This window comes from Heloderma suspectum, chromosome 1 (assembly GCF_057233095.1).
Source record: "Heloderma suspectum isolate Gila_16-S chromosome 1, 16-S_ref, whole genome shotgun sequence".
NCBI lineage: Eukaryota > Metazoa > Chordata > Lepidosauria > Squamata > Helodermatidae > Heloderma > Heloderma suspectum.
The window spans coordinates 77,097,954-77,386,311 of record NC_139458.1 but is presented as its reverse complement, the minus strand read 5'-3'; the positions used below and the strand labels follow the sequence as shown (position 1 = coordinate 77,386,311).

Genomic DNA, 288,358 nt, shown 5'->3' with positions numbered 1-288,358 from the left:
AAGTCAATGGGACTTATTCCCTAGTAAGTGTGCCTAGGATAACAGCCTTACTTGGAAGTAATTTCTGGTGAAATCGGTGGGTCTTGCTTCCAAGTAAATGCACTGAAGATTGAGGTGGCAGTATTGTTTAACTTTATTACATGTGAATTTGTCTGTACAAGAGGAATCACTTATTTCAGGCAATGACCATTATAGTTTCTTGTGTGATAATGGTTGCGGTATTATCTATTTGTTTTCACAGGAAATCTCCCTTGTATGACAATTGCTTCTTACATGCGCCAGATGGGCAGCCTCTGTGCACTTGTGATCGCAAGAAGGCCCAGTGGTATCTTGACAAGGGGATTGGAGGTTTGCCAGCCTGTTCTTTTACTAGTCAACAAGAAATGCCTAGGGGATGGGGTGCAAAGGTTGGAAAGTAGCTCTGTTGTTGCCAAGATTATGGTGAGTTAGAAACATTGCGATGGAAAAAGGGCCCTACTGCTTAATGTAGATCACCCTCCTCAAACCTGGTGCCCTCCAGAGGTGCTGGACTACAAGTCCCATAATTCCCAATCAGCATGGTCATTGGTGCTGGCTGGGGATGATGTGAGTTGTAGTTCAACACATCTGGAGGGCGCCAGCTTGGGGGAGGCTGATGTCACATCACAATTGTTACGTTAATGAACATTTGGGCCACAACAGTAGACCATTCTGGTGAGGTCTAGATTAGGGGTAGGTAATGTGGCACGCGCAGACACCAGTGTGCTCCAGACACTTTCTTGGTGCCCACCAACGTGCCTGACCTTTCTCACTTAAAAACAAAAAACAAAAACACATTTTCTTACTGGCAGCTGGGATCACTTCAAAGCAAAGTGAAAGCCTCCAGCAGCTGCCATCTTTTCCTATGAATGCCTCTGGGCTACCCCTCCCATGGCAGTCATTTTATGCTGGCTCCCAGGACAGTGTCTCAAATTTCCCAGTGTGCCCATGGGACCACAACGGTTGTTTACGCTTGGGCCAAATGCTCTTCCTGTCCATTCTGCTCCAACTCCATTGCTGTTTATGCAAGGCTCACCTCAGTCTGTCCTGTTCCGTTTCATAGCCCCATCTTGGACATGTGATGCCAGTGCTCTTCTGTCTGTTCCCTCCTCTGAGATGGGATTCAGCTATCTCGGTCTGGATGAAAGAAGTGAGGACAAGAGAGCAGAAAGATAGCTGGGCCCACAGTAGACCAAACTGACACAGATATGAATACTGAAGATGCTGGCATGGAAAATAAGAAAGACTCAACCAAGATCCTACTCACTACGTGACATTATGCATTCATTATTTTGTGCAGCCCATTATTTAGGGTATGGCTGGGCAATTTGTGGCCCTCTAGATGTTTTGGCCTACAGTTCCCATCATGTCTCACCATTGGCTATGATGGCTAGGGCTGATAGGAGTTGTAGGCTAAAACATCTGGAGAGCCAAAAGTTGCCCACCCCTGATATACAGGATGCATATGCGTAGAAATTAAGCATTAAAGTCTCCCTTTTTTTTGTGTGGCAATTCCAGAGTTGGTGAGTACAGACCCTTTTATTGTAAAGCTGCAGTTTGAACCGTCTGGGCGCCCTGAATCTAAAGTGGATTATTACTTGACAGTCAAAGAGAACCTATGTGTCGTGTGTGGCAAAAGAGAGTCTTATATTCGGTGAGTTGTCCAGTAAGTCAGTGGGGGTACTTTTATCTAGCAGAACAAAATCGTAGAGACTGAACTAATCCAGGGCTTTTGTTGAGTTGCACTTATTAAAGAAGTAAAAATAGCACTGGATCCTATGAATATGTATATATGATTGTGGCTCTTAATTACCTGCTTGGTAAAAAGGTCCAATCTTACATGCATACATACATACATGTATGTAGCATTGGATGTTGTAGAGTATTGTTATTTTTAATGAGTCACCAAGGTTAAGACTTCAAATAGTTTGATAAATAACCATCATACAATATGATATAATGAACTGTGCAATCAGAGTGTGAAACAATCATCACAGATCAATAGGTGGACTGCATGCTTAATGAACTTGTCAATACTGCACGCATCTGTGCTCTCTTACACATGGTACTGTAGATAGCAAACCGCTTTCCCTTATATATCCAGCCGAGCTTTAAGATAGTCAAGAGGAGGCCTGGCTGGTCATTCTAAAATTAACGAAATGTCGCCACGCAATACTTTGGCGGCGGACCTTCTCGGTAGCAGCACCCACCCTGAGGAAAACCCTCCCCCATGCAGTTTGGGAAGCAGAAAATGTGGCATCTTTGAAATGCCTCCTGAAAACACACTTGTTCAACCAGACTTTCCCTGGGTTGTAATTAAATTAATCACGCTGCTCCCATCTTACTGCTCCTTCTATTGCTTTTATTGTAATTGTAATTGTTTTTAATGATGTGTTTTTAATATCATATTTTAAATCTGATTTTAATATTTGTATGTGAACCACTTAAGGATTTTATTATATCTAGCAGTATATAAATATCAGAAATAAATAAATGTATGTATTGGCGCTTCAGTGTTATGTATCCATTTACAAAACTAAACCCACAATCCAGTTCTTACCCATCTGTTTAACCCCATTTGTTAAAAGCAACCTGACTGTGGCAAGTCTCCAGAGCAAGGAGTATAGAGTAGTCCAACAAGAGTGCTTCTATAGACTACTCTCAACTGTTGAGGGCCTGACAGAGGCAAATCCAGGACACATCTTGGCATCTTTCAATTTGCTAGTGTTGTGCCTCCCAAGTTGTGGTAAGCCAGTCATGTGACATAAGCACCACACACCAAACAGGACCTCTTTGCACATCATCCCAAACCCACACTTACTGTGATCTGGGCTTCTAGCAAATGCAAAGCAGTCGCCGTCCATCTCAGATTCATTTGCATCAGCCCATGTGACAAGTGTGGAGCTGACTCTGAAAGAACAGTGGCTTGCCTAAGGCTACTGAGTGGGTTTGCGGCTGAGGTGAGAGACGAACTCGGGGCTTCCAGGCTCACATCTTGCACTCTTTATCTGCTATTTTATTGATTTAAAACACTTACACCCCATTTTTCTTTCACTAGGGTACCTAAGATAGCTAACGAGGCTAAAAGCCAACAATAAAACATACATACTGGCAGAAACACAATAAAATGAGTGAAGTCCTAACTTGTTGACAGAACAGCGATACGCTTGATGAGGCTGAGCTGTGTGGAAGCCTAGGTGAAGGAGCACGCTTTACCCTGGATAAATCACACTGGAGACTCTGGGTCAAAGGAATAAGAAAGCTTGCATTTATTGCAGGGAATACATGTTGCATAGGAGGGTCCACAACTCAAGATGGAGGGAGACCCAAAGGGATGTCTCCTCTCTGAGAGGTAAGAGCATGAAGAAGGAGGAAGTAGGAAGTGAGGTCAGCAACCCTAAGATTATCAGTCTACCATAGGAAGGAAGGCCACAACAGATCATAGGGTAGTCTAGGAAGCTTGGAGGTCCTCCATCTATTTCCTTTCCATGCAGATGCATCTGCCTTTCTCTTTTCTCTTTGAAGCTAGCTGAGTGGTGCTCACACTCCCAACATAACTAACATAAAAACACAAAAACAGCAGCAAAAACAACTCAGCAATGAGCAGCAGGTAAACTGTAAGTGCAATCCTATACATGTTTACTCAGAAGTAAGTCCCACTGAGTTGACATGGGAATTCTTCCCAGGTAACTGGGTATAAGGTTGCAGCCTAAGCGCTTGCATTGTATCAGCTGTCCGCGAGAGTCGATGGCTGGAGGCTTAGTGGGGCTCTTGGCTGACCATTCCCAACCACTGCTGTTTCCTCAACAGAAAGAACATAGTTCCTCATGAGTATCGGAAACACTTCCCCATCCAGATGAAGGACCACAACTCCCACGACGTGCTCCTCCTCTGCACCGCTTGTCACGCGATCTCCAATTACTATGACAACAATCTCAAGCTGCAGCTAGCCGAGGAATTTGGCGCCCCCCTTGGCTGTGAGGAGGGCATGCGCCTGCTTGAGGATCCCATCCGCAGGCAAGTCCGTTCGGGGGCCAGGGCTCTCTTGAATGCAGATAGCCTGCCTGATGCCAGGAAAGAGGAGTTGTTACAGGTGATCAAGGACTACTTTGACTCTGCAGCCATTTCCCCAGAGATGCTGCAGGAAGCAGCTGGACTGGAGACCAGGTACAGTTGTGGGGTGGGGGTGGGAGGTGACTTAAACACTGGGTAAATTGTCTAGATTAAGTTGGCCATGGGGAACTTCAGACAGACCCGATCCCCATCTTTAGCAGCTTCTCATTACTACCTATTTCTTCGCGATTCCCTCAGGGGTTCTGTTTCCATGGCCCCAACCTTCTATGGTCAAGCCCCAACTCTGTTTTCATGCACCATTCATTCATTCATTTATTTATTTCATTTATGCCCCGCCTTTTTTCCTCTTGCAAGGAACCCAAGGCAGCTTACATTATTCTCCTCCTCTCCGTTTTATCCACACAACAACAACCCTGTGAGGTGGGTTGGGCTGAGAGTCTGTGACTGGCCCAAAGTCACCCAGTGAGCTTCCATGGCCAAGTGGGGACTAGAACCTGGATCTCCCAGCTCCTAGTCCAACACTTTCACCACTACACCACACTGGCACATGTCAGCTGGGACAGTGCCTGGGGTCTGGCTCGGGAGGGCTTCTCCAGCAGAGGATCCTACTCTCAAGACTTGTTTTACTGTAATGAATGGAGGGGGTGGGGGGACGAACTTGAAATAAAGAATATGTTTAAACCACAAAGCAGGAGGGAAAGGGAACATCTGATTTAAAGAGGTATTCATGTTGTATTAGATACAGGACTGCCTCCTCCCTCCCTCTCTCCCTCCCTCCCTCCTCTCTCTTTCTCCTTCTCTGGGTCTTCAAATAGTAATGGAATACCAGCTTCATCTCAGTCCTTGGCCTGAGATCTGCAACAAGTATTGCAGGGTGGAGTGCTTCTGTTCAGCCAGCCATGCTCTTTCCCAGGATACTCCATTCCATTTCCCTTCCCCTCTGATTTTCCATTCCCCTCCCCAACAGTCAGCAGCATTCTGTGCCCACTGAGTCTGCTCAGTTCTCATTGAGCTGTTTTGGGGGTTCTGCACTCAGGGTCATCCCCCCCCAAGAATATTTCATACTTCTGCAAACTTTTGTGTTCCCCAAAACCTCCTGCTAGCTCCCTCTTGTGTGTGGATGATGCCATTTTGGCTGCATAGGGACTGAGTTTGCTATTAGCGTAGGAATTATTTCATCTGGCTTCAAGTTGCCCTATCTGTCCTGGCTTTCCGCATGGAATACTGGCCTTTCAAAGATGCTCAGACTTCTGTTGGTGAAGCTTTGCTTCCCACCGCCTTACAGAACTTCGCATCCAATGGCTCCTGGTGAGTAGGCGTTAGAATGGTTAGTGGCACCAATGTCAGTTTGTAGTGCAGTCAAGACTTTTTAGAATTAGGCTATGGGTAATTTTGAAGTGTTTGCAGCTAGGAGACCAAAACTCAAAGGCCCTGTATGTGGTTTGGCATTCCATGAAGTCCTGTGTTTGTCTGAATTCCAGTTTTGTTTACGCCTTTTCAGGATTTTTAATGAGAGCTACATGCCGCATGGCCTGAAAGTGGTGCAGAGTTTTGCCCAAGGGGGCCTGCGCTCCCTCATGCAGCTGGAGAGACGTTGGCGCCAGCACTTCTTGGATGTTATGCAGCCAAAGCATCTCCCAAAGCAGTGGTCTGTTGATCACAATCATGACAAGCTGATCCGAAAATATGGGGAGGATCTCCAGGTTGAACTCTCGTGAAGCTTAGCGCTTCCAGAAGACTAATGGGGGTGAACAGAACGGGTCATGAAATTGGAAAATATAACTGAGGCCTCTTGCTTTCATTTAGGCTCCTATGTTGTGTGCGTAAGATCCTGCTCCAAATTCCTGTTGCTTAGAAATTGTCCTCACTGTCAGTTGGCAAAACTGTTGTAAGGTTAAAACATTTTATTTTAATTTTTAAATGAATTTTTAACTAAAATCTGAATGGGTGTCTTCTTGAGTCTTGTTCTCCGAGGCTACGGTAGCCAGATTCTGGTTAGGAAAGACATCTGCCATGAAGGCCTTCATGGTGAGGAAGCATATTGTTGCCCAGCAAGGTGCGTCCCCTCTGATTCTAGTCACCATGGTGGGCTGCAAGAGGTCTTGCTTTACTTCTCAGAAGGAGATACTACATTGGTGCTGGGGACATGATGGCTTTGGGGCTACACCCTCAGCATCCTACTCAACCTTTGCAGACCCCAACCAGCTAGGATCAAGCACTCTCTGGATGGCGGCAACCTGGGTCCGGGGAAGGGGCTGTTTAGGGATTTTCCGAAGCCACTCCTGTGCCAAGTCATAAAGGCAGCTTCAGGTCCAGGAAGACCACTACTTTGTTGAAAGGGCTACTGGGCGTGTGAATGTTTTCTATGTATTTTCTGTCAGTTGTTTTCATCAAGGAAACATTATTACACCTGGTATTTGCTAAACTTTCTTAACTGTATCCCATAACCATCTAGCCCTTATTTGATGAGGGAAGAGTGGGGACATGCTCACTCTGTTGCACACCTGTCACCCAGCCATACTGTCCTCCACAGGCATAGAGGAGATTCCCTGCTGCATGCCTTCACCTCCCATCACATGGAGGGTGCAGCCAGGTAGTGGATCTCCAGTCTCCCTTCATGCGATTCTAACCATATGAGGATTTGAATGCCTGAACAGGGCTTCTCTCTCCACTCTCTTTTTAAGAACTGATCCTTCTCAGAGGTCATATTGCTGCCTTCATCACACTGTTCCCAAGGTGGGAAAGCAGCATTATAGAGACCTCTTTGACGTACATTGACCTATTACAAAAAAAAACATTGTAAAATAAACGTGCTGCTGGTGGATGGCAACTTTTGATAGGTGCTCTTTCACATCTTGGAGGGAAAGGGGGTTAATGAAGGCCTCACTAAAGTGATAAAACTTGTGTCTAGGCCTGCACTAGTTTAGATGGTAGGTAGGAGCCAATTTGACAGAACGTTGCCTACAAAACTCTCTCACACGCACGTATGCCACACGTGCATGTCAAAGAAGGTCAGGCTAGGCTCCTTTTACTGGCTATGTAATTTTCTATGTGCTAGTTGCTAGTTTCTTAAATGGGAGAGCTTTCAGTCATACAAGTTCCAAGCTGCAATCTGAAGTGATACAGCCTAGACACCATTTTAACACCTAGGCCTATATTACTGGTATTGACACTGCAAGATGTTCAGGTAGAAAAGTTACTTCAGACGCATGGAAGAGGCAGAGGCAACTTCTGCTCAAAATGTCTTAACAAATTCTTGAAAAAATAAACATATATAGGGCCAGTTCACATGTTCAAACAAGCCACCATGGCTTAAATTAAAAAAAAAAACACATTGTAAAATAAATGTGCTGCTGCTGGATGGTAACTTTTGACAAGTGCTCTGTCACATCTTGGAGGGAAATGGGATTAATTAAGGACTCATTAAAGTGATATAATCTATGTCTAGGGCTGTACCAATTCAGACTATAGGTGGGAGCCAACTTGACAGAATGTTGCTTACCAGACTGGCTTAAATAAGCCACAGTGGTTTGTTTTAATCCCCAGCATGTGCCAGTGCAAGCTGGATGCCATTTCTCTAATTCCCCTGTGCCCCCCCCTCCCCCCGGGCATGACTTGTCGTGTCATCCGAATCTAGGCAACACGGCTTGTTAAGAGGGGGAAGCAATCCTCAAATAACCCTACAACAGACCATAGGTTATTTGAGGTGGGGATTAAAACAAGCCATGGTGACTTGTTTTGATCACGTCATTATCTTGTCGACAACAATCCTGAAACTTAATAGGAAAGGAAAGGTTCCTCCTGTGCAAGCACCGGGTCATTACTGACACCTAGAGGGACGCCTGCTTACGCTGGTGTTTTCATGGCAGACTATAGCGGGGTGGTTTGCCATTGCTTTCCCCAGTCGTGACTACCTTTCCCCCAGCAAGCTGGGTACTCATTTTACTGACCTCGGAAGGATGGAGGGCTGAGTCGACCTGAGCTGGCCACCTGAGACCCAGCTTCTACTGGGATTGAACTCAGGTCATGGGGAGAGTTTCAGTTGCAATACTGTTGCCTACAGTTTCTCTGTCTCCCCCACCCTCCACACAATCACCTTGCACAGGAGAATCATAAAGATCATGTCTTGTGAATGGTCCAGCATATTGGCTAAAAGATTGCCTATCACAGGTGGGCAGAAAGGAGATCTCCAAAGGTTTTGGACTCCAGCTCCCAGCATTCTTGATCATTGGCCATGGTGGCAGGGGCTTCTGGGAGTTGAAGTCCAAAATATCTGGAGATCTGTCTTCTGTCCCCCCTGATCTACATCATGAGTTTAGAACATGTGATATTTCATTTATTATATTTCTATACCGCCCAATAGCTGAAGCTCTCTGGGCAGTTTACAAAGATTAAAAACCATTAAGAAATACATTATACAAAATGTCAAAACTATTTACATACAGACATATAAACAGCACAGACACACATCTGTCTAAAAGAATTTTAAACAGCAACAAGAAAAGTCCAGGCCCTGATTATAATCTCATCATATGCTGCCAAATGCCTGAGAGAAGAGAAAGGTCTTCACCTAGCACTAAAAAGATAACGTTGGTGCCAGGCCATGCGGGAGATCATTCCATAATTGTGGGGCCACCACCGAGAAAGCCCTTTCCCTTGTTGCCTTCTGAACCTCCCTCAGAGGAGGTACCTGGAGGACAGCCTTCGATTATAAATGTGGTGTACGGGTAGGCTCATGCTGGGAGAGGTGCTCTGTCAGGTATTGCAGTCCTGAGCCATCTAAAGCTTTATAGGTTAAAACCAGCACCTTGAATTGGCTCAGAAACATACAGGCAGCCAGTGCAAGTAGACCAGAATTAGTGTTATATATTTGGACCAACTTGTCCCTGTTAGCAATGTGGCTGCTTCATTTTGCATGAGCTGCAGCTTCCGAACTGTGTTCAAGGCAGCCCCACGTAGAGCGCATTGCAGTAATCTAACTTGGAGGTGTCAAGGCTCCCCTGTTGCCTACTGAATACTCCAATAGGCAAAATCAACACTCAGACAAAAGGGCTGCTTTCCAAGGCTTTAATTCCATTTATCCTAATGTGGCATACAGATGCTAATTGCTTGAGACCCAGAGAAACTACAAAGGAACAGCTATCTAGGGGTTTCTAAGGGTTAGGATGTTAGTTGATCTCTGTTTGGGAAAAACGCAGCAATTCTCTGAACTTAAGGGATGGGAGGAGAAGATCTCCCCCTCTCCTGCGATGCTTCTGGATGCAGCTGTTGACATCGAGCCAATCGGGCTGAGGGCCAAAGCTTGGCCCCTGCAATCTCTTGCTTGTGCCTGCATTTGCGTCTAAAAGTTCAGGTTGTCTCTCCCTTTCCACTCCTGGTTCACTGTCGCTCCCAGGGATGTGAGGGGGGGGGGCCTCCCCCTCCAGCTGCACCTCTGAAATCTGAGATAATTCTTCCCTCACGAGTTGTCTCTCCTCCTCAGAATCAGAGCTGCTTTGGGACTCTATGGGCTCAGATACAACCCTGACAGGAGGTTACCAGAGCATAGACAACTGAAGCCAGGTTATTCCTGTCCAGACAGGGGCATAGCTGGGCCACCAACTGAAATTGGTAGAAGGCACTCCGTGTCACTGAGGCCACCTGAATCTCGAGTGACAAAGAGGCTCCAGGAGAACCCCCAAGCAATTAACCTGCTCCTTTAGGGTGAGTGCAACCAGTAACAGCTTCTCGGTCTTGTCTGGATTGAGCTTCAGTTTATTAGCCCTCATCTAGTCCATTGTCACAGCCAGGCACCTATCTAGCACATCTAGCCTCACCTGATGAAGATGAAAGGGACAAATAGAGCTGCATGTCATCAGCATACTGATGACAACGCACTCCAAAACTCCGGATGACTGCATTTAGTGGTTTCATGTAGATGTTGAACAGCATGGGGGATAAATCTGACCCCTGCAGAAACCCATACTGGAGGATGAACAGGGCCAAGCAGTATTCCCCAAGCACCACATTCTGGAGCTGACCCTCCAAGTAGGAGTGAAACCACTGCAATGCAGTACCTCCCTCTCCCAACTCAGACAATCATCCCAGATGGATACCATGGTTGATGGTATTGAAAGCCACGAAGAGATCAAGGAGAATCAGCAGGGTCACACTCCCTGTGTCTCTCTCCTGACATAGGTCATCATACAGGGCGACCAAGTCGGTTTCTGTGCCAAAACCTGGCCTGAACCCCAACTGAAATGGGTCCAGATAATCAGTGTCATCTGAGGGTGTCTGGAGCTGGTTGGCAACCAACTGCTCAAGGACCTTGCCCAGGAATGGAACATTTGCCACCAGCCTAAAATTATTAAGATTTTCCAGGTCTAGGGAGGATTTCTTCAGGAGTGGTCTCACCACTGCCTCTTTTAAGTGGCTGGGACCACTCCCTCTTGCAAGGAGGCATTAAACATCTCCTTGCCCCAGCTGGCTGTTCCCTCTCTCCCTGCCAGTTTTTATACATCAAGAGGGGCAAGGATCCAAAATGGAAGTGGTTGCACAAACCTGTCCTAGCACCTTGTGAACATCCTCGAGCTGTACCAACTGAAACTCATCCAAGAAAAATGGACAAGGCTGTGCTCTGGATACATCACCTGATTCACTTGCTGTAGCACTGGAGTCTAAATCCTGGCAGACACAATACATTGTATCCTGGAAGTGCCTAGCAAATGTATTGCAGTGTGCCTCAGATAGATTGACAGTGTCTTTAGGGCTGACATGTTATAGCCCCTGGGAGACCCTGAAAAGCTCTGCTGAGTGGCAGATAGAAGATTCAGTAGAGGCAGCAAGATGTTGCTTCTTTGCTGTCCTTAATGTCCCTGAATATATGTGATCATAGGCACATACTAATGTTCGATTGCATCCACTGTTTTAAATCTGCATTTTAAATCTCTGCATTGCTGCTAGGTTTTATTCTGGTTGTACTTTTATATTGTAGTTTTAAGCTTTCATATTTTATATTTTATGCTGTTCCTTGTGGTTTTAATTTTTGTGAATCGCCCAGAGAGCTCTGGCTATTGGGCAGTAAATAAATAAATGGGTCATTTCCACATTCCACAGATCAACCCGGGTTTCAATGGGAGAGCCAGCCATATCAGCCGGAAACCTCCCAGAGCCCTCTGGAAACTATCCCGCTCCATTTGAGGCTTGCTGGGCTTGTATTGGCTCTCAGTCCAATCAAATGCTGTGTTAATCACTTGATTGAGTCTGATGGGGTCTCCCAAAGGAGATAACTGCAGTAAGCTACCTTGCTCTGGGGAGGCATGGGGTGGATGGAAGGAATGGGTCTCTGAATCTTCACTTAACCACTCTCACAGGGGTGTTGTGAAGTCTAATTGATATTTATACATTCTAGGGAATTTAAATTTTTAAGTGCTCCTACCTATTTGTGTTCCCTGTAGGGATGTACGAAAGTCACTTACCTTTCGTGGATTATGTTGATGGGGGGGAGAGGCATTCTGTCCCTCCCCCCCGGAATCCTGGATGGGGGGAGAGGCGATCCGTTCCTCCCCCCCCGGAATCCTCCGTGGCCGGCTGTGCTCCGCGGCAGCTCCACGGAGCAGCCAGCCAGGCCCGGCCAGGCCAGAGCCGTCCGCAGCCAGATTTCCGGCCGCGGAGGGCTCTGGGGGGGGGGGAACTGCGTAGGCAAATGGCGGCTACGGCCGCTGCCATTTGCATTCCTTATTTTTGCCATCTTAATCTACGTAAATATTTACGTAGACTAAGACGGCGAAAATAAGGAGAATGCCAATAGCGTAGTGGATGCTGTTTGCGTTCCCCTTATTTTTGCCGTCTTAGTCTACGTAATTATTTACGTAGACTAAGATGGCCCAAAATAAGGAACGCAAATGGCGGTGGCCGTAGCCGCCGCCATTTGCGTACGCCTTTTTTTTTTTTTACCCAGACATTTTAGGCTACGTAAAAACTTACGTAGTCTATCACGTCTCTGTAAAAAAAACAAAAAAAACAACTGCAAATGGCGGCAGTGGTGGCAGCCGGTTGGAATCCCAGCTGCCGCAGCCGCCGCTGCCAGAGCCGCCACCGCCCAGAAGATCCGCCCCAGGTAAGTCTTGTCCCGGGGGGGATCCGCGGGGGGGCAGGCCGTTCCGCCACAGATTTTGGGGGGCCGAATGCACAGGCACACACGAATACCTCAAGCATCCCTAGTCACAAACAGCTGCAGCTGGTGGGGGGCAGGGAGAAATGGAGGGGGGAGGAGAAATCAGCAACCCTTGCCATGCATGAGCGGAAGTGTTTCTGCTCACTTAAACAGGGTTGAACCCAAGCATATGCTTTCAGATTGATCTCTGTCTTTGCTTTGTTCAGTCGTTAAGTCATGTGCAACTCTTCGTGACCCCATGGACCATAGCACACCAGGCCTTCCTGTCCTCCACTCTCTCCTGGAGTGTGCTTAAGTTCATATTCATTGCATTGGTGATGCTATCTAGCCATCTCATCCTCTGCTGTCCCCTTCTCCTTTTGCCTTCAATCTTTCCCAGCATCAGGGTCTTTTCCAGGGAGTTTTCTCTTCGCATTAGGTGGCCAAAATATTTGAGCTTCAGCTTCAGTATCTGTCCTTCCAATGAGCAGTCAGGGTTGATTTCCTTTAGGATGGACTGATTTGACCTCCTTGCAGTCCAGGGGACTTGTAAGAGTCTTCTCCAGCACCACAGTTCAAAAGCATCAATTCTTCGGCGCTCAGCCTTCCTTATAGTCCAGCTCTCTCAGCCATACATTACTACTGGGAAAACCATAGCTTTGATTATATGAACCTTTGTCGGAAAGGTGATGACTCTGCTTCTTACTATGCTGTCATAGCTTTCCTCCCAAGGAAGCGTCTTTTAATTTCATGGCTACAGTCACCATTTGCGGTGATCTTGGAGCCCAAGGAAGTAAAATCTGTCACTGCTTCCATTTCTTCCCCTTCTATATGCCAGGAAGTGATGGGGCTAGATGCCATGATCTTAGTTTTTTTAATGTTGAGTTTCAAACCAGCTTTTGCACTCTCCACTTTCACCCTCAACAAGAGGCTCTTTAGATCCTCTTCGCTTCCTGCCATTAGGGTGGTATTGTCGGCGTATCTGAAGTTGTTGATAATTCTCCTGGCAATCTTAATTCCGACCTCTGATTCATCCAACCCAGCATTTCTCATGCTGTACTCTGCATATAAATTAAATAAGCAGGGTGACAATATATAGCCTTGTCGTACTCCTTTCCCAATTTGGAACCAATCGGTTATTCCATGTCCGGTTCTTACTGTTGCTTCTTGACCCTCATACAGGTTTCTCAGGAGACAGGTAAGGTGGTCTGGTACTCCCATCACTTTAAGAATTTGCCACAGTTTGTTGTGATCCACACAATCAAAGGCTTTAGCGTAGTCAATGAAGCAGAAATAGACGCTTTTCTGGAATGCTCTTGCTTTCTCCATGATCCAGCGAATGTTGGCGATTTGATCTCTAGTTCCTCTGCCTCTTCAAAACCCCGCTTGTACTTCTGGTAGTTCTCGGTTCACATGCTGCTGAAGCCTAGCTTGTAGGATTTTGAGCATCACCTTGCTGGCATGTGAAATGAGCACAATTATGTGGTACTTTGAACACTCTTTGGCATTGCTCTTCTTTGGAATTGGAATGTAAACTGACCTTTTCCAGTCTTGTGGCCACTGTAACACAGCACTTTAACAGCATCATCTTTTAGGATTTTAAATAGCTCAGCTGGAATACTGTCATCTCCACTAGCTTTGTTGTTAGTAATGCTTCCTAAGGCCCACTTGACTTCACTCTCGAGGATGTCCGGCTCAAGTTCAGTGAGCAAACTATCATGGCTATCAGGGACATTCAGATCTTTCCTGTATAGTTCTTCTGTGTATTCTTGCCTCCTCTTCTTAATCTCATCTGCTTCTGTTAGGTCCCTGCCTTCTTTGTCCTTTATCATGCCCGTCTTTGCACAAAACATTCCCTTGATATTCTCCAGTTTTCTTGAAAAGATCTCTAGTCTTTCCCATTCTATTGTTTTCCTTGATTTCTTGACATTGTTCATTTCAGAAGGCCTTCTTGTCTCTCCTTGCTATTCTCTGGAAATCTGCATTCAGTTGGATATATCTTCCCCTTTCTCCCTTGCTTTTCGCTTCCCTTCTTTCCTCAGCTACTTGTAAAGCCTCATCAGACATCCACTTGGCTTTCTTGCATGTCTTTTTCTTTGGGATGGATTTCGTTGCTGCCTCCTGAACAATGTTACGGACCTCCATCCATAGTTCCTCAGGCACTCTGTCTATCAGGTCTAATCCCTGAAATCTATTCCTCACCTCCACTGTATATTCATCAGGGATATGATTTAGGTCATACCTGAATGGTTTAGTGGTTTTCCCTACGTTCTTCAATTTAAGCCGAAATTTTGCAACAAGAAGGTCATGATGTGAGCCACAGTCAGCTCCAGGTCTTGTTTTAACTGACTGTATAGAGCTTCTCCATCTTTGGCTGCAAAGGACATAATCAATCTGATTTCGATATTGACCATCTGGTGATGTCCATGTGTAGAGTCGCCTCTTGTGCTGTAGGAAAAGAGTGTTTGCTATGAACAGTGTGTTCTCTTGGCAAAACTCTATTAGCCTTTGTCCTGTTTCATTTTGTACACCAAGGCCATGCTTGCCTGTTATCCCACTTTAGCATTCCAATCCCCTATGATGAAGAGGACATCTTTCTTTTTTTGGTGTTAGTTCTAGAAGGTGTTGTAGGTCTTCATAGAACTGATCAACCTCAGCTTCTTCGGCCTCAGTGGTTGGGGCACAGACTTTAATTACTGTGATGTTGAATGGTTTGCCTTGGATTCGTACTGAGATCATTCTATTGTTTTTGAGATTGTACCCCAGTACTGCTTTTCCCACCCTTTTGTTGACTATGAGTGCTACTCCATTTCTTCTAAGGGATTCTTGCCCACTGTAGTAGATATAATGGTCACCTGAATTAAATTCGCCCATGCTTGTCCATTTTAGTTCGCTGATTCCCAAGATGTCAATGTTCAATCTTGCCATCTCATGTTTGACCACCTCCAGCTTACCTTGATTCATTGATCTGACATTCCAGGTTCCTAAACAATATTGTTCTTTACAGCATCGGACATTCTTTTCACCACCAGACACATCCACAGCAGAGTGTCCTTTTGGCTTTGGCCCAGCGACTTCACTCTTTCAGCGAATTCCCTCTGCTCTTCCCCAGTAGTCTATTGGACACCTTCCGACCTGAGGGGCTCATCTTCCGGTGTCTTATCTTTTAGCCTTGTGATACGTTCCATGGGGTGTTCTTGGCAAGAATACTGGAGTGGGTTGCCATTTCCTTCTCCAGTGGACCACATTTTGTCAGAACTCTCCACCATGACCTGTCCGTCTTGGGTGGCCCTGCATGGCATAGCTTATGGCTTCACTGAGTTACGCAAGCCCCTTTGCCACAACAAGGCATATCCCTAGTGAAAAGTCCAGATTGCTGCCTTTATAAATGCTGAAGCTCCTTATCATCCTTCCCACTGTTCAGATTCGGCAGATGAATGAGCCTTGTATTTTGAGTGAAAGTGAATATTCTCATCAAGATAATATGGGAAACACAATGTCTAGCATAACCCCTGAAATAACAGAGGAGATATATTCTGTAATTCCCTTCTCACAGTACTCTTCCTCCACCCCTTCCTTGACTTTGCTTCACCTCCAAAGTAGATATTTCTCCTACTTGATGCTGATGCTGAGAATAACGCAATGCCAGTGAGTCACTAGATGGCAGGATGTTGCAATGAATGCAAAGGAAGGACCTGCTATGAAAAGGGAAGGGATAGAGGGAAGCCATCCCTTCACTTTGTATGGGTGCTGGATGCTGCTTCTCCTGCATGGATTGGGAAGGTATTTCTTCTGCTTCTAGGGTTGTAGCCGTCTTTGTGGCCATGCTAGTAGGATTTGCAGTCAACACATCTGGAGCGCACCAGGTTGGGGAAGGCTGCTCTGGAGCCTTTCTTTCAGGACTTACTTCCTTCGACTTCCAATAGAATACAGTGGGCGATGCTTATTTGTCCTACAGCTAACACCCTAGCCTGATCGTCTCTTGATCTAGCAAAAGTAGCTCCTTCTCTGCTTCTTCAGCTTCCAAATACTTGGGAGACCAGGGGCATATCCACATGGAGACGCTTTATGATGTGTTTCTGTTTAAATCCTGATCATCAATTCAGGTTTGGTTCTCTGGTGGCAGACAGTAGTCTTTAAAAAATCCCGCTTGCACGGGCCAAACAGCACCTGAAGCCTCATTAGTTCAGGGTTGGGTGGGCGGAGTCCTGCAAGTAGAACAAACATCATGAACTGCGTAAATGTGGAGCAGCGAATGGGTGGCGATTTGCTCCCCGCTGCTCTCCTCGCTCCTGGGCTCAGTGAACTACAATGGACAAGAATGAGTTATTTCCAAGTAGGCATGTTTAGCAAACACCTCCGTTCACATCCACCCTCTCTCGGCGGGAGTAAGGATTAATTGGGGATATCAGCTTTAAAAAATCTTCCGTATGCAAGCACAATCATAACAGCAGCCTTGTTACCTGCCCCTGCCTTCCTTTCCGTGCTCAGTGAAGTGCAATGAACAGCAGTGAGATGTGGAGATAATGCATTCCCAAACCCCCAATGGTCAGCGTAGGGAGAAGCCGAAGCACATTGCACAGAAAGTGATTTACTTCTGGGCAGACACAGTTATTGGCCCAGTTTCAGCAGCACTTCCTTGAGGCAAAGAAAGGAGAGAATCAGGAACGAGGTGGGAAGGAGGGGAAGGCATTGCAGGAATGAGTGAAAAAATTACTTTGCGCGGGTGGGAGACATCAACGTTTCCTTCATTTTTTTTTTGCCATTTAGTAAGCCTTTGGAGGTGCAATAGAACAATGCTGCTGCCGTGTGGAGATGTTTTTGTTTACAAACGGAACCCCAAAGCAACCTCCTGACTTTTTCAGGAGTTAAAAGCAAAACGTGATTTACTTCTGAGTAGACATGATTATCCATTTCAGTTCATTGTGCCTTGAGGCAAAGAAATTAAAAAGGAGAACGAGAACTGAACCCATTCATATTTGAAGGTATGGATATACTCATTTCCAAACCCACCCCCCACCCCACTAACGGTCCATGTAGGCAGAAACCAAAGGTTATCTCTTTCCATTCCTTTGCTCTCCTGTAAGAGCTGAGATTTAAAACAACACCTCGCGCGTTTCCCTGCTCCTGCACCCACCCCTTGTCTCTGCTGCCCTCTGCTCTTTACATCTGAGAAGACACATTTACAAAGCCCCGATCATTTGCTCCTGCATATGTCTGGAAAAGCGCTTATGAGTGCAGGTTTCCTTCCTCTCCTCTGATCTCTTCATCTGTAAGCCGGGGAGAATGGCTTCCCACCCCTTCTTTCTGTTCCTTACATCTAAGTAGACATGTTTTGCCAACACCTCTTTCTCGGTGATTAGCCGATTAGCAGCTTGCTACCTGCCTCAATCTTCCTTTCCACGAAAGGATGCGGCGGGAAAAGAAACAAAAGAAAAGGGGCAGCCTGCCTAGGGTGATGTAACATCAACACCCCCCCCCCAAAACACATGCAGGAAGCTGCATTTAATTCAGGGATGTGGGGCACACTCCACTGGAACCACACAGAAGCCAGGTTAAAGGAAAAATGCGGCACAAAATGCCTTTGCAAAAAATGCAGGTTTTCAGTGGGAAAGGTTGGGTGTGCTGTGGAGTGGTAACAACATCATATGACATGGATGACTGTATACTGTAGTAGCACCATGGTAAATCTTCTGAGTAGATGGGCCCCAGGTACTCTAATATCCCAATACCTCACAATGCTGAATTAACCCCCAGACAAAAGCAGGGAAATTCTATAAGAAATGTATCATGCAAGCTTAGGATGGCTGAATAAGGCTTTTCTCACCACTGTCTATGTATACCATAGAAATGTTTCAGCTCCTTCGAGCTGAGGGCAACAAAATGATTTGGTCGACAATTAGAGCACAGATGGTGGAAAACCTGCGGTGAACGTGGCCAAGTATAGGTAAGAGGCCATCTTCAGTCTTACTCTGTGGTGGTAATAGTGGCAAAGAAATCCCACTTCACCACCACCATTGCATCTGCACAATGCCAGCCTGTGGAGCTATTCTCAGTGGTGAAAGACCTTCTCATAAATTCAGTGGTTCTGGTGGTGGAGTCCTTGCAAATTGTGCCCAGCAGGAAGTGGATAAAATCACTCTTATTTGCACTGAATTAGATACCATAGTCAATACAGGGTTATGTTGGAGGCAGCCAATGTCAAAAGCCATTTGACGTTGGCTTGTCAAATTGTGACGGATGCTTTTCATTGTTCAACCAGAGGATGTGGTCAAATTATTTGGAAGTCTGAGATCTACCACCTGTTCTCTGGATCCTTACCTGTCATGACTAGTCAAGGCATCTAGGTTGGGTTTGAAGACTGGGACTTTGGAGGTAGTAAATGCCTCCTTGAAAGAGGCTGCGGTCCCTGCTGTCTGTTAGAGAAACAGTGGCACATCCCTTACTAAACCCAACTTTAGACCCACAGAACTTGGACAACTGCCACCCAGTCTCTAACCTGCCTTTTCTGGTACGGTGCTAGAGAGAGAGGTGGTATCTCAGCTCTAGGTGGCTTTGGAAGAAACTGATTACATAGTTCCATTCCAGCCCAGGTTGGAAACTGCCTTGGCCACCCTGGTGGATGACATACGCTGAGGAATGGACAGCAGGAATGGAATGCTCTTGGACCTGCTTAACCGCTCAGTTGCTTTTGAAACCATCAACCATAGTATCCTCCTGTCCCAACTGTCTGGCCTGGGCTTAGGAGGCATAGTACTACAGTGGTTCCAGTCCTTCCTAGATGGTAAGTTTCAGAAGGTAGTATTGAATGTTTCTGTTCTGCCCCATGGCCTTCGGCTTATGGAGTGCCACAGGGATCCATCTTATTCTCAGTGCTTTTCAACATCTATATGAAGCCACTGGGAGAAATTGTCCAGAGGTTCAGTATTAGATTTCATCAATATGCTGATGACAAGCAGCTCTACCTCTCTTTTCTACCCAAGGATCCCAGGGAGGCTGTGGGGATCTCTTGAACAAGTGCTCAGGTTCAGTTCTGGGAGGGATGAAAGGGAACAAGATGAAACTTAATCCAGAAAAGACAGAGGTTAAGGTGGCTGATCTGCAGGTTAAGTGGCTGATCTGGTGTGTAACCAGTCTTGGATGGGGCTGCACACACCCCTGAAAAACCCAGGACCTGGTGTGCAGCTTAGGGGTGCTCCCATCACTGTCTGGGAAGGCACAGGTGACAGCACTGGCCAGGAGAGATTTGTGCAAGCTCTGCCTTGTATGCCATCTGCAGTGCTGTCTGGAGCTGTCAGACCTGGCCACAGTTACCCATGCTCTGGTTACCTCCACATTAGATTACTGCAGTATGCTTTACATGGGAGTCCCTCTGAAGATGGTCCAGTAGCTTCAGGTGGTGCGCCAGGATGTCAGTGTGGGGCAGGAAATCTGAACACTTAACTCCTATCTCATCTCTGTTGCCCTAGCTACTTTTATGTTTCCAGGCCCAATTCAAAGTGCTGGTCTTAACCTTTTAAAAGCCATTAGCAGCTTGAGACCAGGTTATTTGAAGGACTGCTTTTACCCATACAATGCTGCCTGTATGCAGAGTCTACCTTGGGGTCCGTCTCTAGTACCACCACTAAGATCAGTAAAGTTGGTGAATACCTAAGGATTGGGCCTTGAAAACCTTTTCTTCAGTGCAGCCTTTGATTGATACCACAGCTTATGTCCACAGAGCTGCATCATGTGATCATCTTTAATGTGTACCTTGTCTCTCACTTCTTCTGTGCATTGTTCTGGGATGATGTAGCCCTAAAAAGCAGCTTTAAAAAACATGATACAAATATTTGTATGCTGCAGCCTACAAAGCAGCTCTCAGCTATAAAATTCATAAAGACATCAATCACAAAATAACCCTAGAAATGATTAACAGAATAATAAACACAGAAAAGCAGCAGCAGAGAAAAATAAGAAAAATTAACATATGAAATTAGTAACAGATGTCATAAAAACAACAACAAAAGACAGTAGTAGATCATAAGCTAGTATTTAAAGGCTTTAATTTAAATGGGTGCCTAAATGGTGCTCCTACTGTAGGCACCTTCTGCATCATTGTTTATTAATTGAAGTGCCTTGTTGGCACTTCATTTCCTTCCTCTCATTAAAGACCCTCTACTGCCTCCCTGCATCAGATTCATGCCTTGGTGTTGACAGGTAAGTTAGACTCAGGTTGACAATTCCACTCATGGCAGCAGAACCTAGCCCCTGGAGCCCATCTGCAACAGAGCCTGATAGCAGAAGACGGGAACTGCAGGATGCCCTTAACCGGAGGACCATCTCTGGTCAGTCTGCTGATGGAGCCGCTCGTCCTCTGAAATTCTCAGTAGAGTGGCCATTTACACATCATCAAAAAGAGGAAATGCATCACCAAAAAAGAGGACAAAGGAGGACACAGATTTGCATAAAATTTGCATACGTTAATGTATATGTGCGGGTGCACAATATTTGTGGTAATTTAAACTAGAAATGCAATAGTGGGAAAGACTGTAAGCAGGTGATCTACGCAGTCTGATGTCCAGGTGTTAGCTTGGGCAACTTCAAGGCTCTTGCTCTCCCTTTTTATGGTTTTTAAACTTTAAGCCAGACTTTGCCAGACAGCCTGTCACATAGAGGAGGGCTTCAAATAGAGGAATGTCCTCTGACAACCCTTCAAATAGAGGACTGTCCTCTTTAAAGTAGGATACATGGCTACCCTGCCTGTTGAATCACACTGGGGTCCTGTGGAGGCTGGAGTTTAAACACCTGAATTATGTGTTGGGGGGAGAGGTAGGTGGGACCCTTGAATCCTCCTAATTTTAGCCAAACGGTGCGGCTACTGTAGATTTTTTTTTTAAAAAAAACCAATGCATCAAGGAGCAGCTCATGTGTCAGGGTTGTCCGTGAGCATAGGGAGTGGCTCAGTGGCTCAGATTCTGAGGAGGAATTTCAGGAGGTAGAGGAGGAAATTTCTCAGGCTTGTCCAGAGATAGAGACACAGACTCCTCAGTCTTCAAAGTTCCAGCTGGATGGAGAGGGCCTCTCTTCACACACCCCTGTGAGAGATAGCGAACAGGGAGAGGTGGGGCTTGGGGAGCCTGAATTCGTAGACACCAGGTGCAGACAGAGCCAGGAGAGAGATGGCAGGGGTGGAGTTAGACAGTCTGCCCAATTGGCCTAGCATGAACAGCGGCGCTTAGAGGCCTCATGAGAGAGAGGGAGATCCCCCACCCCCACCCCTTAGGTTAGGACAGTAGCCCGCCTTTTCTTCAAAGGGTGGACAACTTTCATAGCTTTCCTTTGAACTCCCTAAAGGCATTTCCTTTATAGACTGTGAGTCACAGACAATTTGCATCTGTATGACCCAATGAAGTAAGTGGATTAAAGAGCTGTGGATTGAAGCCTTTTTGTCTGTGTTTTGATTTGGCTTTTTAAGTTTTCAGCAGGGGCAAAGGGAATCCTGACACCATGCCAGGAGAGTAGAGGTGGACCAGGAGGAGCCTGGGCCCTTGGGGGAGATGGCCACAGGTCCATCCCTGTAAGAGGAGATATGCTCTGCCTCTGAGATAGGCTGGGTGACTATCTAGCCCCTGAGAGCAGTGACATATCAATAGGCTGGCCAAATCACTGTAAGAAGAAGTGCCCTATTACAGAGGAAGGCTCCTTGTGAGTAAAGGGATCCTTGTGAACCAGGCTCTCCTCACAAGGAGGACTTCTTCCAGAAGCCTCTGATGTTCTGCAGCTGAGCCTTGGGTGGAGCTCTGAAAGCTTCAGTTTATAAGCCTCAGTTCTCAGCAGGGAAGGCTGCTGCAACAATGTCTTTGCATTAGTTCTGGTCCCTTATCGTCTTGCTTCTGATTACTTAGTCCTTAGAACCTGGATTGCCAACTGACTTTGCATTTGAGCTCTTCCTTGCCTTGTGCTCTTTGCTTTAACATTGCTAGCCTAGACCTCTGATTGCTCTGTGAGTTCACATTTGTACTCACCCTTGTTTGATGCTGTGTTCTTGGTATAAAATCTGTTGGCTTGACCCCGGACTGCTGCTGAGTCTGTATAAGGACCTCTTCCAGCCTTGCTTCTCCCCCTATGTGCAGGACAAACATGTACAAACTCCAGCGCTGTGTGCTGGTCCAAATTAAGACTAGACTCCCCTGATATCACCAACAACTTATCCCCTCTCTGATTCTCTGGCTTCTAGCTTTGCCCTTTCTACCTCCTCCCTCTTATTTGCCATCTCCTTTCTAATTATCTAAGTGGCTTAGATAATGCCAATGAATGGCTCTCCCCTACTGTTCTTCAGGCCATTTTCATGGGGCATAAACTATAGGCGTCAATTGCTTCTTGTGTCCCTTCGTGTTGAAAAGCTGATCTGGCAGATTCTGTCTGTGGCTGAAGTATACCGAAAGCCTGCTTTCAGTAGTATGTGCCTTGTATGGATTTTACTGTCCTCCTGACAGTTGCCAGGAGTGGCTTTTTACTCCACAACAGCAGGTCCCCTTAGCATCAGGACTGTGCAGTTGTCCATTTCCATGAGTCACATTGACTGGCAGATGTTCCTTCACTGTTTCTCAAGTAATGCTCAGCTTCATTCCAAAGGTCTAAATGCTCCACTAAGAACATATGGCTTGAGTTTGGGAAGGGAGGTGGTGAGGTTCAGAAAGTAATTTATCACCTTATATAACCACTCAAAAAGTTTCCAAAAATTTCAGAAAATAAAGCCAAAACCTGAGGAAACTCTTCCTTGCCATACAAGGCCATGTTTTTAACTGCATCATGTGGAATTATAAGAACTCAAGCTGCTAAATTGGAGTTAAAGCTAGAATTGTATATTGGGGTGCGGGGATTAAAAGCCATTGTAAGAACTGTTAACAAAAAAGGAGAGAAAAGGCCATGAGAACTCAGCACATTCAGAAATTTTCTTAAGAGTTTTTTTTTTTTAACCCTCAAAATAAATGTCCACCCATCCTGATAATGTGCAATCTGAGAGTCGCACCACACCATGCTCTCTGCAACATGGCAATGGATCTTGGGATGCACCTCCCGGATTGAATGTTGCTTCATTGATGCCCAGCCACTGGCCCAAATGGCTGCCTAAGGGACCATTACGTGCTTGTGCAGGTGAGTCTAAACTTGCATTAGTTTCAGCAGTCAAGAATTTTACTCTTGTATTTTTCGCACCACTCAGTGTGGATTCAATTGCTGTTGTTCCTTTCTGCTTTGCCCTTATGCTGAGAAGAAAGTAGTGGCTGTGTTAGATCCTCCCTTGGGCATCTTTACACCAGCCTAAATCCTGCATTTAAAATGGGGCTTTCTGCTTCCATTTTAAATGCAGGATCACGACGACGCCCTTTTTCAGGTGCTTCCTTTCCCCCCTCCCCTTCCCCCTCCTTCTCCCCATATCTGAGTCTTTCATTATCTTTCATTGATCTCGCTCCTCTTCTTGCCGCTTTAACTCTTTTCATGGAGGAAACTGAAGCGGAATACAACCAGGTAATTTGATAGCTCATTATCTGCGATCTTTTACGGAACAAAGGGCATTTAGTACAGGAGACACCCTGGAGGGTCACGGCATCATGTAAAGAGCCTGCAAACTTCCGTGAAGGAGCCATCTCAATCGCAGGATAAAAGCCCGGTGTGAAGGAGCCCCTTGTGCTGAGTAAGGCAAGGTGGAGGATGCAGCCCTTGAAAAGGGAATGCTATCCAATTATTTCTACCTGGGACAGAAGCAACTCCTCTGAAGGCCAGAAGGAATGGTGGGGGAGAGCCCCTCTGTGGGAACTCACCCTTTATACCAAGCCATAAGCAAATGTTATGATCTCTAGGGGAACCACAGAGGCACAGAGCCTAGCATGAAGAGATGTATAGCAATCAACACAATTTAAATTCTGAAGGCCTTTGGAGAAGTAGAATGAACAGCATTGTGCATCAAAGTTGGACTGTACCCCACAGATTGAAGCAGACTCTGTTTCCAAACGAACTTCCAAGTTTAAACAAAGTATCTGATACAAAGGTCTCTCTGGTTGTGGCCTCTCTCTCCTCAGGCCAAAAGCAGTGGGTGTTGCCCTTGACTACTGCCTGGTTTCTCACAGGAAAAGGGACCCATTCTGGCTGAATCCAGCAGTTGTTTCATACTGTTACAATGTGCAGAAGAAAATGTAATGGGGTTGTGTCTTTTTATAAGAGGTGGGGAGGGGAATACCTGGATGACCCTCAGGTGCAAAGAAGAGGCAAAGATTTCTAAAAACAAGATTGCCAGCCAGCATTGTATGCATTTGACCAGCAAAACTATATTCTTTCAGGTAGCCAGCGCTGGGGCAGAACAGCCGGTATGCTTTGGATTCTGCATAGTGTTATCCACAGCCTACCAGGTTCTGCTTTAGCTGCTTCCCAGACGTGCCAGATTCTGCCCTGGATCCAGCTGAGACTCACTAGATACCAACATGGCTGTGCCCCTGACACCTCCATAAAATGATGGGGAGAACTTGCCTGGTCAGGCTCAGAATTGGTCTTGGAACACTAAATGATGTTCTTCCAGACTTGGAAAACAGTTCCATTATTCCACACCCAGTTCCAAGCCAAACAAGACATGTCACACCTTCAGTGATGTCATCAGGAGAGAAATGGCAACTAATCCCTCTCCCTCAGTGAACCTTCAGGCCCCTCCCTCCCAGTTGTCTCCTCTCTCCTTCCCTGACACCAGGGTGCTGACTAGGGGGTCAGATCTGCCCGCCCTGGGGTCCCAATGCAGCCCTTCAGGGTTCACCAGATTGTCTCACCCCCTTCCCCTGGCCCTACCCCATTTGTCCCCCAACCACCAATTTTTTGGTGGTTTTCTGGCCTTTGTGCAGTTTGTCCCCCATACTGAAAGGCTGACATGCCTGTTCTAAGCTGAGTGACTGGCCGCAAGAGCTTTAAACTACAATAGGCTGGTGTTTTGGCCCTGTGCCTTTTACCGTCAGCCCCACCCACCCATGGAATATGGCCCCAGAGAGCTTCTCTGAAATGGAATTTGGCCCTCAGACTAAAAGAGGTTCAACACCTCTGCCTTACACCTCCCCCCCCCACCTATTTACTTATCTTGCATCTCTGATGGCAAAAGTAGTGGGATGGAATAAGGGAGGCGGTCCCTCTGCTGCTGCTTCATCATCATCTCCACCACCACCAAATGGTATTCAACACAGCTAACAGTAATAATACCAATAGAATAAAATATAATGAAATACAATAAAACAGCAATAAAATGACAAATTAAAAAACATAAAAAGCAACCAGTTAAAACCAATTACAGTATATTTATACAACAGTGTATGGACCAAAGGCTTGCCTAAATAAAATGTCTTTTCCTACCAGTGGAAGATAAATAGAGACAGGGTTAAAGACCTCCCTTGGCAAGGTATTTCCAGGGCCTGGGAGCAGCCACCGAGAAGGACTTCTCTCAAGTTCCCACCAAATCTGATTCAGATGTTGATGGGACAGAAAGAAATACTTTTCCTGAGGATCTTAAAAGCTGGACAGGCCTATATGGGAGAATGCAGTCTTTCAGATAACCTGGCCCTGAATCACATAGGGCAGGGGTATGCAACCTTTTGGGGCCGTGAGCACGTCTGGCAATTTGAGAAACTGTCCAGGGCACCATGACAAAATGGCTCCCATGGGAGGCGTGGCAAAGGATAGGTAAATAAAAATAAATAAATTAACCTACCTATCTACCTGCCCAAAAGACTGAGTACAAAGTAGAAGTGGGGCCTGAGCTCCAACACTCGAAACAATTCATTTGAATCTGCAGTTTAAGCACTAAAAGAAATCTATTTCACAGTTATCCTAGCTGCTGGTAAGACTATGTGTTAATTTGTTTTTAATGTGGGAAGGGTAGATCACCTTGGCAGGCGCCAAGAAAGGTGTCTGGGGACACCCTGGGCCATCTCCCCCCCCCCCCGCTGCCTACCCCTGATGTAGGGCTTTGTAGGTCACAACCAGCATCCTGAACTGTGCCCAGAGACTAGTAGCCAGTCTGTTTGTACCAAGGGAGTTGCATGCTCCTTCCATTGGGGCCCTGTTCAACAGTCTGGCTGCAGCATTCTGAGCCAGCTGAAGATTTTCAACACTCTCCAAAGGCAGCCCCATGCAGAGCATGCATGCTGCTATGACTGTGATCCAGGCGCAAAGGCTGCTGAGAAATGTAGTTTCCCCAGCGCTACTAACAGTACTACATTTCCCAGTGCTCCTACCGACAGGCTTGCAGCCATAGTGGTGTGCTAGGCACTGGAAGGGTGGGGGAAGGAGAGAGGGAGAGCTCCTTCCCTTACTCCATCCCACCATTGCCACCACTGCTGGGGCAGCAAGTAAAGTAAATGGGGGAGGTGAAGGGGAATGGAGGTGGGTGGCCAAGTGTGTGGGAAGGAACATCTTGATGTCACCTTTTGTGTAGGTTGGAGAGTTATTTTTGGGACCTTCATGCTTGCCTCAGCAACATCAGCTCCTTCTCTCCTGTTAATTTCCTCATGTGCCATGCCACTCTAAGCACAGACTTTCCCCATGCAAGTATGTGTGCTTCAGTTCTTCTGAAGCCCTGGCTTCTTTGCCTAGCTAAGGAACACTTGATTGACTCAAAGCCAGCGTATATAGTGTAACAGACACGTGGAAGTCCCTTGAAATTGCCCCATGTAGGCGCTGTCACTATGCAGGGAGTCTTTCATGTGCTGCAACTCACCACACAGATCCGGTGATTCTCCTCCATACCACCACAGATACTGGTGGGGGACAGAACTCTGTGTGGTGGCCTGGAGAGAAAAACAGCCTAATCTCCATGGTGAGCATCTTTGCGCCCAGATGGTTATGGAGAACTCTTGAAAGCAGCCTCCATGTGCCGGCTGCAGCATGCACATCTTAGCCCAGTTTTTTGTGCTGGGCAGAAGAAGAGGTTATGCTCCCTTCTTTTTCTGATCCATATGCTTCTCTAAAGCACCAGCAGGGACACTCTGCAGTGCTTAACAGCAGCACTTTCTGCCTGAGGCAGTTATGAGATCTAGAAAGTCAGAGTGGTGTAGACGAAGAGGGTTCAGGGAACTTTGAGAACTAAAGTGGTGAGAAGCCCTAAGGAGCAGAAGTAATAAAAAGATTGGACAGATGGCTTCATTCTCCACACTGGATGCAAACAGCCTGTGCTGCTGTCCTATGGGAGCAGATGTCAGAGCAGAGCTTGTTTGGCAGGAACATTTAGGGTGCAATCCTATGCATGTTTAGACAGAAAAAAGTCCTACAATTGTTGGGAATTGTAGGCGTTTTTTTCTGTCTAAACATGATTGCGCCCTTAATTACTTTGCTGCTGAAAGGACTGTGCTGAAGGAAGGTTTCATCTGACCTTCTTCCCTCCCCCCCACTCCCCAATCATAAGCCTGGCACAGTGCTGTATTCCCCCTTTAAAATTCAAGGGTTGACATTTCAAAATCCATTGTGACTAAGGGACTTTATTTTTTTTTAATTCTATCAGCACGAGGGATTGTCGGACTTGGACTGGCACTCCAGGGTTTGGGGCAGGATTTTTTCCTGGCACTACCAGGGAGATGCCAGGGATCAAACATGGGACCTTCCGCATCCAAAGCGAATGCTCTACCTCTGAGCTACAGCCCCTTCCAATATATGAGATAAGCCATCTTATGGAAGTTCATGGAAGGAAAGCTGGCTGTCCCCGCCTTTCCCCTGCACCCCCCTGCACCCTTGAAAAGCCTCTCCAGGGGGGATGGGGGGGCTTCTCCATAACGATGTGGGATGGAGCAGGGGGCTGCTTGAGGTAGGAGGAATTGCCCAAAATTGGGCAGAGGAGGATTCTCCCGTCTTCCAACCCCCCCCATGCTCCATCCCACATTATTCGGGGGGGGCACCCTCTGAGGTGGGGGCCTTTCTGCGGTGGCACAGGTGACTCCAGGGGAAGGGTGAGGGGGTGACAGCCTTTCCCTCTGTGAAATTTCTGTGAAATTATAGTCCATGAAAGCTTGTGCTGGAATAAATGTGTTAGGATGCAATCCTATGTGTGTTTTGACAGAAAAAAGTCCTACAACTCCCAGCATGGGAGTTGTAGAACTTTCTGTCTAACATGCACAGGACTGTGTCCTTAGTCTTTAAGATGCCACAAGACTTTGTTGTTTTTGCTGCAATAGACTAACACGGCTACCCACTGGAAATTCCTTATGATACTTTAGGATCTAAACCTACGGATTCAGAAAAGGTGTCTGTGAGGCGGTGTGGAGTTACAATGAAAGATTCATTGACCTCTGACAAATCTGTAAAAACTTTGTGTAGTTTGCTTGATCAAACCTTGTCAATAAATGCACAAAAGTGACTAGCTCAAAAAATAAATAAAATAAAAATCCACTAGCCTAAACTGCTCATATATTAGTCATTATTTCTGACCTTGCAAAAAACAAAAACAACAAAAAAACCACCCTGACTTTGTACGCTTTCCTGCAAGGACACGTGGACCATGGGAATGTCTGTCTCTAGGCCTGAGGCCAGAACTAGCTCTTGCTTGTGACTGGTTTTCCCTCACAGCACTGAGGAGGAACGTGCTGAGCAAAACAGCTTCTCCACCAAAGGCCACATCCAGAAATGCATCATGAGGGGGGAAGAAGCACAGGTGACTGGAATGCATTAGCTACATGTAAGCAACCTAATTTAGATGTTGTTTTGATAAGCCTGACAGATGCTCAAGCTGGCATCTGCTGCACATTATTCTTGCTTCTGAAACTGGCCCTGTCAAATGTGAGGAAAACACCACCCCCATGGGCCAGTTCTTTACAAGTCTTGATATGTGGACTTGGAAACTGTGTCAACTGAAAAGACACAGAACTTCAGTTTATTTCCTATGACTAGATTTTTTTTTTAATGGACATTCACTGTAGCACACATTTGTATATCATGCCCACATAATGGGACCAGAGAAGGCTGATGGGTGCAGCTTGGATAGCTCCTTTAGAGTTCTGACTGAAACCCAGAGTGGATCCACCACCCCACTGACATCAGAGCCACCTGCCTCATATACCAAAGTGAATGATGAAAAAGCAGCTGGTGCTTCACCCACCCCCCTCTTTTAATATCACAAAGCTTAGGATTGATCTTCAGAACAATTGTAGTCTTTCAGTCAAACACATCTTCACTAAGCCAGAGGTACTTGTAGTAACTCATCATCTACCTTGCTATGAATTGTTCATCATGGATCTTGAGATGTCTGTAGTACTGTCTCTGCTGGCAGGACACATCAAAGTCCTTCATTCTACTCTGTTTCTGTTGGAGGTTCTGGTTCTGGAACATGTCCCTCCTTCCTACACTGGAAGTAGAAATGTTAGTTGGTTTGTTTTTGTTCTCACAGGCGACTGAGAGCAAAACTAAAAAAAAGCTTTTTGCATGTTTATTGCTTTTATTATTTGTACACAGCCTTGGGTGCCTATGAAGGCAGCACAATGGTATCATACTTTTTGAATAAATAAATAAGCAAAAGATCTGTGGCCTAGTAAAAATCCTCATGTAGGTAGTCTCGTAGTCAATTACAGCTGTACTCCTATAAACACTTACCTGGGTGTAAGCCCAATTAAACATAGTGTGTGACTTACATCCAAATACAAGCGCAAAGGATTGGGTGGCCTGTATAGATCTTCTTTACAAGGCTTGTTAACGTGTTTAAATAAAACCAAGGCTTCTGTTTCCTGTTTCTGAGGCCTATTTCACAACCCACTTAAATTACTTGAATTTAAGACTATTTTGTCCCATTAACTGTTTTAGGTTTAATCGGATTGTAAATCAGGCTGCTTGTTCATTTAAAAACAAAAAACAAAAAGGTTGGTAAATGTGTGTGTGTGTGAGAGAGAGAGAGAGAGAGAGAGAATTAAAATCCACCTATTCGACACTTCTTAGCATTTCTTGTTTTCCATTTATTAAAAGTAGGTAAGGGTGCAATCCTATGCATATTTAGACAGAAAAAAGTCCTACAACTTCCAGCATGCCCCTGCCACCCATACTGGCTGGGGCATGCTGGGATTTGTAAGGTGTTTTTTTCTGTCTAAACATACATCAGGTTGCTCTCTAATTGTATAAGACATTTTACATGAGTAATGTTTGGCCATCTATTTTGAGAAGTATGTTTTGGGGATAAGTTGGGAATTATGTCAACCGAAGGGCGAACCTTTCTGGATGGTGTTTCAACCAGGTTGACTTTGAGCTGTATCACACAATCCAGAGAGTCACATGGTACAATATTTCCTGGACTGTACCACTGAGGCCGCTAATGGGGGAAATAGTTCTGTCCTAACCTCTTTCTCAATATGCTAGATTTGTATGTCCAGGAGGATTCTGGAAGATATGCTAACTGGATTTGTTTCCCTCTGAAATGACCATACAAATTGTCTCCCTGAGTTTTATTCATCAAAATGAGTGAGACAACTTTGATCCTTTGGTTAGTATTGCAGACTGTTTGCAGACTCCCTTGGGTTGCCAATTCTTCATTGCTTACATTTTTTTTTACATTTCGCAATATGGTTTCCTTTTGTTCTTTGCGACTGCAAGGGTTACCTAATATTAGAAAGTAAAACTGCATCAAGGCATGGAGATGCCAACAAGTCCTGCAGACACTGAATCCTTTATTTATGTGACCCAGGCCATAAAATTTCATGTCAAGACCTGCAGCTTGTGCTCAACAGATGTTAAGGTATAGTCACGTGTTCTCAGTTCAAGTAGCTACGGGCATTTGAAAGGGGGAAATGTGAAGACAATGTAAAACAGGCAGCAAAAGGACATTACAGGCACTGCTGCCACATTCTGCAATGCTCTGGAAACTGCAGGTAGATATTGCCCGCAAAATTTAAATCCAGTTTGCTTCAACCTGATGGAATTGTAACACTAATTAAGCTATGTAGTATAAAGTCTCTCTTTTTCCACTTTTCTTGGTATCGAGATTTGATACTCTTGGGAGGGTTGCTCAAGACTGGGCCTGTGGTGTAATTCTTTCCCTGCTTCACCATTTTCTAGGTGAAAATTGCCATCCTGAAGTTGCTGCTATCTGACCCAGTAGGAAAAACAAATATGAATGTGTATTTTTCATCACAGGACAAGTAGCCACTGTGGGCGGGGGCAGGTATTCATCAGAAAAATGCTGTTGGGGGTGGAGGTTAACCCCATGCCACAGTACCTGTCTGGATACACTCTCTCTCCTCCATCTGACCCCCGCGATGGAGGCTGCTATTTCCAAAAGGTTTAAAGAAACAGATGCATTCACACATTTCTGTTATGTCTAATTTGGCCCAGAGCCTCAAGTCATGTCAATAAATTTAATTTTAAGGCAATAAAGTGTTCCTGATCATGAATACTTTGAGGAGAAAAGTGGCAAATACACGTGTGCTGTTCATATTTGAAGCGACCCACATTTATTTTGGTTAGATTTGCTTTGATAGCATTCTCATAGATATACTAGCTTTTTAGAAGCAAGGAGATTGTGTGTGTGTGTGTGTGTGTATATATATATATATATATATATATATACACATACATATACACACACATACGTATATACACACATACACACACTCCCTGTTTTCAGACTTGTGATCCTCCTCTCTCTGCAGTGGACTGGAGTGGTACAGGCAGTCTAGCAAAGTTGTGCCACATAATTCTGCTGAACATGTAGCTTAGTACCAAGAGCAGGTTAGGGCACAATCCTATGGGTTGGATCCAGATTTAGACATACTTAGAGTAGACCCATTGACATCTATGGGACTTCAGTTAGTCACAACTAAGTTAAGTTCTATTTATTTCAATTGGTCTACTCTAAGCATGACAAAGTCTGGATCCCATCCTATGTGTTGCAGCCTTGTTGGATGGAACCCTCCAATCTCGGAGGTTTTTGAGTATACAGTGCTCTGCCAGGCTGCTGCTGGCAGGGCAGGGGGAGTGATGGAGGTGATCTTTGCCTCTCCATCCTCCTTTGCTGTATTTTTCTTTTAGGTGGGCCTCTCAGCCTGTCTATCAGTGGTGCACTGGCAGGGGGAAGAGCTGGGCCTGGAGAGGCCAAAGGGTTCTTCGTGATCTGGCCTCTCCTCCCATCCTCACCCGCTACAACACCCCGTTCAGACCTCTCTGAGGTCCTCTGAGGCTGCTTTTGCAACCTCATAATGCAGCCAGTGTGATTCTTTCCATGGTGGCTGCAAGGTGGCAGAGGAAGAGATCGGATTTTAGAGTCCCCCTTCCAAGGTCATAGCAGTGTCTATGGCCTCCAAGGGAAGACTCCGAAGAATCCTATGGTTCCCTAGGATGCTTTTCAAGGACCATAGGGCTGCTCTCCCTGCCAACATTGGGCTTGATTTGTTTATGTGGATCTGATTCTTGAAATAAGAGAACTCATTGAAAGACATCTTGAAGTCATTCTCAGCCATATATCCAAGGGTATACCAATCATGGAAGCAAAGAATTTGCAGTTCTTTGACAAGGATAATTTATTTGGAGAGGATTTTTGCTTCTGGCAGGTGTCGAGCTTGATTCCACCTGAGGTCCCTTACAGCTTCAGTTCTACCATTTTATACTAAGTCAGTTCTCACCAGCTGATGGCAATAACTCACTGGCTGATATCAGGGTTGTAAACCTGTCCAAGGCTGGAAGAGGGAAAGGAGGCTGAAGTGGGGAACTTTACCAGTTCATTCAAATCCAAGGCAATGTGGCAAAGAGAAGTCAGTTTTCCAGTCCAAACACAAGGGAACATGAGCAAACTGAGGGTCAGGGTGAGGCTAACAAAATGTAGCATGTGAAAACAATGTTGTTCTCCAACAGCCTTGCCCCTGCCTGCTTCCTGCTTTTAACTGTAGTGTCCTAAAGCAGCTGCATGTAATCAGTCTTCTTGCCTCTGAGAGCCTCTCTGCCTTAAAGGGAGAGAGGCCCACCTATGTTCTTTTACACGCAGCCACCTTTGCTCTACTGGGGTCAGTGGCATTTTACCCTCTGAATCCTCTGGGGAAACCAGCTGGGCAAGGAACATCCACAGGAAGTAAGGGGGCTCAGGCTCCTTCTGCGCTGGTCCCTCCCCCTGGGTCTGTAGCCTGCCATTTCCCTTCATCCTTGGAGGAGTCCGAGGGAGGCATGACACTAATTTACACCATGGAGTTACTCAGTTTTTTTGGTTTTTGGTTTCACTCTCTTCATAGGTCAGATTATGGAGGAAAAGGGTGAAGACTTTAAGGTTAAAGGAAAGAGCCTTCATTTTAATTTTTAGGATTTTCAAAAGTTGGGAAATATGTAAACTGAGAGAAAATAATGACAAGTTTGCTTATACTAGGATTTGAATTGCCAGATGTTCAGGGGTGACTCCAGACTAGGGATGTCAGAGAATTCCGCCACGGATCTCAGTGAGGCCAAATGCCAGTGCATTTGGCCCCCCGAAATCCATGGCGGAATGAAGCCCCCGCCCCCCTGCCCCACGAAAGGCGCGTGAAACGGAGCACTTACCTGCTGCCGTCCGCGCTGACTTGCTGGCTATTTGCGTTCCTTCCCCCCCCCCTCCGTAATAGCTTACGTAAATATTTACGTAGGCTAAAATGGCGGCGGGGGGGAAAGGAACGCAAATAGCGCCCACTACGCTATTTGCGTTCCCCTTTTTTTTGCCGTAATAGCTTACGTAAATATTTATGTAGGCTAAAACAGCAAAAAAAAGGGAACGCAAATGGCGGCCGCCATGGCCGCTGCCATTTGTGTACACTGGTGGTTTTTTTTTCCTGCAGGCTGCCCAGCGGCCGGATGTCCGGCTGCGGGCGGCCCTGGCCGGCGGCTCTGCGGAATTTCCACAGAGCGGAGCTGGCCGGATTAGGATTTCGGGGAGAGGTGCAGAGCACCTCCCCCCCCACTGCGAATAACCCCATCGAAAAGGTAAGTGACTTTTGTACATCGCTACTCCAGATGAGGTTTTTATGGTGCAATTGCCCTGCCTCAAACACAGAACTTCAAGGAGGTCTAGATGTCAGCGTCTCCTATTTGAAACCATCCCATTTTCCCCGCACTATTTCTTCCATCTTTTGTCTTACCACTCAAAAAATATCCATTAAGGAGGGCAAGATGGAACAGCTGCACAAGGCTTTTTGATCCATAGTGCTAAGAGCTGTCAGTCTATAGACACCCCAGGTGTCAAAGTTTATTGTGATATAAACACCCTCCATTTACATGGCAGTCTGCAGAGGAATATAAGCAATAAAGCCCTAAGGTGCTTACAGTCTAAATCCTTTTGGTTCACACTCAGATGCTTCATTGTATTAATCTCTCACATAAGCTTCTCATGTAAAATATTTCAAGTTTGAATGACCTGTGCTTTACAGAACCAATATTTATCGTGTGCAAGTTTTCAAAACCCTCCAGAGCTTTTCTTCAGGAAAACCAGTGCTTTCTTGGGAGAGATAATAGCTTTTTATAGGAAGAATACTTTCTGCGGGAATGCTATTCTGGCTAAATGGCAAGCTTTCTTAGTCTGAATAAATAGATTTCCCCTAGGGTGACATTCCCATTAGAAACATCTGCTGTTGGATATGAAATTCTGTGCAAGCCTTTTGCTGGGCGCTGTTTTAGCCAACTGTGTATTTAGACAGTGAACACTTTGAACCAGGATTAAAAGAGAAAACAAACCTTCCTTCTGGTCAAGGGAGTGAATGAGCAGTTCTCAGGGCTGTGTCAAATGCGGCAGAAAGATGCCCAGAGACTTAATCAATCCAGCAGTGGTACCAACAAGTTGTTGGCGTCACCTGGGTCCTAGCGCTATGCTACCAATGAGCTGCTTGTTGGAAGCAGATCATGACGTCTATACAAAGGCCAGCTCCAGGTAATTAGTTTGTTTGTCCTCTTATGCAGACAAATGTCAGGAGAGAGACATGTAACTCGTTGACACGACCTCTGCATATGTGGGCTTCCTTGAGGAAAAGGGCCTGGCACCTATCCCTGCCTCCAAGGCCAATGGCTCTAATGACACAAGAGGGCAGGCAGAGCTCTCTTTCTCATCAGTTCACAGACAACCCAGGACTCCCAAGGAAGCCTTTTCCTGAAGCATCAGAGGTGGCATTCGGTGCTGTGCAGCATGTCCTGAGTTAAAAGCTTCAGGCCAGGAAGTTTCATGGGCCTCTAGGTCCAATCATGAGTAAGACACCAAACATGAAGGCCAAGAATGTCAGGCCAACACAGACACGTACTCCACACGCGTGCACACACACACACACACACACACGGTGGATGAGGAAACATAAACATGGAATTTAGTGTGTTGCGTAGTTTTATGAAGGCTTCAGTGCACATCCAAATTGCAGCTTAGCATATCTTCAAACACTTTCCAGGGCATGGTGAGCTGCAGTTTGGACTACTGATGAAGCATTCATAAAATGATCCAACACTAAATCCCACGTTTTATTTATGCAGTGGAGGCTGGTGGCACCAATGTCAGTAGGGCTGTAAATCCGCTCTGGATTTCAGTCAGGACTAGTCAGAATTCTAAAGGAGCTATCCAAGATGTTGAACCTAGTTTGGGGATAGGGTTCAGCATCTTGGGTAGCTCCTTTAGAGTTCTGGCTGGTTCTGACTGAAACCCGGAGCGGATTACAGCCCCACTGACATTGGAGCCACCAGCCTTCGCTGAGCAGCAGAAATTTCCAGGATACATTTCCAGAGTGGTGAGGATTCTTTCTAGGATGTAACAGCTTAGGAGTTTATTAGGGTTAAGGGATCAGAAATGGACTGTGGGATTGCATACAAAAGCAGGGGGTCTGGAGAGAAGGAGCACAAGATCCCACAGCCGGTGCCTGACCCCCGTAGCCTAGTTAACTGCTAGGCTAGTGTTGTGTATATACATTAACCGCCAGAGATGTACTAAAGTGCAGGTGGCCAGAAGGTAGATCAGGATCTATTGGTAGATCTCTAGATTATTTACAGTGGATTGGCAAGGGTTCCTGACTAGAAGTTGTTTAACAATAGCAACAACAAAAAGTCTTTAAAAATCAAAGTGTTGGAACTATTTCAGTGTAAATGGCAAGGGGTGCACAACCTTTTTGGCCCTAAGGGCTGTATTGGGTGTCTGCGGGGTGGTGGGGACCACACACACACACACACACACACACACTCATGCATGCCACTCACGTTAACCCCAGCAGCAATAGATCTTGGTGTTGGAGCAACAGCATCAAGTTACTGAAGCCCCCTTCACTCCCCAACCACCCAGTATGGAGATATGCAGTAGGTAATTGGCTCCACTCTCAAGCTGCCTTTTTGTAAATGGCCCCACCACACAGAGCCACTGTTTTGCACCTGGCACTATTTGGTGGGGTTCTAGTAGTAAAAATGATGATGATTATGTAGATCTTACAAGCCTAAAGTCTGCTCAGACCTGTCCTATAGAGCGTAAATCTGAACCACTTAATTTATAAATGTGAGACACCTGAAAGCCAAGATGGGTAAGTTTGAGTGCCTGAAATATACAGAAACTCTAGATATAATGTGCACATCGGGATCCCAGTGGAATGGGTTAAAATCAGTGGGATACTTCTCTCCCTGTATTATATAAAATCCATAGAAAGGACAGAGAATGTCATACTGATGGGGTTGTTCTATATGTCAAAGAAGCACAGAATTCAATAAGTTACCTTAAGAGGAAGGAATACACCCACTAAGGGCACAATCCTATGCATGTTTAGACAGAAAAAAGTCCTACAATTCCCAGCATTCCCCAGCCAGCTGTGCTTTGTTGCTTTGTTGAATGCACGAGGTCTTGGGCCCTGTTCTTAGCATCTCCCCTTCAAAGAAAGCAGGGGTGGGAAAGACCTCTGCCTGAGACTTTGGAGAGATTGTTCCTTGTTGGGGTAGAGGGCACGGTGGTAGCTGGTCCAGTGGCTTGACTGACTCAGTTTGAGGCAGATTCACATCTGAGTATGTGTATAAATGTTACTCTGCATGGTATACACAAAAGCCTATACCAAGACATAATGGACGGTGTACATTGGTGCTGGTGGTTTTCTATTTATTCTATTCTCAAAAATTGATAATTGGGCAGCACAACCCCCTGCGTCTTTACTCAGATGTAAGTCCCACTGTGTTCCGTGAGGCTTACTCCTAGGTAAGTGTGCACAGGATTGCAGCTTTAATGGAGAAAAACTGTGTCATGTATGAGTGTCCGTGTGAGAAGGAAGGTGCCAATATTTTCTCAGACGTCAGTGCAAAGTCACATTTTTGGCAACATTCCTGGAGGCAGCCATGGAAACATTACATTCTGCTGCCCCAAACTTTTTTTTTATCAGGTTAACGTTAATCTAGCTTGGCGTATCAGAGGCATTTTTGTTTTCTCCAACAAAGAGTGGGAGGATGACTGCCAAATTGAACTTCATATCAGAGACACCATGCGAAGTGTTGAGGACCAGTGATGTTCTGAAATAAGGCACGCTATTCATTATGTGTGCTTTGGTTCTGTAATGGGCCCAAATTTTATTGTAAAAGAACCAAGTTCCCTCCCCCTCCTCCTAACCCAGTATATTGTGTTGCAACCTTCCTCCAAGGAGCTCAGGGCAGTGTACATGGTTCCTGCCCCTGGAGCCGGCCCTACCATTAGGCAGAGTGAGGCAGCCACCACAGGCTGTAGATCCTGGGGGGCATGGAGCAGTGGCAAAACGTTGCAGGATAGAGCTCTGTGTGCTGTGTGGCTGCTCTGTGCTTCCTAAGCCAGCTGGCTGCTCACAGGTGTGGCGGAATAATAAACTGTCCCTTCAGCCGCGTCGAAGTAAGATTCAGCTGCCAGTCTGGTCAGCTTCTAAACATGAAAGGCAAGGAATATCTTGTCCTTTACCTCAGGTAGCAACATGTCTTGGGCCTGCTCTGCCTGTCCCCTCTTATCCTCACAACAACTCTGTGTGGTAGGTTAGGCTGATAGAGCGGTCACCCAGGGCCGATCTACATTGCGCCCACCATCACAATGAATTCGGTGTCCCGTCGGGTTAAACACTCTCGCATTAAAACGTGAATATTCACACTCACCCATTTTCCCCGTTGCAGTGCTTCATCGAATGTGCAAGCTCGGTTCACACTCAAGTGCTGTGCTGTTTTCCTGCTGTTTTCCTGTGTGCACTTGTCTGACCTTGGATGCTAAGCTAAGCAAGGTCGGCCCCAGTCAGTAGTTGGATGGGTGACCGCCTGGGAATCAGGTTTCCTGCACTGAGCAGTTGTGAAGCTTCACAACTTCGAATCTTCGAAGATCATGCCTGAATTAGAAAAAAAAACATTGCGGAGAAGACCCGATTCTGCGAGGAAGCCTGATTCCCAGGCGGTCACCCATCCAACTACTGACCGGGGCCAACCCCACTTAGCATCCGAGATCAGACAAGCACACACACATCCAGCCCTTTGCTTGTTGCTGAGGAAACGGGGGCTGCAGAGGAAGCTATGCGATCAGTAGCCGGAAGAAGACGTGGGGCCGTCGAGAGCTGTGATTGGACAGGAGGGAAATGCAAACACCACCATATATGGACAGGCGGGGGAGGGGACTATGACGGATATGGTAGCGAAGGTGGAAAATCAGAGCACATTAAGGGGAAATACCGGGATATCAGGGTATTGAAAGCAGGAGCACGGAAGTGGGAAATTCCAGTTCCAATTCGAGGCGGGTACTGTGTAGTGTGACAGGCAGGTGGTGAAACCTCATGGGAAGTGAAAAAGGGCAGTAAGTGTAGATCCAGCCTCAGTGAGCTTCAGTGAGTTTCATGCTGAATTTGTCCAACACTCTCCCCATTGCACCACACTGGCTCTCTCCGGCAGGTATTGCTTCTGCATAGCCCTTTTTTCACTTAAATGGGGACTGCCTGGGGCTCCCACACTGTCCCCATGGAAATGAGCAGAGGTTGCACAGCTGCAGTAGTCAACAGACTGTGTTTTGCTGGCAAGGCTGTTGGTTTATTTGCATCCTATATTTGGCCTCTTGTCAGCATAAAGTTTCTCATGCTTAGTGCCAGTCCAGAGGAGAAATGGCTTTGGAATGTTATATTTAACAGAAAACTGTTTTGAGTTGCCATGACTTTTAGGAAAATTCTCCATCATCGTTGTTGTTTTTTAAATCCTCTCATAACTCAAAACCAGTTTGCTGTACAGAGGTCAAGTTAGTCTCACAGCAACTGATCAGAAACAGGATGCGACTTTTTATTCTAAAAATTTCTTTGGGTTATTCGGATAGCAGACTGGCTAAGGGCATGTACATTCTAGCCATCATATGGGTGACAGACCTCCTGCAAAGTGAATCCTGCAATTATTTTCAGCTCCGCAGGCAGTCAGTAGAATTTACGACATCTATGAAGGACAAAATGTGCTTCTGCTGATTGTTGCAACTCTGTAGTGCTGTCAGCTAGTAGGATGCCAAATAGCAATTTGTTGATAAACATTATCTGCTTCTCTGGCAGTGTCCAATACATTTTAAATGTGGCATCCCTTTTGAACCATCTCTCCCCATATGGGAAGTGACATTGTCCCTTGAGGACCATCTCTCCCATGTGATCCCACCCACTCAGCAAGGTCAAGACAATGGGCGCTGTGTGTGCTGTCTATTCAGTGGCTGCTAGAGGTCAAGCATTTTCAGCAATAGCCCCAAACTGCTGAGACCCTCTCCTCCATTCACACGTTAGAGGTAACACCTATGTTCTATGTCCCAAAAAGTGATGCAGATTTCAGAAAAAGGGTTTAGTGTGATTATGAGGAAGGAGACCCCTCCCACACAATTCTGTGGTATCTAAATGTATCATAAGCATGGGCCAGACATATCTTCAGATCCCATGGAAGCAGCTCACTAGCTTTGCATACATATTACTGCACCAAAAAGAAGTAAGGAAAGCTCCTTCTCTGTTGTCTCTTTGCAAGCGTTATACATAGGGATGATCTATCACGCTCGATCTTGTTGAGGTTTTCATTTTTCCACCACCAAGGTCATTCTGACTCAGGTCCACATTGGAATACGAACTCCCCACCCCCGAACATTTTTATGTATTATTTATGTATTATTTTTCAGTATTCGTATTAACATTCAAAGCCCTAAATGCCTTGGGGCCAGGTTACCTGAAGGATCATCTCCTCCCATATATATCTGCCCAGATCCTAAGATCATCTTCAGCAGTCTTTCTCCAGGAGCCCATGCCAAAGGAAGTGAGGTGGATGGCTACTAAGAAGAGAGCCTTTTCTGTTGTGGCACCCCAGTTGTGGAATGAGCTTCCCAGAAAGACTTGCCTGGCACCTACGTAGGGGTCCGGTGCCAAGTGAAGACCTTTTTATTTTCCCAGGTATTTTAGTCTTTCGGTTTCTGTTTTAAATCTGTCACTGTATTTTAAATCTTTGCATTGCTCCTAGGTTTTATTTTGGTTTTTACTTTTATTTTAAACTGTAGTTTTAAACTTTTGAACTTTGATATTGTATCTTATGTTGTATTTTATTGTTTCAATTGTTGTGAACTGCTCAGAGAGCTTCGGCTATTGGGTGGTATGGAAATGTAATAAATACAATAGAAGAAATAAACATGAAAATTCTTATTTCAATGTGCCTTTCCCCAAATGAACACATTATTAGCACACATTTCTTAAATGTATACATTTTCATACATTTTTCCATTGAGAAGTGCATTTTTGGATGCATTTTTATTGTGTACAGTTTGTGCGTACAGTTCAAATGCACATTTTTGCGGGATATAGATTCTCCCCTGCAAAAATTCTTCACAAGCCTTGGAAATGTATGGATTTTGTCTGCAAGGTGTGTACCACATTTAGTTATGAGAGGTGTAAATTGGGCATTCTCACATTAGAATGTGAATGAATTTCTCACCCATCCCTATTTATACAGGTTTTTCATCTCATCAAGCAAGGTTTTGAGTGATACTATATTTTTCTGAAGTGTTTTGCATCATGCTTAATAATGTAGTAGTTTTCAGTATTGTTTTGTTTTGACGGTATACCACTTTGAGAACCTCCCTGATTTTTTTTGCTTGTCTTCTAAAAACTCTTTGGCTTCTGTGACCGGAAGCAGGGCTCCCACCTGCATGTGACCTGGCTCCATCCCAAAGAGAGACCTGGTTGATACAGCTGTAGCCAACAGCATTTGGAAGTGGCATCATCAACAGGAGCTGGTCTTTAAAATACATAAAGCAAATGTTAAAAAACCATCAGTACAGAAGATGTGAAGTGGAGCCATGTGGTGGCAGCATCCTTAGGAGAAATCAGCCCATTTCCCATCCAACCTTTGCAATGCCCACATGGACCATTCTTGTAGAACTGCACAGAGTTCTACAAGAACTGTCTAGTTCCTTAGAGAATATGCAGGTCCTTAGAGACTATGTGATGTATAGATCTTCTTCTGAGAGTTTGACTTGGCTATAAAGAGTGGTCAGTAATTTAATAAACCAGTTAATTAAACTAGCGTAAACTCCATGTGCAGCACTCAGTTGGACGCTAGTGCTAATGCAAATTACTTTGTGCTGGCGTGGGGGACCTCTGGTGCAACACCAATAGCATTAGCTGCCATGACAGGATTCCATGGAAAACCCATCGTGCCAGCTAACGCTATTGCGATTGTGTCAGAGGTCCCTCACGCCAGTACAAAGTAATTTTCCTTGGCACTCACATCCAATTGCATACTGCCCATAATCATCAACACAGGGGTTCTTGCGAAATCAAGAAAAGAAACATTTCAACTGAATTTCCAGAGAGGTATCCACGTTAGTCTGCTGCAGCCAAAAACATCCCACTAGAGTCTTGAGCCACTGTAAAGACTAACAGACGGATGATGGCACAATCTCTCACAGTCTAGAGTCCACTTCATCAGACGCATGAAGTGTTATCCTTACCTGGGGGTGGGGTAAACAGTGAGGTCAGAGGGAAATGAAAATGCAGAAAGTCCAGACTGTGACAATTATATTATTAACAATGGCCATTCACAAAACAGTTGTTGCTGATAACATAAACATCCTGGCAACTTTCATGCCTCTTTAGGAAAGCTAGCCAGATATTCTGAGAACTCTGTTTCTAAGGTATGTGCAATGTAACACATTTGCACAGTATCACCAGCTAAAAAGTTGTTAATCCAATTACAATTATTGTAACAATGACAAGTTAAAAAACCTTTTTGGTTGGGTGGAATAAAGAAGGACTACTTCTGTCTTGGTTCCACATGTTAAGATTTTATGAAAACAGAGAGTGCAGTACAGCTTCTCACTGGGAACCCAAGCAAGGATAAATACACAGTTTCAATGGATGGTTGTATATTCTTTTTGGAGGGGAAAAACACCTAACAAAACTCAAGTTGACAAAGGGAGGAAGGTCCATGAAGCCAATGAAAGCCAATACTGCTCCAGTTTCTTGACTGAAATTGAAGGATAATGTGGCATTAAATATTTTCAATTTAACTCTGCATGACTTAATTTAAATTGTGGAAGATCTGTCTGGAGCTCTGGAAACAACTGTTGTGAATCGCACGTCCTCCCCCAGGCTGTGAATACAGCCAACCCTGATTTTCTCAGATCAGAGGGGTGTTAAGGAAGAGCTCCTAGACCACTCCAGATGTTGCACCATCAAAGACTTTATCTTATTCCAGGGTATGTCAGAAGCATTTCAGTGTTGTCCCTAAAAGGGCGGAGAGAACAGTCTTTCATTGTGGGATGTGAAAAAGTGACAATCACTTTTCAGAGCTATTAAACTACTGAGGCAGTTCTTCAAACCTAAAATGACCAATATTATTTTTTTCTAAATTGCCCACAGAATCTGGATGATGTATTGGTGTTAGTTATCTCCGACTCACGTTCAAGGATCTCTCTGCAGCCTTGGATTCTGAAGCATTCTATCTTGATATAAATGCAAACTAAGCTTCTGGAAAAGAATTTTGCAGTAAGGGTGTGAATTAATCTGATCAGCATTCTGTGACTACATATTCAGAACATGCACCAGGCTTTGGATTTTAATAACTACCATGGAAATCTGATAGTGGGTTTTTTTGTGCTATTTTGCTCTAGAGAAAATAGGCAACTAAGGATTAACTGCTCCGACAAATACAGCAAATGCCTGTTGTAGATTAGATACACCTTGAAATGCCTGCTGTAGATTAGATACACCATTTTGTGACTTCCACTGAGTATCAGCTCAGTCCCAAACACATTTCACCTGGGACTAAGTCAGCGGATTTCAGCTGAATCTATTTACAAGTGAATGTCTTTATTATTTATTTAGCATATTTGTTATTTCACCTTTCAATTCATATATTGAATTCACAAGGTGGCTTGTGAATTATAAATATAAATAGATTCATAGAATAGTAGGGTTGGAAGGGGCCTACAAGACCATCAAGTCCAACCCCCTGTTCAATGCAGGAATCCAAGTCAGAGCATCCCTGACAGATGGCTGTCCAGCCTCGTCTTGAATGCCTCCAGTGTGGGAGAGCCCACCACCTCCCTAGGTAATTGGTTCCATTGTCATATTGCTCTAACAGTCAGGACATTTTTCCTGATGTTCAGCCGGAATCTGGCTTCCTGTAACTTGAGCCCATTATTCCGTGTCCTGCACCCTGGGATGATCAAGAAGAGATCCTGGCCTTCCTGTCTGTGACAACCTTTCAAGTACTTGAACAGCGCTATCATATCTCCCCTCAGTCTTCTCTTCTCAAGGCTAAACATGCCCAGTTCTTTCAGTCTCTCTTCATAGGGCTTTGTTTCCAGTCCCCTGATCATCTTTGTTGCCCTCCTCTGAACCCTCTCCAGCTTGTCTGCATCCTTCTTAAAGTGCGGTGCCCAGAACTGGACACAGTACTCCAGATGAGGCCTAACCAGTGCTGAGTAGAGGAGAAGTAATACTTCCCGGGATTTGGAAGCTATGCTTCTATTCATGCAGCCCAAAATAGCATTTGCCTTTTTTGCAGCCACATCCCATTGTTGGCTCATATTCAGCTTGTGATCTACAACAACTCCAAGATCCTTCTCACTTGTAGTGTTGTTGAGCCACGTATCCCCCATCTTGCAACTGTGCATTTGGTTTCTTTTTCCTAGGTGCAGAACTTGGCATTTATCCCTATTAAATTTCATTCTGTTGTTTTCTGCCCAGCGCTCCAGTCTATCAAGATCACATATTTTGTTTCTGTCTTCCAAAGTATTAGCTATCCCACCCAGTTTTGTGTCATCTGCAAATCTGATCGGCATTCCCTGCACCTCCTCCTCCAAGTCATTAATAAAAATGTTGAAGAGCACTGGGCCCAGGATTGGGCCCTGCGGTACCCCGCTCGTTACCTCTCCCCAGTTTGAGAAGATCCCATTGATAAGCACTCTTTGAGTCCGATTCTGTAGCTACCTGTGGATCCACCACATTGTGGATCCATTGTTTCATCTAGCCCACTTTGAGCTAGTTTGCTCATCAGGATAAAACAGCAAAGAAGTATACAAGAAGATAAAGCAGCAATAAAAGGAACCCAGTAAGATGAACACTTCCAAAACAGCCCCATGAAACAACATCTTCACTATTTCATTATAAGCACTGGAGAAAATAATAGTTTAACCTAAAACTAAATAAAGTAGGTTCCAGAGTCATCTGTCTGCGTGGGCGGGTATTCCAGATATGTGGTTCCACCAGAGAAAAGACCCTCTCCTTGTTCGCCGCCCCCCTCCCTTCTGAAGGAGGAGGCCCATGAAGAAGGTGTTCCATGGGTAATCTCAACATTTTTGCTTATGCCATGTGAAGGCTCCTGATTGCAACTGGAGATTCTCCTCATCAGCAAAAGAAAAAAGAAGAAAAAAGCTCATTAGTAACTAATAGTATGTGCTGCTATCTATTTGTAGCAAGGCTTCTGGATCTTATAAAAGGTGCCGAAATGTTCACTTCCAAGGATAAATGCCATATGTTAGTCAGCTATCAGTGTTGCTGGACAGATTCCAGATGCATTTTAGGAAATAAAGGGCCTATAGTAAAGACAATTTACAAAGCTATTAAGTACGTGCCAATTTCTCCATTGACTTGTACCTTTCAAGTAGGCATTCATGTCTTGTGCAAAACACACGCATAAGGATTAGGACTGGAAATCATCCTGAAATTATAAGATCATAATTAAATCATTAATGGAGTTGGAACATGACACATGCAAGCCTCATTCAACTTTGTTGGAAATGCTCGCATTTAAGCCCACTTGCATTTAATAAGGCTTATGTTGGCAAATGTTACGCGGGCGGGGGGGGGGGCTTTGAATAAGATAAGAATAGGCCCATATTGCACTGATCTGGGCCTTGGATTTGGGTTCCAAACCTTTTGCAATCCTGAACTGTCCCCATAGTTCTTTTCAGTGCCCCCAGGTTCTTCTCTGGTGCCCCTGGCCCCTACTGTGTCATAATTTCATCACCATCACCATCAATGTATTATTGTTGCTGTGCTTTGCTACCAGTGGAATTGCTTGCATTCAGTCTAGGGGGCAATCCAGTAGCCTGAGGCATAGTGCAGGGCTGGGCTTCCTTAGAATATAAGACGAGCCCTGCTGGGTCAAACCAAAGGCCTCTCTAGACCAGCATTGTGTTCCCACAGTGGCCAGCCAGTTGCCTGTGGGAAGCCCTAAAGCAATGGACTTCCCACTATGCATGTATTGGTACAATGCCTAGAGAAATGTATGAGTCAGTTAATAAATAAAATAAACAAATAATGTTAATCAGAAGTAAGTCTCCCTTCCCTTGATGAGTCTTGCTCCCAGGGAAGTGGGTTTAAGATTGCAGCCCCAGTGACCTCTCCGATCTCAGGTGATAATGTAACTATCAGCACCACATTTGCTGTCTATGCATGAAGCGCAGTGTTGGGTATTATAAAGACATCACCAGGCAGTGTGGCTGCAGGCGGAGCTCCAGGCAGGGCAGCATGCAAAGGTGCCAGCACATCAGAGCAGTCAGGGCTGCTCATAGGCACTCAGTGGTGCAGCTGGGCAGTTTTAGAGCCCGGACGGCACAGTCTTATGGGGGCCCCTTTAGATGGCCATGTGTATTACGTCCATTGTGAAGCACACCACTGACTTTCCCCCACCCCACATTGCCATTCCAAGCTTTAAAACTGCTCCTCCATTCTTGATATGTTAGAACAACAAGAAGAAAACCCTTTGCCAACCCTGATTTAAAAATAATAATAATCGGAGCATGTGCACTTTTGCATTTGAAACCCACTGGAATCATAGCAGCAGCATGACTACAGGGATAAAATGAAGTTTGCCTCTGCACCTGCTGCTCTCTGGGTAGTCAGTTGGTCCGCCCTGGACTTTGAACCTAAGATCCAGCCCTATCTGCTCTGTGGTGGGCAGTGCCCACTTAAGTGAAGCCCCTGCACAAAGCCAGGCAGACAGCCAGCCTTGCCCATGCCAGGTGCCTCGCTGTGGTTCTGCAGCTGATCACCAGGAAAACACCCCTTGAATTATAGCACTCTGTGTGTATGGAAAACTTACTGGATGATAGCTTAACTTGATTTTCTTTCTGGTTGATCTAAATTAAGAACATATGCAATGATTTGATTGAACTGCAAGTGGAAACTTTGGGCACTGAACAAAATATCAGGGACTGTAACATCTGAAAGATCGCCATGAATCAGGGCAAGGTATTCCTCAAGCTATGTAGGCTATAAAGAAACTCTGGGTTGTTTCTCCTGCAAAAGCCCAGCATGTCGGGTTCGTATATCATGGCAACAACCCAGGAAGGAGGCGTTCCTGGGTTGTTTGGTGATCTAGAGAGAAATGGAAGTGGTGGGCACATAGGATGTGGTGCACTCGCTCACTCCGGTGCTCCACAGCTAACTATGGGTTGTTTAATGCATAGTTAGCTGTTACATGTGAACTGGGTCAAGTATTTATATGCAGGTTACATGCCCTTTTCTACATGGAACCGCTTCCAGTGCAAAAATTCCACAATATGTGAAATGGCCCTCAGCCTAAAACTGACAAATGGGCTGAAGGTGGCCATTTTTCTTCTTTTACAGAGGACAGTCCTCTCTCTGAAGGGCTGCTTGAGGACCATCCTCTGTTTGAAGGTGTCCTCTATTTAAAGGGCTGTGTTATCCATTTCTGGTTTAAAGATAAAGAACCATAGGAAGTTTGCCCATTAACACTTAGCACCTGAGCAACAGACTAAACAGGCAGGCACACAGGTCACCTGATCACAGTCTTGTACACTATGGTGAGACATACTATATTTCTATTTAAATTATAATAATCATTTCTAGTGGAGGTGTGAAGCACCTTGGATAGCTCCTGTAGAGTTCTGACTGGTTCTAGCTGAAACATACATACATACATACATATATATATATTTAGCACATGCACATTTTATGCAAACTGCTCTCCTCTTTTGTCCTCATTTTTGGTGATTCCTAAGTGGCCACGCTAAATGGGATTCATTACAGGGCCCCTGTACAGATTCTGGTGCTAGGCTGCGGACAAAAGCCCATGTCCCATTCTTTTCAAACCCTCCTGCCCATGGAGAGGCTGGGATAACAAACCCTTTTCTTGATAGTTACAGTCGTAGCCAAGTTCAGGACCACGATTAACTCCCCACTCCCCGCCCCACAATCAAAACCAAAAACTAAATGTGGAGGAAACAGAAGAATGGGTGTTGTTGTTTTTTAAAGCAGAGCCAGCTGATACCAGTGGAAATCAACATTTGGAATAGATTACTTGTGAAAATGATGGAAGAGCCTAAATGAATTCGAAAGACAGCTCTCCTTGTTCCTGAGGAAAAGATAAGTGCAGTGCTGGGAAGAAGTGGGAAAGTTTGATAATAATAAATTAAACCAGGTCACGTTTCTCATGTTCCGAATATCTGTGCCAGCTGGAATGAATCACTCTGACTTCTTTCTAAGGAAGCTTTCATAAGAGATGCTTAAATGGCCCTTTTAATTTCTTATGTCTCCACAATGACGTCACATAGACCCATATTAGGCATGATCAAATGTCAATATTTCAGAGTTTTAATTATGTCACAGCCCTCCTTTTCTAGTGCAGGAGAAGCACCCCCCACCCCCGAGGACAGCCTACATATACATTCATCATCACCTATGACTGTATATGCCAGGGGTAGGCAGTGTGGTCCTGTGGGCACTAATGGGCCCCCAGGCAGCTTTCTTGGTGCTGCCCAAGGTGTCCTAGCCCTCCCACTTGTTTTTTTTTAATTCACATATTTTAACCAGCAGTTGGGATTGTTGTGAAACAGGTGTCTGTTGGTGCTGGAAACTGTGTGTTCAAAGGAGTTGTTTAGTGTGTTGGGGCTCAGACTTCATCTCTGCCTTGTACTCAGTCTTTTGGGCAGGTTACTTGTCCTTTGTCACCCCTCCCGTGGAAGCCATTTTGTGGTGATGCCCAGGACAGTTTCTCAAATTGCCAAATGTACCCATTGCCCCCAAAGATTCCCTGTCCTTGGTGTATGCCACTACCTCTCCTCCATTATTAGCAAACCCAGCTCCACGATTGGGAAACCTTTCCTGTTTATGTAGCCCTGCTGAAAGGCTGAAAGGATAAACAGTTATGCCCATTACTTTACAGCTGAGGACATTTTACAAGTAACACCTCAAGTCAGTTTTTGCATTTTTCTTATCTATATTTCAAATGTAAAATCTACATTTACTAAAATGGACATTTGGTTTAAAATTGACCCTCTTCTGCTGTATCTAGTCTGCATTAACATTCACCACAAATTAGGTATTCTAGGCTACAAGGTACCCTTTGCATTATGAATCCATAGCTACACCTAACAGCCTGCTAAGGTTTAATTACTTGGACATTACCCTATTTGGAGTTTGTGCCTGCCCCGCTCCTTGTGCAGACTTATCAAAATCCTCCACAGCTCATGACACAATAGCTGCTTACTCATTACTGGTCAGATACTGTGCTTTGACAGGTCTTACACATTGGCCATCATAGATATCGTGCATCACAAATGGACAATCTGGTGGATGAGTTGGCAGAAATAAGTTCTGGGTGGCAATGGAGCCAAGGAGGGCCTTCTGGATCTACCCATATGATCGACACAGATGAGCCTTGAACGAAATATCATCAACAATTAAACACATAAAAGAGCCCTGCTGGACCAGACCAAAGGCCTTGTCTACTGCAGCATTCTGTTCCCATAGTGGCCAATTGGCTGCCTATGGGGAGGTCACAAGCTGGACATGTGCACAACATCATCCAGGGAAGAACAGGAAAGAGTTAAATGGGAGCGGTGTTGTGGTGATTTATTTTAACACAGAAGGTAAGCTATTTCACAAATCACATGCCAGCAACCCAGATTTGCCACTGAGTACTGAGAGAGCCACAGCCAAACCCAGCTCCCACATGCATGCCCTGTATGATGCATGTATTTACAAACATTTGACCTGCCACACTCACACTGTACATTTTCTTAAGTACACTTGAAACAACATAAGTGATAATGTGCGAAGCATTCCTAAGCACAAAGGCGATGGCTGTCTAGCTGTATTGATTTATAGTGGTAGCTATGATGACTATGAATCACTTTATTATCCTCCTGCAACAGAAGTAGTCAGTGTTGATGTCAGGGATGTTTCTGAGTGCAGGGAGTGGGATAGTAGTTCAGATTCTGATGGAGAACCGCCAGACATGGGGGAGGTATTTTCCCAGGCTAGTTCAGACATGACTAGACAGGCTCCTCAGGTTTCACAGGTCCAGCTGGCTGAAGAGGATGGTCCCTCTTCACCCCCCTCCCCGTGTGTGATAGTAAACGGGGAGGCGGGGTTTGGGGAGTCTGATTTAATAGATGCCAGGCTCAGACACAGAGCAAAGAGAGAGAAGGCCGGGGTGGAACTTAGATGGTCTACCTGATTGGCTTTGCATGAGAAGCTGCACTTAGAAGCCCCATGAGAGAGAGAAAAAGACCTTCCCCCACCCCTCAAGTTAGGCTAGTTAGACCACCTTTCTTTCAAACGGCAGGCAACTTTCGTAACTACCTTTTGAACCCCCTGAAGGCATTTCCTTGCAGACTGAGAGTCACTGAGAATTTGCATCTGACCCTGTGAAGTAATGGATTAGAAGCTGTAGACTGAAGCCTCTTGTCTGTGTTTGTTTTGGCGTTTGAAGTTAGGTGGGGGCAAAAGGAATCCTGACAGTTGATTGTTCAGAGCTAATGCTGAAAGATAATGAAACAGGCCGTTAATTGCAGATCTAATACGAAGATGGTAACATTTTTAATCTTCTGATTTGTGAGCCTTTGGGATGAAGCAGTTACCATGTTCTTAAGGTGTTGTCCACCATGAGGAATAGAAGCCTTGTGTTTATGAGCCACTAGTATAGCAAGACCCCAGTAGAAATTGGACCATTTCATTTTAAAATGAGGGTGGTCTGCTTTCTTCTAGTGTTTTGGTTTGAAAATAAATATTAAGCTGCAGCCACAAGCAAATTTTGAAGTGCTGGTGCTCATCATGACATCCCCATAGCCACGACCCCAAGGAGAGTCCAAAACTTCAGGCAGCTATATTGATCCAAATCAACAAACCAGTTCTAGTAGTTTTATCCACCAGGAACAGATTTTTAATGTTAAGGAGTCTTAGGGCTAGGCTGACCATACGTACTGTTTTAAACGGGACAGTACTGTTTTTTCCATATTTCCCGACCATCCCATCGTTTTAATATAAATGTCAATTTTGTCCCGTTTTTAATTTTTTGTAAAAAACTGAGCGCGTTTATCATAAGGCTCTATGCTAATTAATGCGTGCAGTAAAACTACTAGTGTGTCGAAAGAGGAAGTTCCCTTTACTGTATCCAGTCAGGGCCAGGCTTCTTGAGCTAGCGACGATCAGACGCCGCCCCCTTGCTTGTCTGCAGTGGTGGGGAATTCAAGAGGCGGTCGCTAAGCCCCATTCAGCGTGTGGGAGCCAGGGGGGTGAGTCTTACTGTTATTTCTACCATCATTCCGCCCACCCATAGAGATTCTTTCTGCCCTACATTCAGTTTGATTCGGACTTTTCAGACTCATATTTCGGTTCAACAGGCTGTTAGCTATTTTTTTTATTACAGCGGAACTCTCCGGTGGGACATTAGCATGTACCGGCTTGTGATAGCAGTCGGGGTGTTCATTCCTTTTTTCTTTTCTTTTTGGTGTATGTTTATGATTTTTGCAGTCTGGCCACTGCAGTCCTGCATTAGAGTGTTCAGTGTGGTATGCCATACAGATTTGTTTACTGCTCATGTGATATTTTATAAGTACTTTATATATGTATATTTATGAGTGGTTTTTTTGTGTGTATATGCAATAAATTAGTGTTATTCATTTTGCCCCTTTCCATGTTCTTTTGCAGTGAGTTTAGGTTGTTTTTTTAGGTCTCTTATAGCCTGAGAGACCACAAAGGGAGCTGCAGGTGTTTTGTTATATTGTGGTTTTATTATCATTTTTTTGACCTTACTGTATTCATGACCTTTTTCATGAATACGGAACATTACATAACCCCATCCTGTTTTTGTCAACCCAATATCCCATTTTTGTCTCAAGGAAATATGGTCAGCCAACTTAGGACGCAATCCTATGGGGATAGGCGGCCGCCTCTGAACTTGGAGGCAACTGCCTATCCAATGCAGGGTAGGAGAAGCACGGAGGAGATTGTTCCCTCTGTGCTTCTCCTGCCCTGCATTTGCGGCTAGACAGTGTCAAGGGCTCCTTGGAGGCCTCTCTCAGTCTAATCCAGTAGCCAACTCCAGACACAGACAAAGGGATTCTTTTTAAAGCTTTATTCCTCTTTTACAACTTAACAACTCTACTGTTAGCAACTAGATATGAGCAGCAGAGTACCTATTCCCTAAGTTGGAACAGTTGGTCCCCGTTTGAAAGAGAATCACTGGCAGACCCTGAACTTATGGGCTAGGGAGAGTCCCTCCCCTTTTCCTTTGGATCCTCTGGGCGCAACCATTGTTTGTGCACCAACCGGGCACTACGCCTCCTTTCTGCACCCTCCATTTGGCGCCTCACCCTGCGTCGGCGTCACGCGTCCAGCAAGTCTGCTTCCTGCGCTCTGTCACTCCCGGGACTGCTATCTATGTGAGGAATGCCAGTGGGAGGAATTTCTGTCAGCTGTTGGCCCTGGGAAGGATGAGCGCGCTCCTCTCCCAGGAGCGGCTCCTCTTCCTCTTCCTCAGAATCAGAACTACTCTGGGATTCTATGGGCTCAGTGTCCACCCTGACAGACAGCCGATTTCGACATCCTATGTGTTGTACCAGCATTTCCGCTTTCCTTGCCCCAGATTGCCCCCTGGAATGCCCTGTTTTGGCCCCTCTGTGCTCCTCTTCCAAGGCAACGCAGAAGGGGGGGAAGGTCGGTTCCTGGAAAACCACATATCCTATGGCAGTCTAGCCGCTGACTAGTGGCCATAGGATTGCTCCCTTAATTGCCCATTCAAGACCAAGCCACCCCCCCCCAATTATTTGCATAATAGGGAACAATGTAGTATTGTGGGGAAAATTACTCTCCCCCCACCCCCACCAGCTACTGTGAGGACTGCAGCTAAGCTCAGAGGGAACTGGGAAACCTGAAGGGGTGGTGGTGGCAGATGATGTCAGTATTCCCGCTAATGCAGAAATGCCAGCACTGTGTCCCTGTGAGCCCTGGCTCCACTACTGGCCACAAGGTCTGGAAATAATAATAATAATGAACACAGGCTGCTGGGAAGGTTTTCTATGCAAGACCCGTTGAAATGAAGCGACCATGTTTGTTGCTCTTCTCCGATTCATTTCCATGGAGCTCGCTCAGAAGAATGTACCAGTGAACTGTGCCCTCCACAGATAGTCCTTCTTCAGCCACAGAATCCAGTTCTCTTTATTTAGAATACTTATATTCCACTTTGTAGCCCCATGAGGCTGTCAAAGTGGCTTATAAAAAGATTCTCAGAATGAAATTACACCCAAATCTAGTGCAGGGAGACACACACACCCCACCCCCGAGTGCAAAAGGCTCCCCACGGTAGAAGTTACAGCTGAACTTGTGAGGAGCTGGCATGAAGAGCACAACGAGAGAGGCAGGATTAAAACCGTGGTCCCGCTGCAGCCCCTTTGTCAGGGCCGGCATCAAAGGTAGGCATGGTGGGGGCCCTGCCAAGGGCCCACAACCCAGTAGGGGCTTACTGACAAAAGCCCCCAAGAGTTCCTCCTCCTCTTTGCCATTGAAATCTGCTTATTCACCTGCCTCTCACCCTGGCCCAGATATCAGTGGCAGTAAGAAGGAGGTTCTTAAAACTATGGCCACACTGCAGGCTCTTTCTCAAGGCCAGGGGTTCCTGCTGGACCTAAGGAGGCTGCCGTGTCACCACTCCTGAAGAAATGCACTCTGGACCGAATGGTATTTGACAATTACCACCCAGTCACAAATACCGCTTTCTTAGGAAAGGTACTTGAGAGGGTTGTGGTGGAGCAACTACAGGCACTCTTGGAGGATACTGATTATCTAGACCCAGTCCAGTCCGGGCTTCAACTATGTTATAGGACTGAATTAGCCTTGGTCACCCTGATGGATGACCTTTATCAGGAGGAGAACAGGGGGACAGCTCGATGAAAATGTCAACCCAGTGTGCGGCCGCTGTAAAAAAGGCAAACTCCATGTTAGGCATAACTAGAAAAGGAATTGAGAATAAAACTGCCAAGATCATACTGCCCCTATACAAATCTACGGTGCAACCTCACTTGGAATGCTGTGTACAGTTCTGGTCACCACACCTAAAAAAAAGATATTGTAGAGCTGGAAAAGGAGCAGAAAAGAGCAACTAAAATGATCAAGGGGCTGGAGCATCTCCCCTATGAGAGAAGGTTACAACAGTTAGGATTGTTTACCTTGGAAAAAAGGAGAGTAAAAGGAGACATGACAGATGTCTACAAAATCATGCATGGTGTGGAGAATGTGGATAGGGAGACCTTTTTCTCCCTCTCTCAAAGTACTAGACCTCGGGGCCATCCTATGAAGCTGATTGGTGGGAGATTCAGGATGGATAAAAGGAAGTACTTCTTCACACAGCACATAGTTAAACTATGGAATTCGATACCACAGGATGTAATGATGGCCACCAATTTGGATGGCTTTAAAAGAGGGTTAGACAAATTCCTGGAGGAACAGGCTATCAATGGCTACTAGTCTTGATGGCTATGTGCTACCTCTGGTACCAGAGGCAGTGAGCCTATGTACACCAGTTGCTGGGGAACATGGGTGGGAGGGTACTGTGGCACTCGTGTTCTGCTTTTGGTTCCTGGTTGACAGCTGGGTGGCCACTGTGTGAACAGAATGCTGGACTAGATAGACCCTTGGTCTGATCCAGTATGACTCTTCTGATGTTCTTATGGGAGTAGGATCCTGTTAGTTCTGCTCGATCTCTTATTGACTTTTGATACCATCAACCATGGTATCCTCTTGTATTGACTCTGTGGGATGGACATTGGAAGCACTGTGTTACAATGGTTTTGGTCTTACCTACACGGTCAGTTTCAGAGAGTAACATTGGGTGACCATTCCTTGGCCCTTGGCAACTGAGCTATGGGGTTCCACAGGGTACCATCCTGTCCCCAGTGTTGTTTAGCATCTATATAAAGCCGCTGGGAATGGTCATTATGGGATTTGGAGCCAAGCGCCATCAGTATGCTGATGACACACAGCTCTATCTCCCTGTGACATCTGAATCAGGTGAGGCTGTACAAGTCTTTAATAGGCTGGATGAGGGCCAATAAACTGAAGCTGAATCCTGGCAGGATGGAAGCCGTGTAGGGAATGGTTCCTGAGCCTGGGAGATAGGCTCATTGCCTGTTCTGGATGGGGTTGTACTCCCTTTGAACAATCAGGTTCTTAGTCTGGGTCTACTTCTAGATCCATCACTGTTGGCCTAAGTCACCATGACAGCTTAGAGTGCCTTTTATCAGCTTTAGCTGGTTTGCCAGCTATGGCCTCTCCTGGACAGGGATAGCTTGGCCACAGTGGTACAGGTGCTACTAACCTCAAGACTGGATTACTGCAATGAGCTCTGTGTGGGGCTGCCCTTAAGGCTGCTCCAGAAGCTGGAGCTAGTGTAGAACACACCAACTCAGCTGTTGTCAAGAGCTGCCCCTTTTCAGCATGCAACTCCTTTGCTGAGGGAACTGCACTGGCTGGCTATTCACTACTGGGCCAGATTTAACATTTTGGTACTAGTGTACAAAGCCCTAAACAACTTGGGACCAGGACACCTGAGAGAGCGCCTTTTCCCTTATCCACCTGCATGATCACTGAGGTCACCAGGTGGGATGCTCCTGGTGGTTTCGCGTGGACCTATGGCCTGATTGGAGTCCACCCAGAGTAGAGCCTTCAGTGTGGTGGCTCCCTCTCTGTGGAACTCCGTGCCTCTGGAAGTCAGACAGGTGCCAACATTGTGTCATTTTTGGCACCTGCTGAAGACATGTTTATTTCAAGAAGACTTCCTTGATCAACCAGCCAGTTTTTATTGTACTCCGTTTAAAAAAAGTTTAATATGTTGTTTTATTCTTATATGTTTTAATATGGTGTTTTTATTCTTTTTATCTTTTATTGTTCACCAGTCTGGAATGTGTTTAGATGTGGAGTGGTATATAAATGTTGTAAATAAATAAATAAATGAATGATAGACAGACAGACAGACTGACTCTTGGGGATCCTGCATGAACAGCACAATGATGGGGGCAAGGCTAAAAGTTTTGTGCTTGTTTTCCCTCTTCATGTGAGTAACAACTGTAGAGGCTCTGGTGTCTGTATGGATCAAGGATTATTCAGATATCATTTCCTGCTTGTGGTCTTCAGATCCTACCACACTCCTCTGAGACAAGAGAGCTATTGGGCTGAGCAACTGGAACTGATGGAAGCAGTCTTCCTGTGCTGTTTTAATAGTGCCCGTCAACATTTCACAACAATTTGGGACAAGTACCACCAGATAATATATTCTCCCCCTACCCCGCATGGAATTAGGAATTTAGGTAGGATAGATGTATTCAGGCTCAACAGAATTTGGCCAGGAGGTGTTAAGACAGATGCCCCATTTTTCAGGAGGTATAATAGAATTTTTATGAACCCAAAGATCCATCAGGACCACCAACAGTACCACTCTTTACATCTAATACCACCCTACTGGGGTGTTTGTTTGCTTAGTCGATACTGGCTGAGACAGGACGCTGAATCATTCCTTCTGAATCATCAATACCACAATTGCTCACAAAAGTTAGCAGGGGGGCCATTCTGTCTGCAACACAGTCAGATTCAGTTCCCTTTAGAAGCATGTTTTAAACCTGGCTGTCTCCATTTTCATTTTAGCAGGAAAAGTAGACTGTGTGTGTTCATCACACACACCATAATTTCAAGGAACATCATTTCACTTTGATTCTGTTTGGTGAAATCAAGCCTGGAATTCTAAATTCACTTATCAATGACCATGAAGTTCCATTCATGAATTTAAACCAGGCTGCAAGTAACTCCCCAAAGAATATTCTGACATTTTAAAGAATTCTAGACACTGGGGTTAGAAGGGTGCATCAAAACTGCAAAGTCCAAAACACCTGGGGGACACCAGGGTGGGAAATGTTGGCATAGGTCATAAGCCAGAAGAAGGCAAACTCCCCCCCCACACACACACACTCCTCTTGTTTTCAAACTGCCTGTTCTGATTTTGAACACTTTGTGGATTTGCAGTGATGAGGTTCTAGGTCATGTTGTTTGGCCATAGGACTCACCGGCCAAGACTTGGCTTGCCACGTTTCCCAATGTGCCAGGAACTGCAACATGTCCAGCAGCGACATCTGGGCTGCCAGCACATTTTAAAGCAATTGCATGCAAATGGTGTCAAGGTTGTGTTTATGAATGAGCAGCAAACTAGCAGGGGCACTCAGGCTTGCAGGACGCTTTCCCACAGCAGCCTTTGGCAACGAATAAACAGCTTTCTGCCGCTTTATGAGAATGTTAAGCAAAACGTATTGCTTAACGAGTTACCTCGGCCCCTGTAACTATCACCGAGCTTCCAAGAGATGCCCAAGCAAGTGAAAAACAGAGGGGGATGCAAATGCTCGATCCTGCCCCTCTGAGCAGCACTGAAAGGAAACACGAGACTGTCCCCATAGGATGGACTGTCCTTCCGCTATAGGGATGATCAGATATGTGGTGGCTCATAAAAAAGGGCATTAGGACCCTGAAGAGCTCTCGCTCGCTCGCTTCGCTCTGCAGGACTGAGCAGTGAGACAAGAGCTAAAACAAACAGCTGTGATTGCACGAGCCAGCCAAAGAGAGAGGGGGGGAGAGATTCCGATCACCACTCCGCCAGCAGTCTCTTCCTTTCTTCCACGCAGCCGATCCCCCCTCCCCAGAAAGCTGCTGCTGCTGCTGCTGCTCTTCTTCTTCTTCAGTTGACTCGGGGCTGCCAGGCGCCCCCGGGGCTCTCAGGATGAGGAGGATCCGGGCTAATGCCATCGCCATCCTGACCGTCGCCTGGATCCTGGGCACTTTCTATTACTTGTGGCAGGACAACAAGCCTCATTCCGCGGCGTCCAGCAGATCCCCCAGCGGCGGCAGCAGCGGCGGCGGCAGGAATCCAGGGCAGCGATCCACGGGCAAACTCGAGAGCCACAAGGAGGAGAGGACCATCCCGCTCGCGGTGAGTGTGGCGCGGGAGGCGGGTGCGCGCGCGCGCCGGGGCGAAGAACCTCCTCGCGCCTCCGCGCCGGCGATGCTGATGGCACCGCCGGGGAAGCGATCCGGCGCGCGCCGCCCTCGCCGCGGCCGGTGCAGGCAGCGCGAGGTGCTCGCGGGAGCCTCCCGCCTTCCGCCGGGTTGCGAAGAAAGGCTGGCCGGGGCTGCTGAGTGGCTGGGGCGGGCGGGGGAAGAGCCGCGTTCGCGTGCCGCGCTCCGGAGTTCCCGTAGCAGTCTTGCCCGTCGCCATGGCAGCATTTACGGGCGTGGGGGGGAGAAAGAGCGGCGTGGGGCGGGGCCGGATCCAGCTCCCGCGACGAAGTCTGGGGCGCGTGGTCCGCCGAGCGGCTCAGGGTCAGTTCCTCCGACAGGGACCTGGCAGGGGCCCTTTTCTGGCTAAGGGGAAGCAGGCCCCTTAAAAGCTTGAAAGTTCGGGGGGGGGGGTGTCGCCGAAAAGTAGGGGAGGGGCAGTTCATCAGGTTTGCAGACCTTTTAAAGACAAAATTGTAAACTCTTTCTTCACTATTTGTTTGTAAAAAAAAAAAAAAAAAATTAGGGAGGGCAGAGACAATTTAGAGGGGCGCCCCCCTCCCCCCCGCTACAGGCCTGAGGAGAAGGAAAGCCAGGAGGAAGCAAGCAAGCTCGGAAAAGATTTGGGTTTGCGTTCAAGATGCGTGTTGTTGCCGAGGAGGCCGAAATGTGTGGCTGGCGGGGTGGAGGTGGTGGTGGGGAGAGAAGTGGGATTAGAGCAGATTAGACTCCCGGATCTTTGTGGGAATGATGGTCCAGTGATCCATAGGACAAGAAGCTTGGTGGTCTGAATTCAGATGAGGGAGGCATCCTCATGTCTGCACGCACAAGTTGGACTGTCACATAGGAACTGGTCCTCTGGTCTAGATCTCTGACGGGTCACCAAAGCTGTGAAATGTGGAATGCTAAGGATCAGTTTCGCTGGGATGTTCCACTGCACGGTGGGAGTCCGGATGCCAGGGTGACTCAGGGCTCTGGGTCTCCATGAGCAATGGGGCAGCCCAAGCACGGATCCTGCGCACGGTCAGATTGGTGTGCCTCGAGGTTCATCTGCTTGTAGGTGAGATCCTCATGTCGGTGCTCCACATTGCTCACAGGGTTTCAAAAAAACAAGTGACCTACGTTGGGTATATATACCTGCTAATAATGTAACATCAACATGGGCTCAGGCCCATAGCCAGCCTAAAAGTTGGGAGGGGACCAAAAAATCAGGGGGGCAGTTCCTCTGGTCTGCGGGACTTTCAAAGACAAAATTTAAGCCTGCATGGGCTTAGGACTGGTTCATATTTTACCAGGAAAATAAAGGCACCAAAAAAAGAAAAAAAAAAGAAAAGGGCAGGGCAAGTGATGTGCGTCTCTTCTTTCCCCATTTCTGCTGAAATGTGCAGAATGGGGCTTACAGATTTCACCAGTGGTGAACAGCAGAGAGGGCCCTGTGGCTCAGTGGTAGAGCACACCACATGCTTTGTAAGCAGAAGGTCTCAGGTTCAATTCCTGGCATCTCTAGTTTAAAAAAAACAACAACAACAGGTAGCAGGGCTATGCAAGATATCTGCCTGAGACCCTGGAAAACTACTGTTAGCCAGGATTGTTAGCATTTGGGTAGATTGGCCAATAGGCTGAATTACAAGCATATTGCTTCATACGGAATGTATGAGGAGGCCCTCAGGGTTACACAAAACATGTTAACAGTTCCTACGTGTTCAGCTGAGTAACACAGAGTGCCACAATGGGAAAAAAGAAAAACAGTATGATTATGCAAAGCAACACTCAGTGTCATTATATTCAAAGCATGGAACTCCTGCTTATTTGACAGTTAAAGCTGCGATGAGGCACAAGGGCCATGGTCTTTTGCATACTGTGTGTAAAAATCTGCATACATTCAAACTCACTGGCTGCTTTCCACCTCCAGATTCTGTCTGTTGCACCGGGTACGCTGTATCAACAATATCTTTTTGCAAAGAGCTGCGCTTTGCTCTTAGTGACCCATCTACAGTGCTGTTGCAATGAGAGGGCGCTTCTCTCTTGTGTGAGGGAAATCACAGAAGCCTTTCATCTCTGCTAGATGAAGGCTTCCTTCTGCCAGGGAAAGCTGCCTCTTGTTCAGACTGCAAGATATTCTAAGATAAAAGTAATATGTTTTTAATAAAACAAAGAATGTCATTGGGGTGACTTGGCTAAAAGCACTTTGGAAATTATAGTGTGTGTCATTTTATCTGTGTATCAATTTATTTGCTGGATGCAGAGATGAAACTGTTGGTGACATGCATGATGCCGTTGGTGCCTTCCTCAGTTTTCCTCATCTGTACAATGGGTCTGATAAACTATATGTGGCATTTTTTTTAGTTTTCCAGACACCTAAACTCTACAGTTCACTGCGTGCTACAGAAATTCCCTTCAGCAGGTATGATCACACATCCAGGAAGATGTACTATTGTGGTCTAAGGATCTGCAAAACAGGCGTTGATTTAGCGTGCATATTTCCATGGCACAAAAATGTGGTGAACTGTGGCATTTTCTCGGATTTGATTTCTTGAGGCACTTGTGGGCAAGCACGTCTACCTGTCTGCACCTGTAATTGTTTTTATGTTTAAAATGAGGAAGGAAAATATACTGTATTGCACAGGAACAGTTACATCTCATTCTGATGGCTATAATATTGCTTTCAAATTTCCAGATGAAAGGGAGTGCAAATTATTTTATTATTACTACAGAGAGTGCATAGAAGCATGCAAAAGGTTTGGTTTCAAGCTGACATTTTAACTTTTTATGGTAGAATGGTGTTGGCAGAGTGATATTGCAAATTTAGTAGATTTATTATTATTATTATTAGCTAATTCTAAGCTGGATTTATACTCCAAACCAAGCCCTCTCTGCCTTTCTCCTCCATCCCATTCCCTTCAGTAATTGGGGTGATAGTTTTTGCCGTATCAGAGCCACCAGATCTGAGGGCTACGTGCTCCACATTCTTGCCATGCAGGAAAACATAATAATAAGAGGAATGAGTAGGAAGAATGCAGCAATATGCCATCTTCTTCCCTAGCCTGATGAGATATTCTTTCTGGACTTTGAGCAGCGATCACGTTATTTAATGAAGCAGGGTATTTTCCCCCCGGAAAGCTGGGTTTTTTCTCCATTGCATACATGGCATTGTTTCCACAACATTGTGCTGTGAGCATCAAGCCAGTAAAAAGCCATATTCCTACTGCCGTGACCTCAAGCGATTGTGCCTCTATTGATTTGGAAGTAGGGTGATGGCACTGTACGGGGATGTAATGTGAATAACAAGCAGTTCTGTTGGTAGTAGCGCCACCAGATTGCTTGATGTAGGGCAGGGGTAAATGGATATGCTGTATCTTAAAGAAAGCAAATGGGCAGAGCAGCTGCCTGCTGAACGGGTGGAAGTAGCAGAGGAAGAAACGCTACCTTTGTCTTCTACCTTGCTGAGGTGGGCAGGTGGGTCATCGTCATCCTTCTTTGAGAACCCTACAGGCCTGTAGCACTAGTACATATGTACAACAGGTACTTGGCTTGTTCTGTTCACACTTACATATCAGGGTGAATCCCCCAGTCTCTCTTATTTCAGTTTCAGAGTGGCCAGTTTCTAATTTAAAGAAGACTTACGTGCCCTACCCCAGGAAAGGCGGTGGGAATCATATCTCAGACAAGCAAAGCCAGGGGAGAAACAGTCAAGTCAAGGACAGATCAGGCGGGTATCTGGTGGGTTGCGGGGGAAAGAGACAGGATGGAATCTGGTGAGTCCTAGGTGGAGCCTGAGAAGAATTTGGTGGGCCTGGGTGCAGCCAAAGCAGAACACGGTGGGCTGTGGGTGGAGCTTGGCAGAATGTGGACTGCACTGGCTTTTCTTTCCCCAGTGCTGGTTACCTGACACGTTACAGTCTTTTCTGGTTAGATTAGTAAAATGCCTCCTGGTTGGCAACCTCAATTTCACATTGGAAAGGGTACTTGGGAAGAAGGCAACCTACCCCCAGGGCTAGGCAATGTGTGTATCTTGATTGGCCTTCCACTGCCATCCCATACTGACCACACTAGCACCTACATGTTTGTTCTTACATCAGTATAGCCAGTATGCTTGCACAAGAGTTCTCTCCCACCCACAAGGACTTTGACACACACTAGATTCCTGCATTGAGCAGGGGGTTGGACTCAATGGCCTTGTAGGCCCCTTCCAACCCTACTATTCTATGATTCTGTTCTTAGACCATTTGCACAAGTGATGCTTTCATTGTTTCCTGCACTTCTCATCTCTGTAGTTTGTAAAGCCTTCAGCAGACCAGGCTTGTAAATAGCCACTTGCCTGGTTGTCTATGGTGAGTAAGAACCCCTTCCAGGTGACCAGGCAGGGAGGTTTTTGAAGACTGAATGAGCATTGGGGTTTGCCTTAAAGAAAAATCAATATGCCATACATTACTAACACAGGAAGCTGCTTTATACCAACTCAGACTGTTGGTCTGTCTAGCTCAGTATTCTCTGACTGGCAGTGGCTCTCCAGGGTTTCAGTCAGGAGTGCTTCCTGCACTCTCTCAAGATGCCAGGGATTGAATCTGTGACCTTCTGCCTGAAAAACATGAGCTCCAGCACTGAACTAGGCCCTTCTGTGCAAGAGGGAAATGGACTAGTGTAGGTTTTATTTTTAATGATAGCAGATCTCAACTTGTGTGGATTTAATTTTCAAAGTTGCATTACAGTTAAAACGGACTGTTTTGCTTTTTGTGTCTCATTACAAACAAGAGACACATTCCAGGCTAAAAGGCATTCCTAGTATCCGTTATGAAAATATCCCTTATAGCAAGAGGGAATATGCAGCTGGATGAAAAATAGCAGTGAAGGCTAGGAAATAATCATATAGCAGGCAGGCATGAATTCATCCATTTTTTAAAAGAAACACTCCACTGAGATTCTTCTGAAGTTGGGATAATTAAGTCAGACCCTGGACATTCTGGTCTTCTGTCTGTGTGTCAGTGTAAAAGAGCTGATAAGATGTATCTACACATGCAGATAAATCACTTAGTACACAGTTTCTAGGACTCTACCATTCAGGTGGGAGACTGCACATTTGAATGTCTCCCAGCTATAAAAGGTTCCTGCACAAGAAAACATGCGGATCAGGGAGAAGGCTAAGCTAGAACCCTCTTAGTATTGAGCTAGTATATCAGCCTTCCCCAACCTGGTACCCTCCAGATGTCTTGGACTAGAACTCCCATAAGCCCCAGTCAGCACGTCCAGTGGACAGGGATGATGAGAGTGGTACTCCAAAACATCTGGAGATTACCAATTTTGGGAAGGTTGTAGTATATATGATGGTAGTATATGTTTTTATTTTAATGTAAAAATATTTATAGACTGCTTTTCCAGCATGTGTTCACAGTGACTTGCAACAACAGATGGCTGAATAACCCCACAGTCATATAAAATAAATAAAAACAAGGTTTTTAAAAATCCAAATAAAAACTGTATCGGCCAGTCAGAAAAATAAAGCATGGAAGCACAGAGGCTGTGGAACCCCCTCAGATGCAGAGAGAAGTGGTTCCACAGCCTTGAGGCCACGACCGTAAAGGCCTTGCTTCTAGAGGCAGATGTTCATATTGCATAAATAAACGGGAAGTGGGGCAGGGTCTGATTTGCTGCACAGGGCCCAAACAATTTCCTTAGAAAAAGGTCTACAGAGAGAACACACAGGCCACCATGGGACATGGGTTCAAAGTCTACTCTGGGGGGCCAAGGAGTCTTTGGGGGCAGAGCTCAGTAGTAGAACACACACTTTGCATGCAGAAAGTTTCAGGTTCAATCCCTGGCATCTCCAGTTCAAAGGATCAGATAGCATTTTATATGACAGACCTCTGCCAAGAGGCTGGCGGGCTGCTGTCAACCAGAGAAGACAATACTGGGCTAGATGGACAAATAGTTTGAGCTGGTATAAGGCATCTTCCAACATTATTTTGCTCCAATGCATGAAGATTGTGGGATGATGGATAGAGGGAGAGATGCTCTCCACGGGAAAGTATGAGGGGGCATTCAGATGTGTGATCTGAGACCTGTAGTCCTAAATAGAACAATTCTAGAAAAGGTTTGGTATGGGATATAGCTGCATGTGTAGCTGAATCTAGTTTGGTGAATCTCGGATGAAAACCCATAATGTTCTTTTCTTTTTTAATGAATTAGACCAGACTTTGAGAATCTCATACTCGCTTTAATTTTGCCCTAACAAAAGCTGAGCGTTGCCTCATCTCCTGTTGCAGGGATCATGCCAGCTTAGGTGTGGTGAGTACTATGGCACATCTCTACACAGAGAAGCAAAAAGCCCTTGGCCTGCATTCCTGCTGGTTCTTCTTGGGCTATGGTTTTCAAACATTTTCAATGTATATTTTTTCTTTTAGTAGCTAGATTGGCTTAATAGTGTCAAAAAGTTATTTTTGTGTTATATCTTCAGATTTGGACTACACTTTTAAAAGGAACTCGGCAAATCTCTCCCCCTGGATCCCATGAAATTGGCTTAAAATAAGAATTTATGAAATAATAAACTCTAAACTGTTCAGATTTGCCATCTTGTCCCTTGTGTCTTGAGGATGCTCTGCAATTATGCTTTCAGTTTTCTTTCTGAGATCATTAAGATGCAACATTTGCCCCCCAAAGGGGTGGGGGTGGGGAAATAGAGTGAAAAGTGGCTATGGAAATTACATGCTCCACTGTAGAGTTTACCACACTTCTTAAAGCATGGGAGGAGTGGAGAGGGAGGGAAACTGCAGAGCCTATGAAAAAGTGCAACTGAAAAACAGCAACAACAATGCTGGTTTGGGTCAATTATTCACAATTTATTTTTGTTTTTCTGAAGAAAACAGGAGAAGAACCAGATCTCACTAACGTCATTAAGGATTTTGAAAGGAAGGCTGCAGTTCTAATAAGCACACTTGTTTGCAAACAAGTGCCGTGGTTAGGATCGGGCTGCAAGAGCTGTATAAGAGATGAGTTCCTTGAGTCCATGGATTAAGGTCTGGATGCCAATGAGACAAAGAAAGAAAGAATAAAAATGGATTTTCAAATCTCTGTATGCCAAGGCCAAACAGAACAGACAAGCAGTCTGCCTCAAAACTCCTTCAAAGCTACTGTGGCGTTGGTCATTATTTCCCCCCACCCCACGCCCCTTGTAAACTGCAGGATAAAATCAAATTAGTGATGAGATTTTAACGCTGGGGAACCAAGGCAACCAATATGTTCTGTCTTCTCTTTCCAGGAAAGCAGTACTACATGAGCTAACCTAAGCATCAGGGGCAGCAGCTGTTCAAAAGTGAGGTTATCTGTGTATGTATCATCAGAAAGAGTTGATAAATATGTATGCACATTTCTGCTGGAAGCCAAAGAAGATCTTTTAATGCTGGCCAGGCACATTTTAAGGCTGTTAATAGGCCCAGGGATTGAATGTTCATTTGAAGCCCCCCCCCCCACCCCCACACACTGTCATTTCACCCTGTGGAAATACCACTTTTTTCTCAGTTGGGGTGTTCTGTTTGTCAGGGTTGCTGAGGCCCCTTCCAAGTGTGAGTCAGGGCGCAACTGTGCCCTCCCCAAAGGGCATGACACTAGCGTAATATGCAGTTTTGCAGATCCTGGTTCACAACTTTGCAGTTAATTCTGCATCAATGGTTGTTTCTGAACCATCTTCAAAGGCAATCGTACTTCTGATGCATTGCAGCAATCTTGAGGTGCCCAACGTGGTGCCCAAGGGCACCAGTGTGTCAACAGACACCTCTCTCGGTGCTCACCAGGCTCTTTGCCCCTTCTGGTTTTTATTTTCAGAATCTGTTTAACTATTTTTTTTTTAACTGGGAGGCTGGCTTGCTGCGAAGCAAAGTGCTGTCCACCAGCATCATCTTTATTTGGGTTCAATAGAATGCTTTTGCGTTTTGGAACTCAGCCCCCACCTCTGCCTTGTGCTTAGGTTCTTGGATAAGTTACTTTTCTTTTAGTCTCAACACTTTGTGTTCTGGAAATGAGTGTTTTGTGACTGGCCAATGCCATGCCTACCATTGCAGCCATTTTATTAATGGGAAAGCCCCATGGAGCCATTTTGTGAGAGTGCCCACAACACTCTATCAAAATTCCAAATGTGTCCACTGACCCAAACAGCTTGGGGACTCCTGCATTAATCCAACCTGGGTGTTACCACAGGCTGGATAAACTGTGGCAGGGATGGCTTTGTTCAGGAGGGCCACAGTGGCATACCAACCTAAATCAGTAAAAGCTGCTTTATGCCACAGGTGTCAGCGAGCATCCAAAGTAAGGAATGGATCTAAAAGCACCCTCAAATTGTGTACTGGTCTGATCCTTAAGGGTGAGTGCAACCCCATCCAGTACCCCATCGACCATCACCTCCCTGGTCACTTAAACTTTCCATCAACAGCACCTCCCATCTAGTCTGCCATAAGCTTTGATTTATTAGCCCTCATCTAGCCTATTACCAACTCCAAACACCTGTTGAACACATCGACTTCCACTCCTGATTAGATGATAAGAAGAAATAATAGCTAGGTGCAGTGGAGTCAGGGTTTGCAGGGATGCAGCGCCAGCACTGTTTGCTTGCTTGCTTGTTTGTTTGTTTGTTTTACTAGCAGGGATTCTGACATCATCTCCCTCCCTCCCAGTTCCATGCTCTCTCTAAGCTTAGGTGCAATCCTCACAGTAGCTGAGGTGGTGGGGAAATGAATTTTCCCAGCAACAATATGTTGCTAATGGTTGTAATGTAAAGTATTTCGGGGTGACTTGAATGGGCAATTATGACCCATTAGCTTTACAAACTGACCTGCTCCTGCTGGAGACAAAAACAGCTAGAACGGGTTTGTTGACATGCAGCCCTGACCCAAGGTCTCTCACAGCCTAAAGCATGTGTTGCTGCCCCCAGCACCCAACCCTTCTCCCCCACTGCTGCTACTGCCGTGTGCCCCTTCCTACCACCACCTCCATCTTGTGCCCTTTCTTGGCTGCATGGCTCTTGCGAGAGCTTGGCTGGCTGGGTCTTGGAAGAGTTTGGCCAGCTGGAGCCCTGCAGGCAGTTTCTTTTGGCTGTGGCAGCAGCAGCAAACCTAAGGGGAAAGGGTGGTGGTGACGCAAGGGAAACAGAGGGCAGGTGTCTGCTCCAGAGAGCCCTGCCAGCCACTGTCTCACTGTGGCAAATGACACGGTGAAAGAGCGGCTGGCAGGGCTCTCAAGAACACCCGTTGGAGGCAGCAAGGTAGTGGTGGCATGGGACCCTCCTGGCAGGGGTGGGATGGTGGGAGCAGCACAATTCACTGCTCCTCCCACTCTGTCGCCCAACGCAGATACCTCCACCTGCATCATTTATGTATGTATGTATTTTTGTTTCATTTCTATACTGCCAAATAGCCGAAGCTGTCTGGTCTGGGTGGTTCACAAAAATTAAAACCACCAAGCACAGCATAAAACAATATAAAATATGAAAGCTTAAAACCACAATATAACAGTATACTGATAGGGTGGCCCTCTTGATATGGATCAACACAGATGCCTGCATTTGTGGACTCTTCTTGGGGACTGTCATGATGAGCAACTGCACTTCAGAACTTACACCACAGGGTGCAGGGGTCGTATGTGTAGTGATGGCATCTCACTCCAAACCTCCAGGTGACCTCCCACATCATGGAGATGTTAAACAGCATTTTGCCCACGTCCCTAGTGCAAGGTGGTAACCTGGCCAGAACCTCTAATAGCTGTGTGGCTGTGAGAGATCTGGCAGATATACCTCCCTCCATCATTCTCCACTTTTTGATGGCAACAGCGGCATCTGAGGGATCTCTCCCTGTCAGAACTTGTAAAAGCAGTCCAAGATGGGATCTGGCACCTGTAAATGAAGGGGTTTTATTGCAGTTTGTCAGCTGGAGTTATGTTCATGCTACTAGCACGAAGCATTTAGTGTAGCACAGATTTGCCATACTCTCCAGCTGCGCCCATTGAATAGGCAGAATGTTTGTGTTCTCACTATGTGTGCTGGTTGCCGACGTGCACCATAGCTTCCTTGCCAGCAGTGTACTGACTTGGCTAGCTTATTACTGTCTGGCTTACTTGAGAGCTGAATCTCACAACATTGTGAGCATGTACTAGAATTTGCAATTTTTAAGCATTGTAATATTTTGGGAATGAGAAGAGGTATGTTAATATGATTGACATGTGAATGTCCTCTAAATGAGAAAATGTGCTTTCTGAGTTGTAGGAGAATACATATTTTGAACAGTGCTTTAAAAAAATGCCTTGGCAAAGTTCATCTTCAGATGTGTGAAAATGTCTCATTTAGCCTGTCATAATCCCTTCATTTAATCACACTTCACACGAGTTGGACGAGCCCTTAGTTTGATATGACAAAGCCTCTGAGCAAACGTACAGAGCCGTCAGAGTTGGACCCATTGTGCCAGCCCTGTTTGAGTGAAGCTGTGCCCGCTGACATCCTTAGCCATGGTCTCTGCCATGGTACTCCCCTGTAGCCCCCTGGGGTAGAGGTCTGTTCACTTTATTCCCCTAAGGGGGAGCTGCCCAACAACACGGGCAGGAGGAAAGTGTATACCTGTCCCTCAGTCTACTAATCTCCCCCGGCTTCAAACTGTATGGACTGCAAAGCAATGTGCTGGTTAGGGAAGTCTGACCCTAGCAGCTAAAGATATTACTGAAGGTTTCAACCACATGGACACATTTTAATTCATTACAGTTAATGCATTTTAAAAACAAAATAACCCCAAGGTGCACAACACTAGAATCCCCTTAGTAAGATATATTTTCATATCTGCATGATGGCATCATGCCCACTCTAACATGGGTGCATTTGTTATGTTCATGAGGGACTGCTGGCCCATCCAATATTCTGCAATGCCCATCACATATATTGCAGGAGATGCCAATGGTCTCCGCTTGTTTAATATACGTACATGGATTTGTATATATCCATAGCAATGAATACATCTGAAATGCCTGCAACTTTCTAGTCATTACACATAGGCTTCAACAAAAGTGGACCTAATATCCAAATAAGTACCATTTGAAGGTGGTGTCCATATGCCACCTGTTCAAATACTGAAAGTGTTGTAAGGTCCTCAATCCATTGCATTATAGGGGGTGAGTGTTTCTCCTTCCAATGTTGTAATATCAGGTTTTTAGCTGTCAAAAGGGCGCAAGGAATCCATGTACATTGACCATTTCTTAATTTCCATGAAGCAGGTAAATAATGTAAAAGAGCATGTACATCAGTGAGTATTAAAGACTGTTCCAATACAAAATTTACCTCCCCCCGAAAGAAGCCGCTTCTGGACATTTCCAAAACATGTGTTTAGAAGAAGCATTAGCTGTATTGCACCACCAGCAATAAGCCGAATTAGGCAATCCCTTATTAAAGAGATGTTGCGGTGTCCAATAGACACAAAACAAAAGTTTTTGCTGAATAAGATGCAACCTAAGATCCATAGACATGACAGGTAGATACCAAAGCGGCGATTCACTGATTAGGCATTTTGTGGTGGTGCTCACACTATGGTCTCAAATTCCCAAATGTGCCCACAGTCCAAAAAGGTTGGGGGGCCCTGATCTAATGCGAGCCCAATCCTGCATAATGCCATTGGCTGCAAGTTGGAAGTGTGCCTGTCCAAATTAACCTTGCCTGGATAAGGACCGCTGATGTCCACCCTGACCTAAGCCCAGCCTAGATCATCATCATACAGTGGATCTGCATATCAAACTCCACAGTTTTTCCTAAGCCAGGAGTAGGGAACTTTGTGCCCTCCAGATGTTTGGGGCTATAACTCCTATCAGCCCCAGCCAGCATGGCCAATATTCAGGGATTGTGGTAGTTGCAGTCCAAAACATCTGGAGGCCACTGGTTTGCCTACCACTGTCCCAAGCCAATTATTCCAGCCACACTTGTAGGTGTAGAGATGATGGGAATCCTTCTCAGAAATACATATAGCAATACCACATGTTGTAAAGTAGCCCTGCAGCTGCTCTTTCTTTGGGTGGTATCTCTGTGTATAATTCTGGAAATAATCTCCATGCAGGTGTGGTAGCGCGTACAGGGGGAGATAAAATGGGTAGGAAGAAATGCAGGCTTTGGCATACTACTGGCAAATGTGGATTTACCCAGAAGAGTTGGGGTGGAGCAGGGGACTCCTATAGGTGTTCTCATTCGGTCCTGTACTCCGTTTTAAAACTAATGTTGTTAAAATGGCTATTTTTGTCCCTCAGTCACTGCTCAAATGGGGAATGTAGTGCTAACCCTTGCCTCCAGTGAAAGTTTCTGGAGCCACTGCAAGCGTAGCTTAGTCATGGCATTGATTAAATAAGCAAAACATAAACAAAACCAGTGAATAAATCTTTTCTGCCCTCTAAGAGCAGTGCATGAGTGTGCCATATTGTATTTTCTGCTACTCTGTCTTGTTCAATTTTAAATCTGCCAAGGCATGTGATGCCCCTCCCTTTCCCTGGCAGATAATTCAATAGCTAGTACATCTCCTTGCCTAATAACTACCATTACAGTTCCCTTCCACAAATCCCATCATTGCTTCTATGTATCCATTTAAGGCTGCAATCCTATGCATGTTTAGAGAGAGAAGACTCCGACAACTCCCAACATTCCCCAGCCAGCTGGCTGGGGAATCCCTGAAGTTGTCGGAGTCTTCTCTGTCTAAACATGCATAGTATTGCACCCTAAATCACTCTGCATATCTTTTTTGTTTTCCCCTTTTTGTTCACTGACAATGGCTTTGCCTTAGATCTGAAAAATTCAAATGCTGTATAAACATTTAAGCTTCACTTCTCCATTTAAATGGGAGATCTCCTTACTACAGTGCCATAGGAGTTACTTTTCCTTGGGGTCATCACATGGTGCTACAGTCAGATTTAAAGGTTTTAACCACAGATGATTAGGTGACTGGAGCAAGCGCCCTATGAGGAAAGGTTACAACATTTGGAGTAATTTAGCTTAGAAAATAAGGCAAGTAAGGGGAGACATGATAGAGGTGTATAAAATTATTCATGGTGTGGAGGAAATGGATAGGCCCTGTTCACATGTAACATGAAGTCATGATGGTTAGGGAATTTCCATGAACCACGGTGGCTTCCCATGTCATCCATGGGGGGGAAGAAAACCACATTTCCCATGATTAGTAAGCCACCTCAACTAACCACCCCCTGCAAAAGGGTTAAGGGGCCCCGGGGTGGTTTACAGTGCCATCTGGTGTGCTCCTTGATGGTTAAAACGGGCTCCGGAGGACTTCCAGGCCACGACCATAGAGTCCGCCAGCTAGGGCATCTGCCACTGCTGGCAACGCTCTAGCTGCCATGGACTTTATCTATGGTTGCACTGCCATTTTGGCTGCTGGAACAGCTGCTGGGAGCCAGTTCGTGCCTCGGAGGATGACAGGATGCTCGGTAACCACACCGGGAAAATTGCCAGGTAACTATGGAGGGGGATGGTTAGCAGAACCATGCAGCACCACATGGTTCCATGATCATCTGGCAGGCCTGTGCGTTGTGGTTTTGCTACCCGGCTGTCAGGGTGGAAACTGAGCCCATAGAGCCGCAGAGCAGTTCTGATTCTGAGGAGGAACAGCAATCCGTGGGAGAGGAGCTCATTCATCTCTCACAAGGACAGCAGCTGGCAGAGATTCCTCCTGCCAGCGTTCCTGGGATAGATAATGACCCTGGCAGTGAGAGAGCGCTGGAGGGGGGCTTGCTGGACGCTCGGCACAGAGGCAGGGAGCGACGACAGATGGAGGGCGCCGAAAGGAGGTGTTCCGCTGGTTTGGCGCTCAAACAACGGTCGTGTCCTGAGGACCCAAGGGAAAGAAGGAGGATCTCTCCCTAGCCCATAAGTTCAGAGTCTTCCCGTGATTCTCCTTCAAACGGGGACCAACTGCCTTACCTGGAGCTTAGGCTACTCACCTATCTTTCCCCAGGGCTGTTCCTTGCTTTGGTGCTAGTGACTAGTATTCTGAAACAGTCATAAAGGAATAAAGTCTTGGAAAGGATTCCTCGTCGTCTGTGTCCTGAGTTGGCTATTGGTGGGGACTGCAAGAGGCAGCTAGGGCGCTCCTGACACCTGCTCCATAGTTACCCTAACTACTCTCCCCCTGTGTGCATCTGAGCAGGCCCTGTCTCCTGTAATACTACAACCCTGGGGTCATCCAATTAAATTGAATGGTGAGGGATTCAGGACAGACAAAATGAAGTGCTTGGCCACCAATTTGAATAGCTTTAAAGGCTTTTCTATATGAGGCTTTTAACCTGTCACTTTACTGAGGCTTCTGGATTCTTTGTGGGATTAAGATCAGCTCCTTTACACATTTTTTTCTGTTTTTTTTTTTCTTTCTCTGTCTTTCTAGATGTTCCATTACAACCACTAAGTGGTGCTGTGGTATAGTGGAATTGTGCAAATAAACCAGGGTCTTATGCTGCCATTCACAGAAATGCCAGACTTCCCTTGTTAGAAAAGCACACACACTATAACAGTTGCAAAGGACAGGAGAGGCCTTGGAAGATGACCGAGTCCTTTAAAGCGCCCGGAAACCACTGTGAGTGAGGAATGACAAACACACAGTAAATGCCTCATGGCTCTAAAAGAGAATTAGATAAATTCATGAAGGATAAGGCTATCAGTGGCGACTAGTCATGATGGCTATATATTACCTCCAGTATCAGAGGTAGTGTAGTGTGCCTTCAATACCTGTTATTGAGGAACGTAAGCAGGAGGGTGCTATTGCAGACATGTGCTGCTTGTGGGTTTCCCATAGGCATCTGGTTGGCCACCATGGGAACAGAATGCTGACCTTGGGTTTGATCCAGCATGGATCTTCTTATATTTTTATGTAGGCCCTGGAGTAAGTCCCACTAAATTCACTGACTCGCAAGTAAGGGTACATATGCTGGCAATTTTAAGGTGACTCCACACTAGGCGTTTCCATTGTGGGGGAAATTATTTATGCTCCAGGTTGGCATTTATTCCAGTTCCAGGAATCCAATGCTTGGGCCTCCCCAATGAATGGAGGGGCCTTGGCACTGCCTCCGAACAGCCCTGTTTGGGGGCCTTATGATGGTTATTCCCGGTTACAGAATCTACCGTAGACCTGTCCACAGGTGTAGTGGAGACCTTCACAGTGGACAAGTCCCTCCACTGGCAGAGATGAGCTCCGCAGGGGGCGGGGGACGACATCTCCACACCATTCTAACCCCCTCCAGCCAGCAGATCTGGGGTTTAGGACTGCACTGTAAATTGTGTAAATTGCATTCTTTCTTACTTTCTTATTTGCATAGAGCACTAGGTAGACTGTGGCATCAATTTCAAGCTCTTGCTTTAAGAACTTGTGCCCAGAAATTAGAAGATGGCTCTCTTGTCTTTTGTTTCGTTGCCTCTTGATGTCCCAGCCATGATGGCACAATCCACTTTTCCCTGACCATTTTAGTTTAAAGAGTGTTGAAAGGGCTGTTTGTTCATGTTGCCAGACCAACACACAGTGCAACACAGGTTACATCAAACAACACTGCAAAAAGGGCATTCATGTTTGCAGTTGTTGACCCAAAGGAAAATGAGGAATTCATCTTGAGCCACTCTGACACCCCTGTTGCATAATTAAGTGCAGCTTTCCCTACATTATTTATCACCTGCTTCCGTTTGGCTGCCTATAAATCTTGTTTAGTACCTTCTGATGAACATTTTGACGTTCCCGTCGTTCTGTGGGAATTAATGTGTATCTGACTAGGCACAAGATTGCACTCAGTGTCAATAACACCTTTGTACAGTGGTGATATTTTCCCTCTGGTTGGCTACTGTAAACCAGAGATGGTGTTTTGCTCACAACTGGGATAAACAGCATCATTCATGGATCAATAAGTGATCTCTTTTATTTAGCAGAAACTTCTGTTCCACTAGGCCTCACAGGCTCATGTGCCTGCCTTGAGGCATTTTTTGTTGGTTCTAATGCTGGAAGGATAGGAATAGTTAAAAAAGAAAAAAGAAAAAAAAGAAGAGAGCACGGTGCTCTCTGGCACCATGCCAGGCTTATGAAATACAGTTTTTATTTCATGTCTTGCATGCTGCTGGGGAGGCAGACTCCAATAATTAAAACTGCTTTGCTGCTCAGATGAGGAGCTTAGTGGGTAGGATTCTTAAAGAAGTCTTTGATTCCATTAGGATCTGCCTCTTCTCAGCTAATTTGCTTTTGACCCTCACATGGTAGGCATAATTTACTCTGTCATTTTGCTTTTATAAGTTAACCAAGCATTTCTTCTGACCTTTTTGGGTTGATACAGATTAATTAAACCCATTTATGGACCTAACGTGACAGTTCTCAACAACCCAGTTGGTTTGGGTTCTTTAAAAACACACACACCTTATTCTGTGAATTTTACCTTAATAGCAAGAGGTAGCCACCTCCCCCACATAAGATGACTGTGAGAAAGAAGCCAAGAGCTGCATGGAAAGTGTTGAACATTTTCAAACTGTGAATTTATTTAAATATCTAATCTGCCCCATCCCACAAGCCTACATTGGGTGACAGTATGATAAAAATAGTGGCTTGGATCCAGAATCTTGCACAAGCAGAAAAGAACTACCACTTATTCAACACAGCCTGCAAAATTCTCCTGATTTCCCTGTCTTGCTGGAACAGCCCCCTCATCCTCCCTGTGTCCCATCACATGCCATTCCAAAGGTCTCTTGATCCTCAGGAGTGGCTTTTTGGGGGGGGGTGCAGAGGGCTGCAATGGGGAGAGGACCCACAAAAAACCCATTACACAAGCAGAGATCCATTCATGCCTTCCAAGTTACGCTTCCTGTGCTCCACAAAGCACACTGAAAAAATTCTCACCTACTTTCTGCTGTCCCTTTAAAATCAATCTGAGCTTTTCTGTTGGAAACGTCTGAGTCAATAACCATGGTGACACTATCTAATTATGTTAACGTGTTTGAAATGTAATTTTGGTTTTCTGGAACATCCTCATTAGAGAGGATTTTTAAAAGCCTGGAGATAGTTTTCTTTCCATGATAGAGGGAGATATCAATCTGTGTTCAAATGGAGGTGTTTTTTTTAATTGATAAAGATAAGTCCTGTTGATTAAGGACAGTGATCTTGACTTACCAGCTTCACTGGAGGTGTCCTGTTAATCTATATAAAATCTATACCAAATTGGGCATAAGCTCTTGTAGTTCTCTATGGTGATCTCAATAATTATGATTCTGTAGCCTTTGAGAGAAGGTGTTTTTTTTGGGGGGGGGGTAGCAGTGGGGGATTAGGGTAAAACTCAGATTGCCAGGGGAGAAACTTTAAGAGAACCCTTAGAGAGCCAGTGTGGTGTAGTGGTTAGAGTATTGGACTGGGACTTGGGAGACCTGGGTTCGAATCCCCACTTGACCATGAAGCTCACTGGGTGACTTTCAGCCAGTCATGGACTCTCAGGCTAACCTATCTCACAGGGTTGTTGTGAGGATAAAATGGAGAGCAGGAAGACCATGTAAGCCACCTTGGGCTCCTTGCAAGAGGGGAAAAGGTGGGATATACATGTAGCAATAAATAAAATAAAAATAGCATTTGATGTATCTTCCCCTGACTACCCACATGACCTATCTATGCACCCCTGCTATTTGGCCTGATAGGCCAGACCTGCTGGGTAGCATCTCTGCAGGCCTCAGTACCCTGACCCATCTCATTCTGTTCCCTGCTGCTAAGTGACTGCCTCGCACACCATGGCAGCAGCACCCATCTCACTTTTGCACCCTGACAGACCTGTCTAAGGCACCCGAGTGAGCAGAAAGGGGCCATTGTCCCTGAGGCCCAGTCCCCTCCTGAGGCCAGCTGAAGCCAGATCCTACTAGGATGAAGGAAAGGGATCCCTATCTAGTATCTACCACGCCTTAGCAAGCAAGAAATAACATATGCGGCATACTCAAAACCTTTATCGGACAGTATCTGGGATGAAGGGCATTCTGAAAGGGAAAGACATATGTGTGTGCCTGCCTGCCAGTCAGTCACTCCCTCCAGCAGGGCTGCTCTGCCAGTGGCTAGACACAAAGAGAGCAAGAAGCAATAGTCAGCAGCTGAAGCGCACAGCCCCTGAGCCTGGATGTTCAGCAGGGTGTTTGTGAGGAGCAGAGAGAGAGAAGCATGCGAGTGAGAGAGGCGACTGACTGGTGCCCCCAGAGTGCTTGGACACTGCTCATGTTTCATGCTGCTTGCTGAATTGAGGGCATTGTTTTTAGTGAACCAAAAGGCATTTAACCCTATTCATTATATATTGTTAGCACCATATCTATAGATTTCCAGAGGGATACAAAACAGTTAAATACGTGGGAAACACCTTTTAATTTCCTGAGGGGGGCGGTCCAATTGTTCTGTGAGGTGGCTCTGGGGCGGACGAGCTTTCACTTTTCCTTTCGTTTGGGACTAGCCCATTGTCAGGAACCAGCCCTGGAACCTGTGGTCTCCTTGAAGGAGGGGCAGGACCCCCCCCCCAAACTGCCTGACCAGACTCTTGTGCCGGCAGTGACCTTGAGGAGCCTTCGGACACAGATGTTCCCACACAGGTTGCCTGGGTCCCTGGCCATCCCTTGGATCCCTGCTTGTTGTCACCCTTGGGGCCAGAGGAGCAAAGGAAATGGCAAGTCAGGCAGGAGCTTCAGGCAAAGCACCCGGCTAACCACACACGGGTCTGCTTGGGAGGATGGGGGGTCTTGTGCAAGCACCTGCCTGGATCAGGATCTGGCTGACAGCCAGGAAGGGATGGAGTCTCTAGCTCCTGCAGAAGCTCTCAGTCTGAGCTGAATCATTGCTCAGACAACAGCTCCAAGCTCCAGTACACAGCCTGAACTGGGGAAATAGACACCCATTTCACAGACTATTTTAGAGGTGGTGTGGATAGTGTCATTATACAGTTTAGTCACTAGGTGGCCCTGGATAGTTGTCTATGGGTGGGATCTGTTGTTTCCTGTGTCTATGGGTGGGATCAATTGTTTCGTATGTCTATTCTGTTCTTGTCTGTGAGAGAAAATAATGTTGTCTAGCATTCCTGACTGGTGTGTCCTTTAAGGCTTCCATGACAGAAGTGATTCAGAGTCCAAGCCCTTGATAGTCCTAGTCTTTAAGGGTGCAATCCTATGCATGTTTAGACAGAAAAAAGTCCTACAACTCCCAGCATTCCCCAGGCAGCCAAGCTGCCTTGGGATGCTGGGAGTTGTAGGACTTTTTTCTGTCTATACATCCATAGGATTGCACCCTAAACATCTTAACTGTGCTTCCCTCCACCCCTGCTCCCCAACAGCAAAGGTGGTAGGGATTTATCAAGAGCATTAAATCTGTCTGCATAATTAAATTTAACCTCTTTAAATTCTGCTTGCCATTTGAGCTGGAATAAATTATATCTGTGCTTTCTTATCTGGAATTTGTGGTGTAATTCTAAATTGCAGCTCTGTTCAGTCCCTGGCCAGCTTCTGTCAGGTTTTCTTTCAAGATGTGTGCTGTGGGGAAAGCCCTTGTGACTCTTTGCGGTCTGTTTCAGACAATTTAGGGAAGCCAAGCCGCTCGCATTAGCGGCTTGCTGTCACAGTTATTTCTGATTGGGCTAAAGAGACTCATCGTGAATCTGGCTTTTTATTGATTGATTGATTTGCGCTTTTAAACCACCCAGTAACCCAAGTTTTCTGGGCGATGTACAAGATATTAAAAACACAGAATACAAACAATAAAACAATGAATAAAAACATCACACAATAAAAGCAAGACAAAGCCAGCACAAAGAGTCAAAACATAACTGCATATAAAACCAGAAGGAAAGCAGCAGCAAAATAAAACTGCAGTGATTATTCTAGAAGCATCAAAAACAGTTTTTAAAATGCCTGGGAGAATTATGGCACTGAAAAAACCATAATGTATGTGCCAGGTGAGCCTTTCTGGGGAGGGCATCCACAGACGGGGTACCACTGTTGAAAAGGCCCTCTCTCTCTTGCAGCCACCCACCTTCACTCATTTGGTGGGGACACCTGGAGCAGAGTCTCAGATGATGACTTTAGTGCCCGGGTAGGTATTTATGGGAGGAGGTGTTCCTTCAGGTAACCTGGCCCCAAACCATTTAAGGGCTTTAAAGGCTAGCACCAGCACTTTCATTTGGGCTGTTTCACACAATCCAAAGATGAGAGTTGTGGGGTTTTTTTTTGCCAGCTCTACAGTACAGAGGAAGCATAGAGTTTGTTCGCTGCTTCTCTGGGAGAACTGCCACAAGACTGAGATTCAACTAACATTTCAACAGCTTTATTTATTTATTGTGTTTACACGTTGGATCTAAGGGAGTGCTATTTGCCTAAACGGCAGAAAATAATTTTTTATTCAGTTTGTCCGTGCGCTGCTCGTGGGGGTTTAAAAATGTAAAATAAACAAGAACAAAACCAACCATCACAGTAATTTTAAAGCACTTCTTATAGAATCCACTGGGCCTGAATAGATCTCATGCTATCTCCATTCTGGTGGATGAATGCTTCTAAGCACATGGTATGGGTAAAAAGCTGCAAGAGGTAGTGTTGTGTTGACACGATAATAGATCCTTCCCCCACCAGCCAAATGTTTTGGACTACAACTCCCATAATTCATTTCCATTGACCATGCTGACTGGGGCTTATGGGTGTTGTAGTCCAAAGCATCTAGAAGAGACCACATTGGGGGACGCTGCTATATTATTATTATTATTATTATTATTATTATTTATTAGATATCTATACCACCCTATAGCCAAAGCTCTTTGGGCAGTTTACAATGATTAAAAACATTAAAAAATACAGTATACAGAGACTGAAAACTATTTACATAAAAACACACACAAACAGACAAACAGACACAAGAGAACATACATCTAAAACTACTTCAAACAAGCAATCTCAAGCAAGCAACCATAACCATAGGACAATCTAGGATCAATTAAAACTTATCATATGCTGCCAAATGCCTGGGAGAAGAGAAAAATCTTAACCTGGTGCCGAAAAGATAACAATGTTGGCACCAGGCGGGCCTCATGAGGGAGATCATTCCACAATTAGGGGGCCACCACTGAGAAGGCCCTCTTTCTTGTTGCTGTCCTCCAAGCTTCCCTTGGAGTGGGGAGCCGGAGGAAGACTTTAGATGCTGAGTGTAGTCAGGTATTGTGGTCCCAAGCCATGTAAGGCTGTATACGTTAAAAGTAGCACCTTGAATTGGGCTTGGAAACATAGAGGCAGAGTTGATCTTATATGTTCAGACCTTCTGGTCCCCGTTATCAATCTGGCTGTTGCATTTTGCATGAGTTGCAGCTTCTGAACTGTCTTCAAAGGCAGCCCCACATAGAGTGCTTTGCAGTAAGCTTACTTGGAGATTACCAGAGCATAGACCACTGAAGCCAGGTTAACACTGTCCAAGTTACACATTACACAAATTGTGTAGTATGTAGGCCAGGGTTATCTTTTTATTTACTCTAGTGCAGCCTTCCCCAGTCTGGTGCCCTCAGATGTGTTGGAGTTACAACTCCCAGCATTCCTCAGCCAACTGGCTGGGGGATGCTGAGAGTTGTAGTTCAACATACCTAGAGGATACCAGGTTGGAGAAGGCTGCTCTTGTGCTCTTCCAGAGCACAATGGTCCCAGTCTGAATTGGGGACACACATGCTTACACTAGAGTAAATAAAAAGATAAACCTGAGCTACACACTACGTGATTAGTGTAACATGTAGCTTGGCTCTTACATGCACGGTTGTAATATCTAAGGAGAAAGTACTCTGAAGCACATTCAATGGCTGCAATCAAAGATCTAGCTAACTTCCAGGCTGATCCAAAGCACATTTATTCAGAAATAAGTCCCATTCAGTTCAAAGGGTTTTGCTTCCTAGCAGACACGTTTAGGAGCGTTCACACATATATGCGTTAGTATGGTAAATGCTGCTCTTAAATTACAGCCTATTCATGTTCCTCAGCTGTTTTCTGCACAGCAAGCCATACCAAAATGAGAAAGAAGATTAAGTGAATGACCAGATCGTTTATCATTCTCAGTTCAGTTGCCTCTGCTTAGTTTGTCCCCGCCCTCACTCCATTTTTGCAGAGCTGTGTGTTTTTCTAACCAGAATAATTAAGCTATATGTCAGACCAAAAGATTCCACAATCACTGACAGGCACAATTCAAGCTCAGAGTGGAAACAATATCCCCCGCCCCCCGTCTTCTCCATCTGTGGTTTCTCAAAACAAAACACCTACATGACAAGCTTTGCTGTCGAGTTGCTGTGTTTGGTGTTATCAATTATGTATAATCACACCACTGCACAAAGTTTCCCTTTTGAAATACACTCCTTGTTCCCCAGGCATGGAATCTTCCCAAGGTAACTTCTTGGTTTCCTGAACACGAACGCATAGATACAAGCTACCATATAATCCCTTTTTGTGCTGGGATTGTGCTGTTGTCTTTGTTAGGGGAACCTTTTATCAGGAAAAGTTTTAAGGCGGTCTTCCCCAACCTGCTGCCCTCCAGAGCCGGCCTGGTCATTGATCTTGCTGGCCAGGGATGATGAGAGTTGTAGTCCCAACAGATCTGCACGGCACTAAGATGAGGAGGCATCTTTTCAAGGTCTTTCCCAAAGGTTGGGCATCTTCCCCACTGAGAGAAAGACCCTCACGGCGGTATTATTGCATTACTAACTTTCATGATCCAAGATCCAGTAGTTTGCTTTTATATGGAGCTGGGGGCCACATATGTGTATGCATGCACATGCATACCCCCCGACACACACACATACAAACACACTCCTCAGACAAACACACACACGCGTGCACGCGCACACACACATTCACGCTTGCCTCTCCCCACACTTCTTTCCTCCCACAGACATGCACACACTTCCTGCCCATCTGCATTGGCCCCAGGAACATAACCAAGTCACCTGTACTGTTAGAGGGGCCTAGAAATCCATAATGCCTTGCTTAAGTTCATTATTAGTACAATTCCCTTGCTAGTAAGCCTCTGAGCATGTGAAGATGAGTCAAAGGGCTGATAGCATGGCCTAGCACATTCCATACTAATGAGTAGAGTATTTAATCAAGATGTGCCTGGGAAGTGAAGTTTGTTTACCTTAAATCTACAGGTGGCTGTGCTGAGAACCAAGTGCTGTTGGTCTATGCTGGGAATGAATGCTAGGGGGCACTTGCTGCTGTTATGCTGCCTCATTGCTAACATGGATGGTAGAAAACCCATTATACCCCATGGGTCTGGGTTCAGAGAAGCTGTCTGATCCAACCATTGGGTACGCCTGTGTGCTGTAAGTTACTCAATAAAGTACTCCTTGTAAGTAAACCTGGGTCTGATTTATCACTATCTTGGCACCTCTAAATTAAGAGGTCGAAGCCCACACCTGGGGCAACACACCATCCCGCACACTCTTCCCACACAAAACACTCCCTTCACCCCCCCACGCTATCTCTCTCTCCCCCTGCCCCACATCACAGTATGCAGTGGTGGGGAGGTTTAAATTTCCCATTCCTGCCCATTGAGATCTAGGGATCACTGGGGGTGGGAGAGGCAAATGTCTTTCCCAGCTCCCAGTGATCTGCAGCAGTCTTACTGTTTCTCTGCCCAGTGTTCTGTCAGGCATGGTGACCAAGAGGAGGAGGCTTTATCTTCCTTCTCCTCCAGGCAATCCCAAGAGCTTCTGGGCCACCAAAACAAGGATTTCCCTGTGCGCTGCCCAATTGGGAGTGCAAGCAGCATACTAAGGGCATTTCTACACCAGCCTAAAATACGACATTTAAAATGGGGCTTTCTGCTTCTGTTTTAAATGCAGGATCACAACTGACTCCCTTTACATGGGCTTCCTTTATCCCCCCCCTCCCCCGTATCTGAGTCTTCCATTATCTGTCATTGATCTCATGCCTTTTCTTGCCACTTTAACTCTTTTGACGGAGGAAACTGAAGAGGAACACAAAGGGGTAATTAGATAGCTCATTATCTGCGATCTATTTAAAAACGGAACAAAGGGCATTTAATGCAGGAGGGTCACAGCAGGGTAACTGCTTCATGTAAAGAGCCCACAAACTTCCATGAAAGAGCAATCTCGATCACAGGATAAAAGCCCAGTGTGAAGGAGCCTAGAGTAAGGGGAATCCCTGCTGTGTGACTGGATATAAAGTGGGGACTCCCAACTGGGAGGGGAAGTGGTGCACAGGGGTATCCCCATGTTATCTCTGATCGCAGATTGGAGATGACAGCAGGGATTCCTCTCCCTGCCTCTCCCCAAGCCTCCAAGGGGGCAGGGCCCACAGAAGGAGCCCAAGCCTCTGTGGGCTGGATGGGGAACTTCTGCAGTCCAGATCAGGCCCATGGGTTGAAGGTCCCTACCTCTGCATTAGAGCTTATAGTACTCTGGAGGAGGGCATGGCGGGCAGGCTGGCTTGCAGGAACCCTGAACAGGAGCACTCCTGCAAGTTGGTTAAGATTATTCTGCAGTGTTTTGTTGCCGATCCCACTTGTATGAAGCTAATAGGGAGCTTACTAAGGGTTCCTTTTGGTGCAGGTGTTACATCATTGGGTCACACTGAAACTTGACTCATGACACACATATTTGGGGTCTTGAGCCTCACCCACCTACCCAAGGTCAGTTTATCTGCAGGTGATGGAAGGACAAGAAATTATGCTATTTTTTCTGATACACACTTAAAACACTACCATTAGATACCACATAAGAATGGAGAGTACTCGCCTCTCTGAATCTTACATAAATTAAAATGTCACTGTTGGGCATTGGGGGGAAGTTTATGGATGATTTTGCAAGGTCAGAATTCTAGGTTTGGAATGGGAAATTAAATATAAGTCAAGCTGAGCAAATGATCATAGAATCATAGAATAGTAGGTTGGAAGGGGCCTACAAGACCATCGAGTCCAACCCCCTGCTCAATGCAGGAATCCAAGTCAGAGCATCCCTGACAGATGGCTGTCCAGCCTCGTCTTGAATGCCTCCAGTGTGGGGGAGCCCACCACCTCCCTCGGTAATTGGTTCCATTGTCGTATTGCTCTAACAGTCAGGAAGTTTTTCCTGATGTTCAGCCGGAATCTGGCTTCCTGTCACTTGAGCCCGTTATTCCATGTCCTGCATTCTGGGATGATGGAGAAGAGATCCTGGCCTTCCTCTCTGTGACAACCTTTCAAGTGCTTGAAGAGTGCTATCTTCTCTTCTTAAGGCTAAACATGCCCAGTTCTTTCAGTCTCTCTTCATAGGGCTTTATTTCCAGTCCCCTGATCATCTTTGTTGCCCTCCTCTGAACCCTCTCCAGCTTGTCTGCATCCTTCTTAAAGTGTGGTTCCCAGAACTGGACACAGTACTCCAGATGAGGCCTAACCAGTGCTGAGTAGAAGGGAACTAGTACTTCCTGGGATTTGGAAGCTATGCTTCTATTAATGCAGCCCAAAGTAGCATTTGCCTTTTTTGCAGCCACATCCCATTGTTGGCTCATATTCAGCTTGTGAGCTACAACAATTCGAAGATCCTTCTCGCTTGTAGTATTGTTGAGCCAAGTATCGCCCATCTTGTAACTGTGCATTTGGTTTCTTCTTCCTAGGTGCAGAACTTGGCATTTATCCCTATTAAATGTCATTCTGTTGTTTTCTGCCTAGTGCTCCAGTCTATCAAGATCACTTTGAATTTTGTTTCTGTCTTCCAAGATATTAGCTATCCCGCCTAATTTTCTGTCATCTGCAAATCTGATCACATTCCCTGCACCTCCTCATCTAAGTCATTAATGAAAATGTTGAAGAGCACTGATGAAGAATTAGAAAGGGGTGTGTTAGGGTACAGGCATGGTGTGAATGAATAGTAGAGAGTTTGTTGGGGACACCTATTGGAAAACTCTGAGAACTGTCAAATTTGCCTGATGCCTCCAAGATATTCCGTATTGAACAGATATTTGTGGGGTTGCAATAACATGTAGGTCCAGAATATGTCCAGCTTTTTGCAAGAGTACATTGGTGCTAATGTGATGAGAAGAATGCCTTCTCCCTAGAGCATTTCTACTCCAGGCTAAAATCTTGCAACTTTACCGGGGCTTTCTGCTTCTATTTTAAATGCCAGATCACAACGGGCTCCCTTTACATATGCTTCCCCTCCCCCTCCCCCTCCCCCTCCCCTCTGTTATTGTATATGTTTCATTATACAGCCACTAGAGAGTGCTGTAGTCTAGCTCCTCTTATTACATGACTTCCTCTTTTCAGGAGGGAACTGATAGGTCATTATCTCTGATCTTTTAAAAAATGGGATAAAGCACAGGAGACGCCCTGGAGGTTGACGACATCATGTGAAAGGCCCTCAAACCTCCATGAATAACTAGTCTCAATGGCAGGATAAAAGCCCCATGTGGAGAAGCCCCTAGACATCACTGCCTGGGGCAACATTAGCCATCAGCACCTAACAAATATTAGGCACTGAAAAAAATATCAATAATAATCCTCACTTAGCTGCCTGTATCAGGATTCCCAGATGTGTGCATGTAAGTTACATGTAAGCCATCTTTATGGTTTTGGTTGGCTCCACAATCACGGTGGATTCTGTTTTCTAGCTTAACTATCTCAAGAGCTACACGCAGCAACTGTGGGCGCTGCTTTTAGCCTGGAAATTGACTATCCATTTTTTGACATATAATTTCAGAATAAGGTTAACTATCCAGACTCAATTGAATCTAGGTGTCTGACAGGCCGCTGTTTGTCCTTTGGGAATGAATGTTTCTCTGTTGCTTATAGACTCCTGTGTGCTGACTTCAGTGCTTTGTACTGTTGATTCAAGTAGTTCAAAACAGCAGAATTGTCTGACAGCTGCCTTGTAACTTGAAAAAGGAGGGAAATGCGATGTCATTATGCTGTGGAATTGCTGTAGTTGAAGGAACTGCTACGTTTGCCTGGTGAACACTGAGAAGTAAGTTAGTTGTGACCCACAGAGCACTGGCCTTCCCCAAGGAAGTTCCGTGACCAATGTGGATGCTGTTGTTTAGCTTAACTATATAAAGAAAGCAAAGGCCAGCACAGTGTGTCCATGTAAACTATTTTGCTGTTGAGCAGTGTCCAAATTGCTTCAGTAATGGAATACTACTGAATGACTGTTCCGAAAGGGATGGTAGAGTGGACAGGAATCAAGAATAGCATGGGCTGCAGCCCTAAGCACAAAGTCCCATTGAAATTATTGCTGAAATAGCTGAAAAACAGAATCACTTTTCTAGTTCTCATGAAGGTTTTGGAAAGTAAGAACTAACCCTTTAGTTTTTAGTGGGCCCTGATTTGAATTTTGCGTATTTAGGTTAGGAGACCCTCTATGGGTGAAGACAGATGTAATATTTTTTAAAAATGTAAAACTGTTCTGGGGAAGCTTCTTAGTGACATCACAACTGCCAGCTAATCAGAGCTGACGACAGCTGATTGCTGCTGCAAACCTACAGATTTGGGTTTTTTTCATAGCTAAACCAAGGAGAGGAAAGGCACCTTTGGATTTAATTCAGTGATGGCACATGCAGTACAATCCTAGTACTCTAAAATCATTAGGTCTGTTTCCACCCTATTATAACTTCTGAAGCCATTAAGAACACTTTTTGGTATGAGAGTCATTTGTTGGTGTATTATTCAGCACTTCTTTGCTAATTTCCTTCAGCTACTTTGGGGTTACGGTGTCCTAGTTAACAAGGATTTAGTTCTCACAATTCATCTCAAAGTGTCTCCCCACCCCCAGCCCCCGCCTTTGATAATGGATTATAGTTGTTGCATGGAGCTTAAATGAGATTGGATTGTTCTATACGCTTTTCTTCTTTTCTGAATGTGTCCTAAGAGTCTTTGTGAAGAGGGGATGGGAATGGATAAATTAAGTATTACCTCTTCCTACAAGTACTGAGGAAAGTACAAGAGATTTTGTAAGGATTTTTTTTAAACCTCCGTTATAGTCTCCTTGTAGCTGCTACATGGGATGCTCTCCAAGCTGTTAACCTGTGACAGCACCATATCAAATTATTTTCTTGTTATCAGCTTCCAACATTACAGTAGATAATGTGAAAAGGTTTTTCCTTCTGCAGGCAAGGCCAAGCATTCATCTGGCGAAAACTTTTATTTTAAAAATAAGGAAAGGATCCTGCCATAACCAGTATCCACCTTGGTGGGCTGTGGTATGCCCCTGATGGCTGAGATGCTGATGCCAGGCCTGACTGCCACTGTCCCATCATAATTCCCCCCCCCACCGCCACCCCAGGCTGTGGGGTCTTGGACTTTGAGATCCTATCCTGAGGTCCAGCCCTAGCTGCACCACTGGGTATATTCACCCTGCTTCAGAATAAGAACTTCTTATTCTTATTATAACTTCTTGGCTGGTCATGGATACTTGGACATGTACAGTGGGCATATAGGTAAGCCTCTGCGGGGAGTCTACATGGAAATGGAATGAGAAGCACTTCTGGTATTATCTGGATTTTCATGACATCACTTTTGGTCCATCCCGGGCACATGAAGCAAAAAATGCGGAGTAAATGCTACCTTACAACCCGCTTTTCACAGGTCAGTCTACATTTTAACCCGCCTTACTTTGTGGGTGGATGGGCAGAATCCCGGTAGTAGAAGTGAACATCATCAACCCCATAGATGCTGCTCAGCGAATGAAAGAGGCTTCCTCCCACCCCTCTCCATGCTCCACTGCTCAGGGAAGCTTAATGGAAGAGATGAGTAATGCTGGATAGTTTACTCTGCACCTCTTCCCCTCGGATCCATCAACTGTGAACCAGCAATATTGAAGCCCAGGGACAGACCGACAGGTGGGCAGACAGGAGACGCCTACGTCCTGCACGGCGGGAGAGGGCTGGAATTGTGTCCCTCTGCTAGTGCTCTGGAGTCAGATATACAGGGGGCTGTTCTGAAGGGGAGACGTCAATGAATCAGTGGCTGGTATCTGTGAACTGGAAAAGCAAACTGCTGCGTTACTCTGAAGGGGCGACACAGCGCAATTCCGTGATTGGGGAGGTTCGTTTCCAGCCTTGTCCACACTCCCTTGCTGTACTGGCTGCCCTCTCTCCTTCCGTTCTGGGCTTTCCTTAGTTGTAGGTGTATTGTGACTATGACATACCAAGGCTGGCCGCCCTCTCTCCTTCCCTTCTGGGTATTCCTTAGTTGTATCGCAGTAACGTGACTGTGAAATACCGCAGCTGCAGGCTCCTGCTACTGGCTGCTCTTTCTCCTTCAGCTCTATGTATTCTTTATTGTGCACTATGTATAAATGGGCTACTCCACTATTGTGAATGAAACAGAGCTACTGCTATTATCAATGGGAAAAGGAGGCTACTTATTGTGAAAGCAGCCCTACAGCAAATGGGGGGGATGGGGGGGAGGGGAAGGGGAGGGGAAGGGGAAGGGGCAGCCCCAACCCTTGACCATGTCACTTGCGGGTCTTAGCCAGGCCACAGAGGCTCGCCCAGGATTTAATGCAGGGGGAAGGTGCACACTGCTGCAGAACAGCTCTGGAGCCACATTTAAGAAAAACAATGGAGTGTAAAGACTTTCCGAAAATGCCGGTTTTCAGGATGGATGCTGCGGGATGGCAGCAGGTTGGTGATAGCACCATCTGTTGCAGACGACCCCAATGCACTCTACCACCACATTAAATCAGCCGTGTAGATTGGCCCCTGGTCTACAAGCCTTTGGTTGCAAATTCAAAATGGGGTAGTCACCCTGGCTTTGAATATCAAGCTGCCCAGAAACAGCCAATGGACTAGAGAAACGGAATGGCTGTCTAAGCCGTTATTAGGGACCCCTGTGCCAAAGAATTTGGTTGCAAAAATAGAATTTGGAAGGTAGAGCCTAAAAATGAGGTATCTCCTAGAATCCTGATTAAACCAAGGAAAATAACAAACATGGAGAGAGGAAAGGGAACTGAGGAGAAGAAGGCAAGGAAGGGAAGCTTCCTAAGAATGTGGGTATGTGCATGGCTTGAGATGCTGAAAAATCTCAACACAATGCCCTGGGCTCTCAGCTTGCCCACCGAATGAGTAACCCACTGGGCTTAAGAGTCAGCAACTCATACATAGGGACACAGCCCACTGTGAAGTGTGGCTCCCTGGGATTTTGAGGGACCCATAAAAGGTCAGCAGCCTCAGCATGGTGGTTGCATACCCAGAACAGAGAGGCTCTCGAGTAGCCTGAAGTAGCGGAGGCTGGTGGCTCCAATGTCAGTGGGGTGGTGAATCCGCTCTGGGTTTCAGTCAAAACTCTAAAGGAGCTAAACAAGGTGCAGACTGAGTGACAGCGGAGGACAGCCAAGTCAGTTAACTTTAATTATAATAAAGGCATATAGCCTAATTTACCAACATCATCATCGTCTCGCTCCTAGCTGCCAAGTGTCTCCTGCCCATGCAGCCTTTCCCAGAACAAAATAAATGTTAGTAAGGTGCTAGTGGGATGCCAGGAAAATCCCAAAATGCAGACTACATCATGGCGGAGCTTCTCAGTAGCACCATGTTTATTTAGCATAGTTATATACCGCTTTTCAACACAAAATGGTTTACATAGTAAAAGGTAGCATACAAGCATGTTCCAGTAAAGTTGTTCACAGCCTCAGCAGTGGTGGGCCTTCACATGTGGATCTTCCATGCTGGAACAAACTCCCTCACCTCCCACTACTATCTATGCGGAGCGCCCCCACCCTGGAAGCACCCCTTCCCATCCCCCTCCATCTAGGCCAGGAGGCCAAGACTGCTCCTGCCATGCATTTCTTCCCTCAGACAGCTGATGACTGTTCAGATCCTCACAGGAGGGGGCTAACTGGAATTGCTTTTCTCCCTTGCTAGTGTCAACGGCACACAGACCTCCCTCAGATTGAAATTACCTTACCTGAAAATGGATGGGCTCTGATTTTAAACAGATAAAAATTGAGTTTATGAAATTTCAAAGAAATTAGCAGAATCACAACATAATAGTCTTTATATCAATACTGTTCTTGCCCTTTCACAACCAGAACATGTTTAACAGCAAGTTGAGCAATGAGGAAATGATACAGCTTCATTTATTAGGTGGAGCTGAAGATCTTGCAATTGATTCTTGTGACAAATTAATTAAGTTTAATTAAGTTTTTGGAGCCTACATTACAGCATCAATTTTCTCCTTATCTTCCATTTACTAGTAGTACAGCATACCACAAAAAGTGTGCCTTAGTTTAATGGTTCAGTTTAAAGCTTTGTGTAGTCATTTACCTCTGCTTGTTGCTACTCTATATGATAAGCAAAGTGGAAAGGAAGGTTGTTTTGCAATCCAAGGAGTACGTAAAAGATCCACACCAGTAAAACTGATTAAGGGACAGTTAAGTCCCAGTAAGGGGGGCAGGAAACAGACGTTATATTTGTATTGTCTATTTTTCCATCCTGGATTCTGACAAGTGGATAAAATAGATTATATACAAGCATGATCTGAAAATCTTTCACTTATAATTTAAGGGTGAGGTCAGACATAACCTCTAAAAAGAAATCACAGCAGGTTTGTTCTGCTGCTTCACAGTTTACATGGCAGATAAACATCCTATCAAGTCTAATCAAGGTGAGCCCCTTCAAGCCATTGCTGTGCGGCTGTAGCCCACCAATCATGTGACCTGGTCCAATGACTAGGTTCACACAACACAACAATCCACACTCAAAGTTGAGTATGGGTTATCATTCATGGGTTGTTGTGTTTTGTGAACCGAGCTGCGCTGACAAACCATGGCTTGTTAACCATGAACAACCCATAGTTCACAACCCAGCAACAAACCGTATTCATGGTTAACAAACCATGGTTTGTTAGTGCGGCTGGGTTTGCACAACACAGTAACCCACATTTCAACAACAACCCACAGATCAATGACAACCCATATCAACCTTGAGTGTGGGTTGTTGTGTTGTGTGAACCCAGCCAGAGTGTGGAAAATCTGCTTTACTCCAAATCTGAGGCCTCTATGGAATCTACAGCTCCCATCCCACTTCTGGCATACGTTCTTAGGTACAATAGAAATATCCAAACCATCCAGGTAAATGGGAGCTTAGAGCAGCCTTCCCCAACCTGGTGCTGTTCAGATGTGTTGGATTGCAATCTTCAGCATTCAAGTCAGCATAGGTAATGGCCATGCTGGCTGGGAATGATGGGGAGCCTGGCATAGAATATGCACATTATTCCTTCTAAGCTGCTCTACAAGACAAATGGGGTGAACTTTTTCTAATTAAATAGAATCCTGTTGACAATGGCCTACTGGAGGACATGGGGCGAGTCTGGATAAAAAGAAGTCCGGATCACTGAACTTCAGATCATTTCAGGTGATCTGAAGTCAGAACAGAGCTTCAGTGCCCTGATCTGCAAAGCTTTTGCCCTAACATCTGAAATCAATAGGGACTTGCAAGGCTTCCTTGCACAGCCTAGTACTTAGTTTTGAGTGCTGCAGGATACCTCGCATAATCAAATCATGTACCATAGCAGTGCAGCTTTGAAGGTGACCTCGGGACAGCTAGGAGACCCGGTGCTCGCTGCCTTTTGGCAATTTAAACCTCTCGATTTGAACCAGTGCTCTCTTTTGAATAGAAATGGAATAGTTGCATATCTGCAGGGAGATAATGGGTTTTCATGAATTATCACTAGATCTGATCTATTGCAGCCTTCCTCAGCTTGGTGCTGCCCAGATGTGGTTAGCCATTGGCCATGCTGGCTGGGGATGATGGGAGTCATAGTCCAACCACATCTGGGGGGCACAGGTTGGGGAAGGCTGCGATATATGATCCTCCCAGTGACTCAAAGATTACCTCCAAGCTGTTGTTTCTTACCTTAGTTGAAAAGCTGTTAAAGTCACATTTCAGCTGAGTGATTAAGTGTCTTGAAAAGCACTCTTTCTTTTTAAGATGTTATCAGGTTTCTCCCGTGATTGGACACTGTTTCAGAAAGGTTAACATCATGAGATGGGTTTTTCCCTGGGTTAAAATTGAGAATTGGTGGGATGGGATGTAAAGAAGCCATTTCCTTTTCTTCTGGGGTATTTGTTTCCTTGGCTCTGCATTTTAAAGTACTGAGACACAAAATGGCCATGTTGCATTTAGACTTGTCCCACAGAATTATACTATCCCATTATCGCACAGATGAGCAAACTGCAGGTCGCATGCAGCCCCCAGGGGACTCCCCTCCCACTCATGGATGCCCTAGTCTCACACCTGAATCCCCTCCCCCACTTTCTGCTGCCACCGTGTCTCTCCCCCCCTCTGGCTGAAAACATTACCACTTGGAAAACCAGAGCACTTTGAAATTGTGTGTGTGTGTGTGTGGGGGGGGAACGCTGCAATTTCTTAAAGCCATTCTAGCAGCAACAACTAGTATGGGAGGAGAGGGAGAGTGAAGGAAGGCTGATAGGTAACAAAAACAGCAGAGAGAAAAAACCTTGCAGGGGTGTGGTCAGCAGCCAGGAGTGTGTGAGTTCAAGACTAAGGAGTGCACAATAAAGTGACCTGAACTTTAGGGGCCCTTACTCCTAAGGGGCTGCCTTCTAATCTGCTTGAAGAAAACGGCTGGGCTTAATTTCCTCTTTTGCACCACTGTTTTTGGTGTGTGTGCGTGTGTGTGTTTGGGTGGGTCGGTGGGTGGGGGTTGTTGTTGGAAAAAACAAGCCTGACTTTCCTATTACTGAATATTGGGGGCAGAGAAAAAAGATAGATGGACGCATTGATGAAAGAGTGGATGGATGAGGTGTGGATGAATGAATGGAATGTGTGTGAGAGGGAGAGACGGAGACAAAGAGCACAAATGGATAGTTATATAGGGGCATAGATTGATGAATGGCTTGATAGGGCTGTGCATGGATGGATGGATGGATGGATGACGGGGGTGTATGCCTAATGGGATGGATGGAGGAGTGTACTGATGGTGTGTGTGTATGCATGAGAGAGGTTTGGTGGGTCTCGCCCTGCCCACCACCAGCCCAAGGACTGTAAGGACAGCCCAATCCACCACTGGCATGTGCCCCCCAAAGGATTACCCCTGGGGGAATGTGGCCCTCGACATAGAAGTGGTTGCCCATCCCAGTGTAATAGCCTTCAAAGCCAGAAGGAAAGTGACTAGCTGTTGCATATGGATGTTAGAAATGAAGAACTGTAATAGCAGATCTCCTCTCCCTCATTTGAAACAGTATGTGCAATTCCCCCCACCCTCACACACTCTTGTTACCTGTCACCAAACTTAAGTGCCATAAGAACATGACAGGGAGGGCTAGCTGAAGCCATCTTCTGCATTATGAATGATCATGTGATAGTACTGTGCTCTGATGTGAATAGCACAAAGCTTTGCAGTCAATGATTTTGCTCAGATCCAAACCTGAGAGCAAAGGCTCCAAGACATGATCTCTCCTTAGCAATAGGCTAGGAGTTAAAGGCATAAAGATGTGAAGGGCTGAAGCCACGTGAGCTGGAATGTTAATCTGAAGATGAATTATAAGGTATAGAGGGTAATGGACTGGACTTCGTGGGACTGTCAGAGATAAAAGGCAGAGACACTCCACCAAATGTGTATTAAAAAATGATCAGAAAGGAACTATGGAGAGCAGTTGTATATTCAAAGGATACTGCTACAAAACCTCCATGAAGGCATAACTGGGTATGATCAGCAGCTTCAAAAGCAAGGGAAACATCAAGGATAAGAACAGAAGAGATATACTGAGGTTTGGCTGGGCACAGGTCATGAGGGACCACAGCACCAGTGGCTGCAGTCAGCTGAAAATGTCAGATGCCCTTCTGCGAGAAATGCAGGACAAAATTGAAGGAGGCAAAATCAGTGCATTGATTTTAGGCCATGTTGAGCAATTCTATAAAAAGAAGGACAGCAGACTGTAATTAAACATGAAGGTCAAAAGTTCTTTGACAAGGTCGCCTCTTTTTATGCTGAAGCTTTTTTGTCTGCTGTTTTCTGCACTTGAAAATGAAACGGCCAAAGCCGCTGAGCATCCTTCACTTACTTTGTATATTTGCTTTTACAGTCTACACTACAGAAAATCTGTAGTTATACTAAAGTAAAGTTTCCTACTACTTAATTCAGTTCAACCATGTTTGTGGAGAATGTAAGGATTCAAATGAAAGGAACCACATCAGTATTTTGCAACAGGGATTAGTAAGTTTTAATGGGACACTGTTAATATGACAGGAGCAACGTTAACCAAATTAAGGCCCATTGTCCATATTTAGCCTGCCCAAGCTTTCCCCTGCTCTAAATTAAATAGGCTAAGCACTTCAGATCTCTGCTCATAAAACAGATTATTCTTGTGTTCACTTTAGTTGTTGCTCTTTGCATATGTTGCAGTTTGAACACATCTTCCCTGAAAATTGGTGGTCAAACGTCAACAGTGTACTACAGATGTGGTCTCATGAGGGCCTTATACAGGGCTGTCAGTATTCCTTTATCTGTAGTAGAAATGCCTCATCTATACTTCCAAGAATTAAGCTTGCTGTCAGGGTGGAAACTGAGCCGATAGAACCCCAGAGCAGTTCTGATTCTGAGGAGGATCAGCAATCCGTGGGAGAGGAGCTAGCTCATCCCCCACAGGTACAGCAGCTGACAGAGGTTCCTCCTGCCAGCATTCCTGAGATAGATAGTGATCCTAGCAGTGAGAAAGTGCGGGAACGAGGCTTGCTAGATGCTCGATGCAGACGCAGGGAGCGATGAGCAATGGAGGGCGTGGAAAGGAGGCGTAGCACCATTTGGCGCGCAAGCAACAGCTACCTCCCGTGGACCCAAGGGAAAGAGGGAGGATCTCTACCTAGCCCATAAGTTCAGGGTTTTCAAGTGACTCTACTTCAAATGGGGATCAACTGCCTACTCGGTGCAAAGGCCACTCTGCTGTTCCTTGCTTAGTCGCTGGTGATTAGTATCTGAAAGACTCATTAAATTGTAAAAGGATTAAAGCCTTGAAAAGAATCCTTTCATCTGTGTCTTGAGTTGGTTATTGGAGTCTACTGAAAGAGGCCGCTAGGGCACTCCTGACACTTGCCATCTAGTAACCCTGTATTTCCCAAACTACTTATGGCTGAGGTACACACTTTTTTCCTGACTTAAAACTGGAGGTAAACTTTACTTTTACAGAAAAAAGGTTTACTTTTAGAATAAGAATGACCAGTGCTCAGAATATTATTATTATTATTATTATTATTATTATTATACATTTCTATATCACCCCATAGCCAAAGCTCCCCAGGCAGTTTACAGAAATTAAAACATTAAAATACAATACACAAAGTTTGAAATCCATTTACATAAAAGCACACAGACAATATACACAAACAACATATAACTAAAAACAATTTTGAACTATCAGTCATAACTAAAGACACATCCAGGACTGATTAAAATTCACCATGTGCTGCCAAATGCCTGGGAAAAGAGATAGGCCTTAACCTGGCACTGAAAAGATAATAATGTTGGTGCCAGGCGGACCTCGTCGGGGAGCTCACTCCACAGATGGGGCCACCACTGAGAAGGCCCTCTCCCTCGTTGCCACCTTCCGAGCTCCCCTCGGAAGAGGCACACAGAGGAGGACCTTAAATACTGAACGTAGAATACAGGTAGGTTCATTTCAGGAGAGGCATGCCATCAGGTATCACGGTCCCAAGCCCCTTAAATATTTCATTAATCTGTTTCTTGTGGCACACCAGCTTTCTCTCACAGCACACTAGAGCCCCCTGGGACAGACCTCTTTTATCCTCTGTTGTTTCTAGTTGATGAGCCTCTAGCCGATAACAAATATGCTTATTTGTTATAGCTCTTAAATGAAGAAAGAAAGGTGGGACTGTGACTTAGGGTGCTTCCAGACGAGGCTTGTCTTCTGCTTGTAGCCCTCCGGCGTTTTCTCACTGCTTCTTCCATCTCTTTTCTGACTGCGGAGAATCTGTTTAATAGCTGCACAACGCTTTCTGATTGTTAGTGCTAGGAGCCCTCAGTTAGGAAGTACCCTTGGATTAGGAACATTGTGGAAATTTGTTCAAATATAATAAATGGAAGTTGTTGGAAGATCCCACTTTTACTGAGGTATTAGCTGTCACTTGAAGAGTACAGATAAGGAGAAACTGGCAATGACAGTTAATGAAATACAGACCATCCCAGTGCCTCATGCTATTGAAAGAGACAGCTGGTGCGAAAGTGGATTAGAGCAGAGATACCTCTACTAGTAATGTCTGTGAAGCTTGGAATTGGAGAGGGGTCAGATATGTACTTCCCCTGTTCAGAACCCCTAGGTCTAGTCTAAACTAGGTACAAACTCCTCCAGATTTCGGGCCTCATTTGGAATGGATTGCCCTGTCAACCGGCCCCCCTTACTGCCATTGTCACTCCTTTCCTTTCCCATTGAAACCTAAGGTGCAGTCCTATGCATGTTTAGACAGAAAAAAGGCCTACAACTCCCAGCATGGCTGGCTGGGGCATTCTGGGAGTTGTAGGCCTTTTTTGCTATCTAAACATAAATTGGATTGTGCCCTTACTTTGTTTAATTACTTCATTTTTATCCCACTTTTCGGACAGTTATTATCTCCCAAAGTGGCTTGCATCAATAAAAAAAGAGAGACAGGCCCTGCCATCAGGCTTACAAACTAATATGACAATGACACACAAGAGAAGGGGAGAGGAGAGGAAAAGAAGAGATCAGTTTTCCAAGGCCAGAACAAGGTGGTGATTATAAGCAGGCATTTAAGTGACCTGTGGGCCAGGCTGATCTTCTCTTGCTGATGTTCTTGCTTGAATGAGGTTCTTTTTCCTGTGGCTGTTGGAGGGGGGCAAAGCATTCTTTCCTGTGACTTATGCAGCTCCAGAGTAACTGAGCTGGAGCTGCAGGATGGGTAAGCGAGCTCCCTGCAACTGCTCCTTCTCTGACCAATGGATGGGCCAGGTTGATCTCCCTCTTGGATATTCCTTCATTCTGGCTCACATAGAGCACCTCTGTGGACATAGGAGGCTCTCCTCTTCAGACAGTCGAGAGGGGCAGGGCTGAAGCGTTTCCTCTCATTACATGTTTGCTCTGTTGAGGTGCTGTCAGAATCCCTGAATAGGGCAACTGTCTCAGGAGCATTCTAGGTCTAATGGCAATTCGGTGCCAAGGCTTCTCTGCCTGATGTGTGGTTTCTTTACTGCCACCACCACGAGGTAAGTTTAGGGGAATGGGAAAGGATAGAGAGCTTGGAGCAGGGAGATGTTCAGCCTTTGTTGCAGATGTAACTGGGAGAGTGCCAGCTCCAGGTTTTAGGGGGACCTCTGGCAATACATCTTCAGTGGGCTCCCCTCCCTTGGTGAGAGCTATCCCTAGTCCTGTCATCCTCCTGCATGATGGGCACTTTCTACCTCTGGGCTCAGTCCTCATTGCTACCTGGAGGGGGAGTGGGCAGATGGCAACTACTGCTCCTTCTCCTTGCCACTGTTGCCACTTACAGGTGAATGTTATGTCTGAGTGGCCCATTGATAACTCCTGGACACAGCACCGTAGTAACTGCTTTATTAGGCAGCCATGTTGCTTGCCTGCCTGCCTGCCTGGTTTTACACCAGTATACACAAGAGATAGCACAAGCCCCATAGAGGCCTGACGTGGAACATACACAGTGAAAATTAATGGTGGTAAAGAGAAAGATCAGCAGCCACTGCTGTCTGCTGGTCTGATTACCCAGCAGCTCTTTTAGGGCTTTTCTACACAAGGCATTTACTGTGGCTCTCTAGTTTTGCTTCTGTGTCTAACCAGCACTTTCAGCAAGTTTTTTTAGAGCAGGGAAAATGCAGCCCTTAATTGTAAAAGCAAGAGAAAGCACAATTTCCTCTTGTATATGTGTGCTATTCCACTACACCACAGCTCCACCTAGAGGTTATGTAGCAGAAAAGCAGGAAAGGAAATGCGCCTTGTGTAGTGCTCAGATCTCAGTGCAATGAAACTGAATACAGCAAGCGGATTAATAACTGATTAACCGCGTCGTGTAGCTCACACTCTGCTGCTGTTACTTCTCATTCCTGTTGTTGGTTGCTCAAAGGGCTAGCGGGTGGGTGATGAAAGTGAGGAGCAGTAGTACTGGGGACTGTAGGTCAGTAGTGGGGGTTCTGCTCAAATATGGGCCTGGGCAAGCACCTAACAGTGCCAATCCCTGACACCAGCCTTGCACTGGGAGTGAGACAGTGCCCAAGGTTTGGAATGGGCATGAGAAAATGAGGTATTTTTGCTTAATTTGAAAATAAATAGCTTTTTCCTAAGCAGATTTTGAATAAAGCTGGAGGAGCGAACTCAACACTAACTCTCACTGTTTGTACTTTAATAGTAATTTATTTTTATCCTATTTGATTTTTGTATGTTTATTGTTATTGCGTGTTTGTATCAGCAAAAAGGCTAATGGTCAAGCAGATTAATAAGGAAATGCATTAATTATATATGAATCTCTTGACTTGCAAATATCACTTTTGCTATAATTGCCTCCTGAAAACTGATGCCACCAGTTATTTTGTCTCCTGCCATATATGTAGTGCAATAATGAATAAATCATTACATGCAGAGATACACTTTTAAAACTTTAGTTCTGTTTCTAGGCTTGAAGTGTCATAGACCAAACTGGATTTCTATCTGTAATACTGTCTACTGATACACATAAAATAAATGACAGGCGGTTTGCCCTGTGGTGGGTTTTTATAATCAGCAGGTCAATGGGATGTTTCCTTTCTGAGAGTTTTATTGTAACTGACATATCTAATACATGGTGAAATAGGATCTATTAAAGTAGTGTATTTAGTGCACGGCAGCCTCTGGTTCTCTAAAAGCTGCTGTCATTCTGTTCTCATTGCTTGTCTGAAATAGATGTTGGGCCATAATGTCCCTATGCGGATCAGGGTGTATAGCTAGAATTTGGTAAGTGCAATGAAAAAGTTCTATTGATATGGCTCATTTGAGGAGGACACAGCTATGACCTGAGTACAGGCCACTCGCTAAGGCTTGGTTCATAAAGTCACCTAAAGCACCCCTCTTTCTAGGCATGGTGTAGAACAGCGGATGCTCTCTCTCTCATACATGCATGCGTGCGCATGTGCACACACATCATACTTACAACATAATGTGTGATACAACCATATGGCAGGCAGATTTTTTGTGTGAGCTTTTCCCCTTAAAAAAGTTTGCAAAGTTTGCATGAACCATCTGGGCATACAGCTGTGTCAAACAATGTGTTGTAGGTCATGGGCAGTCATGCTCCCCTCGCCCTACCCTGGCTTATAGAAAGACCACTTTAAATGAACATATGACCCAGGGTTAGACAATAAGAGGTTTCTGATTGCTACCACCCATCCAAATGGTGCGAACTGCTTGTGTTGTCACAGCAAGCAGAATAACTCCAAGTAATATCGAGACAGAGAGCCTCAGGCCTCTGATGGAACTGCTAGTGCCAATTAGTATTGGTAGTTGTATCTGAAGAATTGTTTGCAATAATCTCTGCAGAAAGGTACAGCAGACGGTTGGCCCATTTTAAAATGAACGACAGCGACATCAGGGTTATATGGACTGCTGTGTCAGAGCAGTACCTCTGAAAATGAGGTCATACTGTCATTGCAGGCGCATTATGACAGCACAAAGGTTTTAGCATTGGGGTGCCATATTATGTTATGTGGGTGAGCTTTACAATAATAGCACTCCTTTGGGTGTCCTGTAACCTTAGCCTTATATGTCCAAATATATCTTGCTTTGTACTCTTATGCTGCTTTTAGTGAAGCTTCCTTGATCATTCCTTGTCTCTAGGTAACTTTGGATCTATTTACTACTGTTTGTGCCCACCACATCGCAGCAGGTAGCTTCTGAGAAATGACTGCTGTCTCAAACAACATTTTATAGCTATTGTATTGCTGTGTCCTTGTTTGAAAAATGCTTTCAACTTTCCCAAAATCTATCATGTTATATGTCTTGTACTGTTCAAAAAGTAGCTGTGTGTGATTATTTTTTCTACTTCTTACTCTAGGGAAGTATTTGCAAGAGGCCTTTCTCTGCCTTTTGGCCTGTATGTACAAAGCAGAAAATCCTCCTTGTCTTGTGAGGTTCACCTGTATGCTTCCCTCTACTTTTCGAGCCTGAAGAATCTGATATATGAAGTGGGAATCTGCCGTCACCATACAGTCAGCCTAGGGCTCTACCTTTTTTTGCTGACAGAGGCTCTGTGTCATTCATTAATAGTGGTGTGACAGGCAGACATTCAACAGATCTGAATTTGCATATCATCACATCTCCATGCTGGGAAAGTGCACCTTTTGCTTTTTTGCTTGTCACGTGGCTGTTAAAGGCATAGAACCTCTGTCAAGGGGAAAACATGGCTGCCTTAAATAAACTAGTGTTCTTGGCTTGAGTTTAGCTTGGAGCAAAAGAGGTTTACTGCATTATTTTGTTATTGTAATGAGCCGGACCTTTGGCACAAACTGTACGATTTGATTTGTAAATCTAAAAATGCCTCATTGTTTCAGCTGTGTTGGGTGTGGAACAACTTTGGCATACCCTTCAACATCTGTCAGAGGAAAATAGGCACACTTGTTTTACATTAAGTGAACAGACCATTCATAGTATGGTAGTGAAGCAAGCCACGTGAGAGAACATCTTCCGTGGGGCCTGGCAGTAGGCCCCATGAAGTCATTTTTGGCATATTGACTTCAAAATATACATTCCCCTTCAAAATATGCATTATAAATGACTTTTTTTTACATTTAGATGTCAGACATTTGTACGCTTATCGTGCAATACATTTCACTTTCAAAATATTAATCTTTTAAAAATTGAAAACTACAGCACACTATCACAATTGTGTATTTGGTGCGAACTGGATAAGATAGACAGTTTTATACTATGCAAATAGATGCACTTTGTGTTTAAAGTCCAATATTGGATTCCAAATTCAATTCATAAAAGGATGCCTGCATTGCTCTGATGCAGATGCAACTGACTGCTTGATCTCTTAACTGTGGTTAAAGGATTGGAGCAAACTTGTGGACTCACCTCCATCCCTCATTCCCTCTTCCACTATGTTGTTGACCATAGTTATCACTAACTAGAATTAGCTTCTAACAACTCAGAGTCTGCAAACTAGCTTCAAATCCTGGTTTTGAATCAAGTTCAAAACTAACTATGGTTAATGTTAACTATGCTTAGCGTCAGTGTAGATGTTGTTGTTGTTGTTGTTCAGTCGTTCAGTCGTGTCCGACTCTTCGTGACCCCATGGACCATAGCACGCCAGGCCTTCCTGTCCTGCGCTCTCTCCCGGAGCGTGCTCAAGTTCATATTCATTGCATCCGTGATGCTATCTAGCCATCTCATCCTCTGCCGTCCCCTTCTCCTTTTGCCTTCAGTCTTTCCCAGCATCAGGGTCTTTTCCAGGGAGTTTTCTCTTCGCATTAGGTGGCCAAAATATTTGAGCTTCAGCTTCAGTATCTGTCCTTCCAATGAGCACTCAGGGTTGATTTCCTTTAGGATGGACTGATTGGACCTCCTTGCAGTCCAGGGGACTTGTAAGAGTCTTCTCCAGCACCACAGTTCGAAAGCATCAATTCTTCGGCACTCAGCCTTCCTTATAGTCCAGCTCTCACAGTCATACATTACTACTGGGAAAACCATAGCTTTGATTAGACGGACCTTTGTCGGCAAGGTGTTGTCTCTGCTTCTTACTATGCTGTCTAGGTTTGCCATAGCTTTCCTCCCAAGGAGCAAGCGTCTTTTAATTTCATGGCTACAGTCACCGTCTGCGGTGATCTTGGAGCCCAAGGAAGTAAAATCTGTCACAGCTTCCATTTCTTCCCCTTCTATATGCCAGGAAGTGATGGGGCCAGATGCCATGATCTTCTTTTTTTGATGTTAAGTTTCAAACCAGCTTTTGCACTCTCCTCTTTCACCCTCAACAAGAGGCTCTTGAGATCCTCTTCGCTTTCTGCCATTAGGGTGGTATCGTCTGCATATCGGAGGTTGTTGATAATTCTCCCGGCAATCTTAATTCCGACCTGTGATTCATCCAACCTGGCATTTCTCATGATGTACTCTGCATATAAGTTAAATAAGCAGGGCGACAATATGCAGCCTTGTCGTACTCCTTTCCCAATTTTGAACCAATCGGTTGTTCCATGTCTGGTTCTTACTGTTGCTTCTTGACCCTCGTACAGGTTTCTCAGGAGACAGGTAAGGTGGTCTGGTACTCCCATCACTTTAAGAATTTGCCACAGTTTGTTGTGATCCACACAATCAAAGGCTTTAGCGTAGTCAATGAAGCAGAAATAGACGTTTTTCTGGAATTCTCTTGCTTTCTCCATGATCCAGCGAATGTTGGCGATTTGATCTCTAGTTCCTCTGCCTCTTCGAAACCCAGCTTGAACTTCTGGTAGTTCTCTGTTGGCATACTGCTGAAGCCTAGCTTGTAGGATTTTGAGCATCACCTTGCTGGCATGTGAAATGAGCGCAATTGTGTGGTAGTTTGAACGCTCTTTGGCATTGCCCTTCTTTGGAATTGGAATGTAAACTGACCTTTTCCAGTCTTGCGGCCATTGTTGAGTGTTCCAAATTTGTTGGCATATTGAATGCAGCACTTTAACAGCACCATCTTTTAGGATTTTAAATAGCTCAGCTGGAATACTGTCATCTCTGCTAGCTTTGTTGTTAGTAATGCTTCCTAAGGCCCACTTGACTTCACTCTCGAGGATGTCCGGCTCAAGTTCAGTGACCGCACTATCATGGCTATCAGGGACATTCAGATCTTTCCTGTATAGTTCTTCTGTGTATTCTTGCCACCTCTTCTTAATCTCATCTGCTTCTGTTAGGTCCCTGCCTTCTTTGTCCTTTATCATGCCCGTCTTTGCTGTTTCCCGCCTCCCAGCTGAGCAGAGCAGAGCAGAGCAAGCTGCTCCAGCTGGTCCAGGGACTACAGAAGCAGGCAAGCTCCCAGAGAGCGAGCGAACAGAGCGAGCGAACAGGGGGAGCAAACAGGAGTTGGCCAGGGGAGTTCAGCAGGGGAGGTCAAGGGGGAGGCCCCTAACATTTTTTTTTTAACTAACTTTTTCCCATTTATTTGTCTTGTAACACACACTTCCACACCAGTGGGACTCTGCTTTTAACCTCTACTGAGTAGAGGAGCAGGCACAGGCTAGTCTAGAACAATCACAAAGCTAGACACAAAAAGGGAAACGGGGCTATGGAAGGACAAGACTCTCCAGTGGTGGTGACCTGCAAGGTGTGTGCCATGTTTGTTTTCTTGCCTGAGAACAACATGGCCTACACCTGCAACAAGTGCAAGTTGATCACGCTGCTGGAGGAAAAAGTAAGTGGACTGGAGCGGCGACTGTCAACCCTCCGGGGAATAAGAGAACACGAAGAGTTCTTGGACAGAATGGGGGAACTACAGCAGCAAAGGGCAGACCAGAAGCTTGAAGAGCAACAGCAAGATGAGGCAGAAGTGGGAAATGCTGAGGAGAAGAAAAATGGAGTAGAGGATACTCCTTGGAAAACGGTGACAGTTAGGAGAAGAAGAACTAGACGCCACTCTGCACCAGTGGAAGCGGTGGAGCTGTGGAACCGATTCCAGGTACTTGCAGATGAGACTGGAGGACAGCCTGCAGAGGAAGAATCACAGGGGAACCTGCATGAGAGTGAGCAAGAGGCTAAAGGTCAGTCAAACAGAGGCGATGAAACCCAGGCCTACAAGAAGAAGAAGAGAAGAGTGGTAGTAGTGGGAGACTCCTTGCTGCGTGGGATCGAGACCCAAGTATGTCGCGAAGACCTGTGGACTTGCCAGGTATGTTGTCTCCCGGGAGGACAGATTAGAGACGTGACTGAAAGGTTGCCTGCACTCATAAAGCCCACTGACAGGTATCCCTTTCTCCTCATCCATGTGGGAACAAATGATACCGCCAAGCGGAGCTACGAAGAGATCACGTCAGACTTTGAAGCTTTGGGAAGGAAACTCAAGAACTTTGGGGCCCAGATAGTTTTCTCATCCATCCTTCCAGTAGTTAGAAGAGGGATAGAAAGGGAACGAAAAATACTCCGGGTGAATGACTGGCTACGAAGGTGGTGCCGACGAGAGAGATTTGGATTCTGGGACCACGGGCTATACTTCCTGGAAGATGGGCTGTTGGCTAGGGATGGGTTGCACCTCACAAAGGCTGGGAAGAATGTGTTTGGCCACAGCATGAAGAACTTCATCAGGAGGGCTTTAAACTGAATCCTACGGGGAAGGGAGATGTAATGTTGGGGGTAACAATGGACGTAGGCGCATGCACTGCAATGGAGAGAACAGCGCTGATAGCGCCCAATAATAGTCTTCAGACACATGTAGGAAGAAAGCCAGACTATGAAGCACATGGTCTTCGATGTCTATATACTAATGCCCAGAGTACGGGAAACAAACAGAACGAACTTGAACTCTTAATACAGGAGGGAAATTATGACTTGATAGGTATAACTGAGACTTGGTGGGATGACTCTCATGACTGGAATACAGCAGTTGAAGGATATAACTTGTTCAAAAAGAACAGGAGGAACAGAAAGGGAGGCGGGGTTGCACTGTATGTGAAAAATACATATCTCTGCACAGAAATACAGGAGGAGGAGCTTGGTAGCCCCATCGAGAGCATCTGGGTTGAAATAAATGGAGCAAAGAATAAAAGGAACCTGGTGGTCGGAGTCTACTACCGGCCACCCAATCAAGGAGAAGCCAAGGATGAAACTTTTGAAAAGCAAATAGCCAATGTTTTAAGGAAGCATGATGTAGTAGTAATGGGGGACTTCAATTTCCCCGATATTTGTTGGGAGACAAATTCTGCAAAACATGGCCCCTCCAGGAAATTCCTGACTTGTGTGGCGGATAACTTCCTCCTACAGAAAGTAGAGGAAGGAACTAGAGGATCGGCTATCCTTGACTTGATCCTAACCAACAGAGATGACTTAGTGGATAAAGTAGCAGTTACAGGAACTCTGGGGGAAAGCGACCATGTTGTACTTGAGTTCTTGGTTCTAAGGGAAGCAAAAGCCGAGTGTACTCAAACGCGTACCCTGAATTTTAGGAAAGCTGATTTTAATAAACTCAGAACAATGATCAGTAAGGTCCCATGGCAAACAATGCTAGCGAGAAAAGGAGTCCAAGATGGGTGGGAACTTTTAAAAAAGGAAATTCTCAAGGCACAATCACAAACAATTCCAACAAGAAGAAAAGGTGGAAGACAACAGAAGAAGCCAATGTGGCTTCACAAAAAGCTTAGGGATGACCTGAAAACAAAAAAGGACACATATAGGAAGTGGAAAGAAGGCCAAGTAACAAAGGAAGAGTACAGGCAGGTAGCACAGAATTGCAGGGATGGCGTCAGGAAGGCTAAAGCGGAGAACGAGGTGAGGTTAGCGAGGGATGCTAAAAACAACAAAAAGGCTTTCTTCAGCTACGTGCATAGTAAAAGGCAGAGGAAAGAAATGGTTGTTCAGCTATTAAATAAGGATGGCAAAATGATAACAGATGACAAAGAAAAGGCAGAGGTGCTCAATTCCTACTTTGGCTCAGTCTTCTCCCAAAAGAGGGTCTATGACCCCCCTGGCAAAGGCGAAGTACAGGGTGAAGGGGCAGGATTGCAGCTTGAGATCGACAGGCATATGGTCAAGGAACACCTCATTACTTTGAATGAGTTCAAATCTCCAGGGCCAGATGAACTGCATCCTAGAGTAATAAAGGAACTGGCAGAAGAACTCTCAGAACCGCTGTCTATTCTCTTTGAGAAATCATGGAGGACCGGGGAAGTGCCAGATGACTGGAGGAGGGCTAACGTTGTCCCTATCTTCAAAAAGGGTAAAAAGGAGGAACCTGGGAACTACAGACCAGTCAGTCTGACATCAATCCCTGGGAAAATTCTGGAGCAGATCATAAAGCAATCCATCTGGAAGCACCTTGACAACAATGCCGTGATTACTCGAAGCCAACATGGATTTGTCATAAACAAGTCCTGCCAGACAAATCTGATCTCATTTTTTGATCAAGTCACCTCCCTTGTAGACCGTGGGAATGCTGTAGACATCATATACCTCGACTTCAGCAAAGCTTTCGACAGAGTGCCCCATGATATCCTGATGAGCAAACTTGCTCGAAGTGGGCTAGATGAAACAACGATCATGTGGATCCACAGTTGGCTACAGAATCGGACTCAAAGAGTGCTTATCAATGGGACCTTCTCAAGCTGGGGAGAGGTAACGAGTGGGGTACCGCAGGGCTCAGTCCTGGGCCCAGTGCTCTTCAACATTTTTATTAATGACTTGGAGGAGGAGGTGCAGGGAATGCTGATCAAATTTGCAGATGACACAAAATTGGGAGGGATAGCTAATACTTTGGAAGACAGAAACAAAATTCAAAGTGATCTGGATAGACTGGAGTGCTGGGCAGAAAACAACAGAATGGCATTTAATAGGGACAAATGCCAAGTTCTGCACCTAGGAAAAAGAAACCAAATGCACAGTTACAAGATGGGGGATACGTGGCTCAACCACACTACGAGCGAGAAGGATCTTGGAATTGTCGTCGATCACAAGCTGAATATGAGCCAACAATGTGATGTGGCTGCAAAAAAGGCAAATGCTATTTTGGGCTGCATTAATAGAAGCATCGCTTCCAAATCCCGGGAAGTACTAGTTCCCCTCTACTCAGCACTGGTTAGGCCTCATCTGGAGTACTGTGTCCAGTTCTGGGCACCACATTTTAAGAAGGATGCAGACAAGCTGGAGAGGGTTCAAAGGAGGGCAACAAAGATGATCAGGGGACTGGAAACAAAGCCCTATGAAGAGAGACTGAAAGAACTGGGCATGTTTAGCCTTGAGAAGAGAAGACTGAGGGGAGATATGATAGCAGTCTTCAAGTACTTGAAAGGTTGTCACAGAGAAGAAGGCCAGGATCTCTTCTTGATCATCCCAGAGTGCAGGACACGGAATAATGGGCTCAAGTTACAGGAAGCCAGATTCCGGCTGAACATCAGGAAAAACTTCCTGAGTGTCAGAGCAATACGGCAATGGAACCAATTACCTGGGGAGGTGGTGGGCTCTCCCACACTGGAGGCCTTTAAGACGAGGCTGGACAGCCATTTGTCAGGGATGCTCTGACTTGGATTCCTGCATTGAGCAGGGGGTTGGACTCGATGGCCTTGTAGGCCCCTTCCAACCCTACTATTCTATGATTCTATGAAAACGTTCCCTTGAGATCTCCGATTTTCTTGAAGAGATCTCTAGTCTTTCCCATTCTGTTGTTTTCCTCGATTTCTTTGCATTGTTCATTTAAGAAGGCCTTCTTGTCTCTCCTTGCTATTCTCTGGAACTCTGCATTCAGTTGGATATATCTTCCCCTTTCTCCCTTGCTTTTCACTTCCCTTCTTTCCTCATCTACTTGTAAAGCCTCATCAGACAGCCACTTGGCTTTCTTGCATTTCTTTTTCTTTGGGATGGATTTCGTTGCTGCCTCCTGAACAATGTGACGGACCTCCATCCATAGTTCCTCAGGCACTCTGTCTATCAGGTCTAATCCCTTAAATGTATTCCTCACCTCCACTGTATATTCATAAGGGATATGATTGAGGTCATACCTGAATGGTTTAGTGGTTTTCCCTACGGTCTTCAATTTCAGCCAAAATGTTGCAACAAGAAGTTCATGATCTGAGCCACAGTCAGCTCCAGGTCTTGTTTTTACTGACTGTATAGAGCTTCTCCATCTTTGGCTGCAAAGGACATAATCAATCTGATTTCGATATTGACCATCTGGTGATGTCCATGTGTAGAGTTGTCACTTGTTGTTGGAAAAGCTGTTGGAAAAGAGTGTTTGCTATGATCAGCGTGTTCTCTTGGCAAAACTCTATTAGCTTTTGTCCTGCTTCATTTTGTACACCAAGGCCATGCCTGCCTGTTATCCCGGTGATTTCTTGACTTCCTACTTTAGCATTCCAATCCCCTATGATGAAGAGGACATCTTTTTTTGGTGTTAGTTCTAGAAGGTGTTGTAGGTCTTCATAGAACTGATCAACCTCAGCTTCTTCGGCATCAGTGGTTGGGGCATAGACTTGAATTACTGTGATGTTGAATGGTTTGCCTTGGATTCGTACTGAGGTCATTCTATCATTTTTAAGATTGTACCCCAGTACTGCTTTTCCCACCCTTTTGTTGACTATGAGTGCTACTCCATTTCTTCTAAGGGATTCTTGTCCACAGTAGTAGATATGATGGCCACCTGAATTAAATTCATCCATGCCTGTCCATTTTAGTTTGCTGATTCCCAAGATGTCGATGTTCAATCTTGCCATCTCATGTCTGACCACCTCCAGCTTACCTTGATTCATTGATCTTACATTCCAGGTTCCTAAACAATATTGTTCTTTACAGCATCGGATTTTCTTTTCACCACCAGACACATCCACAGCTGAGTGTCCTTTCGGGTTTGGCCCAGCCGCTTCACTCTTTCTGGCGCTACTTGGAAATACCCTCTGCTCTTCCCCAGTAGTATATTGGACACCTTCCGACCTGAGGGGCTCATCTTCCGGCGTCATCTCTTTTAGCCTTGTGATACATTCCATGGGGTTTACTTGGCAAGAATACTGGAGTGGGTTGCCATTTCCTTCTCCAGTGGACCACATGTTGTCAGAACTCTCTGCCATGACCTGCCCGTCTTGTGGCCCTGCACGGCATAGCTTATGGCTTCACTGAGTTACGCAAGCCCCTTCGCCACAACAAGGCAGTGATCCATGAAGGGGCATTGCACGGTACCTAGCTTATAATAGTGTAAACCTGATTGTAGCACTGCCAGGCATGTGCTCCCTTCTGCTCCTGTCCAGGCCTCCGCTGACCATGCTGCCACTTTTGGCACCTATGCTGCAAGTTGGTGCTCATGCATGCCCATGATGTAGGGAATTTTGAAATCAATCCATTTTTTAAAAATGGAATTAAAAAGTATAAAAAGAAATATTGTATCTGAGTCTCTCTCTTTTAGTATTATGATTTAGTTTAATAATGAAAAAAAATGGCTGGGTTTTCCCCTTTGGCAGATGTGTCATTCCCATTCCCCCTTTCACTTCCTTGATTAATGCCCTTGACATGCTAATGATTCATACCTAATTATTATTTCATATGGATTATACTAATTTTGCCTGGCTATCAGGGCATTGGAAAAGCATTTAGATCTGCTAGTAGACCATGATGGACATAGTTCTGATTTCTGTCGTTTTCACAGTCCACTCTTCACAGTCTTTGTGTGCAACTAATGCCTTTAGTCCTGGGGTCCCCATCTTGGTGCCTGCCAGGCTCTCTGTTCCTCTTTTTTAAAAATATATTTTTTGTATTTATTATGTTTTAACTTGACACTGGAGTGTTACAAAGCAACATGCTGGCCTCAAGCACCATCTTCATTTCCAAGCATGGGTCCCAGGGGCATTCTAAGAAAATAAAAATGGTCTGCGGCTGGAGCCCAGCACTTAATTTTGAAGTGTGCTCAGGCACCTAGCAAAAAGAAAAGGGTAGTTGGAAGATGATGGGGAGCATCCTGGAGGGCTAGAGAGTCGGGGCAGCATCTTGGGGTGGAGGCTGGAGGGAATGGCGAGGAGTGAGGGGATAGTTTGCCTGTGACATGCCTGTGTGTTCTGCATGTTTGGGGAGGGGGGCTTATTTGCTTTGGTGTGGTGTGCATTTTGCCTGGTTATGTGTGTGTTCTTCTGAGAATCACCAGTTTGCCTTCTATTAAATGGTATTTTGTTGTGCTTTGTGTGGGCTAATATATGACTTGGCATTTGGGGGTCAGATTCCACCTCTGCCTTGTACATTGGCTCTTGGGCATGTTACCTTTAGCCTCACCTGTTTGCCTTTGTGAAATGTGTGTTTTCTGACTGGCCACGCCCACGATGGCAGCCTTTTGTGAGTGAGCAACAGCCCCCATGGCAACCATTTTGTGATAACACCCACAGCACTCTCAAAACTCCAACTATGCCCCATTGGCCCAAAAGGAAAACATTAGGTTGATTTAAAAACCAAACAAACAAACAAAACTCCGAACAGAACAGAGCAAGGTCAAGTCACGTTGCGTTCTGAGGTGGAAAATCCAAATAGCCTTCCCTGGTAAAAATAATACATGAAATATCTGATGATTTTATGGACCTAAAATGTACAGCTTGAGGTGGCTGCCTCTGTGTTGATCTATGGCCAGCTCTGAAGCATACTTTCTCTATTATACTTCAGTTTTGCCTCAATATTTATAGAAAATGGTGTGATGTGGGTAAAATTTGGGTTGGTGTGTTAGGACTCCTGGGTGGCTGTTTATTTTCTTCAGTCTGGACAGAAAATAATTATAGAATCATAGAATAGTACAAGACCATCGAGTCCAACCTCCTGGTCAATGCAGGAATCCAAGTCAGAGCATCCCTGACAGATGGCTGTCCAGCTTCATCTTGAATGCCTCCAGTGTGGGAGAGCCCACTACCTCCTTAGGGAATTGGTTCCATTGTCGTACTGCTCTAACAGTCAGGAAGATTTTCCTGATGTTCAGCCGGAATCTGGCTTCCTGTAACTTGAGCCCATTATCCAGTGTCCTGCACTCTGGGATGATCAAGAAGAGAACCTGGCCTTCCTCTCTGTGACAACCTTTCAAATACTTGAAGAGCGCTATCCTATCTCCCCTCAGTCTTCTCTTCTCAAGGCTAAACATGCCCAGTTCTTTCAGTCTCTCCTCACAGGGCTTTGTTTCCAGTCCCCTGATCATCTTTGTTGCCCTCCTCTGAACCCTCTCCAGCTTGTCTGCATCCTTCTTAAAGTGCGGTGCCCAGAACTGGACACAGTACTCCAGATGAGGCCTAACTAGTGCTGAGTAGAGGGGAACTAGTACTTCCCGGGATTTGGAAGCTATGCTTCTATTAATGCAGCCCAAAAGAGCATTGGCCTTTTTTGCAGCCACATCACATTGTTGGCTCATATTCAGCTTGTGAGCTGCAACAATTCCAAGATCCTTCTGCTTTTGTTGTTGAGCCACGTATCCCCCCTCTTGTAACTGTGCATTTGGTTTCTTTTTCCTAGGTGCAGAACTTGGCATTTATCCCTATGAAATGTCATTCTGTTGTTTTCTGCCCAGTGCTCCAGTCTGTCAAGATGACTTTGAATTTTGTTACCGACTTCCAAAGTATTAGCTATCCCGCCCAATTTTGTGTCATCTGCAAATCTGATTGGCATTCCCTGCACCTCCTCCTCCATGTCATTAATAAAAATGTTGAAGAGCACTGGGCCCAGGACTGAGCCCTGCTGTACCCCACTCGTTACCTCTCCTCAGTTTGATCCAGTTAATCTTTTGGCCCAGCACAATAACACAATAAAACTGTAGAGTGAATTAACAATTGTGAGGTGCATTAACTTCATAGAGTAATGCTTATTGGTCAATAGGAGGGGTTTTGTTTTCTGCTCAGCATTTTTTCCAGGTACTGAGTTGCCAAGGGATACCAGAATGATTTCCCCAGCATCTATAATGAAATCACCTCAGAGATAGAATGTGGCATTTCTTTAATATTGCAAAAGAATTTCTAAGCCCTCTCTGCACTCTGCATTATCCCCTGGAGTCTCAGGGACGTTGTTAACAGTAGGCTTCAATGTTAGTCTCCCTGGTTCTTTGTGAATCTGCAAGAATAGAACAAGAAGTATAACGGAAAATGCACTAAGGTCGTTTTAGAACACTGTGGCCCTTGTAATGGCTGTTGTAGGTCTGGACATTTGGTGAAGCAGGATGAAGTTTCTTGTATCTGCTACTTTATCACTGCTTCTGTAGGGATTACATGTGAAGAAACCAGATGCCATACTTGTTGTTCATAGGTTCATTAAGGACAGATGCTTAGAGATTGGCAGCCACATAGGACCTACTAGTCCAGCTGAATCTAGGAATATGTTTGCTTTGATATTTTTCTGAAGGAAAATAAAAATGCCACTGGGTGAACCACAGTAGGAAACTGAATGAGGTGAAATGGGAGCCAGTGGTAACAGGACTCTGTGACACCACAGTTAGTGAACGTCTTAACCCTGCATAGCATAAGCTTAACAACATAGGGCCAAAGGTAATTTGGAACAGAGGTTACAGGATCCCTTGTAAAGTAAAAATGGGACTGTGAGTGACTTGCAGAAAACCCACACATTGAATAAAGGAACATTTCAGATGGATGCCTTTTGCAGTGTCAGAGATGCTGATTCACAGCATTTCTACACCAGGCTAAAATCCCATGCCATTACTGGAGCTTCTGCTTCTGGATTCCTTGCAGGATTAAGATCAGCTACTTTTCACATGGTTTCATCTGTTTCCCCCCCATTTCTGGGCAAGTTCTATATGTTTCAATATACAGCCATTAGATGGTGCTGCAATATAGCATGACTCTAGAATTTCACTGGAAAGTTATTGCACTTTGAAGTCTCTTACTGTGTTTTCCCTGTAGAGAATTAAGCCGCCATAATGACCAGAAGGGATGGGGTCATCTTGAGGTTCAGGTGGCCTCAGTGGCATGGAGTGCCTTCTGCCAGCTTTAGCTGGTGGCCCAGCAGTGCCCCTATCTGGACAGGGATAACCTGGCTTCAGTTGTCTAGGCTCTGATAAACTCCAACTTAGATTACTGCAATGCGCTCTGCATGGAGCTGTCCTTGAAAATGGTTCAGAAGCTGCAGCTTGTGCAAAATGCAGCAGCCAGATTAATAACTGGGACCAGAAGGTCTGAGCATATAACACCAATTCTGGCCCACTTGCACTGGCTGCCTGTATGTTTCTAAGCCTGATTCAAGGTGGTGGTTTAACCTATAAAGCCTTACGTGGCTTGGGACCACAACACCTGATGGAACGCCTCTCCTAGCCTAAACCTACCTGGACACTACGATCAACATGAGGCCATCCTCCGAATGCCACTTCCAAGGGAGGCTTGTCAAGTGGCACCAAGGGGGAGGGCTTTCTTAGTGGTGGCTCCCCATTTATGGAACGATGCTCCCAATGAGGCCTGCCTGGTGCCAACACTGTCATCTTTTTGGCACCATATTAAGACTACCCTCTGTTCCGAGGGATTTAATGGCATATAGCAGGGCATTTATATCAGCTGTCTTTAACAGGTGTAGTGTTTTATTGAAATTGGTTTTATCTGTTTAAATTGTTTTAAATTTTGCATATTCAAATGTTATGCTGTATTTTATTATCTTATATCTGTCGTTTGTGATTCTGTGAATTGTTGTGAACTGGCCAGAGAGCTTTGGCTATTAGGGGGCATAGAAATAAAATGAAATAAATAATTAATATAATATAGTATAATATAATATTGTCTACTGCTACTCTGACCGACAGCAGCTTTCTCGCATCTCAGCCTGAGGTCTTTCACATCACCTGCTACCTGGTCCTTCTTAACTGGAGATATCAGAGAATGGACCTGGGACCTTCTGCCTGCAAAGCATTTGCTTTACCACAGAAGTACAGTCCCTCCCCAAAGGGGGTACGCACAGGTCCATGCTGTTTGAGAAGTTCAGTTATTTGCTGCTCCCCTACCCTGTACAGTATTGGTAAAATTATACATTACTAGGTGGAAATACCGGTTATATTTTAATTCACCACCATCATCACCACTTCTGGGACACATTTCTTCCAGACACATTTCTTCCAGAACACTGACAGAAAAATAAAGTGAATAAGAATAGAATTTCAGATAGCATTATTAAAGGCGCTGTGCTTGCTTGTCAATTACGTTCTTTGCATTGGCTCTCAGTGTGCCGATTCTGCAACATTTACTATGCTTCCAGTTGAGTGAAGACACGTTTTGCATGTTCTGTTGAGCAGTTCAACTAGAAGTGAAATAGTTCTTTGGTTAATAAATGTACAGCCTGTTTACTCAGAAGTAAGTCTAGTGAGTTCTGCAGGGCATATTCCCAAACAGATGTGCATAGGGTTGCAGTGTTGTTGTTTTAGCCACAGAACGGCAACTTTTATTGGATGAAGGTTTGAAATGCAGTTTAGGATTGTGTCAGATTTTAACTAAAGTTACCCTGAGGGACATAATTTTAGTGAAGCTGGCATTTGTTGTGAAGAACCAGGTATCTCTTGTGTTTCAGGCAAGATATTCAAGATGGTTTTCTATAATCAAAATATCCATATAGTGTTTAATTGAGATTGTTGTCTTTGTGAAAGTATCATTGGAAAATGATAGATGTTGTAATGTATCTTTTTAATTGATTGGTTGATTTAATTTACTAGAGTGTTAACTGATTTAACAAAATCTCCAGTTAAACCAGCGGACAGGCCTCCAAACCCCCTTCCAGTTAAAACAGTTTCAGTGTCATGCAGTTCCATAACGTTTGGGCTTTTGCATTGTACACGATGGATCTGGCTCTCATTTGTGAGAGTAATGCAGCTTTCCCAATATGTTAATATGTGTATGGCATAAAAAGCAAACTATTTTGATGATGAAAGACCTTTGTATAACTGGAGGGAGATCTAAAAACGGCTGTGTTCTTCCTTTCGGAAGGCAGGCTTCTGGATTTGGTGCCCCAGGCACTTAGATCAATCATATGGCTTGAAATGGGCAACCTGTTTGCTGCAGATGGTTTGTTATTTATTTGCTTTTTAGAATCTCACCTTAGCAAGTTTTGATGTGAGATGAGATAGTTTTTATGGATACCAAAAATGCATACTATATAATATTGCTAGTGAGCTTTTATTTTTCCAGATGGAATAGGCATGGTTTTAGCTGTCTCAAATCAATGGTTATAGGACAAAGGTTTGGAGCGTCAGGTTACCCAGTGGTTCAGGGGTAGGTAATGTGATGCTTGTGGGCACCAGTGTGCCCCCAGATACCTTTCTTTGCACCCACCAAGGTGCCCTATCCCTCTCACTTAAGTTTTTAAAAAATACATTTTGATGTGAAATAGGTTTCTGTTGGTGCTGAAAACTGTGGGTTCAAAGGGGTTTAGCATGTTGGGGCCCAGACCACACCTCTGCTTTGTACTCAGTCTTTTGGGCAGGTTACTTGTCATTAGCCATGCCTCCCATGGCAGCCCATGTGGTGGTGCCCAGGACAGTGTCTCAAATTGCTAAATGTGCCCATGGCCCAAAAAGGTTGCCTACCCTGGTAATAGGTGACTATGCTAGATCCTCTTGCCCATCATTTAGAACAGCCTTCCCCAACCTGGTACTCTCTAGATGTGTTGGAACTCAACTCCCATCATCCCCAGTTGGCTTGTTGAATGATCGTTCTGGAGGGCACCAGAATAATTGGGTTGCAGTTAACAACCCAGAGAAAGAGATGGACACCTGAATAGTGCTGACAGAGTTGCCTCCTGCCTCAGCTGCTGCTTCATGTCTCCCCCTGGAACTCCCTCCATTGTCCAGTCCCTTGTCCCCCTTGTCCATCGTTGTGCTCTTTCTTGGCACATAACATTCTTCATTTTATTCTCACGATAGGATGGGCTGAATTTGATGCTGTTTATGAAGTGAGGCCCAAGCAGGAGGCAGAGAGAACACAGTGCTGAAGATCTTGTCAGTTCAAATTGATGTCAGAGTCCTGGAATTGAAGCAATGCAGTTAGTGCAAAAATTCGATCAGTTCAACTGTATTTTATTTGGCGCCTAAACAAAATGCTAGCAGTCCCTTTTGTCTGAAATCCTCACTGGCAAATGGAGCATGAGGCTTTGCCAGCACTGGACAAGCAAGCTACATATATCTAAGTGCTTGGGATGCCATATAAACACAGTGCCAGTACAGGGAGACTGGCTTATCTCACAAATATTAACATTGTGTTCAGTGAGGTCAAGGGTGACCATTCATGTATTTGCTTCTTTAAACTTTTGGCATACTTGATCCTAAAGCTTCCAAGTAGGCAAAAACATCTATGGGCATAAACAGTTCTTTTTTAAAAAAGATATAAAATATAACAGATATTAAAAACACTACCTGCCTACCAGCTTAACTCTGGATGCCAAAAGGAAGTCCATTTTTTTTGGTAAACTTTACAACTGTTTCAAAAGGTGGTCAGATTCATGGAGAATCCCCCATGAACGAACATGTATCCACATGTAGGCTTCTTTCAGACACTGAAATAGTTGATGTCAGGGTGGAAACTGAGCCAATAGAACCCCAGAGCAATTCTGATTCTGAGGAGGATCAGCAATCCGTGGGAAAGGAGCCAGCTCATCCCTCACAGGCACAGCAGCTGGCAGAAATTCCTCCTGCCGGCATTCCTGAGATAGATAGTGATCCTAGCAGTGAGAAAGTGCGGGAATGAGGCTTGGTAGATGCTCGACGCAGACGCAGGGAGCGACGAGCGATGGAGGGCGTGGAAAGGAGGCATAGCACCTGTTTGGCGCGCAAGCAACGGCCACCTCCCATGGACCCAAGGGAAAGAGGGAGGATCTCTCCCTAGCCCATAAGTTCAGGGTTTTCACATGACTCTCCTTCAAATGGGGATCAACTGCCTACTCGGCGCATAGGCCACCGTATCAGGGTGGAAACTGAGCCAATAGAACCCCAGAGCAGTTCTGATTCTGAAGAGGATCAGCAATCCGTGGGAGAGGAACCAGTTCATCCCTCACAGGCACAGCAGCTGGCAGAGATTCCTCCTGCTGGCATACCTGAGATAGATAGTGATCCCAGCAGTGAGAAAGTGCGGGAATGAGGCTTGCTAGATGCTTGACGCAGACGCAGGGAGTGACGAGCGATGGAGGGCGCGGAAAGGAGGCGTAGCGCCCATTTGGCGCGCAAGCAATGGCCACCTCCCGTGGACCCAAGGGAAAGAGGGAGGATCTCTCCCTAGCCCATAAGTTCAGGGTCTTCACGTGACTCTCCTTCAAACAGCTTGAACACATCTTCCCTGAAAATTGGTGGTCAAAAGTCAACAGTGTATTACAGATGTGGTCTCATGAGGGCCTTATACAGGGCTGTTAGTATTCCTTTATCTTAGTAGAAATGCCTCATCTATACTTCCAAGAATTAAGCTTGCTGTCAGGGTGGAAACTGAGCCGATAGAACCCCAGAGCAGTTCTGATTCTGAGGAGGTTCAGCAATCCGTGGGAGAGGAGCTAGCTCATCCCTCACAGGCACAGCAGCTGGCAGAGATTCCTCCTGCCGGCATTCCTGAGATAGATAGTGATCCTGGCAGTGAGAAAGTGCGGGAACGAGGCTTGCTAGATGCTCGACGCAGACGCAGGGAGTGACGAGCGATGGAGGGCGCGGAAAGGAGGCGTAGCACCAGTTTGGCGCGCAAGCAACGGCCACCTCCCGTGGACCCAAGGGAAAGAGGGAGGATCTCTCCCTAGCCCATAAGTTCAGGGTCTTCACATGACTCTCCTTCAAACGGGGATCAACTGCCTACTCAGTGCATAGGCCACTCTGCTGTTCCTTGCTTAGTTGCTGGTAAATAGCATCTGAAAGACTCATTAAGTTGTTAAAAGGATTAAAGCCTTGAAAAGAATCCTTTTGTCTGTGTCTTGAGTTGGCTATTGGGGTCTACTGAAAGAGGCTGCTAGGGCGCTCCTGACTGTTGAGAGCACAGCCTGCTGTTGCAATGCCACCCTCCACGTACACACACATGTGCGCGCGCACACACTCTCCTTTCTACACGTTTATCGTATCAGTGAAGGGCTCAGGTTGCACTTCTGTACACACTCCTTGGGAGTAAGCCCCATTGAGTTCAGCATGTATTACTTCCAAGTAAGCATAGACACACTTGGGCTGTAAGAAAGAATCAGTGAACATACTCATGAGCAGATACAGAATGCAATTCCCTCTTTGCTAGGAATAACTACAGAAAATCCAATCCCCACACATTACAGATAAGAGGAAAGGACTTCCAGATCAAGGGTTGGTGACTCCAGGTAGACTTAAACCCTGGCTTTTCTTTCTCTAGAAATTCAACAAAGCCCCTTCAGTTTAAAAAAGCGTTGTTATTCACTGTTGTCCTGTATTACAGTGCAATCCAATGTATGTTAATGACAGCAGGAACAAACAATATGGATGGATGTCTGGCTCAGAAAAACTCCCCACTTTTTCTCCTCAGCTCTGCACCACAAATGGCCAATCTCCACCAGAGCTGCTACACTGTGCTACCAATAGCATGAGCCCCGTGGAGGATGGGAGAACGTTGTATCCTACCGTTGGGATAAGGCTTGCAAGCAATCCAGATGAGAGAATGCAAGCTAGTTCTCATTTCTAATTTTGTCTAGTACATACATTGACATGTCTGAGTCTAGAAGCAGCTTTAGCTCTCTCGTCTTTGCTTGGGACCTTAACATGTAAGCCACATCTCCCCTGCCCTTTGAATTCTGATGTGTTTATTTCCGACTGAAACATTTTTTTCTATTTTCCTTTCTGGTCAGTCAGGTAGGCAGACTTCTTTTTTTGCCTCCAAATTATCTGAAGCTCAGAAGTGAATCTGAGCCATTTTTCTACCCCATGCCAAGTCTAACCTGCCTTTTGCCCTTCCTGGGAACTCATCACTCTGCACCCAGCTGTTACTCTGAACAGCCATGAATATAGGTCATCTGAGTTCAAAGGGAATAAATGAGCAAATCGACAGAGAGATAACTTCATATGCTCTGTGTGTGTGCAGAGTGTGCTGAGAGCATGGGCATGGGGACTCTGTAAACACATGCGTCTGTTAATAAGGTCCCAGCGCTGACATGACTGCTTTCTTTGTCTTCAGATGGGGTTCACACATATGTACAAGCACAGCAGTCTCTTTGCATGAACTGTTGTTCAACTGCTTAACACAATGTATAGGTCGGCCCCTTATTTCCAAATAAATAATTTGGGACTTGGTGAAGGTTGTGGGACTTTCTCGGTGAACTGTTTTTAATGCAATAAATGTACAGTGGTTACCCATTTGTTGCACACAGGGTAGTTATTTTCCTTAGAGGTTGTGTATATTAAAGAGGCTCTTGTTTTGGAGGATTTACAGGCACCATTGAAGTTATAGAGAAACAGTAGCTGTGCCTTGTTTTCTGATTCTGCTAGTCTCTCTGGATTATTATTGATCAGAAGGGGAATTAACCTCCTCACATATGTGGATTGTGGATGCAAACCACTCATATGCCAATAGTCAATAATCTCTTCTATCTTCTGCAATACTGGTGGAGGTACACACATGTGTGATTCTTAACACATGTTTGACATCAAAGCATTTGCTGCCCAAAATGTTACTTTCGCCTCTTTAGCTGACATTTTTATATCCTGCAGCAGTTTCACGCTCTGCTGCTTCCTGCTGGGATTTAATTTTGATGATGCTGTAATACCGACAGGGGTCTGCTGCGGTTTTGTTCTGCATCCAGTATGCCCAGTCTAATCTCTCAGTCATTCTTCCCCAACCTGGTGCCCTCCAGATGTTTTGAACTATGACTCCCAGAATTCCCCAGCTAGCATGTTCTCCTTCTTTCCCTCCACCCCATAAGCTATTGCTAATTTGTGAAAAATCACTCTTATCTCTGTTCACCATGTTTCTATAGAGTCTATGATTGTCAAGTAATTTTTTTTTTAAACAAACCAAGCCTACAATCCTGTGTACACTTACTTGGGAGTAACTCCATTGAACTTGGTGGGACTTACTTCTGAATAAACATGCATAGAATCAGGTTGCAGACGCACTATTTTACCCATAAAAAATTAACAGAAAAGCCATATTTTTATTTTTTTAAAAGGATTAACAATGTGGAAAAGCTTTAGAAGGATCAGAGTCATAAAGATGCATACATACCAGATTTCAGGGAGAGGTGAGTATGATAGCAGGAAGTACTTCATGCAGTTAGGATGACTGATCTTGCCATAATCCTTCACAGTTGTGAGTCCTGAGTAACTTCAGATTATCGCCAGTTTGGGAACTAATTTCACTCTACTGCATAATTTGCCATCTTAAAGACAAATGGATCTCTTCTATCTTTTAAGATATATTATTATGCAGCCCAGTGTGTTTTTATATACGATGTAATATCCATCAATCTTCCTCTAGCTGTATAATGCATATATTATATACACAGAAAATGTGTATAATGCTCAATCTATATAAAAAAATAGGAAATACATTATACGCTGAGACAAGTATAGTAAATCACACTTGATTTGAATGTGGGTTATTCAAATATTGTCTCATTAGACTTCCAGATATACCTATGAGCTGTATCCAAAGTTAGTCCTCCTTAGAACAGACCCAATTAATGGAACTCAGGTTAGACTAACATTGTTTACCTTATGTATGCACTAGGCTTAAAGCATGACCCTATGAATATTCCTTGGAAGTAAGACCCACTGAATTTAATAAGACTTATTATCACCCTTACTAGGATGGCAGTCTGAAGATGTGGTCCCATATATACTTATCTGGAAGTAAGTCCCCTTGAACTCCGTCAGACTTACTTCTGAGTTGACACGGAGTAGATACAATTGTCCTGTTACTCTAACAGGGATAGGTAACCCGGGGCCCTCCAGATGTTTTGGACTACAACTCCCATAATCCCCAAACCATTGGTCATGCTGGCTGGGGCTGATGGGAGATGCAGTCAAAAAACATCAGGAGGTAATCAGGTTGCCTACCCCTGGTCTATTATTTGGAACATTTGCTGATCCAAGATATATAGGTTGCTTCTGCACTAGCCTTTTCCCTGGAATTAAAATGATCCAGTGTTTTACTTGTTGTACTTCCAAATTTTTAAATCTGTAGGTGTGATGAATGCAATTGTAGTGTCCGCCTGTCCACTCTATAGTGGCAAAATGCCATTGAAGCTTCTCCCTAGTATTGGCCTTTTAATTAGTAATTTCCTGGTATCCTCCAGCCACAAGCAGCCCTTTAATTAGTTGTTTCCTATTTGCAACTTGAGCAATCCTACTGTTTGCTTGTTAATTTAAAAAAAAAAAATTGTGAAATAGCAATAATACATGTATGTTGAGCTGTAAGCAAGGCACATACTGAAGGAACTGCATCAGCCCCTTGGTACTTGCTGAACCCTACACAGATCCTCTCAATACATCAGTTTGTGTGAAATGCAACATATGCAAGGACAGTAGCCCAGTGGTAGAACATATGCTTTGCATGTAGAAGGTCCCTGGTTCAATCCGCAGCATCTTTATGGAAAAATTCCTACCTGAAACTCTGGAGAGCTGCTGCCAGTTGCTGTCAACAATACTGGGCTAGATGCACCAATGGTCTGTCTCAGAGCTTTTCTACACAAGGCATTTATTATGTGTGCGTCATTTCCTACTCATGGTTGTTTACTGTTCTCTAGATGACATTGTGACCCTCCAGTTTCACCACTGTTTTTAAACAGCAGTTAGAGCAGGAAAAATATGGTATTATTTAAAAGAAGTGAAAGAAAATGCAATTTTCACTTGTGTGAGTGTGCGATCCCACTATACAATAGTGCCACCTAGAGGTTATGTAGCAGAAAAGCAGGAAAAGAAATGCTCTTCATGTAGTGCTCATATCTCAATTCTGCAACGAAACTGAAAGTAGGTACAGCAGATTAGCAGCCTTATGTAGAGAAGCTTTCAGTATAAGGCAGATTCCTATGTTCAATGGACTTTCTCCATCTCCCGGCCCCCACAGCCCTCTGTACCACCCCCTCGTCTGGTCCAAAGAATCCCCCAACCCTCTGGAGCAGTTTTTGAGGATGCACAGGGCAGGGTACAGGAGAGAAAGAATTGCCCCTCCTTGTTCAGCTGAAGGAAACAGTTCCTCAGTGGAAAGGGTTGACTAGAGAGCATGGCCTGTCTTCAATGACCTGCAAAGTTCCTTGCCCCTATCCTACAGCTACTGCCCAGCCTCTGCTACCTAATATTTATGCACCTCTGTTTCCCCTGATGAATCATGTGTCATCCTTCTCTTCAGCTCCATTTCTGGCTGTTTAGGTTACTGGAATGCTGCCAGGTGATGCTTAAAGAGACTGAGAACACTTTAAACACTGAAGCTTTGGTATTAGTGTTGAAACTCTATGCAATCCTACCTTAGGGGCCTTCCATGTACGTTATTGCTCTGATGCCACCACAATATTAATCTGTCCCTGACAATTTACTCTTCATCAGCACCCCCCTTGGCTTCCAAAGGAGAATGGTTGCTGGGAATAGGGAAAGGGAGATATCCTTGCTTGCGACTGATTTTGTGTGTCTTGCGTAACATAAAACAACATTTCTCCTCTGTCCCACTCTGTTGTTGCTTATTGCTTGAGAGAGACGAAGCAAGGGTTGTATTGTAGGTGTACTGCCCCTCCACAGGTCCCCCAACTATAAATGAATACTAGAATGATTCATACTATCAGTTTGCCAAAGTGAGATAGCTTGTTATGTGGACTGGGGTATGTGTTCAAATCCCTGTTCAGCCATGAAGCTCAATTGGCATTCACTCTGGATAACCGACAGAACATTTTAACAGAGCAATCCTATATGTGTCTACTCAGAAGTAGGGATGGGATAATTCAGATCACATTTCAATTCAAACTTAGCTAATTTCACACTTTTGAACTACTATGCGATAAAATTCAGTTATCATTTGAAATTTGCACTTGTCCAAATTTTGCAATGGAGTTCTGCAATCAAAAAACATGTTAAAATGTGTATATTAGGGGAATATTCATTCAGTGTATTATATTTGGAAAATTGCTTGCAAAATATGTATATTAATCAAAAGTGCATAAAAATGCATATATTAGGTGAAATGTGCAGAAAAATGATTAAGAATTTTCATGTGAACTTAAAAAAAAAACCTCAAAGTTTGGGACAAACCAAACTTAACACTGGGGAAATGCTCAAAGTTCAAGATGAATCAAATTTAAGATTGAAAAATTAAGAAACTGAGAGAAACCACAGTTGAGAGTTTCATCCATCCCCACTCAGATGTGAGTTCCGTGGAACTCAATAGGGTTCACTTCTAAGTGAATAGGTATAAGAATTGCAGCCTCAGTGTAATGAAAATGGTTCTAACACATTCACAAACACATTTTCTGGGCAGGCAGCAAATGTGTGTTCCAGCCTCTTCCACTGGTTTTTACCCTATCTCTCAGCTGCCCCAACCCATCTCACAGGGTTGTTGTGGGTTTTAAAATCGGATAATAATCCCCAGCCTCCCTTGGGCAAAGGTGAGAGATAAATATCACGATGAAATTGCCATGAGGAGCGATGCCCTTTTTACTGTTGCAGAACCCAGAATCAGAGAGACCACGGAGTGAAGGAAAAAGAGATCCTTTATTTAACGCGCGGGCTTAAGGCTGGAATCATTTCCAAAGAGCCAGAAGCCCCGATTTACATTAGCACATTGGTTTTATAGACATTGTGACACATATGAAACGGCTCCTCCTCCCCCTCCCGCATGGGGTTGCAATCCTCAACGTTTCTTCTCTTAGCACTATTGTTTATAATACAAGAACTGGGTTACAGGGTAGCCATGATAAGGAGAGAACAGAAGAGAACAGCAGAGAACAAGATATACAATTGTATGACCTTTGACAAGATAAGGAATTCCTGTGTCTCGTCAGCTTACAACAATATATTCAAGGGAGAAAGAGCTCAGCAAGAACATGAAGCATGAGACTGCATGAGGCTACTTAGTCTGACCCCCGATATGGCTGCTACATTCCCCCCTTAAATGCATAATTTCATTACAATTATAGCATTTCTGATAACTATACAAAGCTTTTTGTGACATACATATTACTTAGCCTTTTGTTGGGCTATTAGAGCGTAGAGGGCAGCAGTTTTACTAGCTGAGACATAAAACAGATTGGTTAAACAGCTTATAAGACAAGGAACGCAGAGACATAACAGTATCTCTATGAACAACACTGGTAGAATTAGGATGAACAATGCTTTCAAGCCAGCTAAGATCTGGAAGCCAAGGGGTTAACTAATTTAGCTAATTGTTTTGTCTTATTGTTTTGTAAGCTACTATATTGTGCAGCTTGTTGATTTGTTTATCTACAGCATTGCCATTATCAGTTAAGTTAAAACAACAGAGCTTTTGGTGTGTCTCACAACTTAAATGATGAAGAAGGAAGAGGTAATCTATACCAGTTCTGTTTTCTAGAACTGCACCTTTTAGATCACGCAGCTTTTTATTTAACAATGACAATGCTCGTGAGGTGGCATTTATGCTTTTGGCTAAGCTGCAAGCTAACCGGTTGATTTCCAGACCATCAGCCAAGGCTAAACCTGGAACCTTAACCAGTGACATTGCTAAGGCCAATTTTTCTGAGTCAGAATATAACTGCACATGACTATTACAATTTTTAGTTAGTTGGAGTGCTCGAGGCTGCCGTTGACGGATTTTCTCGGGCTACAGGGGAAGAATTGGCACCAGTTCAATTGGCGGCTGAGGCAACATGGGTGGTTATTAGACAAGTTGGCAGGAATGAATGACCAAGTGCGGGAACTACATGTCTAAAACCATCCATGAGGCAAAAGTATGTGGGCATCATTAAAAGATATGTTTTGAATTTTATTACAGTGGAAGGGGGCCAGGGATAGCTTTATATTTTCTGGAAAATTTTTTGACAATTAAGCATTCGTGCACATGTAGCAACAATGGGGGTGCGTAGAGTGAACTCTGTAGGGGGTAGGATCTTTGCAACTACGCCCCAATTAGCATTTTGGGAATAAGTTAAACTTACACTATAAACTCTTAACATGGTATCTTTTTGAATTTTCCCAGGATGTCTACAGACAGGTATTAGGCAAGAGCTAATAAGCCTGTTTGCAGGTATACCTCTTGGCAAACAAAAATGTTTTACTCTCGTGATGTTAGCCAGGTGAAGCCAGTAATTATCAGCAAATCCCTGGGACAAACTTTCTCTTTCAGGGGCTGGCCCCCCTTTTTGCACCTTATTAAGGAGACACAATGCAACACTACTAACACTACAACACACATGTTTGATCTTCTTTGGGATCTGACCGTACGCTGGGCAGCTATTCACCTGGCAAGCTGCAGTAGGGTCTAGTCCCCTTCTTAAATTCTCCAGTTGCAGGTCTGACCGTACGCAGGGGGACAGTCTCCCGGTGTGTCCACAGTAAGGTCTAGCCTGAGTCTTCTTACTGCTTTTTCAGAATGATTTTTAAAGGATTTTCAGGATTTCTGTTTACAGTCTATTCTCCCCCTCTCGCTCTCTTGACTCGTGTCCAATGTATCCAGGGTTTAACTCCAGCTGCTTTCATAGCTGCGGGGATGGAAAGTATGACAGTTTTCAGTCCTCTCCATCTGGGAGTCAAAGGGTTATTTTTCCCTCTTTAACTCATACTTTAACTCTTGGTTGGAAAGGATGAACTTCTGTGATGGGAATGGCTTATTTTCTAAGACAAAGCGACGCTGGGCTTGAAGAACTTTGCTCAGTGTTTGAACTTCTTGTTTAAGGCTAACGTTTGCTTGCTTTTGATGCTGCTCCAGTGTCAATTATGAAGTCAATGTCACGGCCCCTCACAGTCAATGTCACGGCCCTTCTCAAGCTGTCTCCCTTTTCGCCCATTCTGGCCCCTTTGGTTTTTTCCTTTATGTATTTGATTTATTTTATTTGGGCATTCATGCTACTAATGTCCATCTTGTCCACACTGGGCACACTGGTTCTTTTTTAAGAATCTTCTGCCTCTGCCGGGTCTTCTTCTTTTCTTCTTTCATCCATGTCTTCTTGGGCCTCTGGGTTGAGGGAGGTATACTGGCGATAGGCATTTGAAAGACGCTCCAAGTACGCTCTGGGGCCTCGGTGGCACCTTGCAGCACTTTAGACACTTTGGTCATATTAACTGACTTCTTCATACCTGCTTTCATGGCTTTTAACAGCAGGGTTTGATACTGGGTGAGGCGCTCCAGCCCCACTTGTGTTTTGGGATTCCAGCGAGGGGGGGATTTATTTACAAGGAGACTTTATTGGGTAACTTACAGCACACAGGCGTACTTAATGGTTGGATCAGACAGCTTCTCTGAACCACGAGCTATTGGGCTAAATGGGTTATTTATACCATACATGTTACCCATGAGGCAGCACAACACTAGCAAGCATTTTCAGCATAGGCTAGAAGTGTTTGGTTCTCAGGCACAGCTTCCTGTAAACAACTTCGCTTCCCAAAGTGCTTGATAACACTTTTATTCATTAGTATGGGAAGACAAATTTTTTCTCTTTCTTTTGCTTTCTTTTTCTTTGCTGATCTGCCTGTATTGCAGATCTTGTTTCAAAGTTTTTATATAAAACTTTCTGATCCATGCACCAGCCTTGTCTCTTTATTTATCTTTTTCAAGTTAAACTCACTTACTTAAACCTTTCTGCCTTACACTAGTCCCAATGACACACATTTGGGATAGGTTCTTCTTCTTCTAGTTAGATTTTCTTTATCTTAAAGAACTATTACATTATTGTGGCTACTTTTGTTGTTGTTCAGTCGTTCAGTCGTGTCCGACTCTTCGTGACCCCATGGACCATAGCACGCCAGGCCTTCCTGTCCTGCGCTCTCTCCCGGAGCGTGCTCAAGTTCATATTCATTGCATCCGTGATGCTATCTAGCCATCTCATCCTCTGCCGTCCCCTTCTCCTTTTGCCTTCAGTCTTTCCCAGCATCAGGGTCTTTTCCAGGGAGTTTTCTCTTCGCATTAGGTGGCCAAAATATTGGAGCTTCAGCTTCATTATCTGTCCTTCCAATGAGCACTCAGGGTTGATTTCCTTTAGGATGGACTGATTTGACCTCCTTGCAGTCCAGGGGACTTGTAAGAGTCTTCTCCAGCACCACAGTTCGAAAGCATCAATTCTTCGGCGCTCAGCCTTCCTTATAGTCCAGCTCTCACAGCCATACATTACTACTGGGAAAACCATAGCTTTGATTAGACGGACCTTTGTCGGCAAGGTGATGTCTCTGCTTCTTACTATGCTGTCTAGGTTTGCCATAGCTTTCCTCCCAAGGAGCAAGCGTCTTTTAATTTCATGGCTACAGTCACCGTCTGCGGTGATCTTGGAGCCCAAGAAAGTAAAATCTGTCACTGCTTCCATTTCTTCCCCTTCTATATGCCAGGAAGTGATGGGGCCAGATGCCATGATCTTAGTTTTTTTAATGTTGAGTTTCAAACCAGCTTTTGCACTCTCCTCTTTCACCCTCAACAAGAGGCTCTTGAGATCCTCTTCGCTTTCTGCCATTAGGGTGGTATCGTCTGCATATCGGAGGTTGTTGATAATTCTCCCAGCAATCTTAATTCCGACCTGTGATTCATCCAACCTGGCATTTCTCATGATGTACTCTGCATATAAGTTAAATAAGCAGGGTGACAATATGCAGCCTTGTCGTACTCCTTTCCCAATTTTGAACCAATCGGTTGTTCCATGTCTGGTTCTTACTGTTGCTTCTTGACCCTCGTACAGGTTTCTCAGGAGACAGGTAAGGTGGTCTGGTACTCCCATCACTTTAAGAATTTGCCACAGTTTGTTGTGATCCACACAATCAAAGGCTTTAGCGTAGTCAATGAAGCAGAAATAGATGTTTTTCTGGAATTCTCTTGCTTTCTCCATGATGCAGCGAATGTTGGCGATTTGATCTCTAGTTCCTCTGCCTCTTCTAAACCCAGCTTGTACTTCCGGTAGTTCTCGGTTCGCATACTGCTGAAGCCTAGCTTGTAGGATTTTGAGCATCACCTTGCTGGCATGTGAAATGAGCGCAATTGTGCGGTAGTTTGAACACTCTTTGGCGTTGCCCTTCTTTGGAATTGGAATGTAAACTGACCTTTTCCAGTCTTGTGGCCACTGTTGAGTGTTCCAGATTTGTTGACATATTGAATGCAGCACTTTAACAGCATCATCTTTTAGGATTTTAAATAGCTCGGCTGGAATACTGTCATCTCCGCTAGCTTTGTTGTTACTAATGCTTCCTAAGGCCCACTTGACTTCACTCTCGAGGATGTCCGGCTCAAGTTCAGTGAGCGCACTATCATGGCTATCAGGGACATTCAGATCTTTCCTGTATAGTTCTTCTGTGTATTCTTGCCACCTCTTCTTAATCTCATCTGCTTCTGTTAGGTCCCTGCCTTCTTTGTCCTTTATCATGCCCGTCTTTGCACAAAACGTTCCCTTGAGATCTCCAATTTTCTTGAAGAGATCTCTAGTCTTTCCCATTCTGTTGTTTTCCTCGATTTCTTTGCATTGTTCATTTAAGAAGGCCTTCTTGTCTCTCCTTGCTATTCTCTGGAACTCTGCGTTCAGTTGGGTATATCTTCCCCTTTCTCCCTTGCTTTTCGCTTCCCTTCTTTCGTGAGCTACTTGTAAAGCCTCATCAGACAGCCACTTTGCTTTCTTGCATTTCTTTTTCTTTGGGATGGATTTCGTTGCTGCCTCCTGAACAATGTTACGGACCTCCGTCCATAGTTCCTCAGGCACTCTGTCTATCAGGTCTAATCCCTGAAATCTATTCCTCACCTCCACTGTATATTCATCAGGGATATGATTTAGGTCATACCTGAACGGTTTAGTGGTTTTCCCGACGTTCTTCAATTTAAGACGAAATTTTGCAAGAAGCAGCTCATGATCTGAGCCACAGTCAGCTCCAGGTCTTGTTTTTACTGACTGTATGGAGCTTCTCCATCTTTGGCTGCAAAGGACATAATCAATCTGATTTCGATATTGACCATCTGGTGACGTCCATGTGTAGAGTCGCCTCTTGTGCTGTTGGAAAAGAGTGTTTGCTATGATCAGCATGTTCTCTTGGCAAAACTCTATTAGATTTTGTCCTGCTTCATTTTGTACACCAAGGCCATGCCTGCCTGTTATCCCGGTGATTTCTTGACTTCCTACTTTAGCATTCCAATCCCCTATGATGAAGAGGACATCTTTGTTTGGTGTTAGTTCTAGAAGGTGTTGTAGGTCTTCATAGAACCGATCAACCTCAGCTTCTTCGGCCTCAGTGGTTGGGGCATAGACTTGAATTACTGTGATGTTGAATGGTTTGCCTTGGATTCGTACTGAGATCATTCTATCATTTTTAAGATTGTACCCCAGTACTGCTTTTCCCACCCTTTTGTTGACTATGAGTGCTACTCCATTTCTTCTAAGGGATTCTTGCCCACAGTAGTAGATATGATGGTCACCTGAATTAAATTCGCCCATGCCTGTCCATTTTAGTTCGCTGATTCCCAAGATGTCGATGTTCAATCTTGCCATCTCATGTTTGACCACCTCCAGCTTACCTTGATTCATTGATCTGACATTCCAGGTTCCTAAACAATATTGTTCTTTACAGCATCGGATTTTCTTTTCACCACCAGACACATCCACAGCTGAGTGTCCTTTCGGGTTTGGCCCAGCCGCTTCACTCTTTCTGGCGCTACTTGGAAATTCCCTCTGCTCTTCCCCAGTAGCATATTGGACACCTTCCGACCTGAGGGGCTCATCTTCCGGCATCATATCTTTTAGCCTTGTGATACGTTCCATGGGGTTTTCTTGGCAAGAATACTGGAGTGGGTTGCCATTTCCTTCTCCAGTGGACCACATTTTGTCAGAACTCTCTGCCATGACCTGTCCGTCTTGGGTGGCCCTGCACGGCATAGCTTATGGCTTCACTGAGTTACACAAGCCCCTTCACCACAACAAGGCAGTGATCCATGAAGTGGCTACTTTACCCCAGGTAATAAGCTCCAGGCACAATCAGCTGCTTTTAATTTACCCTGGGGGCAACTATGGCCACGCTTCTTTTCTACAAATGTTTTTTCTTTGCCTCTTGCCTTTTTTTTTTTCTTCTTTTTTTTTTCCCCCTCTCTATCTGTCTTCTACTTTCTCTATTCCTTCTTTTCTACTTGCTTTTGTCTTTTCTCCTTGTCATCTATTGGGAACCACACTTAGTATCATTTGGAGTTGCAACTAACACTAATCTGTAAATATCACATATATTTTATGATATTTAAGAAATCATAAAATATACACAACAAACTTTTTCTTCAATTTAACACAATGAATGGAAAACACTTTTTGCATGGTAAGGCATGATGGAGCAGATCCAGCAATCATACTGCTCTTCTGGCTGAAAGCTCAGGGCCCATTAAAATTAAGGGATGGGCATACCCACACACGCAAAGAGTTCTAGGTCACCATTTTTGCATCGGCAACTCTATGCTGCATGAGTTCTAGCAGAAGGAAATCTAAAAGTTATAGATCAAACTTAGCCTGCTGTACACTGAGCTGACTACAAACACAGACACACGGTCCACAGCGATGAGAGTTCAAGTTTATCAAAAGCTTCACAGCACTGTCCATGGCAAGTTTTTGACAATTTAAAATTTTAGTTCATGTGCAGAGTGTCTCTAAAAAGCTCAGATGATGATGGAGGCAAACAGTGAAGGCTCTGGGCAATGAAGATGCGATGTTTCCAGCAAAGGCTCTCCACTTTAGCATCAGTTTAAAAAGGGAAAGTGTGGCCCTACACCCCTTCTGACAGACAAGGGCCTTTAACTTTTTAGCAAGGCCTCTGTCTAAACAGAGCGGCACAGCTCAGCTCTCTAGCCATGACACTTTAACTTGGGCAACTCCTCTGTTAATTTTATTTTACTTCTGTCAGGTTCTCTCACAGACATTTTAAAAACTTAGTCTTTTTTTTTTTTTTCTTCTAACCTGGTACACGAAAGCACTGAAACACTGAGTGCTGAAACTCAGGACGCTGGGGGGTGATGGGCATCGCCTTATACTTGCATTTTTCAGGCAGCCATTAATCTTCGGGGAGGCGGTGGGGTGATTTGCAGGACTTCAAAGGCAAGCTTCTCAGTTTGTCTGTATTTGTAAATCCCAAGCTTAAAACAGGACATGATGAGGTACAGGGCAGCCAAATTCTTGCTTTGGCACGGGCAACAAATAACTCGGGTCAGCTTTCTTCGCTGGGGTCTCAAACAGGAAAACAGTCTTAATTTAAAGTTGTAACATCACTGACAGCGTCAGCCAGCCAGCTACACAGATCTCATTGTTTTTTAAGACAGTTGCTCCAATATTTTCTTTTCTTCTCAATCAGGTTGGGTCTTTCAGCTTACACAGTTTATTGCAGCTTTCAGGAGCATGGTAGTAGCGTGATTTTGGCTTGGTCAGGAACATGCTGTCTGGTTTCTCGGTCTCTTTAGCACACACACTTAGGCAGTGTAACACTGGACACTCAAATCAGTGAGATTTCTTTATTGCAGGGAATCCCACGGCAAAAGCTTAATGGTTACGCTCTTCAGAAATCATATAGCTGATGGTCAGTAGCTACAGGCTCTATGCAATTTTAACACAGTTCAAAGCTAAACACGGTTACCTTGACAGAGATCTTCAACCTGGTCTTTCCGCTTCATTCTGCTTTGGGCCAGTCTTATGGCACACTTTTCACTCGAAGAGGGGTCTAGCCTGTGCTCTGGGGGCTGATTCTTCACCTTTATTTTCTATTTTGCCTTCATCTTCTGGGTCTTCATTTTCAGTTTCCATTTCTTAGGGATTTTATCTCAATTAGGCGAGGTGATGATGTTGTACAACTCAGAACGTTGTGGGCAATTTTCCTGCCCCCCCCCCCCTCTCGGCGCGCTAGGCTAACAGCTACTTCTTTGGCCTTACATTCTCACGCTCCCACGCTTTGTTAAAAGCCAGACTGTCCTGCAACATTTTTTTAATTAACAGCCTCAGATCTTTTTTTTTTTTCCTCTCAGCTCGACCTTGAGCTTTTTGCTGTTTTCTCTTTCTATTCTGAATCTTTTTTAAAAAAACCTTTTTCCTTCTTTGTTTGACATACATCTCAAGGGGGTGCAAGGTTTGCTTCCCCCACCACCCATAGCCTCCCTCCTAAATTGAAGACAGACACAATTAGGGAATGGGAATTGGTCAGTGAGTAAGGGGTCTCACTGGCCGGCACAAGAGGATTTTTCACACCACGCACTTTGCTACTGGCCTGGGCACCCGGACGGTCAACGGTATGCTTCAGAAACCGCAGTAGCCACTCACACAATCATTCTCTCCACTGCATCCATATGTCCCTGCCACCCACTTTTCCCACTTTTTACCAGAGCGGAAAACGGCTTCCCCAGCTTCCTCAGCTTCCTACTGAGTACTGGCGTGCTGGGTACTGGCGCCCACTCGGGGGTGTGATCAGGCCCCCCTTCTACTCGCAAGGAGTAGGTTCTTTTGTATACGTATACCACCAACACTGACCTTCTTCATAAGGCAGGGCCCTCTTTTTTTCTGCCCAGTGGCCTTTCTCCCTAAAGGCGGGGCCCTCTTTTTCCCATATACTTGCCTTTCTCCTGAAGGCTTCCAATGTGGGTTTCAACTCAATTGCAGCTGCGATACAGGCAGGGCTCAAGTTCCTTCCTCCGCTTCCCAAGGTTCTCTTGCCGCTCGCTGCCGTTTGGGTGATCCCGGTGCAGGCTTTCTCCCATTCACTCGACAAAAAGGTCGGTGGCGCCAAGAAAGGGAGGCATGCGCCGAGCTCGTCCTCCTGGTGCGGCGATCAAGAGCAGGCAAATGCCACCTGTCTGGCTCAGAGCCTGCCACATCCGAGTCACGGCACCATTTATGTTGCAGAACCCAGAGTCAGAGAGACCACGGAATGAAGGAAAAAGAGATTCTTTATTTAACGCGCGGGCTTAAGGCTGGAATCATTTCCAAAGAGCCAGAAGCCCCGATTTACATTAGCACATTGGTTTTATAGACATTGTGACACATATGAAACGGCTCCTCCTCCCCCTCCCGCATGGGGTTGCAATCCTCAACGTTTCTTCTCTTAGCACTATTGTTTATAATACAAGAACTGGGTTATAGGATAGCCATGATAAGGAGAGAACAGAAGAGAACAGCAGAGAACAAGATATACAATTGTATGACCTTTGACAAGATAAGGAATTCCTGTGTCTCGTCAGCTTACAACAATATATTCAAGGGAGAAAGAGCTCAGCAAGAACATGAAGCATGAGACTGCATGAGGCTACTTAGTCTGACCCCCGATATGGCTGCTACATTACCTCAATGAATTTATGGGACTTGGGCTTTAGACCAGGGACAGGCAGAAAGTAGATTGGGGTCTACTGGTAGATCCCTGGTGATTTGCAGTAGATCCTCCCTGGTTTCTGACTCATGGTACTTTTAAGTACTCACAGTACTTTAATGAGAGCAAGTAAAATTGCAAGGGAAAAATCTCTGCCAATACTCAATAGGACTTATTGCCAAGTGAATGTGCAAAGGCATAATTTCTAGGGAGTAAATTCCACTGACCACTGTGGGGCTTACTTCTGAGTGAACATGTATTGGCTTACACCGTTAGTGTAGTGCAGCCGTACAGCTGCTGATCCAAGCACTCCACATAAATTAAAACACATAAGGCAAGGCACATGTACAAGGGAATGCAAACCAAGCAAACACCCCTTTGCCTACCCCCGCCCCCCCCCCCCCGCCACACACCTCCTGCAAACTTATTGGCCTATATGAGTTGTGGGAAATATTGGGAAGATATTTGTAAACTAAAGATTTTGGAAACTAGCCTTTCAGGCAATGTACTGTAGAATTAAAATACACAACATTTTCTAACAATACTATCTTTTGGAAAAAAATACTTTCCTGTATATTTAAATAAATGTAATAGTTTCTCAGTTTTATAACCTTTGGCTTAAAATTTTGTAAAACATGCAGTATTTTTATACTCTTTATTTTCTTTCTTTGGTCATTACTAGGTTTAAATATCACAACCAAAAAGATCTAAAACCCAGAAATTAAGCTTCCTGCTCTGTGTCTGCGTCTGAGGAAGAGGTAGGGGAGAGAGAGGGGATCTGATGCTCCCTGCAGAAAGACTGCAATTTCGATGTAGCTTTGCAGATAGACATTACATGCTATTAATACATTAACTTCCTCCCATTTGTCCAAAAGTCTATGTTTAACGCATACTTAATTTGTAATGCAGAAATGTGTAATGGTGATTTTGTAGGTTTTCAGCTGGCAATTGGTTGAAATTTCTAATGGTGATTAATTTAGGCAGGGTAGGGTAGGTCCCTGCGGTAATAAGATTTCAGAAATAATGAGGAAGGGTTAATGAAAAGAAAAAGAATAGGGCTGATTAAGTGAGTAAGTATAGATATAGAGTGGAGCAGAATGCGGTTTAGTTATATTGACTAAAAATATGAGCAACTGTTGTATGAGTACAAGTTACTAGAACAGCATTTCAGAATAACAAATCCTGTTTGTTGATAGGGTATGGCTACGTGGCTAGAGCTTGTGGGTGTTTTGAACTTGGGGATATACACTTTGTCCAATGGTGATGTGATGTTCTGGGAAAAGGAACAAGTTTACAAATTATGAGATCGCTTTCTCTCTGTGTGAAATTACAAACAGACTACTAGAGAAAATGTGGACCCCTCCACAATGCAGAATATGAGTAATTTACCAAGTTAAAATCAAAGTGTATTTTGCTTATGTCCCCTGCTATTCTTCTGTGTTCTTCTTCCTGTGGCACCACATAGATGGTCACTCAAGAAACCATCTACACTGGTGGTGGTAATGATGGAAAAGCTACGTTAGTTTAAACAGCTGCCTGGTCTCTGGGTCTCCATAGCAACACCTTTTTTTCTTTTTGTTTTTTCTGGCAGGGCTCATAGTCTGAGGTAATTGAATAAACCAAATGCTATTCTTTTGGAGAAAAGAAAACGTGTGGCAAAATCAGTATTTGTGTGTGTGCGCACATGTCTGTTCTATGTGGAGGAACACAAGTAGAGATTGTGATTTCTTTGTTTCATGGAAAGCACACTTACTGGGCCACACTGAATAGGTTTCATGTTCTCTGCATCTTTAAGAATATCTGCTACAGTCATGATAAGACTTGGTTTTCACATTGCAAACAACCCACGGTTTGTTGACCATGCGTTGTTGGATGACGAAGTGGGAGCAAGCTCCTGACCACTGCTACTGACCTAAACAACCAGGGGATGTTCTGTTCCTGGGTTGTTCTCTGTGACATCCAAACCCAGAATTGGGAGCTGTTGGGGGAGGAACAACCTAGACTTGTAACCCAAGAACAAACCATACGTTACAGGTTTCGGTTTGTTATGTATTCTAGGGGGTACTATGGGTTAGTTACTGTTTTTGAACCTTGGCAGCTCCTGTAGAATTGGAAGCAGCAACAGTGGATGGAATTAAGCCCTCATTTCTGTGTGCGCTGAATAAAGAATAGTTGTTTTTGAGGTCTGCTGATTCCTGCAGTCATTCCTACTACCTATTCAATATTTTTTTGCGACGAGAATGGGATTCGGAGAGCTGTATACGCAGCAAGGACTGTGAATCCACTTAAGAACTTGAGCAACTCCTGTGTTGTTGTTGTTTTTAAAAGAGAGAATTAAAATCAAGATGGCCGTTCTTGGACATATCGGAGAGTTTGATGTTAGTCAACCTTCTTCCTGGGATTCTTTTGCAGAACGACTTTCATTCTATCTTGAAGAAAATAAGATAGCTAATCCTGAACAAAAGTGAGCTGTGCTCTTAATTGTTTGTGGGCCACAGACATTTGCCATAATAAGATCCCTCACTGCTCCTGCCTCACCACAGACTAAGACATTTGATGAACTTTTAGGATTATTGAATATACATTTCTCACCAAATCCTTCAGTTATTTTGCAGAGATTTAAATTTCACAAACGAATGCAGCAACCTGGAGAGGGCATTGCTACTTATATTGCAGAACTGTATCATCTTTCTCAATATTGCAACTTTGGGGATTTTCTAGAGGATATTCTGAGGGTTCGCCTTGTCTGTGGGGTTTATGATGAAGCACTACAACGATGCCTCCTGTCCGAGCCAAACTTGACATTTTCAGAGGCTCACGAAAAGGCATCGAAAAGCCAGTGAGACTGCATCACTATATGTCACAGAACTCAAGAGAGATGCAGATGATGTAAATGCCATCCAGAGCAAGCAAGCAGGCTCAGAATTCGGGGCAGCAAGGTCATAGAATCATAGAATAGTAGGGTTGGAAGGGGCCTACAAGGCCATTGAGCCCAACCCCCTGCTCAATGCAGGAATCCAAGTCAGCACATCCCTGACGGATGGCTGAACAGCCTCGTCTTGAATGCCTCCAGTGTGGGAGAGCCCACCACCTCCATAGGTAATTGGTTCCATTGTCATATTCCTCTAACAGTCAGGAAGATTTTCCTGATGTTCAGCCGGAATCTGGCTTCCTGTAACTTGAGCCCATTATTCTGTCCTGTACTCTGGGATGATGGAGAAGAAATCCTGGCCTTCCTCTCTGTGACAACCTTTCAAATACTTGAAGAGCGCTATCATATCTCCCCTCAGTCTTCTCTTCTCAAGGTGAAACATGCCCAGCTCTTTCAGTCTCTCTTCATAGGGCTTTGTTTCCAGTCCCCTGATCATCTTTGTTGCCCTCCTCTGAACCCTCTCCAGCTTGTCTGCATCCTTCTTAAAGTGCGGTGCCCAGAACTGGACACAGTACTCCAGATGAGGCCTTGCCAGTGCTGAGTAGAGGGGAACTAGTACTTCCTGGGATTTGGAAGCTATGCTTCTATTAATGCAGCCCAAAATAGCATTGGCTTTTTTTGCAGCCACATCCCATTGTTGGCCTATATTCAGCTTGTGAGCTACAACAATTCCAAGATCCTTCTCGCTTGTAGTGTCGTTGAACCACATATCCCCCTTCATGCCACTGGTCATTTGGTTTCTTTTTCCTAGGTGCAGTACTTGGCATTTATCCCTATTAAAGCTGTTGTTTTTTGCCCAGCGCTCCAGTCTATCAAGATCACTTTGAATTTTGTTTCTGACTTCCAAAGTATTAGCTATCCCGCCCAATTTTGTGTCATCTGCAAATTTGATCAGCATTCCCTGCACCTCCTCATCCAAGTCATTAATAAAAATGTTGAAGAGCACTGAGGGCAGGACTGAGCCCTGTGGTACCCCGCTCATTACGTCTCCCCAGTTTGAGAAGATCCCATTGATAAGCACTCTTTGAGTCCAATTCTGTAAGCAACTGTGGATCCACCTAGCCCACTTTGAGCTAGTTTGCTCATCAGGATATCATAGGGCCCTTTGTTGAAAGCTTTGCTAAAGTCGAGGTATATTATGTCTACAGCATTCCCACAGTCCACAAGGGAGGTTACTTGATCAAAAATTGAGATCAGGTTCGTATGGCAGGATTTGTTCTGGTCAACAGAACACAAGAAATGCACCCTCCATAAAATGTGCAGATAGGCTTACCTATCCCTGCTCAGGCTGCGGAGGACCACATCAGCGGACTCTGTGCAGATTCAAGGATGCTGAGTGCAGGTTTTGCAAGAAGAAGGGTCACCTTGAGCAAGTCTGCCATTCAAAATCTGTTAGCACAAGACGAAGGAACTATAACAAGGAGTCATTCCACCTAGCATCTCATGGGGCTGGTTATCCACAGGGTGATGAAACTCAACAGCTGTATCACATTCAGAAGGTCTGTGGCAAAGAACCTCATGATTCTGTGTTGTATGCAATCATATTAATCAATGGCTGGAAGTGCAAAATGGAAGTCGATTCGGGGTCTGGGGTATCCCTAATTTACAGACACACCTTTAAGCACATATTTTCTGGGACCCTTGCTCCAAAGTTGTCAAGTCCATCATACATTCTGCATGATTACAATGCAAAGAAGGTCGATACCTTTGGATGCTGCACTGTAGATGTTTAGTATGGCTCCTTCCAAGGGAAGGTTCCACTTTTAATTGTGGAGGGGCAGAGGAAAAACTTCTTGGGGAGAAACTGGTTCTCATCAATAGGGATTAGTGTTCAAGGAATTCACACCCTTACTACAGGTTGGCTTGCAGCAATTAATAATAAATTTCCAAGGGTGTTTTCTGAAGAACTGGGAGAATACAAGGGGAAGCCAATGTCACTCCATCTGGATCCATCTATTGCACCAATTTGCATGAAAGCCAGGAATGTGCCTTTTGCATTGCAGGAAAAAATTGAAGAAGAGCTTGAGCATCTCATCAAGCAAGGTGTGCTAGAATCAGTTACACAGATACAGTGGGCTACACCCATTGTGCTAGTATTAAAGCCTAATGGGAAGGTGAGACTGTGTGGGGATTACAAATGCACTCTGAATAAGACACTGAAGCAGCATCCATACCCAGTGCCTGCTGTCAATAGACTCTTTGCTGTTGTTGGTGGAGGAAAGGTCTTTGCAAAACTTGATCTGGCCTAAGCATATCAACAATTGGTTGTTTATGATTCTACAGCAGATGCCCAAACAATAATCACTCATCAAGGGGCATTCCGAGTAAAGCGTCTGCAATTTGGAATTTCTGTGGCCTCTGGACTGTTCCAACAATTCATGGAAACTCTACTTTCTGGGATTCCAGGTGTTGTACCATATTTTGACGATGTCCTGCTCATGGGATAAATAGAGGAAGAACTTGCTGAACGACTTCAAGAAGTCCTACATTGTTTTGACACATCTGGCATTCACATAAAAAAGGAGAAATGTGAAACTGGAACCTCCAGCGTAACATTTTTGGTCTATCGTATTGATGCTTCTGGCATTCACCCCACTGAAGACAAAATATGTGCCATTCATGATGCACCTGCTCCAAAAACAAAACAGGAACTTCAAGCCTTCTTGGGATGTCTCAGTTTCTACCATGTGTTCCTTCCACAAAAGGCTACCATTGCTGAGCCACTGCATCACTTGCTGGGAGAAGGAGTTCCATGGAAATGGACCAGCCAGCATGAGAATGCTTTCCAGAATGTTAAACACTTGTTGAGTTCAAATTCTGTGCTTGTAAATTATGATGAAATGAAGCCACTAATCCTTACTACTGATGCTTCTTCTTATGGGTTTGGTGCTGTGCTATGCCACAAATTTCCAGACGGTACAGAGGCACCAATAGCGTATTATTCAAGGACTATGTCATCCACTGAAAGAAACTTTGCACAAATCGACAGAGAAGCCCTGGCTGTTATTTCAGGAGTCAAAAAGTTCCACAACGATCTCTATGGCCATGTTTTTGAAATACGCACAGACCACAAGCCTCTTTTAGGACTCTTCTCTCCTGGTAAGACTACTCCCTGCATACTATCACCTCGCATGCAGCGCTGGAGCATTCTGCTCAATGCTTGTGATTATACATTTGTCTACAAACCAGGAAAGGCAATAGCTAATGCCAATGGATTGAGTCGGGTACCACTGAAAATTCCAGATTTTGTTGTACCTCCTCCACTGGAAGTCTTGAAGCCCTTCCTGACCCACCTCTTCAGGCTGATCAAATTGCTAGGCTGACTGCTTGAGATCCTGTACTGGCTCATGTTTTAAACTGGGTATGGATGGATAGCCGGATGAGGAATTGCCAGAAGAATTTAAGCCATTCAAATGCTGTCAGCATGAGATGTCTGCCCATAAGGGATGTCTGCTACAGGGAAACCGTGTTGTTATTCCAGATAAGGGCCATCAAACCATCTTGACCACGCTGCATGCAGCTCATCCAGGGATCGTTTGCATGAAAGCCTTGGCCAGGAGCTATGTCTGGTGGCCCAGTATTGACTCAGAGATTGAAAAAACTGTAAATGCGTGCAGTACTTGTCAAGCCACTAGGCACAATCCACCAAGGGCACCCGTCTTTCCATGGGAAGTGACCAAGAAGCCTTGGTCAAGACTTCATATGGCTTTTGCAGGACCATTTCAAGGAAAAAAACTTCTTGGTTGTGGTAGATTCTTACTTAAAGTGGCATGAAGTAGTCTTAGTCCCATCACAAACAGGCGCTGCAACATCACAGCACCGTGCCACTTATTTGCAACCCATGGGTTGCCTGATACTATAGTCTCAGACCATGGGACTGCTTTTACAACTGCTGAATTTAAAACATTTGCAGACAAGAACCTTATTCGGGCTGTCACCATTGCACCTCGCCATCCCCAAGCAAATGGCCAAGGTGAACGGATGGTGCAGATAACAAAACATGCCCTGAAGCACATTGTGGGAGGAGACTGGCCAACATGTTTTGCCAAGTTTCTCGTTGCTCAACATGTTACTCCTTGTGCAACAACAGGAGTCAGTCCTGCAGAGCTACTTACGAGGCGGCGTCTAAAAACTTGTTTTGACTGTCTCCACCCAGACTTAGCTAAAGACTTACAAAGCAAATGGGAGCAAGCTCTGGATCCTGCCTTCTCAGATCCTACTCTCCGTTAATTTGCCCCACAAGATCAGGTGTTTGCTAGGAACTATGGTTCTGGACCGAGGTGGGTTCCTTCCTCTATCACTGAGTTCACTGGACCTGTGTCATACAAGGTCCAGTGTGTAGATGGGTTAGTATGGCATCGCTGTGTTGGCCATCTGAGAAGGTGTTCTGGCCAGAGTGGGTTGTCACCAGCAGAGGTAGCTGCTGAAGATCTATCTGGAATTGATGAGTTTCTCTCATTGCCTGTTGAAGTGCCAGGACCACTAAGCAATGGGAGCGATACTCCTTTCTTACCTACAGCAGTTACTGGAAGGAAGTCATCTGATCAATCTACACCTGCTAGTTGACTGCAGAGACCGTGCTGTGAAATGGTTCCTCCTCATTGGTTGAAAGACTATGACAGCTAAGGGGGAAGGAATGTTATGTATTCTAGGGGGTACTGTGGGTCAGTTATTGTTTTTGAACCTTGGCAGCTCCTGTAGAATTGGGAGCAGCAACAGTGGCTGGAGTTTCTGCTAAGCACTCATTTCTGTGTGGGCTGAATAAAGAACAGTAGTTTTTGAGGCTCGCTGATTCCTGCAGTCATTCCTACCACCTATACAACAGGGTTGTTCTTCGCCCTCCAGGTTCAGATGTCACAATAACCTAGGGACAGAGCAGGAGCTAGTTGTTAGGAGCCAGCATGTTCGCTCCCACTTGTTCACAGCTACCCAGGATTTGTTTAGACCCTGCGTAGCCATGACATGCAATTAGTTTTTTAAAAGCCTTTGTAAGTGCTTTTTCATTTTTTAGCTTATATAAAGGTCTTCATGGAAGCTTGTGACAGAATTCTGGAACATTCATTCTTTGAGAGCCTGCTACACTGGAAATCACTGGCAATGATGGGTAAAAAGCAATGCTTTACAGTACCTTTAATTAAAGGATTTCATAGGTGTTCTTTAAAATCACTTTAATTAGGCCTGACAAACACTCCAAAGAAGCAGGTGACAATTTCTTTTAATTACAGAATAGCTAATTGATTATAAAGGTAAAGGTGTCCCCAACCAGTCGTGTCCGACCCTAGGGGGGGGGGTGCTCATCCCTGTTTCTAAGCCGAAGAGCCAGCGCTGTCCAAAGACGCTTCCGTGGTCATGTGGAAGCCATGACTGAACACCGAGGTGCACAGAGCGCTGTTACCTTTCCCGCTGAGGCGGTACCTATTTATCTACTTGCAATTTCTTGCTTTCGAACTGCTAGGTTGGCAGAAGCTGGGACTGAAGACGGGAGCTCACTCCATCACGCAGCACTCGGGTCTCGAACTGCTGTCCTGCCAACCTTCCAGTCTGCAGTTCAGCGTCTTAACCACTAAGCCACCGCAGCCCATAATTGATTATACGTTTTAATATATATATTTATTTATCTAATGGATTTATAAGCTGCTTTTTAGGGCCATGCCCTCTGAAAGTTAAATACATTATAAGAATACTAAGATACAAGACAGCAAGATGTAGGCAATACCAGAGGAAGAAAGCTGTTATAGACAGTTGTTCTTTAGCCTATGAACTTTTCTACATGAGGATGTTAATCTGCTATATATACTTTTGGTTTCATCACAGAATTGAGATCCCAACTCTATGCAGAGCTTTTTCTTTTCTGCTTTTCTACTACATAATCTCTAGGTGGTGCTGTGCTATATTGGAATAACACAATTACACAGATAGGAAAATATGTTTTTCTTTGCTTTCAGAAATAATACTGCATTTTTCCCGCTCTGGGGTTACAACATCGTCTAAAGATCCCATAAACAACTGTTAAGTAAGGAATGACAAGCACACAATAAATGCCTTATGAAGAAAAGTGCTATGAGCTATTTGCAAGTTAGTCAAAAGCAGCCTTAAAAGGAAAGGTTTTAAGGCTATTTAGGGAGCAATCTTATGGCTGCTAGAAACTGTCTAGAGGGCCATAGGTTTTTACAGTTTCTGGGAACCGAGGTTGGAGCCAAAGCATTTCCGAGAAACTGCGCTCTCCGCCCCCTCCCCCTCGTAGCTAGCATAGTTCTCTGCACCAGCTATGTCTCCACATGCAGAAACAGATTGCAAAGATGGGAAAAAGGGGGCGCTCCCAGGAGTGGGGAAGCGAGATCACAGAAGCCGTGCCCCAAACTGGAACCTTTGGCTTCTGCAGAAGTTTAGTAGCTTCAGTACAGCAAAGGATCCAGTCAGCCTCCACAAACTTCTTTCTCCCCCTCCACTTTAATTTCTCCTAAATAGTTGTAGGACTCAAATTATTCCAAAGGGAGGGTTAGGACTATGTGGCATCATGATGGAGGAACTGCTGAGGCTTTTAAATAGGTTCTACAATTTAAAAAAAAGCTAGAAAAAGCTCTCAGCCACCTCACCTCATAAAGTTAATTTATTTACGTGCAATCCTTACAAACCTTCCACAGCCTCCTAAATTCCGCTGAAGTACTACCTCTCTGAAAGGAATCACTTGGCATAGGGAATTCTCTCTACACCCCCCCCACACACACACATTTGTGGGTTCATATGGTTGCAGAGAAACACATCTGGGGCTGTTTTATTTGTCAGTTGCCATTATCAAGCAATAGGAAGGGCTGTAGCTCAGTGGTAGAGCACATGCTTGGCCTGCAGAAAGTCCCAGGTTCAATCCCCAGCATCTCCAGGTAGGGCTAGGAAAGAAGCCTGCCTGAAATTCTGGAGAGCGGCTGCTGCCAGTCAGTGTTAACAATACTGCGCTAGATGGGCCCAGGGTCTGACTCAGTATAAGGCAGCTTCCTATGTTCCTATGAAGAGAAAGCTTTAATAAAAATAGGAGTTTGGGGTTTGTTTTTTTAAGTGGAGAGGATATAAATATTGCTAATTTATGCAATCCTATGTATGCCTACTCAGAAGTCCCATTATACTGAATGAGGCTTACCCTCAGGAAAGTGTGCATAAGATTCCAGCACAAGTTATTAATGGAGGGAGGTTTGCACGTTGATGTTCTGCATGTTTACTCAGAAATAAGTCCTGAGTTGCGAGCACAGTACTGCAGGCTTAATACAGTTCCTACCCAATTCTGTCTAATGAAGTGACTACCTTTCAGCTCAGTCCTATGCATGTTTTGTCCCTTATGTTTTTTGTTTTGTTTTGCATGAACTCTAGCTTCAGTGTTGAGGGAAAGGCACTTGTACATACTCAGAGTTTCTCCATAACTTAGCCCTAGTTTTGAAAACAGACTCATTGGCTGAATCCTGGTGAAGTCTTGGCACAAATGAAGTTATGGGGAGGAAGCTACCATGAGAGCTTGTGCATAACAAGGAGGAGGTAGAGAGGAGTTGCACAAAACAAGACATCTGTTTTTATGAAGAGTTGTGGGAGGATGGGAGGATGAGGAGGGATGGTTGCATGGAGGGGAATAGAATTGGTAGGGGGAGAATGTAACTGCTCAGTGGTGAAAGAAAAGCATTCTGCATATGCTCAGAGGCACTCTATATTTAAGAACATAAGAGGAACCGTGCTGCATCAGACCAAGGTCCATCTAGTCCAACGTTCTGTTCACACAGTGGCCAACCAGATGCCCATGGGAAACTGACAAGCAGGACATGAGTGCAATAGCACCTTCCCACCCATGTTCCCCTGCTGCTAACATTGGTGAAATTAGAATGCATGTATATCCTTCAGAAACTTTGCAGGTTTCTTCCCTGGGGGACACCTCTAATGGCATGTGCATTTGCATACAAATTTACTCAAAAACTATTGGGGAAGGGATGAAGGGAAGGGAAAGCAAATCATTCCCTCCCCCAAATTGGAGAATTCCCCTTCTACATGAACTGCTGCACTATCCTTCTGAAACTTTGTTGGTTTCTTACTTAGGGACAACTCTAGGCCTTGTGGACCATTCAGAACAATGGTCCACAAGGAAGATAGGGAGATAAGTATGTCCTCTTTTGGAGACCTCAAAATATCAAGGCCACCATTGCGCAAAACCCCCTGTGGCTATCATTCTGAAATGTGACAGACATGATCTTCTCTGATGGCGCAATGAATCCTGAAATTTATATCCAATTCTTCCAAGGAATAAAAATGTTATTGACAGTTCCCTTTAAAAGCAAATCAAAATATAAACCCTGTACCTATTTTTCTGACATTGGGCAGGTGCAATCCCCTTCTAGGCGGATACTTTGCCTGAAATTATCATCCAGTTCCGACCAAGAGAAAAAAGGTACAGTTTTTTCTAATTTCCCATGGTAGTCAACAGGAAGCATAATGACTCATTTTTCCAAACCTTGACTTGGGTTTGGTGCTGATTTGAAGTGGTTCGACTACAAACTGGCCCGAGCAGAAGCGGGATGTTTTCCAAAACGCTGAATTGGGGTCTCAGTGGAAGTGGGGGGGGGGGTCAGTGCACACTTCTTAAGTATCTATGTATGTAATCTATTGTTGTTGTTGTTGTTCAGTTGTTCAGTCGTGTCCGACTCTTTCTGACCCCATGGACCATAGCACACCAGGCCTTCCTGTCCTGTGCTCTCTCCCGGAGTGTGCTCAAGTTCATATTCATTGCATCGGTGATGCTATCTAGCCATCTCATCCTCTGCCGTCCCCTTCTCCTTTTGCCTTCAATCTTTCCCAGCATCAAGGTCTTTTCCAGGGAGTTTTCTCTTCACATTAGGTGGCCAAAATATTTGAGCTTCAGCTTCAGTATCTGTCCTTCCAATGAGCAGTCAGGGTTGCTTTCCTTTAGGACTGACTGATCTGACCTCCTTGCAGTCCAGGGGACTCGTAAGAGTCTTCTCCGGCACCACAGTTCAAAAGCATCGATTCTTTGGCGCTCAGCCTTCCTTATAGTCCAGCTCTCACAGCCATACGTTGCTACTGGGAAAACCATAGCTTTGATTATACGAACCTTTGTCAGCGAGGTGATGTCTCTGCTTCTTACTATGCTGTCTAGGTTTGCCATAGCTTTCCTCCCAAGGAGCAAGCGTCTTTTAATTTCATGGCTACAGTCACCGTCTGCCATGATCTTGGAGCCCAGGAAAATAAAATCTGTCACTGCTTCCATTTCTTCCCCCTCTATATGCCAGGAAGTGATGGGGCCAGATGCCATGATTTTAGTTTTTTTGATGTTAAGTTTCAAACCACCTTTTGCACTCTCCACTTTCACCCTCAACCAGAGGCTCTTTAGATACTCTTCGTTTCCTGCCATTAGGGTGGTATTGTCTGCGTATCTGAGGTTGCTGATAATTCTCCCAGCAATCTTAATTCCGACCTGTGATTCATCCAACCCGGCATTTCTCATGATGTACTCTGCATATAAATTAAATAAGCAGGGCGACAATATACAGCCTTGTCCTACTCCTTTCCCAATTTGGAACCAATTGGTTGTTCTATGTCCGGTTCTTACTGTTGCTTCTTGACCCTCGTACAGGTTTCTCAGGAGACACGTAAGGTGGTCTGGTACTCCCATCTCTTTAAGAATTTGCCACAGTTTGTTGTGATCCACACAATCAAAGGCTTTATTTCTGTCAATGAAGCAGAAATAGATGTTTTTCTGGAATTCTCTTGCTTTCTCCATGATCCAGCAAATGTTGGCCATTTGATCTCTAGTTCCTCTGCCTCTTCAAAACCCCGCTTGTACTTCTGATAGTTCTTGGTTCACATACTGCTGAAGCCTAGCTTGTAGGATTTTGAGCATCACCTTGCTGGCATGTGAAATGAGCGCAATTGTATCGTAGTTTGAACACTCTTTGGCATTGCCGTTCTTTGGAATTGGAATGTAAACTGACTTTTTCCAGTCTTGTGGCCATTGTTGAGTGCCAAATTTATTGGCATATTGAGTGCTGCACTTTAACAGCATCATCTTTTAGGATCTTAAGTAGCTCAGCTGGAATACTGTCATCTCTGCTAGCTTTGTTGTTAGTAATGCTTCCTAAGGCTCACTTGACTTCACTCTCGAGGATGTCCGGCTCAAGTTCAGTGACCGCACTATCATGGCTATCAGGGACATTCAGATCTTTCCTGTATAGTTCTTCTGTGTATTCTTTCTACCTCTTCTTAATCTCATCTGCTTCTGTTAGGTCCCTGCCTTCTTTGTCCTTTATCAAGCCCGTCTTTGCACAAAACGTTCCCTTGAGATCTCTGATTTTCTTGAAAAGATCTCTAGTCTTTCCCATTCTATTGTTTTCCTCGATTTCTTTGCATTGTTCATTTAAGAAGGCCTTCTTGTCTCTCCTTGCTATTCTCTGGAACTCTGCATTCAGTTGGGTATATCTTCCCCTTTCTCCCTTGCTTTGCACTTCCCTTCTTTCCTCATCTACTTGTAAAGCCTCATCAGACAGCCACTTTGCTTTCTTGCATTTCTTTTTCTTTGTCATGGATTGAGTTGCTGCCTCCATTTCTTCTAAGGGATTCTTGCCCACAGTAGTAGATATGATGGTCACCTGAATTAAATTCGCCCATGCTTGTCCATTTTAGTTCGCTGATTCCCAAGATGTCGATGTTCAATCTTGCCATCTCATGTTTGACCACCTCCAGCTTACCTTGATTCATTGATCTTACTTTCCAGGTTCCTAAACAATATTGTTCTTTACAGCATCGGACTTTCTTTTTACCACCAGACACATCCACAGCTGAGTGTCCTTTCGGCTTTGGCCCAGCCGCTTCACTCTTTCTGGCGCTACTTGGAAATTCCCTCTGCTCTTCCCCAGTAGTATATTGGACACCTTCCGACCTGAGGGGCTCATCTTCCGGCGTCATACCTTTTAGCTTTGTGATACGTTCCATGGGGTTTTCTTGGCAAGAATACTGGAGTGGGTTGCCATTTCCTTCTCCAGTGGACCACATTTTGTCAGAACTCTCTGCCATGACCTGTCCGTCTTGGGTGGCCCTGCACGGCATAGCTTATGGCTTCACTGAGTTACGCAAGCCCCTTCGCCAGAACAAGGCAGTGATCCATGAAGGGGCATGTAATCTATACACACACGCAAGCACACCACCTGCACTCCCCATATATGTATGTATGTATGTATGTACGTACGTATAAAAGAGGTGTGCTTAGACTTGGAGAGAGAGAGAGAGAGAGAGATGCACAAATTGGTGTTATGGGCCTGTGCCCCAGATCTTTTAAGAACGTAGCAGTGCCCCTGCACCACACTATCCTATCTGCTCAATAGCCTAACTAATCTTACAGGTGTGCACACAAGCAGGGCCTCCAAAGCAGATCTCAGCATGAGGGCAGTGTCATATGGGTAAAAGCAGCCTTTTATATAACTTGGTTCCCAACTATTCAGGGCTTTGAATTGGGCTTGAAAATGTATAAATAGCCAGTGAAGTTGCAGCAAAACTGGAGTAATATGTTCAGATTTCCTGGCCCCCACCAGCATCTGGGCAGCCATATTTGCACTAGTTGAAGCTTCTGAATTATTTTCAGAGGCATCCCACATAAAATGCATTACAGTAATCCACTTTGGAGTTGACTAGCACATGGTTAACTGAGGGCCAATCTACATTGCACCCGCCATCGCAATGTATTCGGTGTGCCGTCGGGTTAAATGCTCTTGCATTAAAACATGATTATTCACACTCACCCATTTTCCCTGTTGCAGTGCTTCATCGAATGCTCAAGGTTGGTTCACACTCGAGCGCTGTGCTGTTTTCCTGCGCGCACTTGTCTGATCTTGGATGCTAAGTGGGGTCGGCCCCAGTCAGTAGTTGGATGGGCGACCGCCTGGGAATCAGGCTTCCTGCATTGAGCAGGGGGTTGTTGTATCCCTTCAAATGAGACTAAGTTTTACCTCCTCCTATCCCCCGCTCTGGATGTTTTTTTTTTAAATTAAGGTGTTATCCTCACAGAATCAGGGCTTCTCCGTGATGTTTTTTTTTCTAATTGAGGCATGATCTTTGAAGCTTTGAAGTTGTGAAGCTTCACAACTTCGAAGCTTCAAAGATCATGCCTCAATTAGGAAAAAAAAACATCACGGAGAAGCCCCAATTCTGCGAGGATAACGCCTTAATTAAAAAAAACACGCCTTAATTAAAAAAAAACACACATCCAGAGTGGGGGATAGGAGGGGGTAAAATTTAATCTCATTTGAAGGGATACAACAACCCCCTGCTCAGTGCAGGAAGCCTGATTCCCAGGCGGTCTTCCATCCAAGCACTGACCGGGACGACCCCGCTTAGCTTCCGAGATCAGACAAGCGCGTACACATCCAGCCCTTTGCTTGTTGCTGAGGAAACGGGGGCTGCTGAGGAAGCTATGTGATCAGTAACTGGAAGAAGACATGAGGCCGTCGAGAGCTGTGATTGGACAGGAGGGAAATACAAACACTGCTGTATATGGACAGGCGGGGGAGGGGACTACGACCAGATATGGTAGCGAAGGCGGAAAATCAGAGCACGTTAAGGGGAAATACTGGGATATCAGGGTATTGAAAGCGGGAGCATGGAAGTTGGAAATTCCGGTTCCAATTCGAGGCGGGTACTGCGTAGTGTGAAAGGCAGGCGGTGAAACCTCACTGGAAGCGAAAAAAGGCGGTAAGTGTAGATCCAGCCTGAGACTAGTTCTGGCTGTCCTGTATAGGAGTGCAATTGTTGAACTTAAGCAGATTTTTTTAAAAAAACAACCCTCCTGGCCACTGCCACCACCTGGGCTTCAATAGCAACAGGTCCAGAAGTATTCCCACACTGCACACATGATCCTTCAGGGGTAATGTAACCCTGTCCACGATCAGTTCTGCACCGCTATCCTGATTAGTGGACTTCTCAACCCATTTTGCTTCAGCTAAGTTTCAGCTTGTTCTCTCTCATCTCTTCCAATACTGTATCCAGTCACTAATTCAGGAGGTTCACCAGAACCACCTCCCTGGTACTCTAAGGTGGAAAAGAGAGGCAAAGTTGTGTGTCATCCGCTTATTGGTGGCACTGCAGTCTAAACCTCTGAATGACTTCTCCCAGCAGATTCATATAGATGTTGAAAAGCATAGGTGATAGGATGGAATCCTGTGGCACCCCACAAACCAGAGGCCATTGGGTAGAACAGTCATCATTCAGCAATACCTTCTGATACTGGCTATCCAGGAAGGATAGGAGCCCCTGAAACACTGTAGGCTAAATATCAGGCTTGAAGGATACCGTGGCAACAGTATCAAATGACACTGGGGTTAATCAGAAGTACGAGGTCTGTATTTCTTCCATCCAGCTCCTGGTGCAAGTAAACTGTGAGGGCAACCAAGGCTGTTCCAGTCCTGAAGCTGTATCTGAATTTAGACTGGACTGGATCTAAATAATCAGTTTCCTCCAACACTACATGGAGCTGAGAAGTCACCAACCGTAGCTACTTCCTGGAGGTTTTTAGAATAATAAAAGTAGAAGGAATACAGTTATTGTTCTCATGATAGAGGAGAACCTTAAAAGCATGACTAAATTAAAGTGTTCCTAATCACCAAAATTTAAACATTTTCCCCGTAAAGACTCCTAATCAATAAACACTTCAAGTAGACCAGCCTGATCATAATAACCGTTGTCTTGGATCAATAAAAACTAGACATTTTCCAACAGAGATTATAAAATTTTCTGCATTCTCTACAGCTTTCCCCATCATTTTCATTCCTAGCCCTCTACCCTTGTCTGCAATTTCTGTTTCTTCCTGCAGCTGCAAAGGGCAAATTTTATGTGGAATGTGAAGCAATATGGGAAACGTTAGGCTGTGCAAAATTGTTTTTTATACCTGCTCTAATTGTCTTATAGCCATAAACATTTGTTATGTGCTAGGCCTCACATAGTATATTGTGAAATGTTTACAGTGTTGGAGGAAACATGACTTTTCATAAGCGGGATAGTCATGCTCACTAGCTGTAACAAAAGAGAAGGGCAGTCATCGTAACATTGTTTGCTTTTGTACGAGGTCTGAATTTGGATTCAGTTGAAACTTTGGTTCACAGAGAAGATTAAAAAAACACACCCTAGCTTTAGTATGTTTTGCCATTGTTTCAACAACAGAGACAAGGCCATTGAAGAATGGTAAAATGGTGGCTTTCACCAATATCCTTGGGTGCACACTTTTTCGAGCTTTCTCATGCTTTTATGTCAATTTATGACTATTATTCCAGATTAATTAGCTACAAGTGCTCACAGATTCATTAAAGTGATTCGAATTACCACTTAACATTTTCAACTCTTTTGAAAAGTGAAAAGAGTATTATGAGATGAGTCCCAAGGAAGGACTCAGGTGCCATGAAGATGTACCAGGAGCAACACACAGGAGTAGAAATTTTGGTTTTGTGTTAGCCTTAGGAAGTGGCTTTCTAGGGCTATACATAATCTGCTTCCTAAACCAGTTCTCCTGAATTACTGTGCCAGGCAACAAACAAGACGGGGGGGGGGGGAACAATTGTCCTGGCTCATTCCTAAATGCTTAAGTGTTTCTCAGATTAGTAAGAGCTACTTCGTTTCCTGAGAGAGAGAGAGAGAGAGAGAGAAAAAAAACTGCCCTATTTGCAATAATAGTTCTTCTTGTTCCCTTTCTAGTAGTGTCTATGGGCCATTTCACTCATTATATTTTTCTTACAGAAACATAGGGGGGAAGCATGGAAAAACATGTACATAGTCATCATTCATTACACATGTTTGTTAGCCTTTGCGTGTTACAGTTTCCAACCATGTGTAACTGTGGCAAAATAGATACCAGTATTTACACATGACTGTGCGAAGAGTCGGACACGACTTAACAACTGAACAACAACAACAAGTGCACATTTTTTCCTACATCTGTGTAGAAAAAATGGTATGTGTGGAACAGTCTAATACACCATTTAATGTTTGGGAATCCTGCTGTGTCTGAGTCTGGGTCTTACACATGGAATATAATTCTCCTTACCTGCCTACTAATAGCTATTTTCTCCCACACGTTAGATCACGGATAGGCAACATGGTACCTGCGTTCACCAATGTGCCCCCAGACGTGTTTCTTGGTGCCTGCCAAGGTGCCCTGTCCCTCCCACTGTGTGTTTTTTTTAATTAACATGTTTTCTTACCAGCAGCTGAGATCACTTCTAAGCAAAGTGAGGGCCTCCAGCTGCTGCCATCTTCATTTCTGTTAATGCCTCTGGGCTATATGATGGGGCTCAGAGACATTCAGACTGACATTTTCCTCTGCAGTGCACCCAGCCAGGAAGAAAAAGAAGGGGGGAAAAGAAAATACACTGAAAACTGTGGGTTTAAAGGAGTTGTTTAGTGTGTTGTGGTTGAGACCCTACCTCTGCCTTGTTCAGAATTGTTTGGAAAGGTTACTTGCCCCTTTGTGTCTAGCCTTGCCTCCCATGGCAGCCATTTTGTGGTGGTGTTCATGAAAGTTTCTCAAATTGCCAGATGTGCCCACGGGCCCAAAAAGGTTGCTTACCCCTGTGTTAGATTCTAATTGTTGGAAGCTGTTCAGTGTTATCCCAGAGGTAACTCAGTGCTGGGCAGCCTGACCCCTGCCTCATCTTGCTTTAACTATCTGAACTGTGTCAAGGGATAACAATGTGTTCCCAGGTACCTGATGCCTTATATGTATGAGTGTGTGTAATGTGTGTGTATGTGTGTATATAGGTCGATGATATAGATATCACTAGATTCCAATAAAGTTCAGTGCTTTTATATTTGCTCAGACTTGTTTCTTCCCTTCTGAACAAATGCTGCAGATTGTCTGACTTAATATTAGTGGTTGAGGCTGAATAATAAGCTCTCTCCTCATCTTGGTTTTCAGTAAACAATTACAAACTGGTGTACTTGAGAAGAATATGGGATGCTAGAAAAATGTATACACAAGTGTCTCCAAGGTAGTTTTTGATCCATGAAAATGGAATACCAAATCATAAGGGTGTGTTGTTAGTAATCTTCTATAGACTTTTGTAGCTAAGAGAAAATACACTGAAAGGGCACTCATAGGTCATACATTTGTGTATAGTAGTGAACTATATAGCTAATTCCTGATCATTAAATTCCAGATTTTGCTTCTGTCTAAAGCATCCCTAACAGTCCAGCATGTCTACTCTTATCTTGATAATCTTATCCTGTGCAATTGCAGCATCTCAGCATGTACATCTTTTGAATTCACAATTGTAGAATCTGCAAAACATGGCTGGCTTCACTAACACATCAAGGCAGTAGTCCTGGAAGGCAAGATGATAAATATTGAGTTTTTTAGTTATAGTGATGTTGTCAGGAGTTACATTTTAGATCATGCTTTATTCCCTTTGCTGTGTCTTTTGTTATGAAGATGCTGCTGTCGTTGAGAATCTCATCCATCACAAAGTAACCCAGTGTCCTGCATGTATATTGATAGGGTTTTTTGGGAGGCAGGTTCACAATACATGCTGACAGTTCATCGGATTTTATTTAGAGAGAGTTTTCATTTTAAAGATTGCACTATACGGAAAGTGATCTAAGCTAAATACAAAACAATGACATGGGTTGCTACTACGGTGACCAAATGCAAAAGGCTCCTGGATCTTTTAATAGTTATGCAGCAGAGGGAAACTCTTGCTAGTACAGTTTGTTACACAGGGATGAAAAAGGTTGCACCTGCTGAAATTCTGGGTGCCTCCAGATGGACAGCTCCTAGCAGTACCAGTCAGAAGGCATTGTGCAGCAATGTTGTCTTTTCCTCCTTAATTGATTTTTTGTGGTAAGAGAAAAGACAGAAGAAGCAGTGGGAAAACCTGGGAGGGTTATGAGTGGATGTCTGTGAATGAGGCAGGTTGATGGCTCCTTGTCAGGAAGCACCACCAATCTTCTATACAACTATTAAAGTTACAGTAGTTCTGTCCATCTCTGCATCTGGTTGCCCCGTTTTGAGGTTTGCCATATAAAAGAGACTGGTTATCATGGTTAAATCTACCCAAATTTAAATGTGCAACACCTTTGTGCTTAAGTACACATTTCACACGACTTTTTAAAAGGAAATGGTGAAAGACAAACCGTGGAGCAATGCATTTGCAATGTGAGCATGGAAAAAGATGTTTCTTTCATGCATCTGACTCAAAGGGTCTCCATTTGGAATAGTTTAGGATAGAAGGAAATACCATTTTGAAGTGGATACAATGCACTTATGGGAACAATAATCTAGGAAGAACCTCACCCAGGTTTTGCAGTACATGTGGGTGGTACACATGCAGTATTGTTAGAAACAACAAGTAGATACTATCTGCAAAGAAAGAAAGAAAGAAAGAAAGAAAGAAAGAAAGACTTATTTTCATAATTTTCATAAACATATATTCTCATTTAAATAATAAGAGGTTAACTATAGAAGGAACATTCCTCTGAGACACAACTTGGGAAGTGACTGTCAGGGTGGAAACTGAGCCCATAGAGCCCCAGAGCAGTTCTGATTTTGAGGGGGAACAGCAATCCGTGGGAGAGGAGCTCACTCATCTCTCACAAGGACAGCAGCTGGCAGAGATTCCTCCTGCCAGTTTTCCTGGGATAGATAGTGACCCTGGCAGTGAGAGAGCGCTGGAGGGGGGCTTGCTGGATGCTCGGCGCAGACACAGGGAGCGACAACAGATGGAGGGCACAGAAAGGAGGCATACTGCTCATTTGGCGCTCAAACAACGGTCGCGTCCTGAGGACCCAAGGGAAAGAGGGAGGATCTCTCGATAGCCCATAAGTTCAGAGTCTTCCCGTGGTTCCCCTTCAAACGGAGACCAACTGCCTTACCTGGAGCTTAGGCTACTCTGCTATCTTTCCCCAGTGCTGTTCCTTGCTTAGTCGCTAGTGATTAGTATCTGAAAGAGTCATAAAGTAATAAAGCCTCGGAAAGAATCCTCATCGTCTGTGTCCTGAGTTGGCTATTGGAGGGGACTGCAAGAGGCAGCTAGAGCGCTCCTTACAGTGACTACAACAAAGCCAGATTGGGAGAGAGTAGTCCTATGAGCAATCCAGAAACCAGGCACTTGTACAAGCACCATTATTTATTTATTTATTTAAATTTAAAATTAAAAAACATTAAATACATTATCATATGCATTAAAATACAATCAAAATACATAATAATCGCTAAAACATTAACATAAAAAATAAAACATTAAAACGAATTAAAACCACTGCAACACATAATTACAAACAAAGAAACTGGGCAGCACACGCACTTAGGGAAGGCCTTTCCATCCTAAAGGAAATCAACCCTGATTGCTCATTGGAAGGACAGATACTGAAGCTGATGCTCAAATATTTTGGCCACCTAATGTGAAGAGAAAACTCCTTGGAAAAGACCCTGATGATGGGAAAGATTGAAGGCAACAGGAGAAGGGGACGGCAGAGGATGAGATGGCTAGATAGCATCACTGATGCAATGAATATGAACTTGAGCACACTCTGGGAGACAGCGGCCTGGCGTGCTATGGTCCGTGGGGTCACGAAGAGTCGGACACGACTTAACAACTGAACAACAACAACAACAACAAAGCATGCTACAGTTGGTGCCTCCCGAATACCAGTAATGTACCAACTTAATTCAACATTCTCCATCCTGGAAAGTAGACAGACTTGTAGGACTAGCAGCTGAAATGAGTAAGCCACCTCATCCTATACACTGGTTGTGTTGCAGTGGCAGCAAACAAGGGCTCTCTTCCGCCCCTAAGGTTTGCAATCGGAAGTAATTATGCAGCTAAGAGAAAGTGAGGCCCAATTCACCTCCTGCAGTATGTAAGCTCTGAATCGGCACCCAGACAGCTCTTTAACAGGCTGTTCTCTCTGGTAAGTTAGAGGGTTACTTGGCTTTGGAATGTGCACAGTAGAATGTTAGAGTGGATCCAGATGATCATGGAACGGCCTTGGCCCTGACTGAGTAATGGGACTCTTGTGGGACTCTAAAAGGCTTAAATTCCATGTTAAGCATAATTAGGAAAGGAATAGGAAAAAAATGCCAATATTATACTGCCAAAACTGTGATGCAACCACACTTGGAATACCGTAAACCTGTTCTGGTCACCGCCCCTAAAAAAGATATTGTAGAGTTGGAAAAAAAGTGCAGAAAAAGGCAACTAAAATGATGCAGGGGCTGGAGCAACTCCCATATGAGGAAAGCTTACAACATCTGGGACTGTTTAGCATAGTGAGAAGGTGAATGAGGGGAGACATGACAGAGGTGTACAAAATGATGGATGGTGTGGAGAAAGTAGATAGGGAGACATTTTTCTGGTCAGGTGTGGTGACCAGAACTGTACACAGTATTCCAAGTGTGGTTGCACCATAGATTTGTATAAGGGCAGTACGATCTTGGCAGTTTTATTTTCATTTCCTTTTCTAATTATGCCTAACATGGAGTTTGCCTTTTTTACAGCGGTTGCGCACTGGGTTGACATTTTCATCGAGCTGTCCACCACAACCCCAAGATCTCTTTCTTGGTCAGTCATCGCTACCTCAGTTCCCATCAGGTTATACTTGAAGTTGGGATTTTTTGCCCCAACGTGCATCACTTTACACTTGCTAACATTGAACTGCATTTGCCATTTAGATGCCCATTCTCTCAGTTTGGAGAGATCCTTTTGGAGCTCTTCACAATCCTTCTTTGTTTTAACCACCCTAAATAATTTGGTGTCATCCGCAAACTTGACCACTTCTCTGCTCACTCCTAATTCCAGATCATTTATGTACAGGTTGAAAAGCATTGAACCTCATACAGATTGCTGTGGGACCCCACTATTTACTTCCCTCCATTGGGAGAATTTACCATTTATTCCTACTCTTTGCTTTCTGTTCTTTAACCAGTTACTGTTCCAAACGAGGACCTGCCCTCTGATTCCATGACAGCTAAGTTTTCTCAGGAGTCTTTGGTGAGGGGCTTTGTCAAAAGCCTTTTAGAAGTCCAAGTAAACAATGACTACTGAATCACCCCTATCTACATATTTATTGACACTCTCAAAGAACTCTAAAAGTTTAGTGAGACAGGACTTACCTTTGCGAAAGCCATGTTGATTCTTTTTCCACAGGACTTGTCCTTCTATATGCTTACTATTTTTATCTTTAATAATGCCTTCAACCAATTTACCTAGAACAGATGTTAAGCTAACCGGCCTGTAATTTCCCAGATCCCTTGGATCCCTTTTTGAAAATTGGTGTTACATTGGTCATCTTCCAGTCCTCTGGTATAGAGGCTGATCTTAGGGACATGTTGCATATTTTGGTTAGAAGATCAGTAATTTCATAGTTCAGTTTTTTGAGAACTCCAGGATGGACACCATCTGGGCCTGGTGATTTATTTGCATTCAATTTATCAGTAAGGTTGAGAACTTCATCTTTTGTCACTACTATTTGCCTCAGTTCCTCAGACTCCCTTCCTGAAAACATCAGTTCAGGCACAGGTATCTGTCCTATATGTTCTGCAGTGAAGACAGATGAAAACAATTCATTCAGCTTCTCTGCAGACTCTTTGTCCTCCTTCAGTACTCCTTTAACTCCATTGTCATCCAATAGTCCAACTACCTCCCTAGCTGGGTTTCTACTTCTGATATATTTAAAGATGTCTTTATTGTTGGCTTTGATGTTGTTAGCGATATGCTCTTCCAAATGCTTTTTTGCATCTCTTATTGTCTGCTTGCATCGCCATTTTGCAACCTTGTGCTCCCTTTTGTTTTCCTCACTTGGGCAAGACTTCCATTTTCTGAAGGAAGCTCTCTCTTGTCTAATAGCTCCCTTAACGCTGCTCATTAACCATGCCGGTGACCTCTTGGACTTGGTGCTACCTTTCCTGGCCTGTGGTATACATTTTAGTTGGGCTTCTATTATTGTGGTTTTGAGTAACCTCCAAGCATTTTGAAGAGATTTAATCCTCTTGATTCCCCCTTCTAACTTCCTTTTCACCAGTTCCTTCATTTTAGAGAAGTTTCCTCTTTTGAAGTCAAATGTGACTGTGCTGGACTTCCGGGGCAATTTTCCACTTAAATATTTATTAAGGGTCAGCCCTGGTTAGTACTGCCTGGGAATCAGGCACTGAGCGGGTGGTTGGACTCGAAGGTCTTGTAGGCCCCTTCCAACCCTATGATTCTATGATAATGGCTATGATAAATCTGATAGCACTGTGGTCACTGTTTCCAGTTGTTTCAACAACATTTACATCTTGTACTAGGTCCTGGATGACACCACTTACGACTAAATCCAAGGTCGCCTCCTGTCTGGTCAGTTCCATGACCAACTGTTCTACAGCACAATCGTTGAGGGCTTCGAGAAATTTAACCTCTTTGTCGTGACTGGAACATGCATTTATCCAGTCAATGTGAGGGTATTTGAAGTCACCCACTATTACAACGCTTCCTTGTTTAGAGGCCTCCCTGATTTCATTTTCCATCTCAAGGTCACTCTGGGCATTCTGGTCTGGGGGACAATAGCATGTTCCTAGCACTAAATTAGTTTTGGAGCCTGGTATTGCCACCCACAGTGCTTCTGTAGAAGAGCCTACCCCTTTTAGGTGTTTTAGTCTGCTTGACACTACACCCTCTTTGATGTACAGGGCAATACCTCTCCCAGTACACCCTTCCTTGTCCTTCCTGTAGAGTTTATATCCAGAGATGATCATATCCCACTGGTTCTCTCTGTTCCACTGGGTTTCTGTTACGTCCACTATATCCAGGTTCTCCTTTAAACCCAAGAACTCCAACTCTCCCATTTTGGCTCGGAGGCTTCTAGCATTTCCATAGAAACACGTATACATGGTGTCCCTCCCCAGATATCTCTGGTGTGTGTATCTTTTGCTATGGGCCTTTGGCCTCTTTGATTGGCTATTATGTTCTACTATGTACTCCTGGCCTATTACCTCCCCTTCTACATTTGGGCAATCAAAAGCATTTTCATCTTCATCCCCTTGGGATGATTTAACCCAAACTGGATGCTTCCCAGCTCCTGTCAACTTTCCCCCAGGGTTTAGTTTAAAAGCTGCTCTACCACCCTTTTTATGTTTAGCACCAGCAGTCTGGTTCCATTTTGGTTCAAGTGGAGTCTGTTTCTCTTGTACAGGCCTGGCTTGTCCCAAAATGTTCCCCAGTGCCTAACAAATCTGAACCCCTCCTCCCTGCACCACTGTCTCATCCACGCATTGAAATTTCTCAGCTTTGCCTGTCTAGCTGGCCCTGTGCATGGAACAGGTAGCGTTTCAGAGAAAGCCACCTTGGTGCCCCTGGATTTCAACCTTCTACCTAGCAACCTAAATCTGGCTTCCAGGACCTCATGACTACATTTTCCCATATCGTTGATACCATGACCACTGACTCCACCCCAGCACTATCTACTAGGCTATCTAGACTGTGTGTGATATCCGCAACCTTCGCACCAGGCAAGCAATTCACCATGCGGTCTACACACCCATCACAAACCCAGCAGACTATGTGTCTAATTATCGAATCTCCCACTACCACAAGGCCCCCTTCTCCCCGGAGGCACATCCTTGGTGCGAGAGGATATTTGTTCATCTTCCAAGAAATGCATCCCTTCTAAGGGATCATTTACCTCTTCCTCAGAATGACGCCCCCCTTACCCAAGATCTGCATTCTCCATGACAGCAGAGGAGCTGTCGCCCTGCAAGTGGGACACAGCTAATAGGTCCTGGAAGGTCTCATCCACCAACCTCTCTGCCTCCCTTAGCTTCTCCAGTTCAGCAGCCTTGGCCTCAAGGGAAGGGACTTGTTTCCTGAAAGCCAGGAGCTCATTACACTGAGCACACAGTCATACATGTGGTACTCAGTGCAATACACTGGATAGCTCCCTCCCCCTGTTGTCTTTCTACCTTCATAACTTTTTTTTTTTTTAATTTGGGTGTGTTTTCCCTGGAAAAGCTAGTTGTTTACTATGAGAAGGTGGGGAAATTATTTATAGTTATTTGTTTACAGTTACTTACTATGAGTAGGGAGGGAAGAGTTCACTGCCCTGGCTTCCTCGCCCTGTTGCTAAACTCACACAGTTGCTTAAATCACTTGTTTGCTGACGCTTCATCCCTATGGCTGAGACGCTTTGTCACTGTGCCTCCAAACCAAAATGATTTCTAAAAGCTATGTAATAAAAACACTTTTACAGAAAGACCTGAGATATAAAATGTCCAGAAATAATGAAGCCATTGGGGAAAATATTCTTTTTAATCCTCTCTGTAAGATTCCCAGCATAGTTCTTTTATTCCTTCTAAAATTATTGATCTAAAGTATATTTTACTGATAGACATTTATGCTCAGTTTGCCAGCATGTGAGTAAAGTCACCACTGTGCATTCTTGACAGTAAATGTGCATTCTTGACAGCTTGGGTTTTGTTCTATAGAGTCCTATGTTTCTGATGCTGCAGCAGTCATTTAATATAGTTCTAATCTATTCAGACAATACTTACAAATTTACTGAGTTTACTTTTTAAAGTTCTAAAATATAATGATAGTTTTATGAGCAAACTAAGTCACACATAAAATAACTCTAGGAATAGAAAGCCTGCTTTATGTTCCTAAAGCAGCCCTCCCCAACCTGATGCCCTCCAGATGTTTTGGACTACAGTGCCCAGCATTCCTGACCACTGGCCATGTTGCCTGAGGCTGATGGGAGCTAAACTCTAAAATATCTGGAGGGCATCAGGTCGGGGAAGGCTGTATTAAAGTAACAAAGTGACTTTAGATCTGTAAAGAGTGCTAAAAAAAAAGTACTGCTTATTTTTCAATTTTCCCAATTTTCCATTTTTTCCCCCAAAAAACCTGGGAAAAAACGTGTTTTTTCCCCCCATGGCCTTAAAATTTCCAGAAATGTTACATCTCTAGTCAGAGGCAGTATGTATATGTTCAGCCGTTTCTGGGGAACATAGGCAGGAAGGTGCTGTTGCACTCATGTCTTACTTGTGGGCTTCCCACATGCAGCTTGTTGGCCGCTATGTGAACAGGATGCTGATGGACCTTCAATTTGATCCAGCATGGCTCTTCTTATGTTCTTATGCATTGCATAGCTGGCTCTGTAGCTGCAGAGTTGTACAGTCAATGTGGCAAACAAAGTGAGTGTAGACTTTCCTAAGACTGCTGCCTCTGACACAAGGAGAGGTGATGCCTTTAGCAACCAGAGCCATCAGCCAGCTCTCCAGCCTGGACCCTGACTATTCAGAAAGTCTGACAGAGACCACCAGCCAGGAGCTTAACTGAGAAACCCCTCTTCCAGGGCAGTGTTGTAGTTCAGACTGAGCCAAAACAGATCCTCTATTTGGCTAAACTTCTGGCCACAGTGGGATCTGATGATGACCTATCCAAGGCAGAAGTGAACTTAGTGCCAGGGACTAAGGACATGGCTAGGGTGGCTTAGGCCCCTGGGCAAATCCTATTTCCAGCCCTGCTTCCTCGTGGTACAAGGGTAATATATAACTCACCCGCTTTCCTTGGCACAGAATTTTTCTTTTTCTTTTGGCTCAGTGAATGCAAAGGTGTGATTATTAGTAATCCATTGACAGGCTGTTCTGATTTTAAAATTCGGCCCCAATCTTTCTTTTATCAATCTACAATCCCATTTCCTATCCTCGGTGGCCACAGAGAATGCCGCCTCTTATCATCCTAGCATATTGCAGTTTTGTGCATATTTGAAAGCTTTTATCATGCTCCCCTTCTACTTTTTCACACAAACCAGTAAGATTGAGTGCTCCATTTGAGAAAGTGGCAAGTTCATTCAAACATCATAAAAATTACACATTTATGACTTCAGACTTTGCACATGGCACAGTTCTCTGGATGTTAGTAATTGAAAATAATCTCTGCTCTGTATAACAGTGAGAAGATAATGGCCACTGATGCTATCAGCCCAAGCAGGAATAAGGCAGCATAAGTATGTAGGATGAGCAGATAATGGGTTTGCTGTGCTGAATCCTAATAAACTAAATAACCTGTAGCAATTGAGGCAGATGAAAGGCCTTATCAAGGGGAAAGAGCCTTTTAAAACAACAACAACCCAAACCTAAATCTGGAGCAGCAAATGTAGGCAAATCTTATTGTGGTACTAAAACTGCATGATAGTGCTAATGTAAAATGTGGAAAGGCTTGAACCTTGTACATTGCTCAGTCTTCTGACATTTCTCTTTTATTTCTAGAGTAATTACCTTTGATTTTATTTCCATTGTAATTTTACTTTGTTTCTGCTCTGCCCATATGCTTATAATGATTCCTGATGCAATCACGCCCTATGCACACTGGTTTCTCCCTCTTCAGTGCAGAATTGCACCATCCTCCATGTCTCAAATGGACTCACAAGGCCCATAGGATACCACATGAGCAGACTGGAGGGGACTTTGCTCACTTTCCCTCTATGTCCTGTTTCTGATGCAAGTGCTCTTATAGGGCACATAGGGGAGCCTGGACTTCTAGGGCAGCAGAACTGATGGCTGCCATTTGAGCTCAGGTTGGGGTTGGAGTCCCAGAGCTGGTGCAAGGGCAACATTGTGACCTAATGTGAGCATCAAGAACTTTAAGGCAAGTTGTATGCAGGCCCTCTAACTGTAGGGCACCAGAACACAGATTGGACCATCTGAGGTTTAATGTGAGAATTATTGTAATATAATTCTATCATTACTCCTGATGTGATAGCTCCCTACACGCATGTGGTGACCAAGCAGAGTGGCACATGCTCTTTGGAACCCCTGGGGGGAATCTACATCGTGATGGTTTCTGAAGCGTTTTGTGGTTATATACAGATTTTAATGAAATTGCTTTGGTCTGTCAGCAGCACACGAAGCAGGAAAAGTGGAGTATACACTACCTGAAAGCCTGCTTTCATGGGTCACATGGTACTTGAGATTGCCATTCTTTGGGGTTGGGTGGGTGGAGTCCAGTGAGTAGAACTGAACATCATCAACCACGTAGGTGCTGCTCAGGCAGTGAGAGAGACTTGTTCCCCACTCCTACCCATGCTCCCATGCTCAGAGAAGTTTAATGGAAGCACTGAATTAAGCCCCTGTAGTTTACCCCATTCCTCTCCCCTCTCATCCACCATTGGGATATTGCGAAAGGTTAAAAGAGTACTACTGTGATATTGTGAATGGTTGAAACAGCGCGGTTACAGATTGTGAATGGGTAAAGCAGGCTACTGTGCTATTGTGCATGGGAAAACAGCACTACTGCGATATTGTGAATGGGGAAAAAGCGGTACCATGAGATTGTGAATAGGAAAACAGTGCCACCACGCTAATGTGAATAGGAAAACAGTGCCACCACGCTAATGTGAATGGGAAAACAGTGCTACCACGATAACGTGAATGGGAAAACAGCGCTACCACGATCATGTGAATGGTTAAAACAGCGGCACCGCAATATTGTGAATGGGAAAACAGTGCCACCATGATAACGTCAATGGGAAAATAGCGCTACCACAATAACGTGAATGGGAAAACAGTGTTACCGCGATAATGTGAATGTTTAAAACGGCAGTACCGCAATATTGTGAATGGTTAAAACAGTGCCACTGCGACATTGTGACTTGGAAAATAGCACTACTGTGATATTGTGAATGGGAAAATGGCACTACTGCAATATTGTGAATGGGAAAACAGCAGTGCTGCGATATTATGTATGGTTAAAGCAGGCTACAGATTGTGAATGCATAAAGCAGGCTACCGCAATATTGTGAATAGGAAAACAGCACTATCGTGATATTGTGAATGGGAAAATAGTGCTACTGCGATATTGTGAATGTTTAAAACAAGCTATAGATTGTGAATGGGAAAACAGCACTACTATGAAGTAGTAGGGAATGGAAGCCTGTATCCAAAAGTGCTCTACTGCAAATGGGGAAAAAGAGGGAATGAGGGGGAAAGGGGGTTGCCCCACCCCTTGACCATCACTGCTAGGTCACAGCCAGGTCACAGAAACATCCCTAGGCATGCCCAGGATTTAATGCGGGGGGACAGAGCACAACCGTGGGAGCTGCGCTTAAGGAAAACAACACACTAAAACGACTTTGTGAAAATGCATGGTTTCCAGAGTAGGGATGCTGGAGAAATTTGAGATGGACTAAAATGAGCTCAGGTTTCTAAGAATCCGACCTGCAGAATCTGCTGTGGAGTGACACACACACACCCCCCGGCTGTGCAGAATCCATGGACTTTCGGATGATTTTTTTACTTTCCCAACATTTAAGTATATAAATGTGTAGGAAAATATGTAAGTTTCTGCTGAGGAAACATTGAATGAAATGGGGGACAATACGCTAAATGTTACATACTGAGGTAAATTATGTAAATACTTATGCAATTATTTACGTAGTTTTCCGCATGACGAAGAAAAGTATTCGCCTGTGGGCTGATGAACAAAAAGAACAAAAGGCACCTGACAATCCGCGAAACACAGACGGAGCAGATTTTACACAGTTTGTAATCCCTATTCCAGACGGTTGCTGTAGATTGGGAACAGCGTCATCTGTCACGAACGACCCCGATGTGCTCTTGTTCCACACTAAATCGGCCGTGTAGATTAGGCCTTGGTCTAGAGAAGCCCAGCTGTCTCCCTCCCTGACTGTGTGCCATAGGCGACTCAGTGAGACCTTTCTCTTTAGGGAACCCATTGTTCTTGTTTTTAGTGGTGCTAGCAGTCTTTTGCACATTCATGTGGTTCTTATATCTAGGCTTGTTTACAAATTATAAATTATTAGGTGTTGTTGCTGTTGTAGCTTTATGGATGTTGCAAGCTGCCGTGAAGGCTGTGAGCTAGGAAGTGAGGTGAAAATATAAAAATATACTTAATAAATAAATGAATGCTGAGCTACCCCTTGGAAACATGTCACGCCCAATGTTAAAGGTGTTTCTTCTTTATCATATCTGTACGGTCCTATGTATGGGTTCTGTGCCTGCAAAAAGCAATTTTCAGAGCCTTCTAGACCTAGGCGCAGTGGAGGCTGGTGGCTCCGATGTCAGTGGAGCAGTGAATCCACTCTGGTTTTCAGTCAGAACCAGTCAGAACTCTAAAGGAGCTATGCAAGGAAACACCAGGGATAGCTCCTTTAGAGTTCTTACTGGTTCTGACTGAAACCCAGAGCGGATTCACTGCGCCATTGACATCAGAGCCACCAGCTTCCACTGCCTAGGGGATAAATATTTTGGTGAGAAGCCACCATGAGTCCTCATGGCATGTGCCCAAAGGGCGTGGTCTCAGCCTTCCTGCTCTGTTTCTCCTTGACTACCACAGTGGCAGTATCTGTAGAGACTTGTGCTTTGCTTTGTTTGTGAGGGGAATACAAGTTAGGCCTTTTTCCTCTCTTTTTTTCCTTCACTCTTCACCTTCCTTTTATCCAGTATAGTTTTCTTCTTCCTGGTTTTGTATTTTATTTTATTTGGCTGATGGTGATCTTCACTGTTCTCAAGTGGGCACATATGGGGCAGCGGGCACTTTTGTGCAGGACTGCAGTTGTGGCAGCCAACTATCACCCACTGATGGGCACAACTTTGGCCTCCTCTGCCTTGGTGAGCAGCACATATTGCAGGGGTGGGTAACCCATGGTCCACAGGCCGCATGTGGCCCCTGCTGCCCCTTGGTGTGGCTCTTTCTGCCCCCTGATACCCCTCCAATTACTTTTTTAGGGCTGCTACAGAAACCTAAAGGGGTAAAATTAGCTTGCAAACAAGCTAATTTGACCTTTTTGGTTCTCTGTAGTGCAGTGGACACCTTTTAAAAAAAATCTTTTGGGGTCACCCAGCAGTCTGTGAGCAGAAGCACAAATGGCCTCTGGACCTCCTGAAGTTGCCCACCCCCAACCTAGTGTATATGTGGCCATATTGTCAGCGTTTCACCAAGCAGGTGTGCCGAAATGGTTTGCTCCAGCTGCAAGCAGCTCTGGGAGCAGGTCCTTTCGTTGGTGGATGCCAAGGCCAAAAGCCCCAAGGCCAACACAACTCCGCTCCACCTTGGCTGCATCAATGTGTCTCTCCCTCTGGACTGACAATCAGTCACTGGTGCTATGGCAGCTTTCTCTAGCTTGACTCCAATGACCCCCTTCATGGGAATGGACTCACACGTGATGCTGGGCATGGCTGTGTCAGCATCTCAGTTCCAGAGGACTCAGCAGATAAAGTTGAGCAGCATGTTCATTGACATAAGTATATTCAAGATTCAAAAGGTAGCACAGGATTCCAAGCACAGACTGTTTGGCTTTGTCACAGGTAGAAAAGAGGCTGGTTCATTCCATTTTGTATTGCAATTGGTTTTCCTAGTACTACTAACTTGGGATTCACCCTGTTCGCTTACACTGCTCCTGTTTCTTCTGAAGTACTGGAATTCCCATTGTTTTCATTAGATGTTTCAAGTTTGTAAATAATGTTATGGAAGGCTCTTAATGATGCTTAGAATATGAAAAGTGGAGCGATTAGCTGAGCACGTGATGCCAGGAAACAGTTTTGGCTGAAAGCCATCTCACAGGTTATTTTATTTAAATGTCAGTAATAATGCAAGAGCTACAGTTTCTAGCCGAATTAGATGCAGTCATTTATCCATAAGTTAAATGCCTCCAATAGACTTATGCTGCCATGGAAAATGTTTGTGCATCACTCTTCCCAGAGAATGAAAGAAGTAGTTTCTCTCCTAGACTTGGAACAGAGTAATCTGTGTGGGGGTGGCAGAAATGCTTTGTTAAACATTTAAAAGAATGTGGGCCGAAAATATAAGGGTTTTCATGTGTTTTCTTCTTTGCTTTAAAATCACTAAACCTAATATGGATAAACATTTTAAAGGAGTTACAGACTGGGTTGTTTTGTTTTTAGATGGAAAGAATCCATTATTTCACTTACGGTGCAATCCTGTGCATGTTAAGACAAAAAAAAGTCCTACAACTCCCAGCATCTCACTAGCCAGCCATGCTGGCTGGGGCATGCTGGGGAGTTTATTTTTTTTATTTTTTTTATTTGTTGCATTTATACCCCGCCTTTTTTCCTCTTGCAAGGAACCCAAGGCGGCTTACATTATCCTCCTCCTCTCCATTTTATCCTCACAACAACAACCCTGTGAGGTGGGTTGGGCTGAGAGTCTGTGACTGGCCCAAAGTCACCCAGTGAGCTTCCATGGCCGAGTGGGGACTAGAACCCAGATCTCCCAGTTCCTAGTCCAACACTCTTGCCACTACACCACACTGGCTCTCTGTTTAGGACTTTTTCTGTCTATAAGTTGCAATCCTATACACATTTATGTGAGAGTAAGTCCCATTCAACTCAATGGAACTTCTGAGTAGACACTCATAGGTTTGCACTGTTACAGAAGATAAGCTCCACTGAATTCAGTGGGACTTCCTCCCAGGGAAATGTGTATAGGATTGCAGCCTTATTGTTCTTGAAGCTCAAAAACATTAGGCTATTACTTGAGGATCAAGCTACATATGACATGGGAGACCCTTGTCAAAATCACATACCTCCAATCTGCTATTTGCCCCAGCCTTCTGGAGCAGATTTGGGGTGTGCAGATGTGGAATCTGTTCCACCAGAGGTGTCCATTCTTCTGGCGGACAGACACCATTGGATATAACCTTTAACCTTTTACATCTTGCTTTGCTTTTATAATTATGTTTATCATCAATCTGTGAATGCCTCATAATTTTCTTTTGTGGAACAGAATTCAGGGTGAGAATCTCTAAGTAGCATCCACAATGACATAAGGGTAACTTCCATATACATTATCCCACCCTTAAAAAATATCTTGCAGATTTGGCCAATTATTTGCTTCCCGGAAAGTCACTCCAAACCTTAACCTCAGGCCCAAACTTGATGTTACACAACAGACGTGTGTCATTGTCTCACTTTCCCTTGAGGGTAGAAATGCCATTTGAAGGGATTTTATTTCTTGATTGGAAAAAATAGCTGAAGCGACCCCTTCCCCAGCCATTCCACCACTGAAACATGCAGCCTCCTGCAGCTGCTTTTCATGAAAAACAACAGCTTTGGCGAGACTGTTCTATTTGTCTGCTGTGTAATGCCTAACTTGGCTCTGAGGTTAAGGCTCTGGGTGCCTTTGAGGCCAGAAAATCAGCCAACATTTTTATAGGACAGGATAAACAATACAGGAGTTCTTCTAATGTCATTGTGAAAGCCACTCGCCTTTGAATTCTGTGCTACAAAAGAGGCATTTGGAAAACGACAATTTAAAAATCACAAATAAGAAGCAAGACGAAAAAGATTAAATCTTTCCCATAAGAGAACAAGATAATAGTCCACCCTTCCCCAACCTGGGAATGATGGGAGTTGCAGTCCATCACAGCTGGAGGGCCTCCAGTTGGAGAAGGCTGCAGTAGTCAATGAACTAGGGCAGGAAGTATAACAACTATGTAGCCTTCAGGCATCATGGTTAATTTTGAATCCTCTATTTGTTAATGATGAGTTCAAAATGTGTTTATTCCAGTGTTAATTACGTCACCATCATGTTCTTGAGTGACTTCACTGTTTTGGATGCTCTTTGAGGCTTTGCCTCTGCATGTAAGTGGCCTATAATTCAACCCCTCCCCCCCATGGTCTTCATATTTCAACAGAAGGCAATGGCTGTGCACAGCAGATGATATTTATATTCAGTTATTTGTATTTAAATTCTGGATTTAAAAAAAAATAAATCATGATGATTTCCCTTCCCCTTCACTAGGTTTGGGAGATTTGTGTGTGTGTGAGAGAGTTTTGGTATATTAAACCTGCTTTGTTAAGGATTTTACACTGAAAGAAGCATACACAGAACTAGAGCTTTTCTATACAAGGTTGTTAATCACTATATCTACTTTTGGTTTCATTGCAGAATAGAGATCTGAGCACTACATGAAGACTGTTTCCTTTCCTGCTTTTCTGCTACATAACCTCTAGATGGCATTGTGGGATACCGGAATAGTGCAAATACACAAGTGAAAAAAGCGCTTTCACAATTAAACACCACATTTTCCCTGCTCTAAAAAAACTCACCCAAAGGGCTCATTAGACACAGAAGCAAAACTGGAGGGTCATGATGTCATCTAAAGAACCCATAAACAACCGTGAGTAGGGAATGACGAGTGCACAACAAATGACTTGCATAGAAAAGCCCCTAGATGCTGCATTCATACTTAATGCTAAACTATGGGTTAGTGCTATGTGAATGAGTCTCAGGATAGTCCAGAATGAGTCCCACCCAATGCCTCCTTTAGTATGGCCATGAGGAGGAAACTGGTAGCATTTGCGTCCATTTTCAACTAACTGTAGATTGTTGTTATATTTTAACTGGGACAAGTTGTGGTTAACTTTTATTTAAACAAGCCAACAGCAAGCCATAGTTTATGATCCTGGCTTGTTTGGACATGCCATAGTTAAAACTAACTTCAGTTCCCAGTTTGGACATATCAGTCTGGACATAACAACAAACTGCAGTTTGTTGAAGATGTTGTTTGTTGGCAAATGTTTCCAATCCGGAGAAGGAGAGGAGAACAGGCTCATGTAAATAATGTGAAACTGGGGATCTCCAGTGTAATTGGGCCCATGGGCACAATGGGATTTTTGAGAAAATGTTCTGGGTACTATCACAAAATGGCTGCCATGAGGGTGTGAGTCAAAAATGGCTGCCATGGCATGTGGGCAAACACCAGATTTGCTGCTGCAACAAAAAACCCATTTCCTAGAAAGGCAAGCTGGTGAGGCTAGAAGACAAACAATCCTTTGAACCCACCATTTTCTCCTCCAACAAAATGCCTGTCCCACAGGAAGGCGAGCCAATTTCCCCAAATCAGTTCTGAATGAATTCTTCTGAAATTATTTACTCCAAATGGGAAGATCAGTCTGTCAGTCTAATGTACCTCAACAGCATTGTTGTAAGGATAAAATGGCTTCTCTCTCTCACTCACTCACTCACTCACACACATACACACACAGTCCTCGGCTCCTTGGAGAAAGGGCAGGATACAAATTTCATAAATTAAGATGTGAAGGAGTTGTGACTCCATAAGCAATAGGTGTAAAAAGAAAAAAAGGGGAGGTGAATATATGGCTGGCACATTCCATTGGGATAAGGAGGTCAGGGCTCTATTTGGTCTGCAACCATCTGGCCACAAATCTGACAGAATGCCACACAAAAAGCACTAGCTCCTCTTGTTTGACAGAACATTTTAGCTTAATTCTGTTTTCTCCTGCAAATTTTCAGTCTCCTTCAGTACATTAGAGGATGTAAAAGCTGTATGCTATTCACGTCTTTTGTCCTCCCACGTTCCCATGGATAGTTTTTAAATGTTGGCATTATCCTTCACTGAATAGTCAATTGTACAACAGCCATTTGGAAAGTAGGCTATTTTAAATGTGTTAAAGAAAAAAAGAGACTTCAAGATAGTTAGAGCTGGAAGAAAAAAATGTGTATTCTGTGTTGTGCTGTGAATCAAAATAGGATGCATTCTCCATGGCTGTTCACCGGGGAGCATTTCGTACAATCGCTTTCTCCCCCTCTCGTCTGTGTGGAGGTGTGAGCAGTTATTGACAACAAGCTCAAAAATGTCTTTCTTCAGCCATTTTAACAAATATTTTTCTTCATTTGTGCACTCTGCTTTATCTCAGTGAAGCTATGCTTCCTGGAAAAGCTTTCAAGACTGTGGGATCAATCATACTTTCTATACTGTGCTTAACCGTTTATCCTAGCAACCAAGCTCATTCTGTCCTAGGGCGAGGAGAAAGTGGTTATTGTACCAACAGAGGGGGGAATTGTTCAGGCAATGCAATGGCGGGGTGCATCAGAGGAACCTAGGAAGCTGCCTTATACCAAGTCTTACCATTGGCCCATCTAGCTCAGTACTGTTGACACTGGTTGGCAGTGGCTCTCCATGGTTTCAGGCAGGGTTTTTTCCAGCCCTCCCTGGAGATGCCAGGGATTAAACCTGGAACCTTCTGCATGTGAAGCCTGTGCTCTTCTTCAAGTTGTGCTTCTATTCTGGGGATGTACACTTCTGTTCTCCCCATCAAATTTGTATGAGACTGTGGGGAAAGGCTTCCCTCTTTTCTCACTGTAGATTCTTTGATCAGCTTAGTAGACTCTTGACAATGACCCCCTAAGGTCAACACCAGGTAGTGTATGATGACCCTGCAGTGTAGTGCAACATTTTTATCCAGTCTCCTGGCATTTGGAGCTTTTTTTGGTGAGGGGAATGCAGTTAGGGTGAGGCTATGAAGCTGATTGAAGTAACGCTGCTGATGGTGGAAGGGGGTGACTTATTGCGTCTCATCCATGCAGGAAAAATAGTGGGGATTGTGCATGTTGGAAGCAATTTTCACCACAAAAACAGCTTGAAGGAAGACTATTGATCACCCCTCCTCAATGCTGCTGCTGCAATCAACTTCACAGCCTCTGCTACCGTTCTGCATTTCTCTAAAAAACCCAAACATTATACCCAAACAACCATGAGCATTTCTACACCAGGCTAAAATCCCACAACTTTACCAGGGCTTTCTGCCTTGATTTTAAATGCAGGATCACAACGGTCACCCTTTACATCAACTTCCCTCCCCTCCCCCTTTTCCCCCTTATCTGCCTTCTATATTTTTCATTATACAACCACTAGATGGCGTTGTGGTCTAGCTCCTCTTACTGTGAGATTTCCTGTTTTCACGAGGGAACTCAACGCACTGCAATTTGATAGCTCATTATCTCTGATCTTTTAAAAATGGGATAAAGGTAATTTAGTGCAGGAGATGCCCTGGTGGTTGATGATGTCAGGTAAAGGACCCGCAAACTTCTGTGAGGAACCAATCTCCACAGCAGGATAAAAGCCCCATGTGGAGAAGCCCCCCTGTGTAGTTAAAGCCCTGAGGTTGTTAGATAATGCTTTAAAATGCTGTAGTAGAAGTTCTTACCACACACCACCAAAATTGGTCATTTTGTATCAATGACTGGTTTGGATTTCCAGCCAAAAACAGCCTCTACAAAATGCACCTCAGGTCATAGTGAAGGTCACTCTAGTTCAATTGTCCCCTTAGATTCCCTCTGAGTCCAAAGCCAGCACTCAGTTGCATGCAATTGCTCCACAGAGTTGTGGGCAGATGCGTTGCATAGCAACCCTATGCTCTCTCTGGAGTTCTCTGAGAGTGGAGTGCTCCATTCCTGCCTATGTCCCTCACATTGCCAGCTCTCAATTGCAGCTAAATGTCTCCCAGGGCATGGTCAGGGCTGAGAGAATGTTGGATCCATTGGATCCACAGCCTCCCCCTCCCCGCCCACTGGCATGCCCCAACACACCCATTCCCCCCCTCTAGGAGGTCAGAGGGAGCCACCATGGAAACCCCCACAGTGACTGGGCAGAGCCTAGGGTGTGGCTCCAATTTTAGGGGGGGAAACCGTCCAAGGTTGGAGCTGTGGCCTTGGAGTGGCTTTTCTGAACAATCCTATTATATCCAGGACTCTGTCTAGGGAACATAGAATTGCTCTCTACATGTCGTTTTCACCACATAAAATCAGAGTGCAATGTGCTTAATTAGCATATATTGTTATAATATGCAAGTTATGCTCCACAGATTTGGGGAACTGGAATATGGTAACTGTAAAGTTAATCAGTTGTCAACTGGTAATCTTATTTGGAATTTTAAAACAGTTTTTTTTTGGTCATGTTTTTCATAATAGTTTCTTTTTATCATTTATTCTATACGGAATTTAAAATATTTATACTTTTTAATCTTTTTTGCATACATGGAACTTTCTAAATATTATTACCTCTCCTAAATCTAAAATATTTTGAGCATACTTACTGGGAAGTAAGTCCATTGGGAAGTATGCCCACTGAAGTCAATGGGACATATATGAGTAGTACCCATGTTTAGGACTGAGCTACACGGTCCTCTCCTGCACAGGACTAACTCTTTGTTTTGTTTCTCTCTAGGCATCCAAGCCACCACAACCAGAGAAAAATGGCCTACGTGGTTTTGACGAAAAGGCATATGTATCTTCAAAGCTGCTGAAGGCTGGAGAAGACCCTTATCGGCAACATGCTTTCAATCAGTTGGAGAGTGACAAACTCAGCAGTGACCGGCCCATTCGAGACACCAGGCATTACAGGTACCATGTCAGACTATTGCAATCTACAGCCATCAACTTGTGCTAGGCTATCTTGGCCAGCCATCTTTGTCAAGTGAGAGAGAAAAAATGAGAAAACCCTTCCCCAACCTGGTCCCCTCCAGATGTGTTGGACTACAACTCCCAGTATCCCCCAGCCAGCTATTCTTTTGCTGAATGTGTGAGTATAGTTAATGCAGGATGTAACATGAGAAGCAGGCATTTGTTTAATTTCAACAAGTCCCTAGAAATATTATTTTTTAATTGGATTCAGGCTGGTGGCCACTTCATTTTTAGTTCCTGTATTTGCCTGCTTTGTTAAAGATGCACATTATCCATTGCTGGTTAACATTTTTGCCAAACCAGAGTGTAGCACCTGGTCTCTCCTTCTGTCAAGGCTTGCTAACTCTAGAAAATGTGTGGGGGGGGGTCTTTCAAAGAATGAGAAATGTGTTAATACAGTGTATGAGGATTGGTGTGATATCAGTGAGCAAAATACATTGTGGCATATATAAAACTGATGGCATCAAACATCCTCAACTGCACCATACTGCTTATGGCTGTTCAGTAAACCTGCGCCTTTGCCTTTAGCTCACAGTCTAACGATGGTTCCACAAGATCAGTTTTTAATGCAATACATGTGCAGTTGCTACACATGTGTTACAGAACACAGATACCTTGCGTCCGAGTCGCACTTCTATTCTGGGGATGTGCATTTTCCCCAGCATTGGGTATTTTGTACTTGGAGGGAAATGCTATGATGATTTTCTCTTGCTAGTGTATTCCTTACTAGTGTAACTGCCACATGGCAAATTTGCAAATAAGTTTACAAAAGCTGTTAGGCTACAACATTTTTAGTTTCCTGCCTATGGATAAATACCTGAATTAAAAAAAAAAAACCAGTTAGAGAGAGAGATACACACACACACACACACACACACACACAATCTCAGACCTTAGAAAGCATATATAATCTAGATGTTATATAACCCAGATGTTCTGAAATTACAAAATATTTTAAGGGGGATATTTGGGGCATTTTAATATATACCTTGATGTAACTTAAAAGGAGCATAAAGGGACATATAGGAAATCGTGGTCATGGTTGCATGGGAACCTTTCACTGCAGGTTTTTTTTTAAGGCATGCTTCCATAAATTGTCCTTTCACCACCCAAACGGCTATGTTACACCCACTAGTATTGACAGAACATAGCAGAACATAGCACAAAATGCTAAGCCCCTGAAGTGTGGAAAGTCAGTTGCAATTCTTCATGTAGCTTATAGCAGAAGAGAAATGATTGGGCAATGCTGTGACCCCATCAGTCTGTAAGTACTCATGGACAGGCTGGGGAATGTGCTACGTATCAGAGACTCACTCTGGGTCATCACCTGACTGCCCAAGACCATTTCTAGTTGCCAATGGCAACCAGGTGTTTTCTTAATGAATCCAGGAGTACATCCAAGCTCTAAACCACCTTAATTTGGACCCCCAGCCGTGCAGAAGCTCTTTGCGCCCAGTAAGTCTAAGCCACACCAGATAGTGATCTGTCCATGACAACCAAACTATAGAAGGTTCCTCCACACCCAGATTACCATCACCCCACCCAACACAGAAAACCAGATCCAGAGTGTGCCCTGCTGAATGAGTGGTGCCAGACACCAAGCGAGACAGACCCATGGTTGCCATGTTGGCCATGAAGTCCTGAACCACTCCCAGCAGGGAAACCTCAGCATGTATGCTAGTCGACAGCACAACAAGCCAGGGGGATTCCAGCACTGCCTCTACGACTACCCTGGGAAACGGTTGGGCAGCAGGGTGTGCAGTACACCACAAAGATCTCTGTTCTGTCCTGAATACCTACCTTCAGATATACACACACTTGAAACTGGAAGATCTGCAGAACGGGGCACCTGGTGGTGGGGTTCTCCCATAATTACTCTGTCTACATTTGTTTCCTATTTCCTCTTAAACTTCAGTTCAGTAAATTTCTCCACCTAAAATTCCTTTGGGTGGTATCCAATTAACTCCTCCCACTAGCAGAATGGCTTCTGTCAGCTGGGAACCATAGTTTCCCAGTTTAGAGGAAACAGGAAACTATGTTTATAAAGGAGACTTCCTGATTTGATTGCTTGCCCCACAAAGGGAGGAACGAAGGGGCTGCATGTGCAGGCAAAAGCTTGTTCTGAATGTGGTCAATGTAATAAAAGAACATACTACATTTAACACTTTAGAAGGACAGATTTAGATAGGATGGCACACACATCAGTTTATTAAGCTGGAATATGATCACCTGAACAGGGCCATTGTATTTTCAGTTCTAAGCTGCACACACGTATTGATTTTTTAAAATATGGATTTTTGTTCATCCTTCCACAAATTTTGTTACAGGCTATTATGTGACCAGTTAGAAAAAAATCAGAAATGCCTGAAAAATCCATGCATTTCTCCCCATAGAGAGCAATTTCTGAAATGGGCGATATGAGTACCAATTTTGTTCTTCATTATTGCTGTTTTAAAGCTGTTGCTCATGACCCTATTTTAAACCTGTAGCCATTAGCCTACTGTCAGTCTCCCCATTGTGCTCTGTTTATATTCTTCCATTTATCCAGTGTAGCTTACTGCAGTTTCCCCCTTGTCTCCATTCCATTATGCATTCACAAACAGAAACTAACCACAAGCCTTGATCTCCACACCATTTTTAAATTTCTTACAAGTTGTTTGCAAGTCTGAACTGTTGAAGATTGGGCTGGCAGCTGTGCCAAATAATTTTACAGCTGAATAACTGAATATTTCCCCCATCCATCCCCAGATAATTCAAGGCATTTCTATCTTCATCGAATTGTAAGCTATAGAATGATGCCAGTGGAAAGCATCTCAGCATTTACCAGTTCACAGTTATTTAAGTGCATCAAGAGATAAGATTATATGAAAGAGATGAGGTGTTAGATAAGACTCAAAGACTGTAGATTAGCCTTATTATCAGCAGGCTACTGTTCAAAGCAGTTGAGTTGGCAGGTCTATCTAGCAGTAAGACAGGAGCAGGATTTGAATACTTCAGTGATTCAGGGCTTGCCAAAGAATACCTGGAGACCCATTCATTAGTTAGAAAGGATGTTGGAGTGCTTTTTGGTACTGTCCTTACAAATATATGCTGGCCTTGAGCTGACCCCCAAATTAAAAGTTGCAACAGTTTAAAAAATCAACACACCTCTCCTTTCTACAGAATAGAGTTTTGGTGGGTACCCTGCCCGCACCCTCAACTGCACGGTCAAGGGCTGTGTGGCTCCCATCTTCTTGCTCTCTTTCTTCCTGGCTGCCAGAGCAGGGGCATCAGAGGGCAGGTGTCTGCATCAGTCCACAATCTTTAAGAACATCTTCCTTTTGGTCGCATAGGATGCCCCCTATCCGTGGATGCTGTATGGGCTACCTGATCTGCCTCTGTGATGGCCTCTGAAAAGGGTTTGAAGGCCAGAAGAACCATGCTGTCAAGCTGAGGCTGTGAAGGTCCAGGTAGAAGATCTTGCCTCTGTCCCAAGAGAGCAGGTCCCTTTGGAGAGGCAGTTGGTGAAAGATCTACTCCAAGAGGTGCCCTAGGGTCATAAACCAAGGCTGCCAGGGCCACCAAGGGCTAATAGTATGCAATGTTCCCAATCCCAAACAAGCTTTGCCACCATGCATATTAGAAGTGGAACTGGAGGAAACAGGTATCATTAGTAAGGGAATGTGTCTCATAAATCCTAGTCCAATCCTGTAAACATCCTGCTTTAATATCCCCACATTGCAGAGTCGTCTGAAGATGAGAGGGCGTGGCTTCCCTAAAGCCCCCTAGTATGTTCAGGATAGATTTGAACCATTAACTCCCTGTTTCATGGCTATGTGATATCAACTTTGTATGGAAATGCCTGCTCCACTGTTCTTTGCAGTGCTGAGATGAGCAGAAGATCAGGGAAAGCCCCTGTTCTGTGTGAACATAACACATAAAAATGTCTATAATATCTCTACATCATGTGGACTTAATAGCATTTTAAAATGAAAAAACAACAGAAAAAGTAAATGTGAATTAGTGCAATAATATACATAATATGCCTTGTGCCTGATCCTAGTTTTTCCACTTACCCTTCATCAGGGCTTCTTTATACGCTTGGAAATGGCAGTAATAGGCCACTGTCACAGTAATAACATGCGGCGTGAAAACAATAGTTGTCACTTAGAGCAGTCATAAAACAATAGCAATGAACATTGGGATAAAAAATAGTAGCAGTTTAGTAATAGCCATAAACCAATAGTAATAAATGTTAGAGTAATAGATGGTTCAAATAAGTTATGAGCAGAGCAGTTACCTTTCCTAGCTCTTGGTGAAAAGGAACTACAAAAGTCACCCTGATTGGCCAAATATATACCCTATCACAGCCCTGCCCACGTACAGTGGCCCCCTCTATTTTCCCCTCATGTGTCAGAAATTCCCTTTTCTGGAGTCTCTTGGCTTTTATTGCTTTGGAGCTCTTTCTCACTGGATCATCTCCACAAATTGGGTCTCTGATCTTATTCGCAATGTTGGGACCCTTCACCCTTTTCTGCATATCCCCTCTGCCTTTACCTACTTTCTTAGGATGTTTTCACAAATGATGCTAAGAACAGCTTTTGGTCTGAATGTTAATGCATAACAGAGAGTGGAAGAGAGAAACCCACTTTTAAATCAAATGGGCATTCTAGAACATAACTTCTAAATTTGACTAATGCTACAGTCTTCCAGATTTGACTGATTTGTGGATCATTTGTAAAAATGGCTTAAAAGGTGGGTAGGTTAGAGCCACAGAATGCAACTCTGCTCACCAATAAATTGTATCATTCAGTGAGTTAAATGAACCATGGGAAAGGAAAATTCACAGCTTGCCCACAGAACGTCCTTAGCAAGAAGGTGCACTTAGAAGCAGTTGGGAGCTTGTTTTTTGTAATGTTTACTGTTTGTACCCCTTAGAGACCTGCACTCCCTTTGTCCTATCTTTGGTATTGCTCTCGTCTATTGATTTTCTGTCATGTGTGGGTAAAGGTGTGAATTAGTAGCTTTTGGTCCTCTTGATCAACAATGGCTATTGAGGCTATGAATGTGACCTGTTACTTCTACAGTAAGAAAGGGCATTGTTCCTTATCAGTCAACAATAACTTCTGTTTTGCTATCATTTGTAGTGAGAGAGCAATTACTGTTCAGCAGCTTCTGTAGGGTAGCAAAATGGGTTGGAGACATCTTTATACTGCTGAGAAGTTTCTTTAGGGCAGGGATTCATTTGCACTTTGTCATGATGAGCCTCCCTACCTAATTTGGGACCTCCACAAGGGTAATGAATACAAAGCAAAGCAAAGTTGTCTGGAAGGGCCCAGTTTTGTCCTAGCACAGGGACATTCAGATCAGATCAAATGGAGAGTTACAGAGAAAGGAGAGGAACTTGTACAACATAAGGAATTGCTGCATTGGCCCAGGGCCGGGAGAAGCTCTACCTCCGCCTGAGGTGGGAGAGCACACACACATCTCTGCTATGTTCATCCTTCCACAGCTGCCCCTACCATGTCTCCTCCACCCCATTCTGCATTTCCCAGCCCTCTACCATCTCTCTCCCTACCCCTGCTGCTGCCCCCTTCTCCCGTCTCTCCCAACCCTCCATCTCATCTCCCCCCGCATATCTCCCCCTAGCAGGTCTCCCCACACCCTGCCACATCTCTCTTCTTCCTTCCAGCATGCCACCATGTCTCCCCCCCATCTCCCACCCCCCACCGCATCTCCCCACCCCCTGCTGTGTCTCCCACCTACCCTCCCATCACTGCCACTGCTCTCTGAAGAGACAGCCAGGATCAAATGCCTGGCTCTGATGGGTCCTTTCTCAGAGCCAAGCACTGTGGGAGGAGTGTTCCTGAAGATCGCCTGAACCGCAGGAAATCATGGGAGGGCCAGCCCTGATTGGCCACAGGCAGTGAAAATAAGCAGGAAACAGCTGGATGGTTTTAAGGAGCACTTAGGACTGCTGGATCAAGGTCCCCAAGAAATATTCTCAGTCCATGGTGCCTGGTCTTGTGCAGAGCTGGGAAGCTAGAATTTTCTAAGATATAAAGGTCAGCATAGCACTTTTGCCTCGTGGTTATGATGAAATTCCAGAGTGTACACACTCCAGCATGCACACACCAAGATGTTCAAGATGGCCAGGGATAGAAGGGCTACAGCACTTCCTCTAGTTACTCTACTGGGAGAGGTGGAGTTGGTTGGCTTATGGAGCTGCTGTCAAGACTGCTTAGCTGAAAAGCCAGGGCTTGGAGAGAACCTTGGGATGGCTTGGAAAATAAACATAAATCTTTTCATCCAGAGTGCAGAGACAATGCTGGTCACTTGGAGACAACCTAAGGGCATGATAACCTCTGGGACAGAATCAAGGAAAAGTTAAAAAGTTGGTTCATTTTGGAAGAGGAAAGTTCAATCCCAGGTTCTAGAGGAAATATCTCTTATCTAAGATATTTCCATCTCCCTGACCCTCAACTCTTTAACCAAGCAGCAGTGGTGGAAGATACCGGAACCAAGCAGCAGCTTAGGGTTGCCTCTCCCCAGAGGCTGAATAATATCACCTGTTCCAGTTCAAGCTCTGTTCAAGCACCAGGGCAGGAATTTACATGACGGAGAAGGACTTAAGAAGAGCCCTGCTGGATCAGACCAAGGTTCCATCTAGTCCAGCATTCTCTTCATGCAGCAGCCAACCAGCACAGGAAACCCACAAGCAGGATATGAGAGCAACAGCACCCTCCCTTCCATGCTCCCCAGCAACTGTTAGCCATGTAGCCATCCGGATTAGTAGCCATTGATAGCCTTCTCCTCCAGGAAGACTTCAGACAGCTCTTGGTAAAGCCTGAGGAGATCTGGCTGGAGTAGGGAGGGGAAGACCAACAATTTTCGACCTTGCCCAAATTCTCCAAAAATCCCTTTAAAACCTGTTTTGGCTCTCTCCCATTTTCATTTTCAGCCTATTTTTCAGCTCATTTGAATGGGGAAAGTGCACATTTCTGTGCGCATTTTTCAAAAGTGCTCACTTCCCCCATTGATGGAAGTGTGAAAATGCATATTCCTTCAAAAACACACATTTCAGAGTGCGGATTTTTAAAATGTGATCGCAAATTCTGAAATTTGCGAACATTTCTGGAAAAAAGTGCTCCTGTTTTCATTCATATTTGGGATTATGAATAGGACATGTTTGCATGGTTTGTGAACAAAGACAACATCCTCATACATCCTTAGGCTGGAGGCAGAGCTGGATTGGATGTTTCTCCAACAGTGGATTGGAGCTTATTGAAGGTTGACGTAAGAGGGGTACACTGCAAACACACACCCCTCCATGCATTATTTAATTTATTTATTTAATACATTTCTATACCACTCAATAGCCAAAGCCCAATTAAAACCATAAGACGCAACATGATAAAATGTAATACAAATGTTTTAAAGTTTAAAACTACAATATAAAATAAAAATAGAAACCAAAATCGGCAGTGCAGAGATTTAAAATACAGTAACAGATTTAAAACAATAGAAATTGACATACGAAAATGTCTGGGAAAATAAGGTCTTCACCTTTTGCTGAAAAGAGCATGATGTAGGCACCGGGCGAGCCTCTCTGGGAAGCTCATTTCACAATCAGTGTGCCACAACAGAAAAGGCCCTCTTCTTAGTAGCTACCCACCTCACTTCCTGTGGTGGGTTCTTCTAAAGAAGGACTACTGAAGATGATCTCAGGCAGATATATGTATATGGGAGGAGATGAACTTTCAGGTAACCCGGCTCTAAGCCATTTAGGGCTTTGAATGTTAATACAAGCACTTTGACTCCAGCCTGGAAATGGATTGGCAGCCTGTGGATTGGCAGCCAGTGCTTTGAAAGAACGTGTGGAGGGGGCTGCAGAGTAATCCAGCCCACTACCAGAACTACATGCCACCTCCCCCATCCCTTGACAAATGTCTGGTAGATGTTCATGAGTTCTCCATGCATACAGATGTACACAGAGAGAGCTCCTACACTGGAGGAGAGACGCTGAGCAGTCTGGTTCCTTTCTTGAGTGTTGGTGCATTCTGTGTGTACATCTGTGTATGTTCAGCAGGGGAGGGGGGTGGCAGTATGCAGTTACATGCAGTGGGTAGGCAGTGCCAGATTTAAGAACAAGCCATGGCTTAGGGCCTCATATTATGAAGGGCCTCTAAATATGTTGGAGATAACTAAGATGTATTATAATTTAAATTGCTTTAGTTTAAATACATCAGAAAGTCTGGTGTGACTTACAGCAGAGTTGCCTGATATAGAGAAAGCATGGCAACACAGTATTTAGTACTGGAGGCAGTAAGCGCAGGCTAGAGCTGGTTTAAAAGAAGTTCAAATCAACTTACTTTATTTGTGCTTTTATATACACCTTCAGAGAAGGCTATCTTACATTGTTTAAGTACAAGCACTGGGTGGTACCCTTTCATTACCCTTCCTATTATAATGTAATACACTTTCCCCCTTTATTTTTATGGTATGTGGCCTCTGAATCCTGACATGGCTTAAGGCCTCAGCATGTCTTAATCCAGCTCTGTGGGCAGGACTTGCCTACACAGCCCAGAGGACTCCTCCAGGCATTCACTGAACACTGAACTCCTATATTCTGCCACCTAGTCAGGGTGGCTGGCCCTTCCCCCGTCTGTCTGCCCCCAGGTGAATGGCTCTTCACCCTGTCACCAAGAACCCTCCTATGTTTGAAAGGCCCCCTGTTTGATTTTGCAGCTGTTGACTGTGCTGGGAGAAGGGGATCTTGGACTTGTTTTAAGTTCAGAAATCCGTTGGAATCTGAGGCAGAGCAGCCCTCTTAGGCAATGGAAGGGGTGGTGGAATTACTCTTGGGACTTTCCTGGCATGGAGGTTTCTGGTGGAGTGGGATCTCTGGGGGTTCATGCTGCAGGAAACTCCCTCCCTCAATCTGCCTCCTCCTCAGAGTCCTCTGCCTCGCTTCTGAATTATGAGGAGTCTGACTTACAGTCCTGACAATGTATAATAATATAATAACAGTCTTTTTAAAAAAGTTTTATTTCTGTAACATTTATTTATTTTTCATGACTAATGAAAATGCGTGTCACATTCTCCATAAAAATGGCACTTTGGAATTCTGGCAGTTCTGGCACAGTTCTGGCAGGTTCAAAGGTTGCATGTGAATCTTTCATGGCAAAAAAGACTAAATATATTGTGGAGTCGTGGGAATTAACCCCACTCCAACTTCACAAATCCTTAATCTCTGATGAAGTGGAGAAAAACTAGTAAAAGTTCACTCCAAGCTAAACTTTGACACAGCTTCTTAAAATAATGAATGCATTTGGGCATTTGACATCTTCTTTTATTTATTGTTTGGAACAAGTTTTAACAGAGTTTTCATATAATAGCTACTCTTTGTTCAACTGGAACAGAAAAATAGTGAAAGAAGAAAAAGGAAAAGAGAGAGCATAAAAAGGAAAATATTACATTAAAAAGCAATGGTGAATTGTCTAGTATTGCATATAGCAGAAAAGATTTATGAAAACACCACTTGTTCTCCCAGTTCCTTCACTTTCCTCCCTAGAGCCTCATAGTCTTTGGAGATCCATTGAACATTTCCTCTGGCTGTATTATGTGCTCCCAAATGGATCAGCAGGAGAGGACAGTGGTCAGTTGACTTAATGAGTTTTGGTAGCCTCTCTCTCACATCTTGAGTACATGCTTCAGGAAGGCAACACACATCCCAAGATAACATGTCCAGTGTGTGCACAGCTGCCTCCATCCTGCTCAGTAGTGAGACACCAACCACTACCACACATCTGCTCTTCCTCAGGTTGGTAGTTAAACTCCTCCAATCCACGTGGGCCTGAGTATCTTCCTCAGCAGGGTGTTATCTCCTCTTCAGGTGATCCAGGGTCACCACTCATGGGAAGTGAATGGCATTGGTTGCATCGTTCCAGTGGCATAGAATGTCTCCCAATTCTCCTGGTCCTATGTGTCATGTTCTTCCAATCCCCTACTTTTTGCCCTCTGTTTACTTCGTCTTCCTTGGAAATCTCCCCTTCTTTTAGGAAGGCCTCCTACCTCTCATCTAAAACCTTTCCACCCTTGCTGATGTGTTGGAGTGTAGGTCGGCGTGCCTCGAGCCCTTCCACCTTCTCTTCCAGCAGAGGTACTAGCTTGCACTTCTGCAGGTGTAGCTCATGCTGCCCTCAGGTAGGAAGACAAACATAGCACATACCCTGCAGGTCACTTGGAACAATTCAGTCAGTCTCCATGGTGCTAGGCTTTCCAGATGACGGTCGTTTCCCAGGACTCCCCCTCAACCTTCCCTGCTGATCTCTCACACAAAACTCCCATTTGCTCAACCTGTTCACTCCCTCCAGTAGCTCACTCCCAGGAAACAGGGAGTTTTGCTACAGAGTTCACCTGTTCTGATTAGCCCCAGCTCTGGACTGCTCTAGACTCTGGAGTTCCTTGTGCATTTTGTAATGGTTGGGAGCACGCCTAGCATAGGATTAAAGGTCAGGAATGGACAGTGGCCCATGCAGCAGCTGTAGCTGCTGGTGGTGTGGCAAGGGATATATGGCTGCCATCACTGTGGCAACCAAAGGAGGAGGCATAGGTCAGCACTGTGCAGGCATGTGGCTGTAGCTGCTGGTGGTGTGGCAAGGGATATATGGCTGCCATCACTGTGGCAACCAAAGGAGGAGGCATAGGTCAGCACTGTGCAGGCATGTGGCTGCTAATTGGCCAGCACTACCCTACCAATGCAGGCACAGGCCAATGATGACAACTGCAATTGGGCTGGATGGTTCTGACCTATAGTCTCTCAGTGCCTCCAGCACCACTATGTGATGCTGCTACTAATAAGAGAATACCGCCACCCTCAGTTGCAGCTGAGCCATACTACCTGCCACACTTTCTCATTGGCTACTGCTGGGCCTGTGTAAGAAGCAACAGTACCAGGTGATTGTATAGGGCATAGATTGCTCCTGTTTCTTTCCCACCACTCTCCTGCAGAGGGAGCGTGTTGCAGATTCTAGGAGTGTGGATCAGTATCATCTTTCTTTTTCTTAATAGCGTTTGAAACCAACATGCTTGTTAACTGGTCTTACTGGCAGTTATAACCTGATGGATGCTAAGCCCTGCTGTCAGCACTGCCAGTGTATGATGAATTGCACTCACACAAAAGAAGCTGAATGGGAAAGGTGTTGGCAGGGTACCAAAATTCACAGTTATCAGCTGTTTGGTATATATGTGCATGAGCTTTTGTGAGCTTGGCAGCAGATTTGGGACTTCTATTTTTATAAGTGAATTCCCCAGGCATTTAGGCATGTGCTCTGTCTAATCAAAACTCTTTCTCTCATTTGTTACAGGTGTGCCTCTGTGCACTACGGTGCGGACCTGCCGGTAACTAGCATCATCATCACCTTTCACAATGAGGCTCGCTCCACCTTGCTCCGCACAGTGAAAAGGTAAGGCATGCCATTAGCAATTGTGAATGAGACGGAACGTTGCAGCCCTAAGCATACTTGCTGAAATCAAGGAGGCTTGCTGACTTATTTATTTGTTTGGTAGACTGATATCCCACTTTTTGACTAGAGTCCCCAGAATGGCTTACAGTATTTATAAAAAAGAACAGATACAGCAGGAACCACATGCTCAAGAAAACTAAACTCATAAGAGAATCAGCTCCACCTGAGCAGGAATCAGCATGTGATGTCCCTTCCTACAGGGCAGTTGATATCAGTTGGCCCTGTGATGGGGGGGGGAGGAGTCCAACTGGAGCAGGCCCTGAAGTTCCCTTTGCCTGCTGCTGTCTCCCCTACTTCTGAATGAAAAGAGTAAAGGTTAAAGCTGCAATCCAAAGCATACTTAGAGGGAAGAAAGTCTCATTGTAATCAGTGGGACATCAGTCCGAGTAATATGGTTAGTGCTGCTCTTTGAATTCCTAAGGTCCTAGAGTCCTGCCTTTTAATACAGTACATCCTTCAGGATTGGGCAAAAGAATGTCCCGATATACCTTGGAGTGTGGTCCAATCAATGGGCCATCTTGGATGTAATATTCTTGGTTTAATAAACCATTGTTTAGTAAGCTGGAACAAGTACTGGCCCTGTGCACTTCCCCCATCACCCCTCCCATCATCTCCCTTCACTGCCACCTTTGGCATTTCAATCCTGGTCTGTTTAAACTACAATTCCCTGTGATGTCCGAAATGGGAAACTGTGGTTTAGTGTCAGTTTAATAACCAGGATCTTAAAATCAAGATCCTGGTTAGCTAACCAACATTAAATTACAGTTCCCCATTTGGGACATAACAAGGACTTGTAGTTTAAACAGGTCTGGGTGGAAATGCTGAAGCCAGCGCAAAAGGAGATGACAAGGGCAGGCTTGATGCTTGATCCTGGGTTCGGCTTCAATCACTTACTTAGGAATGTGTTCCATTGAACTCAATGGGGCTTATGTTTGAATAGATATAGGATTGTGCTATTATAGCCAGGCCATGTGAAAAGCTAGTTAGAGCAAGCCAAGGCATGAATGACATCATGTAACTGACCAGGGGCACAACCCACTTCTGTCTGGTAATAAACATTTAACATTAGAATTGAAGATTCCAGAAAGGATAGAATTTCTACCTGACAGCAATCTGGGTATATTGACCACAAATTTGGGGAATTCCTCAGAGCAACGCAGGACTAAGGACTTAATCAGGGATTAAGCAGCCAGAAAGGTGCGCTATGAGCTCCTAGCTGGGAAACCATGCTCCCCTCTCCCTCGTAGCTGGGGCAGAGAGAACAGTGGTGGCTGCCTGTCCGTGCTTGTAACACAGAGCACGGACAGGGCGAAAAGGGGGTGTTTCTGGGGGTGGGGAGGGGAGACTGCGGAAGCTGTTTAGACAGCTTCCTATGTGGTCTCCAGCCCCGTCCCTCCCCCTCCTCCAAGCCATGCTTTGATGCCCCAAATCAGGCATCTGAGGAAAACTGCCGGGCAGCCAGAGCATGGAAGGAATCCTCTCCTCTGTGTTTCAGCCACCCTGCATTGGATAGGTGGCTGCCTCCGACTTCAGAGGCAACCGGAGGCGACCGTCTATCTCAATAGGTTTTCGCCCTAAGTGACAGATAAAGAAATCCACAGAAGAAATAGAATAAACAAGTATTGCTGATGCTTGAAAATGGAGTTTTGCCCTTACAGAATGGAAATTAGTCATGTCAAGATGGCTAATATAGACATGTTTCATTACAGTATAAAGAACGATAATATATCCCATGATGCTCTTGTATGAACTCATAGATCAGACATTACAGCGGCACTTGTCACTTCTGGTGAAACTTGAACAGCATGAACTGGGCTGCTTCAAGTCTCAGATCTGAACCCTAAAACCTCCTGTCCAAAAACAGGTTTGGTGGTCATAACTGCCTCCCCCATTCAGACACTGATGCCTTCTTGTCCCTTTTCTGCAGCTTTCTGCTTCTATGTGCTGCTGCCATTTTGGGGATTGTATTATGTATGTGCGGTGTAATCTCGGTGATGGCACACAGTGACAGGAGAAGCAATAAAGCCTGCAGGGAGATTCTCACTGGGGGTAGCGGAGACAGTAAGCAGTGGCAATAGTGGGCAGCGGGCAGATGCAGAAGTGCACAACATGTGGGTCTCTGTCATCTGTGCTTGAATATCTGAATACAAAATATTAGACGCCTACACACAAATACCAACCTTGCGCATCGCTCTGGCCTTAGGAAATTGCCTGTTTTTAATAGATCAGACATTAAATTGGCAGTCAGGCAGTTGGGCGCAAGATTCATTTATGATTTGTCTTGTTGATGATTTCTTTCTGTTGCATGCACAGAAAAAAGGCATGAGCCAATTCTGGATGACTGCTTGGAGATCCTTTGAGTAAGGGGTCTCAAAATGTTCAGAGTATTTTCTGAGTCAAAGATTTAAAATCTCATGGGTCTACAAATTATGACTGGGTGTGGTAACTAAACATTAGTCTCTTCTAGTCAGTTGTGAAGTCCAGTCCCATCATGGTAATGCAACCGTGGTATGGTCCACACATAATGTTAATCCATGGTGTGATTTGTCAAAGTATGGCTTGTTGTGTCTGAACCCATTCCCATAAATAACAAGGGTTTGTTAACCAGCTACAAACCACAGATAGAAGCCATGATTTGTTGTTGCCTTAAGAAGTCTGGCTTATTTAATTATGATGATGTCTGAACCCAGAACCATGGCTTATCCCTGGCTTGTTTGCACTGCTGTCTGCTGCAATGCAGAGGCACCTAGCAGGAGCAGCCAGAAAATGAAACCACTCTGAAGACTGGCAGAATGGGTGGGAGAGAAACAAACCAGAAATTGGGAAAAGAAGCCACCATGGTTTGCCCATCTACAAGGCAATTCATGGATAAAGCAAAAACTGTGGTTACCATAAACCAGTTGCATATGAATGTAGCCAATATTATATGCATTTATCAACACAGATGGCCCAATGGAATTGATGAAGTTATATAACTCAGGTTTTACGTAGGTTGATGAACACATGAAATTACTTTTTTACTTTTAATCTGTGATTCGTTCCACAACTCTTTTTTATATAGATGTTATTAGTTTTCCAAAACAAGATTAAATAAACCAACAGAGAAAAAAAAGAAACACATTAAATGTAAATCTACTTACTGACAGATATACATTCACATATATGTATATTTTCCCCCTTTACCTTACAAACCAGGATATAGGTAGAATCCATAGGCTGCTTGGAATTTCTTTTTTACTTTTAATCTGTGATTCATTCCACAGCTTTTGATAGTCCCCCTCCCTTTTAAGTTTTCTTTTCACACACACTATTCTTCTCTCTCTCTCTCTCTCTCTCTCTCTCTCTCTCTCACACACACACACACACACACACATATATGTTATATAAGCTGAAATATTAAATAACATTTACATTGTTGTTTCCTAGTACAAGCATCAGAATGTGGGGAAAATTGGCTAGTAAGATGTTTAAGAAATGTTACTATAAAAATGAAGGAAGAATGACCCATTTTTCCAAAAGGCATCCTGTGGCCCCTTAAAGACCAAACTTTTTGTGTGTGGCCGTAGCCCTATGCATTTTAATTTTTGTGAACCACCCAGAGAGCTTTGGCTATTGGGCGGTATAGAAATGAAATGACGATGAAGATGATGATGCATCCTCAGCTGGCTCCATTGAACTCAGTGGTGTTTTCTTCAGAATGCAGAGGTTCAACTTGTGAAAATATACTGAGCTTTAACAAAGGATCTTCTTCAGTCAGCTGAAATGCAACTTTTAGCTTTTAATGAGAAATGCAAAGAAGCGTTACCATTGAAATGGCTTGCCTACCTTCCTCTGCCTGGTGCCCTCCAGATGTGTTGGACTTCAACTTGTGCTGTGTGACTGGGTGGGGAGTGATGGTAGGGGCAGAGCTAATCTCCCTAACACAGTGCTACTGGGGAGGGGATAGAATGCCTAAAGGATCCAACTAATGGGAAGGATCCAGCGGTGTCCGTGCACTAGCGCTGTTGACCTTGCGCTAGCGTAAACCAATACTTGCACAATGTCAATAGTGCTTGCTCGCACAACAGAAAATTTGGTGGTGGCAAAACAGGGGCTATTTTCCTTTAAAACAAAGGGCACAGGGAGCATGCACCTTGTTCTCAAGCAAAATCATGCACTCAGGAGGCTTTGAGGAGCACGAGTTTGCTTGAAAACAAGGGGCATGCTTCCCACACCCCTTGTTTTAAAGGAAAATAGCCTCTTATTTGCTGTTAAGAATATAAGAATATAAGAACATAAGAACAGCCATGCTGGATCAGACCAAGGGTCCATCTAGTCCAGCATTCTGTTCACACAGTGGCCAAACACCTGTCAACTGGGAACCCACAAGGAGGGCATGAGCGCAACAGCACCCTTGCACCCATGTTCCCCAGCAACTGGTGTACATAGGCTCACTGCCTCTGGTACTGGAGGTAGCACATAGCCATCAAGACTATAGCCATTGATAGCCTTCTCCTCCAGGAATTTGTCCAACCCCCTTTTAAAGTCATCCAAACTGGTGGCCATCATTACTTGTTGTGGTAGCGAATTCCATAGTTTAACTATGTGCTGTGTGAAGAAGTACTTCCTTTTATCCGTCCTGAATCTCCCACCAATCAGCTTCATGGGATGACCCCGGGTTCTAGTATTTTGAGAGAGGGAGAAAAATGTCTCCCTATCCACATTGTCCACACCATACATGATTTTCTAGACGTAGATTTCTACATTACAACTTTAAACTGGTTTCAAACCGGTTTATCTAAAGGGATCCTGCACTTTCATGAGGGTACTGAGAATTCTTTGCTAGAGACCCCTGTCCCCTGCCCAAGCGGCCCCTCTTCCTAGAGCTACAATTCCCAGAATTCCTGTATTTGGTAGCCGTAATCGCTAAAAACAGGTTTGAAACCAGTTTAAAGTTGCAATGTAGATTGTCTCCCCTACCCTCCTTTTTTCCAAGCTAAACAATCCCAGCTGTTGTAACCTTCTCCCATGGGGGAGAAGCTCCAGCCCCTTGATCATTTTAGTTGCCCTTTTCTGTACCTTTTCCAGCTCTACAATAAATTTTTCATTGCCCTAGCAAGCCCTACATTGCACAAGCATTTGTGTATGCTAAGGCAGCATTAATAGTGCTAGCACACAGACACCATTGGATCCTTCCCAGATAGTAAGTGGTATAAAACTGATATAAAGGAAGAAATTCTCTGCTACCATAGTACCAGCATTTCTGACCCTGATTCAACCGCCATTCTTGCTCCTTCACTCATGCTTCCTATTATATGTTTGTTTGCTTAAACAAACAAGCAGCACTTTGAAAATAATCAAGAGTTCATTCATTGAATTATTTTTGTGGGGGCAGGTGGAAATGGAATAAAATGTTGCGAAGCTGTTCTGGGAATGGGGAATTTGTCACAAGGCAGCAACTGGTCAGAATCTGTTTTTCCCCTCCTCAGCCTTAGGGCATCCCCACACCACCCTAAAATCCTGCATTTAAAATGGGGCTTTCTGCTTCCGTTTTAAATGCAGGATCACAACAACTCCCTTTTTTACCTGCTTCCTTTTCCCCCTCCCTTCCCCCCCTTCTCCCCATATCTGAGTCTTCCATTATCTTTCATTGTTCTCGCTCCCCTTCTTGTCGCTTTTCCTCTTTTCACTGAGAAAACTGAAGCCGAACACAGTGGGGTAATTTGATCGCTCATTATCTGCAATCTATTTAAAAATGGAACAAAGGGCATTTAGTGCAGGAGACGCTAAATGGCATCATGTAAAGAGCCCGGAAACCTCTGTGAAGGAGCAATCTCAATTGCAGGGTAAAAGCTTCATGTGAAGAAAGCCTTAGAAAGAATTTGGGAAAGTGTGATGAAAACATGTTAAATGCACTTCTGGAGCATGGCTCCATTTTTAATGCATGTCCCTGGCACCCTGAGCCTCGTGTGGCGCAGAGTGGTAGGCGGCAGTATTGCAACTGAAACTCTCCCCACGACCTGAGTTCGATACCAGCAGAAGCTGGGTCTTGGGTAGCCGGCTCAGGTTGACTCAGCCTTCCATCCATCCAAGGTCGGTAAAATGAGTACCCAGCTTGCTGGGAGAAAGGTAGTCATGACTGGGGAAGGCAATGGCAAACCACCCTGCTATAGTCTGCCATGAAAACGCCAGCATAAGCGGTGTCCCTCTAGGGGTCAGTAATGACCCGGTGCTTGCACAGGAGGAACCTTTCCTTTCCCTGGCACCCTGGTTGCTACTTTTTACAGCAAAGGGATGTTTCTTCCGCTGACCATTTCTCCCAGTCCCTTTCTAGGCTAAAGAGTTTGGTAAGACCATTCACTGTTTTGCTTTACCCTGAGAAAATGCCCTCTGCTCCCTTTCAGATATTAAAAATTGGCTCAAAGTGTCCCCTAAGCAGTCTATCAGGTCAGGGTAATGCTTTCTCTGTGAACACAGAGGTGGGGGGAGAGAGAGAGAAAGAGAGAGAGAGAGAGGAGAGAGAGAGAGAGAGATGGAGCATCTCAGCTGGAAGGCAGCTGAGAGTACCTCTGGCAATGATGCATTATTCATTGGAACTATTTTTCCTCACTCCAGGTCTTAGGGTCTTGCAGAAAACTGCTTTGTGAATAAATAACAGGCTCTTTTAAGTGCAACCTAGCTGGGCTTTGTAAGTACGAGGATGGTTTGGCACACTGGTGGAAACAAATCTATTGCAAGGAACTATTGGTCTTGGGGAGGTTGCCCTTGGGAAGGATAAATTGTTTGTTCTGAGCAATAGGCAGTTAGGCAGGAAGGGCAAGCCCAAGACAGTTTTGTGCCCAGCCCCCCAGCAGCAAAAACAAACCAATTAAACAACCCACCATTTGCTTGAATGACATCCAGAATCTGCCGCTTGAGACAGTTGCTTTACTGGGCCTCAAATTACAGCCAGCCTCTGAGGCAGGGGGACTGATGGTGCGCACACACTGAGAACTGCCTCATTCCTAACAAGGTTGGCTTGAACAATGCAATGCAGGAGACATACAGCTATTGATATGACTGTATTGTCTCCAGCGTCCCATTTGTAAAATGACAGGTGTCAGGCCTCAGGTCTGCCTAGAAGTCTACTTCCTTCCTTATGATGACTTCTGCTGGTTTTCATTGTTTTATAACACACCTAAAACTGGCTAGAAAATCCATCTAGAAATGGGCTGTAATTTCAGATCTCTAATTCTAAGTAGAAATAAACGAGAAATCAAATGGATTAAAGTTTCTGCCCACTCTGAAGATTCTTTCCCCTAATCCTACTCTGACATGAATGAGGGTTGGTTGTTAAGAACTGGCAAAAAGGTATTCTACATACACATTTAGTCAGTCCATCATTTTCAACTCACCAGAGCTCAACCATAGCATTAAAAATAGCAGGTTCTGGGACTAAGCCTCTGTGAATCCTGACTCCTTTTTAACCCTGATTATCTTCTATGGCTCAGGGAGTCATTATAAATCCAAGCCCTTCTTCATGATGAAAATGTATAAATTGTAGCTATACCAGAGTTTATAAAGGGAGTCAAGGGTAGAGTAGAGGACTAGCAGCCAATCATCCATGAAGTCATATATCTACCAGACTTTGCATTATCAGAATCAAAGGAATGGCTGGACTTGACCTTGAGCATAATGTTCTGGCTGAGCCAGAGCTGGTATGGGATTGCAGTGGCAACCCAAAGGCTGAGAGTCAAGACTGGAAGTGGCTGTGCACACATCATGGTGGCATTTAGCTGGGATTCATGCCACATGTGAGTTGCTTCCATTTTCTGTAAACAACCTCAAGTTGGCACGATTGGAGATTGTCAGCATGACATGGGTTGTTTTGCCCTAAACATGTTTACCCCCTAAATATGGGTTAACTGCTGGGTTATTTAGCCCCTAAGCAACCAGTTGGTCTGGGATTGCACATCACACTCACAACCTCTGATCGGGCTGATTGGAGGTTGTTCACAGAAACCAGAAGTGGCTCTCAGGCAGTGCACAAAGTGAGGGTTAAATAACCCACCATGATGTGCAAACTGGGTTAAAGTGTCCACAGCACAGCTGGTGCCCAAGGCAAATGCCCCATTTATCCAATAAATAAGCCAAGTCTGAAAATTTGGCAACATAGAACAGGGACAGGCATTTAATCCTGGTGAGAAAACATTGCAGGGCCCCAGTGAAACAGAAGCACCTGTGGCCTTTTAAATACATTTTGCTAGAGTAGTATGATTTTTACTGCCCCATGGGCTCTCCCACAATGCTTCTGGCAATGTTTGCAACTTCCGCCTGCATGGTTAGGGTGGATTTCATGGTTACGTATTACTCTAGCAACAGCTGCTAGATTGGTCCTATTCATATGAGTAGAAACTGTATATATTGCATGTTAGTGGGAGTGCTGTGGGAACATTCACAAAGTGGTAGCAACCATTCTGTTTTAGGTAATGTATGAAACAGGCCAGTTAATCTTATGTTTGAAGGAAAATTCAAATATGCCTATTGAGATGATACAGCCCTCGCTTAGCAGAAGGGACTGTACCATCTCAGGTTTCATGTGGCAAAATTGTTTCTGACATGTGAAAATTGCCCCCACGTGGACAGTTTTCCATGAGGGCCTTCCCCCATGCCACTATATGGTGCATTTTTTAATGAATCTATAATCTGTATTTGTAGGGCTCCTGAACAGCTCTTTGGGTTCTTATGAGACTTTCCTGCTCTGGTTTACTTGTTGTTCTTAGTTTTCTGGTAGAATTGTTTTTAAAAATTCAGCACTGTTTTCAAGGTGCTTGAGGTAAGGCATGTATCTCAATAAAATGGATCTGAATGCACAAGGCTGGGCATGAATTATTACTGTGAGTATAATTGCTGCTGCATTCGCCTACACAGCCAGTGCCCCTACCACTAAGTAATTACTGCAAAGTGCTATGGGGTAGATGAAGTATGGAAAGGACTGCTTTGTTCCAAGTATTGGCTTCGTTCAAGTTTACACAGGACTGCAGGAAAATCAGGCAAGCAGGAGGTGTAATGCAAAAATTGCACTGCCTGCTTATCTTGTGGCGGCTGGTCACGCTTCTGAATCAGAACTGCTTTCTTTCCAAAAGCACAGCAGGTGGATTAGGCCTTCCATGACAATTAGGGGCTGATTTGATTTTGATTAATTAGCCATTGGAGTAGCACCTGTTGAAAATTACATGTAATTAAATTGTTATTGATGATTACAGAGTTGTTTTCCTAAACAGAAGTTTAATGTCACTTTGGGGAATGGCAATGATGAGGAAGTCCGATGGATGAGAAACGTTAAGGCCAAAATCTTTAAAAGCCGCTAATGAGTTTCTATGCCTGCCTTTAGTAGTTTGAGGCCCCATGGGACTCCTGTTTCAAAGATGGCGAGACTCAATCAGTATATTTGAAATTTGGGGGCAACTGGCAAGTCTGAAAATAAACATCCAGGCAGAACTGCTGCAATGTATTGGCTAAGACTGGGGCATCTCTGGGTTGAATCTCACCTCTGCTGTGAACCGATAGGTGGCCTCACAATATGGGGATAATAATTATGAGCTATCTAACAGTGTCCTTGTAAGGATCTGAACACTCTACAGTGCTATTTAATTTAAATTGTATTGTTCCTATTATTGCAGGCTCTCTAATATCCTCTGGAAATATTGACTTTTGTATTCTTCATTTGTACACTGGCTAAAATCTGAAGCATTTGGCCAGAGAATTTCTTCTTAGTTTTTAAGCAAATATAAGAACAAATAATTCCCGCTATTTCTGAAGTTCAGGGGCAAGTGCCCATCCTTATGTAGGTAAAACAACACAATCCGTGCACAAGAGGGAGGTATTGGCAGGCTTTGGGGAACCCCAAGGCTTGCAGCAGTACAAAAAATATTTATTAAAAAGAAGTCAGGGGGGTGGCACAGACAACCCAGTGAGAATTGAGAATGCTCAGTAGCCATGGGACATTGAGTCTATTGGGAAAGAAAAACTGGGGGGAGGAGTAATGAAATCTGCTGGCGGGAAGTGTTTGATTAACAGGAAGCATTGCTGGGGTGGCTTCAAGATGAGGTGAGTCTTGCTGAAAGAGAAGACAAGGAGCACAGATGGAGATAAGGAAGAGAGTGGAAGGTGGGCAGTTCTATGTGTTTCTTCCTCTGTTTTCCTTTGCTCCATTGCTTTCCTTTTTCCTTCTCCAAGAGAAACGATCAAAAGAAGATGGCAGAAGAGGCACATAGATATAAAAAGGGGATAGAGAACCATTTCATTCTCTGGGTAGGTCGCTTCCTAGTTCACACTGAGAAGGTTTTTCTAAATGTCCCCAGGACATTATTCACAAAGCAAAGTTGTCCATAGAAATCAATGGAGACATTCATGATTTTAATGTAACCAGGATTGGGTACTAGTGTCCTTCCCATCCAAAAAACACACCCACCCAAAAATAGCAATATAGATAAGAGCTTCTGCTCTTTCTAGCTCAGTTTTTATTTAGCCCTGCTCGGTTCCAAAGCAAATGCAGTTCATTGTCTCTATATTATAGTCTGGAAGGGCTCTGGCTGGGAGAGACTATCTGGAGGCAGTTTTGGGATGGATGAAGGCAAAGAAGCTGAGGCTTAATCCAGATAACATGGCACTGGGTGGAGAAAGCTATTGATCTGGATGTAGGTGTGAGACTCTTGTTGGAGGGGTTACAGAGGTGAAGGACCAAGTGCGCTGGTTGAGGTTTCTCCTGGACTCAGTGCAATCTATGGAAGCAAAGGTGGTCACCAGGGATGCCTTTTATCAGCTTCAGCTGATTCACCAGCTGCATCCCTGTCTGAAGAAAGCAGACCTTGCTACAGTCATCCAAGCCCTAGTTACATCCAGACTCGACTACTGTAATGTGCGCTACCTTTAAAAATGATTTGGAAGCTTCAGGTGGTGCAATCAGAGAATGTAGCACCAATTCTGTATCAGCTCCACTGGTTGCCAATATCTTTCTGGGCCTAATTTAAAGTGCCGGTAAGCACATTTAAAGTCTTAAAGGGTTTGGAACCAGGTTATTTAAAGGACCTTGTTCAGTCGTTCAGTCGTGTCCGACTCTTCGTGACCCCATGGACCATAGCACGCCAGGCCTTCCTGTCCTGCGCTCTCTCCCGGAGCGTGCTCAAGTTCATATTCATTGCATCCGTGATGCTATCTAGCCATCTCATCCTCTGCCGTCCCCTTCTCCTTTTGCCTTCAGTCTTTCCCAGCATCAGGGTCTTTTCCAGGGAGTTTTCTCTTCGCATTAGGTGGCCAAAATATTGGAGCTTCAGCTTCATTATCTGTCCTTCCAATGAGCACTCAGGGTTGATTTCCTTTAGGATGGACTGATTTGACCTCCTTGCAGTCCAGGGGACTCGTAAGAGTCTTCTCCAGCACCACAGTTCGAAAGCATCAATTCTTCGGCGCTCAGCCTTCCTTATAGTCCAGCTCTCACAGCCATACATTACTACTGGGAAAACCATAGCTTTGATTAGACGGACCTTTGTCGGCAAGGTGATGTCTGTGCTTCTTACTATGCTGTCTAGGTTGGCCATAGCTTTCCTCCCAAGGAGCAAGCGTCTTTTAATTTCATGGCTACAGTCACCGTCTGCGGTGATCTTGGAGCCCAAGAAAGTAAAATCTGTCACTGCTTCCATTTCTTCCCCTTCTATATGCCAGGAAGTGATGGGACCAGATGCCATGATCTTCGTTTTTTTAATGTTGAGTTTCAAACCAGCTTTTGCACTCTCCTCTTTCACCCTCAACAAGAGGCTCTTGAGATCCTCTTCGCTTTCTGCCATTAGGGTGGTATCGTCTGCATATCGGAGGTTGTTGATAATTCTCCCAGCAATCTTAATTCCGACCTGTGATTCATCCAACCCAGCATTTCTCATGATGTACTCTGCATATAAGTTAAATAAGCAGGGTGACAATATGCAGCCTTGTCGTACTCCTTTCCCAATTTGGAACCAATTGGTTGTTCCATGTCTGGTTCTTACTGTTGCTTCTTGACCCTCGTACAGGTTTCTCAGGAGACAGGTAAGGTGGTCTGGTACTCCCATCACTTTAAGAATTTGCCACAGTTTGTTGTGATCCACACAATCAAAGGCTTTAGCGTAGTCAATGAAGCAGAAATAGACGTTTTTCTGGAATTCTCTTGCTTTCTCCATGATGCAGCGAATGTTGGCGATTTGATCTCTAGTTCCTCTGCCTCTTCGAAACCCAGCTTGTACTTCCGGTAGTTCTCGGTTCGCATACTGCTGAAGCCTAGCTTGTAGGATTTTGAGCATCACCTTGCTGGCATGTGAAATGAGTGCAATGGTGCGGTAGTTTGAACACTCTTTGGCGTTGCCCTTCTTTGGAACTGGAATGTAAACTGACCTTTTCCAGTCTTGTGGCCACTGTTGAGTGTTCCAGATTTGTTGGCATATTGAATGCAGCACTTTAACAGCATCATCTTTTAGGATTTTAAATAGCTCGGCTGGAATACTGTCATCTCCGCTAGCTTTGTTGTTACTAATGCTTCCTAAGGCCCACTTGACTTCACTCTCTAGGATGTCCGGCTCAAGTTCAGTGAGCGCACTATCATGGCTATCAGGGACATTCAGATCTTTCCTGTATAGTTCTTCTGTGTATTCTTGCCACCTCTTCTTAATCTCATCTGCTTCTGTTAGGTCCCTGTCTTCTTTGTCCTTTATCATGCCCGTCTTTGCACAAAACGTTCCCTTGAGATCTCCAATTTTCTTGAAGAGATCTCTAGTCTTTCCCATTCTGTTGTTTTCCTCAATTTCTTTGCATTGTTCATTTAAGAAGGCCTTCTTGTCTCTCCTTGCTATTCTCTGGAACTCTGCATTCAGTTGGGTATATCTTCCCCTTTCTCCCTTGCTTTTCGCTTCCCTTCTTTTGTGAGCTACTTGTAAAGCCTCATCAGACAGCCACTTTGCTTTCTTGCATTTCTTTTTCTTTGGGATGGATTTCGTTGCTGCCTCCTGAACAATGTTACGGACCTCCGTCCATAGTTCCTCAGGCACTCTGTCTATCAGGTCTAATCCCTGAAATCTATTCCTCACCTCCACTGTATATTCATCAGGGATATGATTTAGGTCATACCTGAACGGTTTAGTGGTTTTCCCGACGTTCTTCAATTTAAGCCGAAATTTTGCAAGAAGAAGCTCATGATCTGAGCCACAGTCAGCTCCAGGTCTTGTTTTTACTGACTATATGGAGCTTCTCCATCTTTGGCTGCAAAGGACATAATCAATCTGATTTCGATATTGACCATCTGGTGACGTCCATGTGTAGAGTCGCCTCTTGTGCTGTTGGAAAAGAGTGTTTGCTATGATCAGCGTGTTCTCTTGGCAAAACTCTATTAGCTTTTGTCCTGCTTCATTTTGTACACCAAGGCCATGCCTGCCTGTTATCCCGGTGATTTCTTGACTTCCTACTTTAGCATTCCAATCCCCTATGATGAAGAGGACATCTTTTTTTGGTGTTAGTTCTAGAAGGTGTTGTAGGTCTTCATAGAACCGATCAACCTCAGCTTCTTCGGCCTCAGTGGTTGGGGCATAGACTTGAATTACTGTGATGTTGAATGGTTTGCCTTGGATTCGTACTGAGATCATTCTGTTGTTTTTGAGATTGTACCCCAGTACTGCTTTTCCCACCCTTTTGTTGACTATGAGTGCTACTCCATTTCTTCTAAGGGATTCTTGCCCACAATAGTAGATATGATGGTCACCTGAATTAAATTCGCCCATGCCTGTCCATTTTAGTTCGCTGATTCCCAAGATGTCGATGTTCAATCTTGCCATCTCATGTTTGACCACCTCCAGCTTACCTTGATTCATTGATCTGACATTCCAGGTTCCTAAACAATATTGTTCTTTACAGCATTGCATTTTCTTTTCACCACCAGACACATCCACAGCTGAGTGTCCTTTCGGCTTTGGCCCAGCCGCTTCACTCTTTCTGGCGCTACTTGGAAATCCCCTCTGCTCTTCCCCAGTAGCATATTGGACACCTTCCGACCTGAGGGGCTCATCTTCCGGCGTCATCTCTTTTAGCCTTGTGATACGTTCCATGGGGTTTTCTTGGCAAGAATACTGGAGTGGGTTGCCATTTCCTTCTCCAGTGGACCACATTTTGTCAGAACTCTCTGCCATGACCTGTCCGTCTTGGGTGGCCCTGCACGGCATATCTTATGGCTTCACTGAGTTACGCAAGCCCCTTCGCCACAACAAGGCAGTGATCCATGAAGGGGATTTAAAGGACCACCAGCACCTTTATGATCCTACCTAGGGCCCACAAAGGCCCTGGTCATCTGCCTGCCGGTAAGATCTATTAGACTGGTGGGATTAAGAGATCTGGCCTTTTCTGTCATGGCCCCACCTTTAGGAAATAGCCTAGCACAGAATGTTTTTAAATGGGTTTTAAAGGCCTGGATCTTCAAGTCTGCTTTTAAGTGAATGGTTGTCCACTTTATTTTATAAATTGGAGGCTTTACTGTTGTGTTAAATGTTTTATACTGTTGTTTTAGTTAATTATCTCTTCCTTTTTTTGTTTTAAAATGTTAGCTTGTAAACCGCCTTGAGGAGGCTTTGCCTAAACATATTTTACATACATACATACATACGTACAGAATGATAGCCCTGCAGTGTGGTTCACATCGAATACTGCAAGTCAGGCTCCGTGGTTTACAGCAACCATGCAGTATTTTCCAGATGTATTAGGCAGTGTTATCCGTTGCTTTGACCTGAGAGAGTAGTATACAGGAACTCTGCAGTGTAGTTTACTTGTACACCTCTACTGCGGGGGCGGTGGTGCTATGAAAGAATAGTTTACAGTAGCCCTGCAATGATGTCCACTGTTAATATTGCAGGTCAGAGGTGAGGCCGAGGCTGGGTTGGCCTCCCAGGAAACTATCCCCCGTATCTCTCCAGTTGTAGAAAAGGTCAGTCTAGTTGAACTGCCCGCTCAGACCTCTTCTCAGGCCAAATCTAGCATTCCGTTGCATGCTGAAGCCTCACGCTCCATTGACTTGCATGCAGATTGGCTGTACTTTTAAATGTTCAAAACTAAAACAAAACAAAATTTGCACCTGAAGTAAGACCAAAGTTAGATAAGAGACTCCTAACATCAAAAGTTGATGTTAGCTTTTGTTTTTTCAGACATAGGTTCAGGTAACACACCAGAGATACACTGCCACATTTTGTTATGGGGTTGTACTTGTTACTGTTTAGATACTCTTTTTCTTTAATACTTCTCCCCATCACCACCGTTTGGGCTTTGGGGGGGGGGGCAGTAATTGATCTTTCCTTTGTACTTATCTTGTACATTTGAAACCTTCCACAAAATTAAGGTTAAGTGGACAGCACCTGTAGATCAATTATTGCCAGTGTATACTCACCCAGATTTAGAACTCCTGCCAAGAGGCAAAAGGGATTTTAGAAATTATTTTCGTTGCTTATGTGCCAGAAACTTTTAAAATTGGCATCTTGAACAGCTTTCCCACTGGTATCTCTGTTATCTTCAGGGGATGATTGTCAGTCACAAACTGTTTGCCCCACTTGACAACTTTTGCACCACAGGAAACAACTGTTTCTTATGAACTGCTTGCTCATTGGGCACCCCTTGCTCTGCATGAAGTGGTTGTCACTCAGGGTGTGTCTGTACCAGCTGTTTGCCACAAGATATATCCTGGAACATACTCCAGACAGCTGGTGCGGTCTGCAGCACATCACCCTGGATGATGTCTCGGGGAAATTGGTCCCTCATAATGATATTTAGTACTTATATAATGTTTTTAGAGTGTTCAAATTGCTACCTATACATTATTTCTGCATGTCTTACAACAGAGATTGTCAGCCTATAGCTCTAAGACTGCATGCAGCCTCATTTTAAAAGCCCTCTGCAAGCCATCAGTTCAGACTTCTGGCCAGGACTGGCGTCAAGAGTAGGCATAGTAGGGCACCTGCCAAGGGCCTACGCCCCAGCAAGAGCCCCCTGGCGTTGCTCCTCCTCTTCACCTGCCATGTTCACCTGCCTCTCACTCTGGCCCAGACAGTGGAGGTGGTGAGAAGGGCCAGAAATACACCTTGCGTCATAGCAATACAATCCCATCATGGTGATGCTATATCCCTCTTGTGCATTTATACCTCATAAGGCATACAGTGACAACTGTTGTGGTATTTTGGTATTTTGTGGTATTTTGGATAATATGGAAGAAAAAGTGGGAAATAACACTAGAAAAGTGGTATATGGAATGCATAATGTGTCCCAACAGTTAGCGGTGCACTTCAATACCGATAAAAACCACTAGTGTCGATTTAACCAGAGCAGTAGATACCATGACCTACTTGCTCACTGGCTATCTGCCTGTCAAGCAAGCAAGTGGCAGCAATGATGGTTAAGAGGATGAGGAACAATAGCAGCTGGTGACAACGCTGGTGAGAAAGTAGGCTTACTGAGGGAGGGGGCCCATTGATGGTGTCTTCCCCAAGGGTCCTCAAAAACCTGGTGACAGAACTGTTGCTGGCAAGGGTGATTTGTCCCTCCCCCAGCAGCATACTGGGTGGGGAGAAAGAGGGAGAGAAAAAAGAACATGGCAGAAAGGGAGGGGGGGGGAGAGAGAGAGAGAGAGAGAGAAGGGGTGGCCCTCAACAGAAAAACCGTTCTCCTGTCTTACAACAATCCTGTAAGGTAGATGTATATTATTATGTCTACTTTGCAGACAGGGTGGGGGGAGCTGAAGCAGAGAGGATAGGGTTCAACACTTTGGGTAGCTCCTTTAGCGTTCTGGCTGGTTCTGACTGAAAACCAGAATCTATTTAAACCCCACCAAAATCAGAGCCACCAGCCTCCACTGAAGGCATTCCTTCTGGAGCTGAAGGTGGGATAAAGGTAAACATGTGAATCAGTGGAATCCCAAATGGCCAAAGCCATTCCACTAAACTCTGGGTAGTTCCAGGATATTTGAAAATGTTCATGAAAACTTTCCTTCCAGTCATTCTCATATGAGAACAGACATTGCTTGCATCTCCTCCCCCTCCCTTTGCCTCATGATGGACCTGCTCCTTTCTCTTCTCCGCCTCCTCCCTTATTCCCCCTCTAGCACTGCAACACTTGCTTCTTTCCTGGCCATCGGAGCTCACTGAATGTCTGTGCGCATGCGTGTGTGCCTGTGACTGTGTGGTGGGGGCAGTTACATCAACAGTACAATCCTATTTATGTTTGCTCAGAAGTAAGTCCGATTGTATTCAGTGAGGTTTACTCCCAGGAAAAAGTGCCTAGGATTGCAGCCTAAGGGCATCTCTACATCAGCCTAAAACCCTGCATTTAAAACAGGGTTTTCTGCTTCCGTTTTAAATGCAGGATCACTACGACTTGCTTTTTCACCCTCTTCCTTCCCCTCCCTCCCCTTCCCCGCTCCTTCTCCCTGTATCTGAGTCTTCCATTATCTTTCACTGATCTTGCTCCTCTTCTTGCCACTTTTCCTCTTTTCATGGAGGGAACTCAAGCGGAACACAACAGCGTAATTTGATACCTCATTATCTGCGATCTATTTAAAAACAGAACAAAGCGCATTTAGAGCAGGAGACGCCTTGGACGTTCATGGCATCATGTAAAGAGCCCGCAAACTTCCGAGAGAGAGCCATCTCAATCCCAGCCATCTCAATCGCAGGCTAAAAGCTCTGTATGAAGAAAGCCTAAATTCGTCTTGCCCAACCTAGTGCCCTCCAAATAGTTTGGACTACAACTCCCAGGATTCCTAGCCATTGGCCATGCTGGCTGGGTCTGATGGAAGTTGAATCCAAAACATTAAAGTAAGTTTTGCATTTGATTATTCTGTGTTAATTCTGTGTTGATTTTAGTAGTAAGCGAAGGTGGCTCTCACACTGAATTTGGGTTTGGGGAGGGGTTCCAAAGTGGCTCCCACTTGAAAACTAGCGAAGATCGTTGCTCTATAATATGCTGAAACTGCCCTTAGAAAAAAAGCCACTACAGTGGCAGGCTGTTGCAAGCAAGATAGAGGTAGACCTGGTTTGCATGATCACCACAGCCCACCGTGGCTAATTAGCCATGGTGGGTTGTGGCACCGCAGGCACCAGGTTGACAATCCATGCCCCTCCAGCCGCAGCTTCTCATTACGTGCAAACCCAGCGAAGATGGGTTGTTAGGGTGGTTGATAAGCCACCCAGAACCCATAGGCTGTTTTAGGGTTGCGGATGGCTTGTTAAACACCCAACAACCCAGCCTTGCCAGGATCACAAGTAATGAGGAGCTACGGCACACACCTGGTGCACTCCAAATATTCAAAAAGGCATCTGCTACTGTGACGAGAAGCCACACTGAGAAATTCACATGGCTTCTCCTTACGTGTAAACTGTAGTCTGGGTATGGAGATCTGTCTGGAATTATTACTGGGCCAAGGCCATTAAGGGGAATCTATTTTATTTAGAATGACAAAGACTTTTTGTTGTTGTTGTTGTTATAGTGTTCTGAATCGCACCCCTGCCAACCTGATTCAGGAAATAATTTTAGTAGATGACTTCAGCTCTGATCGTAAGTATTGTTTTTCTTCACATTCTCTTTAATTATCTTCTTTGCTTTTTATTCATTTTATTGATGTTTACATTTTTTCTCCTTTGGTCAAAATATTTCCTCTCCTGACTTTATCTGAGGGAAAAGAGAGACAAAGAGAGAGAGGACAGAGGAAGGGCCAAAGCTTTGTTGTGCTTATTTTAATTTCCACCCAAGGAAAAGAAACTAACCAGTTTTTGTTTTCATTTCTTTGTAGCATCTTTTTGAGTGACTGTCCTGGCCAGGAAGCCAAAACATTCCATTCGTTTCATTTATCACCATTTTGTGGACCGTTATCATAAGCAGCGGCATTGCCATGCACTTAAAGACTTTGGGACCTAATCTTTGCATTGGCATCTGTGGAAGGTTTTTCTCCAAGCTTAATTGTCATTTGGAGGGGGGATTGGGGGTGGGGGTACAGTGCACAGGAAAGAGAGGGTTAAGCTTTCCCTCATCAGCTGTTGATTTCCCTAGAAATCCCCACCACCACATGGCAGCTAAGCTTAAGAAAAACCTCCCATCTGCACGAATGGGAAGTTTTTTGTCTAAGCTTCATTGCCTGCAGGGCGGGGGGGGGGGTCTAATCCTTCTTTCCCTAGCTGCAATTCCCCATGAGAATTGCCCCCTGCATGGCAATTGAGCTGATAAAAAAAACCTTCCATCGGCACCACTGGACAATAAGGGGTCTTGGGAATAGGTCCGGGGCCACAAATATATAGATGTCCCAACTATATAAGTTCAAGAGGGAGGAGATAATGTATGCTGTACTGTGTTCTTGACAGACTAGGGTTGTTATCCACAGGTTCTGGCTGAGGTTTTGATAGCACAGAACTATCCCAGGGCAATACATGACTGGAATTCTACTGCAGGAGGCATTATCCTTCCTCCAGGAACCTGCAGCAAGAGAATAGTGTTTACGCTTTGCAGATTAATGTTTCAGTGTCTTTCCCAGTTCCCAAAACAAAGGGCTAAGAAATTTCAGTTCCTCCCTTTCTGGGAACCCAATCTGTGGGCCAAACTAGGCATGATGTCAAATGTATCATTCATAACCACAACTTTTCTTTTTTCTTTAGCAGATGTGGGGGGATTTTGTCAGAACCATAATATGCAGGGAGGGGAGGAGTAACCCTTTCAACTCCCACCACAGCTCCAGTGAAAATCATTCCCTCTCCTAGCTCCTATTAGCCCTGGAAGGAAAATTCCCATTGGTGACAACAGAAATCGGTGTGGGGTGGTGGTGGGTGAAACATGCCTGCTATTTTTTAAAGATCTGGTTGCTAATGATGCACTTAGTGTCATTTTTAGTTTCGCTCTGACCAGTGGCACAGCTTCTAAAGGAGCTGTAGTGGCAAAGACAGAACACACTGTTGGTGGCATCCACAAATGGTAGGCGGCCTTTGCTCTAGGCTTGGAAGTTCAGGGCACTTGTAACCAGCAGATACTCTTGATTATGGTGCAAGAAGATTTGGAGACTCAGAAATCTGAACCAAAAATGCCAGAGAAGTGAAGGAAAGCACACAGTTAAGGCTACAACAGTGAAAAAAATGCAGTTGTGCACCTCTCTAGGTAAGGCTGAATTATCTCACATGTCTCTATATAGTAATTTTATTATGTTGTAGTAGGTACACATCACTGACAGATGGGAGTACAGGAAAGACTCACATGAGTGACTACAACTTAGTGGTAGAGGTCATGGTTTCATGCAGAGGGTTCCAGGTTCAATCCCTGACAGCTCCAGTGAAAAAGATCAGGTAGCTGCAGGTAATGGGATGGACCTCTGCCTTAGACCCCAGACTACTGCTGTCCATCAGAATAGACCTTACTGGCCTAGATAGACAAATAATCTAATCTGATATAAGGCAGTTACCTATATGCCCACGTTCCTAAATTTGTGAGACATTCCCATTTCTCTTGTCACAGAATCAAAGGCTAACAATGGCTGCTAGAAATGATGACTATATGCTGCCTCCAGTATGCCTCTGAGTGCCAATTGCCAGGGAACATGATCAGGAGGGTGCTGTTGCCCTCAAATCCTGCTTGAGGGCTTCCCATGGGCAGCTGATTGGCCACTGTGTGAACAGAATGCTGAACTAGGTGGGCCTTTGGTCTGATCCAGCATGGCTCTTATGTTCTTAAAGACTGTCCCATTGCCTACTCAGAGTTACCCTGCTCTGTGGAATGAGCAATTTCCCTGCCCCTGTTCACAAGCCCAAACATCAGCTGTGGAGTGAACTCAGTGGCCTGGCTGTGGGTCGGGAGGGAGGGTAGGTAGAAGTGCCGATATTCCCACCCCCAGCTCCTGATTGGCAAGGGGCTATGGCTTCATCTCCTTTACAAAGAGGGACTGATGCCGAGCCAGCTCCCCCTACTCAGCCAGAAAAGGCACAGCAGAACTGGAGATCCAGCACCATGGACTCCCGTGCCCCTGTCATCCCATCCTTCCTTTGTTCCCAGGTGAAACGTCAGCCAGTTCACTCACTCTGAGGTCCACATAGTATATAATGTCCCTTTTGACCCCTCAAGTATGTTGGGGGAGCAATATGTCACCTGTTTCTAAGGGTAACCAAAGAGTTATTTTCACTTCTCTCACTTTCCTCAGTGTGTCAGATGTCCCCTCCCCTTGTGTCTTGAAGCCCAAATTCACCTGTTGCACATTCTGCATTTTCAACAGTCTTCGGATGCTCCTTTCATTGTTCTCAAGTATACTGAGTGATGCACTTTATAAAGCATCTTATCTAAATAAGATGCTGAATAATTCTCCTGTTCTCCTCCTTGTATGGCATTTTAGTCTTTTAACTGCTTGTAATCTGCCCAGAGAACATTGGTTATTGGGTGAATTAAAAATATAATAAATAAATTATTATTTTATTTCGTCTTTCAACACACATTCTCCAAGGATCACTATCAAACCTATGAGGGAGCATCTCAGCTGGACATTGTTAGTGTAGCTAGAATGGGATTTTGCTGTGTTCCTGGAGTGTGAATAACCTAAAATGGATTCATGGGTTTACTTTGGGACATGGATTTCCTTGCCTAGCAGATGTCCAACAGTATCTCTGTAGCCTTTAAGCTAGGGTACCTCTCACTGCATCTCAGTGATACAGCTCCTGACAAACTGCCCAAATGAGAGCAATATTTTCAGGCAGTGAGGAGCTATAGAAATGGAAAAGCTCCAGGATGAAGGAGCCAAGAAAAGTACTTTGGTTTGTAGCCTTAGTGCATCTTTCCAAGGCTGTGCAAAGATGATAAGTGAGGGGCTTTGCAAGTTGTGGAAAAGAGCACAGAATATAACGCTGCTGGTGTTAGGGTGTGAGCGAAAATCAAAGTGATGAACAGAGGGAAAAGAAGACTCAGCTTACATTTCTTGCCATAAACCATGTGGACATGATTTTCCAGTGGTCAGACATGGTCCAAATAGTCTCTTTCATCTACAGTACTGCAGTTGAATGGAGTGCTCTGTAATGAGGTGAATTGAAGGGAGACAAAAGGACACCCCACTCTGTCAAGAGTAGTCTTCATAGTTTATAGTGTGCTTCACGTGGGATGTAGACAACCTCAGGCTGCTATATCAGAGACAAATTACATGTAATGCTGGGTTTATCTTTACAGACAAAGAGCTGAGTCTGAGTGTCTTGCCCAAGCCCCATAATGGTGCCTTTCCCAAGCCCTGTAACTTCCCTATAATGGTGTTTACGTTGTTCCAGTTTGAGCCAAGGCTTCCCAGAGTCAAGCTTAATATTTTGTCCATTAGATCTCTTTAGAACTTCATGATAGAGAATGTCCTGAAAAACAAATGGATAAGAATGATCCTTAGTGAAGGATGGACTGCTATTAGCCAGTAGCTCCTTTTTTTGCCTCTCTTCTCCTACAGTGATCTTCACTCCAGTGGAGGCTGGTGGCTCTGATTTCAATGGGGCTGTGACTCTATTCTGGGTTTCAGTCAGAACCAGGCAGAGCTCTAAAGGAGCTATCCAAGGTGCTGGACCCTATTCCCAAAGTAGGTTTAGCGCCTTGGATAGTTCCTTTAGAGTTCTGGCCAGTTCTGACTGAAACCCAGAATGGATTTACAGCCTCACCAAAATCAGAGCCACCAGCCACCACTGGTTCACTCCTGTTCTTTCATTTAGTTTCCAACCTGTACCTGTGGCACAAGCCTCTTTCACTTCTTTCTAAAGGTCAACAGGCAGAACTATGTGTTACAGAGCAAATACTGGTTCCCAAGTCTGTGTTTGCCTTGTAATACTAATGCAGGGACAGGGGTGGCATTTGCAAGGGAAAATCAGGGAGGGTAGGGTGAGCTTATGCCCTTCTGCCACCTGCTGACTTTTTCCCAGCCACCTTTTCTTGCTTTCCTCCCCAGCCAGGCTTCTTTCCTGACTCAGAATTTGCTGGGGTAAAAAGGGGAGGGGGAGGAATTATGGGGATGAATCAGCCCACCATTTCCCCCGTGCAAATAGCCCTCTCCGCATTGACCAGCAAATTTAGGTTTGTGAAACACATGTTTTCAGATGTGACGTGTTGTTACATCCTAAGCTTCTGGTATCAGCTGTTCAATAGGGTTGAACTATATGCTAGACTGTCAGCTGCATATAACCAAGTATCAGCAGCCTTTCTCCCTTGCAAAGTCCCCTCAGAAAAGGATGATTTGCATGACAGGAGATATCATGGGCAAGGTCAGCAGTGCCATTAAGCGGAACATGACTGCCCCAGGTAGCAGATAGTGGGGGGAAGTGGTGGCAGTCCCCTGACTGTTCCCCAGCCCTCAGATACAGTGGAGGACGCTGTCCTGCTACCAAGGTTGAAGTAAGATTCAGCTACTGGTCTAGCCGGCTTTTGTACTTGGAATTGGAGGGACAAGTACCATCTTAGCCTTTGCCTCAAGCAGGCAAAACAATGTCTTGGGCTGTCCCTGATAGTGGGGAAGGGTGTGCTTAACTTTCCCCCTGCTGGTTGTTCCCCCCTGAATCTCCCCCCCTCCCGCAGATACACTTCCTCCCACCAACAATCTGAATATTGGTTCACTTTGCAAATGCAGTTTGGAACCCCGTAGAGGCAAAAGTAGCATAGTGGGAAGGAAATTCAGTTGAAAATTGGCTGGCAGAGGAAGGGCTACGCAGTCCCTTCCAGTCCACACCAACTCTGCTTCGAAGTTCCCCCTTCTGTGGACACTCTGTGAAGGAGAAGGATCTGTTGGGCTTCTTTGCACACAACTACAGTGTAACGCTGCGTTCTGCAAGCTGGCTCCTGCTGTACTACAATTCCAGTTGTCCCCAGCCAGTTATGCTGGATTGGGATAATGGGAGTTGTAGTCCAACACATCTGGAGGGTGCCAGCTTGCAGAAGGGTGGCGCAACATGAGGGGTGTCTGAGAAATGCTGACTTGAACATTTGAGGAGGGAGATGACAGGCAAGCAGAATTCTTTGAGTGATACTTTTGGCAATGGAATTAAGGCCATTTCTTTTGGGATCAACAGATTGATTGATACCATAATGAAAGTAAAGCTTTGCCCTCTGTTGAGACGCATGGGAAGAATTAATTGCAGTTTTTCTGTCGATACTAAGTCAACGAGGCAATTGAGCCAACTGTTTTCTCCCCTCTTCAGCTGAGGACTGCCAGCTCCTTACGAAGATACCAAAGGTCAAATGTCTACGCAACAGTCGTCGAGAAGGTGAGCATGACCAACTTTGCAAGCATTGCCTTCTTTTACAGGAAGCTGATGACAGCGCAAATGAAGACTTTTGAGGAGAGGGGACGTATAAGATCCTCCTCTAAACCAGCCAAGCTCCTCTCCTAGATCCAGTAAAAAACAGCACACAACCCCTGACAGAGCTGCCTTTCCCAATATCCGATCCTGGCTGTCATTTGTTAGGGTTGCAAAGCTTTCCCTGTCTATCCGGGAGAAGGCCAGATCCAATAGCATTGTCAAGTTTTAGATACACCCAGGACAGGCACTTCCACTACTTCAGTTAAAGGGCCACCATGAGCAATCATAGCTTGTCTGAAATGAGTTTCAATTAGTTAACTCTCATTCAGCCGGTTACAAACGTCAGGCAACTAATTAAAGTGCAAAACTGCCACAATTTGTTTAGTCAGAAAGGAGAAATAGAGCTGGGTGTCATTAGCAGATTGATTGCAAACCACTCCAAAACTCCACAGTGCACCTCCAAGCGCAATTTAAAGTGCTGGTTTTAACCTTTAAAGCCTTAAATGGTTTGGGGCCTAGTTACTTGAAGGATCACCTTCACCCATACCAGCCTGCCTGCACTTTAAGATTGGTAATAGAGGCTCTTCTCACTTGCCTGCCTCTGAGCGCAGTCACGTTGGTGGGTATGAAGGAGAGGGCCTTTTCTGCAGTGGCCCCTTGCCTTTGGAATGTACAACTGACTTAAGTCGATCAAACCCCATCACTACAAGCTTTAAGGAAAGCCCTCAAGACTCATTTGTTTTCCTTGGCCTTCTCCTGAGCTGTGTTTTCTGCAAGACAGCTGATGATTTGGGCTGCTATTGTTTTAGTATTTTATGGAAAGGATGTCTGTTTATTATTGTCATTGACTTGTATTAATTCTAATGTTTATTGTTGTATTGTTTTTATCTTGTGAGCGGCCTGGAGACGATTTTGTATGCTAAAAACCCAGTTGAGGGGGTATGACTGGGTGGGTCCAGGGTGTGGTGAATACTTCCCTTCGGGAAGGGGTGGTTCCTGCTGTCCCTAGAATCATAGAACAGTAGGGTTGGAAGGGGCCTATAAGACCATTGAGTCCAACCCCCTGCTCAGTGCAGGAATCCAAGTCAGAGCATCTCTGACAGATGGCTGTCCAGACTCATCTTAAATGCCTCCAGTGTGAGACAGCCCACCACCTCCCTAGGTAATAAGGCACTATTTGATAGTGCTCCCTACTTGAAGAGCACTATCAAATCTCCCCTCAGTCTTCTCTTCTCAAGGCTAAACATGCCCAGTTCTTTCAGTCTCTCTTCATAGGGCTTTGAATAGCAGTTTGTTAGCGCTACTTTCTGGAATCTTACAGCAAGTCAAGGTCAGAACTACCATACATCAGAGCTCGCTAATATTCCTAACCCATGCTGTTGATCCAGAGAGATGCCATGGTAAAAGTGCTGCTGAAGGTTCAAGAGAATAAACAGGGCTACATTCCCTAGTATTTTTCCTGGTGAAAGCCATCAAGCAGGGTCACTAAGAGAGTCACAAATCCTGGTCAGAAACCTGGTTGAAATGGGTCTAGAATAGTCTGTATCAACAGGAGTATATGGAGCTATTGGGCCACAGACTGACAACCACATTAGCTAGAAAAGGGAGTTTAGATACTGGCATAATCTCCCATTCAGGGGAATCCAGGGTGGACTTCTTGTTGTCTTCCTACAGCTTGTTTCAGGCTAGTTGGAACAAAACTCTCCTTCAATTGTTGTTGTTTATTCAGTCAGTCGCTTCCTACTCTTCGTGACGTCATGGAGCAGCCTATGCCAGAGCTTCCTGTCGGCCGTCGCCACCCCCGGCTCCCCCAAGGTCGAGCCCATCACCTCCAGAATATCATCCATCCACCTTGCCCTTGGTTGGCCCCTCTTCCTTTTGCCTTCCACTTTCCCTAGCATCAGCATCTTCTCCAGGGTATCCTGTCTTCTCATTATGTGGCCAAAGTACTCCAGTTTTGCCTTTAATATCATTCCCTCAAGTGAGCATTCTGGCTTTATTTCCTGGAGTATGGACTGGTTTGATCTTCTTGCAGTCCAAGGCACGCTCAGAAATTTCCTCCAGCACCACAGTTCAAAAGCATCTATCTTCCTTCACTCAGCCTTCCTTATGGTCCAGCTCTTGCAGTTGATTATATTCCACAAATCTGCTCCACAAAAAGGCCATCAACTTCTCCCACCTTTTTAATGCTAGCAGTGATGGACAGAGGTTGGTATCCTCTCTGCATCTTTAAATGCTAAAAACTGAAACTCACCCAATAAAGCCTGACCAGAGTTGGGGCTGGATGCATCTGCTATTGCCTCTGTCTGCAGCAGTCAGAGTGGACATGAATGACTGTGTCCAAGAAGGACAATACAAAACTTTTTGCAGCATGCCTGAAGATTCGAAACTATCCAATGAAGGAGAGTTAGATTATAAAAGCTCTTTCACCTCTCATAAAAGCTCCACTAGATGAGAGTGTACAGACATAATAGTGGGAGAGAAGAAATACCATGATGGAAGAGGTCTTTAAATGGCCTTTGGGTTGTGTTCAGTCAGATTTGCTGTAAGACTTCCTTTATTTGTGTTCAGGTCACCTTCCCTGTTGCTTCATTAATCACAGAATCATAGAATAGTAGGGTTGAAAGGGGCCTATAAGACCATCGAGTCCAGCCCCTGCTCAATGCAGGAATCCAAGTCAGAGCATCCCTGACAGATGGCTGTCCAGCCTCATCTTGAATGCCTCCAGTGTGGGAGAGACCACCACCTCCTTAGGTAATTGGTTCCATTGTCGTATTGCTGTAACAGTCAGGAAGTTTTTCCTGATGTTCAGCCGGAATCTGGCTTCCTGTGACTTCAGCCCATTGTTCCGTGTCCTGCACTTTGGGATGATCAAGAAAAGATCCTGGCCTTCCTCTCTGTGACAACCTTTCAAGTCTTGAAGAGTGCTATCATATCTCCCCTCATCTCACTCTACTGGCAGCCAAGAAAGGATGTCTAGAAACTATTGTGTCAACTGACTCTCAGCTTCTTATTCCAGGATTTCAACAAAAATAACAAGCCAAAGCAGCTAAAGAAGCCCCCCAAACCTATCTGGAAACAATTTGGATCCTTAAGCCTCTGGGGTTGACCACTTTAAAGGGTTCACCACTCCCTGGGAGGCCAGTAGGAACCGTAAGCCCAACTTTAAGTACAGTAGTGATCCGTCCATCAGTTATACAAACAGGGATTCCCCCCCCCCCCTCTGCACTACATGTTTCAAACAAATTGCAAAAGTGTATTCAGGGTGGTGCACAAGGGGTAATCCAATACTATCCTCACAATAACCCTAGGACATAGGTTAGCCCAAGAGCCCTCAGTGAGCTTCAGATCTGAATTTTGTGATCAGTATATGGGGCAGTGGCAGCTGTGCATGTGTAAAATAAGGGAAAGTGTGAAAAGAAGAGGCTAGGTCTTTAAAAGCAGGCTTCTATAGATAGGGGCATAGGATGGGGATAGTAGTGTCTCAAAGTGGTGCCACGTTCTGCCTGCCAGAATACCCACTCAGATCTTCCTACCATGGATTACTTCCACCATCTGATCAGAATAAAAAAAACAAACCAAATCAAGAATGCATTTGAGCAAATGTACATTGGGGCCCATGGGTGTCTTGGTGGCCATTAATTCTTTTGTCACTCCTATTGTTAAGGAGGCCTCAGCATGAAATTATACAACCCAAGAATTATCAGCTCGGAGAACCTCAATGCTGTGTCTGAGACTACCTCTTATCTTGGTCATGAACCTATTAGGGAGTGAGGCACGGTCAGTGCTCCAGCAGAATCCTCCATTTATTACACTCATCCAAAAGAGGTTCGCACACTCAGTATGGGCAGTGTTCCACACAGGGTACCTGGGAATGGGTGATGTTCTACCACCTCCCTGCTCATTTCCCCAATGTTGCTCCATTCAGAGTTGTGCCAATTTGCAGGTCCTTCTTCAGGTGAAACAGCTGAGGAGTTTTGAAGGAAGCAAAAAGAATTTTAATAAGACCAGCATTATTTCTCAGGGATGTTTTGCACATCTCGAAAAAGGAGTCAGCCCAGTGGTTCCCATGATGAGAGGAAAACAGAAGAATCAGGAGGAGGAAGCATTAGAATGACCATTCCTGTTGTTACCATACTCGCTCAGGGCACATTCTCCAAACACTTCTGCAGATATGTTCAGGGAGTAAGCCCTTGTGGAATGCAGACTAGGGGGAATTTAGCTCAATTGTGTGGTAGGGGAACTCTTCCCATTGGGACCCTGGCTCTGTTTTCCCTGGAATTCAGTTTGCTATCCATTCCATCAGGGGACAGACACAATTATATTTCACCCTTAGGGGGGTGTTTGAGAAAGGGTTGGGTTGCAATTGTGCCATGTGATTTCAGCTTGGGAGGAGGGAGGGGGGAGGGGAAGGGAAGGGAAGTTACAGTGAGACTTGGAAAGAGATAAAGGTAAAGAAATTACAAAGAGAGAGGAAAATAATTATCACCAATTCTTATGTTCTGTCTGGGTCCTAGTGAAAGGCAGTGATCCAAGGAGGTTCTTGGGCCTTAGAAGGAGCATAGGAAAAGAAAAGTGTAGGGAAGTGCATGGAGGGAGCAAGGCTCCTATGTGACTTGCAAAGAACAGGACTCTTCAGGGGAAAGGAGAAGTGGTGATGAGGAGGAGGATGGCTCTAGGGGAGAAGAAAGGCAGCGTGGGTGCTCTCTATACAACTTGTTATGCCTAGGGGGTGGTCCAAGGGGTGGGATCTCCAGGTAAACATAAAAGGAAACATTACTTAACAAAGAGAAACATCCATGATGTCAAGCACTTCTGGAAGGAGACTCAAATTTCTTCTAGATGACAGATAAGTTTACAGTGAGATTTGGTTTAATAGGTGGTATGTTGGTGCTTGATTAAGTTAGGGCATTTCAACATGAGGCTTTTATTGTGCACTCAGGATTGGCCACCTACATTTTACATGATGTCATCAAACTCCAGGGCACCTCCCATGTGCCAGGAGCGTCCTAGCGGCCTCTTTCAGTCTACTCCAATAGCCAACTCAAGACACAGACAAAAGGATTCTTTTCAAGGCTTTAATCCTTTTACAACTTAATGGCTCTTTCAGATGCTAATCACCAGCCACTAAGCAATGAACAGCAGAGTAGCCTATGCTCCGAGTTAGGCAGTTGGTCCCTGTTTGAAGGAGAATCACTTGCAGACCCTGAACTTATGGGCTAGGGAGAGTTCCTCCCTCTTTCCCTTGGGTCCACGGGACGCGACTGTTGCTTGCGTGCCAAACAGGCGCTACGCCTCCTTTCCACGCCCTACATCGTTCGTCGCTCCCTGCGTCTGCATCGAGCGTCTAGCAAGCCCACCTCCCGCACTCTCTCACTGCCAGGGTCACTATCTCAGGAATGCTGGCAGGAGGAATCTCTGCCAGCTGCTGTGCCTGTGAGGGATGAGCTGGCTCCTCTCCCACGGATTGCTGATCCTCCTCAGAATCAGAACTGCTCTGGGGTTCTATGGGCTCAGTTTCCACCCTGACACCATGCTTTCTAGCCATTATAGCGGTGTTGTTCTCAACAGGGATAACACGGTAAGACATCTTCTTGCACTTGGAAGCGTGATAAATTCCTGGTGAATTTCCAGAAACCCGCTACGTCGCAGCTATACCACAGCACCATCTAGTGGCAGTATAACGAAATCTATACAACTTGCCCAGAAAGAAACTCCCTGGAAAAAAAACCACATGTAAAGGAGGTGATCTTAATCCCACAAGGAATCTGGAAGCAGAATCCCTGGTAAAGGTGCAGGATTTTAGTCACATGTGGGGAAGCCCCTAGAATGGGAGGAAGATTTGGCTTAATGGCCTGCGATCTCTGGAGGTGCCAGAATAGCTGAACAGCTGAAGGGCTTCCTCTTTGGCCCATGTTACTAGAGGTCAGGCACAAAATATACCATTTGATTTGTCCTGGTCAGCGATGTCTACACCAGCGGGCAAAATGGAACTGTTTGAGCCAGCACACCCTGTGAGGAGACACACATAACAGACACAAAACCATTGCTCTCCAGCAACACAGTCCAAAGTCCTGTTGCCCCTAAATGAATCCCACTGTGTGTACAAAGGAGTAGGTGCATTGTAAAGCACTGTAAGACAACCACACAGCAAAAAACAAAAACAAAACCTAACCTGTAATGTTCATATACACTTTCAGGTCACTGCATGTCTCATCCATGTTATTTCAGCCAGGATAGCGTTGCTACAGGAAGTCATTAGCTGTTATTTCCCCAACCTGTTTAGCTTCCTGCATCTCCTGGCTAAAGGGAGGGTTCAGATATTGCACATAGGGTGCCACTGGTCAATTCATTAGTCATTGGCTGACTTTGATCTAAATAGCATCCCTTTATCTCTTCCCTAAACAGTTCTGTCCTTTTCTTTTCCACCACCCTTTTCTCCCCATTGCTTCCCACTCCCCCTTTCAGGGCTGATCCGCTCTCGAGTGCGAGGTGCTGATGCTGCAACAGCTGATATTCTCACCTTCCTGGACAGCCATTGTGAAGTGAACAGTGAATGGCTGCAACCTATGCTCCAAAGAGTGAAAGAGGTGAGCATGTTCCCTCTGCCTTCTGCCTCTGCTTCATGCCATTCTTTTTGTTAATGGCTGGCATCCAGCTTCTTGCACCACCTATGTAGCACCTACAATGGTGGGGAAGACAAAAACTGCTGCAAATTGATATGAGGCATTGCATTTTCTTCCCCTTGGTTGCTGAATTCCCTTTCCTGCCTGCTATTGCTCCTCCCACCATAGCAAGACCCATGATCTTCAAAATATATCCCGACACTGGAGTCCATTTCCTGAGTTGTAAAATAATGTACTGTGTGGAGTTCATTTGGAAAAAAGGTGCTAACCCTGGGGTAGAAGGAGAGAACAGCAAGACAGCTGAGTTGGCAGCTCTTGTCCTGGATGTGCCAAGGGGGTCAATGAGAGGATGTGACTGTGCTGCTGAAAAATCTGCAGTGACAGAGATGAAGTGGGTAGGGCTCATTTTCCTGCTGCCTTTGAGGCTGGCTTTCTCCTCCTTCTCAGAAAAAAAATGCTCCTGTGTAGTTAACAGGGCCCAGGAGACAGGTGGGAGGAACGGCTGTCGATGCAAATTACATATACGTTCAGCTTAGTGCCAAGAGGAGGAAGAAGGTGAAACCTTAAAACTGGTGACTTAAAAAGCCTCAGCTCAATAAATCCTCCCTCTCAGTAGCCCGTAAATGTCTGCTTTGTATTTGATCATAAAATCATGCTGCTGGCACGAGCAACAATAGCGGTGGCAGCTCACTGACTGCTCCTACACAGGGGGAGACGTACCTGGACAGCTCAGCAGCAGAGGAGGATCTGGGCCTGGAATTTTCCAGAAGTTTATTGTTATTAGATGGAGGGATGAATGTTCCAGTACTCACATATTTTTCAGGTCATTATTGTGCTTGGATTTGTTAAGATCAGACCTACCTTTAATTGTAGAGTGTGTCTTGAATTAGGAAGGTTTCCCAGGTGAGTGGAGGCTGGGTAGAGGTAATAATTTTGGGCTTGGATCTTTGTAGGGTGAGGAAATATGTCAATTCATTTTCAGTCAGTGTAGATTCATGGGCAGTACACACACTGCCCACATGCTAGCAGGATCCACCATTATCGCAATGGGAAGTGAGCGGTTCCAAAAACAAGCATAGACAAGCCAAAATGCTCTTGTCCGGAATAGGGGAGATCAGCAATCTCGGAGAAGGGAGCTCTGCTAACCTGCCCTGTTCCGGAAATGAGTGGTTTGGCTTGTTTCCAGGGTTATTTTAGCACGGGTTTCCTGTTGCACTCGCACTGGGTCCTGGGAGTGCAAAGAAAGAGCAGTGGCTCAGCAGCAGTATTGGATAGTATATATCTGATAGATTTATTTGTCATTCCACGATAATGTCATTCTGTGAGGGGTCGGGGCATTCTAACAGAATTCTTAGCATTTGTCCCATACTATAATTCCTAGGATTTGCAGGGGGGAGGGGGGGGGCATGGGGAACAGTGTCCATTATAATACTGATATAAACAAGTCTACTAAATATACCTATAGACATTTCCTTCCTCATCCCTGTGTCCAGATCTCAGAATTTGGGGTCAAAGAGTGACACAATCCCTCAGTCAAAAATGTATGGGGTAGACCATTTCCATCACTTTAGGCAGGCATCTCACATGCCATTTTCAAGGCCACTGTTTCTGAAGTCGCTGTGTTTGATGTGCTGTGCTAGTTGGCATGTAGATCTCTTGGAGCTTGTCAATGCCAGAACTAACTGTTATCTCCGGCCCATAGATTTTTATTGCCTAAACATGGAACATCTGGCATGTCTACTGGCATTAAAACAGCTTAGAGAGAGTCCAGCTCCTGGCACTTTTGCCCACTCCTTTGTCTTCCTTAACTCCTACCCAGATAGGCAGCCCCCAGATTTTTCCTATGGGTTTTTCTTATGGGCTGTGTCTGCACCAGCACTCCCTTCCAAAGTTGTTTCTGGGGCAAGAAGAAGCAAGCTCTCCTCTTCTTCTCTTCATAGGTTTCCATGCTGCTTTCTGTATTTTGCAGTCAGCACATGAAAAAAGCACTGCAGGAATTATCCCAGTACTTCTTAGTAGATCCTCTGGTAGAGGAAAGCTCCAGCCTACTGTTTGATATGGTAGTTTGGAAGCCTTTCTTGCAAGCAACCATCTTAATTTCACCCTATCCTATTTTCCATCATCATCATCATCATCATCTATATACTGCCCAATAGCCGAAGCTGTCTGGGCAGTTCACAAAAATAGACACCGCAATACAAGATAATAAAAACATAATATAAAATCTCTAATTTTATATTAAATTTAAAACAATTTAAACCGCTAACACAGTTACATTAAGATACTAGACCTGATTGAAACAACTGACATACTGTAAATGCCCCATCATATACTATCAGATGCCTGGGAGTGGTCTTAACCTGGCACTGAAAAGATGACAGTGTCAGTGCCAGGCAGTCCTCAACAGGGAGAGCATTCCATAATCAGGGCCCTCTCCCTGGTTGCCACCTTCCGAGCCTCCCTCAGAGGAGGCACTTGAAGGAAGGCCTCTGATGTTGACCATAGTGTCTGGGTAGGTTCAGGTTGGGAGAGGCGCTCCATCAGGTATTGCTGTCCCAAACTGTGTAAGTGAAATTTAGAAGACTGGAAGCTACTTGTGAGCTATCACTTGGAATGGCCTGCTGGGCTGCTTATCCATGAATAGGTCTACTTGTGAGTACATGCCTGGTCTGGTCTGCTGTTTCAAGCAGCAGCATTACTAGAAGTAAATGACTTTAATTCAATATATTTTTAGACATTGCCAGCAACATTTCAGGGGAGTGAGTACCTCTTTAATGAGATATTCAGTTTACAGCGATAATATCTGGAATTAGAGGCCTAATTAGGGACACTACTCAGGATGTGATATAGACTTCTCCAGCTGTTCCTGAGACATATCCCTGGGAACACCTGGTGTGGACCCACTGGTAGAAACAATAAGCACAGTTGGAGAGACAGTAAGATTCCCCTGAAGATGCTCAATTCGAGCAATTATTATTGAATGCCTAAGCAAGCAGACTTCACTAAACTATGAAAACCATCAGGAAAATGCTGCTGCCTGGTTTTAAAACCATCATATAGATCTGGTTCCAAGAGGAGGATTTCTCCATGATGTTCCTTAGTGCAAGGCTGGGTAACACACAGCCTCTAGGCTGCAAGTGCCCCCCAGCTTTAAGGGTGGCCCCACCATTCTTCTACTACTTCCAGATGTGCTGCAGCAGCAGCAGCAGCAAAACAGTCACTGATTTGATGCCGAATATCAGCCTTAAAGGGCAAATTTAGCTTTAAAGCCTTGTTTTAAAGTTAAATGTGCCCTTTTTAGAATCCTGTCGCGGTTTGCCACTGAAATTCGGTGGCAAACCACCAATTGTTTTGCTGCTGCTGCCACTGGCAAAATTCAGTGGTGGAAGGTGGTGGTGGCGCAGCCCCTGGGACTTTTCAGGGAACTGACTTTGGACACTGAAGTCCCCACCACCTTAGTAGGAGAGGAAAATGACTTTCCTCGGGAGTAGCAATTCTCAGCTTTATGATTCTAGTCCATCAACAGCTTTCCTAGGATGACCTCAGAAAATCAAAGCTTAGCAGTCCACTAGTGCAATCTGATAGTGACTCTGATCAATAACCCTTTGAAACCATGTCCTCTGTGCGTGTCCAGAAAATCAAGAACAAGCATTTAGCAACCGCCATTGTATTATGAGTTTTCCCCTTCTTCTCAATGTGGAAGGAATTCCACTCTTTATCACTGCTGCAAAAAACAATCTTATGTGCAAAAACCACAGATTCTGTCTTACTACCAACAAGGAAACTAGAGATAACAAAGGGAAGCAGTGCAGTATGCAAATGTTTTTTCTCATTCTGCCATGTGCATAAATCACATGGTCTCTGATTTCTTAAAGCTTAATCTCTCCCCCTCCTGGCAAAATTTTAATTTCCTTCCTTTTTTCTTATTCTTTCAGGATTATACTCGAGTGGTGAGTCCTATCATCGATGTGATAAGCCTGGACAATTTTGCTTACTTAGCAGCATCAGCAGATTTGAGGGGAGGTAGGTAAGGTGAATAAATAAATTCTGAAGAAAGCACTCTCGCTTGCTCTCGTACGCACTCTCTCTCTCTTTCGCTTTCAGAATAGCTCCAACACAGCTAGTCCCTTTTAATCCCTGATGTAAAAAATGCCAGAAAACCAATGATTTCACCAGCAGTTGAGCCTACTGTCAGTGTGCGTGGATTTAAGAATCTTCCTGGCTATGATCATGGAGTTTAGCTTTGTACAGTCCATACTTTCTGCAGAATCCAACTTTTATCTTTGTGTGTGTGTGTGTGTGTGTGTGTGCGCGCGCGTGCACGCGCAAGAGAGATAAAGAGAATCTAGCTTTCATGGTTGTGGAGGAAAACCAGAAAATACATTGGCAATTCATCTAAAAACTTAGAAGTCAGTGAGAATTGTTGCCCACGGTGGGTATGACAGTAAAACTCACACTCTGTTTTCAATTAGTTATCTGTATTGGGCCAGTGCTGTTGGCTTCTGGGTTTTGGTGGGGAGGGCAGTGCTGGCACAGCTACCATGGCTATCATAGGTCCCATTTCAAATGTTACCAGATTGGCATGGGATGTGATTACATGGAAGCAACAACGTTCAGGTACCTTAGGAGCTGACCCCTTTCCTTTTTTTTAGATGCAGCAGGTTAACAGCTACTCTTCTAGAATAGGGTGCTGGGTAGTTTGGGCCAATGCATTAATTAATTAATTGATTTGATTTATACCCCACCTTTCTACCAAAAAATGACACTCAAAGTGGCTTTAGACTTCTTTAAAATACATAGCTTTAAAATTCCTCTCTGCAACAAATAGGGATCAGAATTTCCCTTCATTCCCCTTTGCTCTGATATGCAGCCCAAATGCAGGAAGTCCAACTGCTCCACTCTTTTCCCTCAAAGGACATTTATGCATCACACACCCTTTCCCAGTTTTTTGAGTCCTTCTGCACTGTTGTTACTCTTAGAGAGCAATCCTGTGGCCCCTAGACAGCATCTGGAGGGCCATAGGACAGTTCAGATTCCTGGATCTGAGGTTGGAGACAGCACTCCTCCCCTTCACAGCTGGCACAGAGAGAACTGGGCCGGCTGCCTCTCTGAGCTTGCAAAAGTGACCTTGGAGAGGACAGAATGGTGCATTTCTGTGGGCAGGGAGGGGAAGGAACAGGGGAAGCGGGGATACAAGCTATCCCCAGCCTTCCCCAGCCTCCCTTCCCTTCCCCTCTGCAAAGCCCTAGCTAGATGGGCAAAAACACCGATCTAGCAAAAATGCAGAGTAGGAGAAGTACAGAGGCAGCGCCTGCCTCCATGCTCCTCCCTCTCTCCCTAGGATGCCTGTCATCCTCCAAATTCAGAGGTTGATGGGCATCCAGATAGAACTGAGCCCTTAATTTCCCTTTGGCAAATGCACATCTCAGCTCCCCCTGCCCATTTCAGTTCTGCAGATCCCACATGCTCACACCTCCTACTATCCACCTTCTTTCCCACAGGATCTACTCAATTTGCAAAAATTGCAAATCAGGCAACATTTTATGTGATGCGCATGGGGAAAAGCCAATTACAGCAAACATAGAGACTTTGTTCCCGGAAATACATGTCATCCCACTGAGAGTGCTGATTAATGTCTCATAACTTTGGCAGCCAATGAGGCATAGGACAGCCTGAGTGGAAGGGCTGAGGCACTAATTATTGCATTTCTCTCTGGGAACACATATTGGAAGATTTGGAATTGTGTAATTGAGCACAGATAAATACCACTAAGGAACAGGGCGCCTCTACAGGGATACCTCAGGGCCTAGCTACATTTCTGCATATTGCTGTTACATAGGAGGCCCTTGCTGCCTTGGGATCTTGTATGCCAAAGCAGAATAACCATCATCTAACCATCGCTAAGCAATATTACATTACATTAATTACATTTCTAGACCGCTCAACAGCCAAAGCTCTCTGGGTGGTTAACAAAGATTAAACCCCTAAAAATATGATATGATATGATAAAGCATAATATAAAAACAATCAACAATAATCTCCCCAGGACCTGTTAAAAAGCCCTATCATAAGCTGTCAAATGCCTGGGAGTAGAGGAAGGTCTTAAACAGGCCCCAAAAAGATGATAATTGTTGCCAACCTCTGAATCTCCCTCAGGGAGGGCCTCAGATGTTGATCATATGTTCCACTGTTGTTCAAAAATGGAGACTTGAAGCATATTTTGCTCACGTTTACATTACCCAAATAGCCCCTGCCATTGGTTTTCTTCTTCTACTCTGTTCTAGGATTTGACTGGAGTCTTCACTTTAAGTGGGAGCAGATTCCCATTGAGCAAAAGTTGTCTAGAACTGACCCTACCCAGTCCATAAGGTAAACTCTTTTGTGCAACTTTCTCTTTCAACATCACTTTTAGATTTCATCTTTTGTCTGATATAAAAAGCTGCTTCATTTGTTGATGTTGCCATGGGAAGTGTTCAGGGGTCAGGTGTGGTTCATTTCAGAGCTACAGTTAATCAATATCTATTGTTCCCTGAAGAGCGTTAATATTCCTGACAAATACTTGCAACTCAATATGTTGGCTTGAGTGGCTTGCATGACTATAATATGCAATGCATATTATATTGTTTTTTCAGACAGTAATGAATATATGCTGCCATCACCTTTGTGAGGGTAGGGGAAATGTCACTGTCCTCATTTTAGAAATTGTTACCAATTGTCTAGTGGGAATAGCTGACGTTTCCAAACTGGTGTGTGAGCTGCAACTGGAATAAGGTCTACTGCTTCCAACAAAAGCCCATCCTTCTTCCCAAGGTTTAGACAAAGTCATCAGCACATGCTTTCTGTGATGAACTCCATATTCACTGCCTAATTCATTTTGGTATATTAAACATAGCATGAATTATTCCGGTAAGGGCCAGCAAAACTATCTCAATTAAAAGAAAGATTCTAAGTTTACTTTGAACAGTAGCAGAATCTCGGAAGTGATAGTCTAACAGTAGCAGCAACCGGTCCTACACTCCTGAGAACTGGATTTCTGACAAAGATTATATTAGAGCATGTTCAGATTGAATGAATTTAGGGGACTTGGTGCTTCCAACCTCTGCAGTCCAAATATCCAGGATGCTTTTAGCTCATTCTGGTCTCAGCTGGTCCACATGCCTGACTGGGACCTGTGTGGACTGTGTATTCCACAGCCCACATGTAAAGATTTGCCTTTCTTTGCCCAGGACACTTCTCTGTCTTCCCAGCTGGGGCTAGAGGGTTCATCTGGGAGCAAAGGAAGCACCTGTCTGAGTATCCCTTTAGTGTGGAAAATTTGGTAATACACACTTTGCTTCAGGATCTTCCACCTGCCTAGCTGCTTCATAGACTTAGGGCCAGTGTAAGTATAATAGGGCAAGATTGGGAGCAGGCTGCGGGATTCTGTGCCCCCCCCCCCAGCATCCCTTCTGATGTGAATTCCTCTGCTTCCTTTAACCACAGCTGTGTTACACAGGCATATACATGAACCATAGTTCATGTATATACCTGTGGCTCTCTGCATAACCAGGATTCTTACACCATATTTGAAGGCTCTTGCCAAACTCTTGTTAAGCCAATGTAAACTCAACTTCAGATAAGACGTGTATGTATTGTGTGTTTGTGTGTGCATGGGAGCAGATGTGATCTTGCAGCTGACTTGTGATATCTAAATCAAGGTAACGATATTGCTCCTGTACCAGTTCGTAGAGGATTTTATTGTCTAATGATTATTCTTTCTAAAGCACTCTAGATAGAACATGCTACTACACAAATGTAGTATGTTCCTTTGCATTTAAGAACATTTTATTAATAAGTGTATGGCCATTCTCTCCCTCATTTTCTCTAGGACACCTGTCATAGCTGGGGGCATATTTGTGATCGATAAGTCTTGGTTTAACCACCTTGGAAAATATGACACTCAGATGGATATCTGGGGAGGAGAGAATTTTGGTGAGTTGGTGCCTTGAGTTCTCCTTCATTTCATTTCATTAATTACATTTCTATACTGCCCAGTAGCCAAAGCTCTCTGGGCAGTTTCCTCCTTGTGTTGCCTTCTCTCATCAGTCCTTCACAAGTGAGTCTTGCAATTCCTGGTCATACAACCTAACATTTTCTTCTGTTTGGCAACGTCGTAAATCTGTGCTTTGGCCCTTGTTCAAGAGTTACTTGCAAGTTAATAGAATCTGTTTCCTACCACCACACATAGCACTGTGCAGAACTATGTGTATGTCAATACTATTCTAAAAATTATTTGTCAACACCTTGGAAGGATCTTTATTACTGGCTCACACATGTACATGTACATAGATACACCTTGTGGGCATATATATCTGGACAGGGATCCAGAAGAAGGAAAAATCTTAGAAACTGTAAAGTAGGTTAATTGTTACACAAACAGGTTAAAGGTTTCACACTGAGCACATTTATCTTGGTTGTTTATGAGCAGGCCTAGCAATGTTGGAAGGGGTCTAGGAGCTAGAGAAGGAATTGTGCCAGGGTTGGAAAACAGAGGGTATCTAAGGACTTTGGAGGGTTCTAGCATTCTGAGATTGGGGCGATGGATTTAAGATCTTGGATGCAAGTCTCTTTTATTTATTTCTTCTATTTCTATCCCACTTATCAGCCAGCAGGCTCCCAAAGCAGCTTACAGAAATAATCCAATTTGAATACAATGAAACCACCATTAAATGCTATTTAAATACCACCAAAATAAAAAATGATAAAAGACAGGTACAGATAAATGTTTCCCACCTAAATTCATTAAAACCAAATTGCCATAAGGGCTTTGGTGAAGAGAGAAGTATTCAGCCCTTTTCTAAAATCTGCAAGACGTTGGCCAGATCCAACTCCCGCAGTGGTTCCGTAGGGTGGGTGCCACTATGAAGAAACGCTGGATATAGTGGTCATCAATTACACTTGTGAGGATTGAATCCAGAAAGAATTAGGGGATTGGGGAGAAGGCCAGGATTCAGGACAGGAGTGAGAACTTGTGGCCCTCTACATGTTATTGTACTCCAGTTACTATCATCTCTGACCACTGGCCATGCTGGACGGGGCTGATGGGAGTTGGAATCCAAAAACATCTGAAGGACCATACGTTCCACATCTCTGATCTAGGGATTCTGTCACTATAGGGTGCTGGCTTGTCTGGTCTTCCTGCCCCACCACTGTGTCACTAGCCACCACTGTTTTTCACTATCTAATACTAACCTTCATCATCCAGATGAAGAGCACATCAAAAACAAGCCATAATAGGAAATATCTGTGAGAGTCCTTTCTAGCCTCCTCTCCTATCCCTCTCCTCCTTCGCAATTTCTTTTGCATCCCCTTTCCTGATGTTTCCTTTGTGCCTCCAAATAAATATGCCGATACAGAGCTTGACCAGAGTGACAGATATTAAACACAAGGGGATGGACCGATAAGCCTTGGCAAGGTCACCTCTCCTCACTGATTCAAATGAGCTTTAGAACGTCAAAGAACGGCTGCTCCTTTAAAAAAAAGAAAAAATAATTTCACTTCAGGGCAGCAAAACCTCTGGAAGCAAATGGGGAGGGGGATGTTTCTGCTTAAATAAACAGGGTCAGACTCTGCCTTTAGAAAACTGGATTGCTAAACAGTGAATCAATAGTAGAGTTTGGGGTTCGGCACCAATGTTGCGCAGAAAGGATATAGTTCCAAGCACACTGAATATTAAGAAAAGTATTTTGATGGGTCTTAAAGAGCTCATTGTGCTTTTGATGCCCAGAATTTGCAGCTCTCAGATCCATTCCCATAATAGATGTGGACTACACAAGCACTAGTGGCATGTAATGATTTTAAACAGCATGAAAAGTGACCGGTGCAGACATCCCCTTAAGCAGTGATTAAAGTGGATTACATGTTTTTCCAGATTTCCCATAATCTTTTGGCAACTCTTTAATCTCAGTGATGAATGCGGCTGAAATGTTTTGCTTGGAACTCCACAATGGTTTCTAGTACTCTGTTTTTGCCAATTTTCACCAATGCCCTTAAGATCATACATTAGTCTCCCATTTTCTGTCTCTTACTGTCTCACACAGATTCTCTCACCCCCTCCCTTGAAACTGATCCATGTTACTTTGCAAATGTTCTCTAATATTTACAGTCTTTCCCTTTAGAGTTTCTGCCAATCCTAAATTCTTGAGCATCATTATCTTTACACTAAAAGAATCTTCCTCTGGTGCGCAGGTCTATTGTTGGGAATAATGTTATACATTCTGGCAGCTGGCAGCAAGATTCCCTCTATAAAGGCCAGAAACATCAACAGTAATCTGATCAGAAGGACCAGGGAGGGGTAATCAGTTGCAGGAAGGACAAGATCTTTTCCCCTTCAACAAGGAACATCATCTCAATTTTAATTCCCTCTCTTTCCATCATGTCATCTTGCTTTTGCCATTGCCTTGGGTATATGCAAGGTGAGAAGAGAGTAAAACTTAAGATATAAATCCTGGGTGTTCCTTGTTTTACCTCTTTTTTCCTGTTGCTTTGGATCTTTTCTAGAGCTTTCTTTCCGAGTCTGGATGTGTGGCGGTAGCTTGGAGATTGTTCCCTGCAGCCGAGTGGGCCACGTTTTCAGGAAACGCCATCCGTATGACTTCCCTGAGGGCAACGCACTGACCTATATCAAGTAGGAATGGATCACTTCTTGATCCCAGTTCAGGAAACAGGAGGGTGGTAGAATGCATTTAGGTCTGTCTGGGCTGTGGGGTGTCCCCTAGGAAAAGAAACAGCACTGGGGACAACTTTTTGGGTTTTTTTTGTCAATTTACCCCTCACCCAGGGACATGAATATGAACTCAGAAGGTCTTTATGAAAACAAATTCGATATTCCTGGCCAAATCCATCTTTACTGCAGTTTAATTTACTCTTCTTTATTGCTGTTTTATTCAATCACATTTGTAGCCAACACTGCTCTAATGCTCAGGAAAGAATGTTTTGAAGCATGTGTCCCTGTCATTTTAGTAGGAATTGGACTTTGAGAGTTAGAGTGTTGGTTAACATTTGTATACTTGTAAAAAACACTTTACTAATCTAGTATAGCATGTGAGCTATAACCTGATTAAATAGCAGTTCATAAAAACCCGTGTATTTGACAATGAGTAGCAATTTCATGTATGATTTTTAAAATTAAGTATTAAAAGTTATAGTACGGGAGTACAACTGCACAGACACATATTTGTGGTCTATAATAACCCAATGTTAATACCTGTGTGGGGTTTCACAAACTGCTGATACTTCATCTATTATGGGAAACAGTGGCTGCTGCCCAAAACAGCAACCCCACTTTTCTTTCGCTTTTCACTGGTAACATCCAATAATACAACACACATGATGTGATGTCACCACACAGCAGGTTTCTCTACCCTGCATATGTCCACCAATAAAGTCCTATGGCAGGCTGGCAGCTGTCCTCGCAGCCTCCACTCACAGCTGCTACAGCTTCATTTATTTAAAAATATTTCTATGCCATCTGTCATGTACAACATATCCAGGTGGTGTACAACAATAACACTGCAATATAAATATACATTATAGCTAAAACAAAGTACAACTATATAACAAATCAGTAGGCCATAGACTAAAAATCATAACAGGTGTTGTTAAATAGTTAACACCGAGGTGAATAAAAACATTTTCAACATGCACCTAAATTACAACAGAATTGGAGTATGTTTTATTTCCAGTGGGAGGGTATTCCAGAGAGTGGGCACCACCATGGAAAAGGGCCCCTTCCTGGTTGTCGCCTGATGGACATCTGCAGGATTTGGCACAAGCAGGAGAACCTCTGATGATGATCACAGCGGCCATCAGATCTATACAGGAGAAGACATTTTTGCACCTCTTATGATCCCAAGTATTTAAGAAGGCTAAGAGATTATAGCTGAGGCATCTGGATCTTCCAGATGTGCCACAGAGCTGTGACAGCTCTGAGTGGAGGCTGTGAGGGCAACTGACTGCCATAGGACTGCATTGGCTGCTATGTGGGGGTATGGAAACTTGCAGTAGCACTGACATTTCGTTTTTTTTTTTCACAGTAACATGACCAATTGTTCTGTGTTGTTCCACCCCAACCCCCATTATGTTTGTGGTTTGCTTGTTCTTAATTTGAGAATATCACCTAACAAGGTATTGGGCTCAGTTAGACTCTGGGTTAAAATGAATGAGAAACATGGAACAGCATATGTCGAAAGTACAGGGGGGCAGGGTCTAAATGAGAAAATGTACACTGTACAACACAATAGCTGCAACAATTGGGAGGTATGGATCAGGTGTGTTCTTCTAGCACATCTCATCCTTGCATGCTCTACATGTTGGGAGAGTTTTGCTCATGCACTGCAGATAAGTATGACTAGAGATGTACACATTTTGTTAAATCCATTTCTTCTGTGTTTCATGGACTGCCAGGCCTCTTTTGTTCCATTGTCCACTCATTGGATGTTTTGTACAAGAATTTTGTTCATTTGCAAATGCGTACTTGTGCTAATGTGCATCAGTGCAATTGCACACTTGCACAAATGTGCATTTACACAATCCCCCCAAAAGTTAAAGAATGGTCTGAAACTCCACAGAATCTACACACCTTAGAAAAAGCTGGCCCACTACAGAATCCGCAGGTCAGATTCACAGAAATCTGATATTTGAATCAATTGTCGATTTCTCTGACATCCCTAAGTATGGCACAACCCCTTGTCAATTGTTCTTTCTTTTTGGAATATTTCTTCTTGTGCTTCCAAATTTAGTGATGACATGCCAGTTAGGGAGGGCTGAAGTTTCTGTAAGAGGTCGCTTTTGAATGTCATGGCAAGCTGTGCTGTAAAATAACTATGCCTAACAGTGCTTCTCCTGTCTTACTTGCAGAAATACTAAACGTACTGCAGAAGTATGGATGGATGAGTACAAACAGTATTACTATGAAGCTCGGCCATCTGCCATTGGAAAGTCTTTTGGGAGGTAAGCATCCCAAACCAGGCAAATGAGCATTCTTATAAGCCATCTCTTTTAAGTTGTTCTGAAGGTGCCTGAAGAATTTGGACTCGATGTTCTTCCTTCCCAACCCTACTATTCTATGATTCTATGAATTCATTCTTTGCAAATTCTGATATGAACTGACCTGATTCACAGCTCTCAGACTAATCTGCAGAATGGAATGTAGTTATCCTTTGGATTTTGAACTTCTCCAAATGTTATGATGTAGTTCTCAGCTCAAAAAATGAATAAAAATGCATGTTAAAATGCCATTTTTCTAGATAAAATTAATTTCAAAACATATATTTTGAGACAAAATACAGTTCAAAGTATACCTTGAGAAAATGTGTTCAAAATGTGTATTTAAAAACAAATTTAAATGCAATTTTTGTATGTTTTTTTTTAAATGGTGCTTTAATCTGGAAACAGGATGGAACAGATTTAAGAATGAACAGAAGTGAAAGTGACACAGACTGGAAGTAGACTATCTGTCCATCCCTAGAGGGAGAGTTGAGAAAAAAGAAATATATACCTAACACACTTCTGGAAAAATGATTCAGAACACAGATGAACACATTCTTGCTTTTGATTTGTTTTATTTTAAAATATAAATCCAGCTTCTACACTGTTTTGCGGTGGTTCGGTGTACCTGAATGGCTTGAACTAGATGGCTTTAAAGGGGGATGAGTCAAATTCTTGGAGGATAATGCTACTGATACGCTCTATGCTACCTCCACAATCAGAGGCTGCATGCCTCTCAAGATCAGTTGCTGAGAAAGAGCCATGGGGAGGGAGATTGTCCTCATGTCCTGCTTTTGGGCTTCCCAAGATACATCTGGTTGACCACTGTGGGAAACAAGGTGCTGGACTAGATAGACCTTTGGTCTGATCTAGCAGGAGTCTTCTGATGTTCTTATAATACAGCAAAAAGCAGTGGAGGCTGGTGGCTCCAATTTCAGTGGGGCTGTGAATCCATTCTGGGTTTCAGTCAGAACCAGCCAGAACCAGCTCCTTTAGAATTCTGGCTGTTTCTGACTGAAACCCAGAATGGATGCACAGCCCCACAGAAATTGGAGCCACCAGCCTCCACTGTCAATAAAGAACACTTACTGTAGGGATGAGTTTATATTATCTTTCTGTGACTGATTGGCTGGGTTTGAAAGATGATATATGCATGTTCTGTTTTATATGACCCTCCTCCTCTCTGAATGGGAACATATGGGTACTTTGGTGGGTTGGCTTTGTTTGTTGTGGCTGTTTTGCTTTTGTTTTGTTTTTCGGTCAGAATACAGAATTTTAGAATTGGCTTTTATGCGCAAAAAGCCCAGAGATAAATAATAGAACCAAGTGGCAGTTCATAGCAAGCAAGAAAGAAAGGTTCCTCCTGTGCAAGCACCGGGTCATTACTGACCCCTAGAGGGATGCTGCTTGCACTGGCATTTTCGTGGCAGACTACAGTGGTTTGCCATTGCCTTCCCCAGTCGTGACTACCTTTCCCCCAGCAAGCTGGGTACTCATTTTACCGACCTCAGAAGGACGGAAGGCTGAGTCGACCTGAGCCGGCTACCTGAGACCCAGCTTCCGCTGGGATCGAACTCAGGTCGTGGGGAGAGTTTCGGTTGCAATACTGCTGCCTACCACTCTGCACCACACGAGGCTCTAGTTCATAGCAAGCACAGCAGTAAACCCTCTAAGATAACAGAAACAGCTAGCAAGGTAACATGACATTCGCCCTCCAATGAGACTAAACTGAAGTTAGGATGAAGAAGAGCACCTGCTTCTTCCAAAATTTTCTGTGCTGGGGCAGGGCAACCGCACCAGGGTCTAGGGAGCAGGCTGCTGCTTGTGCCTTTCATGCCAATAAGGATGAATTTACTTGCAGTGGATAAAACAAAAGAAGTCGTCTGTTGGGCTAAGAGCAAGGAACAACAATCCTCTGCTTGTATTACTGAGTGACAAGCAAATTGTATCTCAATATCACAGCCTGCCCATACCACCTCCTCTGTTCTCAGAGCATCCTCGTTCCCAGCAACCATGCTTGAACTTGTCAGAGCTTACTCCCTCTCATTTTATTTCTTTTTTGCCTCACAATAATGGTGCCTGAGGAACAACCCCATACAGTTTGAAAGCTTGCAACTCTGAAACAACTGAACATTCCAGTAAAATATACAACTTTTACCTTATAGGTGTCATTAATGGCAGTTCTGGATCCCTCAGAAGGTATCCAGGGCAGATGTTAACTCCAGATTAGCTCAACAGTAATTGATGTCTATTTTGTAGCCTCCAAAAGCAGTAAATATGTGGGTGGGGAGGGGGGGATGAATTATGGTTGGTTGGTTGGCTATATTTACTTCCAGTTCTGTTTATAAAGGACTCATCTGCCCACCTGCTCACAGGGGTGATTGAAGCAAGAGTCTATAAACCAGGTTGCTATGTGGAAAGCTTTCAAAACATTCAAGCAGAAGCAGCTTGATGAGCTGCCACCATCCAGCTTCCAGTGGTGGCCCCTCCCTTCTGTCTTCCCCAACTGCCACCACAGGGGCCTTGAAGAATCATCTTGCCTTGAGGGGAGGGGAGAAGAAGCAGAAACAGCTTCTTCAAGACAAACCGTTGTTCATCTTTTCTGTTTCATTGTATGATTTTTATCTATTGTTTTAATATTTGATGTAAAGTCCTCTTGAAAAGCAGTCTATAAATAGAATAAACGAATAAATAAAACTCTGTGGCAGAGCTAGGCAACTAGTGCCCTCCAGATGGTTTGAACTACAACTCCCATAACCTCTGACCGTTGGCCATGCTGGCTGGGAGTTGTAGCCCAAAACCATCTTGAGGGTACCAGATTGCCTACCCTTGCGCTATAGTATAGAGAGCCAGTGTAGTGTAGTGGTGAGAGTGACGGACTGGGAGCCGGGAGATCCGGGTTCTAGTCCCCACTTGGCCATGGAAGCTCACTGGGTGACTTTGGGCCAGTCACAGACTCTCAGCCCAACCTACCTCACAGGGTTGTTGTTGTGAGGATACAACGGTGAGGAGGAGGATAATGTAAGCCGCCTTGAGTTCCTTGCGAGAGGGAGAAAGGCGGGGTATAAATGCAATAAATAAATAAATAAATAAATAAAATAGTTTGGATCTCTGAAAACAAGGGCTCCTTTCATCCATGGGAGGCTTCCAGTCCAATGGAGCATTTCTGCTGGCAGAATGGGGGAGGAGGTGGCCTTCATCTGTTCACCCTTCCCCTGGAGTCCCCTATCCCCCCTCCACAACAATCTGTTCCAGAGTGCTGGAGGACCCTCCAGAGCAGTGGGGGAAGTGGTGCTGAGGCCTGCTGAGGGAGGGGGAGAATCTGCAGAGATCACTTCTTCCCCTTTCCACTGGCAGGAGTATTCTGAGAGGAACTCCACACAGGAAATGCTTCCCCTGATGCAAAAGAAATTGGATCCAATCCTATGTCAGAAGTGGGGAATTTCTCTCATTTCAACAAGAGGCAACACTGACCGTTTTACATTGGCTCTTGTGCAACATCCAAGATTATGCTTTTTCATAGCATCGTGGTGCAACAGACTCCTCCCCCAGGCTCACTCTCCTGTACATACACACAACTCCCCACCAGGCCCAGGCCCAGCATTTTAGAGCTAATTTGAGAGTGCCCTCCTTACATTCAGTCGATATGACCATATAAAATGGTCGCATACACTATTAGACAATTGGTCCATCTAGAGACTGTATTGCCTGCAGCGGCTTGCCAAGGATTCATATGAGGGTTTTTGCTGCTTGAGACCCAGTTACTGGGAGACATCAGGGATTGAATCCCAGACTAAGATGAATTTTGCCTTAATCCCATATTTCCTGTAGCAGAACTAGAACCTCCACCTGCTGTTTCCCATGTAGTGCTCTGCCCTGGTGACTGTTGGGAAGCACGCAGCTGAACATACCTTTCTTTGAGCTCTAAAAAAACAGCTCTGCGGGCTCTTAGCAGATTGTATCTGCTATGCTTGGGGCTTATTCACTGGCACTTGTGATGTCACCAGGAAATCCCTTCCCCTACCCGCATGAACAATCTCCAGAACCATTTTATACTTCAAAATAATATTTCAGCTTCTTAAAATAAGTAAGTAATGAATCATGTACACAGATTAATAAATAATAAGTAGACGGGCATGATAAAGGACAAAGAAGGCAGGGACCTAACAGAAGCAGATGAGATTAAGAAGAGGTGGAAAGAATACACAGAGGAACTATACAGGAAAGATCTTAATGTCCCTGATAGCCATGATAGTGCGGTCACTGAACTTGAGCCGGACATCCTCGAGAGTGAAGTCAAGTGGGCCTTAGGAAGCATTAGTAACAACAAAGCTAGTGGAGATGACAGTATTCCAGCCGAGCTATTTAAAATCCAAAAAGATGATGCTGTTAAAGTGCTGCATTCAATATGCCAACAAATTTGGAACACTCAACAATGGCCACAAGACTGGAAAAGGTCAGTTTACATTCCAATTCCAAAGAAGGGCAACGCCAAAGAGTGTTCAAACTACCGCACAATTGCACTCATTTCACATGCCAGCAAGGTGGTGCTCAAAATCCTGCAAGCTAGGCTTCAGCAGTATGTGAACCGAGAACTACCGGAAGTACAAGCTGGGTTTCGAAGAGGCAGAGGAACTAGAGATCAAATCGCCAACGTTTGCTGGATCATGGAGAAAGCAAGAGAATTCCAGAAAAACGTCTATTTCTGCTTCATTGACTACGCTAAAGCCTTTGATTGTGTGAATCACAACAAACGGTGGCAAATTCTTAAAGTGATGGGAGTACCAGACTACCTTACCTGTCTCCTGAGAAACCTGTACGAGGGTCAAGAAGCAACAGTAAGAACCAAACATGGAACAACTGAGTGGTTCAAAATTGGGAAAGGAGTACGACAAGGCTGCATATTGTCACCCTGCTTATTTAACTTATATGCAGAGTACATCATGAGAAACGCCGGGTTGGATGAATCACAGGTCGGAATTAAGATTGCCGGGAGAATTATCAACAACCTCCAATATGCAGACGATACCACCCTAATGGCAGAAAGCGAAGAGGATCTCAAGAGCCTCTTGTTGAGGGTGAAAGAGGAGAGTGCAAAAGCTGGTTTGAAACTCAACATTAAAAAATCGAAGATCATGGCATCTGGCCCCATCACTTCCTGGCATATAGAAGGGGAAGAAATGGAAGCAGTGACAGATTTTACTTTCTTGGGCTCCAAGATCACGGCAGATGGTGACTGTAGCCATGAAATTAAAAGACGCTTGCTCCTTGGGAGGAAAGCTATGGCAAACCTAGACAGCATAGTAAGAAGCAGAGACATCACCTCACCGACAAAGGTCCGTCTAATCAAAGCTATGGTTTTCCCAGTAGTAACGTATGGCTGTGAGAGCTGGACTATAAGGAAGGCTGAGCGCCGAAGAATTGATGCTTTCGAACTGTGGTGCTGGAGAAGACTCTTACGAGTCCCCTGGACTGCAAGAAGGACAAATCAGTCCATCCTAAAGGAAATCAACCCTGACTGCTCATTGGAAGGACAGATAATGAAGCTGAAGCTCCAATATTTTGGCCACCTAATGCGAAGAGAAAACTCCCTGGAAAAGACCCTGATGCTGGGAAAGACTGAAGGCAAAAGGAGAAGGGGACGGCAGAGGATGAGATGGCTAGATAGCATCACGGATGCAATGAATATGAACTTGAGCACACTCTGGGAGAGAGCGGAGGACAGGAAGGCCTGGTGTGCTATGGTCCATGGGGTCACGAAGAGTCGGACACGACTGAACGACTGAACAACAACAAATGTTTTAAAAGATAACAATGAAGGGATAGCCTGGAGCAATCCTGTTGGGATAGGCGGCCACCTCCGAACTTGGAGGCAGCCGCCTATCCAATGCAGGGCAGGTGGAGCATGGAGCGGATCTTCTCCTCTGCACTCCAGGCACTCTGCATTTGGGGCTAGACAGCCAATTTCAGCTGTCTAGCTGTGGGACTTCGAGGGGTGGGGGATCAGCACTTCCACACTCCCTGCCCCTCCCTGCCCCAGGGAACATCCCCTTTTGCCCCACTCTGTGCTGCTCATCTGAGGGGACGATCCAAGGGGATGATCTGCGCTGCCTACAAGGCGGCGGGGGAGGTCAGTTCCTGGAAACCAAACAATCCTATGGCCATCTAGCCACTCTGTAGTGGCTATAGGATTGCACCCTAAATCAGCCTTCCCCAACCTGGTACTCTCCAAATGTTTTGGACTACAACTCCCAGAATTCCTGACCATTGGCCATGCTGGCTGGGATTAATGGGAGTTGCAGTCCAAAACAACAGGAAGGCACTAGGTGGGGGAGGTCTGACCAACGGCTTTCTTCACGCGGAGCTTTTATTCTGCGATTGAGATTGCTCCTTCATGGAAGTTGGCGGGCTCTTTATATGATGCCATGATCATCCAAGGCATCTCCTGCACTAAATGCCCTTTGTTCCATTTTTAAATAGATTGCAGATAATGAGCTATCAAATTACCCCGTTGTGTTCCGCTTGCGTTCCCTCCGTTAAAAGAGGAAAAGCAGCAAGAAGAGGAGTGAGATCAATGAAAGATAATGTAAGACACAGATACGAGGAGAATGAGGGGGAAGGGGGAGGGGGGAAAGAAGCGGGTGAAAAAGGGAGTTGTGATCATTTAAGATGGAAGCAGAAAGCCCCGCTTTAAATGCAGGATTTTAGAGTGGTGTAGAGATGCCCTAAATCATGGAGGAAGGGCAAAAGTAACAGCTGGACCAACATTGGATTTACCGGTATTTACTTGTTTATTTATTTAACTTGTATTCTGCCTTTCTACCAAAAATGGCACTTAAGGCAGCTTACAATCACTAATAAAATTTTATAAAAACAATATTTATTTATTTATTTATTTATTTATTGCAATTATACCCCGCCTTTTTTCCTCTTGCAAGGAACCCAAGGCGGCTTACATTATCCTCCTCCTCTCCATTTCATCCTCACAACAACAACCCTGTGAGGTGGGTTGGGCTAAGAGTCTGTGACTGGCCCAAAGTCACCCAGTGAGCTTCCATGGCCGAGTGGGGACTAGAACCCGGATCTCCCAACTCCTAGTCCACCACTCTTGCCACTACATCACACTGGCTCTCACTACACCACAATAATAAAGCAAATATGTTAAACAATTAAAAACATAACAATAAGAGAGTGAAAACAACCTCCAATCCAACAGACCCGCTTATCCACCAAAGGCTCACTTGAATAAAGCAGGCCTTGCCTGCTGGTGGAAGGACCGCAGAGAGGGAGTGAACCTGGCCTTCCTCAGTAGGGAGTTCCACAACCAGGGAGCAGCCACTGAGAAAGCCCTCTTTCACATTACCACCAAATGTACCTCTGAAGGCAACGGTCTCGAAAGAAGGGCCTCTCCAGAAGTTATTAAAGACCAGGGGGGCTCATATGAGAACAGGCAGTCTTTCAGGTAGCTTGGTCCCAAGCTGTATAGGGTTGTATAGGTCATAACCAGCACTTTGAATTCTGTCTGGAAACAGACCGGTAGTCAGTGAAGCTATTATAACAAGGGAGTTGCGTGCACCCTGTAACCAGCCCCAGTCAACAGTCTGGCCACAGCACTCTGGACCAACTGAAGTTTGAACAGTTTTCAGAGGCAGCCCCTACAGTAGTCTAAATGGGATGTGACTAAGGCATGTGTGACTGTGGCCAGATCCGATGTTTCTAGGGATGGGCACAGCTGTCGCACTAGCCTCAGTTTTGCGAATGCATTCCTAGCCATTGCTGAAACCTGGGCATCCAGATTCAAGGACGAGTCCAGAAGTAGACTCAAACTGTGACCCTGAGTCTTCAGGGGAAGTGTATATATATTATTCAACTTGTGGAGGAAATGAGGCTCATGCCATGGCTAAGGGACCCAGTATAAGTTTTACTTTTTACATTATTTTTGTCTTCACCATTGGTTAACTGGGCCCTGGACAAAGCAATGCCAAAGGAGAAAGATGATGACAAAACATTCCTTCTTTCCCATGCTGCTTTAGTGTCTCACAGGAAGTCCCCATGGGTCGCATGTTACCCCCCATACCTGGCCCATGCAGCCCAAAAGGGCCAAGCTTAAGAGAAGAGTAGGGCCTCATTAATAGGTGCCTTGGGGAAGGAACAAGGGCCAAGTGGAAAGATGGAAGAGATTTTCCACATCTGCTTTAAGTTTTTTTTAATGACATAAAGTGCATTTGAAAGGCCTCCAAGCAAAGGTACTGTGGAAGGGTGTCATTGCATTGTTTCAGCAGCAGTATCCCAAATGTGATTGCACCTCAGAGATATATTCATGTAATAATTCTATAAATGTCCTTGTGTTCTGCCTGGGTCGTGCAAACCTCTTTTGTTCCCCAAACAAAGAGAGGAACAATTTGCTTTTGCTTCCAGTATTGCAGATCGAGTGGAGCAACGCCGGAAGCTGAACTGTAAATCCTTCCAGTGGTACTTGGAAAATGTCTATCCTGAACTCAAGTGAGTCATTCTTTGAGTTTCAGGCAAAACTGCAGAATGTATATTTCAAAGTTATGGGAGCAAGGAAAGTGTTTTCCAATATGTAACAAACATGGCTGTGACATCTTAGAGGCATGACATCTTGGAGGCTCTTTTCTGGGACAAGCATCTCTCCCAGTCCCACCCTGCATGGCCCTGCCTGACCTGTGTCTCCATTTGAATCAAGTGCTTCTTCACTTTTGCAGCTTAAACTCTGAAATTGGGACCAGGAAACAGAGGCTGAGACAAAGTTGTTATGGGGAAAGGTAGTTGGTGGAAGGCACAGTGGGTGGAGCTCAAATTCTTGCAGAGTGAAGGAACAGAAGCATGAGACCCTCATCAGCAAGGTATATCCTTCTTTTGTGATATGCTCTGGAAGGCAAAAATAAAAACGTTATATCAGTGTTATATCAGTGGGAGTGGAGAATACTTCTTGAGAAATAGCACTGGGACTATGTTAAGGAGTTATAATTCATTGTTATAAGAATTAATTATTGTGATTGTGAAAGCTTTTGCCATGATATGAAAAAGGTCAGAAAGGCCACTTGCTTGCTAGATGTAAACTGAGCTGCATCACTAAATTTCAGTTGTGTTCACTGGTTCGCATGAACGGTATGCATCTGATTGAACACCGTACTATCACTCTCACCAATGACACTGTTCCTAAATTCTCTGAGTGATTTCGGTGGATTGCAATTTTATTTTTCTCCCCTTTTGCTGGAGCAACTAGGTACACCCTGTGCTTAGAGTGGCCATGTGCCCTACTTTACAGAGGACAGTCCTCTACTTGAAGGCATCCTCTACTTGAAGGGCTGTCCAGTCCCAAGTCCAATTTAAAAACAAAGCACCATCAGAGGCAGCGTTGGGCCTTGAAGTTGCCCGTCATCAGTTAGCACCTGGACACAGACGGAGCAGGCGTGCATATCACCTGGTCACAGTGTCCCCTGCTACGGTGGCATGGATTGTATTTCTCCCCTAGGATATCCTCGGATGAAGGGTGGCTTAAAAATATTTTAAATAAATATTTAAACTCTTGCAATTGCTTCTACATCTGCCACTCCGCCTATAAAAGCAAATGTAAGCAAATCTGTGTCTTCTTTTGCCTTTTTGGTGATGCATTTCCTCTTTTTTGGCAATGTATAAGTGTCTACCCTACCTGTGGTGCTGTTGTGTTTCACTCCAGAGGTGGGATAGCACCTGGTGTGTGAGCCACTGTTTTCATAGGAATATAGAAAATGAATAAACTGATTTTTATTAAGTACAGAGACAGTGTGGACAATTTTGTGTTTTTGTTTTGTTGGTCCCACAGGGTTCCAGAAAAGGAGCAAATTCCTGGAGTCATCAAACAAGGAGCAAATTGTTTGGAGTCTCAGGGACAGGATACAGCAGGAAACTCTCTAGCAGGGATTGGGAGCTGTAAAGGGACAGTAAACAATCCTGCGGCTGCTCAGGTGAGGTCACCTGAGATTCATACCTGTATTCTTCTGTTTTATAACACCTTCTGGGGAAGATGTTTACTTGAAGCATGTGTGTCTCAGTGGATCTGTGGCCCTGGCAGTAGCTTTGAGTAATTTGTACATCATGGGGATAGGCCTCATCAAGCCCTCCGCCTCAGTGCTTCCTTCATGTACCATTGGTTCTCATAGCTGTAGGGGAGAGAAGGGGCTGACTGAAACTCATCCCACCTGGCAAGCGATGGGTCTAGAGGTGGCTCTGTATTTGGGGTGAATGGGGAGGTAACCCTCTGCCTCTTCCCCTCTCTCTTGTGGCAGAAATCCCACCACAACCAGGTATATTTGCTCCAGTGCGTGGCATGCAGCTGCTGATTGCCATGCATTATCTTCTTCTGCGCTCCTCCAACAGTCTCAGTAGACTATTGTGTATCTGCCCTGTCCTCGTACCAGCCACCACTGGTTGGGTCTGATTTGCTAAAGCACATGAATAGCAAAGCATCATAAGAGTGGAAACCCAACTCCAACCCTCTGCCCTCAAAAGACACTGCTTGGCGTTAGCTTGTTTTCAATCAGCGCTCTGCTAATCATCGATTTGGCCCGTGACATCACTATTGCCTGTGTGTGTCCATCTGCAGCCAGCCAAAACAGATGTTAAGGGTAAGGAAGACATTCAGAGCAGCTCACTGAAACCAGTCCCAAGAATTCCAGCACTATGTGCATAGTAGTTGAAGAAGGGCAGCCAGATGGCAGCTTTTTGGTACTGGAGCAGTAGGAAGACTTGGGAGATAGGGTGAGAGATGACCCAGATCCACTTAGTATTTTAGTACTGCCTTGAGGACATAGTTCAAGTAATGAGACAGGAGAGTGTCACTTTGTCCCAGCAATCCTTGAAACAACAACAACAACAACAACAACAGTGCAAAACTGTCTTTCAAGGGGCATGGTAACTATGGTATTTTGGAAACCAATGTTTATATCTTAGGGCTGTATTACAAAGTACACTTTTCCCATACAAAAGTACTACCGTGAAGGGAAAAAATGTATTTATACATCCTCACATGTGATGATCATACACATGTGTTTTTCATGACATGTATGAGTATTGGAAGGCTTCAGTTTGCTGTGGCATCCTAGCACCTGTTTACCAGGCATAAACATGAATATATTTGTATGTCTGTAATGGTCATCATCCTGTTTTTCCTGGGTTGGACCCAGAACTGTTGGTATGCCAGTGGAAGGTTACTACTTGTGGAAGCAGACTTTGTCCTCTCCTCCCTCCTGCAGGCCCTTCCGTATCCTCCAAAACTGCTTCGGAGGGTCCCTCAATCCTTGAGAGCAGATTCAGAGAGCATTGAAGGGGCTGCAGGGGAGAGTCCTGTTCCATAAGTGGTGCCCTTCTGTTGGTGGAACAACAGTTCTGGATCCAACCCCCTATATGGGAATCTAGAAAAAGTGTCACCATGTAAAATGCCCCTTAGTGGTTCCTAATTAACCGGATTCGCTTTATATGGAATATAAATTTCCCTATATAGTTTTTTTTTTTTTACATTCCTCTGAGGTTCTGCCAGTTCTGTTTGGTATTGGAAAGTTATAGTGCTCCCTCACATGTCACCACAGGTAATATAGGTGGAGTTCCTAGATGGGGTTGCACTGGTAAATTAAATACAGAATTTTACCCTGCAGGTAGGTATGAGTTATGATAACAAATTGTTCAAGGAATTTACTACCCTAAATCTGTGTTGGCTCTGCTTGTTCTGGAGTAGGTGGCAAATTTCCTCTGTACTCGGTAAGAATCCACTGCAAATCCATTGGCTTAAAATAGTAGGCTGCTTTATCCACAGTTCCTTCCGGGCATTCATCGTAAAACTGCTGTGTAATTGAATGGGCCGTGCCATGAGTTGGTGTAAATGGGCAAAATCCTCTAAGCTGAGGATCTTGCCCGAGAACTCTTCATTCAGATGCCGTCATACAGCAAGGAAGCAGCTTGAGTGAGCAAAAGGTCACAGTAGGATGCCGGATGCCAGCAAATGCTCGCTCACATCTGTTAATGGTTGGGACTGAGTTTGCAGACGGCGTCCAACAAGCTGTTTGATATGACTTGCTGTGCCATTTTGTCATTGTTTAAAATTGCTGAAATTCATTGAACTGTATCTCTGTCCTGGGAATTATCCCAGTGAAGAAGGCGAATGTTAATTGTCTGTTGGGAAGGGTAGTTATTAGGTGGGAGGATAAATCAATGAAGTGGGCTTGCACTCTTGTTCTGTTTTGTAAGCGTGTAGATGTGTGTGTTGTATCCCTAATGACAAATTGCCTGTTTTGCCACCACAGACAACAGCTGGTGAAGTGTTTTAGTAGAAACAGGTTGCACAAATTCCCTGTTGTGTAGGATAAGTAGAAGAAATTGTTGCCTGTTCAAGAAATTAAGAGACATGAGCTTGAGTCTGTTCTAGCACAGCCTATCCCTGGAGTGGAGTTCCTTTTAACATGCCGCTGCCGGTGGAAAATGGCAGGGGTGGGTGGGTAATTTTTCCCCTTCCTCTGCAGCCCCCAGTGTCACCTACCCCCACTGTTCCACAAGGTCCCCCAGCCCTCCAGAGCAGTTGAGGGGCATAGAGGACTGCAGGGGGCTGGGGAATAAATGAAGATTGCTGCCGCCTCCATTCTGCCAGCAGCATTCCCCTACTTAGTAGATCAGAGGCCTCGCATGGTTGAAAGGAATCCTTCCGTCTGTGGGAGTCAGATTCTGGATCTAACCCATTGTTTAGTATAGGGATGGAGGAAAGTTTCACTTTCCCCAACATTCAGATTTTTAAAATAGCAAATTCTTTCTATCCCACATATGAAGACATTTGCAAATTTGGGGTACATTCTTCTTGAAAACAACCTTCCCTCCCATCTGCACTGGCCAAATTCAGTAGGTTCAGCTATTCCTAGCACAGAGAAGAACATGTTGTACCTACCTGCCATGCAGCTGGTAAAGATGAGGACCTGTCAGAAAAAAGAGAGGTGCAACCCCAGTTCAGCACCGCAAACATGGCTGAATAGCCATGGACTCAAAGCCAGACTTCTAAAAGCTAAGAAATCAAAGCTCTCTGCTTGGATGGATGAATTTCTATTTTGTTTCCTCCTACATTCATTTTTTTTTTTTTAAATTTCAAGTTCTTTCTGTCCTATTTATGGAGAAATTTGTGAATGTTGGTATGTTCTTAAGAAAAATTAACCAAATGAAATTCTCACCCATCAAAGGGTTTCATCACACGGAGCTTTTGTCCTGCTATTGAGATGGCTCTGTCATGGAAGTTTGCAGGCTCTTTAGATGATGCCGCTACCCTCCAGGGTGTCTCCCACCATTTTCCCCAGCCTATCCCATGTTTTCCCCAATCGCAAAAAATGTAATATTTTTCCCAGCCCATGGAACAGGAGCGCCATGACCTCCATGTGAAATTTTCCCATAGCGGAAGAAACCGCTCTTTCTTGTCTGCTGTGGGCATTTGTTTTCGGTTCCTGGGGGCATAGTCAGGATGATGAAGGCATTGAAGATGGGAGTGAGATTGCAGGGAAGGAGACCCGAGCAGATTTGACAGGCGCGAGGCCAAGAATCGCCTGCCGATTGCATGTCCTGCCTCCGCATTTCTCAATTGGAGGGAGAAAAGGGTAAAATGCCTCCCTGTAATGAAGGGAGACACATCTGATCCCCCACCCCACCAAGCTCAGAAGCAACATCCTCTGTTGTTTCAGAGCACCCTATTACGTTCAGTGGGGCTTACTCCCAAGTAAGTGTGCCGAGGGTTGAAGACTTACAGGGTGATCTTATGTCTACTCAGAAGTAAGTCCCATTGAGTTCAATGCAGCTGACTCCCAAGTAAGTGTGCCCAGGATTGCAGATTTGTACCGTGGTATTAGCTCTTCTCAGAAGTAAGTCAGAGTTTTCCTGGGGGCTTCAAGAAAACAGTACAGCAGAAGCTGAGCTATGAAAACAAGACCCTGCCCCCCTGCACACATGCCAGGGAGGGAGGGAGGCACTCCCTCAGTTCAAACCACATGGCTGCCGTGTAAAGAAGCTCTTCCTAATCCCGCAAAGAAACCGAAAGCAGGAAGCTCCGGAAAGGATGTGGGGTTTTGCAGGGGTTTTGCTTAATGTAGAAACACCCTAAGTCTAGTAAGATGGGGAGCCAACTAGCATGATTTGAAAGCCCCCCTCAAAAATTAAGGTTTTGATCCTTGAATACTGTGAGATCACCAGGTTCTTCCAGTAAAGGTACCCCAAGCTGGTATTTCCCAAATTATATCAGGGTTTCAGTCTCTGTTTCTACTGAGTGACCTTCATCTATGCAGGTATTCTTGCTTTGTTCCTGATGATATTATTTTTAGCACAACATCTGCTATAGAATATCCCATTACAAAATGTCATCTCTGGGGCCTAATTTATATAGGACATTGGCCAGGTGAAAAGCACTGTCCTGTGTAGATGTTCTACATGGCCATCATCATATTTAAAAGGTGCTTACCCCATACATGTGCAATATTTGCATGCCAGTGATTTGCGGTCCCAATAGACTCAGTGCAAACAATTCATACATATGGGCCAGTACCCAGAATAAGTGCTTTTTTAGGTCATGCCAGCTGCATAAAGCACCAGCACAAGTTTTTTTTCTCCCATGAAGTATCTTGTTTAATTGAACTTGAGCCTTTAGCAAGCATTTTTCCCTATCTGACACAGCCTGAGGAATGTGCCAACGTGTTTTGGGGTTTTTTTTACCTTTGTTTCTGAGTCTAATCTCTCCACACATGACCCTGTAGCTAAGCCACTGCTTCTAGGACTGATCTAGTCAGGCACTGGCTAAGTTTGAAGGCAAGCAGGGAAGCTGGTAGATTGGTATTGAACAACTGGGGACTAGTCTCAGGACACATTTACAGGGCTCCTACCATTACATAGCAAGCGTTAGACTTCAAAGCCTAGTACAAAATCATACCAATTTGTGTCAACTGCTGGGCCAGGTTTAAGGTTTTGCTGTTGGTGTATAAAATTTGGGACCAGGGACCACAAGGTGGGCCTTCTCCCTTAACAGCTTGCCCAGTCGCTGAGGTCACCAGATGAGGTGTTCCTGGGCTTGAGGTCTGGTTAGAGACCACCACTTGGAGTAGTGCTTGTGGTGCATTAGCTCCCTCTCTGTGGAATTCCTTGCCAACTGATGGTCGGTATGTGCCAACATTGCTCTGTTTACTGCAGCTGTTGTTGTTGTTCAGTCATTCAGTCGTGTCCGACTCTTCGTGACCCCATGGACCATAGCACGCCAGGCCTTCCTGTCCTGCGCTCTCTCCCGGAGCGTGCTCAAGTTCATATTCATTGCATCCGTGATGCTATCTAGCCATCTCATCCTCTGCCGTCCCCTTCTCCTTTTGCCTTCAGTCTTTCCCAGCATCAGGGTCTTTTCCAGGGAGTTTTCTCTTCGCATTAGGTGGCCAAAATATTGGAGCTTCAGCTTCATTATCTGTCCTTCCAATGAGCAGTCAGGGTTGATTTCCTTTAGGATGGACTGATTTGACCTCCTTGCGGTCCAGGGGACTCGTAAGAGTCTTCTCCAGCACCACAGTTCGAAAGCATCAATTTTTCGGCGCTCAGCCTTCCTTATAGTCCAGCTCTCACAGCCATACATTACTACTGGGAAAACCATAGCTTTGATTAGACAGACCTTTGTCGGCAAGGTGATGTCTCTGCTTCTTACTATGCTGTCTAGGTTTGCCATAGCTTTCCTCCCAAGGAGCAAGCGTCTTTTAATTTCATGGCTACAGTCACCGTCTGCGGTGATCTTGGAGCCCAAGAAAGTAAAATCTGTCACTGCTTCCATTTCTTCCCCTTCTATATGCCAGGAAGTGATAGGGCCAGATGACATGATCTTAGTTTTTTTAATGTTGAGTTTCAAACCAGCTTTTGCACTCTCCTCTTTCACCCTCAACAAGAGGCTCTTGAGATCCTCTTCGCTTTCTGCCATTAGGGTGGTATCGTCTGCATATTGGAGGTTGTTGATAATTCTCCCGGCAATCTTAATTCCGACCTCTGATTCATCCAACCCAGCGTTTCTCATGATGTACTCTGCATATAAGTTAAATAAGCAGGGTGACAATATGCAGCCTTGTCGTACTCCTTTCCCAATTTGGAACCAATCAGTTGTTCCATCTCTGGTTCTTACTGTTGCTTCTTGACCCTCGTACAGGTTTCTCAGGAGACAGGTAAGGTGGTCTGGTACTCCCATCTCTTTAAGAATTTGCCACAGTTTGTTGTGATCCACACAATCAAAGGCTTTAGCGTAGTCAATGAAGCAGAAATAGACGTTTTTCTGGAATTCTCTTGCTTTCTCCATGATGCAGCGAATGTTGGCGATTTGATCTCTAGTTCCTCTGCCTCTTCGAAACCCAGCTTGTACTTCCGGTAGTTCTCGGTTCGCATACTGCTGAAGCCTAGCTTGCAGGATTTTGAGCATCACCTTGCTGGCATGTGAAAGGAGGGCAATTGTGCGGTAGTTTGAACACTCTTTGGCGTTGCCCTTCTTTGGAACTGAAATGTAAACTGACCTTTTCCAGTCTTGTGGCCACTGTTGAGTGTTCCAGATTTGTTGGCATATTGAATGCAGCACTTTAACAGCATCATCTTTTAGGATTTTAAATAGCTCGGCTGGAATACTGTCATCTCCGCTAGCTTTGTTGTTACTAATGCTTCCTAAGGCCCACTTGACTTCACTCGCGAGGATGTCCGGCTCAAGTTCAGTGACCGCACTATCATGGCTATCAGGGACATTCACATCTTGCCTGTATAGTTCTTCTGTGTATTCTTGCCACCTCTTCTTAATCTCATCTGCTTCTGTTAGGTCCCTGCCTTCTTTGTCCTTTATCATGCCCGTCTTTGCACAAAACGTTCCCTTGAGATCTCCAATTTTCTTGAAGAGATCTCTAGTCTTTCCCATTCTGTTGTTTTCCTCGATTTCTTTGCATTGTTCATTTAAGAAGGCCTTCTTGTCTCTCCTTGCTATTCTCTGGAACTCTGCATTCAGTTGGGTATATCTTCCCCTTTGTCCTTTGCTTTTCACTTCCCTTCTTTCGTGAGCTACTTGTAAAGCCTCATCAGAGAGCCACTTTGCTTTCTTGCATTTCTTTTTCTTTGGGACGGATTTCGTTGCTGCCTCCTGAACAATGTTACGGACCTCCGTCCATAGTTCCTCAGGCACTCTGTCTATCAGGTCTAATCCCTGAAATCTATTCCTCACCTCCACTGTATATTCATCAGGGATATGATTGAGGTCATACCTGAAAGGTTTAGTGGTTTTCCCTACGTTCTTCAATTTAAGCCGAAATTTTGCAAGAAGCAGCTCATGATCGGAGCCACAGTCAGCTCCAGGTCTTGTTTTTACTGACTGTATGGAGCTTCTCCATCTTTGGCTGCAAAGGACATAATCAATCTGATTTCGATATTGACCATCTGGTGACGTCCATGTGTAGAGTCGCCTCTTGTGCTTTCTGATTGCACGCCTGCAGCTGCTGGAGACTTAAAAAAAAAAAAAACTTTCCCTGATTGAAAGCTCAGCCATGGTTTTATTGGTATGTGCTATATTTTGACATTTTTATCTTTTGTATTTTGATATTTAATTGTTGTTCTCTGCTTGGGAATTTTTTTAGATGTAGAGTGATCTATAAATACTATAAATAAATTATTAATAAACTCACCTCCTCAGAGGCTTTTGCCTTAAAGGCTCATTCCCACAGTCATTTTCCAGGCATGCTGACATGGAAAAAGGACCTTGCGTTGCGACAGTATGTACATTTCAAAAAATCTGCACAGATGTGTGCATATTTGAAAAAGTATGCACAAACATGCGTTATCCATTGGGAAATCACTTCAAAAGTGTGTACTTTTGCTCAAAAAGGACAGAAAGAAAATTTAAAAATGCATACAAAAATGCATATTTTCCTAAAGCGCGCACAAAAATCCATATAAATTTTTGTGTGAACAAAAAAAAATTGCTATCTCCTGTGGAAATGAAATGGAATTAACGTAAACATGAACAAATGAGAACCCAAATGAAATTGATCTCAACCGAGTCACCCATCCCTATTGTGAACGTGAGGCCTGTGATTCCCCTTTGCAATGATGATCAGAATCACAGCAGTACCAAAAAGTGCTGCTGCAATTTCAGAAACCTTTGAAGAGGTATACCTGATGCGCTAGCTCACGTAGCACTTTTTCCATGTGATCACAGGAACATGCAGGCCCAAAGGCAATTGTTTGCAGAAATATAGCTGGCAAAAATGTTTGAGTCAGCCCTTTTATTAAAAACAAGAACAATATAGATTTAGCACTGATGGTTGAAGGAAGTATCGTGTTTCTCACATTGCACTGATCTCTGTTCTTTCTTTCTCCCCCCAAACCCCAAAAGGAATGGATATTCAGTGACCCTTTAATTCGGCAGCAGGACAAGTGTCTCTCAATCACTTCTTTCTCCACTGGCTCACAGATCACAATTGAGGCGTGCAATCAGAAAGACGGCAGGCAGGTACTGTGCTACTTTAATAGTACTCTTGCTATTTCACGCTGCTGCTGCAGTGCCACTGCAGCTTTTAAAAAATGAATTTGGAATGGTGGTTCTTTGGCTGTGGAGATGGTGGTAATCTCAGGTACCTGGTGCGTGGGGGATGAAATCTACTCATGGCATGTTCTACAAGTGGATGGTCAAAACCTTTTACTAAGAAGTGTTCTGTAAATTTGCTCTGGGCATATGTATGCACACAAATATGTGACATATGCACACAAATATAATAATAAATAGATGGGGCCACAGGTTAAAACTTTGTCCTGATAGCCTTGAATGGTAACATACAACAGCCTTGCTGTCTGCCTCACAGTTCACTGAACCTGGGCTTTATGATGCTGTAAAAATTATCCTTCCAGTACTCCCAGCAATGCAAATGAAGGAGCATTATAGTCATGCAACTCACTCACTCCAGCAATATGTAGAGAAAATAAAGACGGCATAAAAGCCGTGAATGGTTTAAACAACGTCCTGTGTTGTTTCAGAGCACCCTATTAAGTTCAATGGGGCTTACTCCCAAGTAAGTGTGCCGAGGGTTGAAGACTTACAGGGTGATCTTATGTCTACTCAGAAGTAAGTCCCATTGAGTTCAATGCAGCCGACTCCCAAGTAAGTGTGCCCAGGATTGCAGATTTGTACCGTGGTATTAGCTCTTCTCAGAAGTAAGTCAGAGTTTTCCTGGGGGCTTCAAGAAAACAGTACAGCAGAAGCTGAGCTATGAAAACAAGACCCTGCCCCCCTGCACACATGCCAGGGAGGGAGGGAGGCACTCCCTCAGTTCAAACCACATGGCTGCCGTGTAAAGAAGCTCTTCCTAATCCCGCAAAGAAACCGAAAGCAGGAAGCTCCGGAAAGGATGTGGGGTTTTGCAGGGGTTTTGCTTAATGTAGAAACACCCTAAGTCTAGTAAGATGGGGAGCCAACTAGCATGATTTGAAAGCCCCCCTCAAAAATTAAGGTTTTGATCCTTGAATACTGTGAGAAAAGCCTTGAGATATACACTTGAAGGATGAGCTTCAGGCAGCTTTGATAAGACACACTTTTTGAACTCACATATAACAGTGGACACACTCCCAAATGTGTGTTGGTGACTTTTTTCTGGCTGCTTCCCTACATGCATGTTATAAACCAGAGCTGAGAAAAAGTTAAATGTTTTGCACTTTTGGCTTGAAATTTGAAGGGCAGTTTTGGGCCCTAAAATTGGGGGGTAATTTTTGGACAGGGGTGTGTGTGTCTTTCTGAAACGTTTTGTGGAGGTACTTCCCGTTGTCAGTGAGTGGTGGTTTCTCCTTTTCCCCCTATCTTAAAAACAAACATCTTTAATAGTACTTTTGCTGTTGCTTATGGTGGTTATAATGGTGGCAGAAGCTGAACTCTTCTTGGGCTGTGTTTCCACCAGCGATTTATTCCAAGCTGGCTGTGTGGTGAGGTCTCTGTGTTTCCATGACATCGTGGCCATTCAGCACCAGCCCCGCATTTTATTGCGGAAAAAACGCTTCTTCTGAGACTGGTTATAGTCCAACTTTTCCAGCTTACTTTGGCTCCATTACTGACCTGTTTCCACAACCGCACTGGGTTCAGTATCATAGTCCTGCCCATGGGGCATGTAGTCCGGCCCTTGTAGGTGTGTCACTCACCTGCCCATGACCTCAGTGACCCAACCCTTTCCCTCTGCCTGTTTTCTGGAAGTTTCATTGCTGTTTTGGAGCAGGATGCTGAGGGACCTACTTTTGAAACATCATTGAAAATAAGCACCTAGTGCATATAAGCCTGCTATCATGGGCAAGCAAGTACTCCTACTACAGCCTGAAAATCAGGTTTATCTCAGGTTGTCTTCCATCAATATGCATACCCTCTATGTCAGTATCTGCCTATGACTCCATCACTGTATCACTCAGTCGTGAAATACCACTAACATGCATTTGCACTATCACACAATAGTGCATTCTCCGGAAGAAGCCTCCTTGACCTCAGGAGGAGTCAGCAGGCACCCCTGGAGTAATGCGCTATTGCACAATAGAACAAATGCGTGTTAGTGCTATTTCGCGACTGAGTGATAGAGTGATAGCAAGATACTGACGTGGAGGATATGCGTATTAGAGGGAAAGGAAAAAAAATGGGCGGAATTGGGCATATGTCCAGGAAGTCTACTCAGAAGTAACTCCCATTGTGGTCAGTGAGGCTTGTTCCTGAGATTGCCATTAAGGGGAGTAGAGCCTGGAGGGGGGAGCCTCTGCCAGTCTGATGACATTCACTTCCAATCCCCCCACCCCACCCGGAAGTATGTTTCTGTCAGCAATTTATAATGGTAAGGAGAAATCACAACTGGAGCGGCGCACTACAGGAACAACGGGAAGGGTTGCAGTGCCTGTTAACATGCAACTGTGCCTTTGCTTTTTCACTCCTCTTCGTTAAAATGCAGTTGCGCTTTAAAACTCACTTTAAAGGGAAAAAAGGGCTCAGAAGGCAGGGAGGAGACTGGCCAGAGCGGGGAAACTGGAGTGGAGCAGAAGGGGGAGAGGGAGGGGGGACTCAGCAAGAGGAGGAGGTGGGAACATGGATGAGGTAATCAGACTCCACCCAGCCATCAAGAAAATAATTCAATTAGAGCTCAGTGGCAACAGCACAGAGCCCCAGGCTACAGCGATGATAAACTGGGACTGAGCAATGTGGAAACTGGAAAAGGAGCAGATGTGACTGGGGAAACACCACAACAAAGTTGCAAGCCAGGTGAAGATGATTGTGTGGAAACACACCCTGGAAGCTGCTAACAGCACTATTTCCCTCCACTTCCTGAATTATTGCTCTTCTGGAATTAGGCTACATCACTACAGTGTGTCATTCTGAAAGGGATTCTATGGAAACATGGCAGCCGCCACAGGGAAGCACCATTATTTCCCTCCAGAATAGCTCTGAAACGATCCTCTGAAATCATTCCAGTGGCGTTGTGGAGTGGTAGGAAAATATCTGCTGCTGTTTGGTGGTCTCTGAGAAGAGGCCTTAGCTGCTGCCTCTGCCACCAGAAGCATGGAAAAGAAATACAATTTGATGTTCTAAGGGAGCAATCCTATGGCCCCTAGACAGAGTCTCGGGGGGGGGGGGGCGGATAGGATATTTCAGATTCCTGAATCTGAAGTTGGAGACTGTGCTTCATCCTCCGACCCAGGAATCCGAGCTCCCCACTTGCAGCCATCATGGAGAGAACCGCCCCGGCTGCTTCTCCAAGCTAGCAAAAGCCACCTCAGAGAGGAAGGAAAGTGGGTTTGCTGATGGGTGGGGAGGGGACTGGAGAGGCCAGCTTATGATGTATCCTTGGGCCTTCCCAGCCTCCTTCCCTCCCACTCCAACACACCCCAGCTAGACTGGCAAAAAAAGCCCATCTAGCCAAATACAGAGTGGGAGGAATGCATAGGCAAAGATCGCCTCAGCCACTCCTGCTGCTCTGCATTGGACGGCCGTAAGCCCCTGAGCTAAGAGGCCATCTGGACAGGATTGTGCTCTAAATGGGCTTTTAAAAAATAAAAGAAAGAAACAAATGTCTCTTGAAACCTTTCAAAAAGCCTCCCTCCAAAATAGTTCCCAAATTTGCAATCTGCTAATGGTGTGGCAAATCAGAGGTGGGCATTTCATCTCAACCTGATACACACAGAAAAAGACTTGCAATTTCTGTCTCAGGAGGTTTTCCTATGTCTTCCCATAGCTACAGCAGGTTCATTGTGCCCTGTTAGTGCTATACTGTGATGGTGGAAAAACTGCATTCGCCAAAGGTCTTTGTCATGTTGCTATAAAAAAAGGCACAGGAGGAGTCTTCTCTGGATCAGGGAGTTAGCAACCCTAACTAAACCTGGATGGCTTCTCCTTCATCTCTAGTATGATCTGCACTCTCAGGTGCTTTTAGTTGCCTGCAGAAGATCTGTGAGCTTTTCTACACAAGGCATTTATTGTGTACTTGTTATTCCCTAATCACAGTTGTTTATGGGTTCTTTGTACAACGATGTGATCCTCCAGTATGGCTTCTGTGTCTAAAGAGCACTTTCCATTAGTTTTTTTAGAGCAGGGAAAGTGAAGTATTTTTTAATTGCAAAACTGAAAGAAATTGCTTTTTTTCTTGTGTATATGCACTATTCTGCTATACCACAGTGCCACCTAGAGGTTATTTAGTGGAAAAGCAGAAAAGGAAACATACCTCATGTGGTGCTTGGATCTCAATTCTGCAGTGTAACTGAAAATAGGTACAGCAGATTAATAGGCGATTAACAACTTTATGTAGAAAAGCTTTCTGATTCTTTAAACAAGGACTGAAGCTTTTGAAACGTTGTCCATAGAAAACAGGAGTGTGGGTTCTCCAAGAGACCAGGCTAAGCTAATGTAGGAGTGTCTGTAAAAACTGCTACAGCACATATACCAGAAAACTCTCACTGCTGAAATTAGCACTGTCTGTGTGAATGTCCCAAGTAGGTTGTACTTGCCTAGGTCTACCTTTCTCTATGCTGGTGACCACATGCATACCAGCCTGCCCTGGAACTAGGTCACCAATGTCCCCTTAAGTGCTTTCACAGAGACTTCCTCCCAGTGGTGTAGAGATGATTCTTGCAGCAGGAGCAGAACTCATGCTCTAGTTTCTCTTGCACCTAACAAGCACTTCTCTGTCAGTGGTTGTAACAGACAAGTGAGTAGAAGGAACGATGGACAGCTGAGAGCAGAATGGAGCGTTGGGCAGAATTAGTGGCAGTTGGAGAAAGTCAATTAGAAGGAGGATGGGGATGGTCAGAGAGAGGTCAGGGAAGCAGGGGGCGGCATTAGGATGGAGAAAGAGTGAGAAGAATTAGGGGCCAGAATAAGTTAGTCAGTGAGTAGAATCAGAGATAGGCTGTGAATGAGAAGAGAGGGAGAGGAGCTATTGAAAGCAGAGATATGGGGTTAGGTTTTAGAACCATCATCTTCATCCAGTTATTGTTTGTTCTGATGTATTAAATAAATAAGTGTATGTTTATACTTTTAAATATATATGTTCTGGTCTGGGTGGATTTGAAGATTGCTATGTCTCACCCCACATGCTAAGGATATAAAGAGGAGGGTCCTACTGCTCTCCCTAAATCAGTAGGTGATGGCAGCAGGTGTTTTGGGGTGTCCTGGGAAAATAATGAACTTAGTGACCTCTAGGGGCCAAGGCCTTATAGGGGACCCCGAGTTTACATCACAGTGGTATCCCACCACTCTTAGTTGGGGCCTTAAAAAAAAAAGTGTGATAAATAGCACATCCATTAAAATGGAGTCAGAGAGCCCAGAAGCATAGTTCTGTTCTAGCCTCCATTGTTGTTAATTCCTGTGCTGCTCTTTGCATGTGTGCAGACTGCATCCACACAAAGTTCATCACAGGAACTGATGAAGGCAAGGGGGAGCTGAAGGGCTTCTTTGCATAGAGCTTTTATCCTGTTATTGAGATTGCTTAGTCACGGAAGTGTGTGGGCTCTTTAGATGACATTGTTAACCTCCAGGGCATCTCCTGCACTAAATGGCCTTCATTCCACTTTTTAAAAGATCGGAGATAATTAGCTATCAAATTACAGCATTTGCGTTCTGCTTGAGTTCCCGCCATGAAAAGAGGAAAACCCACAATAAGAGGAGCTAGACCAATGAAACTTATGGAAGACTCAGATAAGGGGCGGGGGAGGAGGGGGAAAGGCGGGGAAGGAAGCAGGTATAAATGGAGTCTGTCATGGTCCTGCATTTAAAACAGAAGCAGAAAACCCCATTTTAAATGCAGGATTTTAGGCTGGTGTAGAGATGCTCCAGTTCAAAAAGCAACTCCTCTCTTGTCCTGGAAAGGAATCAGCTGTTGCATTGATTTTCCTATTCCACATCCACACTAGCCTTTTTCTCCATTATTCTTGTGAAATATTAAGAATCCAGATGACATCCCTCCCAAATCATTGCATTCCTGTCGTTCCCCCATTGCGATCACATTTTTAAAGGTGCTGGTTTACAGCAATGTTTGGAATTTCTATCACAATAGCAGAGCAAGCTTTCAGGAGGCAACTGGCATAGTGCTATTGTTTCACCAGGTTTGGAGGTGTGGTTTTGGAAGTGGCTGGTGGCAATGTGTAATCATGCCTCTCTTCATTACCTGCCCACTCATCCAGCATTATATTCACTCTTGTCTATATTCTGGCATAAGATAAGGTCTTCACAATGAATTGCAAACCACTTGATACACACACACACAATGATTAAACACAGCACAATGTCCCAAAAATATACTGTAGTCTTCCGCAATTGGTATATTCTCATGCAGTTTAGATCAGCCTGCCATTGATGTGCTGCAGTTAACAAACTAGCCCCTGAAAACATGCTGTTTTTGTCAGGCCAGGTGCCAAATATTGTGTCAGGATGTTACTAATAAGCTGGGCTTCAGAAGGGCTAATGAAGAGCCAAACAAAACAGCTGGGGGAAAAGCCACCTATTGTGGGGGCAAAAAAGACCCCCCAAGTCTTCCCCAATAGAACCATGGAACAGCATCAGCTCAGCAAAGCCTCCCAAATCCCACTTCAGCCAGCAATGGAAGCCTTGCCTCTGGATTTATTTGTTTAAAGGGCACATATATGCCCTCTTAATCCCAGCACACTGGTGCACACAAATTCCCTTTTCATTTTTTTTAACTGTTCCCACTAGAAGCTGCATGGCAGTGGCAGGGGAAAGGAATGAAGAGGTGAAGCTGAGTCCTTTGTGTGGGGAATAGATAACATGCAATTACCATTGAGCAGGGGAAATGCCAGTATAGTGTAAGGTTTTTTTTAAAAAAAATCACTGTGTTGTTGTGTTGAAGCACCCAGAGAAGCTTTAGGGCACGGAGATCTTAAAATCCCATGTGCGGTGGTGACATCAGTCTTTCTTTCAAAATGGGGGGTTGGGGGTGTATGTAATTTCACTGAACATTGAAGCAGGCCTATTTTTTTCCTTGGGGCTGTTCTATTTGGTTAAGGCTAAGAGCTAGTTCCTGTTTGCCATAAGGCATAAATTCTTATGATGCTTGGAAGTCCAAACTCTGTATATTTTCTTCTTGATTTTTTTAACGGAGAAGGATTCTCTCCCACTAAAAGTATTTTTGCTGTTTTTCTGCAATACTTTGCATTATTTTTATTCTGCTGTAATATTTACTGGAATTAATTAATTGTTCTTTAAAGAAGTAATTAAGCTGCATATAGTGATCTTGTGGGTTCTCTCTATAAAGAGTGAAATTCTACTCCCAGATATAGGTTGTTGTTGTTAATGATATTTGTATTTATTAAACTCCCATAGAACTAGTTCCTTGGACATCTTACAACTATTTTAAACAAAGCAATAATACAAATAAATACAATAAAATCTGACAATGAGTCTAAAAATACAACAGTATAAAAAGCAATATGATAAAATACAACCCAAAACATAGAGCTAAAAAGCAATCAATAAATACAGGAGTTAACCACCAAAGTGTCAAAGGGATTAAAACAACAAAGACCTTAAGAGGCCTGGGAGAACAAAAAAACTTAACCTGGAACCAAAAAGTAAACAATGATGGCACCAGGCAAGCTTCCCTGAGGAAAGCATTTCATAACTAGGGAGCAACCACCAAAAAGTCCCTCTCTCTAGTAGCCACCCTCCAAATTTCAGAATAAAAGAGCATTTGGAGGAGGGCTTCTCTAGAGGACCCTAAAGAATGGATAGGCATATATGGAACATGCAATCTGATTGTTATGGACCCATCAGATGTGAAACATTATTTGCTTGTGGAAAGTGCTAGAAGCTTATAATGCAATTTGTTATGTTGCTTTCAGAGAGGGGGCTTGGAGGCCAAGCTCCGCCTCCTGGAGGAACCCTGGGAGGCTCCTTGGGCCAGATCGGGGAGTCTGGTGGGCTGAATTAGGCCAGTGAGCCGGGGATTCTGCACCACTGTGATCAAACTTTTCTCGCAGGCCCTAGATCAAATTTGGGACTATAGCTCTGAATTTGAAACATTGGAAACTCCTGATGCTTCCTTGCCTGTTTCATCTTAAAAGTACAGAAGTATCCCTTCTCCCAGCAACTTTTTAATCTTGCATACTCATAAAGATTAACCATCAAGCACACACAGCAATGAAATAATTTTAGATTTCATAGAGAGCTGGACCAGTAAAGACTGTCCATGTCAGCGAAGGTCTCCATACCATCATTACAATAAGATTGCATTTATTTAGATTGACAGCCCACATATCCCTAAAGCTCAGGGTTCAAGATATGCAGTGATATATCAATTAATGCTCCAAAATCCATATATGTACATTCAGTCCAAGTGCTTGCCCTATGCTTTTCAAAAAAATACTTTGTCATGGCAGCAAAAAGGGGGGCATTTTCAAAATAGCAGGGAGGAGGAACCAACATACTTTAGACTTTCGAACAGTATCGAAATGGTAAGTGTGTGTGTGTGTGTGTGTGTATCGAGATTTTCCACAAGTCTGATCCAGTAAAATTGTTGTTTGGATTGACATGTGCCCCTTGTATCTTTCACCGTTTCACACAGCCCCTAAGGCTCAATCCATATGCACTAAGAACCATGTGGGTGGCCGCTTGCAGTGCAATTCCACAAGAAAGCCTTTTATGCAAGCAGTTTTCCATGTGGTTTGGACAGATTTTAAACACAGAAATTAAAATAGCTGCATTGTTGTAGTGAAAATCTGTCTAAACCAGCCTTTCCCAACCTGGTGCCCTCCAGATGTGTTGGACCACAACTCCCGTAATTCCCAGAGCTCTGCCCATGTGATTTCAATTGGCCAACCATTTTTCACATATAGTTCGGACCTGTAATATGAAGCAAGGTCAGACTTGTAAGGTTTCTAAGATTTAACAAGATGATAGCCTAGGGTTGCAAGGCTACAGATAGAGTATTGTTTTTGTTTTTTGTACTATTTTCTTTTTCTTGCTAAGGAAGATATCATATCCACTATGATGGGTTATTTTTACTGCTGTGCCAAAAGTCTGTCCCACATTTTTTCCGACCATTTTCATCCAATTTAATAGAAAATCAATTACTTTCAAAAAGAAATTCAAAGGAGATGAAAATTTGGGGGTAATTCTCATGGATCGGGTTTGGGGTTCTTGTGTTTACCTTACTTATGAGGAGGCAGAGGACTGCACAAGTGTCTTGTCTTTCATGGTACAATCATTTCTGCCTCAGCCTTTAGCCTTTTTGGCTTCCTGTACTTCAGTTAAAGCCTAGGGGAAGGCATCACTATGGGAAGGTAATCCCTCCCAAAGGGGTTTTTGAGATCAGGAAGCACAGGCAGCCTGGGGTGCTGTGGAGCAATGGGGAGATGTGTGTGTGTTTTCTGTCTATTACACAATACCTTACAGTGATTTGGTAAGCTCAAAAACACCACCAGAAGGAATTTTTTAAATATATATCTATATCTATAAATAGAAATCTCTATCTATCTATCTATCTATCTATCTATGTGTGCATGTATGTATGTATGTATATATATTAAAATCTATATATATAAATAGAAACCTCTTTCATGGGGGAAGTAGACTCTCAGGAAATTTGAAGACAGATTTTGGTGCAGTGGTGGCTTCTTCCCTGGAGCTGCTGGACACAGAACTGTCCCACTCACACCTGCTACAACTACAAGGTTTGCAGGGAAGCAGTGATATTATAAACATCTGCATTAGAGACAAGATATATCCACAGTTACCCCTCAGAAATTTGGAAGACCCTGGGGAAGGTGCTGAACCCTAAAGAATGACAACTATAGCTGAGCAAAAAAAAATTTCAGAAGACATTTTTCTCAGAAAAGTTCTGAGTTTTTTTTAACCCCTCTAGAAATAAAAGGCCACTTTGCAGGATTTTCTCCAAATTTTCTTCACCATTTTGTTTGGTTTTTGTGGAGGTCGCCTTCTCTCTCCCCCCACCCCTGCCATAATGCCCCAGAATGATGCTAGGTATGGATCAACATGAAGAACGCAAAATGGGGGCCAGGCTGCCAACACAGTTAATGCTGTTGCCCCCTGCAGAGACAGTGCAAAAACATAAAGCTTTAGAAAAAAAGAAAGAAGCTGTGCTGCAACCCTGTGCTACAAATAGTGAGCCCTACCTATGAGAAACTGTTGGAGAATTTCTACTCCAGCTGGAGAAATTCAGTAAAATTGTCCTCCCAGTTTCTCTGTCCACGAATAGGGTGGAAGAAGCCATTTGTGCACAGCTCTAGCTATTTTTAATAACTCTTGTGTGCACTCAAACCTATCAAATAAGGCTGATCCTTGTATGGCCACATGACTATTCTCTGGACCGTGTCCTGGAAAATGCAACTGCAGATCTGGATATGGGAGAAATTAATGAAATCAAGCCCACTATTTGTAGCTAACTAATCACAAGAAGCCATAATTGTGGAAATACAGTTCCCTACATGTATTTTCTGCCTTTAGTTGTGGCCTCTTTCACCTTGTTGTTCCATTGAATTGAAGGATTGAAAAAGATTCTGTTGAAACAACCACTGTGCTTTTAAGTTGTGCAATTAATGGAGGAGTTATTTTGTTTGGTGTCATTCATTAGCACCAGAAAATGCTTGCTGGGTGCCCTGCTGCTGTATGCCATTGCTAAAGAACAAGCGGCTGATATCAATTTTGCTTTAAAAGGTTTACAGATCAGTGGGCTTCTAATCCAGAAAAAAACAACACCATGATATATGGTCTCCCAACAGAGTCCGGTTTCTGCTGGGGAACAAAAGAAGGGAAACATCCCTTGCTAATTACCATTGTCAGCAATCCCTGTACAATGCCGAGAGCTTAATAAATCACTGCCTGCCCCTGGCAACCAGGATTCCTATAAAGAAAATCCTAGAGCTTGAAGGGGCCTGAATGTTAATCATATCCAACCCACCATCACATGCAGAAATCCTAATGTTATCCTTGTCCAAAGATGTAAGTTTCCTCATCACCAATTATGGGCATTCTTAGATGTATAGCAGGAAATGACAGCAAGAGATTCCTCAGTCAGTTCTCATCTTTTAGGGATTGTGTCTACCTAAACTGTTCCTAGAAATGTCCAGTGATGGAGATTCCACCAAAACCCTTCAAAAACTATGTCGAGTTTGATTTTATCAGCAAAAGACAGGATTATAAGCATCCAACACTGCCTTCTTGTGGTGAAGGGGCTTGCGTAACTCAGTGAAGCCATAAGCTATGCCATGCAGGGCCACCCACTACGGACAGGTCATGGCACAGAGTTCTGACAAAATGTGGTCCACTGGAGAAGGAAATGGCAACCCACTCCAGTATTCTTGCCAAGAAAACCCCATGGAATGTATCACAAGGCTAAAAGAGATGACGCTGGAAGATGAGCCCCTCAGGTCGGAAGGTGTCCAATATACTACTGGGGAAGAGCAGAGGGGATTTCCAAATAGCGCCAGAAAGAGTGGCTGGGCAAAAGCCAAAAGGACACTCAGCTGTGGATGTGTCTGGAGGTGAAAAGAAAGTCCAATGCTGTAAAGAACAATATTGTTTAGGAACCTGGTATGTAAGATCAGTGAATCAAGGTAAGCTGGAGGTGGTCAAACATGAGATGGTAAGACTGAACATTGACTGACATCTTGGGAATCAGCGAACTAAAATGGACAAGTATGGGCGAATTTAATTCAGGTGACGATTATATCTACTACTGTGGGCAAGAATCCCTTAGAAGAAATGGAGTAGCACTCATAGTCAACAAAAGGGTGGGAAAAGCAGTACTGGGGTACAATCTCAAAAACAACAGAATGATCTCAGTACGAATCCAAGGCAAACCATTCAACATCACAGTAATTCAAGTCTATGCCCCAACCACTGAGGCCGAAGAAGCTGAGGTTGATCGGTTCTATGAAGACCTACAACACCTTCTAGAACTAACACCAAAAAAAGATGTCCTCTTCATCATAGGGGATTGGAATGCTAAAGTAGGAAGTCAAGAAATCACCGGGATAACAGGCAAGCATGGCCTTGGTGTACAAAATGAAGCAGGACAAAAGCTAATAGAGTTTTGCCAAGAGAACACGCTGATCATAGCAAACACTCTTTTCCAACAGCACAAGAGGAGACTCTACACATGGACATCACCAGATGGTCAATATCGAAATCAGATTGATTATGTCCTTTGCAGCCAAAGATGGAGAAGCTCTATACAGTCAGTAAAAACAAGACCCGGAGCTGACTGTGGCTCAGATCATGAGCTGCTTCTTGCAAAATTTCGGCTTAAATTGAAGAACGTAGGGAAAACCACTAAACCATTCAGGAATTACCTAAATCATATCCCTTATGAATATACAGTGGAGGTGAGGAATAGATTTAAGGGATTAGACCTGATAGACAGAGTGCCTGAGGGACTATGGACGGAGGTCCGTAACATTGTTCAGGAGGCAGCAACTCAATGCATCCCAAAGAAAAAGAAATGCAAGAAAGCCAAGTGGCTGTCTGATGAGGCTTTACAAGTAGCTGAGGAAAGAAGGGAAGCGAAAAGCAAGGGAGAAAGGGGAAAATATAGCCAACTGAATGTAGAGTTCCAGAGAATAGCAAGGAGAGACAAGAAGGCCTTCTTAAATGAACAATGCCAAGAAATCGAGGAAAACAATAGAATGGGAAAGACTAGAGTTCTTTTCAAGAAAATTGGAGATCTCAAGGGTACATTTTGTGCAAAGACGGGCATGATAAAGGACAAAGAAGGCAGGGACCTAACAGAAGCAGATGAGATTAAGAAGAGGTGGAAAGAATACACAGAAGAACTATACAGGAAAGATCGTAATGTCCCTGATAGCCATGATAGTGCAGTCACTGAACTTGAGCAGGACATCCTAGAGAGTGAAGTCAAGTGGGTCTTAGGAAGCATTACTAGCAACAAAGCTAGTGGAGATGACAGTATTCGAGCTGAGCTATTTAAAATCCTAAAAGATGGTGCTGTTAAAGTGCTGCACTCAATATGCCAACAAATTTGGAACACTCAACAGTGGCCACAAGACTGGAAAAGGTCAGTTTACATTCCAATTCCAAAGAAGGGCAATGCCAAAGAGTGTTCAAACTACCGTACAATTGCGCTCATTTCACATGCCAGCAAGGTTATGTTCAAAATCCTACAAGCTAGGCTTCAGCAGCATGTGAACTGAGACCTACCGGAAGTACAAGCTGGGTTTCGAAGAGGCAGAGGAACTAGAGATCAAATCTCCAACATTTGCTGGATCATGGAGAAAGCGAGATAATTCCAGAAAAACGTCTATTTCTGCTTCATTGACTACGCTAAAGCCTTTGATTGTGTGGATCACAACAAACTGTGGCAAATTCTTAAAGAGATGGGAGTACCAGACCACCTTACCTGTCTCCTGAGAAACCTGTATGAGGGACAAGAAGCAACAGTAAGAACTCGACATGGAATAACCGATTGGTTCCAAATTGGGAAAGGAGTACGACAAGGCTGTATATTGTCGCCCTGCTTATTTAACTTATATGCAGAGTACATCATTTGAAACGCTGGGTTGGATGAATCACAGGTCGGAATTAAGATTGCCAGGAGAATTATCAACAACCTCAGATACGCAGATGATACCACCCTAATGGCAGAAAGTGAAGAGTATCTAAAGAGCCTCTTGTTGAGGGTGAAAGAGGAGAGTGCAAAAGCTGGTTTGAAACTCAACATTAAAAAAACTAAGATCATGGCATCTGGCCCCATCACTTCCTGGCATATAGAAGGGGAAGAAATGGAAGCAGTGACAGACTTTATTTTCTTGGGCTCCAAGATCACCGCAGACGGTGACTGTAGCCATGAAATTAAAAGGCGCTTGCTCCTTGGGATGAAAGCGATGGCAAACCTAGACAGCATAGTAAGAAGCAGAGACATCACCTTGCCGACAAAGGTCCATCTAATCAAAGCTATGGTTTTCCCAGTAGTAATGTATGGCTGTGAGAGCTGGACTATAAGGAAGGCTGAGTGCCGAAGAATCGATGCTTTCGAACTGTGGTGCTGGAGAAGACTCTTACGAGTCCCCTGGACTGCAAGAAGGACAAATCAGTCAATCCTAAAGGAAATCAACCCTGACTGCTCATTGGAAGGACAGATATTGAAGCTGAAGCTCAAATATTTTGGCCACCTAATGTGAAGAAAAAAGTCACTGGAAAAGACCCTGATGCTGGGAAAGATTGGAGGCAAAAGGAGAAGGGGACAGCAGGGGATGAGATAGCTAGATAGCATCACCGATGCAATGAATATGAACTTGAGCACACTCAGAGAGAGAGCGCAGGACAGGAAGGCCTGGCATGCTATGGTCCATGGGGCCACGAAGAGTCGGACATGACTTAAAGACTGAACAACAACAAATAAGCAAGCTGCAAACCCATTCTTCAGAGAATGCAAACCTATCCCAAACAGACTGAATTCTGAATCAATTAGTCACCCAGCCAACAGTACCTCCATCTTATCTCAATTAAGAGTCAGTTTTTCACCCCCATGCAGTATCAGACACCGGTTCAAAATCTCCACCGCCTCCATAGGATCAGATAGAAATGAGAGTGGGTAAGCGCTGGGTGTCCTCACTATACTGGTACACCGAAGTCGAAATCACTAGATGACCTCTCACAGCAATTTCATGTAGATGTCGTAAGAGACAATATCAAAGGCACTGTGTGCAGCAACAGTCCCTCAGCACCAGCTTTTGGGACCTCCCCTAAAATCAACACCCCTAACTACCATTCCAGCAAGAGGACTCAGAAAAAATACTTAGGGCCCGATCCTAAGCATGTTTAGACAGAAAAAAGTCCTACAGCTATGCTGGCAGGGGAATGCTGGGAGGTGTAGGACTTTTTGCTATCTAAACATGCATAGGATTGCACCTTTCATTGATGGTATTGAACGCTACTGAGAGATTCAGGGGAAATCAGCTGGCATAGGTCATCCACTGGGCAACCAAGGTAGTTTCTATCCCAAATCAGGTCAGAAGCCAGACTGAATTAGTAGAACAACATCATGTGCCTTAAGACCACTCTTATCTGTGTCGACAAGGAAGGCAACGGATTCCCACCCCCACTAATGAAACATGTGCTCTATGCTGAGCTCATTCCCAAAGGGCACCGCAATTTTCCTAATCTGATGCTCAATCAAAAAGGGTTGCAGAGGACATGGAAAAGCTTTTCTTCACAACCTATTTGCAAGGATGGTACATTTCACTGGGGGAAATGAATGTTTTCTGGTTTTGGGGCTGCTCCTTCCAGGAATAGTCCTTTGTGGCATAGCTAGCCTGAACGTGTATGTTAGGCTGCATCTGCACTCTCTCATTTTTATTTGTTGTTGGATTAATTTGCATTGCTGATCTTGCCTTTATATCTAGACTCTGTTCCTTCTTGTGTTCCTTTGCCCTTGGGATATGCTACAGTAACTGGACTGCAATGCAGAATGTGGAAGGAAGAGGTTTGGTTTAAAGCCTTCCTTCTCTCTTTAAATCTTGGGTGAGAAATTGTATAACTGTGCATATAAAGACAGTGGTCTCCCCTGCTTTAAAATAGGCATATTTTACATTCTCTGTATCACTTCCCATCATGAAAGCTATCAAGCCTTGTTTACAGTGACAATGACAATGAAAGTAACAACAAAATGTTTATTGCTAATAGCCGTAGGCCATTGCAAGCAAGACTTATTTAAGGAGTAGTTAGGGCTGCACAAAATGATGATGATGATAAGAAGAGGAAAAGGAAGAAGAATGAAAACCCAGATGCACAAAACATGTAGGTTTGGTTGACACATCTACATTGCTGGCAATTATCTCTAGGTTTGGGGGGAGGGGGTACACACACACACAGCCCACCTGCACATAGCTCCAGTAACATGTGAGATGGCTGCTCCATGTAGCCAGGGAGTGCAATGAATTGCATGATTCAGGCTCACATTTGCATATGGGCCACCCTGTGGAGCACCTGGCTGAGCTCCCATTCCTCCACCACTCCAGGGGATCGCTGGCTGAGTAAGGGAGTGAACTCAGCGGGGGAGGAGAAGGCTTTATGCAGCTGGCTTTATCAAGTGACAGTCAGGGTAATCGGTTTGTGGGTATCCCCACCCCATTTACACACATTTTTTTCGAAGTGCAGTAAGTTCAAGTGAGATTTGCCTGTGTTCATATTGCCACAATATTCAGCAGGGTAACACCATTCCGTTACAGATCCCCCAGTGCTTACAGAGCAGATACTACATGTGTTTCAAACACCAAGCCATGGTAAAAAAAAAAAAACAACAACACTGGGCACAGGCAAGGCCTGTCTTGCTTTGTAAAAAGTGGTTGGTGAGGCAATGGGTGACAGATCTGTTAGATGGGAGACCAGCCCTCCCCAACCTGGTGCTCTCCAAGTTGCAGAAGCATCCCTCAGCCAACAGCTTGGTGCCCTCCAGATGTGTTGGACTACAACTTCCAGCATCCCCAACCAGCCACTGGGAGTTGTGGTCTAACACATCTGGAGGGCACCAGGTTGGGGGAGGCAGTAGACTCTGTCTTGAACTTGTGGAGTTTTGCTTCTACCTCTCATGATAATCCTCCATCACCTCCCTGCACACCCCACACACCCAAGTAGTTATCTTAGAATCATAGAATAGTAGGTTTGGAAGGGGCCTACAAGACCACTGAGTCCAACCCCCTGCTCAATGCAGGAATCCAAGTCAGAGAATCCCCGACAGATGGCTGTCCAGCCTCGTCTTGAATGCCTCCAGTGTGGGAGAGCCCACCACCTCCCTAGGTCATTGGTTCCATTGTTGTATTGCTCTAACAGTCAGGAAGTTTTCCCTGATGTTCAGCCGGAATCTGGCTCCCTTTAACGTGAGCCCATTATTCCGTGTCCTGCATTCTGGGATGATGGAGAAGAGATCCTGGCCTTCCTCTCTGTGACAACCTTCCAAGTACTTGAAGAGCGCTATCTCCCCTTCTCAAGGCTAAACATGCCCATTTCTTTCAGTCTGACCTTGTAGGGCTTTGTTTCCAGTCCGCTGATCATCTTCGTTGCCCTCCTCTGAACCCTCTCCAGCTTGTCTGCATCCTTCTTCAAGTGTGGTGCCCAGAACTAGACACAGTACTCCAGACGAGGCCTAACCAGTGCTGAGTAGAGGGGAACTAGTACTTCACATGATCTGGAAGCTGTACTTCTATTAAAGCAGCCCAAAATAGCATTTGCCTTTTTTGCTGCCACATTACATTGTTGGCTCCTATTCAACTTGTGATCTACAACAATTCGAAGATCCTTCTCTGTTGTAGTTGAGCCAAGTATTCCCCATCTTGTAACTGTGCATTTGGTTTCTTTTTCCTAGGTGCAGAACTTGGCATTTATCCCTATTAAAGTTCATTCTGTTGTTTTCTGCCCAGCACTCCAGCCTATCAAGATCACTTTGAATTTTGTTTCTGTCTTCCAGGATATTAGCTATCCCACCCAATTTTGTGTCACCTGCAACTATGAACAGCATTCTCTGTACCTCCTCATTTAAATAATTAATAACAATGTTGAAGAGCACTGGGCCCAGGACTGAGCCCTGCGGTACCCCGCTCGTTACCTCTCCCCAGTTTGAGAAGATCCCACTGATAAGCACTCTTTGAGTCCAGTTCTGTAGCCAACTGTGGATCCACCGGATCGTTGTTTCATCTAGCCCACTTTGAGCTAGTTTGCTCATCAGGATACCATGGGGCACTTTGTCGAAAGCTTTGCTGAAGTCGAGGTATATTATGTCCACACCATTCCCACAGTCCACAAGGGAGGTTACCTGATCAAAAAACAAGATCAGATTCGTCTGGCAGGATTTGCTCTTGACAAATCCATGTTGGCTTTGAGTCAAGACTGCATTGTTTTCAAGGTACTTACAGATGGATTGCTTTATCATCTGCTCCAGAATTTCCCAGGGATTGATGTCAGACTGACTGGTCTGTAGTTCCCAGGTTCCTCCTTTTTGCCCTTTTTGAAGACAGGGACAACATTAGCCCTCCTCCAGTCATCTGGCACTTCCCTCGTCCTCCATGATTTCTCAAAGAGAATAGACAATGAGAGCTCTTCTGCCAGTTCCTTTATGACTCTAGGATGCAGTTCATCTGGCCCTGGAGATTTGAACTCATTCAAAGTAATTAGGTGTTCCTTGACCAATATGCTTATCGATCTCAAGCTGCAATCCTGCCCCTTCAGCCTGTACTTCGCCTTTGCCAGGGGGGTCAGAGACCCTCTTTTGGGAGAAGACTGAGCCGAAGTAGGTATTGAGCAGTTCTGCCTGTTCTTTGTCATCTGTTATCATTTTGCCATCCTTATTTAACAGCTGAACCACCATTTCTTTCCCCTTTCTTTTACTATGCACATATCTGAATAATTTTTTTATTACTTTTAGCATCCCTTGCTAGTCTCAGCTCATGCTCAGCTTTAGCCTTCCTGACACCATCCCTGCAATTCTGTGCTACCTGCCTGTACTCTTCCTTTGTTACTTCGCCTTCCTTCCACTTCCTGTATGTGTCCCTTTTTGTTTTCAGGTCATCTCTAAGCTTTTTGTGAAGCCGCATTGGCTTCTCCTGTTGTCTTCTGCCTTTTTTTCTTGTTGGAATTGTTTGTAATTGTGCCTTTAGAATTTCCTTTTATTTAAATTCTCACCCATCTTGGACTCCTTTCCTCATTAGAATCACTTGCCATAGGACCTTACTTATCATTGTTCTGAGTTTATTAAAATTGGCTTTCCTAAAATCCTGGGTACGGTTTTGGCTACACTCGGCTTTTGCTTCCTGTAGAACCTGGAACTCAAGTATAACATGGTCACTTTCCCCCAGAGTTCCTGTAACTGCTGCTTTACCCACTAAGTCATCTCTGTTGGTTAGGTAAAGTCAAGGACAGCCAATCCTCTAGTTACTTCCTCCACTTTCTGTAGGAGGAAGTTATCCGCCACACAAGTCAGGAATTTCCTGGAGGGGCCATGTTTTGCAGAATTTGTCTCCCAACAAATATCGGGGAAATTGAAGTCCCCCATTACCACAACATCATGCTTCCTTGAAACCTTGGCAATTTGCTTTTCAAAAGTTTCATCCTCATCTTCTTGATTGGGTGGCTGGTAGTAGACTCTGACCACCATATTCCTTTTATTCTTCCTAAGAGAGATAAGGTCAGCTGACCAATAGAACTGAAAGACTTGGGACATGGAAGGAAATGAAATGTTAGTGTTTAAGATGCCACTATTAGATCACTGAAGGATTCCCTCATGTAGCAGGAGGTTGCATGCCTTGAAGACTGTGTAATTGCATCAAGATAAATAATGATCTTGTAATGGGAAATCAGGTAGCTGGGTGATACTTCCAAGAAAATGAACTAATGATAGCTGCTAATTAAGCCCTTACATTGCAGATTTATAGATGTTAACATCTGGTGGCCCTCCAACCTACAGCATATGTCTTGGCTATCTAAAACTGTTCAGCATGTCAACCTGAGAAGAGTTACTCATTATGAATGCATAGCATGTTTTAGCATGAATTTGAAGGGGCCAGGCAGGCAAACTGGCTGGTGATGCTAGTTATCAGCATTTTCTACCTGCATGCGCCATACCTGACTGCAAAAGTGCTTCAGCCCCATCAATGCAGGCTGACGAGCTGTCCCTTTCTGCCCACATCAATCAAGCAGATGAGACAAATATCCATTTACTATCCTGAGGCTGTCAGACTCCTGAGAGCACTGTGGCCCTCAGTCATAAAAGGACATCTGCCTGGATGAAGAAGGAAATGAGGAAAGCCCAGCAGGTGGGAGGGCTCAGACCATTCAGCTACTGAACAGCCTTCTCTAACCTAGTAAATGTGCCACAGTGTCAGCATTAGGGAGCTCTCAAATCTATACCATTGTTGCTATTTATTATGCCAAATTAGCTGGCTTCCAGACACCCAGGAATGGTTAAGCACAGAGCTGCCATGTTTGTGGCAGGAAAGATGGAAACCCCCATTTTGTGGTCTCATTTCACATGAAATAAGACCCTATACTAAAAATTGAATGACAGAGTTGGAAGGAACCCATGGTGGTCTAAGCCAATCCCCTGCTGCCAGACAAGACCATCTGTCTGTCTATAGGCCCTTCACAGATCGACGTTTTGCACCAGAGTATTCCAACAGGCACAGACTACAAAGTGGTGCTTACAAAGCAGATAGTGTAGTAGGATGATTTGTGCAATTGAGATAAGTCACAGTGGCAGAGAAGGGCAAAAACAAAACACCACTCAACCATATAAATTACTGGTTTGTATATCAAGATGGAGTATCATTAGCTGTAAGAAACTAAAGAGTTTGTGCACATATTATACCTTACTCCTTGGCTGCTGTATCAAGAGGTAATTGATATAGCTACCTACTAAGGGTTGCATCTTCTTTGAGATGCTTTGTAGTCACATACAGACATCCGAGCAGAAAATGCATGCACATTACCACAACTGTGACGTGCTTATATATACATATACTATATATATATATATATATATATATAGTGTGTGTGTGTGTGTGTGTGTGACTGAGTGTGAGACTGAGTGTGAGAGAGAGAGTTGTGACTGGGAAAGAAGTGCACTTTAAAGGGGAAATAAATTATTTATATTCATGTGTACCCTTCCTAACTTACACATTTCGAACTTGGATATCAGTACCCAAGCATAAATGGCCTTGTAAGAAGCAGCCCCAAGTTGTGACATGGAAATTTGCTAAAGGAAATTCATTAGAGGTAAGAGAGAATCTACCAGGGAGCAAATGCAGTCCAGTGTGAGTGGTTCAAATATTTAGAGGTTTGATTGTCATTCCCACAACCAGAATTCCAGTTATCCAAATGCCTGAACCTGTTCCATCCCCTTAACCAAGTCAACCTTAATGCCTTAAGTGTCATAATGACAGAATGAATCAAACATCCTAATACTTTGGGATGCTGTGAGACCTCAGATCCTTTTATCATTGAGACATCTCACTGAATTACAAGAATCTTTATGGGTGGATTAAACTTGAAACTTCCGTGCGTATACCGGAAATGTAAGATGGTGACGCTTGTGGAACATGAAATTGGAATATCTTGCTTAAACATCATCATTGTCATCATTATTATTCATATGGCTGTTTTTGAGTATTTGGACTATGTCACAGACACTGACCCAGTTTGCACAATCAAAACAAGCCACCATGGCTTAAATAAAGCTTAAATAGGCCATGGTGGTTTGTTTTCATCTCTGGTGCATGCTGGCATGTGCCAGGCACCATTTGCCTAATTACCTGCCCAGGCACAGCTTGTCATGTCATCCAAACTCATGGGTTATTTGAGAATTGTTTCCCCCTCAAACAAGCCATTCAGGTTCAGATGACATGACAAGCATCACCCGGGCGGGTAATTAGCCAAGTAGCGCCTGGCACACACTGGCTGCATTTGGATGATCAGAGGGGTGAAAGAAGCCATCATGGCTTCTTCCTCCACTCCTGCGCATGCTGTGTGCGTGACCATGATTTGAAAAATTACCCGCGATGCAGTGCAGGTTGCCTTGTCATCTGAACCCGGCATAGTGTGCGGCGGGGGGTGGGGGACGACGACTTCTTAACAGTACCAGAGCCCCTACCACAACCCATGGGTTGTGGCATGGGTCAGAAGCCACCCCCACCATGCACCACACTATATCACAGGTAATTATGAAAATTGCGGTCATGCGTGTGGCATGTGAAGAAGCAGGGGAAGAAGCCACGGTGGCTTCTTTTGCCCCCGCAGTCATCTGAACCCATTCACTGGGGATTAAAACAAGCCACCGTGGCTTATTTGATCATATCTCCATTGCCCAATATTTCCATAGATAGCTTTACTTTGCTTTTTAAAAATAAAAAGCAAGGAACTGAGCAAAGTTTCATATCCTGATGTTGTTCTTTCTCTTCCCTCCCTTCTTTCCCACCATTTGCAGAAATGGAAGATGAAAGGCAGCTTCATCCAGCACTTTGTCAGTGGCCTGTGCTTAGAAAGCCAGTCCAGCAGGCTAGTGACCAACATCTGCCAGTCAGACATCCTGGGCCAACAGTGGGAGCTGCTCCAAGCCACATGATGGTTGCCTAGCAACGACTTTTCTTGATGCTTTTGCATGAGACTCTGGGAATGGAAGGGGGTTAGGGTGGGGGATGAAGTTTGATTACCTTTAAACCCTAAGTATTTTGATTGTGATCCTCAGCCAATAACCATTTCAGTTGAAATGTCAGTATTTTTGGATTCATTAACAAAGCACTCCACAGTGTATGGAAAAACCACTGGAATTGGCCTATCTGTTACCCCTGTATTCCCAATGTGAGTAACACTATAGGAAACTCAACAGCAACTCAAGGCTGGGGAAGGGTACATCCCAATAACCAAGACTTAGCTGTGACTAAGACTGACTGACAGCTCTCCCCTTCCACTCCTCCCTCTCCAGGGAAACTTGTGCTCTATCCCATGGAGTTGTTGCAACTGATGCCTGTGACAACGCTTAATGTGAACTCCTGGTGGATTTGCTTGACCTCACTGACTTTCAGACATGACATCACCTCTCATTTTGCATGTGTGTTGTACAAAATGGTTTATGGGAAAGCTGACAAGAAGAGTCATGGCTAAGTTATTGGGAGACATGTAACTGGGGGGAAATGGAAGACGCAGAGGCCAGGGTCTTTATTAGTTTGGTTTTTTGTTTGTTTCTGTGTTATTTCTTCACTGGAGTATGTTAATATCATTCTTTGCATAGGTATGATTCCTTATTTTCTGTGGTGGATAGAGCTAATGGTATTGCAGGAGGAAAGTTAAAGCCAATTGGCTAAGTGGTGTGGTATGATTTTTAAGGTTTGAGTCCCGAGGTGCAAATGTTATTTGAAATTACATGAACAAAAGGTCCCCTTTTGCTTTATACAGAAGGCATAAGTGATGTGACTTGTTGTTTAAAATTGTGTATGTGTCTCGATCCTTTACCTTTTTTATTCCCCCATTAGGAAACTAGTGTTCAGAAAATTAATGCTTGAGCTCTAGCAGATAGGTTATTGGAGGTCTTGAGACTGATTAATGTGATGCAGCAGCTGCTAGGAACCATCCATTAAATCCCAACTGGAAGGCATTAGATGATATTGCACTGACAGCCTGCATTGGAAATGCTGGTGCTTTCTGTGCTAAGCAGAGGGTCATGAAGGGCTCTGGCGAGAACAGGTATCGCTTCCTTCTGTCTTCATTAACATGTATTTGGGATACATTCACCTAGAGAAAGCAGCCCACAATATAATTACTGTATTCTTGTAAGCATGAGGTTATAGCCAGTGCTGGCCAACTGCCAGCAGAATGGAAACTGCTGGTGGAATATCCCCCCCCCCCGCAGCCGCCTCAATCTGCTCCAGGGTTTGAGCCCCCCCAAACATTGGGGTACACATGGGGGGGGGGGCTGACAGGCGGAGAATACCAAAGGGAAGTCCTGTTGCAAAGGCTCATGTGACGTCCTGTTGCAAAGGCTCATGTGACGTCCTGTTGCAAAGGCTCATGTGACATTGGATTTAACCTGTGGCTTGTGCTGAAGAACTGGTACTGAAGTGGTCAACCTGTGCTTCTGTGTCCAGTCCATGTTAACAAATCTTATCAGAACTGGATCTCTTTCTTAAGACCGAAGGAGTTACTGCCCAGCCTGCTCCAGGGAACTTTCCTGTTCTTGAAAACCCACCTTGAGACTATTTAATCCATGCCTGAGCCAAGGCCATCTTTGTCTTATGTACATGTGTTTTCTCCTCCTTTGAGTTCAAAACATGAACTCAGATCTTTTGCTGACTTGCTTGCGATTCCTTTGCATTTCCCAGCAGACAAAGTGCAAAGAGAGTGGTGCTTTGCTCCCATTTAAGAACTGCAGACCTATAGACAGTTGCTTAGGAATAAGTCCTATTGAACTCAGTAGAGCTTACTCTTGAGTAAATGTGTACAGGATCGAATTACAGGACAGATGTATGTCGTTGCTCAGCTGCCCTGCAACACTGCAGAGGTTGGTTGAGCATCTGCTAAATGCTGCCTTGCAACCCAGCTGAAGCACCCATGAATTCTGGTGCAATTAAGTTGCCAGGATCTGAATCTAAAGCAGCATCCATAGTAGGCCATTTCACACTAACGTTCCTTCTGTCAAGGATGCCATCTCTCCTCCCCCTGGTTTGATTTACATCTGAATGGAAGCAACAGAAGACTGAGCTGTGGTCTAAATTACTGTTGTGTGCCTCCCCTTAGTGAATTGCTCCACTGCACAGCAGCAACACTGTTTGCCAGTCAAGTCTGTGCCATCTCCTCAGAGAAGTTGCTGTAGCTCAGTGGTAGAGCACCTAGTTTGCATGCAGATGGTCTAAGGTCTGATTCCCGGCATCCCCAATTAAGGCAGGAAAAAACCCTGGCTGAAACCCTGGAGAGCCACTGCCAATCAGTGTCGACAGTACTGGGCTAGATGGACCAATGGTCTGGCTCAATATAAAGGGCTCAATGTGCCTGATCTTGTCTGATCTTGGAAGCTAAGCAGGGCCAGCCCTGGCTAGTACTTGGATGGGGGACTGCCTAGGAATCAGGCTTCCTGCATTGAGCAGGGGGTTGGACTCGATGGTCATGTAGGCCTTTTCCAACCCGATGATTCTATGAAGGCAGCTTCCTATGGTCGTAGAACCTTTCCTATATTGATGAAGATAAAGTGGGACTAAGAGCTTTTGTAAATGAGGCATTCATTTTGAGCTTGTGATTCCTTACTCATGATTGTTTATGGGTTCTTTAGATGACGTTGTGAGCCTCCAGCTTTGCTTCTATTTTTTCAGAGCACTTTCCCTTCTTTTTTTTTTTTATAACAGGGAAAATGGGGCATTATTTCTGAAAGCGCTGTTTCTGTGTATGTATTTGTGCTATTCCACTATAGCACAGCTCCACATAGAAGTTATGTAGTGGAAAAGCAGAAAAGGAAAAGCTCTTTGTGTAGAGCTCAGATCTCCATTCTGCCACAAAACTGAAAGCATATACAGCAAATAACAGCTTTGTGTGAAAAGCTCTAAGTGCTGCCCTGTGCCAGTACCAACATTGCCCTTAAAGTGTCCTTCAGAGGCATTGCTGCAAGTTCACATAATCGGTACCTCCAACCCTTCACAGGGCCATCTTCTATCATAGGTCTTCTCTTCTAATAGAGTCAAAAGCAAAAGTTAACATAAGCTGCATTGCCTTCTGTCTAGCAGCACATTTGTGAGCAAGGAAGGATAGCAGAAAGTAAATTTCAAACTCACCCAGCCTACATTACTTTTCGGTAAAGATAAATCAATGCTCATTTGGCTGTAGTCCTGAATCTAATTGTATTCAGTAAGCAATTATATTAACTTCCCAATCTTTGAGGAAGACTCCACGATTGTTAATCGGTGCAAATGAAATTATTAGCAACCAATCCTCATTCCCCTTAAAATTACAGTCAGGACATCCTTCCCTCCTAACAGGACATCCTAAATGCAGCAAACAATAAAAGGAACATGGTGGTCAGAGTCTACTACCAGCCACCCAATCAAGGAGAAGACAAGGATGAAACTTTTGAAGAGCAAATTGCCAAGGTTTCAAGGAAGCATGATGTAGTAGTAAAGGGGGACTTCAATTTCCCCGATATTTATTGGGAGACAAATTCTGCAAAACATGGCCCCTCCAGGAAATTCCTGACTTGTGTGGTGGATAACTTCCTCCTAGAGAAAGTAGAGGAAGGAACTAGAGGATCGGCTATCCTTGGCTTGATCCTAACCAACAGAGATGACTTAGTGGGTAAAATAGCAGTTACAGGAAATCTGGAGGAAAGTGACCATGTTATACTTGAGTTCATGGTTCTAAAGGAAGCAAAAGCCGAGTGTAGCCACACCTGTACCCTGGATTTTAGGAAAGCTGATTTTAATAAACTCAGAAGAATGATAAGTAAGGTCCCATGACAAGCGACTAACGAAAAAAGGAGTCCAAGATGGGTGGGATAAAAAAGGAAATTCTCAAGGCACAATTACAAACAATTCCAACAAGAAAAAAAGGCAGAAGACAACAGAAGATGCCAGTGTGACTTCACAAAAAGCTTAGAGATGACCTGAAAACAAAAAAGTACACATATAGGAAGTGGAAAGAAGGCCAAGCAACAAAGGAAGAGTACAGGCAGGCAGGCAGGCAGGCAGGCAGACAGACAGACAGATAGAACTTTATTACAGTCAAAGACCAGCCCAAAAAAGGAACTACATTAAAATTATCTGCCATATATCCCCAATCAAATTAATAGTCACTTCAACACAGTGTAATACTAATATAATGCGTATCAGCCATATTGGGTGAATGGCATTACTCTCCAGACTTTGAGTTTCATCCAACTAGGTAAGTCCGAGCTCCCTCAGCATCCTTCTTCAAACACCTATCGCGGCCACAAAAAATTTGGCGACGCTATATGTAAATATCGAATTAGTATCAGACAACAGTATATAGGTATATTGTCCTGTACAACCCGGAAAGCGATTTATCAGTGGGGAGATGAGTGCGGCACGAATATCTCTATAAAATGAACACCACAGCAAAATGTGCTCTGTAGTTTCTATCTGTTCCATGCCACAAGGGCAAAGGTGGTCTGACCAGGGGATCTTTTTGTACCATCCCTCCAAAACTGCCGAGCGGAGTCCATTTAGACTGGCCAAAGTAAATGCCCTTCTATGTTTATGCAGTTCCAGTTGTTCAAGATAGGGTGCAGCTATTACAATGTATCTGTAGTCCTCCCTAATTCTGGGGCACTATTGAGATCACTTAGTCTCTCAATATCTGCAATGCGCTGCTTGATAGTCATAGAATAGTAGGGTTGGAAGGGGCCTACAAGGCCATCGAACAGTCTCCATTGCCTGTTCAAAACCCATATTCAATAAAGTCTGCAAGGGAAGACCCAAGAAAGCTATTTTCTGCTCAACTGACTGAGTCCAATTGGATTCAGAATCGTGTTGCAGAATTAGTGGGGCAAGGCCAGTAGGAAAATATGACAGTCTAAGCAGGTACACAAGAATAGCCACCCAAACCCTAGCTTCAATTTTGATCTGGCCAGTCTCTAATCTTATCTTTGCATAGGAACACCCAATATTGCCCTCAAAAATTTTGATTGTACACATTCTAATATTTGGGTATTCAGGAAAGGCCCCAGTTGAGAGCCGTACAATAATTGCACTAGTACTTTTGCTTGGTATAATTGGAGGGCTAAAGGGATATAGTGGTCACCTTCCATTCTCATAAATTGTGCTATTGCTGACTAACTTCTCTGTGCGTTTAACGCCACATATTTGCCGTGAGCCTTCCTGGAACTGTTTGCTTGAAGGACTACCCCTAAATATTTAAATTGGGAGATCCATGGTCTGACTTTTGGTCTTTTTGTGATAATTGATCATCAGATCTTCTTCCTCACAGTATTCAGTCAACTTCCGCAATGCTCTTGTAAGCCCAGTTGGAGTCCTTGAGATAATAGCTGCATCATCTGCATATAGTAAAATAGTTATATGCCTCTCCGCAATTTTGGGAGGATGAAAATCAGTATGGTTTAACTGGTCTACCATTGAATTGATGTAGAAGTTGAATAAGAGTGGGGCGAGAATGTAGCCTTGCTTGACCCCTTTTTGTGTTGGAACAGCCTTTGTAAGGTGGCCGTGAGCACTACATCTGACCTTAAGGGAAGTGTCCCTATGTAGCATCTGAATGAGTAGGAGCAGACGCCTATCAATGTTAGAGGCCTCTAATTTCTTCCATAGTTTAACCCTTGAGATAAGAGTTGAAAGCTGCCTTAAGGTCTACAAAGGCTACATAGAGCGAGGTGACCTTGTTTGAGATATATTTCTCGATGAGATGCTGTAGCACCAAGCATTGATCTATGGTAGAGTGACCCTCCCTGAAGCCTGCTCCTCCTCTGCCAATATCATATCCTGTTCCAGCCGTCTTTAAGCTTCCTATATAAATGCCTGGCATATAATTTACCAATAATACTTAGTAAACTGATGGGCCTGTAATTTGTGGGTTTGTCTCTCTTTCCATTCTTGAATATAGGAACAATACTGGCAGAGCCCCAATCTTCTGGTATTTGCTCAGTCATGTCAATGTAGGAGAATAGCGACACTAGAGCCGGGGCCCACCATTCTAAGTTGTTTTTGACCACCTCTGGAGGGATCAGATCTTCGCCCAGTGCTTTGCCCATTTTCATCTGGGCAGCTAGATCATAAATTTCTGAAGCCAAGACCGGGGGCCAAGGTGGAGCATCTTCAAGCGCAGTATTCCAGGCCACGTGGGCAGTGTCAGAAACCTTATATAACTGATGGAAATACTTCTCCCAAGCCTTTGGGTGAATATAACAGTCTGGCAATGTTGATCCACAAATTGGCAAGATCTTTATCAACCGCCAGAACATGGTCAGATCCTTAGATTTGGCTGCTTGAATCAGTTTCACAGAGTTCTCCTTCCAAGCCTTTTTTTTCTTTTGTATCAGTAGCACATACAGGCAGGTAGCACAGAATTGCAGGGATGGTGTCAGGAAGGCTAAAGCTGAGAACAAGCTGAGGTTAGCGAAGGATGCTAAAAGCAACAAAAAAGCTTTCTTCAGCTACGTGCATAGTAAAAGACGGAGGAAAGAAATGGTGGTTCAGCCATTAATTAAGGATGGCAAAATGATAACAGATGACAAAGAACAGGCAGAAGTGCTCAATTCCTACTTTGGCTCAGTCTTCTCCCAAAACAGGGTCTATGACCCCCCCCCCCCCCCCGGCAATGGTGAAGTACAGGCTGAAGGGGCAGAATTGCAGCTTGAGATTGACAGGCATATGCTCAAGGAACACCTAATTACTTTGAATGAGTTCAAATCTCCAGGGCCAGATGAACTGCACCCTAGAGGAATAAAGGAACTGGCAGAAGAACTCTCAGAACCATTGTCTATTCTCTGAGCAATCATGGAGGACGAGGGAAGTGCCAGATGACTGGAGGAGGGCTAATGTTGTCCCGATCTTCAAAAAGGGCAAAAAGGAGGAACCTGGGAACTACAGACCAGTCATTCTGGAGCAGATGATAATCCATCTATAAGCACCTTGAAAACAATGCAGTCTTGACTCAAAGCCAACATGGATTTGTCAAGAGCAAATCCTGCCAGACTAATCTGATCTCATTTTTTGATCAGGTAACCTCCCTTGTGGACTGTGGGAATGCTGTGGATATAATATACCTCGACTTCAGCAAAGCTTTCGGCAAAGTGCCCCATGATATCCTGATGAGCAAACTAGCTCAAAGTGGGCTAGATGAAACAACGATCCGGTGGATCCACAGTTGGCTACAGAATCGGACTCAAAGAGTGCTTATCAGTGGGATCTTCTCAAACTGGGGAGAGGTAATGAGCGGGGTACCACAGGGCTCAGTCCTGGGCCCAGTGCTCTTCAACATTTTTATTAATGCCTTGGAGGAGGAGGTGCAGGGAATATTGATCAAATTTGCGGATGACACAATGTTGGGCCGGATAGCTAATACCTTGGAAGACAGAAACAAAATTCAAAGTGATCTTGATAGACTGGAGTGCTGGGCAGAAAACAACAGAATGAACTTTAATAGGGATAAATGCCAAGTTCTGCACCTAGGAAAAAGAAACCAAATGCACAGTTACAAGATGGGGGATACGTTGCTCAACAACACTACAAGCGAGAAGGATCATTCCAAATCATGTAAGTACTAGTCTCCCTCTACTCAGCACTGGTTAGGCCTCATCTGGAGTACTATGTCCAGTTCTGGGCACCGCACTTTAAGAAGGTTGCAGACAAGCTGGAGAGGGTTCAGAGGAGGGCAACGAAGATGATCAGGGGACTGGAAACAAAGCCCTATGAAGAGAGACTGAAAGAACTGGGCATGTTTAGCCTTGAGAAGAGAAGACTGAGGGGAGATATGATAGCGCTCTTCAAGTACTTGGAAGGTTGTCACAGAGAGGAAGGCCAGGATCTCTTCTCCATCATCCCAGAGTGCAGGACACGAAATAATGGGCTCAAGTTACAGGAAGCCAGATTCCGGCTGAACATGAGGGAAAACTTCCTGACTGTTAGAGAAATACGACAATGGAACCAATGACCTAGGGAGGTGGTGGGCTCTCCCACACTGGAGGCATTCAAGACGAGGCTGGACAGCCATCTGTCAGGGATGCTCTGATTTGGATTCCTGCATTGAGCAGGGGGTTGGACTCAACGGTCTTGTAGGCCCCTTCCAACCTACTATTCTATGATTCAAGCTTAGTTATTTCCTAAGGATGTGTTTCAGACTTTGGATTTTTCCCAGGATTGCCTAACTTCCATTCAGACATAGAAATTCAAATGAGGTTTAGGTGACTGAAATGATGCAGTTAAATAGTTCAAAATAATGACTCTCCAAAACATGTTTAGGTATCTGCTCATGAATATTAAAATTAATTTAATGGCAAATTCATAGGGCACCAAGCTCCAGATCTTTCCAAAGATGACATCATACATTCTGGCTGGGCTTATACTGAGACAGAGTGAGACTTTTCCCAAAGATGTTGCCAGTTATGACAAACAGCCATTCTTCTGCTATGGTTGGCATTTTGTCCAACAGAAGACATTGGTCACTGGCATGTCCTAATTTATTTAAATATTTTATCAATTAAATATCTCCACTGGCTGCAGTAAAAGCCTGGTGAGGTGGCTTTAAAATCATCCTTCATCACTCAGTGGAGCTTCCCCACCCCCTCTCCACAGTACTCACTGCACACCATGAAAAGCCTCTCCTAAGGAAAGGCCTGGGATGTGGCTCAGAAGCTACAGTGAGATGGGGGAAATGACCCAAACATTGATGGGAGGCACCTTGCAGAAATGAAGTGTGAGCTGAAGTCACCATCAGGCATTGGCCATTTATCAAATGTTAACAAGAAGCCTCTCTGATATGTTAAATTCTTGACATGAGAGCTATTTTCATATGAGGATACCTTCAGATGCACAAGCCCACATGAGATGGTAGAGTCTCCCTGCAAGGACTGTTCAGCCTCATAGAAATGTTCGAATTAGCCCTCAGAGCCCTCATATGTGAAAACATGAGATGGTACATTCTCTACATGATAATGATAGATCAGGCATGTTTGAATTGCCCCTGAGCTGGTACAGTCATGTAAGAGAACTGTACCATATCAGTTTCTGTGCATTTGAATCTGCACTGAGAAAGAATAGGATAGTTTTAGATGTCTGGTGGTGCATGACACTTTGTGAGGGGAGTTAGAGGACACTTTTGAAGAGGGATAGCTGTGGGGAGAGTTCTGGTTGAATTGTAGGAAAATGAGTACCTGGTAAAGAGCTTCTTCTACTGTCTGTATCTGATACTGCTGTTTCTCTGTTGGATTTCAGTCAGGAGGGCAACCAGCTGAATGAAGATCCGTTCATTCATGGCATTTCAATGGATGCCATGATGGTCTGTAGCAGCCATTAAGTCCAACAGGAGACAACCCTAGGAGAACACATGGTGAGATTTGGGCAGCTTTCAAATGTGATATACTCTCAGATTTTCTTTAAAGTTAGTGTCAAATTGGAGGCAGTTAAGAGGTTTGGTTCCTTGTGCAAGGAAGTCAAAACCAAGCTTCACACTGCTGCTGCTAAGGCAACTTCCCCTTTTCTGTAAGAAAAATACTTGATAGTTACACAGACTTGTATGTCCACATCATTCATTAGCAACGCAATTCTGTATGGGTCTACTCAAGAGTAATATCCGTTGAGTTCAGTGGGGCTTCTTCCCAGGTAAATGAGAATAGGATTGCAGTCTTAAGTAAATATCATGGCTGCTTCCAGGAAGACCACTCCTAATGCTCCCAGTCAAAAGACGTGTGCTGCTGATCTGTCTTTCCACCTTAACAGATTTTCTAGGGTAAGAAAAAAAGATAGAAGAAGTAGTGGGAAAACATGGGAGGGTTATGAGCAGAAGAAGACAGCATCTGGACCCCCTGTAAAATTCTGTGAATGAGTCAGGGTAATTGCACATTAAGGTCACAATCCTCTGCATGTTTACACAAAAAAGCCCTACAACTCCCAGCATGCTCCAAGCAGCATGGCTGGCTGGGCATGCTGGGAGTTGTAGGCCTTTTTTCTGTCTGAACATGCATAGGATTGTGCCCTAAAAGTCTCATCTGAAAGAGCCTCATGTGTCTTAACCATTGTGAAACAGGTTATCCAGCACTTTAAATGAATGGGCAGTGCTAAAAGCCTCCAGGCTTGGCACACCATTCATCCAGTGAGGTGACCTAGTATTCAAGCACTGCTGTTCAAATTTAAATAAAGCAAAGCTGTTTCCAAAATGACCACCCTCTACCATGATATTATTAACGTGATTTTCGTATACTACCCCTGTTCATGACATTCCTGTAAAGCAGGTATGGGGAATGTGTGGCCCTCCAGATGCCATTGGCCCCATTAGCCCTAGCCAGCATAGCCCATGGTGGGGATGATGGGAATTGCAGTCCAGCAACTGGAGGCCCACACGTTCCTTATCCCTGCTTAAAGACCCCGGTCTAGAGACATGTGGGTTTGTACAGTCCTAGCTGACCAGCAAATCGTAAGCACTGTCCACTGAGACAGTGTGGTGTGCCTGTTCTGGAAGGCCTGCATCCAAGTATCCTGATGGCAAGGAGTGGGGAAAGGGGTGGTGGGATTAACAACAGCGATATTGTAGGTTGGCATCACCATTCACCTGTTAGGTTTTATGCATACGGTTCCAATCAAGTATGTTGACGACCACAGGCACAGCCCTCCTACATGCTGTGTGCAAGGAGGGATCCAGCATTCTGTTTTGGGCATGGGGTTTTGAATCCAGCAGGGGACGCTTATGAGGGGACCTTCCACCTGCTTCCTCGGGCATCCTCCACCTTCACTGGATCAAAAGCAAATCATATACTGTTGAAGTAATGGGCCCGAATGTATCCTTCAGCTTGTAAAAGAAGACAGAACGAACAATGACAAGTGATTTGATTACAACGAAAAGGTGGACTGGGGAATTTTTGTTTAAAAAAAGATTTAATAAAATTTTATCCACTGTAATTGAATGTGCAGATTGGGGAATTATCGGGATTTATTTAACAGGCGCCAAAAACACTGCCCAGAAATCCTTTTGGAAAGGTTTATTTTTGTTCTCTCCTTTCATTACAAAATGCACTTTGCCAAAAGTAATTTATGTGAACACAGGTTTGTTTCCCGCTTTTCTTAACCAAAGCATGTACCAGAACCTGTCTGTTGAGATGCTGGAATAAACTCCACTTCTGAAAAATGTGTTTCGTTATTTTAACCGAGTTCCATCTTGGCCTGGCATTTGCATTAACATGTCAGCACTGGATTAGTTCTGGGACTACAACAGCCCCATGAACGGCACAGTTCTGCAGCTGTAAATTCATACAAGTCCGGGGATAGTTCGATGTAAAAGCAGATTTAACTACAATTGAAAGATCAAGCAGTGGTTCAAAGTGCCTGAACATGAAAAAAAGAAAAGTGCAGGTAAACTTAGCATACATGAAATAACTAGGCAGAGAATTTTTCCTCAATTGGCACATCCTCTGTATTCCCTCACTTATCGCAAATAGGAGGATGGTCAGATTTGATTGCAGCATAAAATGCACTTTGGAGGTGAATTGAGGAGTCACAGCAGCCATTACAAGCTCAGCTGAAACTAGTGCTGAGCACTACAGAAGTGAGGTAACTGAAGTTACCATAAGCACAGCATCAGGAGCCGGCGAAAAGAATGCACAGTGCAATCTTACATATGTCTACTCAGACATAAGTCCCTTTAAGCTCAATGAGACTTACCCTCAGGTAAGTGTGTACAGGATTGCAGTTGTATTCTCATTGGGGGCAGAGTGTGGTGTCAGTGCTCAATCACTTTTTTAAACACCTCTATGAAATCACCTGGGTTTAAACTAGGTGGACCTTTTTTAAACTTCGTGGTTGTTCTTATTTTCATTTGTTCACTCCGAAAAATAGTTCCCTGAAGCCTAGAAAAGCCCTTGCACTTTAAATACTAAACCCTGGTACATTTTGCATTGTCCACACACAATCCCTCCTTCAGGCAGGGATTTGGACCCACAAAATTAAGCTGAGCATATATACATCTTTTCATACCCATGTGTGTGCATTCCGGAGCTCTCCTTTGCCTTCATATTTGCCTAGATGTACAGGTGTACTTCTGAATTTTTGGAACATCTTTTTTGAAACTTTAGGTCTGGGATAAAGCTTTCCATAGCTGTTTTTTGAACTTTTAATCAGAGTGATAGGGCATAGTGCAGAGCTGCAGAGCCTCACGTCTGGAGGCCAAATCCTCCAGATGGACCCACCCCCTTTCAACAGATTGCTGGTCACTTGGTGCTTTCCTGAATTTTGTGTAGTTTTTCCCCCCCATTCTAAAAGGTTGAAAAGACAAAGCTTGGTAGTGTTTTTGGCCTACCCTTGTTGCCTTCTGCTCCACCACCACTGGAATGTGGCCCCCAAAGGCTTTTTTGTGCCATCACCTGGCCTCATCCATGGAATTGGGCAGTGACACTGGGCAGAGGCTATTGGGTCCAAGCCCTGCTTGTTTGCTTCTGGGGGGGATCTGTTTAGCCACTGTAGGATGCAGGACACCAAATGACAGCCTTCCCCAACCTAAATCTTGACCTGTTGGGCAATGGAGGCTGGTGGCTCTGATGTCAGTGAGGTGCTGAATCCGCTCCAGGTTTCAGTCAGAACTCTAAAGGAGCTACTCAAAGTGCTGGATAGCTCATTCTGACTGACACCTGGAACAGATTCACTACCCGCTGACCTCAGGTGTCTTGCACGGATTTCTTGCAAAGCACCATGGATAGCTCCATTAGAGTTCTGACTGAAATCTGGAGTGGATTCACCACTCCACTGACATAGGCGCCACCAGCCTCCACTACCATGGGGCGAGAGTGGCTGGCTGGAGTGGTTTACAAACCACGTTGCTGGGTGGGTTGTAAACCACCCCTCCTCATGGGGTTTGGACATCATGGCAACTTTCACTGGCAAGGGTGATTATGCTAATTAGGCAGCTCCCTCCCTGATTGTTGGAGCCTGGTCATTACATCCCTAAGTGGTAATGGAAATGTTCACTTGGGACCCCGGCTGGCTGAAGGCCACAATCCCCCATTGTTACTTTGCTGTTGGGTTTGTCACTCTCCACCCCACCCCCCTGCCCCATTACAAAGGCTTTACTTTGAACTTCCCAACCCCCCTGTTAACTGCTGCAGGGGCAGGTGAAGCAGCTGGAAAAGAGCCAGAAGCCTCTTCTTAAGCATCTGCAACAGCCTGGAGGGGATTTCTAAAGTTTTCATTCTGGCATTCTCCCACCACAGAAGAACTATCTTAGCGAAATGGTGTCACCGCCCCAGTCACTAATGGCTGAAAAAGAAAGATCTTTAAAAAGCTGACAGATGTAGCTGTGTGTAAATGACACTGAAGTGTTTACCCTTTGGGTTATAAATTACAAAGCGTGAGGAATTCAAGTTGGCGCTTATCAGAGCAGACCTTTGCTTTTTGTTTTTTGCAGGCTTCAGTACAGAGTGTTCAATGCTGATGGTTTTTAGCTCACTTAAGCACACCATTGTGCGCTATTTTGTTCTCCTCCGCCCCGTCTCTCCGATTCTTCTTTCTCTTTTGAATCTCAAGGCAAGACGTTATACCGCCATTGACAAGGACAGCCCAATGATGTCAAAGCCCTTCTAATTATCCATCCTAAAGTGTCACCTCTGTTTTCTGTCTGGATAGATGAAAACAGCATTCAAGGAGATACATTTAATACGGAAGCATCCCCCCCGCCCCCCAAGGCAATCATTCGCTGGATGCTTTTCTTACCCCAAGCAATCTAAATGCTAAGCAGATCTTTAAAATAATTACCATACAGGGGATGAGGAGGCAGGCTCCTCTTCGCAAACACCTGATGCTCATTAGCAATATTTAGTGCGGCACACATCACCTTGCTTTATTTCAGACTTTCTGGCCTTTGCTTGGCATGTGTTCCGAGAAATTACAATTGCTCTTGAACTGCTACCAACGCCCCCCCCCCCCAAGAAAAACCTCATGACCACTGACTGCAGCAGGTAGGAAGGCTATCAGAGAAAAACACATTTCCTTCAAACTAAGCTCTTCTCCCGTCTTCTGGCCTGGGTCCTATGCCTACTCAATGCTTGGCATACTCTACAGCAGGAGTGGGCTGAAAGTAGATCTCCAGATATTTTGGACTTCAACTCCCAGCATGCCTGACCATTGGCCATGCAGGCAAGGGCTTCTGGGAGCTGAAGTTCAAAAGTCTGAAGATCTACCTTCTGCCCACTCCTGTTCTGCAGAAGCCAGATCCTTCCCTCCAGATGTTTCGTACTTCAATGCAGGAGCACTGGGCGTTGAAGTCCAAAACATCTAGCAGGCACCAGGAAGCCTGTACAAGGGTGTGGGAAAGGAAGCCCGATCTAGAATCTACCACTCCTAGCAAGAAAAAAACCCACACATGGCAAAGCTAGAGCCTTTATTGAACATCTGGAATGACAGAGCTCTTGAAAGGAGCTGGGGTTGCCAACCAGTCACCCTAACAGGGCTCCTCTGCCTTGGCTGTACAGACCACAGGTGCAGTGTTCCTTCTGGCACCAGCTCCATAACAAGAGCACCTTCATGTGTTGCATAACTGTCTGTCACAGAGCAGAGAGGGAACATGCGCCTGCCTGGAGCAAATAGGCCAACAACCCCACAGAGGCACAGACAGCAGCATCTTGGGGTGGGACTGCCTTGTGGTCAGCATAGAATGCGGTGGGGGATGGACCCAGGGTTCTAGTCCCCACTCAGCCATGAAGCTCACTGGGTGACTCTCCACCTAACCTACCTCATAGGGTTGTGACAATAAAACAGAGAGGCGGCAGAGGATCATGTATACCGCCATGGGCTCCTTGGAGGAAAGGAGCAATATAAATGTAATCCATAAATAAACAGAGAGAAAATAATGCACAATAGTCAGCAGCTGGAGCATAGAGCCCTGATTGCTGAATGCACAGTAGGGGTTTGTCAGGAGACAAGAGAGGAGAGCGAGGGGGTGCCGCCCGGGTGCTCGGTCAGCACTCAGGCCCCCGCTTCCCCATACATAGTGGGGAAAAGGAGATAGCAGGGATGGCGAATATGCGTACCACTTTCCCCTTGGGGGCTGCAGTGGAAGTGTGCGAGTGCAGTGCTCACCAGAGTTTGACCAGCAGCGGCAATGGTTGGCATAGAGTGCCTGGCCTTTGCCAACCAAGAGCGCACCTGCGTGTGGGGATGAGTGCCTCCCCTGGGTGAGGGAGATACTGCTCCCCCCGCTGTTGGGGGTGGAGGGAGAAGAGCAATACTCAGCCCAGACCCAGGGGCAAAGGGGTGGGTTGCTTGTGGCAGACTTGCAGCATTTATGCTTTGCAGTAGGTGCCCCCCCCCTTCCTTACATACCTGTGGTCTCCCTTTGTCTGGTTTTCTACACTGGCTATGGGATGCTATGATCGGGTGCTGAGCTGCAGCACATCCTGGGCTCTGTCATGGTGATGTGGGTAAGATGATCTTCAACATGGGGGTAGGTACTCTTGAATATTTTGCCCAGCCATTGATGTCAATGGGAAGTTGCATTGTAAAGATGCATTTCTAGTGGAGGCATGGCCATGCATTGAAGGGGCATAGAAGGGATGGGGAAACTCAGCCCAACGGCCACATTCTGTTTTGGAGAACCACTTGGGGGCTGCATTCCAGTGGTGGGTGGGGCCAAAGGCAAAGGGGTGGGGGCCAAAGGGGCAGGGTCAAAATATTGTAGCTTAAAACTCTTGTTGCCAATATCTGAGCCTCAGTGGAGGAATTTCAACCATTTAGAAGGGGGGAGGTGAGTGCAGAAAAGCCAGGAAAGGCAAAAGGGGGAAATGGGTGGGGCCAGGGGAAGGTGCTTGGCTTTCTGGGGACCCCCAGGGGGCCAGATTTGGCCCCCAGGCCTGAGGTTCTGCACCCCTGATATATAGGATTGCAGCCCACTTTTCCTCTGGCTTTCATAGAACCACACATGGTTTTCCATGGGCATTTGATCTTTTTTTTTTTTTTTAGTAATGCAGCATTCCTAGCTGGCTGTCCAAAGTGACATGGCAGCCGCCACTCAAAACACATCCCCTAACAACAAATGGGATCCTAGAGCAGCTCTAAGAGCTGGAAAGCTTTGAAAACTTTCTAGATGAAGATCAGTTTTCTCCAGGCTTTTATTTCTAATTGGGTAAGACATGTATAGTCGGTTAAATGGACCCAGATGAAGTTTCCAGTCATACCACATTCTCTCCATTCCCCAGGCACAGATGTCAGAAGAAAGGCAAGCTGCTGCTGAAGCCACTCCAGCACCACCGGGAGACCGCAATGGCAAGAGCGCAAGCATGAAATACCTGCCAGCCAAAGCTGCGGCCAATTCATTTTTATTAATTGCATTTAGCTTACGGCACAAAAACCAAGCCTGTCATATTAAAAGATCCATCAAAGCCACCAAAAGCCTGAAGTGGCTACTCCCACTTATTTCTGGCACATTTACAGCAATAACACAGACTACGTTGATTTCTCTAGGGAGAAAAAGAGGGGGTAGAGAGAGAAATTTGCCCATCTCCTCAGTTTGCACTTGGTCTCCAACCGCACCTTCTCACTTAGTGATCTGCTTGGCTTTCTTCCAGCATGCATTGTATAAGGCAGTCGAAGCTGGTGAGAAAAGGGCAATTAAAATGTGTGAAATGTCACCTACAATTCACCAGCAAAATATATAGGGAAAATCCATTGCAAGAGAAGGAACAGAACAGAGTCAGGAAGTGCAAGAGAGCAGTTTTTTGTGGGTCACCGCTCCCTACGTTAGTGCCTTTATCGGTTTTGCCTTGCTGGTAGGTAGTTAGCTCACTGCTTCGGTGACAGGCGGAATCTCGATAGTCAAGGAGGAGTAACTGCAATGATTGTGTTGGGTATGACTGTGAGCTAAGCAAAATGCCTGGGGAACAGTCCTTTGAGATATTCATTTCTACAAAAATGTATATCCTACTTTCCCCCACCAAACAGGAGTCACTCAACATGGCTAACAAAGTATGAAAACAGAAATGGATAACAATAACGATGATCCATCATTGCAGTGAAATTGCCATCAAGAGCAACAACAACAAGAAAGAGAGAGAGCGAGAGAGAGACAGCGAGAGAGCAAGAGCGAGAGCAAAATAAATAAGTTAAATGAAACAACAGAGTCAAAAGCTTGCCTAAAATGAAATGCTTTCCATTGCTGTAGGAACATGCGTAGAGAGGGAGGCAACCTAACCTCTTGGGGCTGGGAGTTCCAGTACTGCCACGGAAAGCCCCCCTGTGTGTTGCCACCAATCATACCTCAGAAGGCAGTGATGCTCACAAGACAGGTGGGACCGGGGCTCAGTTTTACAAGCAATTATTGACTGTTAGCAATCTCCAATTTGCATTTAATTCCCATTGTAAAAATGGAATAGAGCAGGGGTGTTGAACCGCTTTCAGCCTGAGGGACAAATTCTGTTTTGGAGACACTCCTGGGGGGGGCATTCCAGAGGTGGGCAGGGGCAAAGGCAAAACAGGGCAGGCCCCAAATACCAGCATATTTTCCCTGAAAGCTCTTACCGCCAGAAATTCAGGTTGAGAAGAGGCATTTCAACCTTTAGAATGGGGGAGAAAGGAGCCAATCCAGAAAACCGCCACAAGAAAGGGGGAACGGGGAAGGGGGTGTGGCCATTGGGGGCAGATTGGGGCCCCAGGAGGACCATATTTGGCCTGCCGGCCTTAGTTTCTGCACCCTGGAATGGAGAATGGAATACACATAAAGGTGCAAAGACATTTTGGCTCAGATCAGAAGACATACCTTTGGAATTCTCTACTCAGGCCACCCCCTTCATGGATCACTGCCTTGTTGTGGCGAAGGGGCTTGCGCAACTCAGTGAAGCCATAAGCTATGCTGTGCAGGGCCACCCAAGACGGACAGGTCATGGTGGAGAGTTCTGACAAAATGTGGTCCACCGGAGAAGGAAATGGCAACCCACTCCAGTATTCTTGCCAAGAAAACCCCATGGAACGTATCACAAGGCTAAAAGATATGACGCCGGAAGATGAGCCCCTCAGGTTGGAAGGTGTCCAATATACTACTGGGGGAAAAGACCCTGATGCTGGGAAAGACTGAAGGCAAAAGGAGAAGGGGACGGCAGAGGATGAGATGGCTAGATAGCATCACCGATGCAATGAATATGAACTTGAGCACGCTCCAGGAGAGAGCGCAGGACAGGAAGGCCTGGCGTGCTATGGTCCATGGGGTCACGAAGAGTCGGACACGACTGAACGACTGAACAACAACAACAACTCAGGCCACAGGTCTTTTCTGCCCCTCCTCCCCACTTCAGCCCCCTGCACATCCCAAATAGTTGCTCTTGAGGGTCCGAGGGTCCTCCGGAGTGGTGCGAGATAGGGGCACAGAGAGCTCCCATAGGAGGGGAGAATCAGCAGAAATTGGGAGGGGGCAACCTTGCACAACAGGAGTGGCTTCTACTCGCAGAACAGCATGTTTGCGTCAAAGCCCTTGTATGAGACTGGGCAGACTAAAGAAATGGGATGAAAAATATTAAACAAGTAGAAAAAAAATGTACAGTACAAACCTTTTAAAACACCAGAACCCACAGTACTTAAAAAGCTTAAAAGCAGAGCAATACCATTAGGAACAAGAGATACGCGATCTTTCCACAAACATCCCATAATGCTGCATTGCTGCAGTGGACAGTGATGAAAGAAGATTCCATGTTTTACTGCTACTTCCATCATTTTCAGAAGGGTAGCCATGGACGATTGGAGGCAAAAGTCAGGATTTATAATTTGAAGAGATGAATCAAACAAAAGCTGTGAAGGCCAGGGATAAAAATAAAATAAAACAGAGGCTCCACAAGAGGGCCACCCAGGAGGGGATGGTGGTATGCAGGAAAAATGGCTGGAACAGACCCTGAATGGTACTTTATACGGTTTAAAAAAATTCTGCAATCAGGCTGGTGTAAAGCAGCCTATTGCAGAGAGCGTCAGCCAGCAGGAAAGGTAGGCATTTACAGGTATATATCATAAAGTGAAACAGAACTGAGAAAATGCGGACTTTTAAAATATTTTTTGTGGGTTGGTAAACATTTGCATTCTGTTTGCAAGGCTGGATTATAAGAGGACACAACAGGGGGTAGAAAATGAGATCAACCCACATATGAAGAAATTTCAAATTGCCAGTTAGACTCCCGCTGATGCTCAAGAAGCCGTGGCAGTGAGCTGGGATGTGGAGCCTAGTTTGTTATCTCTGCATATGTCAGCCTCAAACTGAAGTTTACCAGGAAGAAGAAGGCAAGAGTATAAATTGGAAAATTGCCCACAACCAGCTAGCTAAGCTTTTTGCACAAGCAGAGTTCAGATTACAGTAATTAGAAGGAACTAATTGCTGACGTTCCTTATAATATCTCCAGATGGGGTTTTCTTTAACTTCAGTGATTTTCAATTTTGAAACCACAGCGGAGATGAAATGCTTATTAAGAGGACATAATAAAAGGATCACTTCTCATAATATTCAACCCCCCCACCCAAACCCCACCCTAATTCCACAGATGTAAGATACAATCCATTTTGTCCATAACTGCATGGTGCTATAAACATTCAAGTCAGAAAATAGATTCCAGCCAAAGAGGACACTCAATGAACATCCACTATTCTGGGCTTAAAAATCCTTTTCCATTACCACAATCAGCAGAATGTCTAATAACTTATCCATCAAGCCAGCACCGAGTTGAATTGGGGGCAGAGGCGGTTAAATAACTATTCTGTTATCCCAAGAGTGCAGCTGGACATTTCACAGTCAATGCTCCTGCAAATAATCTTCCTGATTATTATTTATTATGCATTTATTAAAAGTATTTCTATACCACCTTTTAGTCAGAGACTCTCAAGGCGATGTAGAATACATTTAAAAACACTAGAACCCACAGAACTTAAAAAGCTTAAAAGCAAAGCAAAACCATACCCCATAATGCTGCAAGTAATCCCAACAAGGGAGTAACCCTTGCTGTGGACAGCGATGAAAGCGGATACCATGTTTTACTGCTACTTCTATAATTTTCAGAAGGGTAGCCATGTTAATCTGTTGCCACAAAAACAACAAAGAGCCTTGTGGCACCTTAAAGACTGACAAATGTGGGGTGCAATCCTAAATTAAGGGTGCAACGTTTAGGCAGAAAAAAGCTCCTACAACACCCAGCATTCCCCAGTCTGCATGGCTGGCTGGGAAATTCAGGGAATTGTAGGAATGTTTTCTGTCTAAATATGCATACGATTGTGCCCTTAGTCTGTGTTGTTAGAGGAAAGTGAAATGCAAAAAGTACAGAAAATGATTATTATCTTCACAGTTGCCATTCACAAAACATGGTCAGGTGATAATGGTGAACTGATTAACATATATAGTGTGATTAACGAGCAAACAAAAAACCTTTGTCCTTATTCAAACAATCGGAAATAGAGTTGAAACTCTCGAGAAATTGTACTTCAGCAGTTTCACTGCCTTTGAAATCCCTTTGTACAAGAATGGCCACCTCAATTTTCTATCTCAGCTCTAAGCATAGTGATGAATATAGGTGAATGATTTATGGTAGTCCACAATAGTTTACTCCAGATACACCATATCTGCTTGCAGCCACTGGCCCCATCTGCTGTGGAGGAGGTCCCTCGCCTTGGCTCAAGAGAACAGTGATGGTCATGTGCAGTCATTTGGTCTCCTGCCCTGAAGGGAGTTTTGTCCATTTCTCTTGTGTTATCCAAGGCAGGTAAGTAACATTCATAAGCATTCCTAAAGAAAATAACCTGAACAAATTGCCAGTTGGGTGAAATGGGAGTTGCAGCACTGGAGAGGAAGAGTGCCCAGCCTCCAAATCCATTATTTATTTCATTTTTATACCACCCAATATATATAATTTATAATATATAAACATATAATTTAAAAAATAAAGAAAGGGTCCAAACTGGGGAGCCTGTGCTGACATTCATAACTTTTGTTTTGTTTGAAGAATAAACAGTCCTGAACTTGGGTGAAACAGTGACCCAGTTCACACAGCGCAAAGAACACCCAGTGCAAAGAACACGGGCACCTTCTGCCTTCTTTGTGAGCTGTTTTATGGACTGGGTTGGTCTTTCAAACATTCCATTAGATTGTGGATA

At 44.6% G+C, this 288,358-nt stretch overlaps 2 protein-coding genes across 3 annotated transcripts in view; both read left to right on the top strand.

Moving 5' to 3' along the window:
- Positions 1-6,034, top strand: part of EXD2 (exonuclease 3'-5' domain containing 2) — a 13,930-nt gene extending 7,896 nt beyond the window's left edge. For both annotated transcript variants that reach the window (XM_084847935.1, XM_084847943.1), the window contains 4 exons: positions 242-348; positions 1,537-1,672; positions 3,829-4,185; positions 5,594-6,034. In XM_084847935.1, coding sequence (XP_084704061.1) covers positions 242-348; positions 1,537-1,672; positions 3,829-4,185; positions 5,594-5,810 — 817 coding nt within the window. In that variant the 3' untranslated portion in view covers positions 5,811-6,034. The remainder of the gene's footprint in view (positions 1-241; positions 349-1,536; positions 1,673-3,828; positions 4,186-5,593) is intronic.
- A 50,078-nt stretch (positions 6,035-56,112) lies between these two features.
- GALNT16 (polypeptide N-acetylgalactosaminyltransferase 16) lies at positions 56,113-268,011 on the top strand. Its single transcript, XM_084847928.1, has 15 exons — positions 56,113-57,874; positions 170,868-171,043; positions 182,452-182,550; positions 201,107-201,174; positions 206,796-206,861; positions 213,366-213,487; positions 217,459-217,546; positions 219,808-219,892; positions 221,391-221,494; positions 224,063-224,189; positions 226,421-226,513; positions 234,968-235,051; positions 236,379-236,520; positions 244,953-245,069; positions 267,028-268,011. The coding sequence occupies exons 1-15, from the start codon at positions 57,665-57,667 to the stop codon at positions 267,163-267,165; spliced, it is 1,719 nt and encodes a 572-aa protein (XP_084704054.1). The 5' UTR covers positions 56,113-57,664; the 3' UTR covers positions 267,166-268,011.
- Positions 268,012-288,358: the final 20,347 nt, after the last annotated feature.

Bases quoted from the DNA above. Each gene is read 5' to 3' on its own strand.
- GALNT16 (XM_084847928.1), top strand. From the start codon at position 57,665: ATGAGGAGGATCCGGGCTAATGCCATCGCCATCCTGACCGTCGCCTGG. The intron at 182,551-201,106 runs GTAAGGCATGCC...TTGTTGTTATAG, and splicing joins TTGCTCCGCACAGTGAAAAG to TGTTCTGAATCGCACCCCTG. The intron at 236,521-244,952 runs GTGAGGTCACCT...AAACCCCAAAAG, and splicing joins ACAATCCTGCGGCTGCTCAG to GAATGGATATTCAGTGACCC.